Source organism: Mercenaria mercenaria, chromosome 1 (genome assembly GCF_021730395.1).
Source record: "Mercenaria mercenaria strain notata chromosome 1, MADL_Memer_1, whole genome shotgun sequence".
Taxonomy (NCBI): domain Eukaryota; kingdom Metazoa; phylum Mollusca; class Bivalvia; order Venerida; family Veneridae; genus Mercenaria; species Mercenaria mercenaria.
In genome coordinates, this window is record NC_069361.1 from 50,169,493 (window position 1) to 50,421,981 (window position 252,489).

At 35.3% G+C, this 252,489-nt stretch overlaps 7 protein-coding genes across 31 annotated transcripts; 5 read left to right on the plus strand and 2 right to left on the minus strand.

Moving 5' to 3' along the window:
* Window positions 1-10,989: 10,989 nt before the first annotated feature.
* Window positions 10,990-62,354, plus strand: LOC123538417 (SPARC-related modular calcium-binding protein 1-like). Of its 11 annotated transcripts, none has more exons than XM_045322520.2 (13): window positions 10,992-12,078; window positions 31,820-31,991; window positions 38,650-38,877; window positions 39,891-39,977; window positions 43,527-43,628; window positions 46,527-46,769; window positions 50,968-51,120; window positions 54,853-54,957; window positions 55,591-55,827; window positions 56,839-56,938; window positions 59,325-59,409; window positions 60,013-60,172; window positions 61,467-62,354. In XM_045322520.2, the coding sequence occupies exons 1-13, from the start codon at window positions 11,977-11,979 to the stop codon at window positions 61,544-61,546; spliced, it is 1,854 nt and encodes a 617-aa protein (XP_045178455.2). In that variant the 5' UTR covers window positions 10,992-11,976; the 3' UTR covers window positions 61,547-62,354. The 11 variants fall into 11 exon arrangements, with proteins under 11 accessions (XP_045178485.2, XP_045178455.2, XP_045178509.2 ...); XM_045322512.2 differs by having other exon boundaries at window positions 10,994-12,078; window positions 56,824-56,938; XM_045322536.2 differs by having other exon boundaries at window positions 10,994-12,078; window positions 50,968-51,048; window positions 56,824-56,938.
* A 6,369-nt stretch (window positions 62,355-68,723) lies between these two features.
* On the minus strand, window positions 68,724-87,424 carry LOC123538410 (dnaJ homolog subfamily C member 4-like). The gene is made up of 8 exons (XM_045322499.2): window positions 87,351-87,424; window positions 83,203-83,359; window positions 82,192-82,324; window positions 75,740-75,966; window positions 74,713-74,871; window positions 72,224-72,304; window positions 70,385-70,536; window positions 68,724-68,887 (listed from the first exon to the last, which is right to left on the minus strand). The coding sequence occupies exons 2-7, from the start codon at window positions 83,271-83,273 to the stop codon at window positions 70,407-70,409; spliced, it is 801 nt and encodes a 266-aa protein (XP_045178434.2). The 5' UTR covers window positions 83,274-83,359; window positions 87,351-87,424; the 3' UTR covers window positions 68,724-68,887; window positions 70,385-70,406.
* Window positions 87,425-92,428: 5,004 nt separating this feature from the next.
* Window positions 92,429-144,526, plus strand: LOC123538352 (dnaJ homolog subfamily C member 4-like). Of its 13 annotated transcripts, none has more exons than XM_045322427.2 (7): window positions 92,429-92,469; window positions 101,886-102,015; window positions 103,834-103,921; window positions 107,184-107,494; window positions 112,185-112,319; window positions 135,789-135,818; window positions 140,443-144,526. In XM_045322427.2, the coding sequence occupies exons 2-7, from the start codon at window positions 101,915-101,917 to the stop codon at window positions 140,510-140,512; spliced, it is 735 nt and encodes a 244-aa protein (XP_045178362.2). In that variant the 5' UTR covers window positions 92,429-92,469; window positions 101,886-101,914; the 3' UTR covers window positions 140,513-144,526. The 13 variants fall into 13 exon arrangements, with proteins under 13 accessions (XP_045178362.2, XP_045178379.2, XP_045178349.2 ...); XM_045322444.2 differs by lacking the exon at window positions 112,185-112,319 and adding an exon at window positions 117,776-117,904; XM_045322414.2 differs by lacking the exon at window positions 112,185-112,319 and adding an exon at window positions 118,290-118,457.
* A 3,536-nt stretch (window positions 144,527-148,062) lies between these two features.
* On the minus strand, window positions 148,063-153,149 carry LOC123538340 (uncharacterized). Of its 2 annotated transcripts, none has more exons than XM_045322377.2 (3): window positions 152,538-152,610; window positions 150,790-152,327; window positions 148,063-149,948 (listed from the first exon to the last, which is right to left on the minus strand). In XM_045322377.2, the coding sequence occupies exons 2-3, from the start codon at window positions 152,324-152,326 to the stop codon at window positions 149,665-149,667; spliced, it is 1,821 nt and encodes a 606-aa protein (XP_045178312.2). In that variant the 5' UTR covers window position 152,327; window positions 152,538-152,610; the 3' UTR covers window positions 148,063-149,664. The 2 variants fall into 2 exon arrangements, with proteins under 2 accessions (XP_045178312.2, XP_045178303.2); XM_045322368.2 differs by having other exon boundaries at window positions 148,066-149,948; window positions 152,576-153,149.
* Window positions 153,150-154,718: 1,569 nt separating this feature from the next.
* On the plus strand, window positions 154,719-185,890 carry LOC123538327 (zinc transporter ZIP9-B-like). 2 transcript variants are annotated; one of them, XM_053547312.1, is made up of 7 exons: window positions 154,719-154,884; window positions 162,221-162,326; window positions 169,178-169,378; window positions 170,438-170,518; window positions 174,124-174,209; window positions 175,843-175,977; window positions 177,851-179,575. In XM_053547312.1, the coding sequence occupies exons 1-7, from the start codon at window positions 154,789-154,791 to the stop codon at window positions 177,905-177,907; spliced, it is 762 nt and encodes a 253-aa protein (XP_053403287.1). In that variant the 5' UTR covers window positions 154,719-154,788; the 3' UTR covers window positions 177,908-179,575. The 2 variants fall into 2 exon arrangements, with proteins under 2 accessions (XP_053403287.1, XP_045178290.1); XM_045322355.2 differs by lacking the exon at window positions 177,851-179,575 and adding an exon at window positions 179,583-185,890 and having other exon boundaries at window positions 154,721-154,884.
* Window positions 185,891-197,130: 11,240 nt separating this feature from the next.
* LOC123538324 (NF-kappa-B inhibitor cactus-like) lies at window positions 197,131-201,600 on the plus strand. Its single transcript, XM_045322335.2, has 6 exons — window positions 197,131-197,274; window positions 197,604-198,103; window positions 198,940-199,292; window positions 199,685-199,773; window positions 200,007-200,240; window positions 200,602-201,600. The coding sequence occupies exons 1-6, from the start codon at window positions 197,266-197,268 to the stop codon at window positions 200,656-200,658; spliced, it is 1,242 nt and encodes a 413-aa protein (XP_045178270.2). The 5' UTR covers window positions 197,131-197,265; the 3' UTR covers window positions 200,659-201,600.
* Window positions 201,601-231,069: 29,469 nt separating this feature from the next.
* On the plus strand, window positions 231,070-234,989 carry LOC123538318 (uncharacterized). The gene is made up of 2 exons (XM_045322324.2): window positions 231,070-231,609; window positions 232,498-234,989. Exons 1-2 carry the CDS (start codon window positions 231,288-231,290, stop codon window positions 233,646-233,648), a joined length of 1,473 nt encoding a protein of 490 aa, XP_045178259.2. The 5' UTR covers window positions 231,070-231,287; the 3' UTR covers window positions 233,649-234,989.
* The last annotated feature ends 17,500 nt before the right edge of the window (window positions 234,990-252,489 follow it).

A 252,489-nucleotide genomic window follows, 5' to 3' on the forward strand; every position in this document is an offset into this window, starting at 1 on the left:
TATGTTTTATTTCCGATTAACCATAAATAGAGTAAATATACCTGTCTTTAGAGACCACTCTGAACAACACAAGTAGTTTACACTATCTATGGCCAAACGGGGAGGAGTGGATAATGGCCTTTATTCGGACAGTAGCTCAGGTTTAACTGTAATAACTACAAAATATACATGTGCCTGAAGAATTCGAACAACTTCCTTGTCGACGTTGCGAAAAAAAGCAGCACTATTTCAAGTTTGAGGAGGTTCAATATGACTGAACACGTAAGTTCCTAGCTGAATCTTATTACTTAAGCGTTTAAGGGAGTTTTAGCCCCTGAGCTATCATTTCAAGAATCTATTTTAATATTAAGTTATTCTCATGCGCGTATACCTTATTTCACACTCGCCTCTCTATACAGATTTTTCTGAAAAATAAAAATAATTCTAACTAAAGACAGTACAAAGAAGAATAAATAAATAACGAAAAAAAAGGATCAAGTCCAATTGTATCGGACGGGCTACCAACCGATGCCTATTCACAAGCGCTATCCCACTACTGTTCGACACGGGAACTTTTGCCTGCTGTGTTTCCACCCTGGGCCGGTACGTCCCTCCTTAGACAACCTGGACTCCCTGCGCTCCCACAAAGAGCCCATATTGATGCCGAGCTTAGTGCGGACGCCCGATCGACATAGTACACCGGAAGGCAGAACCCCCGCCCTCAAACCGTCCCAGACCCTGACCTCCAAGTAGCTGGATTACAGGAGCACGCCACAACTCCCAGTCGAAAGTTGAGGTAAAATATTTCATATATAAACCTCTAGTAAAATTCCTTTTTCTGTTTTTTTTTAAATTTTGATTTAATAATTTAACTACAAAATCCAGAGAAATTATTTATTTAGCTTTATTCAACTTAAATTTGACCTAAATCAAATAAATTAACTAATAATAATCAACAGGAAATACGTGTTGTAAACAAACCATACGCATGCGCCTAAGGTCATTTCTTTATCTAAAAATAGACATTTTTTTTAAGTTTCATTTCTTTGCATAAAATTGTTGTTTTCTGAATACATTTTTACTTAAACACTCGTTTCTAAATTAAACATCATTAAATTAAACTCAGTTTCTTTTGTTCTGCTATCCAGAGATTACCCGACGGTACGCGGAATAACTCGTATAATATCAACAGAAAAACAAATGCTGCAGTTTCCCCCCGTGCATTGGTCAATACACGGAGGCGGATAGAGAAGAGGGGAGTGATGCGCGCCCCTCAACAAGATGAGAATTATCAGCCCGCTTAGCATGTATAACGTAATGTAATATTGTAATAATAATAATAATATTAGTATTAGTATTATTATTATTATTGTTATTGTTGTTGTTGTTGTTGTTGTTATATCAAATGTATATACTAGATCCAAATTTCATATTTGAAAATATGACCAATATTCTTCATGTAATTAATTAAGAATAAAATTAACAAGTTTAAATGTAATAACAGCACTATGCATTAAGTTTACTTAAAGCTAAAAGTTTATAAATTACTTACTGCATGACATTTAAAATTGATTTATATATTAGCCTTTAGAAGTAAGTAGGGCCTAAAGCTGAATACTTTTTATTAGGATTTCTGCATTTGAATTAAATATCTAAATATGAAAGATTGAGTGTACACGTGGCATGGAGAAGGCGAGCGGACAGGTCAGACAGTCATTTGATTCGTAAAATGTCCTGGAAAACATACTAACAGACCAAACCTGTCTGGATAGACCGCATGTATAGCATCAGTCTAGAATATTTTATAAAAGAACGCATACCCAAACTGAAAAAATAACCCACACGGAAAAATGAAAAGACAATTGTTTTATTTGTTTATCAATGTTTTATTTTGTTACTTTGTACAGAAATACAAATTTTTGAGACATGGATAGAAAGGTCCATATGCTTTCGACTGTATCCTGCATAATTATAGTGTTTTTTGTTTTTGTTTTTTTTTGTTGTTGTTTTTTTCTTTCAATTTTTTTTCTTAAATATACCCCTACATATTTTTCAACATAAAGGTTCATTGCAGGAAATTTTATAAAGCTTAATACAACGGTGATTTGTAAAGAAGTGCAAGCGAAATCCCTTTGAAACATAACCCTATCTCGAATAATGATAAATTTCCTTTTTTATAATTAATTTTCACAGTCGTGAACAATTTGAAAGACAATATCTTTATGCATTTGACTGCATTGAAGCGCAAAAGAACCATTATTCTCCCTTGAACAATTACAGAGTACTGTCTTTTTCACAAGTTTGTTGTACGTTCTTGTTGTTGATGATTTTTTTTTTTGTTGTTGTTTTTCATTACTTAGCGAAATGATACAAGTCTACTTTTTTGGTGAAACCAGTGCTGAAAAAAAACACCCCAGGGTGTAATATGACTGACTAGCCGTGAACTTTATGACTGAATTCGTAAATTCATGCGCTACTATAATAAAATAGTGCTAAAAAGAAAAGCATTTTTAAAATTCTATTTCTTCTATTAATCTAAGAATACGGTATGCAACAAAAAGAATCTATCACTAGTTGAAGGTCCGGATGGAAATATCTGGCTCTCAGGTAACTGTTTCACGGTAACTCGACAGAGACTGGTTACCGCGTAAACAATTACACTCGAGCCAGATATTTCAATCCGCACCTTCAACCAGTGAAAGATTCTTATAATACTACGAAAGCACGGACAAATCATGGTTAAAATGGACATGTAATATTCCGTGCACATTGAGAATGTCATGGTTCCTATGAAAATGATATGCACACTTACAAAGAAAACACGGTTAGATCATGGTATTCGAGAAAACGGAGATAGTCCGTGCACCGTTTGCCTATTGGACTACAAAAAAACACGGGAAAGTCATTATACCTATAGAAAACAAATATTCCGTGAACCTTTATTAATTGGACAATGGAAACACGCGAAAGTCATGGTAATTTTTAGTCATCTGATTCTGTTTTCGGACCTAACGAATTGGCGTCAAATGCCGGGATGGAGGAACTGAAAAATGCAAGTATAACACTGCATATCATTTAAACTATTTGTAAACTCGGGCTGACATTTTGATTCTGCTTTATTGATACAAAACAAAACATTCCTCATCGTTTTTTGTTGTTGTTTTTTTTTTTGTCGCGGTACTGATTTATCCACATCCTTTGTTTTTGTCACATTTGAATCAAATGGTACTAATTTAGGATAAATTACATCACTGCATGTTTATTACTGAAAAATGTGTTGCTGTACAATTTCACAAATAAATTTGGGATGTAAATTATTTTATATCAAAATGCATTTTTTATAAGAGTCGCTGCTCAAGCCTAGGTATTAATATGAGAATATATCGAAAACACGGTTAGCTCATGGTATTCGGGAAAACGGAGATATTCTGTGCACATTTGCCTATTGGACTACAAAAAATACAGGAAAGTCATTATACCTATAGAAAGCAAATATTCTGTGAACATATATTAATCGGACAATTAAAACACGCGAAAACCATGGTAATTGTTAGCCATCTGATTCTGTTTTCGGATTTCATATGTTAATCTAACGAATTGGCTTTTGAGGAAAAAAATGCAAAAATAACACTAAAATAAAGCATATATCATTTAAACTATTTGTAAACTCTGAAAAAAATCCCTGGTTAAAAACTAAATATTCGGAAATTTAAATGATACGAAACGCTGGTTTCTGAAATAGTATTAGTTTAAAGATGTATACTGCTCATCTTTCATTGACATATTTTTTATTTATATATTTACTTCAAATGCATCAGTTATATTTGACGTCACCAAATATATAGATAAATTGTCTATATTTAGCTAAATTCATAACCAAATGTCATGCAGTAACAGCTGACTGTGTAAAAAAACTTCCAGTTTTTTTATGGTAGTACACATTTATACTGTTTTCAGCTGTACATGTATACAGTGTGTACTATTTTTAACAAAATTCATAGCAGTGTTAATACACATAATTGTTTATTCTATGTTTACATAAACTACTGGTAGTATTTTTTTTCATGTTTTCAAATATGAAATTTGGGTCTAGTGTACCTTTAAGTATAATTATTTGAATTCGTATACGTTTTGTTTCCCCATACGATAAAGCAATAGTTTAAATGTGGTTGTATATAAGTTTTGTAAAACAAAATTCTACAATTGATGTATAGAAAACACTTGATTTTTGATAACAACCAAACATACGGTCCATTGTAACTATGAAAAAGCACATTCTCGTGCACATCTATCTAGCTAACTACCGAAAACACGGTTAAATTATGGTAATTACGGAAAAGCAGGTACTTGAATAATGCCTCGCAAACGTGGTCAAATGTGTTTCGAGCACTTTTATCTATTTTACTAATACCAAGGGATTTACTAAGTTTTGGTGCATTGTAACGGAAACAGTTCAATCCATATCATTCCGAGAAGGAATGTAAACTGTTCTTTTCGTTTGATTCTTTGGGTTCTTTTTATATACTTTGTTTAGTCAGATGAAAATATTTTGTTGCTTTTCTGAGTATTCAATGCCACTGAGTACGTAAAAGTTTATATTAAATAAACTAAATGGAAGTGGATTTCCATGTTTTTTATTATTTGCGTTCAGTTCCCATCTATTTTATCTACCTTCATTAAACCCACCGGTCTTGAATCTTCGAAAAACGTGTTTAATCAACATAATCTTATTTCATAAAAAAAATTCAATGATCCCTTACTGCAAAAAGTAGTGGAACAATTGTTGTCATCCTGACACCACTAGCAACCAATACATCCCCATAAAAAAGACTTTGTCACATTTAGTTATTTTGCTTCTGCATGCCTATCTCCTCTGATGTCGAGACAAATGCAAACAAAGGTTTCGGAAGCTTTGGACCTCAGGTTCTTTACTATCACTCAGCTGTGGGATATGGTATCACCTGCAGTGTCATGAATTGGCCCAGTATGGCATCAACAATTTGTTGACCATGACCATTCGTTGGACCTGCATGGTATGTGATAATCTGAATCACTCTTATGTCTATTGTATGTTTTTAGCTCACCAGAGCCAAAGGCTCGGGGTGAGCTATTCTGATCACTCACCGTCCGGCGTCCGTCGTCCGTTGTCCGTAAACTTTTACTTTAAACGACATCTCCTCATAAACAGCTAGGCCAATTTCATCCAAACTTCACAGGAATGTTTTTTGCGTGAAGCTCTACAAAAATTATTCAAAGAATTGAATTCCATGCAGAACTCTGGTTGCCATGGTTACCGAAAGGAAAAAGTTTAAAAATCTTCTTCTCAAAAACTAGAAGACCTAAAGCTTAGATATTTGGTATGAAGCATTGCCTAGTGGACCTCTACCAAATTTATACAAATCATGACCCAGGGGTCAAAATTGACCCCGCCCCAGGGGTCACTTGATTTTACAGTGGAAAATCTTAAAAAATCTTCTTCTCAAAAACCAGAAGCCCTAGATCTTAGATATTTGACATGTAGCATTGCCCAGTGGACCTCTACTAAAGTTATTCAAATCATGACCCCGGGATCAAAATTGACCCCGCCCCAGGGGTCACTTGATTTTACATAGATTTCTATAGGAAAATCTTCAAAAAACTTTAAAAAAATAAACCAGAAGGCCTAGAGCTTAGATATTTGACATGTAGCATTGTCTGGTGGACCTCTACAAAATTTGTTCAAATCATGACCCCCGGGTCGAAATTGACACCGCCCCAGGGGTCACTTGATTTTACATAGGAAAATCTTCAAAATTTTTCTAAAAATAAACCAGAAGTCATAGATCTTAGATATTTGACGTGTGGCATTGTCTAGTGGACCTCTACATAATTTGTTCAAATCATGACCCCTGGGGTCAAATTGACACCGCCCCATGGGGTCACTTGATTGTACATAGAAAAAATCTTCAAAATTTTCTTAAAATAAACCAGAGGACCTAGAGCTTAGATATTTGACATGTAGCATGGCCTAGTGGACCTCTACAAAATTCGTTCAAACATGACCCCCGGGGTCAAAATTGACCATGCCCCAGGGGTCATTTGATTTTACATAGGAAAATCTGCAAAAGATTTCTAAAAATAAACCAGAAGGCCTAGAGCTTAGATATTTCACATGTAGCATTGCCTAGTAGACCTCTACAAATTTATTTAAATCATGACCCCCGGGATCAAAATATACCCCGCCCCAGGGGTCACTTGATTTTACATAGAGAAATCTTCAAAATTTTCTTAAAATAAACCAGAGGGCCTAGAGCTTAGATATTTGACATGTAGCATGACCTAGTGGACCTCTACAAAATTTGTTCAAACATGACCCCCGGGGTCAAAATTGACCATGCCCCAGGGGTCATTTGATTTTACATAGGAAAATCTTCCAAAAAATTCTAAAAATAAACCAGAAGGCCTAGAGCTTAGATATTTCACATGTAGCATTGCCTAGTAGACCTCTACAAATTTATTTAAATGATGACCCCCGGGATCAAAATTTACCCCGCCCCAGGGGTCACTTGATTTTACATAGGAAAATCTTCAAAAAATTTCTAAAAATAAACCAGAAGGCCTAGAGCTTAGATATTTGACATGTAGCATTGCCTAGTGGATCTCTACAAAATTTGTTCAAATCATGACCCCCTCAGGGTCAAATTGACCCAGTCCCAAGGGTTATTTGATTGTACATAGGGAAATCTTCATAAATTTGCTAAAAAAAACCCAGAAGGCCTAGATCTTAGATATTTGATATGTAACATTGCCTAGTAGACTTCTACAAACTTTATTCAAATCATAACCCCCGGGGTAAAATTGGCCCCGCCACAGGGGTTACTTGATTGTACAAAAAAATCTTCCAAAAAATTTCTAAAAATCATCAGTTTGACATTTGAAACATGTAGCTCATATTACTCAGGTGAGCGATCTAGGGTCATCATGGCCCTCTTGTTCAATCTCTTCAAACAGCAGCTACTCGTCCCTCCCAGATGAAAACCAACAGATACTGTACACAGCAATAAACAACCACAAAAACGTGACAAAATCCAGCCTAAACATATACATTTCAAAGTTAAAATACTTGAATGAACTGTCAGTCAGTTGTAAAAAAAAAACATGAATTTCAAAACTTTATCCAAACTCAAAACCCTTGACATAGTTACTGCTGCAGAGACTTGGCTCAAAAAGGAACATTTCGCGAGTGAAGTTTTATTTTCTATTCAAAGCATACTCCCTCCTTCCAACCAGGCTGCAGTACCAGCTCAGTCTATGACAAGTTCCTTGCGGTACTAGTATTGGATGATTACAACCTGACACACGGATGGTTACTGAATATACCAGAAACCAAAATATTCTCGACCTTTTCTCACATCAAATCACACTAAAGTTAACAAAGTTGAAATTATTTCAGGTATATCTGACCGTGATATTATCTCTGCATTTGTAAATACTAGACCGATTATAAACAAAAGCCCAAAACCTGTCAACTCTACATTAAAGCAAATTGGCCTTAGTTTAAGAACTTTATGCAAGACTACAAGGAAGAAATAACTAAATTCTGACTCTCTCTCAGCTGAAGATCTATGGGCCCAGTTCAAAAACAAACTCGAAGCCGGAATATCTAAATATGTACCTTTGAAAGTTGGCTCCAAAAAGTCATTACCCTTGGTAACTAAGGAAATAAAAAAAAACAGTTCATAAGAGATCATCTGTACCAAAAAGTATAGAAAAACAAATCTAACCATGAGCAAATTTTAGAAAATAAAGGGTCTCATAAAAAAATTAAAAATGAGCCCTACAATATATACCTAAAAGCATACTTGATTATGCTGATTCTGAAAAGCACTCCAAAAATGATACACACTTATTTAAAATTCCAACTAGGACTCACAAATTGTCTCTACCCTCGTCCCCTCTTCCTCTCCCAATCCCCAAACATACTGAATAAATAATTCCAATCAGTTTGTTTTTTTGTTTTTTTTTCAAAATGTCTTGGACCAGATATTTCTTCAGACTTAAACTATAACACTTACATCTTCAATATTAGTCCTGGATTGAATGTTATTATCTCTTACTTTTTACTCAGTCCTCGGGTATTACCTAGCATTTCAATTCTTTCATTCACGTCTTACTGTAAATGACAACATTCATTGCCAGATTCTTTTTATCATTCTCACTCTTTATACCAGTAACATTTCCAACATGTACTAAGTCCTTCTTGAAACACACGTGAGAAGGGTCGGCAATAAACAGAGACAGATGGATCATTCGAAAGGTCTATGTGTACCTGTACCTGGCAATTTTAGCCTTCTAAAAAGCTGTATTTTAGGATATGTGTACAATAGTTTTATCCTTAGAGACAAAATAACTAGAAATACTCGAAAAATACGTAATTTCACCAATATTTAAATTTTGTACAGAACACGCTTATCTTGTTTTGTTAGATACCAGTTTCCAGGCATGACCATAACGAACCCAATTTCTCCGCCCAATCAGTTTTCTTAAATGCTTGATTTATTTTTTGTATTCAGTTGGTACTAATTGAAGATATTATAAACCCAGAAGATGCAAGTAACTTTTTAAAGATTCAGCTCTTTTGAGTTTTTCAAAACTTTAAATTAGCCGTGCCATGAGAAAACCAACATAGTGCGTTTGCGACCAGCATGGATCCAGGCCAGCCTGCGCATCCGCGCAGTCTGGTCAGGATCCATGATGTTCGCTTTCAAAGCCTATTTGAATTAGAGAAACTGTTAGCGAACAGCATGGATCCTGACCAGACTGTGCGGATGCGCAGGCTGGTCTGGATCCATGCTGGTCGCAAAGCCACTATGTTGGTTTTCTCATGGCACGGCTCATTTAAAGTTTTGAAAAACTCAAAAGAGCTGAATGATTGGTGATCTATAGATTTGTTGTCAAAAAAACTTTCAAAAATGTGTATGGGTACACATTCTTTATAAATATATAAAACATGAAACAAAAATAAATAATATTTCTTAAAGCATAATACACCGCCTATATTCATGTTAGCTAATTTAATATCATGACCGCCTCCCGAATGAAACTGTATGAACTATATAAAGAGGCATGTAGTCAAATCTTAAGGCAAATACAGCTTTTATTAAAGCTTCGGTGCGTATTTGAACAAAATTATGGGTTTAATAGACGGATAATTGTACGTCAAACTAAGTAGTTTGTTCGGCGTGTTATTTTAATACCGTCCATAACCTCAATTTTGATACTGCTGCTTGAATGCACAGGTGTTAAAACAGATGTTTGAGAGAAAAAAATTAATTTATGCGTATAGTATTGTATATAATATTATCACATTTCGGTGTAGAGCGGTATCTGAGAGGATCGGTTTTATAACTGAAGAGGTAGAGATTACACAAAGCGAGAGTTGACTTCAACACTTTGTAAAAGAATATACCTTTTAAGGCTATTTTAGTGCATTATAGTTTGCACTTTGGCCATATGAAACTTGAAACAAGATAAGCTAAAGTTTCTTTTCAAAGATAAACAAAAAAAGAATCACAATTTCTGTTTCCTGTTACACTGCTCTAGTTCTATTTCAAACATTTTTTTGTAAAAGATTTTTGCTAATAATGATTGAGTGAAGAAGTCAGCTTCCTTGAAAGAAGATAGTACTGATGCTTTTATAATGTATTCTAAGGATGTACCGTGACAGCTATAATCCTAATGGGGTTTGGACCATCGACATTCCGTTTGGGTGGTCGACTACTTAACCATTAAATCACTGCTCCAATACTTTGTGAATTGCCAGATCCATTTCCAAACTTTGAATATGAAAGAATGAAATCATTCCAACGAACGGTATGTTTTAATAAGTCTGTAAGTGGATGTTTCTATTTTTCTTTTTTTTTTCTTTTCGTTTTGTTTGTTTTAGGCGTTTAATATTGATAAGGCAGGTTTTTTGTTGTTGTTGTTGTTGTTGTTTTTTCATAAAGGTTTCACTTATATAGAAAAAGTAAAGAAATGTATATTTTATCTAAGATTATGAATGCAGTTTTGTAGGCTTTATATATAAAATCAAAGGGCCAAAACTCAGTGAAATCATCCAACTGTGTAGTTTCATTGAAATCCGACCGGTGATTTCTGAGAAGTAACGCGGGCAAGCAAGATGCGGACGGACGGACAGACAGAAGGTGAGGCAAAATTGATATGTCTCCCATGAGTATTTAAATTTCACAGTGCTTTCGTCTACACGGAATATGTTACGATATTTTGTTAAGATTTATAGTTCGGTGACTCTCAGACGTTACAGATCTCCTACAATAAATGAGCCGCGCCATTAGAAAACGAACATAGTGCATTTGCATCCGCCCAGTCTGGTCAGGATCCATGCTGTTCGCTAACAGTTTCTTTAATTGCCACGATGCGCAGGCTAGTCTGGATCCATGCTGGTCGCAAATGCACTATGTTGGTTTTCTCATGGCGCGGCTCAACTGAATAATTTAAGATACATAATACTGATTCTATTAAATGCATGCCTGATAGATACCTCCGAAAATACAGTGTTTCTTTGCTTCTTTGACCGGAAAACTTATAAATATTTTTAACATCGTTTATTTTGCAACCATCGTATGAAACGCTTTCAATATGAAATTTGATAAACGTCTTTAGACTATTGCAACCACTTTTCGTATTATGTCGTCATATTTCACGTGCATTTTACATTAAATAACTTCTCATATAATGATCATTTGCGATTCGGTTTCGTTTTCATACTTTTTATGTATACGATTTTATATATTCAAATATAATATGTCTCCGTGTAAAAATAGTACGTGTGTATACAGTCTTCTAAAAGTACTATAGTCTTATTTTAAAACGGAACATAAATTTATCTCGGAGTATATCATTTTGACATGTTTATGTAAAAAATACAAAAAAAAAAAATAAGATAAGGTTAAAAACATCGATGAATATTCATAAGGCGGGGTTAAGCGTTTCGGTAACCTCATCCGATATCGCGCCTGTCTACCACTCCGTCAGTGAATATACCGCGCTAGTTTGTAAATTTCTTCCCTCGGTGATATTTCATTTTTGGCAAATCTTCATTCATGACAAAAACGATACGATACCAGTCTGCTAAATTCATAACTGCAAAAACCTCAGTTGTTTTTCGACATGCTATTATATTACATTATGTAAAGTCTTTAACAGGTATTTTTGGCGAGAAAAGTTTTAATTAAAAGTGCGAATGATGAGATTTGTCATAGCATAAACAAGTAAGATTACGTTAACGAGAAATTAGTAAGGTACATAGTAGAAAATGTTAAAGTCTGGATTATCGCGCAGTGGATTAGCAAGGGCTCAAAATCGGCGGATTACCACAACATGGTGTTATAAGTGTACGGGTTGAATAGTGCGACAGTGTGAAATTACTCGAGTGGGTTTTGGCTATACGTAATAATTTTTGTGGTAAACAATAAAAAATACAATAGATAATAAGTGTCATACATTCAATAAACCAGCACGTGTATAGAAATGATACGTCAGGGGGAAAATATGGACATATTTTGATAAAAAAAATAAAAATGAGCGAGGGAACTTGAGATTTATGTGCAATAAGTTTGATATAAAAGTTTTCCCCTGGTATACAGTGGATTTAATTCAAGTGCATTTTCAGTTCAGCGCGGAAAAGGAAACATTACGTGTAATTAATAAAAAAAATATATATATAATTTTTACTTAATAAAAAGAAGATGATTTGATAATTTGTTTATATATTTATATATCGATCAAGATAACGATAAAGGATAAATTAAAAGTGATTATTTAAATGAAAATAAACAGGTTATGTTTGATTAAGAAATTCCATTAAAGATGTGATGATTGAAATTATACATGATGATTCTGTGTGTTATATTCATGGATATATGATGTCCTGATGACGACTATAAAATAAAATCTTTAATCAAGATGACTTCACATGTATAAACCGCCTGTGATAAAATGATCTCTCGACTCTGGATATGCCTTTTAGTTATTCCGTATATGGTTATGTCGGCGTCGGCGAATTCAATGTCGGTGTCCCAGATTCAGGAAACAGGAAAGGTTCGTACTTCTTTATTTAATTATTGTCACAATCCCTTCAGTAGAGACAACAACAACAATAATAACAGCAGCAGCAGCAGCAACATTTACAAGCTCTCGTATACAACTGTAGTGTTACCATAGACTGTTAAGGATCCGCGAAACAATGAAATTAAAAAAAAACACAGGGACTCGATTTTTTACAAACTTATTAAAGTATATAATATACTATTACGTATCTAAAAATACTATTTATTTTGATAACGAACTTTGTTCAAATCAAACAGAATATTCTGTTCCGTTCTGTACTGTTCTGTTCAATAAGATGGGCAAAATAATATTCTTTAGACATCTGTAATTGCATAACTGTGTACATATTTTCATCACAATATACTTCATCTTCATCATGTTACATAACATATATATAATAACAAAACAACATCACAGAGTAGTTTAACAGCGCAACGGAGCAAAGAAAATATCTTTAGACAACTAAAACTACAAACATATATTTTATCATAAAATAATATCCCTCGTGTTTCAAAACATCACCATAAGTAGCTATAAGAAACGGAGAAAAGGGGTGAAAATGAATAGTAACTTGATCCATTTTGTACATATACTTAATAATATATGAGCGGCACCATGAGAAAACCAACAAAGTGCATTTGCGACCAGCATGGATCCAGACCAGCCTGCGCATCTGATCAGGATCCATGCTGTTCGCTTTCAAAGCCTATTGCAATTAAAGAAAACGTTAGCGAACAGTATGGATCCTGACTAGACTGCGCGGATGCGCAGGCTGGTCTGGATCCATGCTGGTCGTTGGTTTTCTCATGGTGCGGCTCATTCTATTACATAACTCGATTCAGATACTTTTCATAAGTGATTCAACACTGCAAAAAACCTATCTTTAAGATAACGTCTCACAAACACAACGACCCGCTGATAAGTATAATGACAATGTTAGAGAGATAATCGAAAACGACCCATGCTTAAAATTATTGAAAACATACACGCAAGCTTATTTATTACGCAACATACCTTATCATTACAATCGTATTCTTATGCGATGTTTTAAATGCACGATATGCACGAACTTTCTTGGTTTTCATACATTTCTTCAAAAAAAAAAAAATAAACTTAACAGTGTTTCAAAAGTGATACGACCGACCATTTACTGTATATTAGCCACGGGTGCCAGTGGAACAATTCAAAATTTAGCCAGTTATTTAAAACATGATTTGGCCAGGTAAATAAAAGACAAAGTTTAGCCAGTTGCCTGACAGACATAATTTAGCAAGCTTCATAAAATAAACATTTTTGATAAGCTACTTAATATATGTTAAAAGTCAGTTATACAAAAGACACGTTTAAACCAATTATTTAAAAATGAATACATTTTGGCCGGTTATTCAAATATACTTTCGCCAATAACATAAAAGATATTTAAGATATAAAAACATATTATACGGAAGGTCGGTGGTTCTACCCAGATGCCCGCTCGTGATGAAATAATGCACGGAGGGGCACCTGGGGTCTTCCTCCACCATTAAAGCTGGAAAGTTGCCATATGACCTATCCTGTGTCGGTGCGACGTTAAAGCCGAAGAAAAAAAAGTAAAATAAAAAATAAAAACATATTAAGCAGTTGTTTTAAAGACATAATTTAGCCAGTTACCTGTTAGACATAACTTAGCTACTTTCTTAAAAAAAAGGCATATTGTAACAAACTACTTAAAGTATGTTAAAACGCATTTAAGCCAGTTACACAAAAGACATATTTAAGTCAGTGATTTAGTTTGTTTCTTAAAAAACGACAAAGCGCTCTCACGTTTGCTTTTATATTTAAGATAATTATTTTCCCATATAATGTTATTTTTGTCCGCAAGTTAAACAGACGAAACGCGCAGCGGCCTTCTTGTGAGGAGGTTTTGACATTTATGCTAAAATCTGAGGTGGGAATCATAGCAAAAAATTTTACACAGACCTTAAAGTATACCACACGGTGTCTATAAAACTTCACATCGACTGCACTCCAGCAAAATATGCGTATTCGTCATTCAGTTTTTTTTAGCAAGGCAAACATTTGAATTAAATCTCCCCACGATGTTTTAGAAGAAAACTTGACATTTTCTCACATCTTAACGAAACAAAACACTAAACAAATACAGTCCGATATTCCTTCTATCTATAATATCTGGGCACACCTGCATGTTTTAAAAAAAGGATTGCAGTGTAATGAAAATGCATAAACATAGGGATTTTCCTTTTGCGCGTTGGTTTGGTAAGGCATTAAAATGCTGTCTTTTCCTTGAGAGAAAATTGTAATTTTGAAATTTGACGTTAGACTGACTGAAAAAAAAAGTTTGTCTCTGACAATACAGCTTTTGCAAGCGTTGAAAAAAAACTCAGTACATTTCTTTCTGTATAAAAAAAACAATCGTGGCTTAATTTCGGCATGCCAAAAAAAGTTATGAATCGATTCTGAAGACTTCATAAAAATGGTACCATGGTAGCTTCAGAGGCTCGCTTGATAGTTCTAGCGCTTGTCAGTCCTGTGTCAATATAATGTGACCGGGTGGGATGTAATGAGACGTGTTCCAGAGAGGCATCGATATTAAGTTTGCCATCGAGCTCATTGTTATACAAACAGACGCCGTCGTTTAATATGCAATCGAAATTTGTTAAAAAGCGTTAAACCCAAACACATACATTTTATATCAAATAACAACAACAACGACAACAAAAAACAACGATCCAGTCCCCGCATCACCCTTTATAACTGCTCAGTTTTCAGACACAGCCAAACATCAAAAGTTTATGTCACAAGACTATTGCGTAATTTTATTATTACCTCCCCTTAATACACACATATTAGAGACTCGATTCGTACAGCACCGGGCTCTCCCGATCACGTGATCGGTACACCGAAATTTGACGGGCTAATCGGCATGTCCCACATATGTACCGAATTGATGCGTACTGTTATTATTGTGTTATATTGTATATATTGAGGTTGATATATTGACCTTTTGTTTGTATGTATAACATGTATGGAAGAGGAACGTAAGTTCAATTCCAAAGTTACGAAATAAATTATCTGTTCTATTCTGATGCGTGCGCAACTAGCCCGACTGAAACGTGTACAGATCGGGCGAAAGGGGAGTACTGGGCGACAACGAGGTACCTAATAGCTCGTGCACTTGTTTATGACGATGTTATTGATTTGCAAGAAAAAGATGGGCAATCTACCGCAAGTGAAACAATGATTATCGGTTATTTAGCCAAAAACAAACTTAATTTAAATGCATGAAAATACCACTAGACATGTTTTACATTATTTTGTATTACAAGCCTGGCGACATATCGTGAATGTTTGCTAATTATTTATTTTCATTGTACGTATTATTAATACATCTGAGTCATTTGTACGCATGTATTACTTGATTTTCCAGGTAAGCGATGTAGTTGTCAAACGGATTAGTTCTCATGTATACTGCAATGGGTGAATTACACATTCGTATAGGTATATGGGCCAATATTTGAACTTTGACTCTATACTATTAGATTTCGCTTGTAAAATCGTCATCAAGGTCATGGTTATCATCATCATCATCATCATTATCAATCTTCATCATCATCATTATCATCATCGTTATTATTTTTATTATTTTATTATAGTAATAATTATTATTATTATTGTTATCATTATTATTACTATTTCATTATAGTTTCATGTTTGTTAGGCAAGGCACAGTGTCAAAATATATGGGCGCCTTCCTTGCAAAAATATACACGTATTTGAAAAGCTACAGTGGAATTCTGATGTTTTTTTTTTTTTTTTTTTTTGCTACCGGCGACGACCAATTAAGTGTTCCATTTCAGTAAGCTTTTACGTATTTATAGAACTGCTGAATCATAGAGCAGTCAACTGGCAGATTTAATATGTTTAACTGTCAAGCAAAAAGGGCACAGAAAGAATGTAGGTTTTTTTCAATGATTGATGCTGATGAGTTAATAATAAACATCAAATAAACTATCAATGGCCTTAGACTGTGCAGAGGAGGTAATTTTACTATTTTATAATTTACACATAAGATATAACTCAGTGCACCTTCATTTTCTATTATTACGGCAACAAGATAGACACAAAGTCACAACCACATGTTTTACGTAATACATAAAAAAACGCAACTGTTTACTGCATTTTTTGTCATCAACTGAAAAATTTACTTAACGATATCAAATTGCTTCGAGTTGTTGTGTGGACGTATTACCACGGCTAACGAACATTGACGAAGGAATGTACGGTCATATTCAGTCATATCATATCATACTGACGTGTATTACTTTGTAAATATGGTACAAATTCTTATATAAGACTTGTTGCCATGGTAACGACACATAATTGACAAAAATTGCTACAATTATTTGTCTGTATTAGCAGTGTTTTGATTTAAACTCCTTGAAACAAGATTTTCCAATAATAGACATTTATGTCTCTGACGTTTTAAGCAAACATGGAAATACAATATAAAAATATATCAGAAATTGAGAAGTACTGAAAAAATACAGGAACGATTCTAGGTAACGCGAGGATATACAACATTAAATCGAAAGTGTATCTCAAACAACGCCTTACAAAATTAATGAAAAAAAAAACTGTAAATAAAGAAGACACAATTGTATAGCCCCGAAAAAATACAAACGATCACGCAAATGGTTCATGTTTGTCTGCTTGGTTGGGTGTAAGCCACGTTGGCACACCTTTCCGGCTTTAACGGTGCCAGCTTTAATAGTAGGAAAAAAACCCAGGGGACCTGGACAATACTTCAGACACAGACGGACGAATATGTAGAAACTCATCAATCACACGCAAATGTCATGATGGTCTGCGTGGGTAAGCACGTTGCACACCTTTCCGGCTTAAACGGTGCCAGCTTTAATAGATGAAGAAAAAACACCCAGGGGACCGGGAACAATACTTATAGACACAGACGGACGAATATGTAGAAACTCATCAATCACACGCAAATGGTTCATGTTTGTCTGCTTGGTTGGGTGTAAGCCACGTTGGCACACCTTTCCGGCTTTAACGGTGCCAGCTTTAATAGTAGGAAAAAAACCCAGGGGACCTGGACAATACTTCAGACACAGACGGACGAATATGTAGAAACTCATCAATCACACGCAAATGGTTCATGTTTGTCTGCTTGGTTGGGTGTAAGCCACGTTGGCACACCTTTCCGGCTTTATCGGTGCCAGCTTTAATAGTAGGAAAAAAAACCAAGGAGACCTGGACAATACTTCAGACACAGACGGACGAATATGTAGAAACTCATCAATCACACGCAAATCAGTTGGATGACGTCCTCACCTGAATGACATCCTCACCTGAAAGAATTCTGCGACTAAAGGGGATGAAAAACCGCAGAGGTGATTGATTCGAAGAAAGTGCCCGTAATCACTTGGCCAGGGCGGCCACCAGAACACACACATGGACTTATTATAAATTTTCTCTGAAAAAAAATCTTGGATTCATAAACTCTACTTTATAAATTTTTATCTGCACTATTCTATTAGAATGTCTACAATGAGTCATGAAGTGAAACAGTACAAGTCACCAAAGTAATTACATGAAAAACAGATAATTAATACTTAACAGGAAAATGCACATCTTAATCACGCAAAGATAATACATTTTATAATGAATAGATCAGTTTGGTGTAAAAGTCTATTATTATATACTGAGAAGTAATTGCATAATTTCACAGAGATAGCGGGTGCTGGTACCAATCGCAATTTAGTGTATACATGTCAATATATCGCAATTTAGTGTATAATTATATGCCAATAAAAATAATTTACAGTTTAAAGACCATATCAAATTTCGTTCAATTACTGACTACAAAGTCTTGCGAAATTCCCATTATTTCTACTTTATACTCTGTAGTGGAAATGCATTCTCAATTGCGTGTTTTTTAGTCACAGTTGTTATACTGTCAGGTCCTTTTAGTATAATGTATAGTAAAGGTCTGCTCCAGCTGGGGCTAGAGGGCATACTCAATTAACCCTTAGCAAGCTAGATACGATTGATTCTGCCTTTGCGACCAGTGTAGATCATGATCAGCCTGCACATCCGTGCAGTCTGATCAATATATACACTGTTCGCTATTCAGTTAGTATCTTTTTGGTAAGCACTCCTTTTCACAGTTAATGGTACTGTCCAAATTGAAAGATGGATAAGTGCATTATGGAAAGTTTGCCGGGTAAGGGTTAAACAGAGTCTGCTATTATTTTGATTGGTTGCGTTTTATGCTTCCAAAATGAATTCTTTTAAATGTTATTATTTTAACGACTGATTCACAGTCGCAAAATTTGTTATACTTTTTGTATTTTGTAGAATGGGTCTTTGGTTTGAACTTATTTACATGTTTAATATTTTAATCACCATTTGAATGATTGCTATGATGCCAGTTTTCACGTTATTTGTAATTTCTCATTCGTAGAAACACTTTTGACATCAATGTCCGTGCAATTGAAGATGCTCTCTTAGAAATGGGAAGCATTGTATCTCTCGAACCTAGGGGTATTTTCCCTGTCTTGTTAATTGTTCAATGAAGATCGTTAAATAACCATGGTTTCAGCGTATGGCCATTGGTTTAGGTTTTAAATTACTTTATTGTTTGAACATAGAAAATTGTGGTAAATAAATACAGGCAAAATGAGATTTTCAATTTAGAAACACCTTTCGAATGTGTACTCCTCCCATAATATTAAAAGAATTATGCTTATTTTTCCCTTCTATTTATAACACTTTATCGTGTCTTGTTGCTGCACTTGCACGAAAAACAATTAATACAAAAATAGATTACATTTAATATGCATTGCTTTTTTCATTGGAAACTCCCTGCTTTTACAAGAATGATCACTTTAAGACCACATCATGTTTGCGTTAACGTGTATAACTGTGTAAGAGTTACCCTGTAACCATGTTAATGTATTACTATTAAAGGAACATCCTCTTAAAAGTACTATGTTTTAATATAAAGTAAATAAAATGTTCACGTGTTCAAGTATGGAATTTCAAACCTTGCTAAATTACATATCCATGTTATTTGCACCGTATGTTCGTTATTGTTATTCCATGTTTTGTTATTCGTATTGCAGAATTTTTATTATTATTCAATATTTGGTTATTGTATGTTCGTTATTGTTATTCCATAGCATTGCAAATGTGTTATTATTACGCTTCATTCCGTTATTGTATGTTCTTTATTTGTTATTCCATGTTTTGTCAACCATGTTGCAAATTTGTAATTATGACTCTATATTTCGTTTTCATATAATAGTTATTTTCATTCCGCGTTTTGTAAACCATCTTGCAATTTTGTTATTATTATTCTATATTTGAGCCGTGCCATGGGATAACCAACATAGTGGGTTTGCGACCAGCATGGATCCAGACCAGCCTGCGCATCCGCGCAGTCTGGTCAGGCTCCATGCTGTTCGCTAACAGTTTCTCCAATTCCAATAGGCTTTAAAAGCGAACAGCATGGAGCCTGACCAGACTGCGCGGATGCGCAGGCTGGTCTGGCTCCATGCTGGTCGCAAACCCACTATGTTGGTTTTTTCATGGCACGGCTCATTTTGTTATTGTATGTTTGTTATGGTCATCCCTTATTTTGTTAACCGTATTGCAAACTCTGTTATCATAATTCTATATTTCATTATTGTACGTTCGCTTTTGTTATTCTGTTATTCCATGTTTTGTTATCCACAATGCAAACTTTCTTATTATTTTTCTGTATTTCGTTATTCTTATTGTATGTTTGTTATTGTTATTCCATGGGTTGTTATTCATATTTGTTGTTCTATATTTCGTTTCTGTGTTTGTGACTGTTACTCTATATTTCATTATTCTTAGTGTTAGAACCTGTCGTTTATATTTTGTTATAACTTTCATAATTCTTCGTGCATAGTCTACAGCTACAATAGCACTCTTTCTAGGCTCTCAGGCCAATCGAAATATCGTAGAGGAAGATAAATTTGTCTACGAAGTTACAGGACTTAAAATGTGTAGTCAAGACTGCCCGTAATATGACTATATCATGTTTCATAAATCATTAATTACAAAAGGCCACACATGTTATAAATTTTCGTAAATGTGACTGAAAAATGTGTTTAATGTGTGGGGAATGGTTTTTAAAATGTCTTTAGTAGTTCATAGATAAGATTTAATATTAAGATACTGTAACATTAAAATGTGTTACAAAAGGGCTTAGACATTATCTTTCACATTGAATATGATATTTAAATTAATAGAAGGAGATTGGTGCTGTTATAATTGAGCCGCACCATGAGAAAACCAACCTAATGCATTTGCGACCAGCGTGGTTCCAGACCAGCCTACGCATACTGTTCGCTTTCAAAGCCTTATGTAATTAGAGAAACCGTCAGCGAACAGTATGGATCCTGATGCGCAGACTGGTCTGGATCCATGCTGGTCGCAAACGCACTATGTTGGTTTTCTCATGGTGCGGCTCATATGTAAAACAGTTTATGAAGCAGATGTTAAAGCGGTTGGACGTTGAAATATTATATCCTAAACATAAATATCTTATTACACTTCACATTTCCCAAATTGCAACTTGAACGAGATAATTGATGCATAAATGTAAATTGTAGAGTGGCGTATAACTGTCTAAAATGGTTACCAGTCTGGAAGAAAATTGCATCTTTTAATTAAATTATCCGTATTTCGTCTTGCTCGATTTTAACGGAAATCAAATCATAGTATTCTATTTCAATCAGGTTGGTTTCATCTTATTTAAGAGGCTGACTTGAATGTTTAAATATCAACATACCTTTGGCAATTATTTAATACACAAATAACGTAATTGGGTCCTCGGAATCTAAAAGTATTAACCAGCCCTCATTTTTCATATAAATAGCGTAAAAAAAAAGCAAATGCAAAAAATGACAAAAATTATAAATGTAATAATATGAATATTAATAATTATAATTATGTAGTAAAATAAATTTAGTTTCACTTTCTGGACGACGTTGGAGTAGGAGGCCGTGTGTTTAAGTGACTCATTATTTGTTCACCATTGCCAGTTCCGTCACTAATAAAGCTTGAAAGTCGCTGCATTATTTTATTCAATGACCATTCTCAATTCTTCAAAATCGAAGTATCTTAAGCCATCCGATTTACCATCTAGCTGCCCAACTGCCATCAAACCTTCATTTAACTCTCCAGCCGTCGAAGGGTCTTAAGCCATCCAATTTACCTTAACCATCGAAAACCTTAAACCATCCAATTTACTGGCTAGCTATCTAAGTGCCATTGAACCCTTCAATTAACACTGTCTGTCCCAAGCACCTTTCAATTGATGTGCAAATTAAATTTTTAACTGACGAAATGCCATTTAATTCTTGTGTAGCCTTTAGATGGCGGAGTTCCGTCAAGCCAAACCGTTAACCCTTTGTTTCTGTTGAAATGCCTTTAAACTTAAGGTGGACGGATAGCTCAGTGGTTTGCACACTGGCCTTCCAATCCTGAGGTCGGGGTTCGATCCCCGGCAGCTACTCGGGAATTTTCAGAAACGCTTTTCAGTGGTTCCCACTCAACTAGAAGTGTACTGGTCAGGAACCCAGGCAATCCTTGCGTGTATCAGTGCTATACACTGGGCACGTTAAAGAACCAGGCTGTCTATTCGAAACAAGCTAGGCTAAGTTAGCCGGATAAGCATGTATCTGATTTCTGATCTCTCTGTCGTGGGGGCTTTGTCTCACTCGGTCCCTCTGGTCAGATCGCTCTGTGTCTGTACTAGTAGAGGATGAATTATGCGCCCTGTGTGGCTGCATTTGAACTATGTAAAGCGCCTTAGATATATAAATCTGGTATAATTTAATGTACAACGCCGGTGAATATACTATGTGTAAAATTAAGCGTTTAATCAACGCTTGGCTGTAGTGCAGTTAAAACTTTAGCTGTTGATTAGCTGTATAAATGTCATTAACTAAACCCTTTGACTGTGGGACGATGTTTAACGAAACAAAAACAGCACTTTACATTGAAAATTCAGTACTGTACTGATATGCTAACATAATTATTATAATAAAGGTTATTTGGTCTATATATAAAACATGTTCCATTACCTGATTATATTTGTGTCTGCAACCAAGTGGCTTTATGTGCATACTCCTATTGTTTTTTATATTTCTACGTCATTGTCTGTTACTGTATAATTACACACCCAGAATTCATACTTTATGATGATTAAGGGAGTAGACTTCTACTGACTTAGACAGACTTTGTTTATCATTGATTATCATGAATGCATGAAGCTGCTTTTTACCATTCATCACACAAAGCGTGTGTCATTTTCTCTTAATACTTTCATGCATGATTAAGACAGAAAGTTGATACATATTTTGATACCAAGAATATTATAAAAATGTTTTTGAAGCTGATCCGGATCCTGTGCACTTGGAATCAAAGTATTGGTCTAAATATCATAGTTTTATTTTCAGTTTATATATGAAACCCAATTTTATATCTATTGAATTGCACGGCGAAACTGTTCTCTCTCTCTCTCTCCCTCTCTCTCTCTCTCTCTCTCTCTCTCTCTGTATGATACATTTTTTTAATATTTTTTTTTTTTATTTAACGTCGCACCGACACATGATATGTCATATGGCGACTTTCCAGCTTGAATGGTGGAGGAAGATCCCAGGTGCCCCTCCGTGCATTATTTCATCACGAGCGGGCACCTGGGTAGAACCAATATGCATACTAAAACCAATTTTTCTTTCAACCAAGAAAATTTTCAACCATATAAAATTGAGTCGTTTGACCGAAAATAGCTTTGTCATATGTTAATAGCAACGATATTTGCTTAACCAGATAGTGATATTGCATGTGACATATAGTTTGACATTTAGAAGCTTCTGGTTATTACATTTTGACTTGTTCCTGCCAGTTTATGTCAATTATAACTCGTTGTATCCAAACATCCACGTGCACATTGACAATAAATTGATATTATCTTATGGTAAACAAACTGTTTTCATAGTTCAGGGAAGACCTACATTCATATAATTTACAATATTTTGCTGCATAAGAACATGTTAATTTTACATAATACAAAGAGACATTTTAATTACTTTCAGATAGGGAGGTTTTTGCTTGTATTCAAATAAACAGATTGCATATATCATATCAATTATTACATTCTAAAACAGCGAAAAAAGAGAATATATCATGTTTTCAGACATCTAAAGTAGTGACATTTTACGTTTGCGGGTCAAACTGATTTTCTTCCATCGACAATTTTCCTAATAGGAATTTATAGAACTGCTAATTTATTTCAAAATATGATATTACTCACTTACTCACCTTTTAAAGAAAAAAAGAACAGTTGTCAATGTTAGCAATAAAATCTGTAAAAAGATCCTTGTTCATGAAAGGTAATAAAATGTGCAGCACCTCTCACGCCCACTAGCGCCGGCTTAAGCGGATCTCTATTACACATATATTGAACGGACTCCAAACACGTGTATGTAATTTCTGTGAAAAGTATAACAGAATTCTTCGTTACAACATTACATTATAATTGAGCCGTGTCAAGATAAAACCAACATAGTGGGTTTGCGATCCATGCTGTTCGCTTTTAAAGCCTACTGCAATTAGAGAAACCGTTAGCGAACAGCATGGATCCTGACCAGACTGCGTGGATGCGAAGGCTGGTCTAGATCCATGCTGGTCGCAAAGCCGCTATGTTGGTTTTCTCATGGCACGGCTCATATTATATTTGATCCATATGAGCCCGTTAAATGTTTCATGGGACGTGACTGTACTCATGTCGGCTATTTTTTCCCCCCAGATTTGATGTCAGTTTCAGTTGTTTTGACACTTGACATGTCAATATTGACGATATCAAATAAATATAGTTTCAAGTAGAAACTTGCGTATGACTAGCACGTGTATACTCCAGTGCTTGTTGCGTACACATTTACTGCATTCATCACTCTGCATCCAGTGGGCTTGAACAATAGACCATGTCATTATTTGCATATATACGTGTCCATCACAGCCGACTCAAACAATAGACCCACTCTGGTTCAAGAGCCAATGAAATGACGATTGTATATAACGTGAAGTGTATAGGATTAAGGCTTGATATCCCGTGTGCATATAGTGAATGGTAATTAAAGCAATTAAGATGTAAATTAAGAGTCCTTTGTATAGTATGACGATACTCCACAGGTGTTCAGTAATCCAAAACGACAGTGTTCAGATAGGTTACAAGTCATGTCACCGATACATGCGTTTATCAACTAAAAATCTGTGCTAAGATGAACTTTTATCTCGAGTGATGAAATGTTCATTAACAAAAACAATGATTTTCTTAAGATTTAACATCGATTAGACATCTATCAATTGATCAATAGAATGCCAATTTACCGACTTGATATGACAGAATATCATTGTATGTATTGACATTTTATGACAAGGTATCGTTTGATGGACAGCTCCGTTAATCTACAAAGGTTTCCGAAGGGATAATGCCGATCTATGTAAACAAAGTATGTTTTGGCATGTAATTTTCGGACAACCAGGTGGCTTAGCTGGGCTTCGCTAACAGTTTAAGTATTTTTAAATCAATACGGCAACAAAATAAACTTAAACATGGGCGTATCGTATTCCAGTATGAAGTACTTCTGTAAGTCTGTATAACATCTGTCCAACATGATGACTCTTTTCACTATATACATCAGTATATGAAATAGATACAACTCATTCATTGTATACAATAAACGCAGAACTGAATAGAAAATCATCTCATCTGCGTGGTTGACCATGACCTTTTCAGACCTCCTTATCTGTCCATATGTATGATGTGGTCCTTCTTTTACTTCACTTTAAAGTGAGTGAGTTGGGTTTTACGGCGAATCGACACAAAATGGTCATATATCGCCGGAATACTTTAAAATGTCGATATCTATAGTTTATACAGAAACTAACGAAAATAGTACCTAGATGACCTTTGCACAACCAGGAAAACGTCTCGTCTGCCGCTGCTAACTGTTCACAGATACAACACTTTATCTGTATCTATTTATTTTACGCGACAGAAAACACGTGTACTTAATTTGTTGAAGAATGTCCACATCGTAGGTTTGTTATTTGTACAACAATCAATCAAATTTGCACGCCGGTTATTTCACAACTTGATTTTTGTAAAGCGACAGGTATTTTCACCTTGGCTGAAGATGATATCAATTTTTGTAATTATTTAGACAGTAAAAAGCCTGTACGCATTTGACCCAACATTAATTTATGTGGAGATTGTTTTCAGTATCATGTCATAATGTACTCCTAGATACTTTAATATGCATGTAAAATACTTAGAGCTGCATATTAAAAGGATTTTCATAATACATACATCAGCTGATTGACACATATTCTAGATATATGAGCAGTATTGGACAAGACATATTTCTGTAAAAAGTGCAATTGCCTAGCAAACGGTGCACAATCTTCATTCGTCGCTTCTCCCTTGAGCTTTCGGGAATATTAAAACTTGTCATATTCTAGCGATCAGTCAATATAACAGACAGCCAATTCAATATCAGTACAAAACATGTGTCTAAAAAGAAAATGACAGCTGACTCAATACAGTGGCACTGTCAATTATAATAGAACATCGGATACCCGGCATGGAGAACAACATATGCGTGCCACAAGCCCTGGTGTATACACGTGCTTGTAATATACACGTCTCTACCTGATACTATTTTTATTTGATATCGTCGATATTGACAGGTCAGGTGCCACTGTTAACTGAAACAGACACACATTTGAGAAGACTTCAACTAAAAATAAATCATTGAGTGTATAGGATATATTAATCACGCTTTTTGAGCTAGGACTGCAGGTAGTTGAAAAATCATGAGGTCGGCTTTTTCAGTAATATTTTGCGCAACATGTTCAGTTCTTGAACGAAATCCAAATGATGCTCAAAACCTGCTTATTACATACTACATAAATCACATTTTGGTAAATTTATATAATCACCGCATATTATTATAATCATATTATTACTGGCGTACCTAATTATAAAGAGCCGTACCCGAAACGTTTATGAAATGTTAAGATATTATAATCTAAACAACATATAAGCCGAGCCATGAGAAAACCAACATAGTGGGTTTGCGACCTGCATGGATCCAGACCAGCCTGCGCATCCGCGCAGTCTGGTCAGGATCCATGCTGTTCGCTTTTAAAGCCTATTGGGATTGGAGAAATCTTTAGCGAACAGCATGGACCCTGACCAGACTGCGCGGATGCGCAGGCTGGTCTGGATCCATGCTGGTTGCAAACCCACTATGTTGGTTTTCTCATGGCACGGCTCAATTATAACATAAAATTATTGCATCACCCGACATATTTCATTATTATCTTATTAATGTATTTATAATGATAACCGATAGATTCTCCCGGTTAGCGCATGGAGTTTTCTAGATATGAAACGAAAAGTGCACCACACACATTTTTTTTTCTCCTTTCGAGATTTATGACTAGAGCAGACTGCAGTTTTTCACTTTATAAATTGCATGCAGTGATCTTTATGCTGTGAAGATAATCTTATTTTTTGTTAAGAATTTGAAGCACGCATAGCCGTTCAATTGAATGATAAAACGCATTAATTTTGCACAATATCGTGTACTGAACCATATATCAATGTATCTCTTCACGCATTTAAATTGGGTGGTAAATTAAATAAAAACTAAAACCTCTTTTCACCAATTTATTGCAACACGCCGCCTCATCATTACTTTGCAAAACGTTCCATCTAATTTACAGTAAATTTAAATGTGATATACTCATTATACAAGATATCAAAGATGATATGATCCTTTTATGGTTGTTTTTCAATTGTTTATTTTTATTAATTGTAAATGATAATAGGGAGGTGTGTGTTTATGACTCTATAATGAGCGTTAATCAGTCCCATTTGTAACCAAGAGAGGGGTGTCTATGTAATTGCAAATATTTGCAATAAAAAAAAAGAACATTTCACCACATTTTAAGTGGATATTAATCTTCAGCGTTTTTCCATCAATCTTTCTTTTTTTAAGATGCAAGTCACGATATTGGGGATAGCAAATATAAGGTCCGAGTGTAGTGACATATGAGACAGAAATTACTGTTACACCTCGGACATTTTATTACGACTATAACATATGAGACAGAAATTACTGTTACACCTCGGACATTTTATTACGACTATAACATATGAGACAGAAATTACTGTTACACCTCGGACATTTTATTACGACTGTAACATTTGCCGGTTATGGTCACATAGTAATTTTAACTTAATGTTCTTAAAAATAACGATATTCGTAAACAAATGGGTAGTTAAAAAAAATATTGTCAGAAAATGTTTTCTTTCTGACTTTTAAATGATTGTGAAAATCACAGCTAATAAAGCGAAATAATGAGTAATCGTGAACATATCAAAGTCGTTTTAAAGGTCGTCTATCAAAATATACCTTTTCCGTTTACAAGTCGTCAAACAGAAGGATACATTTTTAAATGTCCCAATCGAACTCAACCATTTAATTTTATAGATCTAAAAGCAATTTAGTTCAGTAAAAAGTATGACTATGCAACAATATGGTTACACTCGGCTCGTATTTACTTTACGCTAGTGTAAATACGGACAGGTGTTACATGACAATGTAGACGGGTACTCAAGGAATGAAAATCCAACCTTTTACACCTTTGCGGTAACGCTATAAGAGATTTAAAAGCGCCAGTACATTTCTGTAGTAAGTATTCTTCAAGTCAACACTTACAGATATAAAGAGGGTCGCCACTCAACAGGTGTTCCACTAGAAGAGTTAATACTACTACTGAATTGCATATTTTTATTACACTATACTTATAGAGTGTTTATCCACAATCAAATCAGTTTTGGGAACTGATATTTATTATACTTTAAAGACGGTATGCGAGTCTGTTCAAACCTTACTGTGGTGGTAGTGTTTTTAGCTCACCTGTCACATAGTGACAAGGTGAGCTTTTGTGATCACCCTTCGTCCGTCGTCAGTCCCTCCGTCTGTGCGTCAACAATTTCTTGTTATATTTTCCGGTCCTCAGGGATCGTGGAGTACACTCAATTATACTGTAACAGAAGTCCGCTTAAGCCGGTGCTAGGGGGCGTGAGAGGTGTTGCATATTTCATTACCTCTCATGAACAGGCTCAATCAAACCGAGTCTGCTATTATTTTGCTTGATTGTATTCTGTGCTTCCAAAGGATCGAACAGATTTTATGAATTTATTGAAATAATAATAATAATATTTTCAGTTATTATATGTAAACCTGTCTCAGACTTAATGCTATACATAAATGTCATAACAACTAAAATATATTCAATTTCCAAATATGAAAGAGTTAAGATGGCCTTTAAGATATGAAAGATTTATCATGACTTTAAATATGTTCCTGCTAACAGGCATATGGTTTACATACAAGTAGTTCGCATTTTTATTTTTTTTAAATATATGTCAATTTTATGCTTCGCAATTTCTTTCAGCGTAAACTTTTCTGAATTACAGCTTTATGTTACAATTTTATCCCGAAGAGTAAATGTACTTGTTTTCAAAATATTGAAATTTAATCATGTATTTGATTTGAAGACATTTTCCCAAATGCAGTATGACGTAATTTATGATGCAAATTTTGTCCATGCTCTGGTGACGGAAATAAATCATATGTTTAAAAGTCCGGCTTTGGCAAACATTTTTCAAAACAGTTTTTTTTCTCCACAGGATTCGCTTCTGTTTGTTGCATAATTGTAATTACATATGCGAATTCTCAAGTCTGGCAAAACAACAGAGTTCGGGTACATAATTGAAGAAACACCGCCTCTGCTGAAGAAGCCAGCTTGTTTCCGTAAACGAGCTTATTTTCATATGATCTTTTTATCATTTGTTCAGGCTTAATCGTTGTCTAATTGATTTTAATTGACCGTTACCAGTAGCTATCGTAATCATTGCGTGGAAAGTTTACTTTGAACAGATGGTACAATATTCTACCTTATAATAACGTGCCTATCATCTCATCTAAACACTAAACATCTTATGCACAATTAACTTTACGATGTTCTCTTAGCGCATAATTGAAATATGGTAAAATTCATTATTATGTATCGGCAGACTAATTCAACAGGTGCGCATCCTTTGATAATCAGCCAACCTCTTTGCTTCAAAGAAAGCGAAATACCCTCTCTTGTTTTCTTGTAAAATTCTTTCTTTAAATATTTGAGTGAATATTAATTTTATTTTGTCATAAAATATGACCCTGTCTCATAATAGTTTTAGTATATAAAGCACGATAAAGATGAATAAACTAAACACATATGTTTGATATTCAATGGATATGATAATCCACTTCCATCTTGTTAAATTTATGAGAAGTTGGTGTTCTTGTAAATTCTTTATGGTAACACCTGTAAACACATTTTTATAACTATTTATTGAGGGTTCAGTACGAGCGTGCACTTTATATCTAAATTTATGGAGCATTTTTCATACACGCATATTTTCAATTATATGTACCTATAACTTTACAAAAGTCAAAGGAATAAATTCACTATCGCCGTACGAAAATGCAGTTTTTTATATTTATTTTGTGAAACTCTATGTAAATGATGACTTTTTTTCCTATTATTTACTAATGTGTTTACTTTTTCTGAAGCTAGTTTTTATGTATACAAAAACGGGACATTGCTTAGCTCAGATTTTTCTTTCGAATTAATTTGCTTAGTTGATAATAAATTCCGTGTTCTCGAAACTACCGTCTATTTAAAAATCGTTTTCAACTACATTTTGTGTGTACCATTCAAAAGCTGGGGGGAATTTATAACACTTACATTTTACCAGGCTAGACCCGTGAACGATGAAGTTGTCCAAAATGTGTCGTGACGTATGTATACCTCGACCATGCCTTTGATCAACTAGCCCATTACTGTGTTTGCATAAACATATTAGTACCGTCTGTCACTAAAGCTGAAAAAAAATCGCCCATATGAAAATCTGCCATTATGATAGTAGCGGATACATATGATATTTTCTTATTTTATGTTAAACAAAAAGCAGTGTGTCTCTTATTTCCATTTTTAACAATCCTTGCACGACCAAACCTAGAAACAGAGACAAAGATCCTACAGGGATAGCTGCACTTTCAAAAACAAAATCCTACGGCAGTGTATGTACAAACGTTTAGACATACATGTATGCACAGAACAAAAGCAACACCTTGCCCCAATATCACGAAAACACTTACGTAATAATTGCTTAGCTAAGTATGTTATTTCAAATGCATGTGTTTGCTCTTTATGTGTCTTCAATATTGGCTTTTTCATCTATATCAGAACCGTATATGACTATTTCAAAGTTCAAAACACAATAATTCTGAATTTTACAGAAAACAAAGTATAGAAATAAGAAATATACTTAAGATCGTTATATCATGCTTAAATAGAGATATCACAATTGCGTAAGTACTGCAGACAAATACTACTAACCATAGTATAATTTAGCTGTAAAGACATTGTTATAAAAATTCAACATTAAATATCAATAACTTAAACAATAGCACGATTTTTAAATAACAGACTTAACTAAGTAATTACCGTTTTTCTCGTGAAATTGGGACCTGTACACAGACGAAGCAAACAGGTACAAAAAAAGCATTCATGAACACAGTGGGGCACCGCCTTGGTACGGTCAATGGTAAACAACACTATAGAGCAGATTAAACCTGCTAATTGCGTGCAGACCTTACTCTCAATCCCTACTTTATTTCAAAATTACAGGAAAGTGAAATTAAAGATATTTACCGCCGTGTGAAACCCATACACATGTTATGATTACAAAGGACACAATATGTAAAACGCAAAACATGCTCGTTAAAATATGAGCCGTGCCATGGGAAAACCAACATAGTGGGTGTGCGACCAGCATGGATCCAGACCAGCCTGCGCATCCGCGCTGTCTGGTCAGGATCCATGCTGTTCGCTAACAGTTTCTCCAACTTAAATAGGCTTTAAAAGCGAACAGCATGGAGCCTGACCAGACTGCGCGGATGCGCAGGCTGGTCTGGATCCATGCTGGTCGCAAACCCACTATGTTGGTTTTCCCATGGCACGGCTCATATATAAAAGAAAACCTAAAGAATGATAAATACGCATATTCTTAATGCCTTTGTGAAAAGCAACACATACAATACAGAAAGACTATGAAGGGTCAGACGACAAATATCAATCCTAGAGACCTTTTAGAACGGCCTATCGTGGAGATTTGTAACACTGTCATCAGATACAATCAAGAAAAAGGCGTGGCATCAAATAGCATCCCTATAAAAGTTAGGTTTTGATATAGTTTGTCCTAGAAGTTTGTTCAGATTACAATTATTATTTCTAATGCATTTAACTTTAGGACGGCTGATTGAAACAATGCTTATATGAACATAATTATTATTACAATAACTTTGTCTATAAAACATGTTTCAGTGCCAAAGTAATGCAGAATGTCTCAGAAAAACAAAAGGCTGCATCTTTTTTTTATTATTAGTTTGTTTAGTTTTGCATTTCTGATCTAACAAACAATATGTAATTAGATGTAACGTAGACTTGACAAAAATAAAGCTTGATTGAAATATCTGGTTTCTACTTTCAGGTTTTATTTCGGGCGTTACGTGACAGCGAGTGTAAGGTCAAGTGTAAAAGTCGGAAACCAAGAATAATGTGCGGATCTGACGGGGTATCATATCTCTCAAAATGTGAAGTGAAACGAGCAAGAAGGTGCGAAGGCAAAAATGTCAAAATTAAACGGAAAGGAAAATGTGACGGTACGCACTGAGTGAATTTTAGACGAAGATCTTGTTATTTATTTCATGAAATAAGACCTTTATGCAATTTGTTCTATTTTACTTGGTAGCTTAAAACAACGTTAGTAATTAAGTGTTTTAATTGGGGTTTTTACTTAAACGAATCAATTGTCTTTGAAATTTTTATTGACCGACATTTTATATATGTTTTTCTGTGGCAGTTTTCCTGTAGAAAAAAAGTTCTTCAAAAACATTAAAACGAATATAATTTCAATTAAAAATAAATCAACTTTTACCAAAAGAATACATTGAAATGATATATATGAGCCATGCCATGGGAAAACCAACATAGTGGGTATGCGACCAGCATGGATCCAGACCAGCCTGCGCATCCGCGCAGTCTGGTCAGGATCCATGCTGTTCGCTAACAGTTTCTCCAATTCCAATAGATTATAAAAGCAAACAGCATGGAGCCTGACCAGACTGCGCGGATGCACAGGCTGGTCTGGATCTATGCTGGTCGCAAACCCACTATGTTGGTTTTCTCATGACGCGGCTCATATATTATGTATTTGCTTCCTCCAAAAATCAGGAACAAGTGCTCTAGAAACCATTTCAGCGGATTTTGTGAACCAGACATTGGTAATATGTGTAGAGATATAAAATAGTAATGTTGCACCCCAAGGAAATGCAAATAATCATGTAGGTTGAAACTGCATAAAGTTTTATTTACAAAACTGACAAGTTTCGTTATTTATGTATGGTAATGTAATTGTACTTTAATAAAATGTATAAGAAACCCATAAATTTTGGAAGCGTAGGACGCAACCAAAGAAATGATATTAAACTCGGGTTGAGTCGCAGTTGATTACCTCTAATATGGTGCTAAATTAGTTACTTAATTTTGTTAAAGCGCATAATTATAAAGCTACGTAAGACAGAGTATGTATAGTCAACAATGACGAAAGTCCAACAGGAAAAGCCATATTAAGAGCACATAGCCACCCATACAGTTTTCCATACGAAAATGTATACACATATGTGTACGCTGGCTGTGAACGCAAGTACACAACTAAATGAAGAAAGGAATAATTACCAGTGTAAGACGAAAACATATATGATAAACACAGCAGGGCACCGCCTTGGAACGGTCAGTGGCAAAACCGCCGATGGATACATTGTACTGATGCAGTATTTAGCGTAGATTTTTTAGTAATTTCTAAAAGGTTAATTCTTTATATAATAGACAACTGAACACCTCTTGTGCACAAAAATATTAAGTCTTCTTCCGCTGCAAAAAGAAACAACAAAAGAGTTTATTTGTCTTCAAGAATAAAAAATCTGACAGCATCCTTACTTAAATTGTTTTCATTTAATTAAATAATTAACAATAATTAACTTTTCTCATCTATTTAAAGCAGTTATCATGACAGGTAGATGTGTAATAAATGTCATATTCAAATGCTCTGACAATGATATTACACAGTATCAAAGCAACTTGCGCACTCTAAAAAAAATCTCCCTAAAAAGTGCGGTTTTGTATAATTTCATCTTATCCTCTTTAATTCACATACATTTACATAATTACTGTATAAAACTTGACTAAAATATACAATGCCACTCTTTATATTGACTTTCAAACGGTATTTATATTTGACGTGTATGTTGCAAACTAGTATGAGTAATTCATAGTTAAATTCTCTAATGACAGTGACAGCTATACTCGTATTTGCAGATACTCATTTAATACAAAAAGTCTTAATATTTGGAACTTGCTATCGGTCCTGATTACAGTGAAGCATGTTCAAGAGACCACTTGTATCAAGAAACCTCTTTTCCACATTCCCATAGATGGTTTCTTAATGTTGTACTGAATATAACGGTTCTGATAAAGAGCTGATCAAAAATATATTTAGTTTAATCACATTGTATTGCTATATACATGTATATATACACTACGAACAAAACAGTTTCAAAAAAGCAAAAACCAGTGGGCTAGGCACAAGTTCTTCCAACATGGGAATTTTGCCCTCCCAAAGAAACAAGGAAAATGAATGACAGTTACTTATCATAAAGATGTATATCTAAAAACACCTACATATATGACAAAATATCTTGAAATGTTGCATATCATGAACAATTATTTATTTTCATAATTATTTCTCTGGATAAGAAATGCTTTATTCTTCAAAAGCAAATCTGTAAGGTAGTATTTAGATTTTCTTTAGATTATCATGCTGTATTTTAAGTATATTATAACAAGTGTTGCCATGGGGAAAATTTCTACCACAATTATATATGGATTTTGTGTATCGAACTTTCCCTACAAAATGATTAACTGATGCACGTGCATGTATCTTCCTATCATTTGTATAGGTAGGATTTTGTTTTAAGAAATATAAATCATCCACATTTCTGTAAGATATAATTCCGCTAATTTTCTTAATCTTTCTTCGACATTTGTAAGACATGCTCTGCACATGTCATTCGTGTGTTAGCACATTACCCAGATTCCTGTGTAAGATAGTTGAGATTAGGTTTAGAATGTCTGATAATTTCACGTCACATATTTTGCATGTTTATATGCGGATACGCAGATGGCATGCACGCGCGTGCTTCTGTACGTACCAAATGCCTAGTAACAACAATTGCGTTGTTTGTTTTCCTGTGGGTGGGGACAATTCATCAAATGCTAATGTATCCTATGAGACTTTGATTTAGATATTGCGACTTTTGCTGTCAATATATCGTTATCGTCTCTAAAGCTATGTGCACAAAAAGGCTTAAGTGTGCGACCATTTATTTAAACGAAACTGTTATTTTTAAGCCTAATCAATTAAACCGTTCTTATCATAAGTAAATAAACTAATGGCAGCTATTTAGTAGGTAACAATTTTAATTTGTATTTATGAAGTGCTTTCCTGTGTGAAACACCTGACAAAACTATTTATTTTAGAAAGGTAATGTGTTAAATATTTGATAAAAGAAATGTGCATTATTTGAAACCCACAATTTATAAATGTATAACATTCCAGCAGCTTACCGTATTGTTTGGAGACTCAAGAACATAATACCAATGTTTCAAGAGAGTAGAAAGTACACATAAAGATGACAATACGCGAAAGAGTTGAAAATATTAAAAAATCTAATTTAAGGATTGCTTCACGATTCTCACTGTTTGATGATTTAAATTCATCTTTAATCAAGCCTTCAAAACAATCGCCTTCAGCAGTGTGTACTATCTTCTTAATCATAATTTTCCGTATTGCCTAAATTCCTGGTAAGCACATACCATTTGCCTAAATGACTACACGTATGTGCTTGCTCAAATTAGAGAAAATGTTTTTAGATGATTTGAACTCTTGCAGTTGCAGCTGTAGATATTTAGACCAAAACAAAGATAAGGCAAGTTCCTGCAAATTCCACTTATGATACACTTGTTTAAGTAATATAAAATTTGGGAGAATACAACCAGTTATTCAGGAGATCTTTGTAAATATTCTTGGTTAAATTGGAATTGAGACTTGTTCCCGTTAAATATTTTTAAGGCATATTTTCCTACCGGATTATTTATATTTGCCAAGGGGATAAAGATTGATTTTCCCGTTGGATTATTTTGCCATCTGTATATTTTCTTTTAGGCAATTTTTTACCATGGACAGACGTCCACTACATAATCTGTGGTTGGGAATGTTTGCCTTTCCGTCAGAGACAAACAATATCGTTGGTCCATTTTCAGTGGCAGTTAATTTCTTCTTGATTATTTTTTTTTATTGGAGGGTGTTAACTTTTGCAACAGTAGTTAATGTATTTTCGAACTGAGTAAAATTTGCCCTGGGAGCTATTGTATATTTTCTCGTTTGTAATTTTTGCCATGAGAATGAAAGTATTTTTTTACCGATTGGAAATATTTGCAATACTGGTAAATGCAGTTTCCATTTGAGTAAAAATTAATCTGGGAGTTAGTGTATATTTTCTTTTTTTTTTGCAAATTTTACTAATGGATTTAAGCTATATTTTTCATTGTAATAAAGCGTTATGTTTTCTTTTGGGTAATTTTCCCCTTCAAATAATGCCTATTTTTCCGTCACTTATTTTTATCATCGTGTATAATATTCTCTATGGGCAATTTTAAAATGGAATTAAGGTGAATCTGACAGCTAAAACTTCTTCTGATAGTTGAAGGTTTTTTAAAGATACGGTAAAAAATGCAGTCCAAAAGGCTGTATTTGTTTTTTAGTCCCGTCATGTTGTTAGGCGGACATTTTTAAGGGTTGCGAAATATGTATTGGCGTTAAATATGATATAATACGTTATTAATTGAAAAGGTGAATTTATACAATTAATTGATATATAAAATACGAAATTATTCATAAACACGCATTGGCATTATTACTAGAATCGATCCGAGTGCATTTTTAGCACGCACAAGATGAAAACCCTAGATTAAAAGCGCTTAATTTCGCACAGATGACGACTACAAAGATAAATAAACTGTCAAACTTTAAAATTATTCAGTAAATTAAATTTATTACAATCGCGCTTCTTAAAAACCTACATGGCAGATAACCTCCTTAACATTTCAGCAACACCTGCAAGCCGTAATCAGCCCTACTGACTCTACTTACAATGATGTACAAATAAGCCTCAAGTATTCGTGAGGGGGAACACAAGAGATTACTTTGATTTGCTCTATAGTGTGTTCAATAGATTAGTCAGGTGTTTACAGAGAAGCCGACACAGGTGTTTCAAAAATGATATAATAGCTCTACGAAAATTTTGTTACTTTGGGTGTAAGTATTGTCGTAAAATTATGACAGTATAAAAGCATCACGGTCATAATATCGGGTAGCTTTTCTGCATAGCTTCGTGTTATCTTTGAAATCATTTTCATGGCTTTCTCAAGTAGGTGGGATTTTTTTTTCTCACGAATAATTTATAACTGGTAGAAATAATGAAATAATTTATGAAAACGGCTTATGAATTTTAATTTTTATAGAGGTTTTATATTTTATTTTACCAAACATGGTGACGATGCACTTTTGAATAAATGGTTAAGGCCGTGAATATCCAAATACGTCATCATATAATCATTTTTTAAATTTAAACAACTCTTTTTGTTGGCTTGCAATTGAATTCTGAATTCGATATTATCTCAGTCAAAATGTAACATTTACAGTTGCTAATTAGTCTAAACATACGACAGTATTTCTGACTTTTTTCCAAAACTAATACATAAACAAAAAATAAGATTTATATCGACAAAAAAGTTTAAATATGGTGAAATTCCTCGCTTTTCATTTTCATTTATATTTCTTGCTTAATAGTTTAATGAATTGAAATGAAAGAGTATAAAATTCTGATCACAATGAACATAAATTAAACATAATAATTTCGGCACACTTTATGTTAATTTGTAAATCATACATGTTTGTGACATTACCTCATACTAAATCCAAATCCAAATTGCTTATTAGAGAAAATTGAATGTTTCATACAGTTAGAAAAAAAAACTCAATTCAAACTAACATTTAAACAAACAAAATGTGTCCATAGTCACTTTAATGAAAAATATGCAACATTATAATATAATTGTAAAAATGACCAAACTGCACTCCCATGGCAAAGTAGACCCAATGGGACATTATATCCTTACATCCCATGGCATAAATATTCCTACAGGAAGCTATGTCTTATCTGCTGTAGAAACATTTGCCCAGCTGGAAAATATGCCCTACCGCTGAACAATAAGCTGTATCTAAGTAATAATACAAGAATGACTCACTCCTGTATCAAATATTACCCAATTGGAAAATATGCCTTCTCATGGGAAAATTGTCCAACGGGAAAATATTTCGTTGTCTGGTAGTAAAATTACCAATTTACTCCTGGCAGAATTTGGAGAATACTATAACTCCATTATCATACTAATAATCTTTATAAAATAATTACGAACTTTTTTTGCAGTGAGAATTATCATTCAAGAATACTGTATATGCATCAAAAATATATTTTGCTAATAAAAAAGTTTTGGAATGCATTTCATTTGTTAAACTTATTTTTGTAGTAGAAATTTACCATGTACCTAGTTAATGAAATAAGACGACGAACAGGCGAAATTTTAACAGAAATCAATTTTCATTGAATATATATATAGATTTGTTTTGATGTATTTTGGCACTTCTTAAATGCAAAATGATAACAGATAGATAAAACTTGATATATATCTACGTTACCAGTGCTCTCAGACAATGAACATATATTTGAATATACAATCATATTAAATGAAATATCAAATTAATCAGTGCGGTTTCGTATTTTATAATCAACTTCAGCATTGTTCCGTAGTTAATGTAGGTTATTCAAGCACGTGGCTGTTCGTTACATTTCACAGAAAAGCGATGATTTCAAAGTTTTGCATTAATTACAGTCATATATATATATATTAAAGGGTGGTAATCAAAAACAGTTTATAATACTTCCTCCTGTGCTGGACAAAAATAGAACTTTTGACAATTAGCACACATATATACACTTTTGTAGAGAATGTCCATGGTCTCATTTGCAAATCAAAAGTGGGCCAAACGTTAAAAACAATACATCTTAAAACACTTTATATCTTAACATGCAGAAAGCATAATTCAATCCAGTTGCATTATATGTGTTGATTGTATTACAGACGCAGATGTGCCTATGACAAAATGTTTTCAAGAGAGGGGAGAAGCCCAGAACTCCGTTGTTAAAGGTGACGCTACAAATGTCTTTATCCCAGAATGCAATTCGGACGGAACATACGCTGATGTTCAGTGTCACAGCGCTTCCGGTTTCTGCTGGTGTGTGGAATCCGACGGAAAACCATTCCCAAGAACTTCTACCAAAGACGGTAGACCAAATTGTAAATCACCAGGTAGGAATATGTTACTGAGACTGAAAGATTTGTGAAGTATACATACTGGTATACCACCACCAAGAAACGACTTTCATTTAGAGTCTTTGGCTTTATTTAATGCAACAGCTGGTTCTCAGCTTGACATTGCATTTGCAATTGCTCGCACAGAAAGCAAGGTAAAAGTAGCCTTCATGGGATACGAAAGCTTTTTAAACAAAAATCATATCGTACTACCGAAAAAAACACCCGGAAACTGCTGGGCTTTAACCAACTTTTTTTTTAAAATTTCGAATTGAGAAGGATTGATGATATTATTACAGCGCTAAGGCACAAGGAAGGCATAAAGTATTTGCAACCGGTGTAATGGTAAATAAAATAGTTTTAAAATTAGAAATGTGTATAGATAATTGTAACACCAGAAACGCTGTACAAATTTGTCTCATAAGGATGTTTTATAATAAAACAGTTCTATAAACTAAACATAGAGAATTTGAAGTTTCAATTTGTCGAATTACGTGATACTAGGTCATTGTATCATTGTAGAGTCAGAAGTATAGTACGTAATAATAGTAATTACATTATGCAGTTGTCTAGAATATGTTTAGAATATGTTAGACTTAATTTTCTCAAAGTTGCCTACATAGCGAGTATGACTAAATGTTAACTTGCCTACACTGACCTGAACTTACCCGGTTAAGAATCTACAGATTAGAATACACACTAATTGCCATGCAGTGTACACACTAATTGCCAACCAGTGTACACACTAATTGCCATACAGTGTACTTTACATCATCCCAAACCAAGAAAGTGACAATTTAATGGTATAAGCTCTATGGTCATCTTTATAAGCATTTTGACTTTTCATTCTGATGTTTGACTTTCAGAAGCAGTCCTTCTTTCTAACACTGAAAACTGTTAAATGTAAATAAATTTCAAAGTCCTAACATTGTTTTTATCTGCTTGACTTAGGCCTACGTTCGTCAAAACATAAATCAGTAAAGATTAAATCTGACTTTTTCTTATTTCAGGAAAGAAAATTGATAAACATACAAAAGGAAATCCACGGCCTAGACCGCCCGAAAGAACAAGAGAAAGGAAAAATAAAAAATCTAAAAGTACGTATTTATCTATTGATCACTTAAGTTCATATAGTGTTTTTTATGACTTATTTCAAAGGATGTTGAGGCATACAGTGTTCAAGTGTATTGTAAGACCAAGAACCTGTACCCAGGCTGATTTTGAGTCTCCGACGTATTATTGTTGCGCCGTCGTATGTATAGACAGCGATGCTAAGATTGTTGCAAATACATAACGGGTACAATGACGTCTTTTTTCGTGACGCATATAAGTGACGCTATCTTATTGTGTAAAGAAATGTAATTGTTTCGTATCTGTAACATACACTAACATGGACGTGACGCCATCTTATTGTGTAGAGAATATGGGTGTTTTACATTTGTAATATAAACAAGAAATGAAACATTGTGTTACGAAATGCGAGCGTTTTGTATATGTAATTTTTATACTAATGGAATCGCCTCTTTCTTTGTGTTATACATAAGACAAATGAACGTTAAATGTAATCATAATATATGCATGGAAGTGACGCTATCTCATTTTGTTTAAAACCATGTGCGTTTTATATGTACGTTATAACATTATATTAGTTATAAGCTTACTGTTATAATAAAGTTCTCGAGAATAAATGATACCGGCCTGAAACAACTCTTGTCCAATTTTTGGAATCTGTGTTTCGTCACTGTCTGGTAGTGCTCGATGATTAACAGCGATAGGCAACAAGTAAACGTGAGATATTGCCATATACGTCAATATATAAAAAAGATTGTGTGTCACTGTATATCGAGCGTAAGATTTCCTAGATAAGAGTACATTTTCTAATGTATAAGTTCGTTTATAGATCCAACACATCGGATATTATTATAATAATAGTTTGTTATATTAAACAATTCGTAATTCTGGTTATTTGAACACACAATGTTAGATACATAATAATGTTATATGCAAAAAAAAAATGTTGATTAAAAAATACGATTATTTTAGTTAATAGTGAAAAGGGGCAATTTTAAATAATCTTTACAAAAAAAACAACAACAATAATTATGTTCCTTTAAAACCTTGTTTTAATGTAGCGTCTAAAACAGACGGGATGATGAAAAAATTGACACTTATGTTGCACTGTTAATTTTAAAAAGTTGATTACTTCTAAAGATACATCATGGTTGCGCTTTATTTTGATATATTTTGACATAATCTACTGACAACTTCATGATAAATAAAAGACAACTGTCATCATTTTAGATATCACTGAAATACTTAATATTACACTTTCCTTTAAGGTTTTGTTATACTTATTTTTAAACCACACTCGTTGTGTTTAAGATAATGATTACTGTACAACAAAGCTAAGCATTATGCCCAAATTTGTACATATAAATGAATAATTAACAAAATTGTTAATTAACAAAACCAAAATATGTAAATGTTTTGGTGTTTTCTTTTAAATTAGTGTTTTCGTCACATAAATTGAAGACAGTAATAGGTATGCAAGAATGAGTAACATTTCTTTGAATTTAGTAACGTTAACAAATACGTATAACATGACAGGCTACGTACACAACGCAGATTTCCGAAAATTATAATAATGAGCCGTGCCATGGGAAAACCAACATAGTGGGTTTGCGACCAGCATGGATCCAGACCAGCCTGCGCGTCAGGATCCATGCTGTTCGCTTTCAAAGCCTATAGCAATTAGAGAAACCGTAAGCGAACAGCATGGATCCTGACCAGACTGCGCGGATGCGCAGGCTGGTCTGGATCCATGTTGGTCGCAAACACACTATGTTGGTTTTCTCATGGCACGGCTTATATATTGTAGATATTCATTTAAAGAACAATTCGATAAAATTTATCACTTTTTACTTGACTGAATATTAGGTTTATGTTAGCTATAAACTCGAAAATTTGACTCAGTAAGTCAAAAATTTGACTTATGTAACATGCATTACTCGAAATTTAGAGTTAATAACCAGGATTTTCGGCTTAGTAACTAGAAATTTCGAGATACGTAACTCGAAAGTTTGACGTTTCTTGAAAATTCGAGTAAATAACTCGGACATTTCGACTTAGTACATTGGAACTGAAACTGAATAAATTGATTAAATGCCTATTTCGATGCAAGGACATATTCAATGGCGCTGTACATAATGATGATGATAATAATAATAATAATACATTGCCTCCTTGTCCACGAAATTTTATCGTCTGTCCTTCTGAATCAAAGGACATAATTGTCCCTTTAACACCTGAGCTTCGAAGTCTTGCACATTGACGTGGATACATCAGATTCTACCTACACATCCATATTTGGTAACTAGCATGTACGGACTTTAACAAATTACCGTACATCAATGTATGACCTGCCCTAGCCTCTAGAGCTAGCCCAGAATTCAAACTGTATCTGGGATATATGCCTACAGTTGCGTGCATAGTTTGAGTTTGTGTCGTCATTGTGAACCTCTGTTCGAAAATTTAATGGAAATTTCAAAAAAGGCTGCTAAGATTTCGACTTAACTGAACATAAGTTGTCTTTAAATCAGACCCTTTAAGACTATGATATAACACAAGTCCTTCAAACATAACCAAGTGCTCTAAAGTGACCACTACAACCTATCTTTTCTTGCTTCTTGCTTTTCTGTCCTTTCTTTCTTGTACGATATCATAGATATGTTTTGTCTTTAAATTTGCTTTAAATACAAAATGAATACACGTATATTTGTTTTCCTACATTTTATGTCTAACCAGTAAACATACGACACTGTTTATTGTGAAGTTAACATGTTACCGAAACAAAATATCAAAATACGTAAGGGGACGTTTCAAATAAGCTTGGCTTTCTACTCATTCCTTCATGCTTTATGTAGCGTTTCATGTTGTAAATGTATATATATGAATAAAATATTGTTTAAACCAACAAGATACAATATACAAGGTTGAACACCATTAAATCCGGCTGTTCATGATTTCAGATAAAATCAACATATTTAATAACGCTATTTCGACATTTTCTAGAATACAAGTTTTTCAGAGACTTGCGTTCCAATAAAGAACTTTATCTCTACACTAGAAAAAGGAAAAGAAAAATGGGTGTTAACTTTTGTATAAGAAAGCTAGTAGATTTAATACAACCTGTTAAATTTACTCATGTCTCTTTTTTAAGACAAAATGGTCTTACGCGACCATTTTATCTAGCATGTGAGAGAAACATGCCGATTTTCGATAAAATGCTTCACATACATATTGAACCGCGATACTAGTATGATAAAAGAAAACACAATGCTATTGAAAAAGAGGCATGAGGGGAATATAAGAAAGATTGTGACTATTAACATTGGGACTACTTGCGATATGACCTGCGTAGACTTACATTTGATATGGTAGTGATCAGCCTTACAAGACCACTGAATAGACCCAAATGATCCAAAAATACCCCCCCCCCCCCAAAAAAAAAAAAAAAATAATAATAACAACAACACTGAGCCCATGTACGCGTGTACCATGTTAGAGAAAAATACTAGCGTCACAGAGATTCCTGTGTAAAAGTCACTTGTATAAAATGTTTCAAAATCTGTTTTGTTTCTTTGCAGGATGTTCTAGTCAAGAAAGATCCAGATTTAATTCCAATTTAGTTAGAGTATTTACAGAAGAATATAATAGATCTGTGAAGGTGTATCCAAATACTAGAACAAGTGAGTATAATTATTCGCATTCAACAAACTACAACAGAAACTGTAATTTGCAAAAATAGGGCACTTCGTTACAATCATGTTTATAACAAATATGTAGGCCTTAATGTGGTCATTCAAGTTCATGCATATTAGGTCTATGATTAGCAGGTATCTCGAACTGTCCGGACCAATACAGCTTTATAAAGCTTTCTCAACGTGTAATTTTTTTACGGTACCTCTGCAGAATGCAAACGACGTGTTTTTTTTTTCCAAAACAGTCGAATTAATTTATTAGCTTGTATTTGGCTAAACACATTTAAAATGAACATACAATAAAAATGTCAATAATGTAAACCTATTTTTACTGGACTACACTCGCTAAAGACAATGTATCCGTAGAATTTGAACGAATATAATTAAGACTTTCGAAAATGCATATTAATTTTGCGCGTCCCTTTTTCGGGGGGAAGAGTACAAGAATAGAATATAGTTTTGACGGTTTATTTTTTGTGCGTTTATTTTCATTCAGTTATCGAGCATCGATAACTGTTAGACATAATATTAAAATTCTGTTTTCTGACACTTAGGTAACAATAATGACAATTTCTCTGCAGGGTCCCATTATTGAATAAACATACTGGCATCATTTGCATATTTGTCGCATGGCTTATTTTCAGTATAGGACTAAAACAAATTTGTAAACCCTGCCAAATGACACGTACACAGATTCTGTTAAATGTATGCATTGAAACAGGGTTTAATTTCACATGCCAGAACATGAAAATAAAATATATTAATTTAATTCTTATATTTCCAGATAAACACATTTCCGCATCAATTTTTCATTTTTTTAAAAGATTTTACTCTTTGCAAACATTTTTTTTTTCAAATTTTGAATGCATTATCATAATTATGGTTAGAAAACTCTAAGAAAATCTAACTAAGAAAAATGTATTAACAGTATATGTTTCATTAAGAAATAAGAAAATTATCGCAATTCTTCGAAATTCATACTGATATCTCATTCTCATTTATAGGGGATTTATCCACGGCGCGAAGCGCCGGGGATGAAAATCCCCGAGACGGTAACGTCCGTATATAGTTATTCGTTTTTGTTGTCTGCATATACTGAGGCAATTTTTTCGATGTTTTCCGGTTCCGGTTTATGTACAAAACGTAGACTGGTTGTCTGCAAGAACATCCGAGCACCCCGAATCAGTCACAGAAATTCGTAAACCGCGCCAACATGATTCTTTTTACTTCTTTTATGTAATGAAAACTGTACATGTAATTGAAAAACACTTTTAAAACAGTAAGGAAGTGTAAAGGCTGTCAAGTTTCTGCGTGGAGTGCAAACAAACAATAAAATCCTAAAGCCAGTGCCAGAACGCGGTGCATGACGTCACCGTCGCGGCTTTCCGTAAATTTTGCAACGTATGATATTCGCTATAAGAGGTATGACACTAAATGTTAACTGATAAGCGCGAAGTTTTATTTCTTTTGAGAGTTGAACATTTCTTCGTAAGTAGATATATATAAAAAGATAAATCCCCATGCTAGGCAGTGTCTTAATTCATATTACAACTCTGAAATATGTGTACGAATACAAAAAAGGTACACAAGGGGTGCATCAATGTGCGAACGTCTTGGCTAAGCCAATCATATTGCTTGAATTAATAGATAATGGAATTATTAACTTTTACATTGTGCATTTCCAAGAATCAGACTCAGTATTATTTCACAGCACAGTAATGTGAAAGAAAATCTTGATAATCGTCCTAAAAGCAAAACCATACTGTTTTATGTCCGGATAATCAATTTACCCTCCTTGCATTATGGGAAAATAAGATCGGCGCTGCGTGAGAACCATAATCTGTATAATTTACTTGGTACACAATAGGTTTGATGGTAAAGATGATCTTGAATATCTGACATTTAATACATTTCAACCATAAAACAGCTTTCAAAATAAATCATCTCTTGCAATTCTTATGTCATATCACATTTAAAGTTGAGCCTATCATTTGTTTATTAATGCTTTGTACCTTATTATGTGCATTTCCTGCATATATTTGAAATGAAGCAATGGGAACCTTGCTGTGCTAAGAGCAATTTTTGCAGTGTATGCCGCAGTTTATGGCCAGTTTTCTCCCCATGGGAGATATAGCAAGTAGATAACATGCCATTTTTCTCTTTAAGTCTTCATTTATTTATCATTCATTTAAAATTATCTATTTCGTAAGTAAGTTTGTTTACATTAGAAAATTTAGGGATGCATTGTAGATATGATGCATCAGCATGGCTTTTTTTGGTGCCACATGTCATTGAAAAAGGTAATTGGAAAGCTAATGTATCGTTGCGACTGCCAAATACTTACTGCGAAATGTCGAATACTAAATGCTTATCTCAAAATTGATTGATACATTTTAACTGTTAAATGCTAAATGTGGAACAACGAATGCCAAATATTTACTAATTAGTGATTATGAAAACAACTCCAATTATCAATATGCTGGGGAAACGATGCATTTCTTTCAGACGGTCATTGGTCTTAGGTCCAGTTCATAACTTTGTCAAAACTTTTTTTCTAAACAGCTTCGAGCGAAAGGTTTCGGTCCTGTGTTCATATGGCTGGTGGCACATGGTTCATATCATACTACATGACATGTCTTAAATTATTGAGATTTATACCAATTTACTACAAAACCTGAACACAAATACCAGTAAAATAAAAACAATCTAAGCATTTGGCATTTGGCATTTGGCATACGGTATTTAGCATTTAGTCTTGCAGGTAGACCTTTCATAGTCTATGTATGTCTTTTTCATATTTTGGAATTCAAACATTTCAAGATAAAACACTGTATTTGCAGATTATATATAGTGCTGCTATTTAAATATGTTTTATTACTATTTCAGAAGAATTAGATCCGCTAATGGAACCTTTAGAAAAAAAGGTGGTAGAATGGAAATTTTCACACTATGACAATAATAATGATGATCTTCTACAACGAAAAGAAGTTAGCGCATTGAGACGTTTAGTTAAAAAGTTTATAAAACCAAGAAGTTGTGCAAAAAGATTTTTAAAATTCTGTGATCAAGATAAAGATACGCTGATCCGGAGACAAGAGTGGTCACTCTGCCTTGGCGTGGATATAAATAGTGAGTATTTATTATCTGTCATATTATTGGTAGTTATTAATAGAAAATTAAGACGAGCATTACGTCATTGGGATATTTATAGTAACGATAGTTTTGCCTGTAGATTATTGTAGATTGTGTATGTTTCGTGGCCTAATATTATGTTAAAACTGTCAAATCAGGAATCTTGCCGGAATCGTTGTTGAAATGCGTTGAACCAATCACACACACGGAAACTCGTTCTGTTGAAAACGGCGTTACACTAAGCAAAAGAACAGTAGCGAAAATAGAATTTTCGTGAATATCGTTCAATCTACAGTAGTCTTGGCAGAAACTAGAATTAGATAATATTTTGCTTGGTTTGAACCGTGCTGTAAGTGAAAGAATGTGCAAAGAAACTTATTTTCAGAATTGTTGAAAGATGTTTGTGTCTTTAAAGACTGGGAGCTAATAATAACTCTGAAAAGCATAAATTATTATAATTATGTTAGTTTTATAGTGTATAGCTGCTAGTCATCTTGTATCCTCAATTAACGTTCCTGCTATAGATTTGATTATTTAAGATTTTTATAAATAACGACTTTATGCAAAGATATGTGTCATGATGAAAACTGGAATATGTATATATCTAAAGCTGACAATTGTGTTCTAAGACAATCGACAAGAACATTTGTCATTGAAATATTGAAAGAAATGTATAATGCAGTTTACAAGGCCAAATTCCAATCTATTTGTGAAACCAATTGCTCCTAGTGTCCTAGTGTAAGCAAATATTGAAGGCTTCTCCTCACCATTAGCAAATATTGCAAAATAAGATGAAATATAACGTAAATAACATAGCTCAGTTAAAATAATTTTGTACGAAAACCTATTTTTTAATTTATTGGGTTTAATGCATGTTTTATTTGCAAGTCAACGTATTGTATATGCCACGGATCCATACATTATTAACATAATACATAATCAAGCAATAACTGCACGATATTTTCGTATTCAATCAAGTATTATTTTTGTTGTCGAAAGTTAGGTATGTTTATTTGGTATTGCTACATTGAAAACCTCTCAAAAGTGGTAAATTTTGCTTACATAGTAAATAGTTCTATTTCCATCTTACAAAAATTATTCAATGCTGGACATAAAAAAATATCTCAAAAAATTATATACCCTGCCTGGACGCCGTCGAGAACGCTGCACAGGCGGGTCCGCAAAACAGAATTGGCTGTCCCGAAGAAAAGGAAAGCATGAAAAGTGATATAGCGTCGTTGGTATATTATATGGTCGACATATTGACCTCAACGTAACGCAGTTGTGTCGATCTAGGATAATATCAAATGACTATTTCAAAAGGCTAAATCTAGAAAGTTCTTGAAAATCCACGTTCATTTGAAAGGCAATTGTATACTTGACATTTCTGATAAAAAAAATCTTGGCCCGTATTGTATCATATGGCTTACAACAAGCTACACCAATATTGGGCCTTCATGCGGGTATTGTCGGACATGCCATGGTATTATCGGACAATACATGTACTCTGGATAGAATGTCACAGCTTAATTCATACATGTTAAGCTAGTATGATTATCATAACATTTTTTGTTACTGCTTTAGTTGTTCTTTGTAAGAATATGACCGGTGTATTATACAATCCAGTCATCGTAACTACCTAAAGGCGATGTTAATGAGTTTGTCCGATTATACCCCAACCGATCGGCGTTACTGTTTAAATAATGTTCTTATTTTATTACACCCTTTAATAGATATGAATATTTTTTTATCAAGTAGTCTTAATAATAATTGGTCCCATTTCAGTATTTTATTACATGTGAGATTCTGTAAAAGAAACGCTTGAAAATACGATATTTAGAATTTTGGGACGACCGTTCCCTTATTTACGCTTTCTCCCCTTTTTTGCGCTAACCTTATAACAGTATACACGGCCCAGGATGACACATCTGTGTTTTGAATATAAATATAGAAACAATGGCTGATTGTTTCTTATCAAAAGTTTAAAGCTGACCAGTAACGTTGTTGCCTTTCGAGTTAGACTGGTATCAAAGCTCAGGCTTTATAATCTTGGAGTAAGCATACATTTTAATATCATACACTGTGTCTTTGATGATGGAGGAAGAATGAGATATTTTCATACCCTGAACTGGCGATATTGAAGGCACAGGTGGCACTAACGTACCTAGGATACAGTATGAGTGCATGAGCCATATGTACTACAATTATAATGTTTTCTTAGGAAAAAAATGACAAAAAGCCGTTTTGAAAAAAAAAATTGCACCTGTGACAATGAGCAAAAAAAAAATTTTTTTTTCAAAATGGCTTTTTGTCAATTTTTTCCTAAGAAAACATTATAATTGTAATAAATTTAAGTGCATATGGCTCATGGACCCATACTGTATCTGAGGTACGTTACTGCCACCTGTGATTGAAGGCAGAAAAAAATACCAGTCAAAGATCAATTGTATCTCATGATATATTCATTCTATCATATACGCTTGTTTTTCATATAATCCCTCTGGTGATGGTGTCTTTAACCCAGAATTTATATCTCCAACCAACTGAAAGGGATGTTTGGCAGTTGATATGCATGAACGTTGTGTTGTTTTTACTGTAAAATCATTTCTTTCGTGGACAATTAATTTTCTTTGATTCGTATAGGAAAACGTATTTTGAGTGGCTAAATTTAGCGTAACGTCAGTGCCATATGCAAATTAAAAATAAGAGTATACTAGATTCTATATTGGGAGAAAATATAGAATCGAGTATTTCGTGACATTCGCGCAAAAAGGATGATTTGACAGTATATATTTATAAATAAATAAAAAAAAACAGTATTTAAGAATTTTATGTGTACTTTATTAATAGATGTACATTTTTTATGGTATACTGTTTTATTAGCGCTGGTTCTGTCAAATTTCCCTTATATTTAGTATGTTATGATTTGAACTGTTCTAGTGAAGCAAATTTGCCTTGCTTGGTCTATAAACACGTGACAACCCCAAACTTCCCAGACACAATTGCGTCACCATCTCAGCTTTGTGACGTCAAAAGATCGGAATCCGATGCGTGCGTCAAACTATTTGTAAATGGGTACAAAACATAAACCATTTTGTGATTTTACATCTGCTTTAGTTTGTTTCCAAGATTTCATACGTCTTAATTATTCAATATACTGTAACGTGTTCTTCTAATTTAGAATAATTCTATAAGAATGTCTTTTTACAAAGATATTACACAACAAACCTCTTGCAAATAATATAGTAATAATTAAGCGTGCAAGCTTCACTTCAAAACAATTATGATAATTAATTTAATTATGTCTGACTGTGAAAAATGTTTTTTGTGCTCAAGTGAACCATTTATCGGATTCCGTCACTTGCGCTTTTTTCATTTCATAAATGTTCTTGCTGCTGTTGCTTACACTATAACATCTATTCATACCAAAATGTCGTGATTTCTTTTATGAACTTCCTCAGAAAATGTAAAAGAAAATATTCGGAAGTAACTGTGTTCTTTCTTACAAGTGCTGAATTTATCTCCCTTGCAGCATTTGCTTCTTTGCCTAATTCTTGAACCTTGTGAATTATGTTACCAAAATTACAGTGTGCAACAGGTAAAACTGATTTGCCGTAGCAATGCTGATTTGCGGTAAACTTACGCTGAATTGAATACTCAACCAATTTACCTTACCCACGCGCTGTAATTCGATCGAATACTAGAATGAATACTTACGCAGTTCTGATTTTGCTAGAGACATCCGTGACTAATATTGCCGATTGCGAATCACTCGCCCCTCACCGCTGTGAGTTCGGAACCTCATTTTGGTTGTAAAATAGCCATCCACCTGGCTCATCGGTTGTTCTACGCCTATGTCTGAAAGGGAAAAGTCCCGGAGGGGCACATGGGATCTTCCTCCATTGTCAAAATCTGGAAATCGCCATATGAACCTATAATTATGTCGATGTGACGTTATACATGAAAAAGCTGACTTTTTTTATTGAAGTTATATAACTTTTACCGCAAATCCACGTTACTACCGCAATCGGTTTAACCGGTTGGACACAGTGAAATATCAGAGTGTATGATTTGGTAACGTAAGTCTCGATTTTCCACAAAAGTTCCGACTAACAGTGACTTGAGGTTAAGGCCAGGCAAGAGCAAGGTTTGCGACATCATTAGAACATAATGAATTCACCTCTCTGTCATATAGTTTCTTTTCGCTTGTTTGTCTCTCTCAACTCAGACGACCAAAAGGACAAGACTACGCATGCGCCGGAAGTGAAAACAACAGGTGAAAGTTTACACATACATAAGATTCCATTTAAGAAATCACCGTCATCATCATCTTCATCATCAAATAACGGTAGGTCAGATCTTGGTGCGAGTGAGTATTATCTCGTTTTATTGTTGTTATAGGTAGTCTTTTTTATATCTAACAAGAGGCTCCTTGGTTTGGCAAGCCATGTTTCCTAGTATTTTTCACCCTGTATCTAAAGTTGTTGGGAGTTCTTGTTCTTATGTGCCGTATGTTACCAAGATTGCCATTTTGAACTAGTGAAAAAATTGTTTAAAATATTGACGGGACTATTTTGAAACACACTGGAACATGTTTATAGATAAATTAAACGACAATATTAATTTATTCGTAAGACTGCAGGATGTGTTTGATTTTTTTCAAGTTTTGACAGTTCGATTAAATGCGTGTCGTATTTTCATCGCAGTTTTACAACGAACATTTTGTTATCTTATGTGACAAATTCTTATTTTTTTTTTGATTTGCTGACTAACTCGAGGAAATATTCATGAACATCTGTGTGTTCATTTTTATATTCGTTATTTACAGCCTTAATTGCTATATGCGTAGCTAAAAATGATTGTAACAGGTCTAGACTTTGCTTGTGCGAACATTCTGGTGAGGCATGATTGATTTATGGGTTTTTGTTAATAACGGAAGCAGGCGCGTACAGCACTTTTTCGATTGTTGGTGTGATTTAATACAGGCTCTATCTTTAACTACATAGCCAATTTATGATGAGCTGTTCCATAAATTGTACTACTTCGTTCTGTAAAACTTAACTCGAAATACATTTTCTTAACTAAGCCGAACTTTTTGCTGCTGAATAAAGCCTAGCTACTTTGCGTCAAAACATATAAAAGTTTTCAGCATTCGTCCCTTTCTTATTTGGCGAAACACTATTAATGTGGGTTAGCGGTTGCATTAGTCCAAACCAATGATCCTACCCGTTATCTCCCGTTCATTAAGAGGGACGCACCTTTAAGGTTGATTCTCTCTTAACATTGCGAAACATGTATACATCTTTCAAACCCGTCACTTTAATTAAGAGCTTGTGATTAAGAAATTATCCCCTGTATTAATCATAATGTTAATAGTTACTATAAATAGAAATAAACAGCAATAACTGTACTTGTCAGATTATATCATAATTTTTCAAGTTTTTCACTTCCATACTTTATGAACAGTGATGTTTCTTTATTGCGGTTGTTTTACAAGCAAGAAACACGTGTGGGAAGTTATCTGTCATTCTGTTTTTGATGCGCAGATAATTTTGCGAATGTATCTATTGCATCATTAAATACCTTAAATAATAAATGTGCTTGGCTAATTCTAACACTAAGTAAAAAAGAATATTAAAGTTATTTATTTGCATATATGGCATAATGGTACGAAGACTGTACTAGATAACTTCATACACTTGTTTCGCTTTTCACGACCAAATAGTGTGTGGTTTCTATTTCTAACTTGTGCGAGGAACTTTCAGGTGTTTTTATTTTCTTAAACACTTCTTTCCCAAAAAGGAAAAAAAAGTACATGAGTGATTAATGACACCAATATATTTAAATATCTAATAATACTGTTTGATACACATTTTCCGTAACAAGTGTTTTTTCCCTTAATTTCTCCTTAAATATATGAGCCGCGCCATGGGAAAACCAACATAGTGCGTTTGCGACCAGCATTGATCCAGACCAGCCTGCGCATCCGCGCAGTCTGGTCAGGATCCATGCAGTTCGCTTTCAGATCCTATTGCAATTAGAGAAACCGTTAGCGACCAGCATGGATCCTGACCAGACTGCGCAGATGCGCAGGCTGGTCCGGATCCATGCTGGTCGCAAACGCACTATGTTGGTTTTCTCGTGGTGCGGCTCATTTACATTTTCAAAATATTTTGATTAGTTTTGAATTTATCCTCAGAAAACTGTTTTCATGGAGTAATTTCAGTTGTAGATTTTCCTTGATAGCATTGTTTTGTTTTTTAATCAATTTCGACTTCATTTGTAAATGGATTGCTATAAAACTGTCACAGGATATCTTAGCGTAAAAGCAACATTTCTTCGCATTTTAGGTGGGTGGTGGTTGCGAGTGTAAAAATTCTAAAAATATCGTAAATGTGATTTTTGTTCTTGCGTTTTCTATGACGAAAATACATTTTTTTTTGCAGTAAAATCGACATCATTCAAGATATTTTGAACTATCCATGGAAACCTTAATTATAATGATGCATAGTATATATCTGGATCTTAGATCTCGAGAATCTAACCGAAAATCATGAAAAAAACGTTTTACGGATTTTGTGGATCAAATAGTAAATAAAAACTATACGCTCATCTAACTAGAAAAAGCTTCTAAAGTCTTTGAAAATGTTGGATCTTTGAAAGCACACAATGTTTGGTCTGGTTCTTGAGCATATTTAATACTTCGCATTTTAATTTATTTCCATATCTGAGCCGTGCCATGAGAAAACCAACATAGTGGGTGTGCGACCAGCATGGATCCAAACCAGCCTGTGCATCCGCGCAGTCTGGTCAGGCTCCATGCTGTTCGCTAACAGTTTCTCCAATTCCAATAGGCTTTAAAAGCGAACAGCATGGAGCCTGACCAGACTGCGCGGATGCGCAGGCTGGTCTGGATCCATGCTGGTCGCAAACCCACTATGTTGATTTTCTCATGGCACGGCTCATCTGTATTTATTTTGTTTGCCTTCTCTCTGGCTACAAATACACGAGCTTTGCACTTTTACCTCTTTACTTATATAACCAGAAATACCCCTCTGGGCCGTAGTCATGACTTGGAATAAAAGTGGTATATTGTGCACCGAACGATCAGAGATTCAACATGCTGTCGAATTCTATGACGTCTTTTATAACTGCGTACCAAATTTCGTAACTAATACTTTGTTCTCGCTCTCAATCTTGATAATTCAAAGAGTTCTTCTTTTAGGCAAATTTATTATCGGCATATTCCGTATGTTATTACGGCGATCGAAAGTTAGCGGAATTTTATCGGCAGTGTGTGTCCTGACCACTCACGAAATATGACGGAGTTTCACGAGGTTTCCCGATGTAGGGTAGGTTAAATTCTCGATCGGTTTGCTCAGTAGGGAGAGTAGAAGAGTACCAGTCTAGCGATCGCGAGTTCGATCTTCGGATGAGGCGGCTGTTCCCCGTGACGACTGTGTCAGAAGTAATTTATTCTCAATTTCAATTCATGTGAATGAAGTTGTCACTTATATGTGGGGGGAAATATTGAAACTGGCATGGAATTATGTTAAATGAACATCATCATGTGGCGATGGCGGAATTATAAATGCATATAAAACATCATCCAATTCTAAATGAGTCCGACATCACGAGCTCTTGGCACAAAATCAATATCTGTTATTTATTTCTTACCACTAGAACTTTCGGGACAAGTTGGTGATTCTTGCAGTAATTGGTATTTTTGCATATGTTTCGCACAATTATTGCGTGACTTCTGGAAACTTGGTGCATCAAAGTCCCAAGAGAATGTGTCGTACCTTTGACTACGGCCTTTCCCTTCAAAGCAAACGTCCCTCCTGCTTGATTCTGGCGTTTCTCGATTTTGCCTTTCTAACAATTCTAATCAAACAAAGCAAACTAAGAACAAAGTGCAGAGTTCTGTGTTCCATTCAAACAAAACATAAACCGATTTCAATTATCATCGTCTCATCTCATTGCCAAAAATACATATCAGTAACTTTCATTGTCTAAAAATCACTGTTACTGATATATATTACACGAGAAAATAGTGCAGTTTTTACCTGGTATCCTACAGGCCAGATCGAGAGACCGACAAAACCCTCGTTCCCTATCGACGTTGATGAAACATGGAATGACTTCCGTGATATAACACCTATCAACGAAGTCAGTCAAGAGAAACGTAAGCATACCACCTTTCAGTCAAATTCTCTCCCTTTTTGTACGAATTACCTCCCTTGACAAAGCTGGCAGCCATTTTTATGATCATCAGCGGCAGCGATTTTTGTGGCCATTTTACCACACAAGCCAATGAGACAACTCATTCAGTCGAAAGAAGATAATGTAAACTTGGAATTAAACATGTCGTATTAACCTGCACATATGAAAAACATAAAACATGTGAAAAATGAACTACTATTTTATTAGTAAACAGAATTTTTGAGTTCTCCCATTTAAATGGCGGACAAGGGAGGTAATTTGTGCTATATGAAAAGCATCTGTAGCCGCTTCCTTTATCCGCGTAAAATTAAACCAGCTTTAACCCTCATACTTTTTCGCTTTTTAGCAGAAGGCAAATTGTATCATTTCTCGCCTAGTACCTTTTTATTTTCTGGCACTTATTTTCTTCTTTTTTTTTTTTCGAAGGTGTGTATTTTTCACTTGTTTAAATTATATTAAGTTTTAACACATTTTTAATCGAACAAAATTGTGTACTAGTAGTTGTTGTCATACATTTTGTATTTTTCGAATAGTTCTAAATAATGGCTGTATACATATCAGCTGTTTAATAAATAATTTTGAACTATTGTATCAGAACCGAATGACTGTCGGACAGATAGACAATCTGCTCTTGAACAAGAGAGGGACAATCCGAAAGCTGGCATCTTTGTTCCTAAGTGTACACCGGATGGGAAGTGGACGCGTGCGCAATGCCACGAGGCTACAAAATACTGTTGGTGTGTTGAAGAGAACTCCGGCAGGCCAATCAGTGGGACGTCCACCCACGGAGTGGATCCAAAATGCGACTTTGAGGAAGAACGAGATATACCAGGTAGTTGATATGTGTTAGTCTATACAAACTACGATATTTCAATACAATGTGTGCCTTATGCCTGGCTCAGTATATATTACATATATTATGTTCTTGCACATTAGTAATCGATGCGAGCGTTTGCATGCGAGCAATGTGATTCTTATTGTACAACTGAGATATTGTACGTAAGTATCTGGTATATTTGCTCTTTGTATGAGAGTTATTTGTATAAATGTACTTGGATGAAAGTAATTGAAATAAGATTTGTGCATGAAAGCATTCATTATATGAGCCGTGAAATGAGAAAACCAACATAGTGACTTTGCGACCAGCATGGATCCAGACCAGCCTGCGCATCCGCGCAGTCTGGTCAGGATCCATGCTGTTCGCTTTCAAACCCTACTGCAATTACAGAAACCGTTAGCGAACAGCATGGATCCTGACCAGACTGCGCGGATGCGCAGGCTGGTCTGGATCCATGCTGGTCGCAAAGCCACTATGTTAGTTTTCTCATGGCGCGGCTCATATACACTTTATATGAAAAATTCTGATAAATGCTGTGTGTATGTAAGTAGTTGATATATACATTTGGAATATGCTCAGTCTGATGTTGGTTACTTTTGGAGATTTGACACCGTATATCGTGTGCAGCTTGGTCTAGTTGGTCAATGGCATCCATCGATACAAATATTTCGTCTGCACACCTAAAGACTTGGAACAAGCGAACACTGGTCTGATCGCACCGTTGGGCAGTGTCGGAAACGCGAAAATGAACAAGTCAACACATCCACTTCTGTTGTTACAACTGTAAATGAGTTAAACAATATTCTCACCCAAATCGAAGTAGGCCAATAACAATATTCATACAATCTTACTTTGGGACCCGTTCATCATTCTGTTACATTTAATATTTTTTGGGTACTGCATGCTTGTAGAGTATGTAACATATTATTTCGCACATATACGTAATGTTTGTACTTGCTAAAACGTTTTGACAAAATGACCTCCATTCAGGATCTGTCTCCATAGGATGTTCCTACGCAGAAAAACAGAGTTTCCTCGCAGATCTCCTAAGCACATTGACACAAGAGATGGCGGAATATGCCCTTAACAACAGAACTGACCATAGGTGAGTGTTCGTTTGTTTAGTCTGGTTTTAGACACACCTTCACAGTTAGGTCATATGCCACTATTGCGAAGACATGCAAGCGGAAAGTGTGCATTATTTCAGGCACGGGTACCTGATTTTTACATTTTACAACTATCCTTCCGAAAGCCAGCTGGATGGCTTACTGAAAAGGGTAAGCGACAAGTACTTTGAAGTTTGCAATCTGAACCATTCCACCACGAATACCACTTATCTAAGATGTTAAGTTGTCAATGTAAAGTTAAGAATGTGTCCGTAACAAAAGCAAATTAACAAATTAGAAATGGCGAGATACCCACGTTGAAGTAGTTTGAATTATTAAATATAACAAGAAGGCTAGTATGGACAGGTATCGTTGCTTTTTATGTGCCTTGTTTAAAGTAATGAAGATGGTGGAGTTCCACACTCAGCTTTGCCTTAAACTAGGTCAGTATGAGTATGTGACCTGGTTTTGTCTTTCTCGCCCTAAAGTTTGTAATATAGTGACATCTTTCTCGTCATAAACTAGGTCAATGTAACTGGGTATAGTGGACGCAACTTGACCCCGATGGTTGACCTTTGTATTATAATACATAATGAGGCAAAATCTGTTATTGAAAAGGAGTGTTGAAAAAACAGGAGCTACACGAGAAAATGGAAATATCAATTTGTGTAAATATAAATTAGTGTATTGAAAAGTTCTAACTGATAAAATTTAAGTATACATACTTTGACACTGCACTGTATACAAATTAATTCCATATAAATATACACGACTACCCCAAGCACCCTTTATTTCTACAATGAAATAATCGATATGAATAATCAGCCTAAGGTCAACCATCACGGTCAAGTTGCGACTACTATAACATACAGTGTAAATATTGTGCGACTTTAGGAGCGCAATACTATACCGCGAACTCGGTATACAAGTGTTAATAGTGTTTTATTACAATCTTTTGTCACTCCTACATTTAATTGATATAATGTAAATTATATTTTGTTCTCTATCCTTACTACATACACATCTGTACTTACATTTACGATTATAAATTATTTCATTTTCTTCTCTTTTGAAAGTGTCGTCGTTAATGAACTTTTAACGCAACTACAAACATGAAAACTGACGTCAGAAATAACGTCACGCATCAGTCAATATAGTAAATTATGGCTATTCAAAGATGCGTTTCTAATACATTGTTATATAATAAAGAGTACATGGCGCACTTTAACATCTTTAAATTATCTAACCAGTGAAAGTATTTAACGACTTCCTCCGGATTGTTCTTAGGTAGGGAGATGTGACATGTTTAGTTCTCGAAAATGCTTAGGTGGCAGTATCGGCATTCCACTAGACTGGATACCGACTAGATATTTTGTTTATCATTTAGATCATTTTTCTTATATTTCTGACCTCTGTAGTGAAGGGACATAATTTTACAAAATTTGAATAGCCCCGTGAGTTATCTCTATTAACAAAACTTCACTATAAGTGTAAATATGACCTGACTCATTAAAACTCACAAAAGCCTTTTTACTTTCTCGTCGTTATTAGCTTATCAACGACCTAAACAGCAAAAGTGTGTTTGTTGTCCAGTGACAAAAGTTGTTTTTCTGAAATTATAGTAAATCACTGTTCTGCTCTGGTACCCAGCCCTATTAAGATAGGAACCGGTACCTCCAATTATGTGACTGTACTGTCTGCACAAGCTCCAAACATTCAATACCGTTGTTCTCCATAGACTTAAAGTAAGAGTATTTATATAACGGAATATGCAATAAGCAAATATTATAATATGAAAAATCCATGTACAGTGCAATAATGACGTCAGGTCGACATTTTGCGCCATATAGGCACCGAGAAAAAGTTCTACCATATTTGATCTGGTGCGTTATAAAAAGGACGACGTTTCAGAATCGGATTCATATAACAGACCACTCTTACACATACCTTGCAGGCCCACACACAGAGTATGGATTATCAGGTGCGCAGAATAACTCTTTGAAGTTTTGACGTCTACGCACTCCATTCCGCGGGATGTGTTAACTACTAAATTTGGCGTGATACGTGCTACACGAAATAATGCTTCCCCATTTTATCTACTAGTTTACATAAAATACATATTAAAATAGAAACAATATATAACAGAACTATGATTTCGCATACCTAAACAATACGAGTGTGTATAATTCACTCTGGCTGCACCCTAACGAAATTATTCCGCAATCTTATAACCTCATCTTTTTGTTACATGGTTCTTCTATATTTTTCTTTCAATAAGTATAAATAAATCATTGATTTCATGACGGTACTATTTAGTGCATTTTTGATATTTCATCTGCACTTTAAGCCGTTTCCATTGGCTATTGATTATGTTTTATATTACAGTGCCCTTGTAACAGACCCGAATCAGACGATACATGAGCGAGCAGTACATTGGAAGTTTAAAGTTCTGGACATCAACAATAACCAGGTTCATAAATTCCTTCATTTTTTAAATTTATAATTCTGTAAAAAATAAGAGTTGGTAAGTTTGCGGGTTAGGTCAAAATATCGCCATATAACTGGAAATAAAGTCTGATTATAAAAAATAAAAGTAAAATACAATTTTTAGCGTTAATACTGCAGGAGACTAGAGTAATAATATGAAACGACAATAACGTATCCTATGTGTTAAGGCACAGCCATAACTATATTGGCGCGTGGGTGTATACCTGAATGCTAATTTAGGTTTAGGAGTGCCATAATCACTGTTAGTATGACATTATCTTGTACGAGATTCTGTCCTTCGAATTGCAAAGATATATAATAAATGCCGGTATTATGTCCGCTCATTTTGTAAATCAGCCGCAACATGAGAAAACCAACATAGTGCATTTGCGACCAGCATGGATCCAGACCAGCCTGCGCATCCGCGCAGTCTGGTCAGGATCCATACTGTTCGCTAACGGTTTCTCTAATTGCAATAGGGTTTGAAAGCGAACAGTATGGATCCTGACCAGACTGGTCTGGATCCATGCTGGTCGCAAAAGCACTATGTTAGTTTTCTCATGGTGCGGCTCAAATGTTTTTGTAGGACTTAGAGAACTCGGAGTTAGAGAGTTTCCGGGAAACACTGAAGAGTGCACAAAAGAAGGCAACAAGAAAATGTGCTCGAAAATTCGTGCGATTCTGTGACGAGGACGGGAATAAAAAGGTGTCGAGGCAGGAGTGGGTCGACTGTATGGGTATAACTAGTATGTATTGTTAACAGACTGATGTAAATAAGTTATGAATGTAAGACAAAATTCTCCGGACCAACATCCCCCTCCCCGCCCACGCTCTATTTGACCAAGGCGGACAAAGCCCCCCCCCCCCCCCCCCCCCCCCCCCCCCCCCCCCCCCCCCCCCACGTTTGATTTTGTTGAATAAAGGCCCTAAGACGGAAGAAAAGTTACCAGAAATTAAATAATGGAAGTGTCTAGGGGTACGGATCCGTACCTCTAGACAAGCCTGTTAGGGTTTTTCTAGGGCTACGGACCTCCTTTTTCTAGATATGTAGGGTTATATATATCTTAAATTTTGTTGAAAATGAAATAAAAATAAGACTTAACCAGTGTTCACTTAAAACTTGGATCTAAATGGTTTACAGATACCAGCGTTCACCCGATTGTTTACCTTCTGTTTCAATACCTAAATAACCGAGGAACTACAATTGAATACACTGTTCCGTGCCGATAAGTTTGTTGTAAAATAAACTGTTGATAACAGATAAATGAGTGCTTGTAACCTTGTAACCCTTAAATGAATTCTATTTGAAATTCAGCTGAAAAAAAAAATTAATTAAGCATAATAATATGCACCTATTTATTTTGTTATTTAACAAGATATAAAGATAATCGGCATAATTTGAAATGTAAATGACCCTTAATCTCTAGAAAATCGGAGGTCCGTACCCCTAGAAAAACCCTAACAGGCTTGTCTAGAGGTACGGACCCGTACCTCTAGAATCAGACTGTAGAGGTACGAATCCGTACCCCTAGACACTTCCTTAAATAATTACAATTTTAAGATGTTAAGAACAGTTTTTAAACGGAATGAAGTGAAAATATAAATATATATGAAAAACTCGAAGAATTTTGTCCGTCTTGGTCAGGTTGAACAGGGGGCATTTTGTCTACATAGGGGTTGGGGAAATTTGTCGGTATTAACTTGCAATGTGTTGCTATAATTAAGGTTACATTGACATTTAATAACTAATGCTTCGAAAGTGCGACCATGATGGCTTTAATAGATATTTGTTGGCATACGTAAAATTACTACAAAATATATTAATTTCTTTGGAGGGTGTAGAAAGTGAATTTTATAAATCTGCAAAAAAAAATCACATTTTTCGATTACAGAAAAAAATGAAGCATAGATCTAATGAATGCCCTTTTATTTCATGACAACAATATTTTCCATTGTTATTGAAGGTTAACTTGAAGATAAAGTATTCTTAACCATGATTATTATGGTTTAAATAAAACAATTTCTTCTTTTTTATTTCAGGAAATATAAATATTAAACTACCATCTCATCCAAAACGGATTGGTCAGAATCCATTTGACCAGTACTTACGGGACACTTAGTGTTAACTATAGTTAATACAGTCATACTATACAATGCAGGATAAAAGTTTTATCCTAAATAATTATTTTTGGAAGCTGCTGTAATTTATTACACAGTGAACGCCTTGTGTTTTAAATATTGAAAAGCTTTGGTATTTTGCCAAAGCTCAGTTAATGCTTTTAAGCTAAACTTTCAATGAAATCTTCAAAATTTATGAAGGATAAGATAATAACATTTGCATTGTGGCAAAAATAGTTCTTTCAAATTTTCTTCACTGATAGGGATACAGTTGTGGTAAGGCAAACGTTTCTGCTAAAGCTTTTAGCTTATTGTGGAGCACATTTGCTTTGACTGTGCACTATGCATGTTTTTTGTGAATAAACTTGAATTTTAAAACATGCAAACAACTGACAAAGCATGGTGTATTTCCTGTTGATAAATTCATCCTGGAAAAGTTTTCACTTGTGTATATAGTGAATAGAATTATTCTCACAAAAACAGGTGGTGTACCTGATGCAGATGACTTTATCCTGACAAAGTTCAGTGTACTTTTATAAAGTGTAATTCTGAAAAAAACAAAAACAGGTTGTGTATAAAGCCGGGATAATTATATTCTGACAAAGCAGCATACATATTTACTGAAGATAAATTTATCCTGACAAAGTCTGCAAAGTGTTGCACAGTGTATACAGTTACTTTGTCAAAGCAGTCTGTGTGTTTATGTTGGCTAATGAGAAATTACATAGGATAAAACTTATGCTGACAAAGACAGATGCCTGTTTAGCCTGACAAGATGTGTTTATCACTGATAATCTGCTTCTGACAATGTGAACAATGTGAATGTGTTAATCATTACAATGTGAACTTACTGTTATATAAAGTCTAGAATTTTTAAAATTCTTATATATAAATATTGTTTGTATGCCAGGAGGTGATACTCCCTAAAATGTGACATACATGTAAATGGAGACAGTGTCACATTTCTAAACGGTGTCATATATCCTTGTGGTGACATTTCAGTGTCACATTATCATAAAATGGCTTTCCTTGAAGTGTCACATTACCAAAGACTGACTCTATTAGTAACATATAACATAAAAATGTCACAAAGTTCTGTGTTTTAAAGCAGAGTTACTTCATTAAAGAATGTGGCATTTCTTTGACAATGCCAAGTTACTAAAGAGACATTACATTTTTATGTGACATTACCATTGCTGTCAGCTGTGATTTCAACTGAAACTTTAAAGGGGCATGCCACTAGATGAACAAATTTCCGGAAAAAAAAATCAAACAGAAAGCAAAGTATATCAAACATAATGAATCAATATAATTTTTGTTGATTTAAGCATGATTGAGAAAGCAGCTAACATTTCCTTCTATTTTACATAATATGTATACTTTTTAAATACAAACTACAAAATGTTTTCATGCGCCAAGTACATCCTGGAACTCATTGAATCAGTTTTTATTTTAGTTTTCATTTGTAACAAACCTTAATGAAGTTTGAAATATTTGAAAAATACTTGGATATATGCCCCTTTAAAATCTTTACAGAATGTTATAGTAATGTTTTATAAACCAGATTTTGATGAAACTTTTATTAAATGTAGCTCTACAAAAACAGACAGAGTTCAACATTATGATGGGGTGATTCTTGAGATGTATTTTCTGTTAAAGATTTTGTTAAGGTTTCTTACCAAATTTTTTCAAATTATATCATTGACAATATTGTACATGATTTTTTACTATCCTTTGGATGAAATTTGGACTTTTTAACATAATTTTATGAATATTAAAAGTAGTTTTGAATTAAGTGTCAAGTATTTGTTTTGGCGAAGTTTATTCCCTGTATAAAATGTTCAGCCATTTTGGGACATATAATTGCAAATGTTAGATTAAAGTAAAATTTTGAAGAAAAAAAAAACTGAAATGTTTGTGGACGGAACAGTCCTGCATTTCAAATCACATGAGGTTATAATTTTCAAAATTTAATATGTTTCAACCATCATTCTTGCAGATATTTAAAACAGTGTAATTTTGGCTTTAGTATCCTGTAAGGTCAAGAAAATTTCATGAAAATGACTGTTATGAAATATGTGAATCAAATAAGACATTGGATTATTTGTTTGTATTTAGTCCGATCTCTCAACAGTATTTCAGTTATATAACAGCAGACAGTTAACCTAACCAGTGCTCCAGGATTCTGTATCAGTACTTACATGTTCTCCGCAAGTAACTGCCAACTTCCCCCATATGAATCAGAGGTGGAGGACAATTGATTTGCAGACACAATGTCTTTTATTATCAATCCTCATGGAGAACATACGCCTAGCACGGGGACTGAACTCACGACCCTGCTATCCATAGATCTAAGCTCTCCCTATTGGCCTAAATGGGTGGACTTATTTGATTTTTGACACAAGAGTGTCAGGTTATCTTCATGACACAAAGAAGGTACAAATCATTCATCATTAAACAGTGCATTATCAATATAATATATGTTAATTAACCTTTAGCATGCTAGATAAATTGTCGTCTGCTGGAAATGTCGTCTGCTAAAATTGTAAAGTTCATTCAATTTGCTCCAAAATTGGAAGAAATATTGTCAGAGTAGCAAACAGCTTGGAACCTGATCAGACGCCGATTTAATCGGCGTCTGATCTGGTTCCAAGCTGTTTGCAAAGGCTGTTAAATTCGCCTGCAGCAGGCTAAGGGTTAACTGTAAGTCAAAATATATCACTAGATAAGCACTTGCATACTGCAAACATGAAACGTTCCCAAACGCAGCTCATCACCAAACAGATTTATTTCAAACTCTTTTCCTTGGTATTAAACAAAGGGAAATAACATGCCAAGGTTTTACCATAAACTGTTGCATTTTCGGTGAAAGTTTTGCAAACTGAAGATGTTGGCCATGTTTATGCTATTAAAGTAGAATTTTGACCAGTTGGATGTTATGATGACTGTTGTCAGCTTGGCTAAGCAGTACAGCAGTGACTTCTAAAGAAGGTAAGACTGTATAGTGAGCAAAAACAAACAATCTGGATAAAAGTTCAACAATTTATTCATATAGCAACAGCTGCTCGAAACTTGCTGTGAAATTATATTCATGAGAAGTTAATTTTTGTGGATTTCATGGTTCAGTCAATCCACAAAATTAAATCCATAAAACTATGTACAATTCTCACTTATTTCGTGAGCTGAAATCCACGAATTCATATCCCCCACGAAATTACCAAATTGGCCTAAACCACCAATTTTCATGCCCACAAAATTAACTGATTTCACAGCACATAAAATTTGAGCATATTATATACATAATTATACATTGTACATATGAAATCAGACTTTACTATTTAATTCCACAAACAAAAAGTAAAAGTAAAATAAATGCTAAAAATTACTTTTGTACCAAAGGTGTACAAAAAAATTTGATAATATTTTTGTAAAAGTCATACATTTAACTGAAAAAAAAATTGCAAATGGAATACTTAAGGTTGTCGTTTAGCAAAGTCTGATCACAACAGAGTCCATTTCAATCACGACAGTACAAAAATATCATTTCATTCACTGGCAAGTAGTAAACAATATCGTACAAAATGTGCAACGACTTGGTAGTGGTTTCAGACCATGAATAAAGAAAACATCAATTAGACAAAAAAATCCACTTTATTTATTCTCAAATATCTTTAAGTAAAAGCAGAATTCAAGTATGCAACTCTATTTTACTGGTATCATAAAAGTGTCCCGGAAGCATTTTCCTACATATTTCTAATTTCCATTTTCAAGGTCTGATACCACTGCATTTCATTTTCCACAGTTCCTTCACTCTGTCACAGCGAATACTCCCAATATTTCCTCAATTATAAAAGAACCCCTAACATTTTCTAAAAAATTCCCTGACATATTAAAATTTAGTTTCTACGTCTCATCCCTGGTGCAAGTGAAACATGGTGAAGCACTCTCCCTAATAAATGCCTTAAAATTATTACCCTCTTTCCCCATAAGCAACTCTCAAATCAATATAAACTGACAGGGAACTGGCAAAGAAAAAAGTAGATGTATGAATCTGTAAAATTTCAATCAAAATCAATTAAAGAACATCCTTATCAATTTTTCATTCTAACATAGCTCTATTTTTCTGTCAGTTAAACAAAGAAGTAAATCATGCATGGTATATTTTATGATAAACAACGGCTGACATGTGGAATGGTGAGAGAACATCAAGAAGCCAAATAGCTGAAGGATGTTCGGTTCATTATTACTCCTGAAGAATGAAAATCAGCATTATTTTCAGTGTGTTTTTTATGAGCATGTTAAAATGAAAATAAACAATGCTCTCTTATAGTTTATCATTTGATTTACCACAGTTCATCATTCAGATGCTTTGATATTTAAACATTTGATATTAAATTCTCCTGATTTAATTCCCGTCCATCTCGACTTTGAACCATTGTATATCAGACATTAAACAATGCAACATTGATTATTTAAGAAACACATGAATCCTAACATATTCAATGATCAAAGTAAAATTAACCTTTGATAAGATGAGATACAAATGAAAGTTTCATCAACCATATTTTTGAACAACGACAAAAACCTCGCTTTGATATCGCACTAATAAAGAAAACAAAATCAACTTTGTCAAAAAGTGCATGTTAAGAAACTTTTTCTTAATACAAAAATGTGACTAAAAATGACAACAACAAAAATATCAAAAGTTGGTATGGTAAAATCTATAGGTTAGAGGATGGTCCTTGACCTTACAAGAGGTAAAATGAAGTAGCAGTACTGAGAAAACATTAATACTATCGGGCAACTAATTTTAATGGTTGTGTACATCCTTGTAATCCAATCCCAACATATAACAAAATTCCCACACATAAATTGTTTAACCATTGAGACTGAGTTCATGTACCTACGAAAATGTCATTTTGCCCAAAACAAAAAACTTCAATGCCCATGAAATCATGATTTCACAAAAAAAGTTTCGAAACTTAAATATCATACGACTTTGTAAACCCACAGAATTATTTTAATAAGTGACCACACAGGCTACATCAGTTTCATTCATGCAACAAAATTTGCATACCATTTAGTCAACAGTGAATATCGGGTTTAGTAATCAAGTTATGTATAATGGCCTATGTATAATGGCCTATATCTTCTCAGCACTGTAGACCTTTTACGTGCACTACTGTGAAATCATTAATATTCGTGGAGGACTAATTTTCATGGATTTCGTGGTTGAGTCAATCCACTAAATTTAATCCCAACGAACAAGTAAATTTCCTATTCATTTTATGTTCAAAAGTTGAAATCCACGAATTCATATCCCCACGAAATTGCCGTTTTGACCAAAACCACGAAATTTCATGCCCATGAAATTAAATGATTTTACAGTACCTCGGAAGTTGCGACAGAGCAGTTTACCATATACCTCTTAAAGAGGTAGCTCTGTAGTTTACCAGGCGTGTAGATTTGTGTCGAGAAAAAGCCCATAGACGTTAAAATGACACTTAAAGTTTCTTCTGAAAAAACTGACTTTATTAATATGAGATATGTCTGTATAAATACAGGCATAACAAGAAGCTGCGTTCAATAAATGCTTGATGCCCCCGGTGGCATCCTTGTCGATACAAAGCAACCTAAGTCCAAAACGAGGTCAACTTCAAGGTCAAACTGAGGTCAGGTGATGTCTGAAGATGAGGAATGGTCACAGGTTACATCTGCATTAGTATCAAGTCATTCTAGTAAGGGGTATTGATGCTAGATGAAACGGTCCCATTTGGTTAATCAATCACTATATGCCTCCCGCATCAGTAGATGCCGGGGGCATAAAAAGTCACTTTAATAGGCCACTCATTTTTGTCTTCTGTAAAAAAATTTAATCTTTTAAAATTTTTAAACTTCATCTGTTAATTTTCTAAAATGCTCCTTGAAGAACTAGAGCTATCACTAAAGGTGATGAATGTACCCCCCGCATGCACTGACACAGTACATTGCAATTTGATGCACACAAGATTGCATAATTATGTGGACTGTATGTATATAGACTGTATGTATACAGTATAGTAACAAAAAACAAAGTCCCATAACTATGCAGAATATTTATCTAAAAGAATGTAACATGCACCATGCACAACTAGGGTTGGTACTGATCACTTGTGTGAAGTTTCATTAAATTGTGTGTAAGGGTTTGGTAGATTAGGCACGCACAAGATTGCATATGCAGACTGTATGTACATAGTATGTTAACAAGAAACAAAGTCCCATAACTCTGCAATTTTTGTCGCTGAAAGAACCTAACATGCCCCATGCACAACTACTGTTGTTACTGATCACTTGTGTGAAGTTTCTTTAAATTGTGTCAAGGGGATGAGGAGAGATGGTGCGCACAAGATTGTGTCTATGTATATAGTATAGTAACAAAAAAACAAAGTCCCGTAACTCTGCAAAAAAAAATTCTGAAAGAACCTAACATGCCCCATGCACAACTATTGTTGTTACTGATCACTTGTGTGAAGTTTCATTAAATTGTGTCAAGGGGATGAGGAGAGATGGTGCGCACAAGATTGTGTCTATGTATATAGTATAGTAACAAAAAAACAAAGTCCCATAACTCTGCAAATTTTTTTTCTAAAAGAACCTAACATGCCCCATGCACAACTACTGTTGGTACTGATCACTTGTGTGAAGTTTCATTAAATTGTGTCAAGGGGATGAGGAGAGATGGTGCGCACAAGATTGTGTCTATGTATATAGTATAGTAACAAAAAAACAAAGTTCCATAACTCTGCAAATTTTTTTTCTAAAAGAACCTAACATGCCCCATGCACAACTACTGTTGGTACTGATCACTTGTGTGAAGTTTCATTAAATTCTGTCAAGGGGATAAGGAGAGATGGTGCACACAAGATTGCGTCTACGGACAGACGGACAGACAGACAGACGGACAGACAGACAGACAGACAGACAACCTGAAACCAGTATACCCCCCCTTACAACTTTGTTGTCGGGGGGTACAATGATGCATTCACCTAACTAGAACTCTTAATAACCTAGTGTTGCTTGAGAACATGGTACATTTCTATAACAATTTAAATACTGAATGTAAAATGTTTGCTTTCATCTTGTTAAACAACTTTAGCGTACTAAATACAGACAAAATATATTTCAGCTTTAAGACAGCTTATTTCAATTTCGTCAACAATAAAAGTGCTTTTCAAATGTTTTGAAATTCATGTTTTTCAGTCATTCTTGATCACAGATAAAATGCTATACATTTTCACAGCCTCATCTGTCGTTCCATTCTTCAAAATCACATATGCTCCAACATCCATACATCTACAATCAATCTGAAAATGAGATCAAAATCAACTATTTCAGTAAGATCTCCTAAACAATACAAGAAAGGCACTTCTGCATCAAAACTGCCATACCAATAACACCCTTTAAAAAGACCAACACTTTTTTACGATTTCGCGTTTTTCTAATAACTTCCATTTTCCTGTCAATTGGGAAAGTACCTGAGCTGCGCCATGAGAAAACCAACATAGTGGGTTTGCGACCAACATGGATCCAGACCAGCCTGCGCATCCGTGCAGTCTGGTCAGGATCCATGCTGTTCACCTTCAAAGCCTATTGCAATTAGAGAAATTGTTAGCGAACAGCATGGATCCTGACCAGACGGCGCAGATGCGCAGGTTGGTCTGGATCCATGCTGGTCGCAAACCCGCTATGTTGGTTTTCTCATGACGCGGCTCACCTAAGCTTTTAACCAATTGGAAAGCGGTACAAACTGAGAAAAAATGCCATGCCTATACCAACTGCAGTTTCTGATTGACTTTGGAATTAAAACAAATGTTGAACTGCAGCCTAGGCATTTTTTGCTTCTTGTTTGTACTTGATATTAGGCATTAAATCCATACAAAATTAACATTTATTTTTCCTTATCATTTTAATTACTAGAAAATATACCATAAAAAAATAATAGAGTTACAAGTTCAGTGAATTTAAGAAAATCCCCAACATTCATCTTATGAGAATAAAAGAGCGTAACTGCAAAATGTTCCACCAGTTGCTCATAAAGTTGCCTATTCAATACCAAATTAATCAAAATATACTTGCACAAAATGTCATTTTTACACAACCATCTTGTTACTGCATATTTCTTTTTTATATTTTTTTTTTCTTTCTGGAAAGTCTTGATTTTTGTAGGTATGGTATTTTCAAACAGTGACATGGATATCATTTCATACTGGTTACCATAGCAACCAGTTTACACAGCACATTTTTTTTTCTTCTGTACCATAACGAAAATCTGAGACCAAAAGTGCCACAGCTGCTATATCAGTCTATTAACCATTAAATTACATAGTATTGACACAATGTCATATAAAACCATGATTATTTTTTTGTTTTGTTTTGGTTTGGTTAAGGTCGCACTGACACAATTACCGGGTATAGGTATAGGTCATATGGCGACTTTCCAGCTTTGATGACGGAGGAAGGCCCCAGTTGCCCCTTTGTGCATTATTTCATCACAGGCAGGCACCTGGGTAGAACCACCCACTTTCCGTAAGCCAGCTGGATGGCTTCCTCACATGAAGATTTCAACACCCCAAGTGAGGCTCGAACCCACATCGGTGAGGGGTAAGTGATTCCGAGACTTTAACCACTCAGTCACAGAAGCCCCTAAAACCATGATTTATTTTGTGAAAAATAGATAAATTACTGATACTGTAACAACTGATTAAATTTTTTATAAGAAATCTGATGGTAAAACTGGTTCAAATCCATTTATGAAATCTTTTCTTCCTGCTAGTAAGATATAAAGCTTCCCAAAAAGTTACCTTACTAAACTGCATTTAAACATCACGTCTTCAATGGTTCTGGAGATAATATGCTGGCTGGTCCAGCTAGACTGTCGACTGTAAGATCTTTTTCTTCTTCTCTTGTTTCCAAACTTTTCTTATCTCTTACTCTTCTTCCAACAGATACCACACTGTACAATAATTGACAATAAATTTTTTTAAATATTTATAATATTTAACCTTCATCTGTTGTTTAGCAGAATATGTTTTTTTTGTTTTTGTTGAGTTGAAAGTCACACCAACACAATTTAGCTCATACCTCAACTTTATAGCTTTTGATAGCGGAGGAAAACACCAGGTGCCCCACAAAGCACAAAGTCACCACTGGCATGCATCTGGGTAGACCATCGACCTACCATAAACCAGCTGGATGGCTCCCCACATGAAGAATTTAACACCCAAAATGAGGCTCAAACTCACATCAGTGAGAGGTAGCATAAAATGAGGTACCACAGTTCAAAATGGCCTCCAAAAAAATAATAGCCAGCTTATGAACGTAGAAAACATAAGGCGTAAAAAAAAAGTTGTTTGTTTCCGGTGTCCCGACCTAACCTAAATTTTTGGCCCGACCCTAAATGTTTTTGGAGAATATTTTTTTCAAAACTGCACTTTTTATGCTTCAAACATGGCCAGTGATGTTAGAAATCAACTTGATGCTTTAATTTTAAGGCATAACCCCCTTATTTGTATTCATTTTTTGACACAAAAATAATTTCCAGAAAGTCTTCCTTAAAAAAAAATCCAAAAAATTTTTTTTTCTGACCTACCTACCCTAATTTTTTTTAAGCATGTTACCGGAAACAAAGAATTTTTTTTAGGCCTAATAGTTAAAACCAATGCAGATTTTTCCGTGCAATTTCTATTATACTATAAGCAACAAATGTTATAATTTATAAATTTTCTTGATGTACTGCCACTTCCTGGCTTCAAAACATAACAGGCCTCAGCTGGAGGTATTCTGGCAGAAATCCCTGCTAATGGGGGTGTAAGGGGGTGAGGGATGCCTCCACCAAGTAATGTTTTTGGAATTAAGGCCTTAAAATGCTGCAATCTGATAGATTCCGAAGGCATTTAGTGGTCAAATACTTTAGCTGTGAAATCATTGCTTCTTGTTGTCATAAAAATTCTACTGTTTTGATCAAAAGGAATATTTTTCTTTAATTTGACGTGACCATAAAATCAAGGGAAATTTGACTTAATAAATATTTTAGAAATACAATATCCAAAACAGTAATTTTGTCATGGTTACAGTTCAGATTTGAAGGAATTACATCATCTGTGCAGAGCACTCGTGATACAGTAATTCACATCTCATTCTGGGTGACAAAGCTTTGACTTAATCGAAAATCACTGAGATATATACTTCTTCAAGCATTTATTTCTACATCCCAGAAGGCATTCAATTAAGCAGTGCTTTTGTGGCATTCCTATTTTGAAGGGACATGAAAACAAAATCTTTTCAGACATCCTTTTAACAGACCATATTTCTGCAAGGCATCATTCTGTAATATGTATGTTATATTAAAAACTGGTTAACAACTCAAGCTAAGGATTAATGCCAAGTTTCATTAACTTCCACCCATGGTTTTCAAAAATGCTGTTTACGGATGGACACCACCACCAACAAAGCTGGACAGTGAGTGATCACCATAGCTCACTTTCTGCTTTGATGAGCTAAAAATGCAATTTCCTGATTACCGGTTTAACCATCTGATAATTTGACATTCAAAGAGTTAACCAGTTCACCACCTGACCAATGACAGCCGGTATGTTAGCATTAACACTAAAAGAAATGCAAACCACTGCAAAATGTCTTACTTTGCTGTATCTTTCATCTTTGTCCTCTCTTCAATTTCTGCAGATTTATTCCTTTTTGCTGTGACAAAACTCTTGGCATTTCTAAAAATACAAATGAATCAAACCAAATTGGTAATACATGTAATTAAAGTGTCATGTAGACATGCATAATTATCTATACAGACTTGCCTTGTGAGGCTGCAGTCATAAATTTATAAGAACCTCAACTCTGCAATAATGGCTTTTTAAGAAAAATCCTTGGCTTATGTACACTTATGCAATAAGACTTGCTTTCCACTGCTATCAGCAGTAACACAGGTATTTATTAGCAATCGCGCCACATCGCTAATGTTACTGTACACATACCAACTTTAAACAAGTGACCGAGTATTGTAATGGCAATACAGAAGTCCCCTACTGGTATAAAACTTTGATAGTGTTCGTCCCTTGTGGTTGTTGGCAACAATGTTGAGATTAAAAATACTTCAAGTCATTTAGGAGCTAAGAAACTATTTTTACTTAAATTTCAACACTGACCTTGACCTACAATCATACATGTAGATCATGTGCGTGACACATTGTCTAATCATGGGGAACATTTGTGTGCAGTGCTAGGAGAATCCATCAATGCACATAAAAGTTACAGAGTGGAAACAATTTTACCTGACCTTCAATAGTGACCTTAACCTTTGATTGACAACCATGGGTCATATGCGTGACACATAGTCTAATCATGGGGAACATTTCTGTGTAGTAATAAAAATATCATTCAATGCAATTAAAAGTTATGGGGCAGAAACAAATTTTTACTTGACTTTATACAGTGACCTTGACCTTTAACCGACAAGCATAGATCATGTGTTGACATATTGTCTCATAATGGGGAACACTAAGATAATCTATCAATGCATTTATTTATAAAAGTTATTGAGCAGAAACAATTTTTACTTGACCTTCAATAGTGACCTTGACCTCAAGCATAAGTCATGTGTGTGCATAATCTACATATTGCCCTCTATAAACATACCAAGTTTTATGAACCTAGCTTGAATACTTTTTGAGTAATTGCAGGATCCAGATTTGCAGACGGACAGACGGATGGATAGAGGGCATTCCTACGATCCACCAGTAGGGGACTAATAAAATTTGTGTTCTGTATTTTGTATTTAAATCTGTTACTGAGTCACTTCTTACAGGCCAACTTCTATGGTCTGTCATATTAGCCCTAAGTCGATTTAACTTATAAATCTTAAAGACTTTCTGATTAGTAGTAAGTGTCCTTTTGATTCAATACATGTGTTTTCCTTATTAACTGTTGTCTAGTCTTGTAATCTTTTAATTTTGCAGGAGCAAGATTTCATGGTACTGGTCATCCTTTTGATTCAATTCATGTGTTTTCCTTATTAACTGTTGTCTAGTCTTGTAATCTTTTAATTTTGCAGGAGCAAGATTTCATGGTACTGGTCAAAATGGCTATGTCATGGTACTGGTCAAAATGGCTATGTCACGGTACTGGTCAAAATGGCTATGTCATGGGGATACTGGGCAAAATATCTATGTCATGGGGATACTGGTCAAAATGGCTATGTCATGATACTGATAAAAATGGCTATGTCATGGGGATACTGGTCAAAATGGCTATGTCATGGTTCTGGTCAAAATGGCTATGTCATGGTACTGGTCAAAATAGCTATGTCATGGGGATACTGGTCAAAATGGCTGTCATGGTACTGGTCAAAATGGCTATGTCATGGGGATGCGAACTTGTGGATTTAATCATACGAACATAAAATGAGTAGGAATTTTACTATTCAGCTAAATGATAGATGCTTTCATATTGGTTAACCTTTACCCTGTTAAATTTCTAAAATAGGAGTGTCCATCATTCAATTTGGGCAGTACCATATATTACTCAAAGTGGTGTTCACTGAAAATTTACTGACTGAACAGCGAACAGGGCACAGCATGATCAGCCTGCATGCATGCTGATCTTGGTCTGCACTGGTTAAAAAGGCAGAATCACTTGCCGTCAGCAGGCTAAAGGTTAAATAGTAATGTACAACATGTAACCATTTCCCACAGTTAAAAATGTGTTAAAAAAAAACAACATGGTAAGTCTATCTGCTTCATTAAAAACTACCCTGTTAATTTTTTAAAATGAACTGGTCCATAATTCAATATAGGCAATACCATTTATTACTTGAAGGGGTGTTCACTGAAGATTTACTGACTGAATAGCAAACTGCAGACCCAAGATCATCCTGCATGGATGGTTGCAGAGGCAGAATCACTTGTTGCCAGCAGGCTTAACACTTATCATGCTGGACACCATTTATTCTGCCTTTGTGACCAGTGCAGATCATGATCAGCCTGCACATCCATGCAGTCTGAAAATGATCTGCACTGTTCGCCATTCAGTCAGTATCTTTTTGGTAAGCACCCCTTTTGACAGTTAATGGTATGGTCCAAATCCAAATTCAGCAGGGTAAGGGTTAACATTGAAAACTTACAAATACTGCAAATATCCTAACAGAGATCCAAGCAACATGAGGAAGATACATAGGTAAACAGACGCTGTTTTCGTAAGTCGTCCTTCATGAGGTACCTCCTTTTCATATTCAGCAAAAGAATATCCTGTATGTGCCTTCCATGTTTTAGCTGCCTGCTTCCTATATTAAAGAGAAAATAAGATTTTTTTCATGTTACAAGTACATGATGATTTGTTTTCTGGCTATTTCTAATACTAACAGGCATTACAGCTCTGTTCACTGTCTGATTATTTTACGGAATCCGGTATCATGTCTGTCCAGAGGAGATGCATTTCATGTAATTACAAATTCTGTTGAAGATTTAATTATATTTAACACTCAGGAAACAATTTGTAACTGTCTGCTTCAAAGTGCAGGGAGGAATGATATAATGTTTGTTTGTTTGTTTGTTTTAGGTTTTACGCCGTTTTTCAACAGTATTTCAGTCATGTAACGGCGGGCAGTTAACCTAACCAGTGTTCCTGGATTCTGTACCAGTACAAACCTGTTCTCCGCAAGTAACTGCCAACTTCCCCACATGAATCAGAGGTGGATTTCAGACACAATGTCGTTTATCAAATAGTCACGGAGAACATACGACCCGCCCGAGGATCGAACTCATGACCCCGCGATCCATAGACCAACGCTCTACCTACTGAGCTAAGTGGGCGGGCTCAGGCCTTCTTTGGAAATGCCATCAACACAGTAGTGGAATCACTGGAATTGGGAAAAAAAAGTTCGGAATTTTTCTAAAATACTGGTAGCAAAATTGAAATACAACATGATACATAAAAGATATCTGTTTTGGATAATATCTGCGAAGTCCAACCCCAAAAACATGATTGTGAACAAACTACTAGTATCATTTAAGTAGTATTTCAGTTAGCATGAAGTAAAATTCTCAATTCCTTTCAAATTCAAGATCCGAGTTTCAACTATAGTATAAAACAATTGACGTTAAATATATCATAAATACAACATATACATTCGTATAAAATATTAGAATTACCTCATTTCTGGATCTTTATAAAATCTTGGATGATAATAATACTGTGTTTGATTAGGATTCCAGGTCTCAGCTGTGGACACCTCATCTGGCTCCACATGAAAACCCGCCTTTAGACCCTCGTCATAAATTTTTCTTTCTGAAGGTTTACTCAGTACACTATACGCTCTGTTAATTTTCACAAATTTGTCATGTAAGGTTTTATCTTTGGAGTCAGCATCAGGATGCACCTATAAAGTCAGATAGTAGAGTTAATTTTACTGTTTGACAAGACGAAGATGCTTTCCTATAGAGTTGAAGGTCTTACGTTCAAATCCTGGCCACTCCCACTCCAGGGTGTTCATGGGCAAGGCACTTTATCATAATTTCCTCGTCTGACCCAGCTGTAAACAAGTACCAGCTTAGTTGCTGGGGGTAATTATATAAGTGGGGTTTAATTGTTCTTAAAATCAGTGTCGCTAAAAAGCTCTACAGAGTCAAAAGCACAACAGAGCTTATGTTCAATGCTTCACAAAATGATGGCCAATAAAACTTACTTTCACCTTTTATTTCAGTGGGTCAATAATTTTTCAAAATAAACTCACCAAGATACAAAAACAATGAATTCCATTTTCAGCTGATAACCTTTTGGTTTTGTTAAAGGTCCAATACTAAGGAAAGTGAACATTTTAATTTCTTTTAAAAAGCACAGAAACTATTTCATTTTATTGGAAAATGAAAGTTGGTATGTAGAAATTCGAAATAAATCGCAGTATATGTACAATTATTTTTCTATGAAGTATGAAGAAAGTTAAAAAGACCTGGGGGGTCATTCTGTCGATTCATTGAAATTTCAACATAATACACATACATTTCTTTGAGTTCCAAAGACCTTCTGTAAATTTTGACCCGCCAATCTTCATTATTTAGTGTCTTGCAGAAGTCTATGCACTGGCTATGAAAAAAATTGCCAACTCACTTTCCCTTAGTAATGGACCTTTAAAATACACAATGACACAGTTTTTGGTCATATGGCAACTTTGCAGCTAAAATAAGTTAGGGTAAATCCTAGATACAACCAATGATCTTGTCAAGTCAGTTTAAAGGCTTACTAATGAAACACTTCTTGATTTTTGTATGGCTGAGTAGTGAGGGTAATTCATTCATTTTCAATAACCTAAACAACTCGGCCAATGAGGCCCCTCCATTTCCTGCAAAGGAATTCATACCAAGAGCTGTACAGGAGACAGCGCACTTGACTATTCAATGCTGGATAGTGAAATTGGGCTAATCTGAGGAAGCTTGAGCTATCACTGAAGTGTTTAATGACTCCCCTGCGGATGAAGATATTATTGGACAATAGGTTAAGTCTGTGTCAAATGTATTAGTAATAACAGAGATAGAGATAAAGTGTATCAAAACATTAAATAAGTATAAAAGGGACATAATTCATCAAAACTTTCTGCAAAAGTACTGTAACATGTGTCATGTCACGTGTCTAATAATGTGGAACAACTATTTTAAGTTCCAATCAAATCTATTTAGTAATAACTGAGATAGAATAAAAGTGTCTCACTACTTGAACCAGAAATTGAAAGTAACAAGAGCTGTCCATAAGACAGCGTGCTCCATTACTTGGCGATTTGACAGTAAAATGAATATTATACAATGTATGTCTCAATAAGGGACCTCTACTCAAAATTACAAATGAGAGTTATGGGGACTGTTACCACACATGCAGATGATGATAACAGAGATATATTTTAAGTTTCAAGTCTTTATCTTATATTGTACTAAAGTTATATCCAGAAAGCGAAGATTGCAAAAAAACTTAACGTATGAAAGGGGCATAATTGTCAAAAACACAATAAGAGTTATGGGGATTATAACCACACATGCAGATGATGATTATAAAGAAATACTTTTAAATTCAAGTCATTATCTTTTAAAGTTCCAAAGATATTTCTATAAACGAAGCAAAAATTTAACATGAAAATAATTCCAAGTATAACAAGTTTGTGACCTTGGTCTTGGGTACAATGGGCTCAGCCCCTGCACATACTTTGTTTATATGCTGGACAATGTTTATGTGAACTTACAGTAAGCAATAAACAATAGTAAACAAGAGGACCATGATGGTCCTGAATCGCTCACCTCTTCCCACATGACCCAGTTTTGAGTATGACTTCTTTTTTTCTATTATTTGACATAGTGACCTAGTTTTTGAGCTCATGTGACCCAGTTTTGAACTTGACCTAGATATTATCAAGATAAAAATTCTGACCAATTTTCATGAAGATCCATTGAAAAATATGGTCTCTAGAGAGGTCACAAGGTTTTTCTATTATTTGACCTATTGACCTAGTTTTCGAAGGTACGTGACCCTGTTTTGAACTTTACATAGATATCATCAAGGTGAACATTCTCACTAATTTTCATGAAGATCTCATGAAAAATATGGCCTCTAGAGAGGTCACAAGGTTTTTCTATTTTTATACCTACTGGCCTAGTTTTTGATCGCACGTGACCCAGTTTTGAAACTGACCTAGATATCATCAAGGTGAATATTCAGATCAATTTTCATGAAGATCCATTGAAAAATATGGCCTCTAGAGAGGTCAAAAGATTTAAATAATTTTAGACCTACTGACCTAGTTTTTGATAGCAATTGACCCAGTTTCAAACTTGACCTAGATATCATCAAGATGAACATTCAGACCAACTTTCATACAGATCCCATGAAAAGTATGGCCTCTAGAGAGGTCACAAGGTTTTTTTATTATCTGACCTACTGACCTAGTTTTTTAAGGCACATGACCCAGTTTCAAACTTGACCTAGATATCATCAAGGTGAACATTCTGACCAATTTTTATGGAGATCCATTCACAAGTATGGCCTCTAGAGGGGTCACAAGGTTTTTCTATTTTTAGACCTACTGACCTAGTTTTTGACCGCACATGACCCTGTTTCGAAGTTGACCTAGATATCATCAAGATGAACATTCAGACCAATTTTCATACAGATCCCATGAAAAATATGGCCTTTAGAGAGGTCACAAGGCTTTTCTATTATTTGACCTACTGACCTAGTTTTTGATGGCATGTGACCCACTTTCGAACTTGACCTAGATATCATCAAGATGAACATTCTGACCAACTTTCATACAGATCCCATGAAAAATATGGCCTCTAGAGAGGTCACAAGGTTTTTCTATTATTTGACCTACTGACCTAGTTTTTGATGGCACGTGACCCACTTTCGAACTTGACCTAGATATCATCAAGATGAACATTCTGACCAATTTTCATGAAGATCTCGTGAAATATATGGCCTCTAGAGAGGTCACAAGGTTTTTCTATTTTTAGCCCTACTGACCTAGTTTTTGACCGCACGTGACCCAGTTTCGAACTTGACCTAGATATCATCAAGATGAACATTCAGACCAACTTTCATACAGATCCCATGAAAAATATGGCCTTTAGAGAGGTCACAAGGCTTTTCTATTATTTGACCTACTGACCTAGTTTTTGATGGCACGTGACCCAGTTTCGAACTTGACCTAGATATCATCAAGGTGAACATTCTGACCAATTTTCATGAAGATCTTTGAAATATATGGCCTCTAGAGAGGTCACAAGGTTTTTCTATTTTTAGACCTACTGACCTAGTTTTTGATGGAACGTGACCCAGTTTCGAACTTGACCTAGATATCATCAAGGTGAACATTCTGACCAATTTTCATGAAGATCTTGTGAAATATATGGCCTCTAGAGAGGTCACAAGGTTTTTCTATTTTTAGACCTACTGACCTAGTTTTTGATGGCACATGACCCAGTTTCGAACTTGACCTAGATATCATCAAGATGAACATTCTGACCAACTTTCATAAAGATCCCATGAAAAATGTGACCTCTAGAGTGGTCACAAGCAAAAGTTTACGGACGGACGCACGGACGGACGCACGGACGGATGACGGACACCGCACGATCACAAAAGCTCACCTTGTCACTTTGTGACAGGTGAGCTAAAAAGATATGACAGAAAAACAAAGGTTGCCGAAAAACTTTAACTTTGCAGATGATGATTAAAAAGAAATACTTTTAATTTCAAGTCATTATCTTTTAAAGTACCATAGATCTGTCTATAAACGAAGCTTTAAATAAAAATGAAAATAATACCAAGTATAACACCTTGGTGACCTTGACTTTCTGTGTAATGGGCCCAGCCCCTGCACACACCTTGTGTGTACGCTGGACAGTCTTTATGTGAAGTTACAGTAAGATATAAGCAATACTAACAAAGATATGACAGAAAATCAAAGGTGGCCAAAAAACTTCAACCAAGAAAGCTCACACCGACGCCAACGCCAACGCCAACACCAACGCGAGTAGAATAGCCCCCCTATTCTCCGAATAGTGGAGCTAAGACGGGGACATAATTCATGAAATATTGGTACAAATGTCATGGTCCTTATGTCATATAATGTGGGTGATGATATGGTACTACTATTTTAGGTTTGAATCAAATCCGTTTGGTAATTACAGAGATAAAATGAAAATGCATCAAAACTTTAACCTGAAATTTTAAGTAAAAAGGGGGACAATTCATAAAATATTCATAACTGGAGCAAGAATTATAGCCCTTGAAACAATTGATGTGGGTGGTGATGTGGAACGACTGTTTTAAGTCTGAATCAAATCCAATAAGTAATAACTGAGATAGAGTGAAAGAGCACCAAACCTTTAACCTGAAATTCTATGGTAAATAGGGGGGATTATTCATGAAATATTGGTGAAAGAGTTATGACCCTTGTACCATATAATGTGAGTGATGATGAGGAATAACTATTTTAAGTTTGAAGCAAATCCATTAAGTAATTACAAAGACGAAGAGAAAGTGCATAAAAACTTTAACCAAGGTGTGGATGCGGAAGGACCCTGATGCTAGGTCCAACAAACAAAAATCACATGCTGAATAACTTTCCTTTACTATTCAATGACCCTAGGTCAAATAACTTTAAGATGTGTGACAAATGTTTTAGGTCCTGAATGCATATTTAATTGCCCCCCATTTGTTCAAATTTGGGAGAGGACCTTATAATGATGCTACAAACCATGTCCGGTGAAGATCCATCCAGCAGTTCATGAAAAGAAGTTGTTTAAAGGTACATTTGTATTTAGCAGCCTCTAAATGGCGCCAAGTGACCTCATTTGTATAAAATTGGGAGAGGACCTTATAATAATGCTACAGCCCAAATTAGATGAAGATCCATAAAGCGGTTCATGAGAAGAAGTCTTTAAAAGTTATTTCTATTTTAGCTCTAGGGGCCCCCCATTTGAATAAACTTGAGAAAGAACCTTATAAAGGACCTTACAATGATGCTATAGACCAAGTCCGATGAAGATCCATGTTGTGGTTTATGAGAAGAAGTTGTTTAAAGATATTTCTAATTTCAGCTCCTGCCGCCCTTAAAAGGGCCAAGTGCCCCCATTTGAACAGAATTCGGTGAGGACTTTATAATGATGCTACAAAGTTTGATGAAAATCCTTCAAGCGGTTCATGAGCAGTCTTAAGTTCTTATAAAATTTTTCTATTTTTAGCTCTGGCAGCCCCAATAGGGGCCAAGGTGAACCATTTGAATAAAATTGATAGAGGTCCATGCCAGGATGCTACTGACCAAGTTTGGTGTAATTCTGACCAGCACTTACAGAGGAGATGTTCAGGTAAAAATGCTGACGCAGGATGATGGACTCCAGACCATCCATGGACCACCTATTCTAATAGCTCACCCTGAACAAAGTTCAGGTGAGCTAAAAAGCATTGATGAAATAACAACATAGTCAGCACTAGGATATCTGTCGAAGTCAGCAGCAAGTTGCTACATTTGAAATGAAACTGAAACCAATCAGAGCCAATAGTTGGAGTATTCAATTCAAACCATTGCATTATTCAAATTTAAGATTTTGGCCACTTTGCCATAGAATAACTGAGGTTCCGCTGTAATTTATCCTACAAAGCAAAAGTACCACTCATGCTAATAATTGGAATCTCTACTAGTGCTGATTGTTTCCCAAACAAGTAACTGATAACCGCCTGATAATGGTACTATCCATATTGAAAGATGAACACATTCATTATAGAAATTTAGCAGGGAAAGGGTTAACTGTCCTATCACAGGAAGGAAGATGAATGACTACATGTATATACTAAACTAGACTATATATGAGCCGCGCCATGAGAAAACTAACATAGTGGCTTTGCGACCAGCATGGATCCACACCAGCCTGCACATCCGCGCAGTCTGGTTAGGCTCCATGCTGTTCGCTTTTAAAGCCTATTGGAATTGGAGAAACTATTAGTGAACAGCATGGATCTTGACCAGACTGCGCGGATGCGCAGGCTGGTCTGGATCCATGCTGGTCGCATACCCACTATGTTGGTTTTCCCATGGCATGGCTCATATTATATGACAAACCTTTTTAGAAAGTTCTATAAAAGCTTTCTTTATTTCTTTATCTGAAGCATCACTAGGAACCCCCAGAACATCGTAATGGGTTTCATTTGTTGCTTTCCGGAAATTTTGGTGGAAATTTTTGTGGAAAAAGGCACTGAAACAGACAGAAAAACATATTCTGAAAATGAGCCGTGCCATGAGAAAACCAACATAGTGGCTTTGCGACCAGCATGGATCCAGACCAGCCTGCGCATCCGCGCAGTCTGGTCAGGATCAATGCTGTTCGCTTTCAAAGTCTATTGCAAATAGAGAAACTGTTAGCGAACAGCATGGATCCTGACCAGACTGAGCAGATGCGCAGGCTGGTCTGGATCCATGCTGGTCACAAAGCCACTATGTTGGTTTTTTCATGGCACGGCTCAAATATATTTTCTTTCAAGGCTAAAAATTAACTTTCTTTATTCATGTCTCGCTAATTCCAAACTAAATCCCCTGTCAACATTTAAATTTTACAATACATTGCTAACAATATTGAGTGGTGGATTAAATATGAACACATCTAGGCCTTCACATTGTTTATCATCTGATTTACCACAGTACAGAGTTCTGATTTGCAGGAATTTAACTACAAAAGCGTTATGATATAATTCTAACATAAATCTTGATCCCAGTCCATTAAGGTGATTCTGCACATCTGGAACAATTTTTTTTCTACACTACAAAATTTGCTTAAACCCTGATTTTTCCGATTATAGTAAAAAAAATCAGCAAATAAAGAATAGGGACACATGCTTGATTTTTTTGCAAGATTGACTTAAAAAATCTGGAACATAGCAATATGGGACAATTATGAAAGAGATTTTACAAATTTTACTCTACATAATAATTAGGATAAAATATGGTTATTATAACAGTAGCTCGATCTGGGATGCTGTATTTGCCTCGAGTGGATTTTTGCCAGATCGGATCTCACAAGGCATTCAAGCTAATCTAATTACAGAGACTAGAAAAGCTATAAAAACACTACATTACCACTGGGTATCAATCCTCTGACTTAGTCTAAGGAAGGCGTTAGCTGCAGACTGGGCTTGACTCGGCAACATGACTGTTTACAAGGTGGTATCTTTCAACACTTTCATCTGTCAAGCGTAAAATGTCTGCACGATATGGATCTACATCCTGCACCTATCTGAAAATAGTGCAAATCTACTACAAATTGAACCAATATCACACAAAATACACATGTAGTTATTCTGAGTGCATGTTCACAAGATTTTTTACAGTCTGAAGAAGACTAGGTTTTCAAAATATTAAAATTTCAATTTGACTGACAACAAACTGACAGTATCCAGCACATTCATTGTTCCTGGTTTCATCTAAATATGTTTTATGTATACTTTCTTGGGGCTTTATTCCTGTAGAACTTGGAAAAGGATTAATTTTATATACAGGCCAATCTGACTAAAGTACATCTCCTATTATACACTACGCTTAGGATCTGAGAACGAGCTATTGATAGCCTCGTTCTGACGACCCTTTCGCTAGCCAATCACAGCTTAACTTAAAACATTTTGCAAATCTATAGTTAGCCTTGATTCTTGATATTTACAATTCTTATGTTAAGGAAAAGTGTAATGAATAAATTAAATCTAGGTTGAATTTATCATTTTCTGTTTGCCCTTGGGAAGTAAGATTGCAATTTTACCTGTAAAGAAATCCTAGGCTGAATTCAAACCTTAATCATGTAACTGTTAACAAGTAAAAAACGGAAGTGTGACAAATTTTATAATGGAGAAATGAGCCATGCCATGAGAAAAACCAACATAGTGGGTTTGCGACCAGCATGGATCCAGACCAGCCTGTGCATCCACCCAGTCTGGTCAGGATCCATGCTGTTCACTAACAGTTTCTCCAATTCCAATAGACTTTAAAAGCGAACAGCATGGATCCATGCTGGTCGCAAACCCACTATGTTGGTTTTCTCATGGCGCGGCTCATTAATGAATTAAATTAAGAAAGAAGATGCCAAAGTTTAAAAACTTTTCTGAACATACTTATTATTAACACTCCGTCTATTCAAGTTTCATAAACATTTGTAGACACAGTATGTACACAATTTCAGAATAATATAAATTTTGTTTTAAATGGTTAAAGACATTCTGAATTAAAACTAGATGTGTGTTTATAAAACACAGATGCCCCCCACTCCTGACTCTGTACATGGTTTCAATACACCAAGTTAAATATTTTTTAAGATGTTTGCAACGTAAAACTTTTAAACACGTGTATTTTTCAGTAAGTGAAAGAACATAACTCTGGCCCAGCTGAATGAAATTCAAAACAGAACATCAGGTGCACATCTTTACATGCTTATTATAAAACAATCCTCTAATGTTTTATTACTCGGTCAAGTTCATTTTGAGATACATTCATGATTGAACACAAATTTTTTAACGGTTGAGTGAAAGATGTAGATGTATTTGTAATGATTACATCTCTGATAATGAATTTATGTTGACATTAAAACATAAACTTGCCTTGCTGACATTTTATGAATGTATATTTTGTGTTTTGTTTCTGCAATTTAGTGTCATCAGCAGTCTGCTGAGTATTGAAACCGGTGCATGTAATACTCGGAAAGAGGGCGTGGCAGTATGAATAGATAGATAGTGTCATGGTAGATATCTCCTCGCACCTGTCACATAATATTTTCAAAAAATTAAGTCTCTTCTTTAAAATGATGAGTTATATCAACCTATTTGAAGCTTCTACATGAATACTAATGTGTAATTTATTAGCGCAAATAAGTCTGACCAGTATATGATGACTTTTTTGGATTTTTTGATGTCTTTGCTTTCCTATTGAACAGTAAAATGCAGACATGGGTAAGGCTTATCGATAGAGGGATGACAACTAAAAAATATCAGATCAGTGTTCAAAATTCGCGGTAGTCCGACAGCCTACGGCTACCAAATTTCAGCTCGGGCTACCGATTTTCCGCAGGTACAAGCCCGACCAGGCTACCGAATTTTCCTAATTTGGTTAAAAAATCATGCTAATTAAACGAGTACAGCATCGTAATTTCATATGATCTCCATTAATGAACACTAAGAAGGCATCACGCAACGTCCTGACTGAGGAACGCTTATTGAATTATTGTTCGTTTTTTGCACTCTCACATGTTGACAATCAAACACAAAGTGTCAAAGACGTAACCGCAGCGCTAATTGGCTGAATACAATCACCTCTTGTGTAACGGATAATTTGATTAGCTTTCACACTTTTCGCGAAAATCTCACAAGTTACTGCAGTAGGCGGAGCTTAAATTATGCTATCGGCGTGTGTGTAAATGTGTATTCAGCACTTGTTATTACATCTTGCAAATTGTCAACAGTCTGAGTAGCAGTAATTGGCGACTGCGGATCCTAAGAAAGCGGGCGTTACAGTTTAGATTTCGTTTGGCAAGGAGTGTCATGTCCGATGCTTTTGGACTCTGACGATGCTGATCTGGACTGGAGTATTTTTAGTTAAAATTTTTTGAAAGGTAGTGTCTAGCCGTTCGATAACCGGACGCCTAGCCTGCGTTCCTCAGGGGATGTTCTAGTCGTCCGGTAATTGATTTCCTAATGAACAAGACATGATTTTATACAGTTTTAATGTTATTTACTTAAGATATCGATACTTATATGCAAACAAAAGTTTGTGTTAATACATACAATAAACATTTACAATAAATCACTGCATTATTCAGCCGATAAAATGGAAGTTTGCCGAACTCAATAATGGCGAGATCGACGTGACGTCACTTATTAAAATCTGTTCATCTGGAGGCTTCTATGGGACCGGAATTTTCAAATTTTAACAACTTTTTCACTGGTTTTTCAAAATTAAAACAGTTTTGAAGAACTTTCAATTTTCATATTTTAGTATTCAAATATTTTTTAATGAATTACTGTTTTAATTGACATATACTTTCAAAAGCGACAGCGTGATTTTCAAAACATTAAGAGAAACAGCAGTAGTTAAGCGTTCATAATTAATCCATTTTAAATATTTTGAAATAATTATTGTCAAAATTAATGAATGCATTGCATTTTTTTAAGCTTTCCATTCTTCAAAAAAAGATATATCAATTTGTCTTTAAATAATTAAACTTAAAGTTTAGGCCATTAGAAAAAACACCACTTTTGACTAAATAGCATATGGACGTTCAGCGATCAATTTTTTATCATTTCTAAAAATAGAATATCAACGGATTTGTAAACAAGCACGATCTCTTGCGTTTAATCGACTGAAAATCAGATAAGTATTGATAATTTAAGTAAATAACATTTAAAACTATATAAAATCATTACTTATTCATTAAGAAATCAATTACCGGACGACTAGAAAATCCCCCGAGGATTTGCTAGCCGTCCGGTAACCGGACAATAGAACACAGGCTAGGCCTCCGGTTACCGGACGGCTAGACACTTCCTTTTCGAAAACATAGCAAACATGTACTGTATGTCTATTTTATAATATTCCTTCAAACATGTATAGAGATGTCTGTAAAACAAAATGTTATATGGCGCAAAAATTAAGTATTTTAAGGTATTAAAATTCGGGCTAGTGAAATTGGTGCTGGGCTTGGAAAATTTCCTATCTGGTAGCCCGAACGGGCTAGTGGATACAAATCTGAATTTCGTACACTGTCAGATCATAAAATAAGCCATCCCGATAAGCCAAATGAGTAAGGCTAATGGTTGTTTAGTACTTGGTACCATAACTAAATAAGATCTGTTATATAATTATGACGGTGATGAAATGAAATGTAAATTATGCTCATAATCATCGTCAAAGACCTTCGACTAATGGTTGTTATGTTCTACAATTTAAACAATACAGCTGTAATGAATAACATGTTTATTGATTTGTCCAATAAAATCCCAATTGATGTTAAATGTGCACAACTACTACACGATATAACTTCATAAGTATAAATTTGTAGTTAAATCGTTGTCCGATAAAGTTCTGTCCGAAAAAAGCCTACACTATAAAACTCTACAAGCTTTCTGAGGTTTCTGCGGAATCTGAAGAAGTCAAGAGTTTATAAACGAGTGAATTCAATGACTGCTGATAAATAAACACAAATAGTACAAACGAGTACGGAAATACCGTTAAAAAGCAAATGTTCTCACCTTTGCATAACATTGGACAAGTTCGACTGGCGATTGGCGAAAGCTAGAAAGGAGTAATTAAACCCGGTATTCGGTTCTTGCATACCGGACGGGGGATTCTGGTGGTAAATAATATAAAATAAGATCATCTTTATTTAGTGTCGGTTATAACAAACATGTAAACATTAGCTAATACAATATGGTTATTATAACAGTAGCTCGATCTGGGATGCTGTATTCTGCAAGAAAATAGTGCAAAAAAGAAAGTCATTTATTTGATATTATTCCGAGCATGGCATACAAATCACTAGTAAACTCTTATTCCTGATTGAGGCAATTGTATCATTTATTCTTCTTTTCATTTCATTTTTTTTGTATAAATAATTAGCTTTGAAATTATCTTTTCAAAATTAACAACTAATTAACTTGTTTGCCACACGAAAGTACATCAACAATAAAACGACCAACAAACAATCATTATTACACTATAACAATACGTATGACGAAACAACCTCTCATTTACTATATAAATTAAGTATGAGGAACCGGTGATTTGACGAGACCACCACCATCCGACTGGTCAATAATGTAAACAAACGCAAGAAGCGATTTCTTTTCGAAATCGAATTAATCTTTTTAGTGCGCTTATAGTATTTTAATTATTACCTTTATATATTTTGATAATATTTGCTAAATTTGATGTGCATTGAAAGTGGTTCATGAAACGCTTAAAATTCTCCAGTTATAAATGCAAAAAAGCAATCCGGGATGGAGGGGTCATATCATTCGTGCGAATATCATTACTCAGGTATCACTATTCATATGTTTTCACATGTTATTGTGGTTGAGTAAGATAATACTTGGAAAAAAATGTTTCAATTTATTTTCCGCTATTGATGACGTCATACCCTTATTACGTCACTGTATGTGCATTCCATTCTTCGTCGTGTACCAGTGCCTCATAGCAGTTATTGGAAAGCACATTGTCTCAGGTTAATTCGAACTATACTTGCACAAGTTGGTTTGTATTTTTTAAAGAAATACTACTTTCATGACCACATCTGAATACGCAAAACATTTTATTTGGGGAGACCGAGCTCTCTATCTTATAATTTTCATTTGCCTGCTCTTTCATGAACGTCCCTGATAAACTTACATTGACAAATCGAGCACGACCTCACACTGTGCTTAATGCCGTATGTTCATGCATATACTTAACTGATGTTTGTCGACACAGACTTCGTATGGAATAAGCTAAAAGCACTCACATATTCACTACATAAATAAATATATTGCCTACAGCAAATTAATAGGTTTTACCCGTGTCTTACATTATTAAGCCTACGAATGATGTTCGACTAGAAATCAGTAATGAATATGCCTATTTTTGGAAGAGATTTTTAATGTCTCTCTGAGTGACACCGGAAGCAAAATTTTTAAATTTTTGTGACATGCAGCTGTCTGAGTCAAATGCATATATCTAAAAACAAATGTGCAAATAAAGCATGATCTAACTTTTCAAAAGGATTAATTGTGGTTTTTACCCAAGTAAGAGTCTATCCTATTGTTGTTGTTTTTATAAGAATACCAGAAAGTCAATATATGTTGCCGAATTTGAATTAAACATGGCTGCTGTATTGTTTCATTCAGATGTACCTGGAGCGGATAAATTTTCAAATCCAAAAAATTTGAATTCATTTATTTTTGCTTCATAAATAATTTATTACGCAATAAGATAAAGAAATATGTTGTTTCAGCTAGGTTATATGATAAACAGAATAACAGACTGTTGTCTTTTGACATCAGTGTTATCAGGGTCAGCGCACCTTGCATATAAATACTGAAATGAGAGATAGTGTACTAAATTAAAAAATGTTCTATAAGAAAATGTATGAAACTGGATAGAACAAAATAATAAACTTTATTTTAACAACATTTTTTTCTTCTTAATAATATCAATCTTACTTAATATATCCAAATAATCTGGGAATATTGATTTAATATTCATTTCCAAACTAAATATTAAACAGTCAATAATTTTAAATTGCCATAATGAAAAAAAATAAAAATGGGAGTAAATAGTTAGCCTATAAGGTGAGTAGTTTGGGAGTGAATGATCAGGGGAGAATTAGACTTGGGAGTGAATTGTCTGGAATTCTATACTGTCTATATGTAACTGTCACACCTCAGTGAATTTAGTTCGATTCTTACCCTTGTGATATTTCATAAAAATTGAATGATCTTTTTCTTTTAGCGCGATACAAATGTTTCTAAGCAAATCCCCTAGTATGGAGTTAGAAAATATATAAGTATATATATAGGCCATTTCCCCCTGTTAACACAATGAACGAACAAAACCACAGTTAACATTTTAAAACAGGGGCGTTCCCATAATACGTCCCGTTTTTCAAACTGACGTATAAAAAGTGGAAACTCAACAGGTCGCTCAACACGACAAAAATGAAAATGTTGCAGGGGCTCGGTTTAGTTGAGCCTGTTCGTGGACGGTAGTGAAAATATATGCTACCGTGCACGTCCTCTAGCCCCGGGTTAAGCAGAAATCAACATTTACACATGGTACAAGTACAAAAAAATAATAAAAAATTTAGAGACTTCCGCAGATGTGTTCATACGGTGGTGCACATGGAACCTTCAATGATACACTTGCATGTAATTCCATGAAAAGCGGCATATGCTCGGCAGAACTAAACAAACTGGAATTTAGAAAGGGGATCTGAGGTTAAGGAGCCTGCATATCACAGGAACTGCTAATAGACAAAATTAAAAAGCAGGCACCATATCCAAGGGGTGATTATAAAATACCCAACGCTGTGAAAGCGGGAGTATTAGGACCACCCAGGCCGAAATGTTCAAGCTGAAAAACTAAACAGTACCAAAACGAAACATAAAAGTCGTGCTGAACGATCTGAAAAGATCGAAATATATGGTTTTCAATAATTGATCTATAGTAATTAAGAGAACCAGATTCGCGTTTCATGGAGTATTTTTAATTTTTAACCGAACAATAAAATAAAAAAAAGAGGAAAACCATTGTCGCCCAACACGACATAAACGAAAATGTTTCAGGCTCAATTTAATTGAGCCTGTTCATGGACGGTAGTGGAAATGCAAGCTACCGTCCACACCCTCTAGCCCCGGGCTGGGCAGAACTCAACATTTACATATGTTATAAATACCAGAATATAATTTAGGGACATCCGCAGATGGTGTGTTCATACGGCGGTGCACATGGAACCTTCAATGATGCACAGATTGCAATTCCATAAAGAGCGGCGTATGATCCCTCTTTTAAAATAATGATTGTGCCCTAAACGAGAAAATAATAGGCATAACTAAAGAAACTGGAATACAGAGGGGGCTCTGTAGTTATGGTTTGGTTGAGCCTGTTCATGGACGGTAGTGGATATGCAAGCTACCGTCCACGCCCTCTAGCCCAGAGTTGAGCAGAACTCAACATTTACACATGTTATAAATACCAGAATATAATTTAGAGACATCCGCAGATGTGTTCATACGGCGGTGCACATGGAACCTTCAATGATGCACAGATTGCAATTCCATAAAGAGCGGTGTATGGACCCCCTTATAAAATAATGGCTTAATTTGCCCTAAACGAGAAAAGTTTAGTTGGGAAGTTAAATGTTTTTATAAAAAGATAAAAGACCAATCTCCTTTGCCGAGTTACCGTCCATTACACTTTCCATGAAAGTAGATAGATAGAGAAAGAATGGGTAGTTAGCTCTCTATTTAAATTAAGTAGAAATCACTACAGATTATGGGCACATCTGGTGTTTCGCTCTCACATCATTAAAATTATTATCAATACCACGGGGTGCGAATGCATGTGTTAGCTCGAAATTTGATAGCTTAATACATACTTAATACGATGCTCCAGAGTGGGCCATGTACAGTATTGGAAGAAGAAGAAGAAGAGGCACTCATCATTCTTCATAACTAATACTGCAGTCGGTACTCTGTGGAATGGAAAGCTTAAATTGAAAAGAGATATGATATTCTTGCTCTTTCCGCTCGCAATTCATAATTATGATACATTAACAACACCTTATGTAATAATTCAGGCAACAATGAAATTTCTGCTAATAATCATTATTCAGGGGATGAATAGGGCCTACCTATGCAAATGAAAGCTAAAATCACGACATTTTCAGCTCGCTTTGCTCTACTGTCTTTTTTTAAATAGTATTTATACTCCAGATCAAAGAATTATAAAAAATACTGGTACTGATGATAAACTCGAACAGATGATAAAGTCGACCACCTTCAAATTATTCAATTGCAATTGGTTTTTTATTGAACGTCTAATAGCAACCACTTACAACCCCAGTTGGTGTAAACAAAAACAAAATTGGTAAATACTCTGTATAAATAAATGACTTACATTTGTCTGTTTAAAAAATATTTATCAAAAATACTGGGGAAGAGGATGTTTTTTGCGCATGCTCACTGTCAACATATGAAGGTCTGACATTTGGTCACTTTTCATTACTTGATCGGGAATGACTGTTGCAACATTTTTGGGAAAGTTTCAAGATAATACTATGGAGAATTTTTTTTAAAATGACAAAGTGGTCGAATTTATCATCAGTGAACATTCGTACAGTCCCCATTTTACATACCCCTTTCAGGGCCCCACTCCTTGTGAGTTTGCTTACTAAATATAAATTTAAGTTATGTCAATTATTCAGTAAGAGCTAAGCTTTATTTTGATACCAGCCATTGATAACAATTTGCAGAAAAAAAAGTTACAGGTAAAAAACCTCATTTTCTGTTCGAGTTTATCATCAGTACGTACTAGTAGTGGATTTTATACTTCTTTGTTCAGATACTACATTTTGTGAAAAGAGAAAAACAGTTCCGACAGTTAACGTCTCCTTATAATCATGCAAAATAAATTTTAAAAGAATCAGAGATTCACCCCCACCCCAACCCAAAATCCTGGAGCCACCCCTGGAAATGTGTTTGTGACAACTCTATTCAATTGCGCATGTCTGCTTTCAGCATTTTGGAGAAAACTAGAGTTGTAACGAAAATATGTTTGTTTTTCATGAGTTATTTCCCTTGACAAACTGTTACGAAACGAAAATGGCGGACGTTGAAGGTGAAGTTCCAAAAGATATTTTTATCATTACTCAATTCATGCAATTCTTGTATAAAAATTGCATGCAAATAATGTATCCTACTTCGAAGGAAATAATTATGGCCGAATTAGAAATGTTTTGCACATCTCGTCTGCCACAAAATTCCGGTTGCTGGTTCTGCATATTTCAAAGGCCTATCTCAAAGCCAACAGCGTATTGGCCTTTATCAGCAAGAGTTTTGAATTTATTGATGAATACACTTTCATGAAGCTGTACATTGCATTGATTTGCCCTCATATTGAATTTGCAAATGTTGTCTGGCACCTATATTTACTAGTCTAAATAATGAGACCTCGGGCAGACCGATTTTACATTTTGATATTTTACGTTGTCTACCTAGAGGTCTCAACCAGAAACGATCAAAACTGTGGTGGAAACTGTGGTCAATTGAAATTACGATTTATCAGTAGTCACGATTTTTCTTTAGCCCAAACTGCTTACCTGTGGTTTTAAATCATAAATAGTAAATAAAAAACATAAGAACAGGACATATTTGTCAAGAATTTCTGTTGTAAAAAATTTAAACCTCTAACGTTTCAATTGTCTTCATGTAATGGCGGTCGGAGGCGTGACCAATGAAAACACTTCGTGTAGTAATGTGTTTACCGGTGATCGGCCATTTTCCAATATGTAGTACACTCGTGTTAAACCTTGGCATTTTTTTAACTGCCATAGTTTGAATTTTTCTCAAGAAATCTCGGTAATATATACATCATTGAAAAGGAAAAATTACAGGCTTTCTATGTATGTATTTCTTTTTTTTATCCGTTGCATTATTGTAACATAATTCCCGCACAACGGATTCCATTGGGTGTTACTTACGCAAAGAAGAGGACAGTGCTACCACATTCTTTACCTTTTCTGGTTTGTACTCGGAGGCGGATATCGACAAGTCAAAATAATATAACGATATTTAACTCTCGAGTACAATAATTTGGACTACCATATTTACTTAAGGACATAGACAGTCTAGAAAGACTTCAAAAGAGAGCAACAAATCTTGTTCAATCTTTGAAAGACTTTACATATACAGACCGGTTGAAAAAATTAAAATTCCCCAGTCTTTCTCATCACAGATTAAGAGGTGACTTAATACAGGTTTTTAAAATCGTTTAAGGAATTGATGACTGTCCTTTTGAGAGATTTTTCGAGTAGGATGGTCTGATGGAGTTCCCTCGTATCGCTGTACTAATGGTCGGAACATAAATAACATATCAATAAAGTCTGATCTTTAGTTTGTTTTCTGCTATAACTTGCAAATCATCTGTCTTTCTTAGCTAGCGGAGAATGTGTAAAAAAACATATTAAAATGTCAGCCATACTTGACCTACTTTAACAATCCCACAGTTCTCAAATATCGCGGTATTTGATTTTGATAGCTGCGGGACACGCCTGATTGCGTCATCGTGTGACCGCAATAATTTCATTCATAAAAACAATGCATCAGACGAACTTTCTGAAGCTGTCCAGTTGTGGATTAAGTTTAATTTAAATAAAAGCGTTTTGGGGCGGGAAGGGGTGATGAGCAGATGCATAATTTTGAGATATTGAATGGTTGCGATAAAACTAAGTAATACTTACCATTTACGATGGAATTTTGCAAAAAGTGTTTGTAAACAAAATCTCGTGGTTCCGGTTTACAAATGTAAGTCACTGCGGTGCTGCTCAGCTAATTTCCGGCAAAGGGAGATTACCGCGATATTACCGGACACCACTATACTCTTCTTCAACAAGAGGCCATAACCTAAAACTTGAAATGCCATGTTCTAGAACAACGTTTTGCCTGAACCAGTTTTCTCGTCGTGTTATCAAACCATGGAATGAATTACCACAGTATGTTGTAGATGCTAAAACTGTAAATGACTTCAAAATTAGATTAGATAAGCTGTGGCAGGGAGAAACTCCATACAAATTAAGACACTAAAACACTGGGCTGTAAACTGATTTTACAGCGATAATGACAATATAATCAGATCTGTCACCATAATCCATATCTACATCTACATGTTACTTCCAACAATCATTTGCGATTATGACTGGAAGGCGCTTGTCTGGGCAGTGTTAAAAAATGAGAAAACTCATTAGGTGCAAAGAATAAAAATTACTACAGGTGCTAAGTTAAAAACATAGTGAAGGAAGTTACTGCAGATGTACAGTAGCCAGCCGCTCAGCAAATATGTTGAGGCTGGGGCTGGACTGTACATAGTGAGGAAGGCCATTCCATAGTCTGATTGTACGGGGGAAGAAGGAGTTCATGTGGTATTGAGTGGAATTAGGTAGTTAAGGTTTCTGGTCAGAGTTAGATGGTTATGGTCGACGCATACATGATTCATTCGGATTTTTTAAAAACAGATGAGAGAGATTGTATGCGCCGTTGTTCTAAAGTTTGCCAGTTTAGGGTGTTAATCATCTGGGTTACACTGCTTGTATAATTATAGTCGTTAAAGATAAACCGTGCAGCTGATCTTTGCACTTTTTCGACTTTGTATGAGAGAGACTTTTGCCAGGGGTGCCAGATGGATGAGCAATACTTGAGTTGTGGATGGACATAGTTGTTATAGGCTTTCTCTTTGACCTTTCTGTTTGTTGTCTGAACATTTCTTTTGATGAATTTAAGAGAGTTGTTTGCTTTAGAGGAAATAGTATTAATATGTTCAGACCAGTTTAAGTCTTTAGTTAGTGTAACACCTAAGTATTTAGCGGTATCAGTAGATTTCAGTTCCTTGTCATGCAGGGTGTAAGGAAACATGACAGGGTTTCCAGCATGCCCATTCACGCACTGCAGTACGTGAATCACGTACAAAATATCAAATGCACGCATAAAAATCACTTGTTGGGGGTACATGCATGCAGAGATTCAGAACTCCAGTTCAGCTGCCAAATCGCTGTTTATTTCATCCCGCACTTGCCAATTGTTTGGTTTGGTCTAAAACGCAGATCCGGTCCACGAACGTTATAATTTCGTTTCCATCACCGAATTCTCGGCGTAATTGTCAGCTGTATGGAGGGGTTTGGTAAATGTTTTAGTCGGACGTCACACGGGTCGTGTTCAAAAAAAGAATGGATACGAAACGCAAAAAGGCATTTTAGCTTTAAGAAACTCAGCAAAAGGTTAACAGTATTTTATTTTTCAATATTTAACTGCAATTTTGATACACATTGCATATCTGTAATAGTTAAGGCATTTATTATTGATGGACAAATTTTACCAGTCTTCAGTTGACTGTATGTTATTTCGGACGAATCGTGTTCCTTTCACGAAATTAGGAATACATTAACCTTGCTGAAAACATATTTATATTTAGTATAATATAGGGAGGGGTCTTTTGATTCAGAATTTCCTATCTTAACTTTGGAAAAACATTTTACATTTTCTATAATTATCTCATCTGTTATACCCCACCCACGAGAGTTCTACTGTATATATAAAAAAAAAACAACAAAAAAAAAACAACGTAGTATACAAATTTCAGTAGTTAAATAGAAAATTTTCAGATCTGCGATGTAGTGTACCCCCAAATTTTGAAGTGTACCCCTATTTTGCAAAAGCAGGGGGTACATAGTGTTTCCTGCAGACTCTTAAAGGGGCATGGTGCTTCCATTGAAAAGGGGCACTTTTAACGCGCAGTTTGGCATTGAAAGGGCATTCGTCCAAGAACGCTTGTCGGCGTCATTTTACATACTATTTTCTCATTGAATTTGAGAATCTTTCATATCTCAGATATGGGATAGATATTTTGTAGTATTCTTTATAATGCCTACCATGGCATGTTGTGAAAGTGCTTTCCTTTCTTTTGTTAAAGATGACACTGATGATTCATACTTTCAAACATTCTTATTCTGTTACCCTCATGAAGTGTTAGCTTGCATTTTCAGAGACAGATTTCAGGTGATAATTAATAAGCAACAAGTTTTATTGAACAACTATCAGTGCGCAACTTTATTTTGTCAATCATATCATTTCACCGGAAACTGGCTGATTCGGACCGTGGCTGATTCGGACCATGGCTGATTCGGACCAAATATTTTGGCTGATTCGGACCACATACTTTGAATAAAGGAAGTGTCTAGCCGTCCGGTAACCGGACGCCTAGCCTGCATTCTAGTCGTCCGGTTACCGGACGGCTAGCAAATCCTCAGGGGATTTTCTAGTCGTCCGGTAATTGATTTCCAAATGAATAAGACATGATTTTATATAGTTTTAATGTTATTTACTTAAGATATTGATACTTGTTGTGTGAATACATATTATACAGATTTACAATAAATCACTGCATTATTCAGCCAATAAAATGGAAGTTTGCCGAACTCAATGATGGTGAGATCAACATGACGTCACTTATCAAAGTCTGTTCATCTCGAGGCTTTTATGGGATCGGAATTTTTAAATTTTAACAACTTTTTCACTGGATTTTCAAAATTAAAACAGTTTTGAAATTTCAATTTCATATTTTAGTATTCAAATATTTTTTAATGAACAACTGTTTTAAATGACATCTAATTTCAAAAGCAGCACTGAAATGTTCAAAACTTTAAGAAAAACAGTAGTTAAAATATATATAGAGATTTGTGTTTTAATAATTAAAGTTTAGGCCGTTAGAAAAACATCACTTTTTACAAAAATAGCATATGGACGTTCGGCGATCAATGTTTTATCATTTCTAAAAATAAAATATCAACGGCTTTGTAAACAAACACGATCTCTTGCGTTTAATTGACTGAAAAATCAAAGTATTGGTATTTTAAGTAAATAACATTTAAAACTGTATAAAATCATTACCTATTAAATAAGAAATCAATTACCGGACGACTAGAAAATCCCCTGAGGATTTGCTAGTCATCCGGTAACCGGACGACTAGAAGGCAGGCTAGACGTCCGGTTACCGGACGGCTAGACACTTCCTTGAATAAAAGTAGATAATGACCATATATTTTGGCTGATTCAGACCACAAACTTCTATTTAACAGTCAATAATGACCATAAATTTTGGATGGTTCAGCAATTTTCAGAAAATAATGTTGATTATAGCTTATATAGATGTTTAACTTGAAGTAAGGACATAAAATATACACCATACAAACAGGTAAGAAGTTTTGACAAACTAAAATGCATCATTTATGCATTTAGATAAGGACTTTAATTGTTCTTTGCATCAGACATTAAACTTAATACTCATAAGTATTACTTTTACTCATGACATTAGTGTCAGGAAAACTTAAACAATTTGGGCCGAATAAGCCAAGTAAATTTGGTCCGAATCAGCCATGGTCCGAATCAGCCTGTATTCCATTTCACCACTGATTTACTTAAGAGAATAGGCAGTTCGTCAAATCTACATGCAATCAATGACTTTGTACCTATATTGCTGATTAAACCCATTGTTCTTCCTTGCCAGTAAGATTTAGACGACAGGTCGAGTCGGAAAGTTATATTTTGCTAGTGTTTTGGGCATGCGAAAACGAAAGTAGAATGCGACGTAAAAAGTATATGCTGTGAAATTTGCTAGATTAGATCGCCTGCCACTATTTTTATCACTCCCCCGTTGCTCGGATGTTTTTGCGATACATACAGTGACTGACTATGAATCTGTTGGGTTTTTTTTCGTCTAATCACACATTATTCAGTAATATAAACATAAATGTGAATACCAATGGTTCATTGCAAGTAATAACTCAAAATTTTGGCTTGCTTGACGCATGCGGCCGTGCACTTTCATCTTAAATTTCGGCCTTATAAAATCATTTTGACAAATTATTTACGAAAACAAAACTAGGGCCTTGCATTTTTAGCCCACCATCATCAGATGGTGGGCTATTAAAATCACTCTGCGTCCGTGGTCCGTCCGTCCGTCCGTTAACAATTTCTCGTTATCGCATCTCCTCAGAAACTACTGGGGGGATTTTGACCAATCTTTGTCAGAATGATGTGTTGGTACCCTAGTTGTGTCCCCCTGAAAATCAGACTGGTTCAACAATTTATGAGTGAGTTATGGCCCTTTGTTTATTTCTATAATTTACATAGATTTATATAGGGGAAAACTTTGAAAACCTTCTTGTCCAAAACCACAGAGCCTAGGGCTTTGATATTAGGTATGAAGCATTATCTAGTGGTCCTCTACCAAGATGATTCAAATTATTTCTCTGGGGTCAAATATGGCCCCGCCCTGGGGGTCACATGGTTTATATAGACTTATATAGGGAAAAACTTTGAAAAACCTCTTGTCCAAAAGCACAGGGCCTAGGGCTTTTATATTTTGTATGTGACATCATCTAGTGGTCTTCAACTAAGATTGTTCAAATTATACCCCTAGGGTCAAATATGGCCCCACCCTGGGGGTCATATGGTTTACATAGACTTATATAGGGAAAAACTTTGAAAATCTTCTTGTCCAAACCACAAAGCCTAGGGCTTTGATACTTGTAATGTAGCATCATCTAGTGGTTCTCTACCAAGTTTGTTCAAATTATCCCCCTAGGGTCAAATATGGCCCCGCCCCGGGGGTCACATGGTTCATTTAGACTTATATAGGGAAAAGCTTTTAAAATCTTCTTGTCAATAACTGCATCATTCAAATTTGGACCACATGTATATTTTTGAGTGGCAAGATGAACCTTGACATGAGTTGACCTTGATTTTGACCTAGTGACCTACTTTCACATTTCTGTAGCTACAGCCTTCAAATTTGGACCACATGCATAGTTTTGTGCACTTGAAAAAACTTTGACCTTGATTTTGACCTAGTGACCTACTTTCACATTTTTGAAGGTACAGGTATCAAATTTGGACCATTTGCATAGTTCCGTGTTTCAAAATAAAATTTGACATTGATTTTGACCTAGTGACCTACTTTCACATTTTTGAAGGTACAGTCTTCAAATTTGGACCACATGCATAGTTTTATGTTCCGAAATTAAATTTGACCTTGATTTTGACCCAGTGACCTACTTTCTCATTTCTCAAGCTACAGCCTTCAAATTTGGACCACATGCATGGTTTTATGTAACGAAACAAACTTTGACCTTTACATTGACCTAGTGACCTACTTTCACATTTTTGAAGGTACAAGCTTCAAATTTGGACCACATGCATAGTTCTGTATTCTGAAATAAAATTTGACCTTGATTTTGACCTAGTGACCTACTTTCACATTTCTCAAGCTACAGCCTTCAGATTTGGACCACATGCATAGTTTTGTGTACCGAAATGAACTTTGACCTTAAGATTGACCTAGTGACCTACTTTCACATTTCTGTAGCTACAGGCTTCAAATTTAGACAACATGCATAGGATTGTGTACCAAAACAACCTTTGACCTTGACATTGACCTAGTGACCTACTTTCACATTTTTGAAGGTACAGGCTTCAGATTTGGACCACATGCATAGATTTGTGTTCTGAAGTGAAATTTGACCCTTGATTTTGACCTAGTGACCTACTTACACATTTCTCAAGCTAAGCCTTCAAATTCGGACCACTTTCATAGTTTTGTGTACCAAATTAAACTTTGACCTTAAGATTGATCTACTGACCTACTTTCACATTTCTCAAGCTACAGCTTTCGAATTAGGACCACATGCACAGTGTTGTGTACGGAAATGAAATTTGACCTTGAGCTAGTCAGTAAGTCTTGAAATTTGGAACACTCAAAAATGGCACATTGGTGGGCGCCAAGATCACTCTGTGATCTCTTGTTAGTTTATTCATTTAAATCTCGATCAGGTTTTATAACTTAATCGCTAAGTTATCGGTTATTTTCATACCGATGTACGTTTTCAAATTTTCAAGATGGCGACGACTTCTGCATCGGCGCGTCATGAATGTGCTTCGTAATATTACAAATCAAGACATCGGTCAATTTTAATGACTCTGGTATCATTCTAAAGCGTAAACGTTTATCTTATTATTTTTATAAATGATATCCGTAAAGGAATAAAATAAATCTTGTAGATAAAGTCGATATAAAATTTTTTGAGTCTGGTCAAAAATTTCATGGGTTGGTCGGCGATCGGCAAACCTTCAATATTTTATTTTTAAAGGCCTAATTAGCGCATCGAATATTTTCGATAATCAATCTACATTTTAAATGATTACAACCTTTTAAAATAATTATCGTTTAATTGACCGTTTCAATCATATCTTCCGTAAAAAGGCTACATGTTGCTTCCCCGTGGACGTGCTAAAAACAAACAAATTTTCATCTACTGTTCCCAATTAAACTATCATAAAACAGTAATTGATTGCATAATCTTGTCAGTTCTTAATCAGGGTCATTCACGGTTGATGCACTCACGTGTCGACCTGTTGATCACAGCCGCTAATTGACGGTACAATACATGGAACATGGCCCGCGGACATTGGCTTTCCAGACTGGTTTTGAAAGGGCACTTGTCAAGATAAATATACAAGCTTCATAGAATAAAAGGGCACGTGGCGCAAACGGGCGGTTAGAAGGGCAGCTTGGCGGCACTTCAAACGGGGCATGGCGCTGCGCCATGTTAAAAAGGCCTACAGGAAACACTAGTACATGTACCCTCAACTTTAAAAATGAGTGGGCATGCTGCGGTTTCATTTGCGAGTAATTCTCAGCAGTCAGCACCTCACACTTGTCTGGATTAAATTCCATTGACCAGTCCCGTTCCCACTTTTCAAGGGCGTACAAATCTTTTTGTAGTGTTTGGGCATCAGACGAGGACTTGACTGTAAGGTATACTATGGTATCATCTGCAAACAGTCTTGCCTTACTTCTAATAGAATCTGGTAGGTCATAAATGTAAGCCAGGAAGAGACAGGGCCCTAGGACAGATCCCTGAGGGACACCGCACAGGATAGGCAGGGTGTCAGAAGTATTAATGAATAAACTATGAAGAAACCCACCCCCACTCGTCGCTTCCCAACTCAAACATATCTCACTCATATTTTGGAAACTTGGCAGGTATGGAAAGTCATAGATCTGCTTCGGTGGCAGAGGTTAAAGGCGCTGGTTTAGAATACCAGGTGTATTTTGTCAGGGCCCATAGGGCAAGCAGTTTTTCTTCTTTTTTTTTTTCCAAATGTAATACATTCGTATTTGTAATATTTTCATATTCTTTTTAATGATACAATCTCAAGGTAAAAAAATCATTTGTAAAAAAAAAAAATAAAAAAAAAGGTTGTGAGGAGCGAGCCAGAGGCCCTGACAAAAACCTACAGGAATGTGAACCAGCACCTTAGACCTCATCACGGCAAAATCTGATGACGTCCAAAGTGAATACTAGTGTTTTTAATAAAACCCTGATGATTAGTCTGTGTCCCAGTCATCAAAAGTACATTTAATACTTAAAAAAACTTTAACCCATATATTTACAAAATTTCACAGATTTTTGTTTATTTCAGCAGTGTTGTCTGTTTGTGTGAAGTAACATTCGATGAAAGTGACAGATATTAAGCAAAATACAAGTATGCTGTTTAATATAACGCTTTGTAAGGCGTGTCTTCAGAGATTGGTAGCCACAAACAAGTTTGTCAGGTAAAGTGCTTTACTGTCATGTGTGTTAATTATTAAAGTTATAGTCAGAGCAGTTTACTTTTGTCCAATCTGATTTGAATGAAAAGGCATGTCTGCTGTCTTTATTAAGATACATGTAGGATCGTCATCTTAACCTGCTGGGGTTCGAACATTTGACTCCTGGCAAGAGTATCTGATTCTCTATCCATTTCTCTGTTGATTGCAGTATCATGTAATAGTTTGTAATGGTTAGGTCACTACGGTGTATCGTTAAACTATGATAAAATTATCACTTTAATAATACTATAGTCAGTGTCTGTACATGTTCATAAAATTTGTAAATCGTGTACAGATTTTGATGACACTTTGCGTCATTATGGCATATACTACAACAAACAGCAGTGCAAAGTTTCAGCAATGTAGATTTGTTGCAACAGGAAGGGCAATTTGATTTTTTAGAGATTCGGAGTGTTAGTCTAACCTTTAGATTTTAAACATTGATGAATATGTGCAGAGTTTCTACATTTTAAGTTTTAAAATGCATTTTTAGCTCGACTTTTCAAAGAATAAGCAGAGCTATTGGACTGGCGTCCAAATTTGGTTAAGTTTTGTATGTAAGCTGGTATCTTAGTAACCACTTGTCAGAATGAATTAAAACTTCACACACTTACTCACTGTGATAAACTGACTTACATTGCACAGGTTCCATAACTCTGTTTTGCTTTTTAGCTTGACTATTCATAGAATAGTAGAGCTATTGGACTCGCCCATGCGTCGGCGTCCGCGTCCCTATTTGGTTAAGTTTTTTCATGTATGCTGGTATCTCAGCAACCACTTGTGGGAATGGATTGAAACTTCACACACTTATTCACTGTGATAAACTGACTTACATTGCACAGGTTCCATAACTCTATTTTGCTTTTTTACAAAATTATGCCCCTTTTTTGACTTAGAAATTTTTGGTTAAGGTTTTGTATGTAAGCTGGTATCTCAGTAACCACTTGTGGGAATGGATTGAAACTTCACACACTTATTTACTGTGATAAACTGACTTACATTGCACAGGTTCCATAACTCTATTTTGCTTTTTTACAAAATTATGCCCCTTTTTCCACATAGAAATTTTTGGTTAAGGTTTTATATGTAAGCTGTGTTCACAGTACCCCCATATAGGAATGGATTGAAACTTCACACACTTGTTGACTGTTATGATCTGACATGCAGTGTACAGGTTCCTAAACTCAATTACACATTTTTACAAAATTATGCCCCTTTTTTGACTCAGCAGTTTTTCGGTTAAGTTTTTGTATGTAAGCTGGTATCTCAGTACCGACTAATGGGAATAGATTAAAACTTCACACAATGGTCAGTTGTCATGAGCTGATATGCATTGTACAGGTTCCATTACATTACCCTATTATGCAATTTTAAAAAATTATGCCCCTTTTTCAACTTTAATATTCATTCAATTGACAAGGCTGTTGAATAGTCGAGTGTTGCTGTCCTCTGACAGCTCTTGTTTTTACTGTATGTCATTAACCTATACTCAGGCTGCTAAATTTCTAAAATGGATTGGTCCATCATACCATCTGGGCAATTATATTACTTGTTTATCAAAGGGGTGTTAACTGAAAATTTACTGACTGAACAGCGAACAGTGCAGACTAAGATGGCCTGCAGGAATGTGCAGGCTCATCTTGATCTGCACTGGTTTCAAAGGCAGAATCACTTGCCGCTAGCAGGCTAAATTTTGAAAACAAATTTTATCAGTTATTGTATACTTTATTGATACTGTATTGTATAATTTAACTATAATGATAAAATTATTACAAATTGCAGGTTAAAAAGTCATTATGCTGTCCTAGGTGTTTCCAATACTGCAACACAAAAACAGATCAGAGATGCCTACTTAAAACTTTCGAAACAGGTACCTTTTTAAATCATGTTTGAAGAGGATTTGTGTTTTGTTTGGTTTGGTTTACATAATAATGTACATGTAGATTTACTAAGAATATAAAAAAATGTTGCATAGGTTGTTTTTAGCTCATCTGATTTTTTGGAAAAAAATGATGAGTTATTGTCATCACTTGAGCGGTTGTCGGCGTCGGCGTTGCCTGGTTAAGTTTTATGTTTAGGTCAGCTTTTCTCCTAAACTATCAAAGCTATTGCTTTGAAACTTGGAATACTTGTTCACCATCATAAGCTGACCCTGTATAGCAAGAAACATAACTCCATCTTGATTTTTGCAAGATTTATGGCCCCTTTTGTACTTAGAAAATATCAGATTTCTTGGTTAAGTTTTATGTTTAGGTCAACTTTTCTCCTAAACTATCAAAGCTATTGCTTTGAAACTTGGAATACTTGTTCACCATCATAAGCAGACCCTGTACATCAAGAAACATAACTCCATCTTGCTTTTTGCAAGAATTATTGCCCCTTTTGGACTTAGAAAATCAGTTTTCTTGGTTAAGTTTTATGTTTAGGTCAGCTTTTCTCCTAAACTGTCAAAGCTATTGCTTTAAAACTTGCAACACTTGTTCACCATCATAAGTTGACCCTGTACAGCAAGAAACATAACTCCATCCTGCTTTTTGCAAGATTTATGGCCCCTTTTGGACTTAGAAAATATCAGATTTCTTGGTTAAGTTTTATGTTTAGGTCAACTTTTTCTCTTAAACTATCAAAGCTATTGCTTTGAAACTTGCAACACTTGTTCACCATCATAAGCTGACCCTGTACAGCAAGCAACATAACTCCATCCTGCTTTTTGCAATAATTATTGCCCCTTTTGGACTTAGAAAATCATTTTCTTGGTTGAGTATTATGTTTAAGTCAACTTTTCTCATAAACTATCAAAGCTATTGCTTTAAAACTTGCAACAGTTTTTCACCATCATAAGTGGACACTGAACATCAAGAAACATAACTCTATCCTGCTTTTTGCAAGAATGATGGCCCTTTTTAGAATTAGAAAATCATGGGTAGGACAATATTTCTATTACACAAAAAAAAATCAGATGAGCGTCAGCACCCGCAAGGCGGTGCTCTTGTTTTAGCTCACCTTAACACTTCGTATTATGATGGCGTTGTTTACCTTGTCTTTCGTGCGTTCTTCCAGTCATCCGTCTGTCATCAACAGTTTCTTTAAACGACATCTCCAAAAGCACTGAATGGATTTTTATGAAATTTGGCTTTGATGTTCCTTTGGTGGTCCTCTACCAAAGTTGTCCAAACAGTTCCGCTTGGTTGCACATAGGGGCCACTGGAGCTAAAAGTAGAAAAATATTCAAACGACATCTCCTTAACTGCTGGTCCGATTTTGAAATAATTTAATGTAAATGGTCCTTTTGTAACCTACCAAGATTGTTCACATTATTCTGATTTGTCAAAAAAAATGGCTGCAAGAGAGCATGGTCACTTTTCCCTATATGTATATAGTAGAAACATAAAAAATCTTCTTGTATGATACTGCTGGCCTGATTTTAACATACTTTCACAGAAATTGTCCTTTTGCGACATTCTTTAAAGACTGTTCAGTTATTCTGATTAGTCAAACAACATGGCTGCCAGAGGGCGTGGTCACTTTTCCCATTAATTATATAAGCATAAAGTGAAAACTGAAATTGTTGGCCCGATTTTAAAATAATTTCACACAAATGGTCCTTGTGTGACATTCTATGAAGATTGTTCAAATGATTTTGATATGTCATAAACCTTGGTCGCCAGGGGTTGTTGTCACTTTTTCACTAAATGTATATATTGTAAACTTTAAAAAAGTTTTTGCCAGAAATAGCAGGCCCTATTTTAGAACAATTTTACACAAAATATTTCTTGCATATTTGATGTGTGATATCAGGGTTAGACTGTCTACAGTAACTGTTCAAATTATTGCCCTAGGTTGAAAAATGGCCATGCACATGTGCATGACATGTATATATTATAATATAGGCTAATATAAAAGAAACTTATAGGCTAATATAAAAGAAACTTTTAATAACTTCTCTGAATCATAATAGCTGGAGCCTTGATATTTATATAAACCTAACTTGGTACTTGTACCAATGCATTATGCAAACACACTTGAATCCTTTTACACAGGTGAGTGCTTGAGGGCCAATGACCCTCTTGTTTTTGTCAAAATTGTGGAGTGGAGGAGGAGAAACTTACTTTTTGGAAAGGGGAATGGGGTTGAATTTTACCCAAAAAATGGCCCCCAAAACACTGAGACCTTTTAACTCTGAAGCAGAACCCTCAGTTGGCATGTTTTTGGGCAGCGGGGTTCAAGTTTGTCGTTGGAAGTGAATACACCAACCCCACTGTCTTATTAAAACTCTTATCTTAAAAGAAAACAATTATTTTTAATACACGGACGGGCGGTGTCCAAAAGCATGTCTGCTCTCTAAGTTGAACAGTTTTCATCCGCTCTTCACCAGACCTGGTAAGAATGTTTGTGGGCATAATATCTCGGCCAAGTTTGATAACCAGCCAAATCGCCCCAGGCACTCTTAGATTATGGCCCTTGAATTACTCTAATAACTGCGAATTTCGCCTTGTCCGCTCTATTTGTCGAACAGTTTTCATTTGATCTCCCCAAAACTTGCAGATAATGTTTGTGGGCATAATATCTCGGCAAGTTTAATTACCAGCCAAATCGCCTCAGGCACTCTTGGATTATTGCCCATGAGTTACTTGAAATCTGCGATTTTAGCCTTGTCCGCTCAAACAGTTTTCATCTGATCTTCAAACTTGCTGACAATGTTTGTGGGCATAATATCTTGGCCAAGTTCAATAACCAGCCAAATCGCCCCAGGCACTCTTGGATTATGGCCCTTGAGTTAGGCCGAGTTTGATGACGGGCATATTTTGTGACAGTCTGGCATTCTTGTTTATCTTTAAAACACAACACATTTTGTTTTTTGAGTGAAAATGTCAGACAAATTCCTGTATCAAAGAGCCTTGCTTCAATACCCGGAAGGTAATGGTTGGATATTTTGAAAATTTGCCAGTTTCCTGCAAAAAGTTACCAACATCAGAAGCTTTGAATACCTTGAATGAAATAACTGTTGAGAAATGTATAAAACCCGTATAAAAAACAGGCAAGTATTTGATATTGACAGTGTTACCTTCGAACCTTAGGGGCCACTGCCATTAAATCTAGGTTATTATCCAAATTTATGTTTAATTTTGCAGCATCACCCTGATCAAAATAGGCAGGATCCCAAAAGTCATGAAAAATTCGTAAAGATAAATGAAGCATATGAAGTTTTGAGTAAAGACTCTAGTCGACGTAGCTATGACGATTCAGTTCGAGTGAGAAATCAGCCACGGCCGAATTTTAGAACGTCACATCGGCCGCCAAATTACTACAGTAGCGGACAGTTTTATGAAGATCAAGGACCTTTTAGCGACCATAATCAATATGACCCATATTCAAAGAGAAATGCCGGCAGTCATTATGATCCGTTCTCGTCGTACGGTTACGAACACTACCAAAGACAAAGGTAATGATAGGGGAAGTTTGTTCTTTTTAAGAAAAATTCTCATTTTAATAGCAATATGACAGAATGTTCATAATATAATACTATTTCTTTGTCTGGTTAATATGATAAATAGAAAGCTCTGAAATTTGCATATATGTATAGTAAGTTCTAAGCCATTTCGTGTGAAATCTCTTGACATTGCGTTAGTACGTGCAGAAATTCTTTAACTTGTGTTCTAATTAAGTGTAAGAAGAGAAAATGTTGAAGGTAGGACAACTAGATTAAGGTAGTTATTTTTTTGTGATCTGAAATGATGCAGATATATTTATACATGTATACGAGTAATTAATATGTGAAGTTACTTATTTCTTCATAATGAGAGCTTTGTTGACAGGGTGTATATAATTGTAAATAGTCTGTAAAGACATCTAGTGTATAGAACATTCTAAGTTTACTAAAGTAAAAAGATTAAAGATACTGGCATATAAGGTGTTGCCACTAAGTAGCTGAATTTTAGTATCCTTGCAACAAAACAAATCATGCAAGCCATTTTTATGCCCCCAAAGGGAGGCATATACTTTTTGAACCGTCTGTCAGTCTGTCGGTCTGTCCGCAATTTTCGTGTCCGGTCCATATCTTTGTCATCGATGGATGGATTTCAAATAACTTGGCATGAATGTATGCCACAGTAAAACGACATGTCGCGCGCAAGACCCAGGTCCGTAGCTCAAAGGTCAAGGTCACACTTGGACCTTGAAGGATAGTGCATTGATGGGCGTGTCCGGTCCATATCTTTGTCATCGATGGATGGATTTTCAAATAACTTGGCATGAATGTGTACCACAGTAAGACGACGTGTCAAGCGCATGATCCAGGTCCGTAGCTCAAAGGTCAAGGTCACACTTAGACGTTAAAGGATAGTGCATTGATGGGCGTGTCCGGTCCATATCTTTGTCATCGATGGATGGATTTTCAAATAACTTGGCATGAATGTGTACCACAGTAAGACGACATGTCGCGCACAAGACCCAGGTCCGTAGCTCAAAGGTCAAGGTCACACTTAGACATTAAGGGATAGTGCATTGATGGGCGTGTCCGGTCCATATCTTTGTCATCCATGAATGGATTTTCAAATAACTTGGCATGAATGTGTACCACAGTAAGACGAGGTGTCACATGCAAGACCCAGGTCCGTAGCTCAAAGGCCAAGGTCACACTTGGGCGTTAAAGGTCATTTTTCATGATAGTGCATTGATGGGCATGTCCGGTCCATATCTTTGTCATTCATGCATGGATTTTAAAATAACTACGCATGAATGTGTGACACAGGAAGACGACCTGTCGTGCGCAAGACCCAGCTCCGTAGGTCAAAGGTCCTAAACTCTAACATCGGCCATAACTATTCATTCAAAGTGCCATCGGGGGCATGTGTCATCCTATGGAGACAGCTCTTGTTCACCTTGATCTGATAGCTGCAACTTTAAAGTAAGTTTGCTGATTTGCCTTTTTCGGCTGTGGGTTTTGAAACCTTGCTTTGGTTTAGAATTCTTTGTGAGGAAATCAACCAGCTGGCTCACAAAAGTTTGGTCGTTCTACCGATGTGCTCATCCATGACTGAAGCAATGCCTGGATGGGCAGCTGGGGTCTTGCTGCACCATCAAAAGCTAAAAAAAAGTCACCATATGACTTAACCCTTACGCTACTTTTCTGTAATGAACTTGTCCATCTTTCAATTTGGACAGTACCATTAACTGTTAAAAGGGGTGCTCACCAAAAAGATACTGGCTGATTAGCGAACAGTGCAGATAATGATCAGACTACATGAATGTGCAGGCTGATCATGATCTATACTGGTTGCAAAGGCAGAATCAGTCGTGTCTAGCATGATAAGGGTTAACCCTTACCCTGCTAAATTTCTAATAATGAACTTGTGCATCTTTCAATTTTGACAGTACCATTAACTATTAAACGGGTGCTTACCAAAAAGATACTGACTAAATGGCGGACAGTGCAGATCTTGATCAGACTGCATGGATGTGCAGGCTAACATGCTGATCATCATCTACACTGGTTGCAAAGGCAGAATCAATCGTGTCCAACATAATAAGGGGTAGAATGTGTTCTTGTGGCTTAACACAACAAAATTACATGAGTTAAAATGGTATTTACTCCCTAAGACAGTTATCTCCACTTACATTCAGTGTTATAAATTTTTCAAAATTTCAATTTTAATGGTCACTAGCGTTGTTGGTTAAGTAAAATTCTAAGTCACACTAATAGGCTTGTGGTCTTAGGACTGCGTGCCATCTTTTTTAGCTCACCTGAGCACGAAGTGCTCAAAGGTGAGCTTTAGTGATCACCCTGTGTCCGGCGTCCGTCGTCGTCCGTCCGTCCGTCCGTCCGTCCGTCCGTCGTCAACAATTTGACTGTTAACACTCTAGAGGTCACATTTTTGACCCAATCTTAATGAAACTTGGTCAGAATGTTACCCTCAATAAAATCTTGGTCGAGTTCGATATTGGGTCATCTGGGATCAAAAACTAGGTCATCAGGTCAAATCAAAGGAAAAGCTTGTTAACACTCTAGAGGTCACATTTTTGGCCCAATCTTAATGAAACTTGGTCAGAATGTTACCCTCAATAAAATCTTGGATGAGTTCGATATTAAGTCATCTGGGGTCAAAAACTAGGTCATCAGGTCAAATCAAAGGAAAAGCTTGTTAACATTCTAGAGGTCACAATTTTGGCCCAATCTTAATGAAACTTGGTCAGGATGTTACGCTCAATAAAATCTTGGACGAGTTCGATATTGGGTCATCTAGGGTCAAAAACTAGGTCACCAGGTCAAATCAAAGAAAAAGCTTGTTAACACTCTAGAGGTCACATTTTTGGCCCAATCTTAATGAAACTTGGTCAGAATGTTACCCTTAATAAAATCTTGGACGAGTTCGATATTTGGTTATCTGGGATCATAAACTAGGTCACCAGGTCAAATCAAAGGAAAAGCTTGTTAACACTGTTGAAGCCGCATTTATGACTGTATCTTCATGAAACTTGGTCAGATTGTTAATATTGATGATCTTAAGGTCCAGTTTGAATCTGGGTCATGTAGGATAAAAAACTAGGTCACCAAGCCAAATCAAATGAAAAGCTAGTTTACACTAGAGGCCACATTTATGACCATACCTTAATGAAACTTGGTCAAATCTTGATGATCTATAGCTCAAGTTCAAATCTGGGTTAGGTGGGGTCAAAAACTAGGTCACTAGGTCATATCAAAGGAAAAGCTTGTTAACACTCTAGAGGCCACATTTATGACTATATCTTCATGAAACTTAGTCAGAATGTTAAACTTGATGATCTTTAGGGCAATTTTGAATCTGGGTCATGTCGGGTCAAAAACTAGGTCACCGGGTCAAATCAAAGGAAAAGCTAATTAACACTGTAGAGGCCACGTTTATGACCATATCTTAATGAAACTTGGTCAGAATGTTAATCTTGATAATCTTTAGGTCAAGTTTAAATCTGGGTCAGATGGAGTCAAAAACTAGGTCACTAGGTCATATCAAAGGAAAAGCTTGTTAACACTCTAGAGGCCACATTTTTGACTATATCTTCATGAAACTTAGTCAGAATGTTAAACTTGATGGTCTTTAGGTCAGGTTCGAATCTGGGTCATGTCTGGTCAAAAACTAGGTCACGGGGGTCAAATAAAAGGAATAGTTAGTTATTACTTTAGAGGCCACATTTATGACCATATCTTAATGAAACTTGGTCAGAATGTTAATCTTGATGATCTATAGGTCAAGTTTAAATCTGGGTCAGGTGTGTTAAAAAACTAGGTCACTAGGTCAAATCAAAGGAAAAGCTTGTTAAGACTCTAGAGGCCAGATTTATGACTGTATCTTCATGAAACTTAATCAGAATGTTAATCTTGATGATCTTTAGGTCAAGTTCGAATCTGGGTCATGTGGGGGCAAAAACTAGGTCACCGGGTCAAATCAAAGGAAAAGCTAGTTAACACTTTAGAGGCTACATTTATGACCATATCTTAATGAAACTTGGTCAGAATGTTGATCTTGATGATCTTTAGGTCAATAGGTCAGGTGAGCGATACAGGGCCTTCATGGCCCTCTTGTTTTTAACAGTGATAAGAATTATGCAGGGGTGTTTATAGTTTAGAATGTGTTAATTAGATTATTTCAGATTTACGTCATTATAGGAACAAAGGCTTTGACTGTTTATTCTCTATTCTGACAAAAAAAGTTCTATGTTTCTTTAAGAAGTTATATTAGGGCTTTGACTGTATTTTACCAATTCCGACTAAAACTTAACAAATATTTCTGTTTCTATAAGGAGTCACTCGTATTATATTTGAAAGAAAGCGAAATAATGTTTACCCTGCTAAATTTCTATAATGAACTAATCAATCTCATGCAATATTTTCACGGGTGGCATAGCCACAAAATATAGAATATGGTGTTCATGAGTGAAAGACATTTTGATTTTAACATGTAAAACAAACAACTGCTCCTTTAATTTCATGTTTTGACTAAATTTACCCATGTTATAGTTTCTAACCTGGGAAAAAATATATTTGATAGTTTTCACTGTGGGAATACCAGATATATATTTCACTGTAATTTTTCGATGATTTACTGAAAAACATGACTGTAGTAAAAGCATATATTTCTGTTCTGTGATGCTTCTAGAAGACATGAGGAGTATAAACCTGACGACTTTGGAATTGATTGGGAATTTAGACAAAAGGTGTCGACAATATACTCTCTTCTCATACTCCTTCCTTTCTACTTGGGAGTCTTTTACGCCTTCAATGACATGTGCAAGCAAGTGTTATTAAATTATATAAAAAGTACAGGCTTGCTCAACACCTCAACTTTGTCTTAGAAGTAGTGAATTTGTTTATCTCCATTTGAAATAGGGGCTTTTTTACTTGCGGAACAGATGAATCAGTAAAAACAACTTAAAATAAAACCGGTGTGTCAGATGCTCAAAAACATTGTTAAGTTTGTCCCATGCTTAAAGGCAAACCTATCTTTAATTTTAAATTATGTGAGCCGCACCATGAGAAAACCAACATAGTGCATTTCGCCCAGTATGGATCCAGACTAGCCTGCGCATCTGCGCAGTCTGGTCAGGAACCATACTGTTCGCTAACGGTTTTTCTAATTGCAATAGGGTTTTAAAGTGAACAGTGGATCCTGACAAGACTGCGCAGATGCGCAGGCTGGTCTGGATCCATGCTGTTCGCAAATGCACTATGTTGGTTTGCTCTTTAAATAGATACAGTATCTTGTGCAATTTAATTTTATCTTTTTAGTGCTGAATTAAGTGTTAAAAAAATGACCGTAATATCTAATGCAAAAAAAAAATGTGTTTAAATGCAAATGTGTTTCTGCTTTGGTTTTGAAGTAAGCTTTCAGACTGAACCATGTAGAGAGAAGAAACAACAAAAAACTGTTTATTATGTTGCGATACCGCTGGTGTTTGAACCAGCTACCTTTGGGTATCCCAGCTTACACACTCTCATCATATTAAGAGAGAGAAAAAACAAATCAAAGAAAAAAATAGGGCCTTGATAATGCCAGTGCTACAATGCTATACTTACCAAATTAGTTTACAGTTACATTATGCTGAAGTTACTTTATTTGAAAGAAATTGATTTTAATAAAACGTATCTATGTAAACAAAAAAAAAATGTTTTGTGTGTATAAATAATATTGTATGTTAGGTTAAAAAAAGTACTTACTTCAAAATTGTATAACTAGCCACATTATGAACTTGCACTGCCAACTATAAATTCTGGTGGTGTTTTTAGCTCACCTGTCACAAAGTGACAAGGTGAGCTTTTGTGATTGCGCGGTGTCCGTCGTCCGTCCGTGCGTCCGTCCGTCCGTGCGTCCGTCCGTAAACTTTTGCTTGTGACCACTCTAGGGGTCACATTTTTCATGGGATCTTTATGAAAGTTGGTCAGAATGTTCATCTTGATGATATCTAGGTCAAATTCGAAACTGGGTCACGTGCCTTCGAAAACTAGGCCAGTGGGTCTAAAAATAGAAAAACCTTGTGACCTCTCTAGAGGCCATATATTTCACAAGATCTTCATGAAAATTGGTCAGAATGTTCACCTTGATGATATCTAGGTCAATTCGAAACTGGGTCACGTGCCTTCAAAAACATGGTCAGTAGGTCTAAAAATAGAAAAACCTTGTGACCTCTCTAGAGGCTATATATTTCACAAGATCTTTATGAAAATTGGTCAGAACGTTCATCTTGATGATATCTAGGTCAAGTTCGAAACTGGGTCACGTGCCATCAAAAACTAGGTCAGTAGGTCTAAAAATAGAAAAACCTTGTGACCTCTCTAGAGGCCATATATTTCACAAGATCTTCATGAAAATTGGTCAGAACGTTCATCTTGATGATATCTAGGTCAGGTTCGAAACTGGGTCACGTGCCATCAAAAACTAGGTCAGTAGGTCAAATAATAGAAAAACCTTGTGACCTCTCTAAAGGCCACATTTTTCATGGGATCTGTATGAAAGTTGGTCTGAATGTTCACCTTGATGATATCTAGGTCAAGTTTGAAACTGGGTCACGTGCATTCAAAAACTAGGTCAGTAGGTCTAAAATAGAAAAACCTTGTGACCTCTCTAGAAGCCATATAGTTCATGAGATCTTCATGAAAATTGGTCAGAATGTTCACCTTGATGATATCTAGGTCAAGTTCGAAAGTGGGTCACGTGCCGTCAAAAACTAGGTCAGTAGGTCAAATAATAGAAAAACCTTGTGGCCTCGCTAGAGGCCATATTTTTCATGGGATCTGTATGAAAGTTGGTCTGAATGTTCATCTTGATGATATCTAGGTCAGTTTTGAAAGTGGGTCACGTGCCATCAAAAACTAGGTCAGTAGGTCATATAATAGAAAAACCTTGTGACCTCTCTAAAGGCCATATTTTTCATGGGATCTGTATGAAAATTGGTCAGAATGTTCACCTTGATGATATCTAGGTCAAGTTTGAAACTGGGTCACGTGCCTTAAAAAACTAGGTCAGTAGGTCAAATAATAAAAAAACCTTGTGACCTCTCTAGAGGCCATACTTTTCATGGGATCTGTATGAAAGTTGGTCTGAATGTTCATCTTGATGATATCTAGGTCAAGTTTGAAACTGGGTCAACTGCGGTCAAAAACTAGGTCAGTAGGTCTAAAATTATTAAAACCTTTTGACCTCTCTAGAGGCCATATTTTTCAATAGATCTTCATGAAAATTGATCGGAATGTTCATCTTGATGATATCTAGGTCAGTTTCCAAACTGGGTCACGTGCGGTCAAAAACTAGGCCAGTAGGTATAAAAAGAGAAAAACCTTGTGACCTCTAGAGGCCATATTTTTCATGAGATCTTCATGAAAATTAGTGAGAGTGTTCACCTTGATGATATCTAGGTAAAATTCAAAACAGGGTCACGTACCTTCGAAAACTAGGTCAATAGGTCAAATAATAGAAAAACCTTGTGACCTCTCTAGAGACCATATTTTTCAATGGATCTTCTTGAAAATTGGTCAGAATTTTTATCTTGATAATATCTAGGTCAAGTTCAAAACTGGGTCACATGAGCTCAAAAACTAGGTCACTATGTCAAATAATAGAAAAAACGACGTCATACTCAAAACTGGGTCATGTGGGAAGAGGTGAGCGATTCAGGACCATCATGGTCCTCTTGTTGAAGAAGTGACTGTAACAGTTATAATGTGCCATTTGATTGTGAATGCGGTTGGCTCTACATTACAAAGCTGGTTGTTATATTGATCAGTACGTTTGATAGAATTTTCAACATTGAAAGATAATAGTGTAATGATAAAAATATTTAAGGGAAATAGGCTCATAGTGTATCTTTAAAATGTTTATTTTAGGCCCAAAACCAACAGATCAAGATCACACGAGTTTTTTAGCGATGCTGCATTGAAACGATTAGTGGTGTTCTATGTGCTCGGTTATGTTATCATACCCTATTTTGTTCTGGCAAAATTATTTGCCTATATATTTAGGCAAGTATTCAGTTAACGAGAGTAAAGCTGGTCAGCATCTTAGCTGGGGGGTGGGGTCAGCATCTTAGCTTGGGGGAGGGGGAGGGGGTGGGGTGGGGCAGCATTTGAAGCTGTTTGGTGAATTTAATGCATATTGTACTTGTGAATGTTTAAAAAGATAAGACAGTTTTTTAAAGGATTCAAATTTTCTAAAGTCTAAAGTTTTTTGGTTTTTTTTGTTTTGTTTTTTTATGCCCCCAAAGGGAGGCATATTAGTTTTCAACTGTGCATCCGTTCGTTTGTTAGTTAGTTCGTTCATCACAATGTTAACTTTTAAAGGCACTTTACTTGCGAACCACTGCACCCAGGACCTTCAAACTTCACATGCTAATAGTACTTATTGAGTACACGACCCGTACCGACTTTTGGGTCACCAGGTCAAAGGTCAAGGTCACAGGGGTCAATGTTAACTTTTTGCATGAAGGCACTATGCACCCAGGACCTTCAAACTTCACATGCTCATAGTACTTATTGAGTACACGACCCCTATTGACTTTGGGGTCACCAGGTCAAAGGTCAAGGTGCTGCGGGGGCATTTGTCACCATTAGTGACAGCTCTTGTTTAAAAGAGGTATTCTCATATTTGGTTTCTTAAAAGTTGTTTTGTGTGTAAAATTGTAAAATAAGATTTTTAAGTTAGATATTACAGACATGATATTTAAGGTGACAAAATTTCTCACAAGTCAGGGTTCGCACAAGTTTGTTTTTAAAGTGATTTTTAAGATCATTTGTATAAATTATATTTCAGACATTTTATTGATAAAAATTAACTAAAATAATTATCTGTCTCGCACATTGAATTGAATATAAGATCACTTAAATCAGATTAAGTAGTTGTCACAATCTCAGTTTTTCTTTGATTTTTCCATTAGCAGCACATATCAGTACCTCTAATCTTTCCTTTAGATTAGAAAGATGCATGTAGGTTCTCTCTTTCCTAATCACAATGATGACTTATCTGATGAGATTTATTGCCTAAATTCTGTAGCAGATGGTTCATATAGTGGCCTGTTTCAAAGGTTAAGCCTACGCACAGGTTTTTTTGATGGTGCCCAGAATTCTTTACATAGCCTGGAAGTTCAGTGATCAAGCAGTAGTGGAAAACTGTAACTGTATACTTTGTTCTTATTGAAAAATTGTGATGTACAGTCAAACCTCGTCCGCTCGAGCTCGTATAATTCATGCACTGCCCTTTGCTCAAACTCATTGTCAGTTCCTAGCAAAGTCTCTGTATAATGTATATTGTCTGATGGCACTGATTATGAACAAATTTGAGCCATGCCATGGGAAAACCAACATAGTGGCTTTGCGACCAGCATGGATCCAGACCAGCCTGCGCATCCGTGCAGTCTGGTCAGGATCCATGCTGTTCGCTTTCAAAGCCTATTGCTATTAGAGAAACTGTTAGCGAACAGCATGAATCCTGACCATACTGCGCGCATGCGCAGGCTGGTCTGGATCCATGCTGGTCGCAAAGCCACTATGTTGGTTTTCCCATGGCACGGCTCATTTTTCAGTCTAGTCAAGTTTGAGCTAATGAAGTTTGACTGTATATATATCTTGAACCATTCTGAACACAACAAAAAAGTAAGAATAGATTGTCTTGAAGTTGGAAAGATAATTATCGTAGGCAAAACAAAGACTTTCTACTGTTTAGTGAATGACAATTTTGACATCTGTATACAATGTATTGTGTTTTAGAGGTTCGTATAGTTACTCTGATCCACCCACAGACAGAAGTATTATTTTAGTGGCTCTACTGATCTCGTTCCATGTTCTGGCATATATAGAACTTTACCGTAAACTCATGGAAGAGCAAGTATCACCTTGTAATATGTGAAGGATGGTCAACACCTTTTGATTTACGTTTCAAAAGATGTTGAAATTTAAGTTTTTTAGGCCGTAAAGGCTTGTTAGAGGAGAATTTTTTTTTTAGATTATGATGTTACTTTGAAATACAAAATCTGTTTATTTTGGAAACGAAAATTTGCTCGAGTTAATCAGAAAATTTGCTTGACTTATTTGGGTAATGCGGCGAACGTTCAGGTTAGCGGTATGGTAAACATTTTGGAATAAAGAAACGGTTTGGTAAACATTTCGGAATAAAGACACTCAGTTTAATTTGTTTACAGAATTGCATTAATTAATTAGTTTTGTAAGCTCAAAAGTAAAGTTGAATTATTTTTGCTTTTTAAGTAACAACAACTTCAAAGCGAATACAGAGTACATACGTATAATAAGATCCACCATTTTAATTCTGGTTGTACCATATCTACTCTTACGAAGCTTCTTACTGTATATGGTAACATCAGAAAAGGCTTTTGGGTTTGTATTACTGTAAACGTTAAATAAGTAATGCAAAGAATATGGGAAACACCTCAACTCAACAAAAAAAATTTATATTCAATACCAGAGTTTTGAAAGTAGAGGGCCTGATAATCAGAATCATTAAACTTGGTAAAAACCATGCTAATTGTACAAAGCTTTTGATAGAATGTTTTAAAGTATCACTGAGTAAGAATATTGTATATACAGCGAAAAATTGCTCGCTTGAGTCCATAGGCTCACACGTAGTTAGTGGTACCTGACAATTTTCCGAAGATTTTATATCTTTGGATCACACAGTACCTTGAGTAACTTGAACATTTACTTCTGTTGGGACGCTGAGTGGTTGGTCCTTTACTATATATGCCATGTGTATTTCCTACAGGTCAGGAGGTCAACCTAGATATACAAATAGAAATAGAATTGACAGAAAGGCTCAGCAAGAAGAGCTAACACGGCAGTTGCAGTACTTTGTTTCTTTTGTTACAATTTATGCTTGTGTCCTTATATTTATCGAGATACTGACTGAAGACCGTTCTATTATCAAAAGGCAGTATGTATCAAAGATATTACAGAATTTTAAAAAAGCATGGCCAACACCTCGTATTTCAATACAGAATTTCTGTTTGAAAATTGCAGTTGTATATTTAACCTTTGGTAAATTTCTAAAATGGACTGGTCCATCATTCAGTTTGGGCAGTACCACTTCTTATTCAAAGGGATGTTCACTGAAAATTTACTGACTGCAGACAATGATCAGCTTGCACAGATGTGCAGGCTGATCTTGGTCTGCACAGGTCACAAAGGCAAAACCAATTGCGGCCAGCAGGCTAAAGGTTAATGGAACACTATTTTGACACTTTTCTGTTTGATATACATTTAGAAACAAATCATTCTCAACCATTGAAATGAGTTTTTATTATGCCCCCACTTTTGGGGGGCGGGGGGCATATAGATTTGCCCTTGTCCGTCCTTCCGTCTGTCCGTCCTTCCGAAAATGTTGTGTCGCACCTAGCTCCAAAAGTATTTGACGTAGAGTCACAAAAATTTACAGGAATGTTGGTCAGCATGTGTAGTTGTGCACCTGGGGTTTCCCGTCTGGATTCATTCAGTCATGTATGAGTTATGGGCCCTGACTTCGTAAAAATTGGTCATTTTAGTAATAGTGTTGTGTCGCGCCTAGCTCCAAAAGTATTTAACTTAGAGTCACAAAACTTCACAGGAATGTTGGTCAGCATGTATAGTTGTGCACCTGGGGTTTCGCGTCCGGATTCATTCAGTCATGTATGAGTTATGGCCCCTGACTTAGTAAAAAATTGGTCATCTTAATGTTGTGTCGCACATAGCTCCAAAAGTATTTGACCTAGAGTCACCAAAATTTACAGGAATGTTGGTCAGCATGTGCAGTTGTGCACCTGGGGTTTCGTGTCCGGATTTGTTCAGTCATGTAGGAGTTATGGCCCCAGACTTAGTTAAAAATTGGTCATTTTAATGTTGTGTTGCGCGTAGCTCCAAAATCATTTGACCTAGAGTCACCAAAGTTTACAGGAATGTTGGTCAGCCTGTGCAGTTGTGCACCTGGGGTTTCGCGTCCCAATTCATTCAGTATTGTAGGAGTTATAGCCCCTGACCTAAGAAAAAATTTGTGTCCTTTGTCAAATACTGGGGGCATCTGTGTCCCTTGGACACATTTTTAGTTTTAAAGAGGTATTCTCATATTTTGTTTCTTAAAAGATTTTTAAGTTAGAGATTACAGGCATGATTTTTAAGGGGGCAAAATTTCTCACAAGTCAGGGTTTGCAGTTGTTTTTAAAAGTGATTTTTAAGATCATTTTTAGCTCATCTGATTTTTTGAAAAAAAATGATGAGTTGTTGTCATCACTTGAGCGGTTGTCGGCGTCGGCGTCGGCGTTGCCTGGTTAAGTTTTATGTTTAGGTCAGCTTTTCTCCTAAACTATCAAAGCTATTGCTTTGAAACTTGGAATACTTGTTCACCATCATAAGCTGACCCTGTATAGCAAGAAACATAACTCCATCTTGCTTTTTGCAAGATTTATGGCCCCTTTTGTACTTAGAAAATATCAGATTTCTTGGTTAAGTTTTATGTTTAGGTCAACTTTTCTCCTAAACTATCAAAGCTTTTGCTTTGAAACTTGGAATAATTGTTCACCATCATAAGCAGACCCTGTACATCTAGAAACATAACTCCATCTTGCTTTTTGCAAGAATTATTGCCCCTTGTGGACTTAGAAAATCAGTTTTCTTGGTTAAGTTTTATGTTTAGGTCAGCTTTTATCCTAAACTATCAAAGCTATTCCTTTAAAACTTGCAACACTTGTTCACCATCATAAGCTGACCCTGTACAGCAAGAAACATAACTCCATCCTGCTTTTTGCAAGATTTATGGCCCCTTTTGGACTTAGAAAATATCAGATTTCTTGGTTAAGTTTTATGTTTAGGTCAACTTTTTCTCTTAAACTATCAAAGCTATTGCTTTAAAACTTGCAACTCTTGTTCACCATCATAAGCTGACCCTGTACAGCAAGCAACATAACTCCATCCTGCTTTTTGAAATAATTATTGCCCCTTTTGGACTTAGAAAAATCATTTTCTTGGTTGAATATTATGTTTAAGTCAACTTTTCTCATAAACTGTCAAAGCTATTGCTTTAAAACTTGCAACAGTTTTTCACCATCATAAGTGGACACTGTACATCAAGAAACATAACTCTATTCTGCTTTTTGCAAGAGTGATGGCCCTTTTTAGACTTAGAAAATCATGGGTAGGACAATATTTCTTTTATACATAAAAAATCAGATGAGCGTCAGCACCCGCAAGGCAGTGCTCTTGTTATAAATTATATTTCAGACATTTTATTGATAAAAATTAACTATAATAATTATCTGTCTGGCTCATTGAGTTGAATATAAGATCACTTATTATAAATCAGATTAAGTAGTTGTCACAATCTCAGTTTTTCTTCGATTTTTCCATTAGCAGCACATATCAGTACCTCTGATCTTTCCTTTAGATTAGAAAGATGCATGTAGGTTCTCTCTTTCCTAATCACAATGATGACTTATCTGATGAGACATAGTGGATTTATTGCCTAAATTCTGTAGCAGATGATTCATATACTGGCCTGTTTCAAAGGTCAAGCCTACGCACAGGTTTTTTTGATGGTGCCCAGACTTCATTACATAGCCTTGAAGTTCAGTGATCAAGCAGTAGTAGAAAACTGTAACTGTATACTTTGTTCTTATTGAAAAATTATGATGTACAGTCAAACCTCGTCCGCTCAAGCTCATATAATTCATGCACTGCCCTTTGCTCAAACTCATTGTCAGTTCCTAGCAAAGTTTCTGTGTAATGTATATTGTCTGATGGCTCTGATTATGAACAAATTTGAGCCATGCCATGGGAAAACCAACATAGTGGCTTTGCGACCAGCATGGATCCAGACCAGCCTGCGCATCCGCGCAGTCTGGTCAGGATCCATGCTGTTCGCTTTCAAAGCCTATTGCTGTTATAGAAACTGTTAGCGAACAGCATGGATCCTGACCAGACTGCACGGATGCGCAGGCTGGTCTGGATCCATGCTGGTCGCAAAGCCACTATGTTGGTTTTCCCATGGCACGGCTCATTTTCTAGTCAAGTTTGAGCTAATGAAGTTTGACTGTATATATATCTTGAACCATTCTGAACACAACAAAAAAGTAAGAATAGATTGTCTTGAAGTTGGAAAGATAATTATCGTAGGCAAAACAAAGACTTTCTACTGTTTAGTGAATGACAATTTTGACATCTGTATACAATGTATTGTGTTTTAGAGGTTCGTATAGTTACTCTGATCCACCCACAGACAGAAGTATTATTTTAGTGGCTCTGCTGATCTCGTTCCATGTTCTGGCATATATAGAACTTTACCGTAAACTCATGGAAGAGCAAGTATCACCTTGTAATATGTGAAGGATGGTCAACACCTTTTGATTTACGTAAAAGATGTTGAAATTTAAGTTTTTTAGGCCGTAAAGGCTTGTTAGAGGAGAATTTTTTTTAAAAGGTTATGATGTTACTTTGAAGTACAAAATCTATTTATTTTGGAAATTGAAAATTTGCTTGAGTTAATTGGGAAATACAGCTGAACATTCTGGTTAGCGGTTTGGTAAACATTTCGGAATAAAGAAATGGTTTAGTAAACATTTTGGAATAAAGAAGCTGTTTGGTAAACATTTCGAAATGAAGAAACAGTTTGGAATAAAGAAAGTTTAATTTGTTTACAGAATTGCATTAATTAATTATGTAAGCCCAGAAGTAAAGTTGAATTATTTTTGCTTTTGAAGTTACGACAACTTCCAAGCGGATACAGAGTACCGGTACATTCGCATAATAAGATCCACCATTTTAATTCTGGTTGTACCGTATCTGCTCTTACGAGGCTTCTTACTGTATATGGTAACATCAGAGAAGGCTTTCGGGTTTGTATTACCATAAACATTAAATAAGTAATGCAAAGAATATGGGAAACACCTCAACTCAATTTATATTCTATACCAGAGTTTTGAAAGTGGAAGGGATGATAATCAGAATAATAAAAACTTGATAAAAAAACACGCTAATTATAAAAGCTTTTGATGGAATGAAAAGATAGCTTGATATTAAGTTGAAAGGAACAATTTTATGTCTTTCAGAAAAAAAAAACATAGAAACATGATTGTGCAACAATGAAGCCCAAAATGGTTAAACAATGGGGAAAAAAATATATCTATACTGGTAAATAATGCATAAATTCTTATAATGTACATATTTAAAAGATGATGTAATTAGACTGTTTAAGAACATCATTGCGAAGCATAAGTTATGAGGGACATTACTTATATCAGGTACAGTGGTGTACCATCTCGGGTGAAAGTGTACATTGCATGTATTTACATTGAAAATACATGACTGTGCATGAATAAAGATACGCATAGATGATACACTTGCACATCAAACACGTTATAATCAATACATTTTTTACATGTATGCATAAATATGTAAATAAATATGTAAATACTTGATACTACTATGCACAATTTTATACCTGCACGTCTGTTTTGAAATGTGCACATACACAAAGTAGGCTTTCAACCCGTTTGATAAGGCACCAAAGCAAAGCTTCTAGTTTGAGTATAATAAACTAGTAGTTTAAAAGTATCACTGAGTAAGAATATTGTATATACAGCGAAAAATTGCTCGCTTGAGTCCATAGGCTCACGTGAAGTTAGTGGTACCTGACAATTTTCCGAAGATTTTATATCTTTGGATCACACAGTACCTTGAGTAACTTGAGCATTTACTTCTGTTGGGACGCTGAGTGGTCGGTCCTTTATTATATATATGAGCCGTGCCATGAGAAAACCAACATAGTGGCTTTGCGACCAGCATGGATCCAGACCAGCCTGCATATCCGCGCAGTCTGGTCAGGATCCATGCTGTTCGCTTTCAAAACCTATAGCAATTAGAGAAACTGTTAGCGAACACCATGGATCCTAAGCAGACTGCGCGGATGCGCAGGCTGGTCTAGATCCATGCTGGTTGCAAACCCATTATGTTGGTTTTCTCATGGCGTGGCTCATATTTGCCATGTATATTTCCTGCAGGTCAAGAGGTCAACCTAGATATACAAATAGAAATAGAATTGACAGAAAGGCTCAGCAAGAAGAGCTAACACGGCAGTTGCAGTACTTTGTTTCATTTGTTACCATTTTTGCTTGTGTCCTTATATTTATCGAGATACTGACTGAAGACCGTTCTATTATTACAAGGCAGTATGTATCAAAGATATTACAGAGCTTTAAAAAAAAGCATGGCCAACACCTCGTATTTCAACACAGAATTTCTGTTTGAAAATTGCAGTTGTATATTTAACCTTTACTTTGGTAAATTTCTAAAATGGACTGGTCCATCATTCAATTTGGGCAATACCACTTCTTATTCAAAGGGATGTTCAGTGAAAATTTACTGACTGAAGACCATGATCAGCTTGCACAGATGTGCAGGCTGATCTTGGTCTGCACAAGTTGCAGAGGCAAAACCACTTGTGGCCAGCAGGCTTAAAGTCAATGGAACACTATTTTGACACTTTTCTGTTTGATATACATTTAGAAACAAATCATTCTCTACCATTGAAATGAATTTTTATTGTATTACCTTTTGGTAAGAAATTACTAGCATCTGTGCAAATGAGCCATTTTCTTCTCCTGGCATGTAATATAGCTTTGGTATTTCCTATGTTTGTATTCTTTTGTCAGGTTTAAAGTATAATATTTTTCTGTTCTGTAAGTTATATTCTGTTAAAAGTGAACATTGCTTTAAATTGCCCTCTGCAGAAAATCAAAGACTCATTCATTTGAGGTCAGTATTGATAAGGTCATGGTCATAGATAGAAAAAGTTCCTGTGCAGTAGCTTGGATCGCGTAGATATTAGAAAGTCAGACATCCTGGAATAAATATTTTGTTGTTTTTTATGCCCCCGAAGGGAGGCATATTAGTTTTCAACTGTCCGTCTGTTCGTTAGTTCGTTCGTCACAACGTTAACTTTTTGCATGAAGGCACTTTATTCGTGAACCACTGCACCCAGGACCTTCAAACTTCACATGCTGATAGTACTTATTGAGTACACGACCCCTACTGACTTCTGGGTCACCAGGTCAAAGGTCAAGGCGCTGCGGGGGGCATTTGTCACCATTAGTGACAGCTCTTGTTTCAGTGGAAAATAAAATTAATACTTATCAAACCTTATGTCTGATATTTTAGTCTGCAGTCAGCTTTCATTTTTTGACCATTTACTAGTAAGTGAATTTAGACTGATCATTTGTGTTATTTGCTTTTCCTTTTGGCTTATCAGTTTACTAGGAGATGGAGCTCAACTCTGCACATTATGTTTATGCAGATTGTCGGTTATATTGTACATTTGTACTTGTCAGAATATCTATGGATTTTTATGCCAGCAGATATACAGTCAAATACCGTTACCTCAATATTCAAGGGACTGCAAAAATTACATCAATGTATCCGAAGTTCGACGTAATGATATCGTCAATCTAGGACTACATTTTGTATCTGAGTATGACGTCTTTATTGTCATTACATTTCATGCTTCTTTTAGAGGGTTTGATAGGGGAAAGAAATAATATAAAACGTAAATACGATCGTAAAACAAGATCAGATAGGGAATTTATGTTGCAATTTTGCCAAAAAAATAAAGTTTTTCAAATCCTCATTTTTTCAGCCCATGTCATGGTCTAATATACTAGGGACCAAATACCAAAACCTTTTTGACTAGGACTGTCTGCTATAAAATTTACAAGGCAGCAATTATATGAGGGTAGCAGAGTCACGGACACTACAAACACAAGGCATAACAATGTGTAATTTATGGAAAACACTGAAGTAAAGATTCATTTTGACTGTAACTTGCTTAAACAAGTACAATTTAGCAAGTTTCACTCAAAAACCACTGGATAGAAGACATTATTGTGTTAATATTTGCATAAGAAGTATGATTATAATAACACAAATTGTTTATTAAACTTTTCAAATTCTTTTATTTTAACAGAACAGCTGACAATGATAGGAAAACTACTTCAGTTCACTAACAAGACATTGTGCTTTTATGCAAAACAGATGCTCAGGACTAAAAGTTTACGAGTTTTGAAAATAAATTGGTTCATGAAGAGGTTTTAAAATGTCTACGGACACTACAAAACATGTTACATGATTTGATGATGATTCCAACAATGCTGTTGCAATATACAGAGAAAGTTATGTAATGACTAACTAAAGTAAGGTTTACACAATCATAAAAATACAACTGATGTGAATGTTTCTTTTTTATGCCCCCGAAGGGAGGCATATAGTTTTTGAACCGTCTGTCCGCAATTTTCGTGTCCGGTCCATATCTTTGACATCCATGGACGGATTTTCAAATAAATTGGCTTGAATGTGTACCACAGTAAGACGATGTGTCGCGCGCAAGACCCAGGTCCGTAGCTCAAAGGTCAAGGTCACACTTAGACGTTAAAGGTAATTTTTCATGATAGTGCATTGATGGGCGTGTCCGGTCCATATCTTTGTCATCCATGGATGAATTTTCAAGTAACTACGCATAGATGTGTGGCACAGTAAGACGACGTGTCGCGCGCAAGACCCAGGTCTGTAGCTCAAAGGTCAAGGTCACACTTAGAAGTTAAAGGTCATATTTCATGATAGTGCATTGATGGGCGTGTCCGGTCCATATCTTTGTCATTCATGCATGGATTTTAAAATTATTGGGCGTGAACGTGTACCACAGTAAGACGACATGTCGCACGCAAGACCCAGGTCCGTAGCTCAAATGTCAAGGTCACACTTAGACGTTAAAGGTCATATTTCATGCTAGTGCAATGATGGGCATGTCCGGTCCATATCTTTGTCATTCATGCATGGATTTTAAAATTATTGGGCGTGAATGTGTACCACAGTAAGACGACGTGTCGCACGCAAGACCCAGGTCCGTAGCTCAAATGTCAAGGTCACACTTAGACGTTAAAAGTCATATTTCATGATAGTGCAATGATGGGCATGTCCGGTCCATATCTTTGTCATTCATGCATGGATTTTAAAATAACTACGCATGAATGTGTGGCACGGTAAGACAGCGTGTCACGCACAAGACCAAGGTCCGTAGGTCAAAGGTCCTAAACTCTAACATCGGCCATAACTATTCATTCAAAGTGCCATCAGGGGCATGTGTCATCATATGGAGACAGCTCTTGTTTATGGTTACATATTTCCAAAACCTGAGTCAAAATTTTTTTCTCATGGTGTTTTTTAAGTAGAAAATGTATATCTAACCTCTATCCTGGCATAAAGTGTATTAAGCTTTTGCATAAAAAACACAATCTTGTAGCCACAAACAAATGCTTAACATTTTAAACATTTTAAATATCATTAACTTGTCTTAAAGAATCACTGTTATAACAGCTACGGACACTACAGAAATTCATACTGTGTCTAAACCTTAGTTTCACCATCATTTTAACATTTTTGTTACAATTTAGTTTAGAAAATTGACTTTCAAACAGCCATACTTCAAAAATAACAGTAGAAAACTATTGAATTATTCACAGCTATGAAATCTTTTGTTGAAAATGTCCTTTAAGAATAAAAATATTAACTATTTGAGACAAAAACTTGTATTCCAAACAGTTTGTACTAACAAATTAACTCATCAACACAACAAAAAACCTACCTCAATCAACCTTGAACAAACAGCAAACAATTTGAAAAAGAATAACACATGTGACAGTTCGATGAACCAATATAGTGGTGCATTCTACGGACACTACATACTAGTGCATGAGTATTTACCAGACTGTAATAACAGTAACACAAGTTTAAGCTTCCAGTGAACTATGATATGTTTTGAATACACTTAGAAACAAAATCTTTTAATAGGAAAATTTGAAAAAAAATACACACAACTTATTTAAACAGTACTTAGTACTAACTGAAAGAAACCAACTCGTCTTATCAACTGGCTTAGTTAATACTGCTCTTGTGTAATGTCTTAGGCAAAGTGTTTTTCACCTTCTTAACAGCCCTGTATTCTGTCTGTCTGCAACTGTATGGACTGCTAAGGAGGCTTTCTGAGCTATCACTGCTATCAGGTACACAATTTGCAGCATTTTCTTCGTTTCCAGATTCTGTTTGAGTGCTATCAGTCACATCATTGACTATTGTTTCTTTGGTTGTCTCAGTGGTAAGTGTTCTGCTCACTATTCTTCCTTTAGGTACACTTTCTTTTTCTCTTTCTTTTTGTAATTTGATCTTCATCCTCCACATTTTGGTTCTGAGGGTAGCTTTCTTTTTTTCACTACTATCTTTCATTTCATTAAGCTTTTTCATTAAATCATTTGCTTTTGCTTTATCTTCTTTCTGTTCTTTCTTGGCTTTATCTAACTTCTGTTTATTCCTAAATCTTCTCTGTTGTTCTCTTTTTTGACGTCTTAGCTCATTGCACAGTACTGGATCAGTCTGTTTTGCTATTCTCTGCATTTCCCTTTCCCTTTTTTTCCTCTCTCTGTCCTTAAGTTTCATCTTTTCGTATTTTGCACTGTCACTTTTAACTTTTGCCCTGTATCTACGCATAATTTTGGCCTTCTTACTCGCAAGCACAGAATTCTTTTCATTCTCTTCATTGTTATCTTTTGTAATGTTTCTTTTTGTCCTCATTTTGTTATAATTTCCCTTTTGTAATGTTAATTTTTCAAAAAGCTGTAAAACACTAAGTATATTAGAGATTGTGTACATATCATGCATTCTTGTAGTGTCCGTAGATCAAGTGACAATATAAAAAATAGCTCTGTTAAGAGATCAAGTGTGGTTAAATGTACATTATAGTTTGCTGATTCATATTGGATAGTTATACTGTATGTAAATAACGCAATCTGGCTAAAGTACACTTAGTGAAACTCGTTTTATAGCTTACTAAAGTTCATTTTCACTTGAAAAGATAGACAAAAACATATTTTTCTAAAATACTCTGAAAGATGAAAGTTTTATCTCTTTGGAATCAGTATATCCTTATAAAAACATCAATAATATCCCAAGCTCATTGATTATGTACTGGTTTTAAGAAAATTATCTACAGTTAAATTATTGATCTACGGACACTACGGTCTACTGACAAATTTCTGTTGCTTCCCAACAAATAACCAGTCGCAGAAGCAGAAAGATGTTTAGTTCTGCTAATTCTCTGAGACAGTCTGAAATAGAAAATAATACAAAATAGTAAATATTATTTGTGGGTCTTACAATTTACATATTGCAAACATTGATCTACAGACACTACGAAAAAGTCATGTTACCAAATTATGACTCAATTTTTTTCATTTGGACCTGAAACAAAATCTTTATATTCAGAGTGGTATATGATTATCAGCAACAGCACACACTACCATACTGTATCTGGCATATCACTGTTGCCTTTGTAATAGGGTAATAGAGACAGACCTTAAAAAAACAAAAAAACATAACGCAGGCCTGTTTTCGTATTTTTTTTATTAAAACTTAATTCCTTCACTGATAAAGAAATAATTTGACTTTCTTTAATTTGAAATGCCACATTTTAAGTCTGTTATTGCCAATTCACATTAATGTAATACTGCTTTGATCACTGGCTTGCTAAAATTTGCCATTTTTTATTTACAACACCATAACGATGAAAAAACACCATTTTTCAACCATATTATCTATTACAGTGTGTAAGAAATCGCAGGAAAGTATGTAATGTTATAATCTTAAGAAAGCCCGAAACCTGTACTTTTACATGCACAAAGTACTTATTCCCTATCTGTCAACAGTAAGGAATGCCATCTCCATAACATGGGCCCATTTCATTTTCCCTATCTGATCTTGTTTTAGCCGATATAAGATCTTATAGATCTCTTAATTTTATTGACAAAAATTACACATATTGTTACTCGATCAAAAATGACAGATTTTTACTCCGTCAAACAGAAAAATATTTTGTCCAAATTAATTGTTTTATTGGAAAACAGCCTGCCCGCTTGCACACTGTTATAGACTAATTTATTGAGAATCAAATGCAAACTTGTTAACATTTAGATTGGAATAAAGACAAAATGACAAACAAAACAAACGCACAAACTAACTTGATTATAATTAATACATCACTGGACAACAATAGGTTGATTTTCACACCTTATAAATACCGGTAACATGGGTATTTTTGAAAAGCTGTGATATCGACGAAATCAGGTATAAGAACAGTACAGGTAAGCTGACGGGACTGAAAAATCCCATGGAGCTAAACAAAATATTGTGCTAATAATATCGAGGAAATGATAAATAATACAATTAAAATATAAAGGGAAAATTTGGGACCGACCAAAACACATCTTGCTAACCGGAGTATCGAGCTAACTGATATCGAGGTAACGATATTCAACTGTACATGTATTAAGGATCTTATAAACATCACTGTATTTAATGTATAAAATTGTTTACTGATCGAGCAATGCTACATCATTGTCGTGCAATGCTCCATAATGAAGTTTCTATCATATCCTACATACAAATCCTAGCTCATTTTGATTGTACCCAGAATGAAATTAAAACTTAGATTTAAACTGCAACACCTCAATTTTTCTGGTAGCAATATTTACAGGTACTGCTCAACACACCATAAAGTTCTTATTAAAAAGCTTACTTTAATAAGTATAATTATATGGATTTTAGAAATAATGAAACATTTTTTGCTCTTAGGCAGCAACAGGCAGAAAACGGAGGTAATGGAGAGAAAACGACATCTTACGCCATGCCTGAGGAAAGTGAGCATGATGACGGAGTTTTAGTTGCATTCCATAGGATATGGTGGACCATGGCAATTCTTATGGCTATTTTTATGTTATGGGAGGTTATCATTCATGCCCATATCAAGGTCACGACTCACGGACTGTACGTATTTGAACAAGCTGAGTCAAAGCATAGTCAACACTCAACAACTAACCCAATGTACCTTCGCTTATACTGTGAAATTGTTCAGTTTTTTGTTGGTATGAGATTTTGTGTTTTTGTCCAAATTAGCTGTGTAGTGGAGACGTAAATTTGTGGATTTGATTTGGATGGAAAATAAAGATTTATTTGTTCATTCGGGTTCAGTTAGGTGGATTTACAAAACCGCAAATTCTGTGAAAATTGTTGATTTAATATTGGGTGCGGAATTAAAGAAACATTTATTTGTTTGATGGGGTAAATAAGGTGGTTTTACACAACCATGAATTCCACGAAGTTCATCATAATCCGCAAAAATGACAATGGTTTCACAGTATGGTTTTTGGTTTGAAACCAAGTAACGCAAGTACTGTTTCCATTATAGATAGAAAATTTAATTTGTAGGGAAGATGAGGAAAGACGCCAAAAGGATCGGGAGAGGCGAAATGACATGTTTAATCTTTGTTCCATTGTGATACGATATATGCATCGTTAATCGGCATAGCTTTTCTTTACAAAAAGTAAGTGTCGCTTTTAGGATAAGTTGGTAATAACAACTTTATGATTTTAAGGGTATATGATGATACTCCGAGGCGAAGAATAATTCCAGAGGACACTTTTGCCTACTTCCAAGTGGTGACCTTGATCACATTAGTTCTTTGTTCAATACGAGAAAACTACAGACAAAGGCGCAGAAAGTAAGTGGTTACCAGTTGGCGAAATGGCTTTGTATTAAATGTAAAAGTCATCTTTTTTGAAGGTCATGGTAACAGATTGGTCAAGGACAGCTGCTGGCATTCTGAGTTCCAAGATATAAGATATGGGGATCGTTTTGTTTTTTTTTTTCGTTTTTTTTTGCTTGTTTTTTTTTTGGCATTTAAGATATACCTTTACTTGTTTCCTTGTAGGGAAGCTGAAGCGTGGGAACGAGGAAGTGCTAGCAAAAGTAAAATGTTATTTTATTTAGGACTTTATGCTACAGTTGTTTTTTTCTTTAGGTAAGTGTTCAGTTGGAATTGAAAGTTGTCAGTGCAAACAAGTTCATTTCAAAAATTTTATCTGTAAGAAAATTTCCTTCTTATACATGTTACACATGATAAAAGTAAGTGTGGAGACCAGTCTCGTGTTGCAAGCTTTCTTTTGGCAAATTTCAAAACTATTCTCAGAAGCAACCAATTACTTGCTGGGGGGCCTCCGTGGCCGAGTGGTTAAGGTCGCTGACTTCAAATCAGTTGCCCCTCAGCGATGTGGGTTCGAGCCTCACTCGGAGCGTTGAATTCTTCATGTGAGGAAGCCATCCAGCTGGCTTACGGAAGGTCGGTGGTTCTACTCAGGTGCCCGCTCGTGACGAAATAATGCACGGAGGGGCACCTGGGGTCTTCCTCCACCATTAAAGATGGAAAGTCGCCATATGACCTATCATGTGTCGGTGCGACATTAAATCAAACAAGAAAAACAAAAAAAATTACTTTTTGGAGTCTTCAGATTGGTTTCGAAGCACAGCTTCATAAACCTGGACCCATTTTGGATTTGATCCCTTTATTAATATGCAATTTTTATCAAAGCATGTCTTAAAGCCACCAGGAACATTAGTAGATGAAATAATAATGCAGTGACTGTCATAGAAATTAAATTCTAGAAGTGGTAGTATTATCCATGTGTATATCCAATCGTAATATAACACTGTTACATAAATATAATTTCATTGTATGAATGAACATAAACCTTTTTATTGATTGGTTGTAAATGTTACAGAGGTTAGGTATTTTCGGCATCACTCATATTTCTTTTTAATCCCCTGCCGTGGCGGAGGGATTATAGGAATGGTCTGCGTCCATCCGTGCTTCCGTCCGTCCGTCCTTCCGTCCATATCAAAATCGTGTCCGGTCCATATCTCCTAAACCCCTTGAAGGATTTTCATGAAACATGGGTCAAATGATCACCTCATCAAGATGATGTGCAGAACCCATGAGTCAGCCTTGTCGGTTCAAGGTCAAGGTGACAACTCAAGGTCAAAGGTTTGAGCCTACCATTTTGTGTCCACTCTATATCTCATAAACCCCTTGAAGGAATTTTATAAAACTTGTGTCAAATGATCACCTCATCAAGACGATGTGCAGAACCCATGAGTCAGCCATGCCGGCTCAAGGTCAAGGTCACAACTTAGGGTCAAAGGTTTTGAGCCTTCCATTTTGTGTCCACTCTATATCTTCTAAACTCCTTGAAGGATTTTCATGAAACTTGGGTCAAATGATCACCTCATCAAGACGATGTGCAGAACTCATGAGTCAGTCATGCCGGCTCAAGGTCAAGGTCACAACTTAGGGTCAAAGGTTTGAGCCTTCCATTTTGTGTCCACTCTATATCTCCTAAACTCCTTGAAGGATTTTCATCAAACTTGGGTCAAACGATCACCTCATCAAGGCGATGTGCAGAACTTATGAGTCAGCCATGTCGCTCAAGGTCAGGGTCACAACTGAAGGTCAAAGGTTTGAGCCTTCCATTTTGTGTCCGCTCTATATCTCCTAAACCCCTTGAAGGAATTTTATAAAACTTGGGTAAAATGATTATCTCATCAAAACGATGTGCAGAAATTATGAGTCAACCATGCCAGCTCAAGGTCAAGGTCACAACTATAGGGTCGAAGGCTTGAGCCTTCCATTTTGTGTCCACTCTGTATCTCCTAAACCCCTTGAAGGATTTTCATCAAACTTGGGTCAAATGATCACCTCATCAAGAACTCATGAGTCAGTCATGTCAACTCAAGGTCAAGGTCACAACTGAAGGTCAAAGGTTTCAGCCCTGTATCTCCTAAACCCCTTGAAGGATTTTCATGAAACTTGGGTCAAATAATCACCCCATCAAGATGTTGTGCAGAATTGATGAGTCAGCCATGTCAGTTCAAGGTCAAGGTCACAGCTAAAATCAAAGGTTTACCCTTTCACTAACAATAGCAGTGGCGGGGGATTTAGCTGTCTTTCAGACTGCCTTGTTTTCTTTTAATTTATGGATGAAAATACTAAAATCCTAACAACCAAAAAAAAACAAACAAAACAATAGCAATATTACACAATCCACAGTACCGTTTGAAAATGAAAATAATGTATATTAAATTATTTCATTAAAAAATGTTGTGTAGAATTCTATAAATAAGTTGATTGTTAAACCCATTTGCCAGAACTAGGATAAAGTAGTGTAAGACCAAAATTGAACCACACCATGGGAAAACCAACATTGTGGCTTTGCTACCAGCATGGATCCAGACCAACCCGCTATTCGCTTTCAAAGCCTATTGCAATTAGAGAAAACGTTGGTGAACAGCATGGGTCCTGATCAGACCATGAGGATGCGCAGGCTGGTCTGGATCCATGCTGGTCACAAAGCCACTATGTTGGTTTTCTCATGGTGAAGCTCATATTTGAATAAAGGTAGTGGATCCCCAGTAACAACCAGCAATTTCTGTGGGATTACATATTTTCGTTTGCTGTTTTGACATTATTTGGCCATATCTCAATGAAATGGCTTAAATTTTTGCAACAACCAGAGAAGGCTGAACTTGCATACAGAGAATGGAAATTGCTAGTTGTCATTTGGGTTTTTCCTTCTTACAGTTTATAGGAATAAATGATATAGTAATGGTACATACTTCAACTATTCTTCTGCAATAAAGAAAAACATTTCTGGTCTACACTATTTTTTTTGTCAGCAGTAATTCATCACACATAAAATATTTTCAGCTTCAGAAATATAAGGCAAGAAAAAAGGCTTGTGCACACCAGTTTATCAGATAAGGCCAGTGTAAATATAATCTAAGGATATTGTTCCAATTTTCACTGATCTGTTTTGGATCATTTTTGTCCTGTTTATTTCCTGATTTTTATAATGGGATGCAAAAAAAACAACAACATGTGTTATCCCTACATTATAGTAACATAATACATATATGAAAAGAAAATATAAATTTTTGCTATTATACTTCTACCAAAATCCATTAAGTTATGTTTACACCAGCCTTGATATGTTTTAAGAACTGCACCAAAACATTTTGCATTTAAAACATTTAGTATGTAATAATGTTAAAGCGCTTGAGCTGCACCTTGAGAAAATCTACATAGTGCATTTGCGACAAGTGTGGATCCATACCAGCCTGTGCATCCGCGCAGACTGGTCAGGATCCATGCTGTTTGCTTTCAAAGCCTACTGCAATTAGAGAAATTGTTAGCGAACAGCATGGATCCTGACCAGACTGCACGGACGTGCATGCAGGTCTGGATCTTTGCTGGTCACAAATGCACTGTCTTGGTTTTCTCGTGGTGCAGCTCATTTGTTGGCATGTAAGTTCATGGTTTTGACCAAAACCATTACTTATTGGTACATGAAGTTGATTACAAATTTTACACAATAAAGTCTTTTGTCTTTTATCCTGTTATTTTGAAAGTTCCGAATAAATTTGAGTCTACAAGTTTTACCTGTATTATTAACATTTTTATGCTTTTGTCCATCGTAGACTGCTTTTCTTATGAGTTTTACCGGTAATTCTATTTTAAATATATTTTTTTCCATTGTGTACATTTTCTTACACAGAGGATTATACGCAAACAAAGGATCTAGAGATGACAGATCTAAACTGAGTTCAGTTTTTGACTTAACAGCTCAGTACATGTATTAAGTTTAGATGATTAAGAGTTTAATAAGATGGACGTTTGTTCAAGAAAATGCGTAGGAATGGAGTTTGGGACTTATATAGTGTAGCAGGTGCCAATAGAGTTGTCGATATCCAGAAACAAAACATTCACATTTACACTGTAAGCTTGTATACAAATTACCAATTATACTTTAATATGGGCTAAATTTGAAATTAGTTGAGGTGTTGACCATGCTTTGCGTTATTTGTTTATTTTCACTAGTTCTTAAAATGTCTTTGTTATTTGTTTGTCTCATTGGTTAATATATTTTAGTTTTGAATTTTATTTATTATAATTAAATCTGAAGAATAAATTGTTATTATAATAATAAGTATTCTGATTACTGTGCTGCTTCGTTTTTCACAACAGATTATTTCACAGTAATAAAGGTTTAGGCCGCAACTGTTACCTTTGTAAACAATGGATTATGATGCTATTGTATCTTGTCTGAAAAGTCTTAAAGCCTTAACCTGGATTTGAACTTTGACTCAAGGCTTAACTTTACATACAATGACTTTATTATTGAATTTCCGAGAAAATAATATTTTTGTTGTACAAAATTTTTAAATAAAATGATACTATTTCATGTATTACATATAAAGCGTTTAATAAAAAAGAAAGTACTTGTAATTTAATGTTTATTATGTTCTGTTTTTCAGCAAACAAGAAATTGAGAGAAGAAAACAATTGTAAGTATAACTGCTAAGACTGCAGTTTTGATACAATATTAGGCTTGAATTCATTGGTTATATGATTTTTAGCTCATCTGATTTTTTGAAAAAAAATGATGAGTTATTGTCATCACTTGAGCGGTTGTCGGCGTCGGCGTCGGCGTCTGCGTCGGCGTTGCCTGGTTAAGTTTTATGTTTAGGTCAGCTTTTCTCCTAAACTATCAAAGCTATTGCTTTGAAACTTGGAAGACTTGTCCACCATCATAAGCTGACCCTGTATAGCAAGAAACATAACTCCATCTTACTTTTTGCAAGATTTATGGCCCCTTTTGTACTTAGAAAATATCAGATTTCTTGGTCAAGTTTTATGTTTAGGTCAACTTTTCTCCTAAACTATCAAAGCTATTGCTTTGAAACTTGGAATACTTGTTCACCATCATAAGCAGACCCTGTACAGAAAGAAACATAACTCCATCTTGCTTTTTGCAAGAATTATTGCCCCTTTTGGACTTAGAAAATCAGTTTTCTTGGTTAAGTTTTATGTTTAGGTCAGCTTTTATCCTAAACTATCAAAGCTATTGCTTTAAAACTTGCAACACTTGTCCACCATCATAAGCTGACCCTGTACAGCAAGAAACATAACTCCATCTTGCTTTTTGCAAGATTTATGGCCCCTTTTGGACTTAGAAAATATCAGATTTCTTGGTTAAGTTTTATGTTTAGGTCAACTTTTCTCCTAAACTATCAAAGCTATTGCATTGAAACTTGGAATACTTGTTCACCATCATAAGCAGACCCTGTACATCAAGAACCATAACTCCATCTTGCTTTTTGCAAGAATTATTGCCCCTTTTGGACTTAGAAAATCAGTTTTCTTGGTTAAGTTTTATGTTTAGGTCAGCTTTTATCCTAAACTATCAAAGCTGTTGCTTTAAAACTTGCAACACTTGTTCACCATCATAAGCTGACCCTGTACAGCAAGAAACATAACTCCATCCTGCTTTTTGCAAGATTTATGGCCCCTTTTGGACTTAGAAAATATCAGATTTCTTGGTTAAGTTTTATGTTTAGGTCAACTTTTTCTCTTAAACTATCAAAGCTATTGCTTTGAAACTTGCAACACTTGTTCACCATCATAAGCTGACCCTGTATAGCAAGCAACATAACTCCATCCTGCTTTTTGCAATAATTATTGCCCCTTTTGGACTTAGAAAATCATTTTCTTGGTTGAGTATTATGTTTAAGTCGACTTTTCTCATAAACTATCAAAGCTATTGCTTTAAAACTTGCAACAGTTTTTCACCATCATAAGTGGACACTGTACATCAAGAAACATAATTCTATCCTGCTTTTTGCAAGAATGATGGCCCTTTTTAGACTTAGAAAATCGTGGGTAGGACAATATTTCTATTACACAAAAAAAATCAGATGAGCGTCAGCACCCGCAAGGCGGTGCTCTTGTTTTAGCTCACATGAGCAAAAGGCTCATGGTGAGCTTTTGTGACCACTCAATGTCCGTCGTGGGTCGTGCGTGCGTCAACAATTTCTAAAAAAATCTTCTTGAAAACCACTGTGTAGAATTACACCAAACTTCACAGGAATGATCCTTGGGTGGCCCCTTTTCAAAATTATTTAAAGAATTGAATTCCATTCAGAACTCTGGTTGCCTTGGCAACCGAAAGGAAAAACTTTAAAAATCTTCTTGTCCAAAACCACAGGACCTAGGGCTTTGATATCTGGTGTGTAGCATCATCTAGTGGTCCTCTACCAAAATTGTTCAAATTGTCCCCCTAGGGTCAAATATGGCCCCGCCCCGGGGATCACATGGTTTATATAGACTTACATAGGGAAAACTTTGAAAATCTTCTTGTACAAAACCACAGGGCCTAGGGCTTTGATATCTGGTGTGTAGCATCATCTAGTGGTCCTCTACCAAATTTTTTCAAATAAGCCCCGCCCCGGGGTTCACATGATTTATATAGACTTATATATATGGAAAACTTTGAAAATCTTCTTGTACAAAACTACATGGCCTAGGGCTTTGATATTTTGTATGTAGCAACATCTAGTGGTCCTCTACCAAGATTGTTCAAATTATCCCCCTAGGGTCAAATGTGGCCCCGCCCCAGGAGTCCCAAGTTTTACATAGACTTATATAGGAAAAAAAGTTTAAAAATCTTCTTGTCTGAAACCACAACACTTAGACCTTTGATATTTGGTTTGTAGCATTGTCATATGGTCCTTAACCAAAATTGTTCAAATTGTACCCCATGGAAGAAAAGAGGCCTTGCCCTGGGGGTCCCAAGTTTCATATAGACTTATATAGGAAAAAGCTTTTTAAATCTTCTTGTCTGAAACCATACGACGTAGGCTTTTGATATTTGGTATGATGCATTATCCAGTAGTCCCCTACCAAAATTTTTCAAATTATGCCCCTGGGGTTAAAAAAGGCCCCGCCCTGGGGTCACTTAGTTATTATGTGAGTTATATAGGAAAAATACTTAAAAAATCATCTGATCCTATTTCCAAGACTGTTTAATTATAATTACCTGATGACCCTAAGTAATATGATGTCACTTGACTGACCTTGACCTACTGACCTACTTTCTTGTTGTTTAAGATACAGCCTTGAAATTTTGATGACATACACAGTTTTGCACACAAATCATAAAACTGAATTTCATTGACCATGAATTTGACCTACTGACTTTCTTAATATTTTATCATCAGTTTGACATTTGAAACATGTAGCTCATATTACTCAGGTGAGCGATCCTGGGTCATAATGACCCTCTTGTTTTTGTGTAGGAGTTGTCAGTTACTTGCAAACAAAGCGTTAGTACAGGTGCCAGCCTCCAGGAACACTGGTTACATTAGCTCACAGCTGCTAAATAACTGAAATACTTTTGATAAAAGAAATACAAAAGATCTGATATTTTCACTAAGGTTAATATACGAGTTTTTATGGATTGCTGGTGAGGATAGGAATTTTTGCTTTAGGGTAACAGTTTAGGTGGTAATGAGGCTCTGCTGAGTTACTCCAAAACCAGCTGTACTGGTACATTCCTATCTGCACCTACAACTAGTCATAAATTCTTTTTCTTTCATGCCATATACAAATGTATTACAAATAAAATGAATTAATACTGTCATTTAAGCATTATTTCACAGGGACCCTAACCTTAACACAAATTTTGGTACATAGGTATCTCACACAGAGATGAAGGTTCAGTAACACTTGATTATATTGTCTAGGTTATTGTTGCATAAACTAATAGAACATTTTGACCTGTTAAGTTCTGCAAGAAATTTTTATGTCCCTCTTCGAAGAAGGAGGGGTATATTGTTTTGCAGATGTCGGTCAGTAGGTCTGTCGGTCGGGAGGTTAATCATGACCAGCAGATGACCCCTATTGATTTTGAGGTCAATAGGTCAAAGGTCAAGGTCACATTGACCCAGAACAGTAGAACTTTTGTGTACAGTGACTTAATAATTTCTGTTCCTTGTGCAATTACTGAATGCATCAAGGGTGGCATTTCGTGTTCTACGAGCTCTTGTTAAATGTATTTTAACTGAAGAAATAAATAACTTACCGGTATGTAAAGTATGAGAAATTGACACCAAACTAACATTCTTTAAAAGAAAAAAAATCTGCATTTTTGATTGATAGGCAGAATGCTTTTTAGCTCGACTATTCAAAGAAGAAGTAGAGCTATCCTACTCACCACGGTATTTGCTTTGGGACCACTACCGTGTCCAGCTTTAGGCAAGAGGACATAACTCCATCAAGGATTTTGTCTGAATTATTGCCCCTTTTCACTTACAAACCTTGGTACCAATTGATATTTTGTGTAAACTGTTTGACATATGGCTTTGAAACTTAATTTATTACTTGTTTATTATAACAGTTTCTATCTATAGGACTTGGAAATTGGTTCAGTTTTTATACCAGTCCATGTTTTATCAAAAGTATTTGACCTGTGGCTTTGAAACTTTGAACACTTGTTTATTATCATGATCTCCACCTGTAGATAAGAGTACTTAACTCTGCCAATTGTTTTGGCTGAATTACGGCCGTTTTTGGACTCGGAAATCAGTTAAAATTTCAGTACCAGTCCATATTTTGTCTAACTGTTTGTCATATGGCTTTGAAACTTTGAACAATTGTTTACCATCATAGTCTTTATATGTAGGCAAGACTAATACCTTTTATTTGTCAAAATATAAATGAATGCATGTGCTATATAATTATATGTAGATCGTTATACATCATTTATAGTGCAAGAGTCATCTTACACCCACGAGTGTGAGATGGAGTTTTCCGGCGCCAGTGAAAACACAGGAAATCCCTGTCTGGTATGCATTTAAGCTTCACTCGATGGTTTTGAATTGCTCATGTGAGGAAGCCATCCAGCTGGCTTAAAAGAGGGTCGGTGATTCTACCCGGGTGCCCGCCTGTGATGAAATAATGCACAGAGGGGCACCTGAGGTCTTCACCATCAGAGCTAGAAAGTTTTCCATATGACCTAAACTGTGTCATTGGGACGTTAAACCCAACAATGACTTTCTGGTATGCCAGAAACCTTGTTCTGTAATGCGGGGGATGTCAGTTCAATGAATTTGTTTGTTTGTTTGTTTTCAGGAAGGAGCAAAAGTCTGCTGATAAAACCAAAGTCTATAGCAAAGTAACAGTAGGGAAGGACTCAAGCTGATAATGATGCAGATAGGGCATTTTGTAAAATACTGTGATTTGACCTCGTGTGTTTGGGAGGTCAGACAACGTTGGTAGTTGAGTAAAACTCAAAATTCACATCCAAATGAAAGTGCCGATTTGTATGTTGAATGCCGAGTTGTTGGAATAAAGAGTAAAAGGCAGATGCAGAATGCTGCGATATTTGTGATGATTTTATTTGACATTGTATTAAATTGTTTAGAGAAAAAATTGTTTTTCAAAAGCATACTTGTAAACATAGTGCCTCATCAACCTGTACTGGAAAGACAATATTGAATTGTCAGGGTTTTAGCAGAAAACTTAGCAGTTGCTCTTTCAGTTTAATGAGTTATGGCAGTTTCGCTGTAGCCCTTCATACCCAGCATTTCCAGAAATGAATATGTGAGGAATTGTTATGCAATGAGTTGTCAGTTTGGAGGTACAAAAATGGAACTGACTTCCTTTGACTCTAGGTTTTGAATTTTTGTTTGTGTGACCATTGAGATATTACACATTACCTTCTGTTATTCAGAAGCAGGGATCTTTTGATTATTTTTTTCATTTTTAGCTCAACTTTTAAAAGAATAGATGGAGCTGTTGCACTCACACATTTGTCCACATTCCCGATTTGGTTAAGTTTGAGTTTTGTATGTAAGCTGATATCTCGGTAACCACTTGTGAGAATGGATTGAAACTTCAAGAACTTGTTCACTGTGGTGATCTGACCTGCAGTGCACAGGTTCCATAACTCCTGTTTTCCATTTTACAAAAATATCCACTTTTTCAGCATAATATTTCTGGTTAAGTTTTTGTGTGTTGGCTTTTACATATTTAAGTAACCACTGATGAAATAGATTAAATTTCACATTTTAATAATCTGATATGCATTGCACAAGTATGCAACTCTTAGTTTGCTTATTCTCAAAGCTATGCCCATATTTAAACTGATGTTTCTGTAATCTCCAGCATGAATGGATTGAAACTTGACACTTTGGTTTACTGTGATGATCTGACATGCAGTGCAGGGTATGTCATAACTCTGTCTTGCTTTTTACCAAGTTATGCCCCTGTTTTGACTTTAGATTTTCATTTATTTAACTTACTTTTGTGACATTACTTTAGAATAGTCGACCATTCCTGTCTTCTAACTTTGCTTTTGAAAATAAGTTAAAGGCGCAAATTTTTTAATGTCAATAGTAAGGAAGTAGAAAGGCACAATCATACTGGTAATATACAGTTTATTTATAGATATAAACTATAAATTCCAGTGTACCGTGTAAATTGTAACTTTGAAAATTATGATTAAGCTCAGGTTAAGGTATCCAGGTATATCTAACTTTGATAAGATAGTGTTACACTATTAAAACAGGATATTACTGAGAAAAATAATGATTTTGTTAAGCCAGTTTATTTTCACTTAAGCACTATGTTACTTTTACATATACTTCAGTTGTAAACTGTTTTATATACACATTTTAAATGAATCCCTAATTAAATCTTACCAGTTGACTCAATTTGCACACATTTTACGAAAAGTTCTATACACTTGTTACTGTTATGATTAAAAGTTAAATAAAATTGTTTTTCTTTTCATCTGTACATGTATTTATGTTGAAACTAGCGCCTTTGTAACATTACTTATTGTCCGAAATTTTGGGATTATCTGTTTGTATTTCGTATGTTTCAGTGTGAATTAGTCAAACAAATGTAAGAAGAGTAAGAATTATTTTGAAATTCCTAATATGTTTAGTTCCATAAGACATTGCTGAAAAAATGGAATGTATTGGGAATGTATTGGGAGTTTTTCTCTATGTATGTTAATTTATCTTCTACAAATAATGTTCGAAACAACATTACTTTTCGAAATATGGAAGTTGTTGTATGTCTTACCTTTTGAGTAAAGATATTTTTGTGGTGATATTTTATGTTTATAATCATACTGTAGGTAAGATAGGTGTATGATGTGTTATTTGATATGGGTGAAACAATAAGTTATCAAGAAAACACTTAGCTTTTATTTACTGGCAGATTATCAAAACATTTTTGAAGTTTCTCTTTTTCAGCCGAGTTAGAGATTCAAATTTTGATAGCAAATTTTACTAAAAGAGTGAATTCTAATTGAGACCATCTATACTGAATAGCCACTTGAAAATAGTCATTAACTTGGGAAATAAATTTTTTAAGTTTTGCATGCTTTGTTGGCAAATAAAACAGGTTTTGGGTTCAGATGCGTAGTAATCTAATCACGAAGGCCAAATGCCTGAGTGATTAATAACTATGCATCTGAATGAAAAAAATGTGTTTTGTTTGCCAACAAAGCACACAAAACTAAAATCTATTTCCATTCTAACACATTGAATTACACCAGGAATAGCCAAAAGTAGGTCATTTTGCGAAACGTGTTTTAATAGAGAAGACAGTACACAGTAAAATCCATCTTTGTTTATATAAAAGAAAATCTTAAAAGTGTTAATATACAAATGTAAACATTTTATTTCAGAACATGCAATTTTAATATGAATGACAAATAAAGTGTTGTTATCAAACTCAGCTGAGACTGAAAATGTTTTGTAACATGGGGCTAGTTCACCTAAATTAAATCCCAAATAATAGAAGTATTTATATCGTTGTACTCAACTTGCATATTATCCTAAATGATTAATAAAGTTGTGGATAACTGGAATCAGAGTAATACAGCAGTGTGGTATATCTTCAGAACATGTAATTAAACTTAAGATTATAAAAAGATATTCATAGACTTGCAGTGTTTTCAGTGCTCATTTTGGTTTTTGTTATCAAAATTTGCCTGTGTAGTTCAGTGCCAAAAGAAATTTTAAATATCTGTTAATACATTGAATTGGGCATTGTTTTTCAGTCTAAGAAAGTAATGATTTGCCCATATTCCTTTCGTACTTTGAGGTGTTACTAAGCATTCAAGTGTTTGAAAAGATGCTGTTATTCAGCACCATTAAACTCAGTTTAATTCGGAATATGGTTGTATTTACCTTTAGCCTGCTGGCTGCAAGTGATTCTGCCTTTGCAACCAGTGTAGACCAAGATCAGCCTGCACCTCAGGATCATGGTCTGCACTGTTTGCTATTCAGTCAGTAAATTTTCAGTGAAAACCCCTTTGAATAATAAATTGTTTGCTCAAATTGAATGATGGAGCAGTCTATTATAGAAATTTAGCACTGTAAAGGTTAATATGACTTTGATCTTGAAATGCAAGATTTATATTGAAATATTTTGGGTTTTTTTTTTTGGAGAGTTTTCTTATTTTGAAGCACCAGTGTTTTATCACCAGTCTATTTTAGTTAATTGTAAGATATGCAAAGTTATAGTTATAAAATTGTCCGCCATTTAGCTCTAGAGAGGCCTAAAAAAAAATTCTTTGTTTCCGGTAACATGCTGAAAAAAATTCGGGTAGGTAGGTCTGAATTTTTTTTGGGGGGGGAATTTTTTTTTATTAAGGGGGACTTTTCGGAAATTATTTTTTTGTCAAAAAATGATTATTAATAAGGGGGTTATGCCTTTAGAGCATCAGTAAGTTGATTTCTAACACCACTGGCTATGTTTAAAGCATAAAAAGTGCAGTTTTGCATCTTTTTGTTAAAAAGTTGAAATAAATATTCTCCAAGGCCATAAAAACATTTAGGGTCGGGCCGAAAATTTAGGGTAGGTCGGGATACCGGAAACAGACAATTTTATTTTTTTTTACGCCTTAGTTTGGTTCATAATGCACAAACTATATTTTAAAAAAGCTATTGTTTTCTTTGGAAGCTAATAAATTTTTAAAAGGCTAGAACATTCTAATTACTTACCAGTTTTATGTTTTATAAACATCTGTAATAGTTTGTACTACTAAAATCTGTGAAAAGAAAACTTTGGAATATACATGTTGAACTGAATGAAAATGCTGTAAGTTTGTGGATAATGTATTGTTAGAAATTTTGCAAATGAATTATGTCACTTGTTACATTGTTTTCAAATATCATGCAATAAAAAATGAATTTTCTGCTTGATTTGTTATGTTATACATTTGAGCCGCACCATGAGAAAACCAGCATATTGTGTTTGCAACCAGCATGGATCCAGACCAGCCTGTGCATCTGCGCAGTCTGATCAGGATCCATGCTGTTTTCTAACAGTTTCTCTAATTGCAATAGACTTTGAAAGCGAACAGCATGAATCCTGACCAGACAGCATGGATGCGCAGGCTGGTCGTGATCCATGCTGGTCGCAAACGCACTATGTTGGTTTTCTCATGGCGCGGCTCATTTAGCAAATCCAGCTTGCTCAAGAACATCATTGTTTTGTAAGGGGTGTAAGGAAAGTTTGTTCAAGTTGGAAAAGTAAATCAGCTTATCAACAACATGGAGTGTAACGCTTGCATAGTTTTTCAGTCTTATTTAATGCTTCTGTATTTGTGTGTGTTAGGGTTAAACGTCATTTTTAACAATTTTTCAGTAGGATAAACTATGGCTTGTAGCAGTGAGCACCATGCCCAACTTCATAGTGCTGTCTCGCCGTAGGCAATTGACAAGATAACCCCACTCATTCACATTATAATGACACCGGGTTAACTAGTGCAAGTACTATTCTCTTAATACTAGTACCATTTTTTGCGTCTTTGGTTTAGCACGACCAGGGATCAAACCCACGACCTCCCACACTCGAAACAGGCGCTCTACCACTAGGTTACTGAGGCGGTTTTTGGTACATTTTCTACAGAAAGCGGTACATAGGATTTACCTACAAAAATGGCCCAAAATTATTTCAGAAAATAACCATTTATTTCATACATTCAGGAAATTTTAACTTTATGGGAGAATAAAAAGATGATATTAATAACACCAGCATTTCATGACAAGTTTGTAAAATGCAAACACTTCTACTTCAATGTGAAAAAAGACAAAGAACATCTAAATATATTGCAATATACTCTACAAGCGGCCTACTGCCAGGAAATTTTGTCAAACATGCTTTTTAGCTCGACTATTCGAAGAATAAGTAGAGCTATCCTACTCACCACGGCGTCGGCGTCACACCTTGGGTTAAGTTTTTCGTACCAGTCCACATTTTGACAAAGTCTTTTGAGATAAAGCCTTGAAACTTTCAACACTTGTTTACCATCATCATGGCCATTTATAGGCAAGAGCACATAACTCCATTAAGGATTTTGGCTGAATTATGGCCCCTTTTGACTTAGAAATCATGATTAAGTTTTTCGTACCAGTTCATATTTTGACAAAGTCTTTTGAGATAAAGCTTTGAAACTTTCAACACTTGTTTACCATCACCATGTCCAGTTATAGGCAAGAGCACATAACTCCAAGGATTTTGGCTGAATTATGGCCCTTTTTGACTTAGAAATCTGGGTTAATATTTCGTACCAGTCCACATCTTGACAAAGTCATTTGAGATAAAGCTTTGAAACTTTCCACACTTGTTTACCATCACCATGTCCAGTGATAGGCAAGAGCACATAACTCCATCAAGGATTTTGACTGAATTATTGCCCCTTTTGACTTAGAAATCATGGTTAAGTTTTTCGTACCAGTTCACATTTTGACAAAGTTTTTAGAGATAAAGCTTTGAAACTTTCAACACTTGGTTACCATCACCATGTCCAGTTATAGGCAAGAGCACATAACTCCATCGAGGATTTTGGCTGAATTATGGCCCTTTTTGACTTAGAAATCTGCGTTAATATTTCGTACCAGTTCATATTTTGACAAAGTCTTTTGAGATAAAGCTTTGAAACTTTCAACATCTGTTAACCATCACCATGTCCAGTTATAGGCAATAGTACATAACTCCATCAAGGATTTTGGCTGAATTATGGCCCTTTTTGACTGAGAAATCTTGGTTAAGTTTTTCGTACCAGTTCATATTTTTTGTAAAGTGTTAGACATATGGCTTTGAAACTTTTATCACTTGTTTAGTATAATAGTCTCTATCTATAGGAAAGAGAACATAACTCTGTCATCTATTTTGGCTGAATTATGGCCCATTTTGGACTTTGAAATTAGTTCTGTTTCCATACAAGTCCATGTTTTGTCAAAACTATTTGACATATGGCTTTTAAACTTTGAACACTTGTTTATCATTATGATTTCCATCTGTAGGCAAGAGTACATAACTATTTTGACTGAATTATGGCCCTTTTTGGACTTTGAAATTGGCTCATATATTGCCATTTAGTGCATTACTTATCGAAATCAAAGTAATACAGGAACATTGTTTGTCTAATCTATTTATTTCTTTTGTCTGAATATCCGTGGAAATATTTTGACACCATTCTTCAATCAATTCTTCGAATAGTCGAGCGCGCTGTCATCAGACAGCTCTTGTTAGCTCACCTGTCACATAGTGACAAGGTGAGCTTTTGTGATCACCCTTCGTCAGTCGTCTGTGCGTCCATCCGTCAGTCAACAATTTCTTGTCTGCACGATAGTGGTTTCATTTATGATTTTATTTTAACCAAACTTGCACACAACTTGTATCACCATAAGATCTTGGTTCCTTTCTTGAACTGGCCAGATCCCATTATGGGTTCCAGAGTTATGGCCCCTGAAAGTACCAAAATCAGCTATTTTGACCTTGTCTGCACAATAGCAGCTTTATTTATGATTTGATTTTTATCAAACTTGCACACAACTTGTATCACTATAAGATCTCGGTTCCTTTCATGAACTGGCCAGATCCCATTATGGGTTCCAGAGTTATGGCCCTTGAAAGGGCCAAAATTAGATATATTGACCTTGTCTGCACAATAGCAGCTTTATTTATGATTTGATATTTACCAAACTTGCACACAACTTGTATCACCATAAGATCTTGGTTCTTTTCTTGAACAGGCCAGATTCCATTATGGGTTCCAGAGTTATGGCCCCTGAAAGGGCCAGAATTAGCTATTTTGACCTTGTCTGCACAATAGCAGCTTCATTTATGATTTTATTTTAACCAAACTTGCACATAACTTGTATCACCACAAGATCTTGGTTGTTTTCTTGAACTGGCCAGATTCCTTCATGGGTTCCAGAGTGATGGCCCCTTAAAGGTCCAAAATTTGCTATTTTGGCTTTTGCAGCCATATGGAGACTTCATTTATGGTTTGATTTGATATAAACTTCCAAAATATCTTCTACAACAATAAATCTTGGATTCCATGATAAATCTGTCAGATCCAAAAATTATTTTATATCTGATTACCTCCCCTGATTGTAATCAAAATGGATTTATATCCGTAAGTCCTTATATGACTTATTTGAAATTTCATTATTGTCATTAGTTGGACTGAGACAATCTGGGTAGATAACTATGGACTGATTTTATGTCAAATTACCTCCCTTTATTTCAAATTAAAATGGGTATTTCTCCGAAACTAATGAAGATACTGATCTGAAATGTCAACAGATGGACTTGGAGAATCAGTGAAGATACATATTGACAAATTACCTTATAGGACTTATTTGGAATTTCATTATTGTCAGTTGGACTGAGACAATCAGGGTAGATAACTATGGACTGATTTTATGTCAAATTACCTCCCTTTATTTCAAATTAAAATGGGTATTTCTCCGAAACTAATGAAGATACTGATCTGAAATGTCAACAGATGGACTTGGAGAATCAGTGAAGATACATATTGACAAATTACCTTATAGGACTTATTTGGAATTTCATTATTGTCAGTTGGACTGAGACAATCAGGGTAGATAACTATGGACTGATTTTATGTCAGATTACCTCCCTTTATTTCAAATTAAAATGGGTATTTCTCCGTAACTAATGAAGATACTGATCTGAAATTTCAACAGATGGACTTGGAGAATCAGTGAAGATACATATTGACAAATAACCTCCCTTTATTTTTTATCTAAATGAATACACCTTAGCAGCTTCTAATGAGATTGGTTTGAAACGATCATATCATTTTGAGCAATGGTACTCAGGTGAGCGATATAGGGCCATCATGGCCCTCTTGTTCACAATTTTGCATCTAAACTGGCTTTTAAGCCCACTATTTTAATGTACAATTCACATAAAAACCATGTGTGGTTCACATGAAGACAATGTATAATTCACATAGACCAAGCATAATTTACATAAAAAACCATGACTTATGATTGTGGAATTCACAAAAATACCATGTATAATTCATATAGATCATGCATAATTGGCATAAAAACCATGTGGAATTCACAAAAATACCATGTATAATTCACAAAGACCATGTACAATTCACAAAGACCATGCATAATTCACTAAAACCATGTGGAATTCACAAAAATACCATGTATAATTCACATATACCATGCATAATTCACATAAAAACCATGTGGAATTCACAGAAATACCAAATATAATTCACATAGACCATGCATAATTCACATAAAATACCATGTGGAATACATATAAAAATAATGTATAATTCACATAGACCATGCACATTTCACATAAAAACCATGTGGAATTCACAAAAATACCATGTATAATTCACATAGACAATGCATAATTCACTTAAAAATCATGTGAAATTCACAAAAATACCATAAATAATTCACATAGACCATGCATAATTCACATAAAAACCATGTGGAATTCACAAAAATACCATGTATAATTCACATAGACCATGCATAATTCACATAAAAACCATGTGGAATTCACAAAAATACCATGTATAATTCACATAGACCATGCATAATTCACATAAAAACCATGTGGAATGCACAAAAAATACCATGTATAATTCACATAGACCATGCATAATTCACATAAAACACCATGTGGAATACATAAAAAGACATGTATAATTTCACATAAAGACCATGTGTAATTTGCACAAAAGCCATGTAAATGAAGACCACTTGGGCCTAAACTGGTCTGTATATGCAGTTTAAATACACAGAAAATGTTAAAATGATGTAGTGTGGTCCGTAAGGTAGTCAGTATTCACAGACGGTCTTGATAATAACACACACTTCTGATCGGAACATGTTATATAAACACAAGTCATTTAAATTTTATTTTAACCTGTTGAAAATATAAATGTCCGTAATTTCGTCTGTTTAAAAAAACCAAGGCCACTTGTTAGATACATTAACTGAAGGGCCCGTCACTGGAAATCTATAGATAGACCTCCATTTACTTGATTTCAAATACTTTGACACCCCTGCTCCTTGCTTCTTGTTTAAAGAAGTTGCTTTGTGTGATAAATAGCCTACCATAAGACTTCTGGACTGCCAGAGCGTGTGGGTGTTCAATGTTGTCAATGACAACGTCACGCACGTGCGATCCATCTACCGTGAGCTCGAGGACTTTGCTACTGGACCAGTCGGCCACAAACAGTCGGTTGTTGTGCAGAACGATGCCGCTGGGAGTAAATCTCTTGTGATACGTACTGTTTGTAAACTGCCAGAGTTTTTCTCCTTAAAAAAACAGTGCAGTGGGTAAGAAATATATACATAAGAATGTTTCTCAATCAGGTCGCATCATGGGCCAGTGCTAGTACATGTATTGCAGATAAAAATAAAGTTTGACATTGTATCTTCGATGTCATTCTGACTTCCTTATTTAACAAATAATCGTGGCATTCGAGTGGTTTGTCGCCTGATTTATCATGGTTCAGAGTTCAGATGCGTATAGGAATTAAACCACGAGGGCATTAAATATACCAGCCTCAGAACTTCGTTCTTTCGAGTAGTAAAGACTGATGCGGCAATTTATGTTTTCTCAGCGGCTGACGCGGCAATTGTTATTTATCGCAGAATTTGCAACTCTCGACTTCTGTTAGTTTAACTGACAGGCAAATCGAATTTTGAAAGAATGCTCAATAAAATGCCCCACTAAATACGCTCCTTTCGGCAACGCAGAGTAGCGCACAAGTCGGAGGCAGCATGTCTGAGGAGAGTTGACTGCAGGCCGCCATGAAGATTTTATCGAAACCAGTAGGCCTATGTCTGAAATCATTTGTTTGCCATCTCAGATTTATGTTGGAAATTTGTCAGTTATTGCAGAAAGCATGTTAGTTCTGGTACAGAATGTAAGACTACTATCTAAAATGCTGACTGACCGCCGTAACATAAAAGGTAACTTGAAAACTGCTGAAGCAATAATTTGTTATATAGCGCCATGTGACACACTCTTGTGTAAAGAAAAACACGTATCTGTTTTAAACTTAGAGAGCATTTACTGTTATTATTACTGGAAAGATAAAACAAAAATGTTGACTAAGACCATCTATAGGCATTTAACCATGATTTAACCTACCTGTATCGGTGAAACAGCTAACCCGGTCATGTCCACTCACAAAGATCATTTTCGCTTCTCTGTCAATATCCATATGACGGGCCTCGCCGGCGTTTATTCCTGTCTCCAAGATTGCGAGCTGTCGGCCGTCGTCGTCTAGAATGTGAATGTCGCCGGCGAAACATAAAACGAAACAGCGTTCATGTCGGTGTGACACGGCGAAAAGCGATTCTTGACACGGTATGTTGAATTCTTTATACCTCACCAGATGAATTGTATGAACTTTGACCTGCATGACCTTTCTGTTGTGAAACAAGGTCACAGCGACTGTGTTCTCTGAAACCTGTCCTAGTCCGCAAGGTGAAGGACACTCGAGTGAGTCAAGGTAACTAAAATCTGAACCAAACAGCATTATCTGTAAATGATTAATGTCGGAGACCACAATTTGACCATTGTCAAGAGCGACAATACTTGTTAAGCGGCAAAGGTCGGTCTCGTACGGATGTTTCTTTGTGTGGAACCTTGCAACATAGTTGAAAAAGGAGTTCGACTTCCGCAGCTGAGAAGATGGTATGTACACGGGACCGCTTGCAAGAGAACTGGACGGTTTGTAGCTCACGCTGCTCAATGTTGTACTGACCGTACTCTGTGATCCAGGACTGTGCATTCTAACAATATCTTTAATTACACCGTCTGATGAGATAACAGTATTTGTTACCTTCATGACTTTTTCCGTTTCTGTTTCAACGTCATCTTTTATCGCCGTTATTTCCTTTACAAAATCAAAGTCATGATATCTGACAGACATTGCCCTTGTCTTTTTCCTCTTCACTTCTTTTGACTCTGGTCCTTGCTCTTCAAATGGAACATAGGACATTTCGACGTCATTCAGGCAAAGATTCTCACCCCCTGCGCTTCGTCCATCTTCTCTCGCCGACTTTGACAATCGTGTATGTATTCTTTGACTGCTATTATCTTCGTTCTTAGCACTTTGTGCACGTAGTGCAGACTTTGGCTTTTGTTCGCAGTCTATCAACTTTGGACGTCTTTTTATCATTTGTGAATGCTTCATTTCTTTCTTTGATATTTGATTATTATTGTAATTGAACGAAATGTCTTTGATGCTGTCTAGAAATGGTTGCAATGAGTGGCCATATTTTGTACCCATTTCTAGAACGAATTCTAAATCATTTATCATAGTTTCCTCGATAGAAGCGGATCTGCTCTCTTCATTTGAGGTAAGAAATGTATCCAATGAAACGTCAGCTTCTCCGGCTGGTATTTTAGGTTCTGGAGCACCAGCTCTTTGAAGCTGCTTCCCCCGCATCTTGTTTCCCGGTGAAGAGAGCAGGGCCACTGTACCTAGCGAATCAAGTCGCTCCGTTATGGAATATAACGGCTCCTTCAGCTTGAAGTCAACAGCGGCCGCCATGTTGTATTTGTTGACTTCTAACATGGCTTCTCTGATTGCCAGCGCTTGCTTTTTCCCTTCTTCTAGTGTCCTTTTTAGCTTAAAGCCTATGATGTTTTCTTTTAATACCGATTCTGTCATTTCCATCCTGAAATTTGTATCATTTTGTTAAGCAGAAGTTTCTTAGCACTATAACGCGAGTTTATTGTGTGTGCAGGCGTGCTTTTGTACCAGTAAAACAATAAAATTAAACGAATCTGAAGATATCTGAACAAAATTTTAAAAAAATGCTGATTATATACAAAATGGAATATAGTGTACTTTTGGTTTTAATGAAAAGAAAACTTGAAATTCTTACCGTTTCTGACGGTCCAAAAGCTTTTTAACAATTCTTACCGTTTCTGACGGTCCAAAAGCTTTTTAACAAAATTCTTTAATGTTTCTTCTTCAGCGGCTACAATGTCAGACATCTGTTTTTCCGAGCATTCTTCTAGTTCTCTCAGTCGCTCCTCGAGCCGTGCACGAGCTTCGTGGATTTCCCGCTTTACCTCAGCACGTGACGCGCGCAAGGATTTGATATTATTCGTGATGTCATTGATATATTTGTTGCTCGATTGTTTCCAGTGTTTTATCTCTCGCAGAAGTTCGTATTTCAAAGATAATGTGTTCACGTGCCGGAATGTCGCCTGCGACATGGTTATTTGTTAATATCACTTCCTCGGTTAATATGAAAACTTTGGTAGAAAATTGTAAAAAGTTCGCACTTCCCTATACTGAATATTTAAAACTTTCAAATTTAAACAATGATTTCTCCAGACAGAATTTCCATTATTATTGACCGATAGAAGAATTAAGGAAATATATACTAATTGTGTATTTAAACATTTACAAAACCTATGTCGGCTTATCTCTACAGTTCAATCAAACATAAAACAAAGGTTGTCATTATTTGAAACAAAGGAAGTGAAAGTCAATTTACTTAAAGATCGATATATAAACATTAATTATCTTTATCTGTTCATTCTATTTATTGCTATAACGGTTTGTCGATTTTTTCACACAGATTATGGAGACCGTAAATGTAACGTTATAAATAAATAAATAAATAAATAAATAAATAAATAAATAAATTAATTAATTAATTAATTAATTAAGTAAGTAAGTAAGTAAGTAAGTAAGTAAGTAAGTAATAATGGAAAAAAATAGATAAACAAAAGTACCGAACTGTCACAATTTATGCCCGTCACAGCAAATAAATTTTGACTTTTAAAATGTTCTACTTTTTGAGCAGAATAGTTGTAAATTTTTACAAGTTCGATTAATTCAAGAGCGATAACTCCCAAAGGAAATAGACTATAAGGCTGGTCATCAGACTTGGCCAAGATGATATGCTCTTTAAGAGACTGACTTACACTGGACAAGAGCTGTGAATACTGTCAACTTTCGTAAGTAATTAAGAAATTCAAGGACCAGTGACTTCAAGTACCAGATGGATTTCGAATTTGATTGTGATATTATGCCCATAAACATTGCGAGCAAGTTTGATGAACTATTCAAGTTAGAGAGTGGACACTGTCAATCGGTAAATGTTTGCAATGTGGTTAATTCACCGGCCATAACTCAAGAGTGACTCGGAGAGTTTATCTGGTTATCAAACTTGGCCGAGATACTGAGTCCATATTGTGACCAAATTTGGTAAGTACTGGATAAGAATTACTCAAATAAGAGAGCGGACACTGTCAGTTTTCGCAATTTTAAGTAATTCTTGGGCCATAACTCCAAAACGGGTGGGAGAGTGTAACAGCGAACACTGCCAGATTTTGCAATTTTGAGAATTTCAAGGGTCGCATTATCTCCAGAACCATTATGATAATACAGCTGGTCGAGGTATTATACCCACTAACATTTTGACCAAGTTTGGTGAACATTAGTCTTAGGTGAACATTGGCTAAGAACTAATCAAATTAACGGTTAAGGTAAAGGTAAATTTGCTTTGTAGAGCTTTTGAGAGATCCAGAACAGTTGAAACCAATTATACCTTACCCCAGCAATTTGTTGATACCTATTTACAGCTGAATCGGCTGAGGCAAAATAGATATATATTAGAGCGGAAAGTTCCAGTTGATGCCCGCCGCGGCAGGTGATCACATAAACATAAAAAGTTTACGGACATATTTATAATACATCAACAGCGTACTGCCCAACAATCATTACTGATTATAACCGGGAGGCGCTTTGTCCGGGACATAAACCAGAATGAATACAGGTATAAAACATGTTATATTAATATATTAATTCAAAATAGTAGGCTTGATAGGAACTTGGCTATTTGAATGGTATTATTGTTCTCTGTTGGTTTGGCTTTCTTAGATAAATTACATTAATTATGTGTGCTTCAATTCCGAACCTGAAGCCTTGCCTACCATGCAGTTTTCTGTAATTTGTACTGATTTGCTTAAATAATTTTCTTGGTCTTTGTTTCCTTTCTTTGGGCTAATAACAAGTAAAAAGCTGTGCTGGTACCCTGCATTTTTTGATATCATACAGGGTTAACTACACGTTGTCGAAAACCATTTTCATGTCTACATGGCAGGAGAAAACACAGAAAAATGGATGATATTTGGACGCTTATATTATTGTCTACGGCAATGCTGGTTGGCTGTTACTTGGCCGGAATTATACCACTAGCAATAAATTTGTCAGAGGTCAGTTTTTTCTCAAATGATTTATTATGACAACGTTTACTGGTTTTGTTGACTTGAAAGTTGTCAAAGTCGTTACCAGAGTGTGCAGAAATTTTGACACTCTGTCACAGAGGTTGGGTTTTAAATTTTTGTTCTGACTTCTAGTACCAATTACAAATAGGCCTAGAAAGGAAATGATTCAAGCCTAAAGGTTACAGTAGAAGATGAAAAATACATATATTTTTGAATCGCGAATCAGAGAAATGGACTGTTGGATTAGTCTTAACTTAATGGCAAATCAGGGCCTCGTTGGCCAAGTGGTTAAAGTCGCTGACTTCAGATCACTTGCCCCTCACCGATGTGGGTTCGAGTCTCACTTGGGGTTTTAAATTCTTCATGTGAGGAAGCAATCCAGGTCGTTGGTTCTATCCAGGTTCCAGCCCGTGATGAATTAATGCACGGAGGGGCACCTGGGGCCTTCCTCCACCATCAAAGCTGGAAAGTCGCCATATAACCTATAAACATACATGTCATACGTCCCGGATTGTCCGGGATTGTCCCGGAAATCACATACTCGTCCCGGTGTCCCGGACAGTGTTGAAATGTCCCGGAAAATTAAAAATACAGAAAACAAAAATAACCTCCCAAAAAACTAGTTTTTTTGGTCTATAAATTGTTGAATTTTACATTAATAAAACACAATAAACAGTCCCCGGTGTCACATTGTTTATTCCTAATTATCCAATAATCAGTTTCATGCCCTCGAGCGGGACACATGTTGATTAAGCCAGCTCCGATCAACACTAATATTGAACGTGCCCTGCGATCTTTTGATGACCCAGATTAATTTACAGTCGGCTATTTTGATGACCCTGATTATGAATTGACAAAATTATGCAATCAATAACAGTTTTAATGATCATTTAATATTAGGAACAATAGCCGAAAATCTCGTTGTTTTTAGCACGTAGGCGGTGAAGCTACATGTAGCCTTGATTGGAAGAAATGGCTGATAACGGTCAATTAAACGATAATTATTTTAAAAGGTAGTAATCTTTCAAAATGTAGATTGATTGTCACACATATACTAAATTAAACTTTTGACTATTGAATGCATTTGCCGACCGATCCATGAAAATTGACCAACCCGAAATATTTTATATCGATTTATCTACAAGATTATTTTATTCCTTGAGGATTCCATTTTATTAATGATTAGATAAACGTTTAAGCATAAAAATGATACCAAATAAGCTGGATTCTAAATCACGATGACCAGGTTAGTTCTTCATATGTAGCAATCCTAATTCAGTTCACCTCGGGAACGCACCAATTCACGTGCCGAACTATAGACTGAATGAACCTATTTACCTCCTTAGAAAGCTAGACGACATTTCAGCAAATAAATTCCTAAGCGAGGGAACAATGTTTATCTCCGGAAACTGCAGGTAATTTTATGATATTTATGCATGAAACAGACGAATACTAATGTCACGGTGTATGTCCCGGACAAAGGGTAAAAATCCCGGAAATTTTAACTCAGAATCCCGGAAAGGTCCTGAAAAATTATGGCATGTATGCCTATAAATGTGTCAGTGCGACAATAAACCCAACAAAACAAATAATCTCAAATCACAGGTACATGTACTCTGCAGCTGGACATATAGACACCATTGACAATGTGCCATGGTTTGACCCTATATCTCCTATTTGTAGTACTTAAAGGTATGAAGAAATATGACAATTACAGGGACTGTGTTTTGAGCAAAGTTGAGCAATGACTTCGCCTTAAAATATTTCACTTTGCCCTTCCCACTCAGAAAAAGCCAAGTTCCAGCCTCCTGAAAATTGGATCCGAAGAGTACCTGTGTCGCAAATCTAAGAATTGTATTAGTCTGAGAGAATGTCTAGAGCTGATTCAGAATCAGATGTGACTATTTACAGACTTACAGTAATTATGTCTCCCACACCACTGCACTGGTGGGAGTCATATTGATTTACTTCTGTCTGTGTGTCTGTCCGTCTGTCACAAATCTTGTCCGCGCTGTAAGTTGAATAGTTCTCATCCGATCTTCACTAAACATGAACAAAATGTGTTTGCCAATAAGTCCTCAGCCACGTTCGATAACTAGCCAAATTGGCCCAGGCACATTGGAGTTATGGGCCCTTGAATTACCAAAAATACTGATACCAGTGATACAGGTCTTGGTGCATGGTTGACTCAGATACATAATGAAAGGCCGTTTACTCCAAAACTATCAAAGGTATATTTTCTGTGAGGAAACAGTATGTAAAGACAGACTTACTATTCAGGTGATTGGGCAGTTTTGGGAGACACAGTCATGCTTTTTAAATAAAAGCAGCTCTAGTTTTTTTACAGGCATGGCTGCTATGTGAATAACTTAATATGTTTACAACATCTTTTTCTATAAAATCATGTTAAATTGTAGATACTGCAGCATAGGTCTTGTGGTTCACCTTTCTGATGCATCATCATGTCTAGCAGCTATTGTGACCAGTTTTTAAGTTAGTCAGTGGGAGGTTGTAGGAGAGGAAATATCCTCTCACTGGTAGGAGTTTTGAGGGTCTCCTCGAGGAAAATTTTAGAAAAAGAAAACAGAATGGGGGGAAATTTTAGATAAATTTATTTATTAAGCAGTCTTGCTTTCTCAAAATTTGTTTTGAAATGAATAGTTTTTATTTTATTTGACAAAAGTTAGCAAGAGATTTGGCAGAAGTTTAGAGGTTCAGATTTAGAAATTGCAGGTTCAAATTCAAGCTGGAGCAAATGACTGCAGTTTCCACAATATCTAAGTTTTAAAGCATTTTGTACTGGTATCTAGGGTAACCAAGGACACAGTCATCAGATGTTATAATGTTGAGAATATAATCAATTTAGAATAAAAAGTTCAAATAAAACTTCACATAACTGATTACTTGATTTTTTTTCTAATAATAGAACAGCAGAAGTTCATTAGCTCGACTATTCATAGAATAGTAGAGCTAATGGACTTGCCTGTACCTCGGCGTCCCTATTTGGTTAAGTTTTTGTATGTAAGCTGGTATCTCAGTAACCACTTGTGATAATGAATTGAAACTTCACGCACTTATTCACTGTGATAAACTGATTTACATTGCACCGGTTCCATAACTCTATTTTGCTTTTTTACAAAATTATGCCCATTCTTCGCCTTAGAAATTTTTGGTCAAGGTTTTGTATGTAAGCTGGTATCTCAGTACACTCTAATGGGAATGGATTGAAACTTTACACACTTGTCCACTGTCATAAGCTGATAAGCACTGTGCAGGTACCATAACCCTGTTTTGCATTTTTACAAAATTATGCCCCTTTTTCGACTTTTGTATTCATTCAATTGACAAGGCTGTTGAATAGTCGAACGTTGCTGTCCTCCGACAGCTCTTGTTTTAACATTAATGTAATTACATGAAACATCTAGGCAACAAGAAAAAATAGCTAAAACTAAATATCAATTTGCCCAAAGGGCAAGTATTCCAGAAAGATACAATCAAGCCTTGAGTAAAACAACTCATTATGTGAATTTGTATGCATGGCCTATACAAAAGTATATTTCAAAGTTTTCCTTTGAAATGCAAATTTAAGACTGATTGCTGAATAAAAAATAAAATGTCAGCAAATAAATTCAGATAATGCATCATTGATTTATTTTTAAACTGTGCATCATTTAAATGTTTTTGATTATTAATGTTAGTAGAGGTGTGAACTAATGGCAGGCTTATCGATAAATGGATTGTGATTGCTCGTGTTGCAATAGTGTGTACCTGTATCTAGGTTAATTTTATAAACCCAGTAACTATAACAAGACATTTCCTTTAACTATCAATGTTTTCTGTAGTATACAAATTACAAAACAGCATAGTTTTGCTGAAATAAAACCATATCTTGTGGATTTTCTTTTGACTTTTTGTACCCCCCACCCACGAACAACGAAGTTGAAAGTGGGTATACTGGTTTCAGGTTGTCTATCTGTCGGTAGAGTTGTCTATCTGTCAGTAGACACAATTTTGTGCGCACCAACTCTGCTCATCCCCTTGAGTCTTGACACAATTTAATGAAATTTCACACAAGTGATCAGTAACCACAGTAGTTGTGCATGGTGCATGTTAGGTTCTTTCAGAAAGAAAAATTGCAGAGTTACGGGACTTTGAGTCTGCATATGCAATCTTGTGGGTGCCTTATCTCCTGAACCCATGCACACAATTTAATGAAACTTAACACAAGTGATCAGTAGTAACCCTAGTTATGCATGGTGCATGTTAGGTTCTTTCAGAAAAAATTCTGCACAGTTATGGGACTTTGTTTTTTGTTAATATACTATATACATACAGTGAACATAATTATGCAATCTTGTGTGGGTTAAATTGCAATGTACTGTGTCAGTGTGTACTGGAGGTACATTCATCACCTTCAGTGATAGCTCTAGTTATATTTATTTAAACATACCAATAACTGTAAACTGTCATTAAGGATGAACACTGTCATTTGTGAAAACACTTTCATGCAATTAGCTGCATAGGTCATGAAAATGAGCTAAATATGGCTGCACATAAAAAAAACCAACAGTTTTCTTTTCTGCTTGGATAGATGTGATGATAATTTACGTAATTCAGTGTTTAGTATTGAATGCTGCTCTCTTGGTGTAAAGCACATGTACATGTGTTTTAAAAGGCCTTTCCAATACATTTTGTGGGGGCCTAAATATGATGACCGTAAATAGAAAATGACAAAAAAAATAACATCAGGTATGGTAAAAAGCAGAAATTTTTCTGAGGGTTTAATTTTTGCTATATCCGCGAGGTCCATATCATCTTGCGAATATTAATCCTCACAGAAATTTTAACCAATAGCGACAAAAATGCAAATCAAGAAAATCTCATTATGTCACAAACCTTACTCAGCATATCAAATGGAAATAGCCATAATTACAGTATCGGATATCTGTGTTTTCATAGCAACTATAGGATGTTGTAATTTTAAGACAAATGGAACAATTTACAAATAAATATTTAATTTGGAACCGATATGATAACTGTTGTGTTTGCACTGTGTATTATTAAACAAACATTGACCCCTGGATAGAGAGTATAAATTATGTATAGGTTGTGATTGTTACAGGTATCGAGTCATCGAGATATTTATAGGTAATTTAGAAACTGTTAAAACATTCATAAAGGTAATAGTGTGCAACCTTCTTTTTTGACCAATCAGAGCGAGTTATTTTTTAAAAAAAAATGTGGCTTCTTATTCCTGAAGACCAATGTGACTGTAGCAATAACTTTCGAATAATGGCTCTACACGCTGAAGAGCATTGACTGAATGCGCATTCATACTAGTGACCATACTTTCATTGTATTTTAAAGGAAGCCGACGAATTTTTATATGCACTTCTCTGAAAGAGCAGGGCATATTATGTGAACACCTGTGGCAGCGGGTGGTTGGCGTCCAAAGCATGTCCGCTCTCTTAGTCGAACAGTTTTCATCCGATCTTCACCAAACTTGCTGACAATGTTTGTGGGCATAATATCTCAGCCAGCCAAGTCGCCCCAGGTACTCCTGGATTATGGCCCTTGAATTAGGCCAAGTTCGATGATGGGCGTATTTTGTGGCAGTCTGGCACTCTTGTTGTTACTTCAAGGCGTTAGTCAAAGGTATGCAGAGAATCCGATGTGATTTGTAAACGTCAATTAAATAAATATTACTAACTCTGCAGTTCTGATTGGTCAAACATAGATTTCACACTATGTCAGATAGAGTCCATGAACAGAATTTTTCGAGTAAAAGAAACCTCGGTCGGTCACTCCCTATCGGATTCTTTTTCGTGGAGAATTCACTTCATAAGCTCTATCTATAACATAGTGATTGATCTTATGTCTATAGGTAATGCTTTACAATGTGTAACTTTTACGGACACCTGTCATCTCAAAAAGACTAAACAAGCAGGATAATTTTTTACAGTTTCATGAATATAAAACCACAGGTGCTCGTCCAGTCTTGGTGTCCATGTATAGGTCCCCAATTAAAAAGTTAAAAACTACATACCCTTTTTAATACTAAAACGAAAAGAAAATGTATTAATATATAGATTCTCTACTGATACATTGAAAAGGTCCCTATGTTGCTGTAACGCTATGGAGATTTACTAGAACACGCTGTGGAACAACCAAAATGTCCAGTTTAGTTTAAACAATAAAGGCTATCTTGCTGCCATTTACACATCGGGCATTTTAGAAAATAGTAAACAATGTTATTCTGCCTTGCCAACAGCCTTAAATAACTTACATTTAAATTCAAACATTCCAACTTGTCTAATCGCTTGTAAAACTTGTCAGTGACGATCGGCCATTTCGTTGCAAAACGAAAGTAGAAAACTTATGCTGTACTTGGCGTCTTTGAGTTTAAATGTAAGTTATTTAGGCAGCAGACTAGGCAGAAAAACATTGTTTACCATTTTCTAAATGCCCGATGTGTAAATGGCAGCAAGGCCTGTTTTGTTACTGAACTGGACATTTTGGTTGTTCCACAGCGTGTCCTAGTAAACCTCCATAGCGTTACGGCAACATAGGGACCTTTTCAATGTACCGGTATCAGTATAATAGTAAAAAAATAAAAATTTTTTTTCGCTTTAGGATTAAAAACAGTAGTTTTTAACTTTTTTATGGGGGACCAAAATATATGGGTACCAAGTTTGGACGAGCACCTGTGGGTAATATGGCTGTAGTCATTTTCCCACAAACTTGTCATGTTTTGGGAAGTTGTCAGTTAAGTACGGACAACAAGTCAATACTGGTTCAAAATCTAAGAACAAATACATCGTAGTGTTGACAGACCACTTTTCCGAAACTGAAATACTGTTAAGTTAGTGGATTCATAACAGCATTAAACTTTTTTTGGTAATTACTGTGGGATTTTGTGTTATCGTCTGTTATTTCAACATTCTTCAGCAGTAAATGTAGTGTATAATTATGAGAATGGTTTCCATGACAACAAAAAAATGCCATAACCATGCTCAGAAAAAATATTACTGAATAGAAATTACTGAAATCTTGTCTTTACCTTAACCTTTACCCTGCTATGATTCTAAAATGGACTGGTCCATCATTCAGTTTGAGCAGAACCACTTATTATTCAAAGGGGTGTTCACTGAAAATTCATAGACTGAATAGCGAAAAGTGCAGATCATGATCAAGCAGGCTGATCTTGGTCTGCACTGGTTGCAAAGGCAAATTCACTTGCCACCAGCAGGTTAAAGGTTTAAAGATGGGATTAAATGTTTTAACCTAGCACTTGCTTAACAAACATTTATGGGTTTTTTTCCAGGACAAATTAAAGCTGGTCACAGTACTAGGAGCGGGTCTTCTTGTTGGCACAGCTTTGGCAGTTATTATACCAGAAGGAATCCATGCTATGTCAATAGCCACTGCACGTATGTATTTATACTCGTATTTTCTTTTGTTTTTGGCTTTTTCTCATGACTTTTGGAATCCCTTTTTTTTTTTTTTTTGTAAGATGTACAAACACTGCATCTACAATGTGTGCGAATTTTGCAGGTTTCTGCATTTGGATTTAAGACATTATAGTACATTTTAATGCTGTCGTATTTAACGAAACGATTCTTTGGCAAAAAAAGCCAAAAAAAATTAGATTTAGAGAATTCTTAATGGGCATTTTAGAAGTAACATTTTCCAGGGAGAGCAGTCTTTATTTCAGGCTCAGTTTCCAACAAAAAATTGCCTGAGTAGAAGACTAGTTCTGTCAGTCTGAGAGTTCAGCTGAAGTCAAAAACGATTGCTTGTAATTATGGAGAATAATTGACCGCAAATGCAGAGGTACTGAAGTTCTTCTGGAAAGTAGAGCTAAACACAATGTGTTCGTCTGGAGTTGTTTTGAGAAAACCAACATCTTGCAAGTGACCAGCATGGATCCAGACCAGCCTGTGCATCGGTGCAGTCTGGTCAGGATCCATGCTGTTCGCTAATGGTTTCTCAATTTCAATAGGCTTTGAAAGCGAAAAGCATGGATCCTGACCAGACTGCGTGGATGCGCAGGCTGGTCTGGATCCATGCTAGTCGCAAACGCACTATGTTGGTTTTCTCATGGTGCGGCTCATTTATGACAGATTCATTGAAGGAAAGGTTTAGTAACTTGTGGATTTTATTTTGTGGCTGCTGCATTCTTCAGAAGCAGAGTTTATGGTTGGTAAACTGGTCACGATAAAGATGCAACTGTATTTTTATATCAGAATATAAGTTTAACACTAAATTGTAATGCATTTAATGTATTAGATGCAAAGGAACATAGTACAGAGCTCTCTAGAAGGGCAGATTAGAAATGTCTGCCTTTTTCAAATCTGGCAAGTGTATATCTCTGATAGCCAAAAATTGAGACCTATTACAGGATTTTCCCCAAAATTATAGGTTGATGTTTGGAAAAAAGGGCTGTTTGTAAACATTTACACATTCCTAAGGAGACATTCTGTCAAAATCGTTTACTGAAATATATATCAGGTTGCACTTTTTAAGGTATGATTGCCTAAAAATTTGGAAAGGGACATGCCCCTGGACCATCTACAGATTCTACCAGACCTCCTCCCCAAACCATTGTCCCAGATCCACCCTTGCTCTGATTGTATCGTAAATACATCCAAGACCCATTTTAATCATATCGCACATATCAAAATTTTTGATGCCCCCTCAATATTCTGGCAATATCTTCCATATTATTGATAGTCGTTTATGAAATTTCTCACATTTGCTAAAATATGTCATCATTAACATATGAAAAATGCAACAAAATCAAATAACACTTTAATAATTTATTTTTTGTACTTATAAAATACTATTCAATCTGTATCAATATCTACCACTTTGGGAGTTAAGCTTTCTTTTATGAATATTTATACACTAAATTTGCACAATTTTATGCTAGTATATTTGGTCAGTAAGCGTAAAAAATATGTTACAGAAGTAGAAATGCTTGTGAATGGTTCACTAAGTGGGGTAACACTTGTATTCATAGAGTAAAATAAGCTAATAGGGTCATTAACTGCCGAAACAGCATGTATTTGCGTTCTGCTTTTTCCGCCTTTTAAGAGGAAAATCCTTTTAAGGTTGTAATTAATTATGACTGGCGCGACTTGGGTTATAGATGCTGTTTCCCTCTCCCCCCACTCTTGCTGCGATCTATAAATTCTTCATGCTGATTTATTTAATTGAAAAAGTATGTATTTTGAAGATTAAAATGTTGTAGTAAGACTAAGGTAGAATTATTGTTTTATTTCGTTCTGTTTGGTTAAGTGTGGGGGGGGGGGGGCAATTTATGTCTTGTTTTGTTTTGTAATCTCTTTAAAAAATCTTTTAATTTAAACTTTAAAGATATTACGGATAATACAATATGTTTAAAAGCTGGTAGCATTTTGGAATGCCTTCTATTGAAAGATTACCTTTGCACGAAGGTCAAGCCATTAATACTTGTTAGAAATACTAAGCTATATGGTAACTGGCATAATGATAATATCTAAATATGACAAAGTAGTGAACGCAAGTATAACAAAAGTTTTAAATTGGCAGAAATTTTAGTGGAATTAAGGTAAGTGCAAGATACTGCAGATGCTCCTATTCTGGAGGCTTCACATGCTATTAAGAGTGTCAGGTAAAAAGCATCCATACAGGGGACTCTGATCCAATGTTAGTCATTTTAATTGAAGGAAGGTATCCCAGGTTTCATACTCAGGCATGTTACCATCAGGCCACTGCTTACACTAAGTAGTGAGAAACAGTGTTTTCCTATATAACTTGTATATTATTTTCCTAAATGTCTCCAGTAGTTGCCTACTGTATAGGGTGTGAATATTTAACATCAGTGATGCATAAAACATTAAAACGCCCAATAAAAAAAGAACCAACCATGATTGCATTTAATTTACCTACATACTGCTTCATGTTGTTTAAATGCTATAGGGTGATAAATTGTACAGTTAGGCGAGTTCTCAGTTTATCAGCACAATAGTTGTTCCCCTTTAAAAGAAAATATGAACCCACATGCTCCAGTTTTGTCATAAAGTACATGTACACATATAATTATGTTAATGTAACTCAGAATTGATTGAAAATCTGTACTCGAATTTCATTTTTAGCTCATCTGATTTTTTGAAAAAAAATGATGAGTTATTGTCATCACTTGAGCGGTTGTCGGCGTCGGCGTCTGCGTCGGCGTTGCTTGGTTAAGTTTTATGTTTAGGTCAGCTTTTCTCCTAAACTATCAAAGCTATTGCTTTGAAACTTGGAATACTTGTTCACCATCATAAGCTGACACTGTATAGCAAGAAACATAACTCCATCTTGCATTTTGCAAGATTTATGGCCCCTTTTTGTACTTAGAAAATATCAGATTTCTTGGTTAAGTTTTATGTTTAGGTCAACTTTTCTCCTAAACTATCAAAGCTATTGCTTTGAAACTTGGAATACTTGTTCACCATCATAAGCAGACCCTGTACATCAAGAAACATAACTCCATCTTGCTTTTTGCAAGAATTATTGCCCCTTTTGGACTTAGAAAATCAGTTTTCTTGGTTAAATTTTATGTTTAGGTCAACTTTTATCCTAAACTATCAAAGCTATTGCTTTAAAACTTGCAACAGTTTTTTACCATCGTAAGTGGACCCTGTACAGCAAGAAACATAACTCCATCCTGCTTTTTGCAAGAATGATGGCCCCTTTTGGACTTAGAAAATATCAGATTTCTTGGTTAAGTTTTATGTTTAGGTCAACTTTTTCTCTTAAACCATCAAAGCTATTGCTTTAAAACTTGCAACTGTTGTTCACCATCATAAGCTGACCCTGTTAAGCAAGCAACATAACTCCATCCTGCTTTTTGCAATAATTATTGCCCCTTTTGGACTTAGAAAAATCATTTTCTTGGTTGAATATTATGTTTAAGTCAGCTTTTCTCATAAACTATCAAAGCTATTGCTTTAAAACTTGCAACAGTTTTTCACCATCATAAGTGGACACTGTACATCAAGAAACATAACTCTATCCTGCTTTTTGCAAGAATGATGGTCCTTTTTAGACTTAGAAAATCATGGGTAGGACAATGTTTCTATTATACAAAAAAAATCAGATGAGCGTCAGCACCCGCAAGGCGGTACTCTTGTTTATAAACTATATCTTCCACAGTCTCTTCCACACTGCTCAAAGACCATTTAGGATTTTAGCTGTATTTTACAGAAAGTGCCCGCATAGCTCAATAGGGAGAGTGCAGATCTACGGATCATGGGTTCGTGATTTTGATCCCCAGGTGAGGCACATGTTGTCTGTGACGAATTGATAAAAGACATTCTGCCAGAAATCATTAAATTTTGTTCTCCACCTCTGATTCATGTGGGGAAGATGGCAGTTACTTGCTGAGAACAGGTTTGTACTGGTGCAGAATCCAGGAACACTGGTTAGGTTAACTGCCAGCTGTTAAATAACTGAAATACTGTTAAAAAAATGGTGTTAAACCCGAAATGAACAAATAGAATAAATACCATTAACTTAAAAAAAATTTTATTCTTAATAGTCTTAAGATTTTCTTGTTCCTTATTTTTACAGGTATCTATCAAAACATCCTTTTTTGTTAATCCAACAATTGACCTAGTATTGTGCTGAAAAGCACCAAGGGAAAAGATAGTTAATGGAAATATTCCACAGTGCAACCATTACTTTTTAGGCAATGTACATTTTTTTTTTTAAAGTTATATCCAGACTGTTAATTTTACACTTCAGTTGTTCCTGTATATTTTAGGTGTAATATAAAGTTATTAATATTGCTTTATATATGTAACCCTGGCAACATTTTACTGTGTTCGATGATAGTGTTTTATTTTAATATATATTAATGTCTGTATCACGTCTGTCTCCCTAACTTCAGTATTTATCTGATTTCCTAACTATAGTAGTACAGTAAAGACTGTCTACAGTGACCAACCTTCGGAGAATTTTAAAAAGGTCATTGTAGACAGGGAGTCTCTATACACAATCTGACTAGGAGAGGTCTTGGTTTAAGGGAAATAAGACATGTTCTAGTTAGCATTTGATAAACACTCTGACAAAACATGGAATATTTTAAATGACCTTTCAGTCTGCTTCACTTAATTTTCATTTTCATCTATAAGACTGTGACGCAGTTATTAAGATCAAGAACCACACTCAATGATTTGTATTGGAGAAGTTTTATCCCTTTTGAGAGGAGGGGTCAAAAAATCATTATAGAAGTTCAAAGTCTTGGTTTGGGGCTAAAAAATCATGGTCACCGTATGCATCAGCCAATTTTAAAGTTAAAATGGATCGTGAGGAAATAAAAAAGACCGTTGTAGATACAAAGTTAGTCTTTACTTTATATTATACAGTGATGTAACGAATGTCGTATGGGTCAGTGAAAGGTCGTATGAATGTATTCACCAGTTTTGCATGTGCATTTATACTATTAATCCCGTGAAATATTCTCTTCCCGCCTATCTTTTTCTTCTCTGGGCACTTCACTTCTTTATACTATGCAAGTAAGACGTACTTTGCAGTACTGTCTACTAATACTATTTATATGTTTAGAAGTTTTATATACAGACATCCATCTCTGTTTTGATCTTTTTGAAGTGATCCTGGTAAGATTTATTTAGGCGTAAAAAAAAAATTGTTTGTTTCCGGTATCCCGACCTACCCTAAATTTTTGGCCCGACCCTAAATGTTTTTATGGCCTTGGGGAATAATTTTTTCAACTTTTTGACAAAAAGTTGCCAAACTGAACTTTTATCAAACAATGGTCGTGATGTTAAAATATCACTTTGATTGTTAAAGGCAGTGACCCATTATTTGTATTAATTTTTGACGACAAAATAATTCCGAAAATCTCCCCCTTCTATAAAATATTCCAAAAAAAAACACTTTTGCCGACTACCTACAGCTAATTTATTTTTAGATTTTTACGAAACAAATCTTTTTTGTTTTTTAGGCCTTTTATCCTTTTCATGAAATTATATCTAGTATTGATGCAATTTGTAATTTTATATCTTGATGTTGAATGATTTGTAATATAGATGTTATCATGAATTTTAGGCTTTGTCGATATAGTAAACGTGAGTTTGAAATCGACACAGCGTTGGTTTTAAGATTACAAACCAAGCACCGGCTACATATATGTATCACTGAAAATGTTCAGATATAAAATTAGACACGTCTTAAAATGAAGATATCATTTTACTGTGAAAGCAGTATTGAGTTACTAGTTGTGTAGACTAGCATAGAAAGGAAGTTGGTGTAAAACTTATAATGCCCATTTTTTGAGTTAAAATTACTTTGTAATTTAATATTCAGGGGGAATGTACAAGTTACAATGTTGACAGCTCTCTTGGTAATCATTTAGATATTGTTGATGTTTTGCTTCAGTAAAGTTGCATTGTACTTAATGTTTCATGCAATTTGTCAATATGTAAAGAAAAGTCGTAAATATTAACTGAAGATATGTTAACCCTTACCATGCTGGGCACGATTTTTTCTGCCTTTGCGACCAGTTAGATCGTGATCAGCCTGCACATATATGCTGTCGGATCATGATCTGCACTGTTCGCCATTTAGTCAGTATCTTTTTGTTAAGCACCCCTTTTAACAGTTCATGGTACTATCCAATTTGAAGTATGGACAAGTTCATTATAGAAATTTAGCAGGAAAAGGGTTAAGCATTGAGAAAGCACTGGCAAGTAAATAATGTAATAAAATGATTTTTACATGTAATGTGCAGTATATAATGAAGAAATGTTATGGTCAGACAACATTGTCGGCCATAATGTTCTACATTTACATGCTATAAAATCATAAATATTTGTGTGGGACAAGTATTTGAGGATTTCATGGTTAGGCCAATTCACGACATTAATTTCCAATGAATAAATAAAACTCTCATTCATTTCAAAAGTTTAAAAAAAATCCATTAACCTTTAGGCTACTGGCGGCAAGTGTTTCTGTCAATGCGATCAGTGCAGACCAAGATCAGCCTGCACATCCATGCAGGCTGATCATGGTCAGCACAGATTGTTATTCAGTCAGTACATTTTTGGTGAACACCCTTCAAAAACTTAATGGTATTGCCTAAATTGGATGATGGACAAGTCCATTTTGAAAATTTAACAGGGTAAAGATTAATAAAAATCCCAGTGAAATAGCCATTTTGTCTAATCCCAAAAATTCTGTACTGGTCAACAAAATTCAATGATTTCACAGTAATTGTTATTTCTTATTTCAGAAGAACACCAAGAGCACGTTAAACATGAGGCCAAAGAAAAAGAACACGCACATGAAGGTACAGAGGCTGCACATGAGCATGAGCATGAACACAGTATGATAGATGACCATTCTCTGATAGGGATAACGCTGGTGTCTGGGTTTATATTTATGTTACTGGTTGACCAGATTGGAGGAGGCGGACATATACATGCCCCTGCAGGTACATGTGTTCATCACTGTAGTTTTTATTGAAACCCCCCTCACCCCAAAGAATGAGTGTGCATATTAAACTGAAATTTTTTTTGAATCCATTCATGAGAAAACTAAGCATTTTGAGCTGCAGTTGTCGCTACTTAAAAGTAAAAAGAAGTGAAATAACGGCTTTAATGGAGGTATGGTAAAGTTGACATGCCAAATGCACAGTTTATCTACATACTTGGTTTTTAGTGATGTGATAATTGAAGCAATGGTTGCCAGCTGCTGCGAAATACATTAAAGATATTGTTTATTAGATTCGAGTTAGGCTGTTACCTTTTATTGACAGTTTAGTCAGATTCATGAAAAATGCCCTTTTGAGTGGTTAGTCTGATTGCAATTCATGTACTAAGTGGTTAAGGTCACTGACTTCAAATCAACTCTCACCAAAGTGGGGTCAAAACTTTGCTTGCGGTGTAGAATTCTTTGTGAGGAAGCCATCTAGCTGGCTTATTGAAGGTCAGTGGTTCTACGCAGGAGCCTGCCCAGCCCCTAAACAATGTTCTTCCTCCGTCATCAGAAACTTGAAAAGTCACCACATGACCTGAATTGCGTCCATGTGATTCTAAACAGCAACAAAAAAACGCAAACACATTCATTGCAGAGGTGTTCTTATAATTTATAATATTGAGCCGCACCATGAGAAAACCAACATAGTGCGTTTGCGACCAGCATGGATCCAGACCAACCTGCGCATCCAGGCAGTCTGGTCTGGATCCATGCTGTTCGCTTTCAAAGCCTATTGCAATGAGAGAAACTGTTAGTGAACAGCATGGATCCTGACCACTATGTGGCTCATATTAACTTAGCTTGATGACTAGGATATCTCCTAGATTTCTTACCAGTAACAGATTGTTGAGAACTGAACCCCTGTGATTTGTTATCTTATGGAAGGCTCCTATTGAAACAAGCTTTATTTACATGTAGCATTTAAAGGTAAATACAGTTTGGCTTGCAAATTGAAACTATCCTTTTTCAGTTATAGCACATTGTCTCACGTTGTTTGTTCTTGCTGTATTTTCAGACACAGATTTACCTACAAATAATTCTGCCCAAAACAGACATAAAATAACAGCAACATTAGGACTTGTAGTTCACGCAGCGGGTATAGTATTTAACAAATTTAACATAATTTTATATGAACAGTATAACACAACACCTGTAGATATAGATACTGAAGAATTTGACTGATTTACAGTAAAATATTATATTCTAGCATAAAAATGCTGTTATTGTCGTTTTCACAGGGTGTTTTAACAGGACAGTAAACATGGGCAAACAAGATCACACGCTGTTAACACAACTTTACTTTTTATATGCTTGTTTCATGGCGAAACTTGAGCATCATAAATTATATTACAGACCTGTAATGTTTATTTTAAATAAGTTCGAGAGGAAATAATTGCTTATTGACAAGTTAAAAATTCATATTTATTTGAGCTTTAACAAAGGTTTTAATCTAGAATAGCCTTTACTTGTGTTTGTTTCCTGTTAAAACTGCTGCAGATTTCCAACCAATTCCTACGATTTATCCCTACAGTATAACATAATGTGCACTGGTAAAATCGAACTTTGTTTGGCCGAACTCGGCCGGTAGTTTTGAGCTATCAAACTGTATACATTATATAGAATTTTTGCATGGACCTCATGATGAGTTAGAGCGAAAGGGTGGTGTTAGAATTATCTCAGTTCTATTGAATGAAGTTCCACTGCATATAATAACTGCATACTGTAAAATCATTTAATTTTGTGGGCATGAAATTTCGTCGTTTTGATCAAAACGGCAATTTCGTGGGGGACATGAATTCGTGAATTTCAACTTTTGAACATAAAATGAATGGGAATTTTACTTGTTCGTTGGGATTAAATTTCGTGGATTGACACAACCAAGAAATCCACGAAAATTAGTCTCCCACGAATAATAATGATTTCACAGTAGTTTTTAATTCAAAAGTACTGATGTTTTTAAATCTAATGTTATAGCATTAAAAATGCAGCTCTCAACAATAAAACATTAACATTTATAAGCCTGCCCTGCAATACCATGACCATTGAAAGTAGTCTCAGTAAATGTAGACATTTAGGACAGAACTCTATATACATAATTTTACATCTTCGTACAAAATCCTCCCAGGGTTACTGAGAAACAAATTTGTTGAAAGACATTGTGTCTGAATTCATTTTGTCCTCCAACTCTGTTTCATGTGGGGAAGTTGGCATTGGCTCGTAGAAAACAGGCTAGTACTGGTACAGAATCCAGGAACATTGGTTATTATGTCTCCCCCAGGAGACATATTGTTTTTGCCCTGTCCGTCCTTCCGTCCGTCCGTCCGTCCGTCCGTACGTCACACTTCATTTCCGAGCAATAACTGGAGAACCATTTGACCTAGAACCTTCAAACTTCATAGGGTTGTAGGGCTGCTGGAGTAGACGACCCCTATTGTTTTTGGGGTCACTTCGTCAAAGGTCAAGGTCACAGGGGCCTGAACATTGAAAACCATTTCCGATCAATAACTAGAGAACCACTTGACCCAGAATGTTGAAACTTCATAGGATGATTGGCCATGAAGAGTAGATGACCCCTATTGATTTTGGGGTCACTCTGTGAAAGGTCAAGGTCACAGGGGCCTGAACATTGAAAACCATTTCCGATCAATAACTAGAGAACCACTTGACCCAGAATGTTGAAACTTCATAGGAAGATTGGTCATGAAGAGTAGATGACCCCTACTGATTTTGGGGTCACTCCGTCAAAGGTCAAGGTCACAGGGGCCTGAACATTGAAAACCATTTCCGATCAATAACTAGAGAACCACTTGACCCAGAATGTTGAACTTCATAGGATGATTGGTCATGATGAGTAGATGACCCCTATTGATTTTGGGGTCACTCCATCAAAGGTCAAGGTCACAGGGGCCTGAACATGGAAAACCATTTATGATCAATAACTAGAGAACCACTTGACCCAGAATGTTGAAACTTCATAGGATGATTGTGCATGCAAAGTAGATGACCCCTATCGATTTTGGGGTCACTCCATTAAAGGTCAAGGTCACAGAGGCCTGAACATTGAAAACCATTTCCGGTCAGTAACTTGAGAACCACTTGTCCCAGAATGTTGAATCTTAATAGGATGATTGGTCATGCAAAGTAGATGACCCCTAACGATTTTGGGGTCACTCTGTGAAAGGTCAAGGTCACAGGGGCCTGAACATTGAAAACCATTTCCGGTCAGTAACTTGAGAACCACTTGACCCAGAATGTTGAAACTTCATAGGATGATTGGTCATGCAGAGTAGATGACCCCTAACGATTTTAGGGTCACTCTGTTAAAGGTCAAGGCCACAGGGGCCTGAACATGGAAAACCATTTCCAATCAATAACTTGAGAACCTCTCGACCCAGAATGTTGAAACTTCATAGGATGATTGTTCATGCAGAGTAAATGACCCCTATTGTTTTTGGGGTCACTCCGTTAAAGGTCAAGGTCACAGAGGCCTGAACATTGATAACCAGTTCTGATCAATTACTTGAGAACCACTTGACCCAGAATGTTGAAACTTCATAGGATGATTGAACATGCAGAGTAGATGACCCCTATTGATTTTGGGGTCAGTCTATTAAAGGTCAAGGTCACAGTGGCCTGTTCTTGTAAAATCATTTTTTAGAAATAACTTGAGAATCACTTGACCTACAATGTTGAAACTTAATAGGATGATTGGACATGCAGAGTAGATGACCCCTATTTATTTTGAGGTCACTTGATCAAAGGTCAAGGTCACAGGAGCCTGAACAGTGACTTGAGAACCACTAGGCCAAGAGTGTTGGAATTTAGCGGGATGACTGGACATGCCAAGTAGATGATCCCTATTGCAGCCAACCATCAGTGTCTCTTCGACTTTCGCTCCTGACCCCTATTGACTTCTTGTATAGGACTTTGCATTGGGGGAGACATGCGCTGTTTTACAAAAGCATTTTCTAGTTTTAACTGCTTGCCATTACGTAACTGAAATATTGTTTAAAGTGACGCCAAAAACAAACATTTATTTTATGCTAACTAATGAAATACTGTATTCTATCAGTTAAATATTTTCATATTTCATCACTCACACTGTGAAAATATGAAATCTATATTTTCACACTGTGAGAGATATAGCTCTGCCCCCTCATTACATTGTGTATGAATTTAAAATTATTTGCTTAAAACAGGATGAAAATTGTAGCCACACTTTGTTCTTTATAGTATATTTCTCCATTCAAATTATTTTACTTAAAGAGAATCTCATACCGTTATGCAGCAAGAAATAAAACAAAATGGAACTTTATGTTGCATGTGTCTTTATAACGTCACAGCACGTCTGACATCATGTCTGTTTACGCGCGTCTGTTTCCCGCGCTGAGATTAAAATAGTTGCAAAATGCACATCTCAATGTAATTCAGCATAAAATAAAAAGAAAATTTGTTTGTTTTTCTTGAATATAGAATATATCTCACCTCGAAGTGAGATATATTCCATATTCACGAAAAACAAACAAATATCCTCTATGTAATTCTGTGTGTATCTCCAACTTTATACATTTGAATTTAAATGAAAGTTATTGGGAGGATTTTGTCTTGACATTAACTGCGTATTGGCTGAAGCAAAATCTTTACTAAATGTTAACTTGGATCATTACATACATAAATGGCTTACAAATGTTATGATTTCAGCTGATGGTATTGCTATGGGTGCTGCTGTATCTATGTCAACTGCTCATCTAACACTTATAGTGTTTGTAGCTATCATGTTACATAAGGTTAGAACTACAATGTATCTTCAAATTATAACTGTAGATTGCATAATTTTTATATCAGTTTTATTTCGCGATTTGATGGACAACAGATTTATTCATGTTATTAAGAATACGAACATGTTTAATCTGTTTGGAGGTAAGGATTTTACTTATTCATGAGAGCTGTCGCTTAGTTCACGGAAATTAGCAAAGTGAAAACCTTTTCAAATATGATCCTATATACTGTAATTAATTCGCTTAGTCAAATCTGTATACACAAATAGAAAATAAGGCCTATTTTTCACAAGGCCAAGAAATGGTCTTTACGGCAGGTGGTCTTTATTCATAGGTTGAAATTAACTGAAAATGTTTGAAAACTGAATCTTGTAACTAGAGTTTCTGGGTTTGATCTTTTTGCAAGAACCAGATAGGAGTTATAAAATGTTATTAGTTTGAATACCACTGTAATAACCACAGAACTATATTTTAGGACTTACTTATATGAGCCGCACCTTGAGAAAACCAACATAGTGCATTTGCAACCAGCATGGATCCAGAACAGCCTGCGCATCTGCGCAGTCTGGTCAGGATCCATGCTGTTCGCTTTCAAAGCCTGTTGCAATTAGAGAAACTGTTAGCCAACAACATGAATTCTGACCAGACTGCGTGGATGCGCAGGCTGGTCTGGATCCCTGCTGGTCGCAAACACACTATGTTGGTTTTCTCATGGCGCGGCTCAATTATGGATGCTGATAATCAGAAACTTCAAGTAAAACAAAGTAATTTCATTGTTGTTTATTAAAAGAAAAGAACTTTCAGAATGATTTTATTAACTGATAACTGACCGCTGAAACAGTTAAATGTGTAATGGATTAGCGGTTTACATCCATATGACTTTATAGACATAAAGTTTTCTTCATTTGACATAATGTCTAAGATGTAGAATTTGTCGTCTCTAGATCTAGAAATATCTGTTGGCACAAGCAAGGCTTTGACTCTAAGGTTACATTCTATGCTTCCAAAGGATCTTCTAAATTTATTTGAGCCGCGCCATTAGAGAACCAACATAGTGCGTTTGCCACCAGCATGGATCCAGACCAGCCTGCGCATCCGCGCAGTCTGGTCAGGATCCATGCTGTTTGCTAACAGTTTCTTTAATTGCAATAGGCTTTGAAAGCGAACAGTATGGATCCTGACCAGACTGCGCGGATGCGCAGGCTGGTCTGGATCCATGCTGGTCACAAAGCCACTATGTTGGTTTTCTCATGGCACGGCTCATTTTATATCACAACCACGAAGGACAAGATGTACAAAATTGACACAATTTTTTCATGGCAACAAAAATTTCAGATCCACAAATATTGTATCATTTCAGTAAAATCACAGGTTTTCAAAGATACTTGATAATGAATATTTTAAGTTATAAATTTTCTTTATAGAATGACTGTCCTGGTATTAATTCGCTGTATTAATTGTTGTGTTTTTAGAAATAGAAAAAAAAGTTGTTTTCCAAGTATATACTAAACTTTCCAAGGAAACTCAACAAGATTACTTCAGCGATAGTAAGTCACATGATATAGAAAAAAAAAAGAACTTGATTTTTATAGACCAGCTAATTTGTATATATTTTTGTGGAAAATCTTGATCTATATTTCAGGCGCCAGCAGCCTTTGGTCTCGTATCATTTTTACTTCATGAAGGATTTGATAGAACTAGAATAAGAAGACATTTATTTATATTTGCTGCAGCAGCACCAGTAGGAGCTATATTAACATATATGTGTTTAAATCAGGTAAGTACTAATTGTTTAGGATTGTGTTTCAGTTCAGCAGATTAATTTAAACGTGTTTAAATCTTAAATTTGATATGGCTAGAAAAATCAGGTTTAAATTTTTTTTTTGTTATGGGTAAAAGAATATGTTCAAATTTTATATTTGACCTGGCTAAAAACATGTTTAAGTCTTAAATTTGATATGGCTAGGAAAAACGTGTTCAAATTTTATATTTCATATGGGTAAAAAAGACATGTTTAAACATATTTGATATGGCTTAAAACGATATGTTTAAAATTAAAATTGTGTATTTGATATGGCTTATAAACACGTGTATAATTAAAATTTATATTTGATATGCCTGTCATTCTGAAAATGATCAGTCAGTAAATAAAATATATTCATATATATAATATAATAAGTATAATATTTAATTTTCTTGATAACTTATTGGTTAACCCAGTTAGTTAACCCAAATCAAATAACAAACTTGTTTATATCAATCTGCCCAGCTGAAAATGCTTTTCTAAATGATTATTATTCTTCAAGGGGAAGTACTCTGTATGTCTTGAACTGTTTTATGTGTGTGTGTTTTCAGGACTGAAAGTTTGTATTTACCTCCCTTGGACCATTTGTTTGTATGAAAAACAACTAGGTCTCCATTTGTTAGGGGGAGATGTGTCAAATTGTTGATTCAAAAAGTTATAGATAGAAAACAGAGAACTACAAAACACATAAATTATATAAAGAAAATTCTTTGATGTTTCTCTTAAAATAGTTTATTTAACTCTTTAAAGTTATTGAATTACACTAAATTTATGGATGTGGTTGTGATCTTTTTCAGGCAGTCTTGGTCAGTGTTAATTATAAGAGTCTTGTCCAGGTTGTAGGTGCAGGTGGGAATATCTGACTCGAGGGTAACTGATTAGGCAGCAACGAGGCCATTATGATCTGAGAACCAGATATTTCCTTCCACATCTACAATCAGTGAGAAAGTTCTTTTTTTGCATCAAATAATGGAAGAAATAGAATTTAAAAAACCAACATTATTCTATTGTAGTAGCGAACAAATTTACGCATTCATTAATAAATTGAGTGTTGAGAACCATCTTACACCATCCCATGGTGTAAGACAAGTTTTTCCAGCATCGTTGGAAGCACGGGAAAATTCTGTCCGGAATGCAAGCATCTTTCCATAATATTTTGATACATTGTATCATATATTGCCTTTATTGTGCACTTTACAGGAACATACAACATTAGAAAGTAACATGCAAGTTTAACAACCCCATTTATGTCCAGTTCTTTGGTATCTATTGACTTTAAGGTAACGCACCCATAATGCCAAGCTGTAATTTCCGTTTGATTACTTTTCCATTGTATGTGATTTTGGCATTTCCCAGTTGTCACCGAAATCATTGCTTGTATCAGCTACATGTATGTTAACGACTGAAGAATGTTGAAATAAAACATGAGAGGGAACCTCAGTGGCATAGTGGTTAAGGTTACTGACTTTTAAGTCACTTGCCCCTCCCCGATGTGGGTTCGAACCTCACTATGGGTGTAGAATTCTTGATATGAGGAAGCCATCCAGCTGGCTTACGGAAGGTCAGTGGTTCTACCCATGTGCCCACCCTTGATTAAGTAATGCATGGAGGTGCATCAAGGGTGGAAAGTCACCATATAACCTATAATTATGCTGATGCGAGGTAAAACCCAACAACAAAAATGAAAAATGGAAATTTGAAATCTCACAGAAATTGCAGAATGCCATTAAGGGCCCATTGCCTTAATGTAGAGACTGTTTTATTGTGAGAAAAACGTGTGCTAGCTTGTATGTGTATCTACCTGATAGTAATCTGTTTGAACACTTCACTTTTCTTAAATTTTTAGCTCCCACTTATTTTATATGTTCTTGGAGGAACGGTAAGAATGGGGATAATAGCTTAGCATCACAGGAAATATTGGAACCATTTTTAGCGTTACAGGAGTCATTCCTGTCTAAGATATTCCTAAATTTACAAAAATTGTGTTGTTTTGTAGGTCCGTTTTTATTTTCGTTTGCTTGTTTATTGTTTAATATATCAGACATAAATCGCCATATTCAAAAGAAATTTTTTAGTATTCTTAGTGAACTGTAGATTGGATTTTATTCACAATGGTTTTATTTCCGTTAATGTTTGCAAGCTGTGGGACTAGCCAATTCAAAATAAAATGGCATTTTGTCATGAAATATCTCGAGTTAAAAGTCGTAAATTTTTAAAGAATGAACATAACAGCTGACTGTGAAGTTGCAGAATTAATAGCAGTGTGAAAAATATCCAATCTGCATTATAAGAAAACCATGAGATGTCCTTGTTAATATATAGTAGTGTTTGTTTCTTTATTTGTGGCCTTACTTCACTTAGATAGTACTAGATCGATTGTTGGGGATCTGAAAAATATTTTATACATTTTCCATCCTTTCATAATTGTTATGGGTCTATTTTATACTTCAGGCCTTCTTGATAAGCCAGATTTTGAAATTTATTTTCATTTTGGAAGGAAGTACCTAAAATTTGATATCTTTAATTAATTTATTATCAAATAGTCAAAATACAATGTATTTATTTTATACTTTTGTGGTGAGGTAATGATAATTTTCAGTGAGACATAATCCATATCAGTCACATTGAGTGATACAGCTTTGCTGATTTAATTGGACATTGTGCCTTAATTTCTAATATTTCAGATCAAATGGGAGTACAAATTTTAATTGTGCTTTGTTCTTTATAGAATATTTCTTGATTCAGATAATGTTACTGGATGAGAATTTCATGTTATACAGCATAACAAAATGAGATGGAAATTATTGTCCTGTGCATCTTTTAAACATCACAAAATGTCTGACATCATTGGCGTGTGTATTTTACCTGAGCTGAGGTTCAAGTTTGTTGTTAAGAGTGTATTTCAACATAAATTATTATATATTATGTATAAAAAAAAAATGTTTTGAGTAGATGTGGAATACATATCACCTCTGTGTGAGACACTTTTCACATTATACACTGAGGCTATGTGCTCCTGAAAACATGAAAGTTGTTTTACTTCTCAATGAGAGATACACTCACTCAAAACAAACAAATATCCTCACTTTCTTTAATGTATGACTGAGTTATTCAGATTCATAATTTAAAAAATCCTAATAGCACCTGTATTGGCTGTTTCTGGCCCCAAATTTTCGAAAATTACATATCCCATGAAAAATACAATAAAACCTTTAACTCATGTGTTCGCCACCTACACTGATAGCATTCGTGAAGAAATGGAAATCGGCAATATATTATAAACCTTGATATAGCCTATACCAAGGCAGACGATCGAAATCCTTCAGCTGTGAGTTCAACATGAACAAAGAAAAAAGTTAAACGAAATTTGTGTCAATATATATGGTTGTTGCATCATCGCCTTCATATCTTTTTAGAAGAGAATTTACTAAGGCACACCCTGGTGCTGTTTCATATCCATATTTTAGAGGAAAAGGAGTACATGTATGCAGTTCACTACATCTTTTATTTGTACAAGACTTGATATATACAATGAAAGTTTCGAATTAACATTTTGTTAAACGCTTGCTCTTTTTCAGAAAAGTATGGAGACATTAAATGACACTCACACAACTGGAATAGCAATGTTGTTTAGTGCGGGGACATTTTTATACGTGGCCACGGTGCACGTGCTGCCAGAGATTGCCAGCCGTCAGACAAGACAGACTTTACAAGATGGGACAGTGGTTATACACGAGCATAAAGGCTTTGCTAAGCTGGACTTAGTTGCTCTAGTTTTTGGTGCAGTTGTACCCGTTATATTAAGCATTGGACATAAGCACTAGTGTAGGATACATGTATAGTTAGATATAGACAAAAGCCTTGTTAAATGAATTGTTTGATTCCAAAATGTTTAGTGAGAAATTTTTAGTTGTTGGTATTTTGAGGTATTTTTTGGAGACAGAAGGATTTTTTGGAGGATTGAAGAATTTTAGTGTCTGAAGGATTTCAGAAGCTTGACGGGACCCATTTTCACAAATGTGCTGAAGAGTTGTTTTAGATTTCATGAAAATGCTTCATAATTCATTTATGTTTTAACCATATTATAAAGGTTGCAAAGCTCAATTTTGATTTTTAGAGGTTTGTATCTTTCAGTATTTAAAAGAACATCCTTGTAGCTTTGAGAAAAAAATGCTTAAAGCAACATTTCATCGTTAGATAAATTATTAGAAACTAGCAGTCCATCATATATTTTAAACGAGCAATTGCTTGAAATATATTGAAGCATTTTATTTTATTGAAACTGTGAAAATACTGACTTAAATTGAAATGGGGAAAGACTGTGCTATTTTTAGCTCATCGAAACCAAATTAGGATATATCCTTAGTTTACGCGCTCCTGGTAAACATTCAGTAAAGCGTGATGTGAAAGTGTATCGGAACAGGAGGTATTGTCGATAGTTTATATAAGACTGATAAAAAAAATCTTAAGAAGTTTTCAATTATGTGCTTTTTCTCCAGTGTAATGAAGCGTGATTTTCAAACCAAAACTGCTCATCAACTGGACATAAAACAGTATAAATCCTGCACGATAACTCAAACGATAACATGTTTGATGATTATGATTTTTCTTCATTAAAACGTTTCAATACAGAAAATATTTTTGTATAACATTACAGTATGCACTTAACTTCTATCATTGACAACCTTTTTGAGTTCAACGATGCATGAGAACCATAACAATCAAACGATATTATAAACTTGCTGTCGTTTAAATTATCGTGCGGGATTAGTACCTCCAATTAGTAACACTCAGTTATTTTTCAGTTGTTTTGCAACTAATCAATCAATTTCTCTACTTTTTTGCTTACTGTGGTAAATAACATAACTGGACTAGCTTATGTTAAGTAATACGAAATGTCAACGCAATTATGAAATGTCACTTTAAGAACAAAGATGAAAAGAGAACCAGCTGGAGGTTATAAAACTGAGTTGTGGGACCAGTCTCAGAACTCCAGCATCTGATTGGTTGATTCTATCACAATTTTGAATTTGTCCAATAGCAAGGCTGCATTTTTTGACTGATCCCCCAAGCCTTGGAACTAGGACATGATTTTAATAGACAGGGTAACATAATTTGCTTTTACCTCTTTAAATTAATGTGTGCTACTAAGAATGTATAAACACGTGATTCAGAATTTGTCAAAAAAATGAAATGTAACTTGGTTGAAAGCGTCGAGGGATGTTATTTCATAGAAATAAAAATGGCAGATGCATCTCAAATTTTGGAGCACTATTTTTACATAATAACAATGCGCTTTTTGTTAGATTCATCCATTGCTTTTTTGTAGTAATAGACAAATAGTGTAGAATAAGTTCTCAACTCTAGTCAGGCAAATACACCCAAGTTTTCAAAATTATCTAATGAAAAGTAAGGTATGATAGATTTACATTTGTTCTTCAGAAAATATTTGGCCCCCTACATTTTCTTTAGAAGCCAGTTGAAATTCTGCATCAATTTTGCAAAACACTTGCACAACTCTTGAATATATACAGTATTGAAATACTGGATTTCTTTTCATGTACACTGGCTTTGACCTTGCCCAGAGCTGCTTCTTATTTTGCTGGAAGCCTTTAAAAAATATTCACACAACCTTTTATTTAGAAGTCAGTTAAAATCCTGCATTTGTTACACTATTGCATCTGCATTTTTGATCATTTAGTTTCCCTGATATGCTGCTTTGAAATGGTCATTGTATCTTTCTGTAAAAAAAATTAAAATGTGTATATTAAAAGATAAAAAAGATACATATCTAAGTGGAAACTGTTTTATGGGTTGATTTATTTTATCAAAGACAGATAATTTATTTTTCAGAGGCTGAAAGTATGATCTGTAATATATTTATTGACAGTGTAAAGTTGCTATTACATGTATATATTTTTGACATGGGCATCATTCTTTGAGACATGCCAAACAAGAACAGCATTGCGGTTATATGAAATATACACTGTCACATTTCTGATGTCTTTGAATTTAAGAATTGAGCCGTGCCATGAGAAAACCAACATAGTGGGTTTGCGACCAGCATGGATCCAGACCAGCCTGCGCATCCGCGCAGTCTGGTCAGGCTCCATGCTGTTCGCTTTTAAGCCTATTGGAATTGGAAAAACTGTTAACGAACAGCATGGATCCTGACCAGACTGCGCGGATGCGCAGGCTGGTCTGGATCCATGCTGGTCGCAAACCCACTATGTTGGTTTTCTCATGGCACGGCTCAATTAAAGAATGCATTTAAGAATGCAGTATTCACAAATATTTTTTGGCTGATAAAATTAAAATCATAACTTTTTTGCTTTACAAAGTTTCTTTGCTAAGTTTAATATTTGTAAGAAAGTGGTGCATGTGTACTATGGTTGTACATATGATTTAGCTAATATATGGATGTAAGGCTCATGATTTACAGAAAATGTTTAAAGGTGCTCAAGTTACCTACATATTATTAGCATTTTTGCAATTTCTTTACACAAACTTAGTTCATTAAATCTAAAGCTCATAATTGAAAATTAAGACAGATCGACAAGATGTTTTCTAGGAATTCTATAAATTAAGGTTCTAGGATATTCAATTAGCAGATAAGGCACTCCAGTGCCATAGTGCCTTAATGGTTTAAGGATAATTGGCTAATCTGCCAAAGATAGGACATCTTGATAACAAATATTTTCTTACCATTTTGGTGTTTTTGTTTGGCACTGGCTCTTACATTTTGAGTATGTTAGTTATTGTATAAGATTGTTATCTTAATTTATTGATTGGTATTATAATTTAATTTTCACATGTGACCAAAGGCTACAAGTGGCTTTTAAATTTAAGTAGACAACTAAATGAGATATACAAGGCACCTTGGGATATTTTGCCACAGTGCAATTATGGACTAATTATCAAAAAGAGTATGGTTTTATTATGGCTCGAGTAAAAATCACTATTTGGCACGTTTTACAATAAAGTATTGTAATTTGATATGTTAATAAATTCTTGCGTCTCTGTAAGGATGACCAGTTTGGCAAATTATTAACCATCTCCTATGGTACTTGCAGAAACAGCTTATTCAGTTTATATCGTACCAATAATTTGTCATAGTAAAAGAATTCAGCAAAATTTATAAGTATATGTACTGTGTCACCTCTCTTGAGCGAACACCACTGAAAAAAATTTAAGTCACTAAACATAATATAATTTGAACGAAAATTATGTCACTGTAGAGAGGTGTTCACTTTTCATAGGTATTGTTAAAGAGAGGCTACACTGTGTTATGTTGCACCAAATTATTCATGCTTTGCAGTGCAAGCATACTCGATACCAAAGTACTAGAAATTAGCATTTGTTTCAGTGCAGCTGTACTCATTCTGTGCATAGTTCATGATGTACCTCTGTAGAAAGATACTAGTCTTTGAGATTCCCTCGAAAGACTCCCATTATAGCATTTTTTCATTGTAGTTGTTCCAAATAAGGAACATATAGGGCAGTCATGTTTCTAGTGACATATTCAGTCCATCTTAAAAGAATTATGTTGTAGACACCTCATTGACTAAATGTCATAGACTTCAATAGGTCTTAATAGCAGCCATGGTTTTGGGTAACTCAGCCCCTTCTCATTTAAAGATTTCTGGGAAAATTTTATCTTTTTTGTCTCCTTGTACATTTGTAGTAACTAAGGAATGTAAATTATTTTAGGGGTCGGGAATGTGGGATTTTGGGTGGGTGGGGGGAGGGGAAGGGGTGGGGGAATAAAGGGAAGGGAGTGAAGAGATATTATCAGTAAAAATCAATTAAACAGTCCTCCTGTTTTGGTGTTATATAATTGGGAATTTTAGTAACAGTACATATCGTTTATCCAAAATTCAATGCAATAAAACACTTTTATCTTCCCTCGAAATGGAAAGCGAAGCACCTCCAATGTTTGACCAGAAACAGTCATTTTTGTCTGTGCCTTATGATACAGATAAAATACTACTGCAAATTCATTAATAGTTGTGGGGGTAATATTTTTTATGGATTTCGTGACTGTGTTAATCCTAAAAATTAAATTGCAATGAACAGGCAAGCCTTCTATTTATTTTATCTTGATATGTGGAATTCCAAATGTGAGTTATATCCTCATGAAGTGGCTTTTCTGGGCAAAACCACAAGATATTTTGCATGTGAAATCACAGTATATTTTCACATTTATCGTGACTGTGTGTCCACTTCCAAAATACTTACGAATTGTAAACAATTCAGATGACAATGTGTCATTAGCAACAAAGGAGAAACTTTCCTTAGACTGGCTTTCATAGGTGTTTACAAAGTGTGACATTTTTAATGTTTGTGGGGGACTTGATTTCATGGATTTCTTGAGTAAATACTTAAATTTAAACCCCAGCAAAAAAAAAATGAAATCCTTACTCATGTTATACATTGTATTCAAAGTTTAAAATCCACGAATTGATATCCCTATTAAAGTTACTCGCCCGTAGAGTAGGTGGAATTTTTTATTTCCACCAAGTTAAACATAGAATGTGTATATGACACTGAGAAATGATAAAATAGGTGAAAATGAAAGTTAGATATTAGTAAAAATGTAAAAAGTATGTTTCTGAATTATTTCAAAAGGGTTGCAATGGTTTACTACCTTCTGCACAATATTGTTGGTTATTTATGTCTCCCACCACACAGTGGTGTGGGAGATATATTGATTTACTCCTGTCTGTGTGTCCGTCCGTCTGTCTGTGTGTCTGTCACAAATCTTGTCGGCGCTTTAAGTCAAACAGTTCTCATCCGATCTTCACCAAACTTGAACAAAACGTGTTTAACCATACGTCCTCGGCCAGGTTCGATAACTAGCCAAATCAGCCCATGCACTTCGGAATTGTGGCCCTTTAAATATTGTTTTAGATAATCTGATTTGGAATTGCAGTTGTGGGAGACATGCACTTTTCTCAAAAGCAGCTCTAGTTTTAAGAATATCTTTCAAAAAATGTATGTCAAGTTTGTACAACTAGTCACTTTCAGAGTACTCACTTTTTATGGATTTTTGAGATAGATTATTTTACACCTAAAATGTGTGAGTTAGTCCCTTTAAAAAGTCTTTTTCCTGAAAACCATGAAATTTAGTGCCCACGAAATTAAATGATTTTACAGTACAAGTTAGAGAGTTCCTTAAGGCATGATGGGAGATGGTGCATTCATTAGGGTAGTTTCGACATATTTGTGGAATATAGATATAGTTTATTTATCAACACTTTTAGAAAAATGTGTGATGCTGGTATCTTAGAAAAATGTGTAATTGATTTTGAGGGAAAATGTGAACGTGATTTTGTGAAAATGTGAAAATTAGAAATGGGGGAAATTTGTAAAAATGGTATTGAAAATGTGAAAGTCTTACTTTAAAATGTGAAACTTGCATTGGGAAATATAGAAGGACTGTATTGAAATGCCTGAATTTAATGTTGGGTAATAATTATGTGAAATAGACAGATATTTCGGAAAAAGGGAAAGTGATATTGGGTTTTATTTGGTTTGGCAAAATGTGAAAATGGTTTTTGGAAAACATGAAATTGGTATCAGGAAAATGTGATACTGTGCTGTGAAAATATCGGGAAATAATATCCTGATAATGACATGTGGGGAGACGAAGTAAGAATGTATTGAAAATATGTTAGTATGATTAGAGGACGAATTTATCTGAACTAGTCTCATGAAATTTATTAATATACAATCACTGTAAATAAACAGTCATCATGTTTTAGTGTTTTCTTGCCTAATAACAATGTTTTCTGTTCATAGAAGCTCATTTGATGTTTTATGTAGTGAAGTTTAAATTGAAAATGGGCATGAATTTGTATATAAAAATATATCAGTCATTTATGGTTATAACAGCTGAATTCTTGAGTTGTGTTTAAAAAATATAATTATTTTAGGGAAGGAAAGAAAGGTCTTATTTATCATTAAAACTGCATAGAATTCACAGGATAATTTTTGAAATTGCTAGACTCGAGTTATTTTTAGCTCATCTGATTTTTTGAAAAAAAATGATGAGTTATTGTCATCACTTGAGCGGTTGTCGGCGTCGGCGTCGGCGTTGCCTGGTTAAGTTTTATGTTTAGGTCAGCTTTTCTCCTAAACTATCAAAGCTGTTGCTTTGAAACTTGGAATACTTGTTCACCATCATAAGCTGACCCTGTATAGCAAGAAACATAACTCCATCTTGCTTTTTGCAAGATTTATGGCCCCTTTTGTACTTAGAAAATATCAGTTTTCTTGGTTAAGTTTTATGTTTAGGTCAGCTTTTATCCTAAACTATCAAAGCTTTTGCTTTGAAACTTGGAATACTTGTTCACCATCATAAGCTGACCCTGTACAGCAAGAAACATAACTCCATCCTGATTTTTGCAAGATTTATGGCCCCTTTTGGACTTAGAAAATATCAGATTTCTAGGTTAAGTTTTATGTTTAGGTCAACTTTTTCTCTTAAGGTTTCGATGGAGGCCTTGAGAAACAAAAATCAAACAACACCAAATCATAGAAAGAAAGAGTTGTTTGACATGAAAATTGAACAGCATGTAAAACATGTATATTACTTTACGAAACAAGTGTCAGTATACTGATATAAACATTGAATTCCGGAAAAGGGCTGCCTAAAGGGGCTCCACTTCCGGACAGTTAAACGCCTTTAAAAACTCACCATTTTCAAAGAACTGTTACACATGTTTGTTTTGATGCATTTGCAATAGCGTGCGAGTGATGAATTTTCACGTAACAAGGTGGAACATAGTTTTCAGCAATTGTTTATCTTTTTTTCTTTACAAATGGCATTCATTTTCAAAGGGAGACAACTTTTTCTCAAAGATTACTTAAAATAATCGGAAAAAGTTGTTTCCCTTTGAAAATGAATGCCATTTGTACTTAAAATAATTGGGAACAGTTGTCTCCCTTTGAAAATGAATGCCATTTGTAAAGAAATAAAGATAAACAATTGCTGAAAACTGTGTTCCACCTTGTTATGCGAAATTTCACCACTCGCACGCTATTGCAAATGCATCAAAACGAACATGTGTAACAGTTCTTTGAAAATGGTGAGTTTTTAAAGGCGTTTAACTGTCCGGAAGTGGAGCCCCTTTAGGCAGCCCTTTTCCGGAATTCAATGTTTATATCAGTATACTGACACTTGTTTCGTAAAGTAATATACATGTTTTACATGCTGTTCAATTTTCATGTCAAACAACTCTTTCTTTCTATGATTTGGTGTTGTTTGATTTTTGTTTCTCAAGGCCTCCATCGAAACCTTAAACTATCAAAGCTATTGCTTTAAAACTTGCAACTCTTGTTCACCATCATAAACTGACCCTGTACAGCAAGCAACATAACTCCATCCTGCTTTTTGCAATAATTATTGCCCCTTTTGGACTTAGAAAAATCATTTTCTTGGTTGAATATTATGTTTAAGTCAACTTTTCTCATAAACGATCAAAGCTATTGCTCTAAAACTTGCAACAGTTTTTCACCATCATAAGTGGACACTGTACATCAAGAAACATAACTCTATCCTGCTTTTTGCAAGAGTGATGGCCCTTTTTAGACTTAGAAAATCATGGGTAGGACAATATTTCTATTATACAAAAAAAATCAGATGAGCGTCAGCACCCGCAAGGCGGTGCTCTTGTTTGATTAGTTGTCAATGATAACATATTCATCGCTTATAGACATGAGAATATTTCATTGCTTTGTTCTTTTTTCGTTGAGTTCATTCTTTATAGGTTATAAATATTTATATTGAGCTTATTCAACAGTCCAAGAAATGGCCAAAGTAATACATGTATAAGAAAGTTATACTGGTAACCAATTCCTTTAGCCAAACATATATTATCTTTATGATCTATTAAATGAAAAAAAAAGCAGATGAAATATGCTGTAAAATTATTAATATTTATGGGGGTACTAATTTACATTGATTTCATGGTTAGCTTAATCCATGAAAATTAAATGTCAGTAAACACAGAAATTTCTTGTTCATTTTATCTTCAGCAATTAATCCACAAATTACATACCGGTAACCAAATAAAATAGCTGTCATAGCCTAAACCACAAAACTTCATGCCCTCAAAGTTGAATGATTTCACAGCGTAAAATATAATGTGATTGTTCATGTTGTTTGAGGTTTTGTTTTGGACTTCTTACAAGTTTTCATAATTGGAAACTACGAAAAAAAACACAATTTTGATGACTCTTCTGCAAACAGAATTTTTTCTACTTTGTAGATTTTGTTAAAATATGATGAAATAAAATATCAGATCTGCCTACTTGTTTTTAAGTTTTCCCATGGTTAAAGAGATCTGCACATTTCAAACTTATTTTGCGACATATTTTGAAATTATTTAATGTGTCAAACATTTTGATTTCATGTTTTATCTCTAGAGAGATGTTAACATAGCAGTTTTAATAATTTTACTCAGAGATTGCTATGAATGTATGAAATGTTTTTCATTTCCTTATGCCAAGTCCAGGCTTTATTCTATGTTACCCAGACAAATGACGTTAAGCCATTACTTACAGTTTATCAAAGGTGCATAACTACCTTAAGCAGTCACCTGCCTTAAGTGGCCGCAATGTTTCACTCCCTTAGATGACTGCTAAATACAGGTTTGATTGTAGAAAAGAAATTTGAGTTGCACCATGAGAAAACCAACATAGTGCATTTGCGACCAGCATGGATCCAGACCAGCCTGCGCATCCACGCAGTCTGGTCAGGATCCATGCTGTTCGCTTTCAAAGCCTATTGCAATTAGAGAAACCATTAGTGAACAGCATGGATCCTGACCAGACTGCACGGATGAGCAGGCTGGTCTGAATCCATGCTGGTTGCAAATACACTATGTTGGTTTTCTCATGGTGTGGCTCATTGATTTTCTAGAAATCAATCCCTTTTACAGTGAAATTAAATTGAATTTATTTATCATTTTGTGATAAATAGATAAAGAAATACATTGTTCATTGTAATAGAATCTGTGTTATCAAGATCAACCTGATAATGTCATTTTTAGATTTGATAATTCTATTTATATCTTGAATATGTAGATATTACTAAAGATATAAAATTTGACATTGTGTAATTTACGGCATACAGTTCATTGTGTAATAGATGTATTGTTTTTTTTTTCTTCACAAAGTGAGGAGATCTTTTGTTAAATTATTTATGACCCAATGGTAAATATGTATGAATTGTATATAAATATGTGATTTGAATGCTATAATGTCTATTAAAACATGTGATAATAATGCCTTTTTTGGTTTTGTGTTTTTCTTTATAATTTCTCCTCCTTGTATTTTCCAGGCTGTTCTTACATCAATATTAACAGGGATTTTTATGCCATTGTTTCACGTCTCTTCAGTATGTTGGAAATTGTGTATTGTCAGTAAACTTTCCATGTAGAAAACTAACCACTTCCAAGAATTCAATTGTTTCAGGAAATAATTTATAAATTGTAGGCAATACAGAGTTAATTATTTTGTCGGTAAACTATTTTTTTAAGTAGTGTCAGTGGCTGAGCTGTAAGGTCAGTCTGACTGTGAATGACTTCCCATTCACCTGTATGGGCTTGAGACCTTCTTGTAGAGTCATGTGAGGAAATAGTATAGCTACATACTGGAAGGTCAGTGGTCCAATGTGGGTGCGCCTGTTCCTGAAATAATGCGTTGAGAGATACTTTTTGTCAATATCCAGCATTAATATTAAATCATCAAATCCGCAAGTTGACATGGCATGCTTTGTGCGTGTGATTGAAAATCCAACAAACCAGATTTTAAATTTTTTGTCATTTTTTTAACATTATCCTAAAAGTTTGCAGAAATAGAGGATATTACAGGAGTATCTTTTCCATATTGAATTTATTTGAGTTTAATAAAATAATAAAATGGGAGCCTCTGCTGAGCATTTTATCAATTTTATTCAACGAGTTTAATAAATTCAATGTGGAAAGTCACAAATGAATATTCTTTTTTTCACATGTAAGCTTTTCCTGTTGATACATCAACATTTCTTCTTTCTTTGCCTGTTATAGACGAAGTAAATTCACCCAACGTCTCCTGTTAATAAACGTCAACGTCAAAGCTTTATTAGTGTATTATCAAATTTATATAATGGCTTTATTTCACTCGCACAATGTCAAACATGCGATAAATAGAGCTATTGCAACTGAAATGTCACAATAAATTGTAGATTTATTATAGAAAGTTTTAAGCTTTGGTTTGATAATGCTCCCAAGTCTTTTTTGTAGGCAAAGTCGGTGTAAGATATAAGTGTGACACCAGAAGGTTTTGAACCCAAAACCTATTTGGATTCAGGCCTTATATGTGAACAAACTGTAAGAAAACTCAGAACAGTACAGTACAACCTCTCCAGAGCGGCCCTCTCTTAAGCAAAAACCTCCCTAATAACAACCTCATCAAAATTTCCCTAAGCTGAAAATTTTTAATATACAAATGTACTATCAAATTTACCTCTTCAGAACAACCTCTACATAACAGTCAATATTTGTATCTCCCAAAGGGTGTTGCTCTACAGAGGTTGCACTGTATAATCCACATCTGCATCTACTTGACACTATAAAACACAGTCAGTCATGATTTAATAGCAAGTCCTGTGAACAGTTCTTAGAAGTAAAAAAGACCTTGAAGTGCAAGGCGAAAGGGTGAGTAGGTTAAAATAAAAAAAATTACATGAGATATAACAGAAAAAAAGAGGACATTTCCTTTTTGCTCTTAAACTGCATTCTGTAAACATTTTACTTGTATGACCATTGAAAGGAAGTTATAACTTGCGATACACTTGTATGGTAAAAAGACCTAAACTTTAAGATGTACATTTTAGGGTAGCTATGGATACTTGGAAGTTAATTAAAAACCGTGGTTAAAATATGACAATGCAACAACTTAATAAATAATATGATATGAAACTGAGTCAGCATTTCATTCCCATTTTTTCAGTGAAAATATATTTTCCCTAAGCCAGTAAAAGAATCTGAAAAAAATCTTAGTTGCTTTTATCCAATAAATTGTAAGTGCTGTTAAAAGTATTATTGAAACCATTATTGGGTCTAGTTACATTCTTTGGCTTCAGTTACTGTATTTATTTCCTTGCCATTTATCAGCATTTTGTTGAAAATTTCTATATTTAAATTAACTTTGAAAATTTAGAATGCATCTATGTTCTGTATTTGTTAGTAGTTGTAAATCTAAAAGAGAAGTTCTAACATGGATACATGTGCTCTTAAACAACTGTTGACTGCCAACTGGTGAGAGAACATTATGACGTCAGTTAAGATGTCAAATAAACACATGACGCCCACATCCTAACTACTTGCATGAATGAAGATCGGCATGATTTTCATCATCATGTTTAAATGAGCATGTTAGAATGAAAATAAACAATGACTTTTAATGTTTTATTATCTAATTTACCACAGTTCATCATTCAGATACCATTAGGGCTAACACTTGTGCATCTGAACTCTGAGCCGTTGTAAATCAGAGGATTGTTCAGATGGTTGGATATTAAACTCCTTGGTCTTATGCCCTCTTCATTCAGTTCCTGTGCATCTGAGCTCTCTGCTGTTGTAAATCGGACAATAAACAATGCAAAGGCATTGATTATTTTTATTATCAAAGTGATTCAGTCAGTTCCAGGTAGTATTGATTAATGAATACTCCTGTGATCTTTAAAATATGTCTGAAAGCTTTCTGCTGTGTTAGACACACTTTAATGTTAAATTAGAACCTTTTAATTTAATAATACACTATAGACTTCTACATTTAGGCTATTTCATAGACATTGCTATCTTGTTGTCAAAAGTTTGGTTATTTTGATTTATGTTTTGATTTGTTTGTTTTTGTTTTGGGTTTAACGCCGTTTTTCAACAGTATTTCAGTCATGTAACGGCGGGCAGTTAACCTAACCAGTGTTCCTGGATTCTGTACCAGTACAAACCTGTTCTCCGCAAGTAACTGCCAACTTCCCCACATGAATCAGAGGTGGAGGACTTATGATATCAGACACAATGTCGTTTATCAAATAGTCACGGAGAACATATGCCCCGCCCGAGGATCGAACTCGCGAACCCGAGATCCGTAGACCAACGCTCTTACCTATTGAGCTAAGCGGGGGGATTTATGTTTTGAGGAATGTCTCTTTTGTGCCATTTTTAAACACTAGCATATACCTAGTCTGGCTCCTGACTAGATAATCTTTTTTTTTTTTAGAAAAAATAATTCTTTTATATAATATTCTGACTTCATCAGTCTTGGCTCTGATTATCTATGTTTTGAGAATAAAAGGGACAAAATGATACAAAATTTGTATAGCCTCAGGAGTTATCTCCTGTGAACAAAACATGAGGTCTGAACACAGACTAGCATATACCAAGTACTCGTGGATTCTCTAATGGGACTAACCTGTTTTCAACAAGTGGTAGCCTCTTTCTCCACATGCATCAATGGTAGTGGACAATTGAAATTTTTACAAGTTTTGCCTTCTGACAAATTGTCATTTTTTTTTTCAATTTTGTGATCTTCACATTTTGTCATAAATCATAATTTTGCACCCTTAAAGTCCTTAAATATTTCAGTTTTTGGTTGCGGGTTTATCCCGCTACCAAAGCTAAGTGTATTTCTGACAATCATGTAGCATCTTTATTTTATTCCAAATCACATCCAAAGGAATTTGTTCATGTGCTACACAAAGTAGTCCCATTCATGAACAATGCTGATGAATTATCAATGATCAAGCAGTTCTTATTCATCCTCTATCCATTCACACTGGCCATTTAGATTACATAAGATTTGTCAATGATTAGGTATTTCAGCCCATGGTTACATCACTGACTTCCAGCTGTTCATGTAAGGTCAGGCAGAGTTTGTCTTAGATATTTGTGTCTTATACATGTATATTTATAGATTGGCATTTAAAATGAAAATAACTCCAGCAAAACCCGCAACCACCAGACATCTCAAGGCTTTGATTATTTTGTTCCTGCTAGTAATTGTAACTACAAGTATTTAAAAAGTATGTCAAGTATTTAAAAGCCCGATGTTAGTTGTTTATCCCACAGTTTCACTTCCTGTTCTGGAAAATACACTCTCATCTATTGACTTTTGAACTGATTAAATGTTGGTTATACATTAAAATGTAAAGTGGAAGGTGGTATCTACAATACACTTGACTTTTGAATTGTAAAAAATCCTTTTCTAGCCACTCATTCACATGATAATGTAACACTCTGGAATGATTACTGATATACGGTATAACCTGTGGTTAATGACACCTCTGTTCAATGACACCTCTGTTCAATGACACCTCTGAAGAACAAACACATAAACACCTCTGCTTAATGACACCTCTGTAGAGCAAACACCTCTGCTTAATGACAACTCTGTAGAGCAAACACCTCTGCTTAATGACACCTCTGTAGAGCAAACACCTCTGCTTAATGACACCTCTGTAGAGCAAACACCTCTGCTTAATGACACCTCTGTAGAGCAAACACCTCTGCTTAATGGCACCTCTATAGAGCAAACACCTCTGCTTAATGACACCCCTGTCGAGCAAACACCTCTGCTTAATGACACCTCTGTTGAGCAAACACCTCTAATCAGTGACACCTCCAAAGAGCAAAAACCTGTTTAATGACACCTTCAAAGAGCAAACACCTGTTTAATGACACCTCTGTACAGCAAACACCTCAGCTTAATGACACCTCTGTAGAGCAAACACCTCTGCTTAATGAAACCTCTGTTGAGCAAACACCTCCGTCCGAAGAACAAACACATCTGTTTATCATTACACTCAGAAGAACTCTGTTTATTGACGCTTTTGAAAAACATACAACTGTTTAGCGACACCTCCGAAGAACGAACGCTTCTCCACAATGGCATATGTTTTCTTTTAATGGGTTTAAAGTAAATTGGCATCTTTAAGGCAGCAACCTTTGTACTGCACGTGCAGACACATTTTATTTTTCCTGGTCGCGTTTTTTCTTCTTCTTAATTTAGCGCACTGTCTTCCCTATATTGCCAAATTACCCTTGTACCATAGTTACAACAAAGGGCGCTCTGTGGCTTCGTGGTTAAAGTCGCTAACTTCGTATCACTGCCTCACCTCTGAGGTTCGGGTCCCAGTCGGGTCAACATTTGTGGTATCTGTACAACCAGGATTTGGAGGTTTGTGGTTCTACCCAGGTGTTTTTCTAGTGCCTGAAATACTGTTTGGAGGGACACCAGAGGTCTACCTTGATCATTAATACATAGAAAGCCGCAAACAGATCAGAACTCTGTCAGAATGAGAATGAAACTTGAAAAAAAGTCATTAATATCAAAACGAATAGTAATATATATATTATTCTAACCATTACGATAACTGTTTTGGAATAAGAAACAAAGTCAATATAATAAGTGGGTATTATCATAGCCAGTTCTTACAATATCTTCCATTTGTTAATCTAATAGATACTCTTTATGCATTATAACAGTCTGAGATATCATATATCATAATTAGTATGTGGTTACAGTGTTGTTCAAAACCAGAAATAGGTATCTTTAAACACACAGATGTACCAAGCAGGTTTATCATTTTGTATGGACATATATGAGAAAATAAAGAAAAGGATATTTATTTTTTTTCTTCAAATTTTGGTTCAATTTATATAATACTACACCAAATTCATTTGGCAAATACCACACGGTTTTCTTAGTAACTTATCAGTAAACGTTTTATCATCAACACTACTTCCCCTTTTTTTCATTTTGTAATAATTTTTCTAATTTTTCTGAACACTATTGTTTCACCTGTTCGCGTATGGGCCGTGCATTGTTCACATTTAACCTAACTATTATAATTATTTCTTTCTTTTTTTTACTGCGTGTATCTTTCAACAGAACGTAACTATGTCCAAACATGTACAGTGAAATTGGCTTTAAGGAAAAAGGCAACGTTGCCACAATGTTGATTCTTCCTGATAGGTTTTCTTAAATCGTTTAAGCGGCTCAAATATGAGTAAGTTATGAGGCTCTCTGGTTACCCATTTTCTTAAATTTCAAACTTGTATATTTTTCAATAGTGGTCCGGTTTTGATTTTTTCAGTGTTATGAATGGCTGAATAGTAGCTCAGGTTCGTGTTAAATAAGCTTGTGGTTAAGACATTCAAAAGTGTGTACTTATAAAAGAGGCGCAGCTCTGTGGTCCACTTTTATAACAGAAGAAATGCAAGTTGCACTAAAGAAGTTGTATGTACATAGACTTTTATCAAACTAATATAAATCATTCCTTTAGTCAGCGAAGGAAATAACTTTTTGGTAAAACAGTACACTGATGTAATTTCTTTTTAGTAGATCTAACCAAAACCTACGCATTTGTATTATACCACAGTCACACATACGGCGCAAATAGCTACGTCGAGCTACGGATAGAAACGTAGTAACCCGTATCGATCCGTACCTGAGCCGTACGAATTGGTACGAACTGATACGGCTTACTACATTAAGGTACGTCTCAGGTACGTTTCAATACGGGTCGATACGGATTACTACGTTTTTATCCGTGGCTAGACGTAGCTTTCCGCGCCGTATGTGTGACTGGGGTATTAGAGAAAGTGTAAAATCCTCCCATACACTGATTAATGGATTAAAACTGTCATGAATTCTTTGCAACTCCGGTAATTCATATTAGCAAAATATTTCTAACATTTATAAATGTCCGAAATATTTCTAACATTTATAAATGTCCGACTGTTTTGCTCAAGCATTGCTCAAGGTCAAACGGACATATGTGATAGACCGCTTGAGTAGCCAAGAGTCCCTTGAGAGATATAATAGAAACTTTCGTCATGTTGAGTCGTGTAGGGAAGTTGTCATTTACATACGGAGATTAATTCAGTAATTGTACACAATCCTGGAACACTGAGTGAAAGTCTAATTCTAATGAATGCAGGCGTTTCCGCGGGATGATACGCCCATAATTTGTTTCCAAATACAAAGATTTTGACAGATGTCTTGCTATGGAATACTGATAGAGTGTACATATATACTTAATGACATTCGATAGGATGCACCACTCTGATCTAAATAACTGATAAACATACGATTACGCCCAAAGCATTTTATTAGGCATTGTACACACGGACCTGTCCATATTTTTCACGAAAATGCTCAATACACAAATGCACCCCCATCCCCTTCGGACAACCTGGTAGGTCGGACCCGCACATATATTTTTAGTTACACCCATGGTATCGGTTATTGACCGCATGCATGATCCGCCATTATCCGTGTAGGCCTACTGTGAGTACGAACCTAACACGTCTCCATTATATGTCTCTGGTAAACTATAGTAATGGGTATTTTAATCAGGAATCAAACATTCAAAGAGAGCCCTAGACTTACAAAGTCTGTTGAGATCAAGTTATCTGCAATAGTTTTATTCTTTCTTCATACTGACACTGATATTTTCTAAGAAAACCATTTTCTCTCTAGGCTCATCCCAACAGAGTCAGAGGTTAGAGATATTGTAAATTTTTTCAGAAAGTGGTAACAAAGAGGATTGATTTTATGGCCAAGTGCTTTACATTTATGACTCTAACGACTGATGCCAGTCTAAGACAGCCCTTGATCTAAAAGTTTTTAAACAATTTAATCTGTCTATATATCAATAAATTGATTTTAGTTAGTATATAAATACTAATTTGTTTAATTGTGATGAAAGCTTCAATTAACTATGTTGATTTCGCAGTGTAATATGTTTTACGAAAACTTCTTTGGTCATGATTCAATCACGTATACGGCTGCATTGACCGGCACTTCTCAACTGTACTAAAATAATTTGGTACAGTAACGTAGGGGATGTAATTACATTTATAGTCTATTCCATGGATATGTTCTTTAATCGTTTGTTAATAATCAGTAAAACCAACATATTTAATATTAATACAGTTCATTTTCTGAGTAGGCCTACCGGAATATGTCTAGTTTGAGGAGTCCAGGTATTGCACTAGCTTATTTATTTATTTTTTTCAGAAATGAAGGCTATTATAAAGAATGTGTAATTTTCAGCAGGCTATTAAAGGGTTTTCTGGACGGGGAATCCTTGAAGATCACGGCTATAAAAGGTTTTGTCAAACCTGATCATTTCTATTTTATGTAAACCGTCGGACTACATCAGTATAATATTGCCATATTAGATATAACTACATATTTTCAATTGAAATGCAGCTGGTAAGTGTTTGTTATTATTTTGTTTATTTAAAGAATTTATTTAAGAAAAAATGTTTTTAAGTCTGTAAACAAGTAGATCTATCGGCATTTACGTACAAATGACGCAGTATTTGCAAAATATCGGAATTCCCCCAATCAATAAAACTGCAGCGAAGCGTGCTTACGCATGCGCTTTGAGCTATCAAATCTGGAAATCCCCGAAATTTGCCTGGGCGGAAAGGGAAGGCGACAGTATTCCTTTATTTGTTCATATCTTTTTAAATTTTGAAAAGCTTGGATCGAAGTTTTGTTTCATTACAGATAAATAGTTTTACTTTTCGTTTAAACAGGCGTTTAGCCAGAATAACGCTTGCAGTAAAGACGTAGATATGGATTTAAGCAGTGATCACGACCTGGAGGAGGATTGTGAACGTGTTGACCTAAGTGGAAAGGATTTGCAAAGACGATTACATGCACACAAGTTTAATTCTCACAAAGGCGATGTTTCAAAGGAAGACAGGTTTGATTCTACATATTCCTCGGGTTATGGCAGTGGAAATTTACCAAGTGAACTGAATGAGGGACGTTTCACAAGTGACGAGGACAGGTTAATTCCCGTTGCGGGACTCGAAAGTTTAACATTGGATAATGATGATGTTAAAACAACTCTTGTATCAGTAGATGAAGGGTTTGAGTCATCGGAAATCATAATATCAGGGGCTTCTGAAAAGTGTGAAAAAAGTTCACAATCACAGGACAGTGAATCAGAAAACTCTGAAAAACAACTACAACTACAACAGTATCAGCAAGTTCTGTTGGAAACGTATCAGCAAGACGATGATGGTGACACGTAAGCACCTTAAATTATTTCAAATTCAAGTACCTTAAATTTGTACTAAATAGGGATTGTAATAATATGTGTAGCTATTTCTAGAATTAGTAACCACCCTAAATTATTTATGAAGACTAATAAGCATATCTTTGTTACTAATCGGGCGACAAGTCATCCAAGTTCATTGTGCGGTTACCCGGGCATATTACAAGGATATATTTTTAGTACATTTGGAATTTCCCTTCACAGCTGATTGTGCAGTCATCTGTAAAGTAGGAGTGACTAAACACAAATATAGCCAATGAAAATCGATATCCTTGTTATTTTGCTACCGTAATACGCCTTTATGTTTATCGGTTGTTAACCTGTTTTTGCTCATTATTATTATATATATATAAACCTGGTTAAAATATGTGCTAGATTTTACCCAGTCCCAGATTTTACCCAGCCCACTTAATTTTACGGAAATCAACGCACGTATATTAAAAGCAAAAATAAATGTGCTGTAATTTTACTCTGGAATTCCTGTTAGTTTTACCTATTTACTCAACTACGACCTCGGTAAAAACGAGAATGTTCATGATGATTACGAGTTTGTACCCGACCCACGTGAGCATTTCAGAAGTTTCTATCGTTTTTGAGTAATTTACACAAATAATGTGTTTAACCTAAATTAACCTACTTTCGTATGTGATCGTGCTCAGAGCAACAGATAAACTTGCGTTATGCTATTTTTTTTTACAGCAATATTAAAAGTATCATGATTTCGCTCATTACCGCCTATGTAAATTGATCATAAAATTTTATATAATGAATAATCTGCTATCACTATTAAATGTTATTTTTGTTCACAGGCGTCTTCATACTGCGATCATCCAGTTACTGACAGACCTGGCCCTTTATTTCATCTCACTGTGCCCAACTCACACGCTCCTGAACCTGAAAAACAATTATCTCCAAACTCCACTTCATTTGGCCGTCGTTACCAAACAAGACGTACTCACGCGCAAGTTAATGACGTCAGGAGCTCAGGTTGACTGCAGAGATCATCGGGGTAACACCCCACTTCATATTGCTTCAAAAGAGGGGTACGACTTTTTCGTAAAGATACTCCTTGAGCCAGTACACTACGAGGAAACTAAGAACAATAACTACGAACTTCCCTACCAACAGATTCCACAGAATTTGGAAGCAAGAAATTATGATGGTAAGCGCACACTTTTAAGGACAGAACTGTGATAAAATATACAGAATTTAGTTATTTGGCAGGATCGTGCATGTGTACTTAACTGAAGCTTAATATTAGTGAGCAAATGCCGTGGTCTCAGTGGGGTTTGGAATAACTTCGGTCAGAGTTGAGTGAAAGTCGTTAACAGGGCTCATAACCATTGCTTACATGATAAATTACGCTGCTTTTTGCGTTCTTGTTGTTAAATATGCGTCGGACGTCGCTGCATAATAGTTACTTTGTACATCTGCTGTATTTAATTTAATACCGAAGTTTTGAGCAAGTTAACAAATCTTCTGACGACCGTTTTTGCGGTATATCATATCTCTTAACATGTAAATCATTTATATAGTATTATTTCTACTTTTCAGGTCAGGTCTGTGTCCATTTGGCCGCAGAGGGATGTCATATTCAAACCCTTAATATCTTGCTAAGTAAGGGAGCCGACGTCAATGCAAGGGTAAGTCAGGTTTAGAAAAGACCCAAGTTCTTTAGATCTACTTGAAATCTAATACACGCATCAGGAAGAATGAAGTGTTTATCAGAATACTTCAAGCGTTTGTTATATCAGATATCAGTGTTTCACGGTCGGTATATTCGCTTTGAATTTGAATGACGCATATGTAGGGAAAACTTGTTTATGCTTTACATAATGATCACGTTTTTATTAATCATTTTATGTACTCATTTTAGGATGGCAAGAGCGGTCGTACAGCCCTTCATTACGCTGCCGAGTCCGGTTGTATGCCACTACTTCAGTTCCTCGTAGAGCAGGCACACTGCAAACTGGACATCAACTGCATAACTTACGGTGGTCTTACGCCTATCATGTTGGCTAAGGGACGTGGTCACGAACAGGCAGTGAGGTTGTTGAGAGAATCAGGGGCCTGGTCTGATACCGATGAGTCCTCATCAGAAGAAGAAATGGTAATACCCCTATTCATTTTGTTCGTGCAGTAAATCATTTTTTTTCAGTACGATATTGAGATATAAGTAAACTGTAGGCCACAGAAAATATACCTGTCATATTTTGGAGCAATATCTAGAACATTGGTTCCATTCAAGATATGTATGATCGATACTGGTGTGCAGTACACACAAAGGGAGAAATTGCATGTAATTTTCATTTAAAACAACCCGAAAATGAAATGCATTGATAGATAGCAGTTAGCAGGCTCGTTCAAAATAAATGAAGCTGCAGAAAAAGTCGGCAGTTACTTCAATATTTAATATATAATAGACTGTTTGTCACAACAAATTTGAATTTATTTGTATTTTTTTCTTGCAGAACGAGGAGCCATATGAAGATATCAAAATAAACGGAGTTATTGTCAACCGAGTTTGAACTACACAGTGTGACACAAAGCACAGAATATAGATAGAGTACCATAGCAGCCAAAACGCTGGACTGCCAGAGTTAGATAAGGAGTATATTAGCGAACCGAGCAAACAGCCTGATGCAGAATATTCCAAAAAGCTGCTTTAGAGTGTATACACATTAACAAACTAAAAAAGACTCACTGTTTGAAGTAGTTTTTGAAGTTGTGAAAAAAAAGTCGAAACCCGCTTCACCTCAATGGGAATTTCACTTTGAAAAGACATTTCTTTTTTTATATATTATTATTATTTAGACATTGTATTTATTTTCTGAATGGACAACAACGAAATTGTTTGATGCCGTTTGAGTGTGTTTACTAATTAAAAATACAATTTCATGTTTTTAAATTGTAATTTGACTGTCTATGTATTGAAAATTGACCGCTGATGAACCCATCTGTAAAGCTTTAATCATTACAATCCTATTTATAGGTAATTTTAACTTTTATATCATTCAGATATGCCGTATATACGTTTTAATCTTAATTTTATGTAATGATTAAAACCTTTCATATTAGTGTATCAATACTAAATGAAAAAGCTTTTTTTTTCAAATTTTTGTGAATGTCTAAATTCTGGACTATGTAATTGTTTTTGTTTTAGTAAATAGCTTGCATGCCAGATAGTATATACTTGTAGTCTAAATTTAATGATACAACATGTGCTGCATTATTAAAAAAAAAATATATATATATATACACTGTCAAATGACAATGCAATTAAAACGCCCAATTTATGAATGTCAGCCCAACCCCTGGTGCCAGTCGCCCGTCCTTGAAAGCGTGTAATACTAGTAAGACATACGGACTTATATAACAAACAGAATATATTACAAAGTCATTGTTGTTACTTAACTGGCAAAATCGTTTATTTGTAAACTGTTCGATCTCAAATAAAGTGTTTCAGATTATATCGTAAAGTTTGTTTTATTTGAACTGATAAGGGGAAAAAACTTTACAGGATTCCAGGAACGGCACAGATCGAGTACATTTATCAAGAAATAACCAGTCGATACCGACATGTCCGCTTCACGTGCAAATATTGTCCACATTGGCATTTAGGATGATATTGCTGAAATGTTTAAACGAAATACCATTTGTTTAATGGGAAACACCCAAATACAAAATTTGGTAGCTTCACTCCAGAATAAATGATGGCGAAGTTGAGTAGCTCGGAGACGTATGAGTCAGACCCAAAAATTCAAGTAAACAAGTAGCAGCTTTTTATCAGATTGTAAAGACGACAATTTTAAAAAAGAAATTTAATGTACTGTGAGAAACTATTTGAACTATAAAAGAACACAACTGTTCAGTTTGTTTACTAAGAAATTGTCTATGTTTGAAAACATCCGATATTGCACGTTTACATATTGACGGTATAAGAAATATATTATAACTTAATAAACTTTGGCCTTTACTTCCTGGTAGGTGAAAATCCCCTTAAATTCAATGTGCTGTGCAACAATATAGCCAGGAGAAGCTTATGTCATTTTTTTGGCCGGAACCTAAACGTGTATAATAAAAATAGATCTCGGCAATAATTGTCCGGCATGTACCGACTGGTACGTATCCGGTTTAGCACATTTCTTTTTTCAGCAGAATTTTAGTTTTTAAAACGAATCCTATTTTGTTTTCCTAGAACTTGTACCACCTCTATTTATCCTGCATAAGCCATGCAATTGTTTGATAATATGGTTGACAAAGGACTTGTTAAAATGCGAGCGTTGTATGCAGTGCTATATTTTAAGCGTGCAGTAATTAAATAATATGTTACATATTATGTAAATGTTTCATTTATTACATTTTCTTGGTTACGTTTGTTGCATTGTTTGATCGGTTATGTCTTTGTGCAGCAACACACCCTAGGTTTTGCATGCTTCAGAGAATATGAGCCGCGCCATGAGCGACCAGCATGGATCCAGACCAGCCAGCGCATTTGCGCAGTCTGGTCAGGATCCATGCTGTTCGCTTTCAAAGCCTATAGTAATTAGAGAAACTGTTAGCGAACAGCGTGGATCCTGACCAGACTGCGCGGATGCGCAGGCTGGTCTGGATCCATGCTGGTTGCAAACCCACTATGTTGGTTTTCTCATGGCACGGCTCATTATGATTATATGGCTCTTGCTTTACAATATAGGTTTTGAATGATTTTGTGTCCTCCAAAACTAAGTCAATTGCATTATGTTTTATGTTGTTTCGCTTGGTACAACTAGGTACGTTTTATTTGGTTTTGCAACATTTGTCCCACAGGCACGGATTTATGTGGTTTCACATCCTACGATTTGAATGGTACCGAAGGTTTGATTTTGCATGGTAACACACTAGCTATTGTATGGTCCCATTAGTTATTTCATGGGTTTTCACATCCTAGGATTTGCTTGGTCCTTCTAGCTATATACGTGTTTCATGTTTTCTATATTTGAAGCCCTAAGTTTTTGGATTGTGCTTCTTGTATGATTCGCCAGGTTACGTGTTTCAGAGTTTATGTGTTTCACATTCTAGGATTTTGCATGGTTCTATTGGCGAAGTGTTTCAGGTCTTAAAAAGTATGTTTAACATGTAAGCTTTTGCATGGTTCACCTGGCTTCGTGTTTCAGGTTTTTTTCTGTTTCACACCCAATGTTTTGCATGATCATTGGCAGTTCAGTGTCAAACAACAAATATGCAAGACAGAGGGACAATGCAGAGGGTTTCTGTTTCACATCCTAGGTTTCTGCATGGTCCCACTGGCTAAATGATTCGGAGTTTTGATGTTTCACATGGTTTTGCTTGTCATGATTCACCAGGTTACGTGTTTGAGGGTTTCTATGTTTCGCGCCAAAGGTTTTTCCATGGTTCTTCTGGCTACGAGTTTCAGGGTTTCTATGTTTCACACCTTTGGGGTTTTCCATGATGCTACTAGCTACGTGTTTCAGGGTTTCTATATTTCACGCCCTAGGTGTTGCATGACCTACTGGCAAGTGTCTAGGGTTCTGTTTGTCGCCCTATGTTTTTGCATGGTTCTGCTGGCTACGTGTTTAAGGGTTCCTATGTTTAACGCCCTAGGTTTTTGCATAGATCATGTGGCTACGTATATCAGTGTTTCTATGTTTCACGCCCTAGTATTTTGCATGATGATACGGACTACGTGTTTCAGGGTTTCTATATTTCACGCTCTAGGATTTTGCACGGTCCTACTCATTACGTGTTTCGGAGTTTCTATGTTTCACGCCCAATGATTTTGTATGGTTCTACTGACAATGTGTGTCGAGGTTTCTATGTTTCACGCCCAAGGTTTTTGCATGGTCTCGCTGTCTACGTGTTTCAGGGTTTCTATGTTTCACGCGCTAGGATTTTGCATGTCCTACTGGCTAGGTGTATCAGGGTTTCGATGTCTAGCCAGGGTTTCGATGTTCACGCCCTAGGTTTTTGCCTGGTTCTACTGGCTATGTGTTTCAGGATTTCTATGTTTCACACATCTTAGTTTTTGCATTGTTTTACTGGCAAAGTGTTTCAGGGTTTCTATATTCAAGCCCTTAGTCTTTGCATTGTTCTTCTTGTTATATTTTGTGTGGTTTCCAAGAGTTTGTATTGTCCCTCTGGCTTGTATATTAGTTGTTAAACACTGAACTTTTTGTATCCACCTAATCCGTAACATGGTTTTTCGTAAATTTCTGCTCTAGTTTATAAGATGTCTTCAGGGTTTGTAGTCGGAACTACAGAGATGCATTTTTCACGCGAAAAATTCGTGCCAAATCACTATTTCAAAAATACAAAAACATGGAAATGTTTCTTTTGTGTTACTAGTATCTGAGTTGTAGTGAACGTTTGTTAACAGTTCATCAAATATTTAAGCCCAAATTGAGATTTTAGAACATTATGATATCTCAAACGGGTGAAGTAACTCTTATCAAATTTGTTTTTGATGATAAATTAAAAATTTCCAAGATATTTTGAAAATGTAAATCCTGTTTTAAAAGAGATTTCAAAGAATAGAGCCTTTTTACTGAATGCTTCGACCAAATAGTAGGGTCCAAGGTTTCACATGCTTCCATTGGGTATATTTGCTAAGGTTACACACCCAGGTTTTGCATGATTCCACTGCTTACAATTTTTGAAGAGTTAAGGCGATATACCATTGACATTTTCTGGTGTGTCATTGAGTGGTTTACAGGCTTGATTTTGCTAGGTTATACTCAAGATGGTATATTTTGCTTTCTAAAACACTATATGCTAGATTTGTGGGTTCTGTACATAGTACTCTAGAATATTTTGTTTTATTTTATCTGTATATGGCAAAGAGTACCTAAAGAAGATATATTTCAAGTGCTGTCATGAACACTCTATCCTTCTTGTTATCTGTCCGCTTACTACTAGAAAATGCACTTCCTTGTTGGGGAAAAAATCCCCATGAATTTAATGTTTTGTACTATAATCATAGAAGTCTGGTTTGGTAAACCATAATACTCTCATTTTTTGGCCGGAATGGCAGTCTTTCCCCAGCAAAGTTAAAATAAATATCCATTTAATTGTTCGTCATTTACTGATGGCTTTAGTCTCCCCGTACTTGGAATCAGTTGTTATATTTTCTGGTTCTTTGGGATTGTTGAGTCCATTCAATACCTGTGTGACAGAGTTCCGCTTAAACCGGTGCTAGGAGATGAGAGAGGTGTTTCACTTTCCATTACCTTTGATGAACAGACTAGAACAAACCAAGTCTATTATTCTGCTTGGTTACATTTAATGCTTCTAAAGTTTTATTAACTATCACAACAGCAATTTTTAAGAATCGTGTGGCGGCTGTAAAAGTCTCCCCATACTTGGATTCAATGTTGTTATATTTTCTGGTTCTTTGGGATCATTGAGTCCATTCAATAATGTATATTAGTGTTCTACTTAAGCCGGTGCTAAGAGGCGTTACACATTTCATTACCTCTCATGAACAGACTCAGTCAAACCGAGTTTGCTATTCTTCTTTGTTGCATTCTATGCTTCCAAAGGATCTCTTTACATATTTTATTACCCGATGTCTTAAAAGAGATTTCAAAGTAAAAAACACTTTTTCGGAAAACTTCAACCAAACAGTAAGATTCAGGGTTTTACATTCTTCCATTTGGTATATTGGTAAAATAACACACTCAGGTTTGCATAATTCCACTGGTTACATTTTTCTGAGGAGTTACGGCGATAATTCTGTGTGCCACTGTGTAGTTAACAGGGTCTTGCTCAAGATGGCACATTTTGCTTTCTGAAATTCTCGATATGCAAGGTTTGTAGGTTCTGTATACCGGTATAGCCATCTACAATATTTTGTTCTGTTTTATCTGTTCACTGCAAAGATTACATAATGGAGACATACGTGATGTAAACACTTGATCCCCGCTTACTACCCTAATACATACTTCCTTGTTGGGAAAAAGTCCCCGTGAATTTAATGTTTGTAATATAATACGGTAAACCATACTACACGCCATGTACCCGGATAATCTTAACTCTGTTCAGCGACCCTAACTCAGTGCCAACATGGCAGATGTAAAGCCGATACAACTTTATTTTCTGTGTAATTACGATGTATAAAGGAATGTTTCTGTTGTTATATCTATCTCCATTGATCAAGTGTATATTTATTTCAAAATGTATCATGTTAAATATATCAACCCTTGTGTTTTCAGGTGGAAAAACGACGAACAACGCAACTTTTTCAATGAAAACTTTTACAAAAAATCTTTAAAAATACTTCTATGCTTTTGATGCCTCGACTATTTTGTTGTTTGAAAGCAAAGATATACTGCTTTATAGGCCCGTTTACACTATGTTGTTAACCCACTACATGTTGACACAATACATGTTCAAATGTACTGACAGCGAGAAAAGGGATAAAAACCTAACTCCGAGTTGATAAAAACCGAACTCAGTTTACATGAGGAATGGATAAAAACCTAACTTACACGAAATTGCGTGACGGATAAACACCTAACTGACTAGTTTTCTATAGAAATGAATGAACTGACATGTACATGGTCTGTTTATTGTAAACATTACTTTATAAGCGGTATTGTCTTCAAACTTTGTCATTAATTTTACAAGATGTATATGTATGCCCACTACAGTCAAATATTTTTTCATAATTTTAATATTATGCAAATAGCAATGTTTGGAAAAATCAGGATAAACCCTAAAAATAACTCAGTATAAAAGTCAAAATTATTATATTTATATAAGAAATTATTTAATACCACCTATGTTCGAAGTTCTGTAGTCCCCAACCCTCTCTCCCTCTCTCTCTCTCTCTCTCTTGCTCTCTCTCTCTCTCTCTCACACATACACACACACGCACACGCACACACACACACACACACTGTTTCAGAAGAATTGTGTTTGTTTCAAATCTTGTATATCGTATAGTGTAAGAGATTTTTATAGAGGTGCTAATGGAATATTTTTGATATTGTTTAAATGGGATTAGATTTATGATTAATTATTAAATATGATATTTTTCAGACGGTAAATAGGGAAGAAAAGTGTGTGTGTGTGTGGTGTGGTGGGGTGGGTGGAGTGATGCATGGACTGGCGGGACAGGGGTGTGGGTATCCTTACATTTTTCACTTGTCCACGGACACTTAAAAATCCACTTGTCCATATTCAAATTTCACTTGCTCTGATTTGTAATATTAAACCTTCATGAAAGCGCAAATAGACTGGAGATTGAGTTCTTTATTTAGGACAATGAAAAGAAAAGCATATCACAGTAACTGTGGTAAAAAATAAGCTGTTGAAATATTTGCCTTTTAACGTTTATAAAAGTCTGAAATCGCGTAAGCAGTGTTCGGGATCTTTTGAGGTCATGCCCGAAACACTGCCCACGCAATGGTGCAAAGCCAGATGAATTCAGAGAAAGACTCTTAAAACGTTCCGACTTGTTTTAGTCATACTTGCGATCTCTGTGTGCTTTTGATTTTAATTTGGCTGACTAATGGGTCAAATATTTCCTTTGACAGTGACTTATTGTCTCAGCAGTTGGAATTCTACTTACAAACTACTAGTTCTTATGTTCCTTTTAGCATGTATATGATTTCTTCTTTTATGTTTTTTTTAAATGCATGTCTTCTTATTTTTGTGTAGTGTCAGCTAATTATTCTTTATGTTGCTTTAAATGTGCTAAATCTGTATGTGGTAAATTACTTTTTCCTTTTATTTGCTAGTACATATGTGCTATTTTGTTTTAATGCGCTGTAACATGTATGTGATAATTTGTGATTTGTTTCTTATCTACTTAGATCCAGATGCTTTATTTGCTTTAATGTGCTTTAACATATTTGCATTTTATTACAGCTGTTTTACTTATGTTGAGCTTATTTACATGTGTTTGTCGGAAAATAGCTTTAAGCTAGTGTTATATGTTTATACTTTTTGACGTTAAATAAATCTGCTTGTATCTAAATCTTCTCTGATATTTTATCATAGTCACCGAGTTACAGTGTGCGCGAGACCTAGTCAAAGAACCCATTATCTTTATCACCTCCATACACTTGAAGCAACACACAATCTAAATGATATTTTATGTTTTCTCATCTTATACCTGAAAAAGTATGCTTGTCCGCGGACACACAGAATGAAAAATGCACTTGTCCGCCAGCAAAAAATCACGAGTCGGATAAGTTGGACATAGGAATCCCACATCCCTGCAGGGGTGGGTAGATCAAAGAACTTCGAGCATCAACAGTCCATAAAAAGCACAGACGAACAGCCGTTTTCGTTTGGTTAGGTGTTTATCCATTCTAAGTTCGTATTTATCCAGCACTGTTTCCTATACCAGTTAGGAATTATCCGCAAATTTAAACCCACCTCATAATCAATACAATTTTTAAGCTATAAAAATCAGTTTCAAACTTTGATACTGTTAAACATTGTCAAAGAGATATTTATGAAACTAATACATTTAATAAGTAAGGTCTTACTGCAATTTCTGGTACTTTAAAACAGTTTGAAACATAAAACATGTTCATTTTGAAGACTTTTTTGAGTACATTTTAATGAATTCCAGCCACATAATGTGACATTTCGATTGAAATATTTAGTACACAAAACATGTTATCAATACAGGATATTATGACTATCAAAAGTTTTACGCTAACATTGCATACACACATAAAAACATCAAAAAAGACAAGGAAATTAACTACATACATCGTCTTTCTGTCAGCCATGTTGGCACTGAGTTAGGGTCGCTGAACAGAGTTAGGATTATCCGGGTACATAGCGTGTACTAAGTTGGCATCTTCCCTATACCTCCAGCGAAGTTAAAATATAGATCCATGTATTTTTTTCGACATTTACTGATAGCGTTACCACATGCTAGGTTTTGTTTAGTTTCAAACGATGCTTTTCATGGTTCTACCAGCTTTTCTTTCCTAGCGAATTAACAGCATAGGTTGGATGGTTCAGCACTGGTCATGTTTTGTATGGTGTCATATATATTTTAGGTTTTGTATGGTTCAACATGTTGTGTTTTGTGGAGGTTAAGACTTTTGTTAAGAGTTGTCGCGCACTAAGTTTTTTTTCGGTTTCGTTAGTTCGTGGACTAGGTGTAGCCTGGGAATCCAGACTGACAATTTTTAACTTTTTTTCTACCTGCAAATTGACAATATCAGAAACTCGATGAATGCCAATTAACACTAATTAGTGCCAATTAAGTGGGGGGGGGGGGGGGGGGGGTCTTTAATGCATAGATATTAGGTATGATTTCTTCTGACAAAGCATAAATATTATCAACGGCTTCCCAGGCTAGACTAGGTGTTGTTTTGGCTTCTCCTCGGATTACCTGGTACCACTGCCAAGGTTTTGTTAGATACCAAGAAATCACGCACTGTTTGCATCATTTGTCTTGTATGCTTCCACTGACTGGTATTTTTGTAGTTTTACACGCTAGATTTTGCATGATTCCACCGGCTAGATGTTGTGAGGTTCCGCACTTTAGGTTTTGCATGATTTTAATGACTCGTGGATTTTGAAGCATTTGGAGTTGTTTTTTGTAAGTTTTGTGTGGTTCAGCTGGTTTAAGTTTTGTGTGATATAATATATTCTCAATATTGCATGATTTTGCTTTTTGTTCTACAGTGTGGAGGGAAAATTACGGGGAATGTTTTGCTGAGATATAAAATTATAGTGTGCTAATATTTCAGCTAATTTTCGTTTTAATGAGCCGTGCAAAATACGATATGCTATTATTGATATATGAAACAAGATATGGTAATGAATAAGGAAGGAATATTTCATGTCAGCTGTATATTGTAATTGGTTTCTTTATATACTATGCAAAATAATAAATTGGTTTACGCGTATATTCAAGGTTGAAGTCTTTCGGTCACTGTGTCAGATATAAAAGAATAGGCTTGTTCCTATATATATATATTCTGACATGATACTACCGTTGGGATCACGCCAATATTACCTGTAGACTAAATATGGATATGATAACTCAAGGACATAAAGAACATTTCACAATTTTATCAAATAAATTTTCATTTATAAAAAGCAATTCTCAGCAGTATTATGGACCTAGGATAGTTTTTATATAGGTGTATTTAAAGGAAGCCGAAATTCGTATCCTCCATGATCACGTCATGATCCATATAATTATACGTCAACGACGCGATAATCGCGTCATAATCCATATGTCCATACACCGACGGCGCGATAATCGCGTCATGATCCATGTATTCATACATTGACGGCGCGATAATCGTATCATGATCCATGCATTCATTCGTACGTCAACGGTGCGATACACACGACATGATCCGTGTATCCATACACAGACGCCACGATCCGTGTATTCATACATCGAGGGCTCTGTATTTTCATAATCCATGTATTCATACGTCGACGGGGCGATAATCGCGTCATGATCCATGTGTCCATACGTCGACGGCGCGATAAGCGCGACATAACCCGTGTATCCATACACAGACGCCACGATCCGTGTACTTATTCGTACATCGAGGGCTCGGTATTTTCATAATCCATGTATTCATATGTCGACGGGGCGATAATCGCGTCACGATCCATGTATTCATACGTCGACGGCATACTAATAGCGTCACGATCCATGTATTCATTCATACGTCGACGGATCGGTAACTTCATGATCTATGTATTTATACCTTGACGGCGCGATAATCGCGTCATGATCCATGTATTTATACATTTACGGCGCGATAATCGCGATTAGCACTTCATGATCTATGTATTAATACGCCGAACGCGCGATAATCGCGTCACGATCCATGTATTCATTCATACGTCGGCGGCGATAAATCAGCACACCACTACGATACATATCTATAAAGATATATCTTGCATCTGAGGCGTAACGGTCGCGATCTCGCCTAGTCTTGAACCGGCAACCTAGGGATTGAGCGGCATCCTAATAGGCTACACCATGGCAGTTTCACCCACTGCATAAAACCATTTAGTGGTCGCTTTTGTTATTAAAACATATTTTATGAAGTAGACAGATGAGAGGGAAATGATTACGAAGTAAATAAAGGGAATGCTACGATTAAGAAAAAGGGGACCATGAATTGCCTTTGAGTTTCACATGGTTTCGTGGTTCTTGGTTATACAATTTCTAAAAATGCAACATAATCATTATGTTCTTTTAACCCATTCCAACAGTTATTTTGCTTCTTTCGGTCTTAATGTATCTTATATATATATATTGTGGCTATAAACAATATAATATGTTTAATGCTAATAAAATCCTTGTATTGTAATAGTATTATATTTTCCGTGACTGTGCATTTTTTTTTGCTGACAGGTTTATTTTCTGTTTCGCTTTACACGTAATTACGTTAATTATGACAACCGATATAATAATGAAATACAGGGAAAGGGAGAGAAGTCCTACGAACATTACTACAAATAAAATTTATTAAATTTTCACAAATATGTTTCACCTGGTTTTGTTTTATTCCCTGTTTGTCTGTTTTCTCTGTGCTTGCGTGCGTGCGTGCATGTGTTTGTCTTGTGTACGTGCGTGTTTGCGCTGCCGTGGTTTGAAATTGGCTTTAGAGCGTGACTTTCCCTGTTTAATATTCATCCTTGTTTTTTTTTTCTACACTCCCCCCACCCCATCCCCACCTTGTTAACTGTCCCCATTCTGTATTTTGCATATAACTAAAATTATTATTGTTGGATTTTTGAAACAATTCATCTGCAAAAAAAATCCTATACATTTTCTTTTTTTGCTGCCCATTTTGCGATGCATGTTTTTATAGCTGTGTTTAAGGTTCTCTGTGATTCCGGGAAGTCTACCCTTACCATTTTTCTTTCTAAAATGTTTTCTCTTTTTCAAGAATCAGTTACAGACCACTAGGTAAAACTTCTTAAGGGTTATTTCACATATAAAACGCCGAACCAAAACCGAAACCGAGTCGAGAATCAATGGACCATTTCAAATATATGCCAAGGTCGAACCGAAACCGAAATGAAAACTATCAAGAATTGGGTTACCTGATTCGGTCCATTAAGGTGAATTATTTTATTTAGATTGTTGACATACATATTCAGATCAAAATTCGGCGTAATATGTGAAATCCCTAGTACCTAATTCCGAAAATCAAAATAAAATGAGAAAAAAAATAAATAGATAAAAACGGCATTGGAACCGGTTTTGGTCCGGTTTATGTGAAATGGCCCTTAAGACCCACAGCTGAGGTAACTGAATGGGATACCTTCCGGATAATATACTTTCACTAGAACTGAAGAAGAGTCCCTAGGAAAATCCCTCTGTAAAATTTATTGGACATGCAACATATTGAAAAACAATAGGTTTACAAAACTGTACAAAATTAATGTTGCTTTTGTGACTAATAAAATACCTTAAATATGTTTTAAAAAGTCCAAACTGAAAAGTCCAAGTTACACTGCATCCAGAAAATGGATAATACATATTTTACAACTGTAAACATCTCTTCAAATCAAAAGTTGATGTTTGATGATAAATTCATAACTACAGTTCGATTACTATAGGTCATGCATGTTTACACGTTTTCAACCCAAAATTTCTCTACTTACAAAATGACCTTTCTACTTTTTGATTATGTTTTATTTAAGGGGACGCATACTTTGAAATTAGAAAAAAGTGGGTGGGGTATGAGAAAACTGAAACAAGAAAGTTATTGTTGAATTACATAAGACTTATTGTGTACATTCAAAGTCAACAATTAAGACTTTTTGGTGCGAAAATAATAGTGCTTCACCTTGTCCAAACATTTATCAATGTCCTACAGATTCTAATTTAAAGAAAGAATGTGAAATATGGTCACTGTCTTGCTTTTCATTTGGCATATGTAAGCTAAAACACATTATTTAGTTTGTTTACAAAGTAGTGCATAAGAAAAGATACGGTGGTCAAGGAATGCCACATTCCAAAACTAAAAGAGTATTTTCCCCTTAATACATTAAACATTTATCGTTACAGAAGTCTAGTGGCTTAAAATAAGGGCCTAGAAATGTTGCCATTATTAATTTTTAACTTGGTATTCATGAACTACAATGCACTTATATATCAAAACACATTCAACAAACTTTTGAAAATGTATTGTCTTAAAAATCCCTAAAATAAGGTATGAAATTTGGTTGAGAGGTCCAATCAATGTGTATATGTGCAAAAGTAACATTCTAATCTTGTTCACAAAAGTTACTAATACACAGCAGGCATGTCAATGATCAAAACTGGACGAATATACAGTTATCCTCACTTTAATGTCATTTATAATTTGTCCTTGAATTCTCCACCATACTTTTCATAACTCTGTTTGCACGAGTTGCACGAGAATGCTGTCATTCACGTAAAAAATGGGGTCAAATAAGTTGTAAATGCAATGTCATCCAAACGTTATTAATGGATTATGCAGTTCAAGATAAACTTTATCTCATAACGTAACGAACATGTATAATGTTGTAACAACAACTTTACTTACACTGATTTAAGTAGCAGTCGGTTTATAAGTGACTTTATTGATTCATTTTGTGTTTTGTTATTGTTGTCAAAAAGTATAACGGAAGTGCCTCACAACTGAAGCGGAAACCAGTTTGATGCGCAAAGTAGTCCAATGTAAGTAATACTTTTTGACAAATGTCCACAGAAATTAATAATTTTCTAATATTAAAGACGAATATCTGAATAGGATTCATTATTTGATAAGAAATTATAATCATCGACATGTTTTTTTTAAAAATCGTACACGTGCTGACACCTAAGTTGTCTCCCGTTGTTTATTAGAGTTACCTTTCGTCCGGCGCAGTAATACATTTGCAGTGAATCGCCGAGAAGTCGTGGGAAAATTAAAAACCATGTAAATAAACTAAAATTAACCACCTTTTCAAGATGAATTTCAAGTGATCGCCATTATGCATTTAACCCGTCTGACCTGTGTAGCATCTTAGATATCTGTTCTAAGGTATTCATTGTGTAGAATGTCATGTTATGCCCTTGCAGTGATAATCCCACTCTGATTTTTTTTGTTTACATTTTTATCAATGAGAAATATGGCGTCCATCCCGAGCTGAAATGATGTGGCGTTAAATTTTTACATGTTTAAGCAAACCTGGTGTGTTAGAAAGAAAATCTCATCCCTTCAACATTATTTGGAACACTGTTATTGTAAAAAACCTATTATTTCCTTATACAAAAGCTTAATATTTTGTGTTGAATGTACTTTCACAAAGACCTCTGTTTTCCTATTACATTCATAGTACCACATCCTTATCCACAAAATACTGAATATTACAGGTGTCCATCAGTATTATATCAGTTTAGGAATATGTTTTTTATTTTCCCACCATCGATTTCTTGAATATGCACCCCTTCCGCATTTCTGTATGAACTATGAATGTAGCAATATGTGTTCCCTTAAGCTTGAGTTCACGCTTTTCTTTTACAAGACACGCTAAAATAAGGAACCGTGAGTTAAGGTTACAAATGATAATTGCGTCACAATCTATGTATACATACGTCGACGGCGCAATTAGCCCTTCATGATCTTTGTATTCATATGCCGACCGCGCGATAATCGCGTCACGATCCATGTATTCATTCATACGTCGGCGGCGATAAATCAGCACACCACTACGATACATATCTATAAAGATATATCTTGCATCTGAGGCGTAACGGTCGCGATCTCGCCTAGTTAGAGATTGAGCGGCATCCTAATAGGCTACACCATGGCAGTTTCACCCACTGCAAAAATCATTTAGTAGTCGCTTTTGTTATTACAACAGACAGATGAGAGGGAAATAATTACGAAGTAAATAAAGGGAATGCTACGATTAAGAAAAAGTGGACCATGAATTTCCTTTGAGTTTCACATGGTTTCGTTGTTCTTGGTTATACAATTTCTAAAAATGCAACATAGTTATTATGTTCTTTTAACCCATTCCAACAGTTATTTTGCTTCTTTCGGTCTTAATGTATCTTATTATGCGTGGCTATATATATATATTGTGGCTATTAACACTGTAATATGTTTAATGCTAATAAAACCTTTGTATTGTATTGTATTATATTTTCCGTGACTGTGCATTTTCTTTTTGCTGACAGGTTTATTTTCTGTTTCGCTTTACACGTAATTGCGATAATTATGACAACCGATATAATGAAATACATACAGGCAAAAGGAGAGAAGTCCTACGAACATTACTACAAATAAAATTTATTAAATTTTCACAAATATGTTTCACCTGGTTTTGTTTTATTCCCTGTTTGTCTGTTTGTTTCCTCTGTTTGTACGTGCGTGCATGTGTTTGCCTTGTGTACGTGCGTGTTTGCGCTGCCGTGGTTTGAAATTGGCTTTGGAGCGTGATTTTCCATGTTTAATATTCATCCTTGTTTTTTTTCTACTCCCCCCCCCCCCCACAACCCCCATCCCCACCCTGTTATCTGTCCCTTACCCATTTCTGTATTTTGCATATAACTAAAATTATGAGTTGGATTTTTGAAACAATTCATCTGCAATAATTTTCCTATACATTTTCATTTTTTTTGCTGCCCATTTTGCGATGCATGGATCTATAGCAGTGTTTGAGGTGCTCTGTGATTCCGGGTAGTCTACCCCCACCGTTTTTCTAAGAAGTTCTAAGATGTTTTCTCTTTTTCAAGAATCTATTACAGACCACTAGGTAAACCTTCTTAAGGGTTATTTCACATATACGCCGGACCAAAACCGAAACCGAGCTGAGAAAAGAAAGACTTATGTCAAATATATGCCAAGGTCGAACCGAAACCGAAACGAAAAGTATCACGAATTGGGTTACCTGATTCGGTCCATAAAGGTGAATGATTTTATTTAGATGGTTGACATACATATTCAGATCAAAATTCGACGTAATATGTGAAATCCCTAGTACCTAATTCCGAAAATCAAAATAAAACGAAAAAGAAAAAAAAAAGAAAAAAGAAACAAAAACGGCATTGGTTCGAAACCGGTTTTGGTCCGGTGTTAATATGAAATGGCCTTTAAGATCCACAGCTGAGGTGACTGAATCGGATACCTTCCGGATTCGTTTTGATAAATATACTTTCACTAAAATGAAGAAGAGTCCATAGGAAAATCCCTTTGTAAAATTTATTGAATATGCAACATACTGAAAAACAATCGGTTTACAAAACTGTACAAAATGTTGCCTTTATGACTTATAAGATACCTTAAAAAATCCAAACTGAAAAGTCCAAATTACAACTGAAAACATCTCTTCAAATCAAAAGTTGATGTTTGATACTAATCAATATATTTTGAAAGTAAACATGTTTCATTACTCCTCGTTTAAATGGGTCAACAGTGTTGTTGTACTTATAAAAAAGACTGGCCCAGTTTATAGGTTGGTCAGAGCTACGGATATGTATTGTATTTTGCCATCGAACTATTTCTATAAAATGCTTCTTCCCCTTCCGTTTGGAACCGTCCGTGTTTACAAACACGTTTGTTTATTTTATGAGGAGTATATGTGTCAGTTAAGACTTGAAATGTGGCTGATGTACTGTGTGTTCTGGTTGAGTCTGCGAAGTACACGTATTCGAATCAAAATAGAAATTTTATATTTTTTAATTTTGGCGGTCGCGTTGCATAATTAAACTCTCATCTAACAAAGCTGAGAGTTGTAGATATTCAGCAAAAAGGCTTCTGAAAAATTGTGATCTTCACTTTGACTCATTGACATAATGCCCTTTAATCCCAGTCACTATGGGTTCGAGCCCAAACAGGCGTCGAATTTTTTCAGCATTGGGAGCCATCAATCTGGTTAGCGGAATGTAGACCTGTGTCAGAAACATATTTCGAAGATGTGTCCGACATTTCGGTGGAGTAGGGTGTTGGCGTCCATCCGGATATTGTTTTATAAAAGGGTAGGCGATTTGACCTAATAATCCCATCCGCACGTTAGCTTAAAAAAAAAAAGATCAAATCTTGAGATACACATCAGTACCACCCCACGCCATCATTCCTTATCAACCGACAAAAAGAAAAATCAATGATTCAATTACATGATAAAGGACTTGTTAGGATGGAGGGTAGCGGATTTAGCAAGGAGGTGGTATCATGGCGATGTAAAACCTGATTAGATTGATATAATTGACAAAACAAAAACAAAAAAAAACAAGCAGAAATTTTATACACATAACCTTACAATTAGGCCTACGCAAAAGTTGGTCATCATTATACCATACGGAAAATACCAGCAATACTTCTTATCTTTTATCATCATCATGGGAATCTTAATGATTTGTAATCTGTTTCTCCGCATGCTTGACAAATTTGTATTATTATGCACTTTGGAAATGCGCATGAATATTTACTAAGTAGTCCGAATGATTAATAACACGTAAACAAGGTGTGACTCATGGCAACAAAAAATAATTTTGAATAAGGGATCCCCGCTGAGAATTTCCACATAATGGTCATAGATGCAGTTTTTCTAGTCACCTTTAAGAGATAAATATAAAACACTGCTGCACCGAATAGATCGATGCTTCCGGTGAAAAATTTATGGAGCGCTATGTGCATAAGAGGAGCAACTCGTTAGGTCTTATTGTAAATACTACACCACGAGGCGAACTGGTTGCCTACCTTTACTCAGCTCCACAAATTTCCTAAGATTTTAGTGACATTTCCCTGAAATCGGGAAATATATCTGCTATTATAGTTGTACCTGATTATATTTCTTTAAACAGCTATGGAAGAAAAAAAACTAAGGTTAAGTTATGGCTCGGTATCGTGTGTATAAAACTTATTGTGAAAACTTATTTAAATGTTTTGATTAGCTAGGGTCTAGGGTGGACACTTTTGAAAATAGTTTTTGGGAAAATGATACTATTTCAAATTTGGATTATGACCCATTGTCGGCCTAAAGCACTAGTATTCAAACTATTCCAAGACGTTTTTAGTCTGCAAAATGTGTCAGCAACGCAGTAAAATGGATGTCAAATAAAAGTAAATTGATATTGTAACATACACATGAATACCTTGTCAAAATCGAACTCTAAACTATAAAATTTAAACTTTATTGCTTAATCCTTTTTGTAATATTATAAGTTAGTAGGAAAAATCAATTACTATTCCAAGACTTTGGGAGACTGGGCTTGTCATAAATTCAATAAATCATGTAACAGGAAAAAAGCAATAAGCGATCCCTGATGTATATAACCCAGGTCTAAAGATAACAATCAATGAACAAATAACGACATGACATGAAACACATGCTCGCTGTTCGGTAGTAAATTATCGAGAATGCAACAGTTCCATTACGTATTATTGATAAAATATTCGTCTGCTTTGCAGTGGTATACAACAAAGAGTCTATCAGTCCAAGAAATTATCATGCAATCTAATACCGGTTCCAAGGTCTTGCTATTGATGGATGGTATCAAATAATATTTTTGGTACATGTATTAGCAAATCCAGTTGAAACTCTATAAAATATTCTTTTTAATAGCATACCGTCCAAAAGTTATTTGATTCAAAATTCAAAATTTCAAAAGAAAAATTGTGTTGATTAAATGGATGTTTTTAACACTTCCTGTTAAAAAAGCAGACGATATCGGACCTGACCACTTGTTTCTCGCTTTGCGATTTTTTTTGTTTTACTTTTGACCGATTTTGCATTTCTGTCAACATAATGACTGTTATATCCTTGACAGAATTATCTTTGCTTATAAAATATTGCCTATGTAAGTATGATTTCGATCTGGACACTGTGTGCTGGGAGTGTTTCATTTATAGCCATTTAATGCCTAGGGTTCATTTTGCAAATGCTAACTTTTCTTGAATTCTTGTAGTGCTCTCAGCACAAATTTTATGCATCTTTCATATTACGCTGGGTTTCAGTCACGCCGGCACAATTTTGGGTCACGTGAAGACTTCACAGCTTTATTGATGGGGGAAGACCAGGTCTATATTATTTCAGGCGCGGGCGGGGGCATGGGTACAATCATCAACTTTCGGCAAGTTATACCCCAGTCACACATACGGCGCGGAAAGCTACGTCTAGCCACGGATAAAAACGTAGTAATCCGTATCGACCCGTATTGAAACGTACCTGAGACGTACCTTAATGTAGTAAGCCGTATCAATTCGTACCAATTCGTACCTCTCAGGTACGGATCGATACGGGTTACTACGTTTCTATCCGTAGCTCGACGTAGCTATTTGCGCCGTATGTGTGACTGTGGTATTAACTACATGGTACCCTCCAAAAAATTCTACATCCAAAGCGAGGGTTCGAACACACAGCTGCGAGGGATAAGAGGTTCGAGGTCAGCGAACTTAAATCACTCTGCCACGGAGATTTCACACCGTGGATTATAGCCACTGCTTAAATGAAATATGTTGATATTGAAGCTTTCAAATGAAAGTTATAATTTTTAACATTTTAATATACTGTACAAAATCTAGTTTATGAAAAATGCCGGTAATCAGGAAACAAAAAAAAACAACAACAACTTATCTACTAGATCTAATATACAATTCAGTTAAAATAATATTAGCGAATCATATGCTCAGTTCAGAAGTACAAGGAAGTATATGTAATATTATTTTGACATCCTTAAAATTATTCAGCCAATTTTAAAACAAAAGTATCATGAATAGCTTTTTATCAACCTTTCAACCATTTTTTTAACAACAATCGCAGCGAAATCGTCAAGGTTGTATATATGTATTAATAAATGAATTTAGAACAAAACAAATAAGTGTTCTTCTTAATGTATATAAGGAAAAAGATGTCATTTATTTACTTTATAAATAATCTTGATATAGCCCCAAAGATAAAAGCTTTTGTTTAGATCAGTTAGGTACACCTCATCAAAACAATCTAGAAATAGAAGTAGCCGGGTTTCCGCAAATATAGAAGTACAAAGCAATCTCTGAGATAAGCGCGGTAACATACATGTATTGATAATCAAGGGTTTAGCAAAGAATGATTTGGTCTGTTTAGAGAGAAACAATGAAATTGGTTTCTCTACAAAGCTAGATAACTGATGGATCCGTACCCAATATTGAAAGTGGGTTTAAATGATGATTTCCACTCCCCACCGACATTTGACCCACTGCCTTCTTTCGCAACGGCTAGTAAATGTCGGCCACCTTTTTGTCACTGACTACGAAAATGTACCCGTGGCCGCGCAATGAGGATTTTTAGTGTTAAGTCTGTATCCAGACTCTATTTTGTTCAAAGAAGATAACTCCTGAAAATAATCAAATTTTGTATAATTAAGCCCCATTATTCTTTGCTAAAAGCTAGATTATCAGTATATAAATATACATCTACAACAGAGACGGGTCGGTATTTTAAGTAAAAAAGAAGATAGAAACTATGAAATATATCTAAGCCGGTTACATATGACAAAGGAAAATGCACTATCTGTAGTAATAAAATAGTAATGTTTTTCACCGCAATGTGTTTTATTAGCATAATTAGCATGAACTGACAAGTTTATTTTTATCTGACTGACAAACACAGTACGCAAATCATGACATCAAAATGTATCTCTAGGTGAATCTTATTGACGTAAGTTCTGTAATGGGCCCAATGTTTGTAGTATTGATCCGAGGCTGCAGGCCGAAGGCCAATACGACTGATGTAGGACTCATTTATGTGCCATTTATAATTTTACTACGTGACGTTTCTGAAAATGTTTTATGTCAAATACAGGCACTTTATGACGTTTGCATTTCTTTCAGACAGTTTTTAGTAGCGCCGTAAAAAATACACGTCGTGGGAAATAAACTACTGTATTGGACCGATCATTAAGAGAAAAAAATACCAGCAAAACCCGGAAATTACACTGATCTACTTGTCAAATAATGTTGATTCCGGAAAATTTATGTAAGTGATGTACTTACCGTTATAGTGGCCTATTACTTGTAATCAGGCGGAAAAAAGCTGTATTGGACCGGGCAGTACGAGGAAAACAGGCTTATCAGATCATGTACAAGCTGGTATATTAATACATATGTTGAAATGACCGTAATAGGGCATTATTATTGTTATCATGTAATAACGCAGCATATTCTACATGTCATTAATCGTGCCACAGCTGGTGCTCTGCCCAAGACACATGGCTCCCATCGATTTGATAGCGCGACGAATATAGCGTTTTGCGCGACGCTCCCATTGAAAAAAAATCTCAACATCGTTTTGCTGATTGCATTTTGTTGTGAACGACAGGATCATTCGCTTCCGAAAGAGGCTTTATCGAATCAATACTTGACAAGAAGAATTATATTTCACGCTCTATAGAAAAAGACATTAGGGCTTGATTACATGAAATAGAGAGAGACCCAAGACAACTGTAAACAATACGGATAATGATTGTTTTGAATAGAAAATTGATATTGTGCATGCGGATAATGTCTTTAAACACATTACACGCCTCCATTCAAATACTGCTATATAATAGTAAAAGATTGCGTAATTAATGATCTTATATCTTCAATGCATTTCAGTAGCATTCTTTGGAGGTTTAGTTATAAAATACATGTTGTTCTTGGTGTTAATTAAATATGAGATGAGGCCGAGTTTTACCAAGAACCCCTTGAAGAAGGGAGAGGCCATCAACTAAACAGAACAGAATAGAACTGTTAAGTAAAGCGAAAGGGTTACAGAGTTGCTAACAAAGAAATGTAAGCGATATTTAATGCACACAATTTCTGACAAAAAGAATAGAAGCAAACTGTTAAAATATAAAATCCCGCGACATGCAATCTTTTTAACAAAGCTTATTCTGTCGAACCATGACACACCCGAACCTGCACGAACCCGCACGCTCAGCCCAACTTGACCTAGTAGGGAGAACGCAGATTTACGGATCGCGGGGTCCTGAGTTCGATCCCCGGGCAAGGCGTATATTCTCCGTAGCAATTTGATTCTGAAATTATTCGTCCTCCACCTCAAATTCATGCATGAGGGGAAGTTTGCAGTTACTTGCGAAGAACAGGTTTGTACTGGTACAGAATCCAGGAACACTGGTTAGGTTAACTGCCCGGCGTTAGATATACAGCTGAAATACTGTTAAAAACGGCTTTAAACCCAAAACAAACAAACCTATACGAACAAAATACCTCTAAATAAATACCAAACAATAAACCCTGTCTTAAACGGTCACCATCGTACAAATAGCACCATTCCACCCTGTTATGAGAGACCTACTCTTGATAAAGGTCTTTTTTTTCAATGTGGCCTTTATGGACGGGTTTGACTGTACAGGTACATGTAAAAAAAAAAGTTACATGTAAAACCAAGATTCAAGATATAAATCTCCAATCTGTTATATCGCTAAGGTCACAAACAAATCAATACGAGAGAGTGTCTCCAATAATAAATGAATTATTAACGACACATAGACACATATTCGTGCAGTTCTAACGATTTTAACTTAATAATATGAACAGAAAGAAGGAACATTTCGTCTTTATTCGGATTTATTGCAAACTACTTTGAAATTAATATACTGTTTGAAATATTGATAAATTGTATTATAGAAACTCCTTGCAAACTCTTTGATCGATGTTTCATGTTCCGTCAGATTTTATTCTGCTATTACTGCTATTAAAACTACTAATACCACATCTACTGCTACTACTGCTGCTGCCACTGCTACTGCTACTACTGCTGCTGCTGCTGTTGCTACTACTGCTACTGCTACTGCTGCTGCTGCTGCTGCTGCTACTGCTACTGCTACTGCTACTGCTACTGCTACTGCTACTGCTACTGCTACTGCTACTGCTACTGCTACTGCTACTGCTACTGCTACTGCTACTGCTACTGCTACTGCTGCTGTTGCTACTACTGCTACTGCTACTGCTGCTGCTGCTGCTGCTGCTGCTGCTGTTGCTACTACTGCTACTGCTGCTGCTGCTGCTGCTACTGCTGCTGCTGCTGCTGCTGCTACTGCTGCTGCTACTGCTGCTGCTACTGCTACTGCTACTGCTACTGCTACTGCTACTTCTACTGCTACTGCTACTGCTGCTGCTGCTGCTACTGCTACTGCTACTGCTACTGCTACTGCTACTGCTACTGCTACTGCTGCTGTTGCTACTACTGCTACTGCTACTGCTGCTGCTGCTGCTGCTGCTGCTGCTGTTGCTACTACTGCTACTGCTACTGTTCTGTTACCGCACCTGCTACTGCTGCTGCTGCTGCTGCTGCTGCTACTGTTCTACTGTTCTGCTACCGCTACTGCTACCGCTGCCGCTACAGTCTGCTGTTGCTTTTGCTGCTGCTGCTGCCACTTCTATTCTTCTACTGCTACCACTGCTACTGTCATTTTCACGTGTTCTGTTTTATTTCTACTGCCCATTGCTACTGCTCACTGATAACTTCATTTACAATAATTTACATGTATGTTCTTGAATGATAATGTAGAATCTAGTTGAATTTTTCGCCATGTGTTAATACTACTTTTAGCGTCTACAGATTTTAGAAACAGGTTAATCAACATAATCATCCTGCGTTCATAGAATTTACTGTAGCACAGTTAACCCATACCCTGCTAAATTTCTAAAATGAACTTGTCTGTCTTTCAATTTGGACAGTTTCATTAACTGTTAAAAGGGATGCTTACCAAAAAAGATACTGACTGAATGGCGAACAGTGCATGTCATGATCAGACTGCACGGATGTACAAGCTGATCATGATCTGCACTGGTCACAAAGGCAGAATCAATCGTGTCCAGCATAAGTGTTAAGCTGCAGTCTGCTTCCCGGAAAATACATGTCTGTAAGGTGTGCTCGAGATCTGGGCGGGTTTTGAACTTGGGAACGGAACTCTGACCGTGCAGCATTTTGACCACGTCACCATCGCTCTGTATATTATGTTTGCAAGATGATTTATATTTGGTTTAACAGTCTAAATATGAGTCAGTTTTGTAAAATGCCACAGACTGCCTGTTTCATGCTGTGCGCCGGTGAAAAGGCTTAAATACCGGACGAAATTGTACCAGATACGTGATTTTGAGAGAGTTCTAACACAGAGTTCCATGCAGACCCCACCTCCAGCCCTCACTTCCCTCCCTGCATGCATATTTGAGGTAAACGTACACATTATGTCAAAAGTTTATTGCTGGTCGGGCACTACGTCCATATCGAATTTCTCGGTCGAAATTCACATGTAATTAAATGTCGTTGACCCATGTTTTCTTGTCTTGTTTGTCACATGGTCAATGGCCTTACTCCTTTTACAGTAATTAAAGACACTATCGCCCCTGGTCGGGTCATCTACACATTAATGTATGGCTATCTTTACTAGATGGTGAATGAACTATTTCTCAATACGTTTTACCAAATACACGAAATGCGTCAGAACGAATTAAATGAAAAGTTGCAAGAAAAATGTCACTATAATGCTGAAAATTGCATTCACTATTTTTTATACATTTTCATCAACGTAATTTAATATGCATTACAGTCTTGATTGTCTGTAACTTTTCTTTTTGTCTATTATATAAACATGCATGCACTCTCCCCATATTCATTAAATGAGCCGCGCCATGAGAAAACCAACATAGTGGGTATGCGACCAGCATGGATCCAGACCAGCCTGCGCATCCGCGCAGTCTGGTCAGGCTCCATGCTGTTCGCTTTTAAAGCCTATTGGAATTGGAGAAACTGTTAGCGAACAGCATGGAGCCTGACCAGACTGCGCGGATGCGCAGGCTGGTCTGGATCCATGCTGGTCACAAAGCCTCTATGTTGGTTTTCCCATGGCACGGCTCAAATATTGTCTCAAAACTCTTTACCTTAATAGTATTTACATCACATCATGCTGCGCCGAATTATAATTTCATACTGTATCGTATTACAGGAAAATAAAGTGGCTTAGTTATTCAAAGGAAATGCAGAAGTTCTCAATGTTGCAGTAATTATGGTGGCTGATTTATGCCATTTCGTTGTTTCGTTCTGTCGCAGCTGCGGCGACGTTCGACGGGCGCCATAACGACGTTCGCCGTTCTGTCGCTGCGACAGAACGAAATAACGTAATGGCACAAATCAGCCACCATAAATTAATAATAAAATATTGGATGATCATGATTGTAATAATAATTTAAAGCCATTTAAAGATTTATTTGGCCGAAATTAGTATTTTTGAAATATGGACAATTTCTTCCTTGTGTGTTTATAAACAATACCGTCTGCTTGGTTTAGACAATGTAAATCTAACACATGTATAGCTAAAAGTTGTATAAATGTGCAATGCCACTAAAACAATTGGAAGTTTTTTTTTAAACAAATGACTGCTATACCTTATTTTTAATTGTGAATGTAGCTGCACAAACACAATAAGTCAAACCTGTGTCAAGCAGCCAGCCAAGGGAGCAGCATAATCTGGCTGCTAAAGGCAGGTGGCTGAGAGGTTGAAATTAGAACAGAAAGTCAGTTTGGGAAGTAAGCTGACTGGCTGCTTAAGGCAATTGGCTGCTTAATAGAGGTGACCACTCAGGCAGGTTCAACTGCATATATTTAGCCAAGTCAAGTGCGACGAGGATTTTCCACATTTACAATCAGTATTTAGATATTAACAATTTTATGAAAGATTGGCATCGGATATCTTTAAATATGTTTAGAAACTGTGGTCAGTTAACCATACGGTAATCCCGTGTTTCGTACCGCTACTACAATATTCCCCACAAGTAGCTTACAACTTCCCATCCCTTATTCTTAAATTTGGCAAAAAGATACTGGGAAGTGAATTATAATATATATAAGCTATTTAATTCCTTCACACTTAAAGGTGTGACTTTAATTACCTTCCTTTAGCCCCGAGGGTTCATAATGTCTATACTCAGATCTACTTTCTATAGATAAAAGGTCATTTTCCATTTTCATTTAGCATAAAGTAGACGGTCCATGTCAACTACACTGTCATTTTATCATGACAAATTATTATTTTTCATGTCCCGGCTGTCATATATACATGTTACAGTCCCTGGGGGCCCCTTAATGCATTTTCAAAACTGCCTATCCTCGTTTATGGAAGAGTTAAACAGTTATCATGACATTTTCATGTATAAATTTGTCTGTCCTGGGGTCATTAACAATACACATGTTCATATTCATGATCATTTTATTGGTAACCACTAATTACTTTGGCGATCCTAAAATGACATACGTGGTAAATTTATGTAGGTCATCATGTTAATTACATACCTTTGTACTAATAAACTTTGATAATGTGGCAGTTGACCTAAATCCAATTGACACTGTTTATTTTCCAATACAGGTAAATCCAATATTTGCTTTATAATAGATCTATGACGGATTATCTTTGAACACCCTTGGACTTATTGAACTCAACTGCCACATTATCAAAGTTTATTAGTATATCTATTCGGGTCATTATGTCAATATTTTTTCTTCGTTATGTATTGTTTATTCATTGAGCTAGAATTTTCATTCAGGATCCTATCAAAATATTTGATTTTTTTTTTCAGAATGATTCTTTCCTTGTTATAACAATCAGGTGGCTCCTGCCAAGTTCGTAATTCGAATTATGTGATCAACAAAATCTTAAGCGGGTTACAACCTTTTCATCCGAGTAATGTAACCAGAGTCCATAGTTCCTGGATTCCGCACAGGTGAACATGTTGCCTCTAGAAGTAAATGACAGCTTCCCCACATTAAACAGGGAGTAGTGGACGTCAGGCCTGAATTGGGCGTAGAAGACATTCTCCTCGAACTCGCAGTCTGTTTGCGCTATCTGACCCTGCTGGCCGTCTAACTGACCAGAGATGACCCGGAAATTGCCGTAATGCTACCGACCAGTTGCCGTAATACTATGAAACAGTAGTTAGTTATAATATACCTACCTCTACCGCGCAGGATATCATATCCTATAAAAAAGTTTTAAAATGTTTTACATTCTTTATCTCGGTGTATTATAAACATGATATAATTGGGCGTTATATTTTACTTTCATCTTCTCTTTAATGTTGCATTAGTCAAAACATTTCGAGTGTTTGTTAGTACATTGTTTACACATGCATCATTTTATCCAAGTTTCTGACTCATCGGAAGAACATGCGATTGTACTTGCAGAATAACATTCAATAAAAGAAGTTGCTTCTGAAATAAATGAATTAGAAGTCAGTTCAGCGTAGCTTTGTGTTTAATACATTAGACTTTCGGTGGTTTAAAGGGCGGAGAGTTAGTCTTATAAGTGATCAAGATTCTCCACAAGTATCAGAGAACTTCTCCACAAGTATCAGAAAACTTCCCCACATGCGTCAAAGGTGGAGTATCGTCAAATCGTCACGGAGAATTATACGCCGCATCTGGGGATCGAACTCGCGACCTCTTGCATCGTAATCTTCTGCTCTACCTGCTGAGGTATCCGTGTCGGCCGCTTCGTAAGATTGGTAAGATAGGTACGGCCATTTACTAGCAAGTCGTGAGAAAGACTATCAACATATTATAGCAGTTGATGCGAAGCCACCTATATACATGTAGTATTTTTTCTTCGGGTTTAAATAATGCTGACACAGTCTATGTAATATTGCGATTTTTTAAGTTTTAATTTTGGCTTAGATTACATAGGTGCCGCTCCTAACATTATTTTAGTTACGGGTAAGCACCTGGGTACAACAAGCTGCCTTCCACAAGCCAGATGGATGCCTTCTTCAAATGATAACCCAAGGGATTCGAATCCGTGGTGGTTCGAAGTCATCGATACAAACAATTCGGCCACAGAGGCCACTTTGAATCCCATTTAGGCGTTTTCTTAAATGCCACACACCTACCGCAGTACTGTCAGCGCATGGTATATATGACACCTGCAAAGATTGCTTTTTGTGGTTCGACTCCATGAAATTCTTTTATCTGTCTAACACTACTCAATCCCACCCTACGCCCCCGATCAGACATAATTTTACATGACTAGGAAACTGTGTTTTGCTACAGTACGACTTGTGGTTCCACAAGTCGTACTGTAGCAAAACACAGTTTCCTAGTCATGCACAAGTCTTGCTGCCGACAGTATGATGTTATCAGTTTAACTGATTCCACATTTTGTCTTTCTTATGCATATTTTACTAGAAAATGACAGACAGCGTTACAGCAACATTATGAAGTTATTAAAATATATAATCTCATAATCATTGCCTTTGTTTCAAGCTGAAAAAGTTTCCTCCCACTTCAACTACTTAGACCTAAGAGTTTAATTACATTCGTGTATATGTTAATGCCATAACTATGTATGATATGTCTAATATGTTTAAAACATTACGCGACCTCGATCTTTTCAATGTTTTTGTGTGAAAAAGCAATGCATGAAATGTCAATTCTTGCTGGTAGACGGACTTGAAACGCCGATTCTGGTAAACATAGAGGGCATGACAGAACCGCAAACCGCAGAATGGATGGCGTCAGATTGTTGTTTGCCGCCTGACAAGAAAAAATCATGTTTAATTACTGCAGTAGTATTTGAAAAGAACCACCTTATGCCTTTAATTTGTTTTACATTATACTGAAGCCAGTTTGTCTTGTATTTAAAAGTTTGCCGGCACAGAGAAGAAAATTAAAATCCCCCTGTTGCAGATCCTTCTTTGTAGACGCCCCTTTCTTCTTCCGATAATCGTATGTTTTATATTAATGAGCCACCCGCGTTCACATCTGATTTATTTGTTATGATGCATGTTAATGAATGCATCTGTTATAATCATTTTCTCTCAGCGTTATAGGTAGCAGGTTCTGCTGATATATCGCATGTATAATCTGATCTGGTAGATCTAAGAGATGCGATAGAAAATGAAGGCTAACTATACAGTTACATGTACTTAGTGGTCAAAATACAGATCATCATCATCATCATCACCACCACCACCACCACCACACCACCATCATCATCATTTTCAACAACAATGACAACAAAAAAACTTTCGTGCCTACGTGATACTAACTCGCGGGTACGAGTATCACGTGGCCTAGAGATAATTAACTCGAAATAGTTTTTCGTTACCATGAGTTTGTATCTCGCGGCCTTCTGATTACGAGATACTATCGTTCCCACGAGATATTATCACGTGGCCATGAATTAGTTATCTCGTGGCTATGAAATAATAAGGAAGCAAACTTGTCACCGTAGAGCTTCCGTAGTTTTAAAGTGAGGAAGTTGTGAATTTCTTGCAGAGCCAAGTGACACAACAGTAATATTAAACGCTCTCCTCACACATTGTAAGCAATATATAAATAAATAGCTCTCACTGCACCAAATAAACGATAAGACAACAAAACAAGGAAATATGCAAGTGATGAACATATCGCGATAACCTTTACAGAAATATTGCCAAAAACTTATTAATTGTGTCTGGTATGTTGCCGATGTTAATTGGGTACTACTTGTTCGAAGAAATTGATTCAGCATTGAGGCATTTTGGTTCGAGTGATACATCAGAATATGAACAGTTATATTTTACTTTGAAATAGACAAGTTCATACTAAGTCAGCCTACACAAGTTTTATTTCCGTCTTATTGTAACCTTATTCTATATATTCTCTAACTTTGTGAAGTAATGAAATTCCGATTGCATAAATTGAGTTACATCAAGAGAGTGGAGATCATTTTTCTTTCAAAATTGCAGCATTTGTAAAAAACATAAAAAAATAAAGATGTAGAACATAATTATACATAAGTTAACACATTCTAAAGATATCCAATGCGATTTTTTTTTACTAAATGATTTATTTTTAGACACTAACTTTAGATTTAGAAAATCCATATCGAAAGAATTTAACTTGTCTAAATATATAAACTAAATGTTTTTGTAGAGCTTTATTAACAAATGTCATGTATAACAATCGTTTGTTAATAACACTTCCAGTTTTTTAATGGTAATGGTGCTTAGCTATGCATGTGTTAGAAGTGTACTATGCTTAACCTAACACACAGTACTGGGTTTATACATAAACATGTTAACTTTATCTTTTAATAGATACTATAAAGTAATAAGTTCATTTTTATAAATATGAATTTGGGTCTTATATACCTTTAAGAATTGTACACTGTATATCTTTTAAACAAATTTCCACTGCGTTACTATCTGCGTGGAACATAAAAGCTCTTTTGTGACTTAAGTGCCATAAATACCTTGTAAATGTACAATTAATTGACCGCAGCATTGATATGTGTTTACTTTTCTTTATTTGAAAATCTTATTACAAAATACTCCAGTTGTCCGCCTTCGCTTCGATTATAGATACCATAATGCAATCCTAGTCGATTGAACTTTCTGGAAACCATGACTCCTGAAAATATGTTGGCTGCTAAAATCAAAAACAGCATATCAACAAGGGATGGTCGCAAATATTGTTATAGCGAGCGGTCGCCTTGAATTATTTTTTTTATACACAAATTTGATATTAAATGTTAGTCTCTGTATCATGCATTATTACACTGAGTGGGAGGGAATAAAATGTTTTAAAACAAACAGATTTCTAACAAAAACATAATACCTACCATGTATCTGTCTGTGATGAATATGAAAACAGGTATAAATATTTAAGCAGTGTGAATGTCTCATATATCAAGGAACGTGAAGCTGACCCTCATCCCCACCTCCGTCCCCCGCCCAAACCCACTTGATCATGGCGCACCTACTTGTGAGACGCCGGTACTGTTTTACCTCGCGTACAGAACACACTATCTATTAAAATAAGCCTTGATATAATCAAAACATCGGGGCACAAAAATACAGTATATAAAATAATATTATTTCAAATTATATTTGGCAAACAACAAAAACAGACAGGAAACATGTTTGCTTCATTGTTTATACAACTAAGTGATAAATTTGCATAATACAAACTGTTTGAGAGTTACTCCCCGTTGCCTATCTGGTATACAGTTGTACGTCAGTTCGCGATTGATAGCCGGAGTGAAAAGACGCACTTGTCTGCTGTCATAATTACGGTATAACTACAAGCAGAAGGAGATATTGTGTATTGATTTGCCATTCCGGAGACTATTTAATAGTGTCGTCTGCTGATATATTTGGATTGTTTGTTATGAAAGCTAAATCATTCGAAAAATATTAAAATATATTATATCATAATTCAAGTGCTAACAAAAATGACTTGTGTTTTATCAATGCCAGCGTTGTACACGAATCATTTTAGTGAGGGTGGTGCAGATGTTCAAAATAATGGATGTGAAAGTTTTGACTTTAACTGGATAAATGTTCCTCGTCCACATTCCGGATTATCAGATAATCAGATATGTCCAACTTCATGTCATATAGAAGCAAGCACGAGTTCATTGATTTCGTGCCAAATGGAAATTTCAAGTGTACCTTGTGGAAGCGTCAAACATGGACAATTTGATGTTCATACCGAAGATAGTAATAAAACGGACCTTAAATCAATTGACATGGAAAAGGATGTTGCTGCAAACGGTTAGTTGTTTTCATTTTGTTTATCCTCTGTTAAGTTGGCAAAGAAATTAATCAATTTAAGTTGATAATATGCATTTAATATAATCTAACACATTTTAAATACGCTATATTTATATTATCCTAACGCTTCCTTTGTTTGCCATGATGTTACGACCTTGTTATATTTACTTAATTAAATACGATAAGGTTAAACGGTACAAAAATCAATGGTATTCTTAAGAGAGATCTATTTCACCGTAGCTTTATCGGACTTTTAAACATATCTTTATCTAGCGTACAGCTTTACAAAGTGAGATATTTGGTGTATTAAATAAATAATATCTTCAGTATAGCTTATAGAGCCATATAACAAGAGCTGGTTTACAAAAATATCCATGTAATGGTTTTTCGTGATAATGATTAACTCACTTTTGTCACATAATGATGGAGTATTGTCATGTCAGTCGTTTTCTTAAACTGTCTTTGCGGTTTAAACTTTTGTAATGATCTTTTTCGCATTACACACATCTTTATACATTTTACTTTACGCGTTCACAGTAGTAAAACTATGTACCAGAATGACCTTTGCCCGCTTTAATTCTGTATTTGGTTAAATATGAAATGTTATGGAGATATGCAAAGTGATTTAGAAGTACTACATTGGTTAAGGATTACAATTATCTCATTGCAGATTGTTTTACTAGTACCGCGGTATCTGATTCTGATTCATAATCCGATGCCGAGGAATCGTACGGAAGGAAAGCGATTTTAATGATAATTATAGTGATCAAGATTTTGATGCTGCTGTTGATTAAGACGCACTGATCGACAATGAAAATGAAGTGATGTTTTCAGATGTTAGTAATATGCATAACAAATTATGATTAACAGTTTGTTTTGTTTCCACAGGAAAACCGTGTGTTACAGACTTGTTTGAAGTATGCAACAAAACAGACGTGGAACTGGGTGACGATCACATGCATAAAACAAAGCACGGAGTCAAAAGAAAAGCAGAAGTTACGGAGTCCGAAGAAGTCTACATTCCATCTAAACGAGTCTCACCATTCTTAAACACACCAAAGGAAAGAAAAGATGAAAGGAAAAAAATTCTGAAAATGTCTATTAAAAAATTAAAACAGTTAGATGACCCTGAAGCCTTTCTTAGAAGAACAGTTCTTGTTAATAATATCACGAAACGCCTTCAAAAGGAATTACGACAAGAAAAACTTAGAAATAAGAAATATGCAACAAAGAAAAGAAAGTCTTTCAGCGGATATGATGTACCCACCAACAATTGTATGTCAGACGCTTACTTGTTTGATGATCCTTTTCTGAGTGGAATCCATGAGAAAATTACAGACGATATGACAGACACACTCATTAAAAACGTGTTTCATGATAAAACAAATGATCAGACTGAGGAATCTGATGAAATGTCAGACACGATATCCGGTAAAATGGAAGACACTGTGATGGGCGAACAGTCGTGCGTTGACTCAAGAACTTTTACTCCGTTAAATGTCGCAGACGACAATTCAAACAATTCAGCCGAAACATCTAGTGACGAGAGTACCCCTGAAATACAATCCAGTAAAGAGTGTAGTCGTTTGACATGTTTAGGCAATATTAAAGATACGCAGCAAATGTCTATAGACATTTCTGCTGCATTGAATGTGGCTAGAGGGGAACAGAATTTCATAAATACCTGCCATGATAATAGTGAAACAGAGGTTAAAGGTGAAAGGGACACTAACGTTTTAGAAAGCATAGGATTACCTTCAAGTGAAGTACAAAGCGTGCTTAATTATCAAAACACGGGATGTGATAAGTTACATCTAGCCAAACTAGTAAAGCTTGAGAAATCAACTGATATTCAAATAAATTGTACAGACACTTTTCAAAATGATCAATGCACAGAGAAATGTAATTTGTCCCTGGCTTCACAAGGTGCAATAAATGAATGTTACTGTAGCTTACACATGTCGGAACTTGATCAAAAATTGGACCAGAAGACATTATTGCATTCCTTCAACACATTTTCGTCTTACACTGAATTGTGATATTTGAATACATCCGACGGATCAGTTGAGGCGAGAGAGAGAGAGGAGAGAGAGTACACATTTTTACTGCGCCTAGCTGAACATGCACTTTTTAAACCTAACTCGCAGTACTAAAAATCAATTGTGCAGAGTTTCATATACGAATATGGGTGTAATATACCTTTATGCCCATTATACTAGTAACGTTAGCTAGTAAATACCACTATATTCTTTTTTTTGCCGATTAGCATTTATAGTTCATGACGAGTCTTAACAAAATGGTTTGCATTTTTACCCCAGGAGCTGACTCATATTATTTCACTTTTGTCCCAAGATATTACAGAATGAAAGAACTGCACTGGTATTACCAGCCCTGAATTGAGGTTTATTAGTTAAAGATTTCATATTTGGAACCATGAACAATTGTCACAATGTATCTGTGTAAACATAAAATAAACATACGTGTGTGTATAAATAGTTCTGTAATACATCACAATAATAAATGTATAAGTAAACAAATATGAATATGTAATGTTTCAAAATAACTAAGTTTGTTTTAAGTGGATATGTAATCATTGGTAATTACAGCTATAGTGCAGTTTATATATTTAGGCCAGTGAAATACCGCAGATGTGAAATCAATATGTCATGGTGAAATATTTCAGTGATTGATTTTGAAAGAACATCTTTAAGCGTCGGCATTGAGTTGAAATAATGTATATCTAAAAATAAGTTTAGTAGCTGTCAGCAGATTTAATACTACACATGTGTTTTCTTATTATATTATTTATATTATTTAACATTATTTATTTAGATCTTTCTTCTTGTGATATACATTCACCGTTGTTTGTATTTCCACTATATGACCATTATCGCATTTTATGAAAAAATATAATGATAGGTAAGAGTCATTTGAGCCGCGCCATGAGAAAACCAACATAGTGGGTGTGCGACCAGCATGGATCCAGACCAGCCTGCGCATCCGCGCAGTCTGGTCAGGCTCCATGCTGTTCGCTTTTAAAGCCTATTGGAATTGGAGAAACTGCTAGCGAACAGCATGGAGCCTGACCAGACTGCGCGGATGCGCAGGCTGGTCTGGATCCATGCTGGTCGCAAAGCCACTATGTTGGTTTTCTCATGGCACGGCTCATTTATGAAAACCTTTGTTTCATCTCAAAAGATATTTATTGGTATTTTGCTTTGTAACTGATATACAAGGTGCAATTTGCAAAGCAATCAACTCTGTTTTTAATTTGGGATGCATTTAACAAAATGTGATGGTATATAATATCTAAATGTTTAAATTATGTAATAAAATGTGATAGCTTTACGAAGCTCAAAAATAAAATGATGGAAGAATCATTAGTGTTACGTTTTATGTTCTTTACTTGTCTACAGCTGTCAAGTTAATTACTTCTCATTAATAAGATTACCCTTATCGTAACAGAAAGTCATGGTATAGAAGTAAAGCTTTACAAACCCATCCGAAGATGTTTAAGATTTACTTAAGATTACACTTTGAAGTGTAAATGTTTACGACAAAAATCGTGCATACAATCCAAGAGGTAGCACACCTCACATGACAGATGATTTCCGTCGTTTATTATTTACTCTCAGCTCATTGTGAGGTGATAGTCCTTAATTACGTTTTGTAAATATGCATGGTTTCTGATGCATCTACATGTAAGAAGAATTACGGGCATATCTTGAATATGACTTGAAAAGTTTATCGGCCAAATTATATCATCATCATCATCATTGTCACCATCATCATCATCATCATCATTCAAGTTTTTCATCATAATCATCATCAGTACAATCATCATCATCCTCCTCCTCAACAACAACATCAATATAATCAATATCATCATATTCGACGTCTCTTGCTTCCTGTTCGTCATTCGTATCGTTGTCGATAAACAAACATATTTTGTTAACATGTGGCCTAAATGCACTGACGAGGCCAATAAACGAAGGGAAAACAAAACAATTAACAAAATTTGCAAGTGATGAGCCGAGAGATACAACTCGTACACAGAAACTCCAATGCTCATTACTTTGTTTAGTATTGAGTTCAGTTTGTTAGCAAATATTAAATAAGAACCATACTTGTGTATGGATGATAACGATAATTACTCAGATTAGTATGTAAATATTTTCATATTGGTTAACAGTGCTTTTACTTTCTATCCTACCGGATATTTCCCCTAACATAGTGCTCCACATCCACTATAACCCATCACACATGACAAAAACGCTATGTGAAACAAAAATAATAAAAGTGCAAATTATAACGTATACATCAACATGTCAGATGTTTCAAAAGTACAGGCCTGCTAAACATACAAAATCTTCAATATAAATTTAATATTTTCAACTACATTTTGTTCTATTTTATATATAATTATTATTGGGTGGATAGCTATGTGTAATATAAAACACTCAGGAACGTTTAAGTGTCAGAAATATTTGCAAATATAGAACTGACCACAGGTCCTGACAAAAAAAGAAATAATTCGTACAAACGTTTGAAAATTACATATCCACAGATACCAATACATGTACTAGTAATTCATCGTGATATTACTTTACATCATAATAGTCAAGATCCGTTAGAACCTGATAAAAAAAATCCGATCAGATGTCTTTCACTCATTTTTGTTCTATACTGAATCATTGTCTTGGAATATATTGAATATATCAATTGATACGAGGGAGAGAGAGATTAATTATTTGTACAGTGTCTGTCTATATAGTCACTATATATGTATGTTATAAATAAAAAACAAGCCATGAACCAGCCGCTTAGGCTAAAAGAGATGACGTATGAAAATTTGTTCATGTAAAATGGAAAGAAGCAAATATGCCGTCTAGATCATAAACCACAGTTACTAATATTTTGCTGTTACTTTGGATAATATTCATTTCCCCAATTGCGAGATGAAATAAGTTGTTTGTATGTAATTGTAACTTTTTCTTGTAATGTACATCAGAATAACATGTGTTGTATTCGCCGCGGCCAAACTGATTTACGTGAAATGACATTTATGAACGTTTAATGTCAATTTTACGAGCAATGTGTTCCTTTGCTAAGTATGTTGAAGTCTTCAGTAATTATATTCATATTTGCACATTGTATTTGCACACTATTTCATTATTAATTTTGAAACAGTACGAAACAACAAGACCTGCCAAGACATGTTTATTACTTCCCGTGAATTGAGTTTTATTAGTTAAATGGTTTATAAAGGGGTTACCACATTTAATTTGCTGTGTAATAAATCCTTGTTATGTCCTATTTGCAACGCTTATTCTCTCAGATATTTGTCGAAATAGTGAATATTTAGTTATCACAGCGTAGCCATTGAATTAAAATAACGTGTACTTAAAAATATGTTTAGTAACTTTCAACTTTTTTGCAATACTCATAGGTTTTCTGATTATATTGTTCACATTTATTACTTAGATTTGTTTCTATTTATGTGTAGTAACTGTTTAGTTTGGCATGTCCATCAAATCACCACTTTTACATTAAAAAAAAAGATAACCATTTTCCTGTGTGTAAATGAAATACAAAGTAGGCAACTCTTTATATCTAGCTAAATGTGATGATGTTTAATATCAAACTGTTTATGGTATTTAATAAATAGTGATAGTTTACAAAGCTCCATGGAAAAGAAGGAAGAAACATTATTGTTACGTTTCATGTTCTTTTTAGTTCACAAATGTCTTGAAATGGATCAGAAAATAAATTGCCTTTTGACTCAGCGGCCAGTATACTCAGCACCATCACCACCGTCATTATCAAAGCCACCACCACCACTGCCATCACCGTGAATATATTTAAGTATCTTGTTGTCTACAAATAAATTATTATTACAAATATCAAGCTTATGTACAACTTATCAGCAGACATTGATTGAGAATCATAAAAACTCATGTATTGGATATGAAGTTAGTTAATAAAATTCATATTTGTATAATTTCTTACTGATTAGAATTCAAATATATATCCTACCTAATATCTTCACAAACAGGACGCTCCGTACAAACTATGAACAATCTAATGTGAAATAACGAGGTGCAGACTGCATTACATGAGAAAATTATAAAATACATGCCTCCAAATGTACATCAGAATATATTTATTCTGCAAAACGGTAGCATTTATAAAAGATTGAAATCATAAAAGCAACATTATCTCTGTATGGTGTTATGAATATTATGCAACTGGCCCCAGTGTTTGTCTTGAAATGTCTACATTTGTAGAAAATTTGGTAGATCCATCAAAACAGAAAATACATTTTTCAAACCTCTGCATATTTTCAAAACAGTTTTCTATTGCTGTATGATACAAATATATTTTATCAGTAATCAAGATTCAATACACGTAGCAGAAAACTTCACCGCAAGGCTGAGAAGTGGTGCAGAGGAAAACGTGTCTTCTGTCAAAGCGAAGAATGTACGCCGCACACGGGGATCGAGCTCAACACCTCTTGATTCATTGCTTCTGCTCTATCTACTGAGGTATTCGGGTTGTCTACTTGCCAACGTTTGTAAGAACCAGTTTTAAAAGTAGGTACGGCCATTAACTATCAGGAATCAACTGACGGCCTACAGAAGCAAGTCGTGATAAAGACTATCAATATTGCGGTTGATGTGACGTCACATGTTGCATGAAACATAAAAACGTCCATGACTCTTTTTTGGCTCGTTTATTTTCTTTGGGTTTAAGTAATACTGAAACATTTTAGATAATATTGCGTTTTAATTTTGGATTAAGTTTCCTCTCCGAAAATCATTTCAGTTACGGATGAGCACATACGTAGAGCCAACTACCTTCCGCAGTCCAGAGGGATGGCTTATTTACATGACGACCCGAGCAGAGCTCTAATTCAAAAAGGCGAGTGGCGAGTTATTCAAAGTCAGGGACACAAACAACTCAACCATAGAGGCCACTGTGAATTCTGTTTAGACCTTTTCTTAAATGTCGCACCTTACACACTACCGCCAGCGCATGATATATGACACCTGCAAAGGTTGTTTTGTGTTATTACATTCCATGAAATTATTTTATTCTGTCTGACACAACTCACTCCCAACCCACGCCCCCGATCAGACAGAAATTTATATGACTGAAAGAGTAATTGTACGATACCACGCAGAGAATTTACAGTAACTTTATATATGTGTTTTGCTACCGTTTCTCTAGCAAATATTTTAAGCAGCACGACTGGTGGTTCCCATCGCCTGCCTTGAATTTTGTTTTGCTGCCGACAGTATGATTTTAACTGTTTAATTGATACCACATTTTGTTTTTCTTATACGTATTTTGCTAAGAAATGACAGACAAAGAAACTTATAAAGCGTTGCACCAATATTGTAATTATAATCTTGTAATTACTGCTTTTTATTTCAAGTTGAGCAAAAAGCTTCAATCGTGTAAATGCTTATTTAGCTAACTCGTTTTATGTTTAAAGACATTACGCGATCTTTTTTTTAAATGGTCTGTGAGCGAACCATGCGTGGATTCCAATATTTGCTACAAGCTTAAGTCAAACATATACACAATTTTATTTCTGTTTTACTGTATATGGATTTTACATAATCACTTAACTTTGTGAGTTATGAAATTCAGACTGGAGAAATTGGGTTACATATGGAGAGAAGAGATCATTTGTTTTTTCAAAATTGTAGTATTTGTAAACTGAGATAAAAATGAAGCAGCAGTATATAATTATACATTGATTGATATATCTAAACTGTACACTTTATTTTACTGCTTGACTGTCTCCGTGGAATTTAAAAGCACTTAAAAAGTGTCACAAAAACTTTGTAAATGTACAATTGACCGCAAACTCAGATGTTTACTTTTCCTTATTTGAAAATCTTATAACAAAATACTTCAATTGTTCTCTTTCAAAATGCAATCCTGGTCGATTGCTAGGACTAAAAAAGCTGTCTCCTGTAAGTCTGTAGGCTGCTAAGATCAAACAGCAAATCAACAAAGGATGGTCGCAAATGTTGTTGCACCGAGTGGTCGTCATGAATCAACTATATTGTACAAAATTTGATAAGCCAACAATAATATTGTCGTCTCTGTATTACGCATTATTACATTGAGTGGGGGAGAATCAAATAGATTAAACAAAAATAAATTCCCGAAAAAAGGATAATGTACAATATATATGCGAAATGGTACAGGTAATATATTTAATCATTATTAATGTCTCACAACTGTAGGAAATTGAACTACTAGTAGACCGTCATCCCCAACCCATCCCCCGCTAAACCCCATCATGAGCACGCATCTTGTAAGTCGCCTCACAGACGATATTTATTATAATATAAAGGAAATGAGGATATACAATATGTAAAATATTATTTCACATATTATTTCGGTAAACAACAAAAACAGACAGGAAACGTGTTTACTTCAATGTTTATACAACTAAGATTTCGATATAACTGTTAACGAGTTACTCCCAGTTACCTATACCGTGCATCTTTTTTTCACGGTATCAGGTATAGAGTTGTACGTCAGTTCGCAATTGATAGCCGGAGTGAAGACGCTCTTGTCCGCTGTAATAACTACGATATAACTTTAAACTACAAGCAGAAGGAAGTATTGTGTATTGATTAGCCATTCCGGAGACTATTTAATAGTGTCGTCTGCTGATATATTTAGATTGTTTGCTATGAAAGTTAAATAGTTCGAAAAATATTGAAAAATATTATATCATAATTAAAGTGCTAACAAAATGACTTGTGTTTTGTCCATGCCAGCGGTGTACACGAATCCATTTAGTGAAAGTAGTGCAGATGTACAAAATAATGGATGTGAAAGGTTTGATTTTAACTGGATAAATGTTCATCGTCCACATTCCGGATTATCAGATAACCAAATATGTCCCATTTCATGTCATATAGAAGCAAGCACGAGTTCATCGATTTCGTGCCGAATAGAAATTTCAAATGTACCACGTGGAAGCGTCAAACATGAACAATTTGATGTTTATACAGATGATAATAATAAATCAAATCTTTAAGTCAACTGACGGCGATGATGATGCTTCTGCAAACGGTTAGTTGTTTTCATTTTGTTTATCCTCTTAATTGAATTTAAGATGTCAAAGAAATTAATGATCTCAACTAAGCTGTTAGTCACCTTAAGTTGATAACATGCATTCAATATAATCTAACACATTTTAAATACTCTATATTTATATTATCATAACGCTTCCTTTGTTTACCTTGTTATATTTACTTAATTAAATACGATAAGGTTAAACGGTACAAAAATCAATGCTATTCTTAACTCCAGAGATCTTTTTCACCGTAGCTTTATCGGACTTTTAAGCATACTATATTATGTTGTAATACCTTTACCTAGCGTATAGCTTTACTAATTGAGATATTTGTTATATCAGTATCTTCAGTATAGCCTAACAAATGTTGGTTTACAAATAATGTCCATATTTCGCTATCATGTAAACTTTTTTTCGCATTACACATCTTTACACATTTTATTACACGCGTTCCTCATTTAGTTCACAATAGCAGATCTATGAACCAGAATGACCTTTGCCCGCTTTAATTCTGTATTTGGTTAAATATGAAATGTTTTGGAGAACTGTAAAGTGATTTAGAACTGCTATATTATAGGAGAAGTTGTTCAGGATTGCAGTTATCTCCTTGCAGATCATCTGATTCATAATCCGATACCGACGGATCGTGCGAAGGAAAGCGATTTTAACGATAATTATAATGATAATGATGTTAATGCTGCTGCTGATTAAGACGAGTTAATTGACAATGAAAATGAAGCAATGTTTTCAAATGTTAGTAATATGTATAACAAATTATGATTAACACTTTCTTTTGTTTCCACAGGAAAACAGTGTGTAACAGATTTGTTTGAAATATGCAACAAGACAGACGTGGAACTGGGTGACTGTCACATACATATGAAAAAGCACGGAATCAAACGAAAGGCAGAAGTTACGGAGTCCGAAGAAGTCTATATTTCATCGAAACGAGTCTCATCATTCTTAAACACATCAAAGGAAAGAAAAGACGAAAGAAAGAAAATTCTGAAAATGTCAATTAAAAAATTAAAACAGTTAGATGATCCTAAAACCTTTCTTAAAAGAACAGTTCTTGTTAATAATATCACGAAACGCCTTCAAAAGGAATAAGAAAAATGCAACGAAGAAAAGAAAGTCTTTCAGCGGATATAATGTACCCACCAACAACTGTATGTCAGACACTTACTTGTTTGATGATCCTTTACTGAGTGGAATCCATGAGAAAATTACAGACGATATGACAGACACACTCATTAAAAACGTGTTTCATGATAAAACAAATGACAAAACTGAGGAATCTGATGAAACGTCAGACACGATATCCAGTAAAATGGAAGACACTGTGGTGGGCGAATAGTCGTGCGTTGACTCAAGAACGTTTACTCCGTTAAATGTCGCAGAAGACAATTCGAACAATTCAACCGAAAGTTCTAGTGACGAGAGTACCCCTGTATTACAATCCAGTAAAGAGTGTAGTCGTTTGACATGTTTAGGCAACGTTACAGGTACGCAGGAAATGCCTGTAGACATTTCTGCTGCATTGAATGTGGCTAGAGGGTCAGAGAATTTCATAAATACCTGCTATGATAAAAGTGAAACTGTGCATACAGTTGAAAGGGATACTAACGTTTTAGAAAGCATAGGATTACCTTCAAGTGAAGTAAAAAACGTGCTTAATTATCAAAACACGGAATATGATAAGTTACATCTAGCCAATCTAGTAAATCTTGAGAAATCAACAGATATTCAAATAAATTGTACAGACACTGTTCAAAATGAACACTGCACAGATAAATGCAATTTTTACTTAGTTTCACAAGGTACAATAAATGAACGTAACTGTAGTTTACATATGTCGGAACTTGATCAAAAATTGGACCAGAAGACGTTATTGCATTCCTTCAACACATTTTCGTCTTACACAGAATTGTGATAATTGAATACATCAGAGAGAGAGAGAGAGAGAGAGAGAGAGAGAGAGAGAGAGAGAGTACTCATTTATACTGCACCTCACTAAACATGTTTTATTTAAACCTAACTCACAGTACTAAAATGTTTTATATTTATATTGAAACTATAAAGCAATTGTGCAAATTTTAAAATACGAATATTGGTGTAATATACCTTTAATGCCCATTTTACTAGTAACGTATCCCTTCGCTAGTAAGTACCATTATATTCTTTTTTGACGATTTACATTAGTTCATGACGAGTGATGATTTTCATTTTTGTCTCAAGGGCTGATTTATATTTCGCCTTTGTGCCAAACTATAACAGAAAGACAGAACTGCACTGACATTACCTGCTTTGAATTAAAGATATTGTGCCCAAAGTCCATATTTGGAACAATTGTCACAATGTATCTATGGAAACATCAGATAAACATGCATGTGTGTATAAACAGTGCTCTGTGCTAGGTTTTAAATACATCACAATAATAAATGTATAAGTATACACAATATGAATATGTAATGTTTTAAATTAACTAAGTTTGTTTTAAGTGGATATGTAATTAATTGTGATTACAGCTATAGTATAGTTTAATGATGTAATATTTCATTGATTGATTCGGAAAGTAAATGTATAAGCGTCGGTATTGAGTTGAAATACTAAATAGATGTGTATTTAAAAATAAGTTTAGTAGCTGTCAGCAGATTTAATACTGCACATGTGTTTTCTTGTTATATTATTTATATAATTTAATATTATTTATTTCCATCTTTCCTCTATTTATATACATTCACTGTTGTTTGCATTTCCACCAAGTGAACCGCACCATGTGAAAACCAACATAGTGCATTTGCAACCAGCATGGATCCAGACCAGCCTTCGCATTCGCGCAGTCTGGTCAGGATCCGTGCTGTTCGCTAACGGTTTCTCTAATTGAATAGGCTCTAAAAGCGAACAGCATGAATCCTCACCAGACAGCGTGGATGCGCGGGCTGGTCTGAATCCATGCTGGTCGCAATTGCACTATGTCGGTTTTCTCATGGCATGGCTCAAATGACCATTATTGCATTTTATGAAAAAAATAAAATGATAGGCAAGAGTCATTTATGAAAACCTTTATTTCACCTTAGAACATATGTACTGGTATTTCGCTGTGTAACTGATATACAAGGCGCAATTTGCAAAGTAAGCAACTCTGTTTTTAATTTGGGATGCATTTAACAAAATGTGATGGTATATAATATCAAAATGTTTAAATTATGTAATAAAATGTGATAGCTTTATGAAACTCAAAAATAAAATGATGGAAAAATCATTAGTGTTACGTTTTATGTTCTTTACTTGTCAACAGGTGTTAAGTTAATTACTTCTCATTAATAAGATTACCCTTATCGTAACAGAAAGTCATGGTATAGACGTAAAGCTTTACAAACCCATCCGAAGATGTTTAAGATGTACTTAAGATTACACTTTGAAGTGTAAATGTTTACGACAAAAATCGTGCATACAATCCAAGAGGTAGCGCACCTCACATGGCGTCGATTATTATTTACTCTCAGTTCACAGTGAGGTGTTAGTTCTTAACTACGTTTTGTAAATATGCATTGGTTTCTGATGCATCTACAAGTAAGAACAATTACGGGCATATCTTGAATATGACTGGAAAATCTACAGTTTGTTTTTATCGGCCAAATTATATCATCATCATCATCATCATCCAAGTTTTTCATCATAATCATCATCAGTACAATCCTCCTCCTCTTCCACATCCTCCTCCTTCTCACCATCATCAACACAGCAGCAGTAGCAACACAACAACATCAATAAAATGAATATCATCATATTCGACGTCTCTTGCTTCCTGCTCCTCATCCGCATCGTTGTCTATAAATAAACATATTTTGTAAACAAGTGGCCTAAATGCACGGACGAGGCCAATCAAAACAATTAACAAAATTTGCAAGTGATGAGCCGAGAGATATAACTCGTACACAGAAATTCCAAAATTCATTATTTTGTTGAGTACTGAGTGCAGTTTTGTTAGCAAATATTAAATAAGAACCATACTTGTGTATGGATGATAACGATAATTAATTAGATTAGTATGTAAATATTTTCATATTGGTTAACAGTGCTTTTACTTTCTATCCTACCGGATATTTCCCCAAACATAGTGCTTCGCATTCACTATAACCCTTCACACATGAAAAAAAAAAACGCTATGTGAAACAAAAGTAATAAAAGTGCAAATTATAACGTATACATCAACATGTCAGATGTTTCAGAAGTACAGGCCTGCTATACATAAAAAATCATTGATATAATTTAATATTTTCAACTACATTTTGTTCTATTTTATATGCAATTATTATTGGATGGATAGCTCTGTGTAATATAAAAACACTCTGGAACGTTTAAGTGTCAGACATATTTGCAAATACAGAACTGACCACAGGTCCTGACAAAAAAGAAAAAATTCGTACAAACGTTTCAAAAATATATATTCACAGATACCAACACTAGTAATTCATCGTGATATTACTTTACATCATAGTAGTCAAGATCCGTTAGAACTTGGTCAAAGATCCGATCAGATGTCTTTGTATGCTGAATCATTGTCTTGGAATACATTGAATGGATCAATTGATATGAGAGAGAGAGAGGGGGGGGGGAGGAGAGAGAGAGAGAGAGAGAGAGAGAGAGAGAGAGAGAGAGAGAGAGGGGGGGGGGGGGGGGGGGGGGGGAGAGGGAGAGGGAGAGAGAGAGAGATTAATTATTTGTACAATGTCTGTCTACATACTAGCAGTCACTATATATATGTTATCAATAAAAAAAAAGCCTTGTTCCAGCCGCTTAGGCTAAAAGAGTTCCCAGTATAACATTCCTTCAGAAATTGCATACCCTTTTAGCCTAAGATTAGGCTGATTTGTCAGATGAGATAAGAAATTTTGTTCACGTAAAATGGAAAGAAGCAAATATAAACCTACCGGCCATAGGCCGACTAGATCATGAACCATAGTTATTTTGTTGTAACTTTTGATAATATACATTACATATTTCCGAGCTGAAATAAATTCTTTTTATGTAATTTAAACTTGTTATAACTTGTAATCTACATCAGAAGAACATGTGTTGTATTCGCCGCGGCCAAACTGATTTACGTGAAATGACATTTATGAATTTTACGAGCAAGGTATTCCTTTGCTTAATATGTTGAAGTCTTCGGTAATTATATTCATATATGCACATTGTATTTGCACACTATTTCATTATTAGTTTTAAAACAATAAGAAACAACAAGACATGTCAAGACATTTTATTACTTGCCATGATTTGAGTGGTATTACTTAAATGGTTTATAATGAGGTTACCACATCTAATTTGCTATGTAATAAATCCTTGTTATGTCCTATTTGCAATGACTGTTCTCTCAGATATACATTGAAATAGTGAATATTTAGTTATCACAGCGTAGCCATTGAATTAAAATAACGTGTACTTAAAGATATGTTTAGCAGCTATTAACATTTTTGCACTACTCATAGGTAATTCAGAAAGGCGAGTGGCGAGTTATTCCAAGTCAGGGACACAAACAACTCGGCCACAGAGGCCACTGTGAATTCTGTTCAGACTTTTTCTTAAATGTCACACCTTACACATTACCGCCAGCGCATGATATATGACACCTGCAAAGATTGTTTTGTGTGATTCCATTCCATGAAATTATTTTTTTCTATCTGACACCACACACTCCCACCACGCCCCCGATCAGACAGAAATTTACATGACTGAAAGAGTTATTGTAAGATACTACGCAGAGAATTTACATTTACTTTATATATGTGTTTTGCTACCGTTTTTTTTAGCAAATATTTAAAGCAGCATAACTGGTGGCTCCCATCGCCTGCCTTGAATTCTGTTTTGCTGCCGGCAGTATGATTTTATCAGTTAAACTGATACCACATTTTGTTTTTCTTATACGTATTTTGCTAAGAAAAGACAGACAACGAAACTTATAAAGCGTTGCACCAATATTATAATCATAATTTCGTGATTACTGCCGTTTGTTTCAAGCTGAAAAAAGCTTCAGTCGCGTAAATGTTTATTTCATAATTATGTCGGAGCTAACTCTTCATTTCGCGACCTTGATTTTTTAAATGGCCTGTGAGCGAAGAAAACATGCTTAGATAAAATAGACTTGAAACGCTTATTCTGATAAACATAGAGGGCATGACAGAACCGCAACGGCAAATTGTTGTTTACCGCCTGACAAGAAGAAATCATGTTTAATTACCACTGTAGTATTTTAAACCTTTAATTCATTTGTTTTACAGTATACTGAAGCCAATTTGTCTTGTGTTTTTAATTTTGCCGGTTAGATATTAAGTTCACTAGCCATATACTTTAACAGGGAAGAAAATTCTCCCTGTTGCAGCATAGATGGCTCCTTCTTCATCCGATAATCGTATGTTTTATATTAATGAGCCACCAGCTTTCACCTCTGATTTATTTGTTATGATGCAATGTCAGACACGATATCCAGTAAAATGGAAGACACTGTTGTGGGCGAACAGTCGTGCGTTGACTCAAGAACTCCGTTGAATGTCGCAAAAGACAATTCAAACAATTCAACCGAAAGTTCTAGTGACGAGAGTAACCCTGTAATACAATCCAGTAAAGAGTGTAGTCGTTTGACATGTTTAAGCAGTATTACAGATACGCAGGAAATGCCTGTAGACATTTCTGCTGCATTGAATGTGGCTAGAGGGGTAGATAATTTTATAAGTATCTGCTATGATAAAAGTGAAACAGCGCATACAGTTGAAAGGGATACTAACGTTTTAGAAAGCATAGGATTACCTTCAAGTGAAGTTCAAAGCGTGCTTCATTATCAAAAGACGGGATGTGATAAGTTACATCAAGCCAACCTCGCAAAACTTGAGAAATCAACAGATATTCAAATAAATTTTACAGACACTGTTCAACCCGATCAATGCACAGAGAAATGTGATTTGTACTTGGCTTCACAAGGTGCAATTAATGAATGTAACTGTAGCTTACATATGTCGGAACTTGATCAAAAATTGGACCGGAAGACGTTATTGCATTCCTTCAACACATTTTCGTCTTACACAGAATGGTGATATTTCAATACATCAGACGGATCAGTTGAGGAAATAGAGAGAGAGAGAGAGAGAGAGTACACATTTATACTGCGCCTAGTTAAACATGTATTTAAACCTAACTCATTGCTACTAAAATTCCTTATGTTTATATAGATAAAGCAATTAGGCATATTTTCAAATACGAATATGAATGTAATATACCTTTAATGCCCATTTTACTAGTAACGTATCCCTTCGCTAGTAAGTGCCACTATATTCTTTTTGGCCGATTAACATCAATTCATGACATGTCTTAAAACAAAATGGTTTTTCATTTTTGTCTCGTTCACTATTGTCCCAACCTATAACAGAAAGAAAGAACTGCACTGGTGTTACCAGCAGTGAATTGTGGTTTAATAGTTAAAGATATTGAGGCCCAATTCCATATTTGTAACTATGAACAATTGCCACAATGTATCTATGTAACATAAAATAAGCATGCGTGTGTTTAAAACACTTCACAGTTACAAATGTATAAGTAAACACAATACTAATAAGTAATGTTTTAAAACAACTGGAAGTTTGTTTTAAGTGGATATGTCATCAATTGTGATTACAGCTATTATACACTTTATATATTTAGGCAAGTGAAATACGGCAGATGTGAAATCAATATGTAATGATGAAACATTTCAGTGATTGATTCGGAAGGAACATCTTTAAGCGTCGGCATTGAGTTGAAATAATGTATATCTAAAAAATAAGTTTAGTAGCTTTCAATACACACATGTTTTCTTATTATATTTATATTATTTATTTCAATCTTTTCTCTATTTATATACACATTGTTTGCATTTCCACCAAGTTACCATTGTCGCATGAAAAAATATAACGATAGGCAAGAGTCAGTTAGGAAACAAGTTGTTCTGTGTAACTGATATACAAGGTGCAATTTGCAAAGTAAGCAACTCTGTCTATCTGTTGGAATGCATTTAGTAAATGTATGGTATATAATATCAAAATGTTTAAATTATCTAATAAAATGTGATAGCTTTATGAAGCTCAAAAATAGAATGATGGAAGAATCATTAGTGTTGCTTTTTATGTTCTTTACTTGTCGACAGCTGTCAAGTTAATTATTTCTCATTAATTAGATTCCCCTTTTCGTAACAGAAAGTCGTGGTATAGAAGAAAAAGCTTTACAAACCCATCCAAAGATGTTTTAGATTTACTTAAGATTACACTGTGAAGTGTAGATGTATACGAGGAAAAACGTGCATACAATCCATGAGGTAGCACAACTCACGTGGCAGAAAATTTCCGTCGTTTATTATTTACTCTCAGCTCATAGTGAGTTCTTACTTGTAAATATGCATGGTTTCTGGTGAATTTACATGTAACAACAATTACGGGCACATCTTGAATATGACTAGAAAATCTACTGTTTGCTTTTATAGGCAAATTATTCATCATCATCAACATCATCATCATCATCATCATCATCAACAACATCACCAACAACAACTACAACATCTCTTGCTTTCTGCTCCTCATCCGTATCGTTGTCTATTAACAAACATATTTTGTAAACAAATGACCTAAATGCACTTACGAGGCCAATAAACGAAGGGAAAACAAAACAATTAACAAAATTTGCAAGTGATGTGCCGAGAAATATAACTCGTATGCAATATTTCCAAAACTCATTATTTTGTTTAGTATTGAGTTCAGTTTGTTAGCAAATAGTGAATAAGAACCATACTTGTGTATGAATGATAACGATAATTAATTAGATTATAGTATGTAAATATTGTCATATTTGCTAACAGTGCTTTTACCTTCTATCCTACCGGATATTTCCCCAAGCATAGTGCTCCACATCCACGATAACCCTTTACACATGGGAAAAAACGCTATGTGAAACAAAAATGATGTAAATGCAAATTATAACGTGTGCATCAACATGTCAGATGTTTCAAAAGTACAGGCCTGCTATACATACAAAATCTTCAATATAAATTTAATATTTTCAACTACATTTTATTCTATTTTATATGGAATTATTATTGGGTGGATAGCTATGTGTAATATAAAAACACTCAGGAACGTTTAAGTTTCAGAAATATTTGCAAATGTAGAACTGACCACAGGTCCAGACAAAAAAAAATAATTTGTACAAACTTTTCAAAACTATATAGCCACAGATACACCAATACTAGTAATTCATCCTGAAATTACGGTAGTCGGGATCCGATTTCGATGAGATATAGCTTTCACACAGTTTTTTTTCTCTACTTGATCATTGTCTTGGAATACATTGAATGGATCAGTCGATATTTGTGTGTGTGTGTGTGTGTGTGTGTGTGTGTGAGAGAGAGACTAATTATTTGTACAGTGTCTACATAGCCACTATATATATATATATATATATATATATATATATATATATATATATATATATATATATATTATATATATATATATATATATATATATACATGTATGTTATTAATAAAAAACAAGCCATGAACCAGCCGCTTAGGTTAAAAGAGTTCCCAGTATAACATTCCTTCAGAAATTACATACCCTTTTAGCCTGAAGATTAGGCTGATTTGTCAGATGAGATAAGAAATTTTGTTCACGTAAAATGGAAAGAAGCAAATATAAACCTACCGGCCATAGGCCGACTAGATCATGAACCATAGTTATTTTGCTGTAACTTTGGATAATATACATTACATATTTCCGAGCTGAAATAAATGTAATTTATTTTTATGTAATTGTAACTTGTTATAACTAGTTATAACTTGTAATTTACATCAGAATAACATGTGTTGTATTCGTCGCGGCCAAACTGATTACGTGAAATGACATTTATGAAGGTTTAATGTCCATTTTACGAGCAAGGTATTCCTTTGCTTAATATGTTGAAGTCTTCGGTAATTATATTCATATATGCACATTGTATTTGCACACTATTTCATTATTAGTTTTAAAACAATAAGAAACAACAAGACATGTCAAGACATTTTATTACTTGCCATGATTTGAAAGGTATTAATTAAATGGTTTATAATGAGGTTACCACATTTAATATGCTATGTAATAAATCCTTGTTATGTCCTATTTGCAATGACTGTTCTCTCAGATATACGTCGAAATAGTGAATACATTTAGTTATCACAGCGTAGCCATTGAATTAAAATAACGTGTACCTAAAGATATATTTAGTAACTTTCAACATTTTTGCACTACTCATAGGTAATTCAAAAAGGCGAGTGGCGAGTTATTCCAAGTCAGGGACACCAACAACTCGGCCGCAGAGGCCACTGTGAATTCTGATTAGACTTTTCTTAAATGTCACACCTTACACATTACCGCCAGCGCATAATATATGACACCTGCAAAGATTGTTTTGTGTGATTCAATTCCATGAAATTATATTTTCTGTCTGACACAACTCACCCCCACCCCACGTCCCCGATCAGAAATTTATATGACTGAAAGAGTTATTGTAAGATACTACGAAGAGAATTGACAGTAACTTTATTTATGTGTTTTGCTACCGTTTTCCTAGCAACTATTTTAAGCAGCACGACTGGTGGTTCCCATCGCCTGCCTTGAACTCTTTTTCGCTGTCGACAGTATGATTTTATCAGTTTAATTGATACCACATTTTGTTTTTCTTATACGTACTTTGCTAAGAAATGACAGACAACGAAACGTCTAAAACATTGCGCCAATGTTATAATTATAATCTCGTGATTACTGCTGAAAAAAGCTTCAATCGTGTAAATGTTTATTTCATAATTATGTCAGAGGCTAACTCTTCATTTCGCGACCTTGATTTTTAAATGACCTGTGAGCGAAGAAAACATGCTTGGATTCCAATATTTGCTGCTCGATGGACTTGAAACGCTAATTCTGATAAACATACAGTGCATGACAGAACCACAACGCTAAATTGTTGTTTACCGCTAGACAAGAAGAAATCATGTTTAATTACCACTATAGTATTTGCAAACAGTCACCTAAGCTTTTCATTTGTTTTACAGTATACGGACGCCAGTTTGTCTTGTGTTTTAATTTTGCCGGTCATATACTTTAACAGAGAAGAAAATTAAAATGCCCCTGTTGGAGAGCCGTCTATGTAGACGCCTACTTCTTCATCCGATAATCGTATGTTTTATATTAATGAGCCACCAGCTTTCACCTCTGATTTATTTGTTATGATGCATGTTAATGAATACATCGGTTCTATTTTCTCCCAGCGTTATAGGTAGCTGCTTCTGCAAATGTATCACATGTGCTATCTAATCTAGTAGATCTAAAAGATGCAATGTAAAATGAGGGATAAAAAAAATTATTAGTACTTAGTAGTCAAACATATATACAATTTTATTTCTGTCTTACTGTATGTGGATTTTACATAATCACTAACTTTGTGAGAAATGAAATTCAGGTTGGATAAATTGGGTTATAATTTGTTTTTCAAAATTGCAGCTTTTGTAAAAGACAAAACATGAAGTTGCAGTACATAATTATACATTAACTGATATATCTAAACAATTGTATATTATATTTGTACTGTGTGACTGTCTGCGTGGGATATAAAAGCACTTTAAGTGTCATAAATACTTTGTAAATGTACAATTAACCGCAAACTCTGACAAATATCTACTATTCTTTATTTGAAAATCTTAAAACAAAATACTCCAG

Coding starts and splice junctions, on each gene's coding strand:
- LOC123538417 (XM_045322512.2), top strand. CDS start 11,977: ATGATCTCTCGACTCTGGATATGCCTTTTAGTTATTCCGTATATGGTT. Junction 39,978..43,526: donor GAAAAATAAAAAATCTAAAA/GTACGTATTTAT, acceptor GTTTCTTTGCAG/GATGTTCTAGTCAAGAAAGA. Junction 54,958..55,590: donor CGAAGTCAGTCAAGAGAAAC/GTAAGCATACCA, acceptor CTATTGTATCAG/AACCGAATGACTGTCGGACA.
- LOC123538410 (XM_045322499.2), bottom strand. CDS start 83,273: ATGTTGCCGAGTCAAGCCCAGTCTGCAGCTAACGCCTTCCTTAGACTA. Junction 74,872..75,739: donor TATAAAGATCCAGAAATGAG/GTAATTCTAATA, acceptor TCTTTAATATAG/GAAGCAGGCAGCTAAAACAT. Junction 72,305..74,712: donor TTAGGATATTTGCAGTATTT/GTAAGTTTTCAA, acceptor TTGTATTTTTAG/AAATGCCAAGAGTTTTGTCA.
- LOC123538352 (XM_045322389.2), top strand. CDS start 101,915: ATGAAAGTGACAGATATTAAGCAAAATACAAGTATGCTGTTTAATATA. Junction 103,922..107,183: donor ACTTAAAACTTTCGAAACAG/GTACCTTTTTAA, acceptor TTAATTTTGCAG/CATCACCCTGATCAAAATAG. Junction 107,495..130,216: donor GAACACTACCAAAGACAAAG/GTAATGATAGGG, acceptor TTTTGCTCTTAG/GCAGCAACAGGCAGAAAACG.
- LOC123538340 (XM_045322368.2), bottom strand. CDS start 152,874: ATGTCGCAGGCGACATTCCGGCACGTGAACACATTATCTTTGAAATAC. Junction 152,328..152,575: donor CTTTTGGACCGTCAGAAACG/GTAAGAATTGTT, acceptor TACAAATTTCAG/GATGGAAATGACAGAATCGG. Junction 149,949..150,789: donor TAGCTGTTTCACCGATACAG/GTAGGTTAAATC, acceptor TGTTTTTTTAAG/GAGAAAAACTCTGGCAGTTT.
- LOC123538327 (XM_045322355.2), top strand. CDS start 154,789: ATGGATGATATTTGGACGCTTATATTATTGTCTACGGCAATGCTGGTT. Junction 162,327..169,177: donor TATGTCAATAGCCACTGCAC/GTATGTATTTAT, acceptor TTCTTATTTCAG/AAGAACACCAAGAGCACGTT. Junction 169,379..170,437: donor ACATATACATGCCCCTGCAG/GTACATGTGTTC, acceptor CTGTATTTTCAG/ACACAGATTTACCTACAAAT.
- LOC123538324 (XM_045322335.2), top strand. Junction 199,293..199,684: donor GGAAGCAAGAAATTATGATG/GTAAGCGCACAC, acceptor TCTACTTTTCAG/GTCAGGTCTGTGTCCATTTG. Junction 200,241..200,601: donor CCTCATCAGAAGAAGAAATG/GTAATACCCCTA, acceptor TTTTTCTTGCAG/AACGAGGAGCCATATGAAGA.
- LOC123538318 (XM_045322324.2), top strand. CDS start 231,288: ATGACTTGTGTTTTATCAATGCCAGCGTTGTACACGAATCATTTTAGT. Junction 231,610..232,497: donor AAAGGATGTTGCTGCAAACG/GTTAGTTGTTTT, acceptor TTGTTTCCACAG/GAAAACCGTGTGTTACAGAC.